The sequence below is a fragment of the Peromyscus leucopus genome, chromosome 7 (genome assembly GCF_004664715.2).
Source record: "Peromyscus leucopus breed LL Stock chromosome 7, UCI_PerLeu_2.1, whole genome shotgun sequence".
Classification (NCBI taxonomy): Eukaryota; Metazoa; Chordata; class Mammalia; order Rodentia; family Cricetidae; genus Peromyscus; species Peromyscus leucopus.
Genome location: NC_051069.1, coordinates 47,507,528 through 47,795,885, shown reverse-complemented (window position 1 = coordinate 47,795,885; position 288,358 = coordinate 47,507,528). Strand labels below are relative to the sequence as shown.

The 288,358-nt window shown below is 40.9% G+C and overlaps 1 protein-coding gene across 1 annotated transcript; it reads left to right on the top strand.

The window, feature by feature from the left end:
* The first annotated feature begins 82,094 nt into the window (after positions 1-82,094).
* Npsr1 (neuropeptide S receptor 1) lies at positions 82,095-275,074 on the top strand. The gene is given in 10 exon segments (XM_028872595.1): positions 82,095-82,513; positions 119,404-119,536; positions 221,958-222,061; positions 242,197-242,290; positions 244,113-244,253; positions 244,256-244,313; positions 254,875-254,951; positions 269,280-269,366; positions 273,170-273,350; positions 274,316-275,074. Coding segments are annotated over 10 exon segments (1,113 nt in total). The 5' UTR covers positions 82,095-82,366; the 3' UTR covers positions 274,407-275,074.
* Positions 275,075-288,358: the final 13,284 nt, after the last annotated feature.

Sequence of the window (288,358 nt, the reverse complement as noted above, 5' to 3'; positions counted from 1 at the left end):
ATGTATATTTTTTAACACACTGGAACCTGTTTAGAGGGTTTTTTTTTTAAATATCTGGATCTGTCTTTATTGAGCATCTACATTTTTCTTTGATTGCATGAGACAAATCTTAAACTGCTATGTTAATCACCAATATGGCTCAGCTCTGTACATGTGAGCCATGTTTACTGCCCCAGTTCTGGGGAGTTGTTGGGTCCATGCTGCCACTGAGTAGCTTGCTACCCACTGCTCATAAACCCCATTCAAATGTTCAGTGGCTTAGCCTCTTATAAGAGCCTCACCCATGTTAGCTGCTAACACAGAGCCAGGAAGCTGCTTCTTAAGGGAGCTGCACCTCTGTTTGCCACTAGCATTGAACCTATCTGAGAAAAGATGGTTATCAGGAGGCTGCAATTGGCTCCATTTTTGTAAGCTTAGAATCTTTTTTTACAAACTTTGTTAGGTCTTATGTAGAAACTTCTAACTCCATGTTGGAATGCCAGTAGAGCTTATAGCTGGGTTGGTGGTTATCTTTCTCCCTTGGTAGCATGCTGAGTACTTCCAAAACCATGAATACTAGTCTGTAGGGATAAAGGCTAGAGGCAGACACCAGATCGATTTCTTTGTGTTCAATGAGATATGTTCATGCTATCTTCAGCAGTAGAAGATTACCATCCATTTATATAGAGCAATCAATAGCCTTGGCAATAGCCTGAGTTGTTTGGGGGTTCCATAGACCTATTTGACCAAAAACTCAATCAGATGTAACCCATTCCTGGCACTGGAAATTTTACTTGGTGGTGGAAAATGTACATAGTTGGGGCATTATTTCCCCTGTTATTTGGTGACTCCATTTAAATTTCTTTCATGTTTGTATATATTTTAAGAAGCTTCCATATTAGTAGGTTTTCAAATTATCTGTTTTTTTATACATGGCACTTAAATTGCTTTCTGCACCATTTTATCACATTGCAATAATATATTCCCCATAAAGTGAATCAACATGCCCATGAACTTCCCTTTATGGACATCTATGAACATCTAGTTAGGACAGGTTAATATTGTTAAAGATCCAAACATTCTTACCTTATAAACTTTTGAATTTCCTTCTACATTGTTTGCACCATTTTTATGCTCATTGTCAAGAGTGCAGTCAGTATGTCAGAAACATAGGTAGACATATCTGTGTCTTTCCACAATGTCAGCACTTCTTGAACAACAATATGATGGTTAACTTTGATTGTCAACTTGACTGGATCTGGGATCACCTAGGAGATAATCCTCCAGGCACACTTCTGAAGGATTATTTAGATAAGGTTAGCCTCTAGGTATGCCTGTGAGGGGATATAATTGTGGTAGGAAGAACTGCCCTGAAGGAGAAAGGTATCATTCCTTGGGCTTGGGTCTTGAACTACCTTTAAAAAAGGCATCCAGCTGAGCAGCAGCATCCATCACTCCCTGACTTCTGGTTGTGGAGTGGGGGACAATGTGAACAGCTACCTCTATCTGGGCCCTATTTCCTCCCATCATGAGACAACCCCTCAAACTTATAGCTGCAATAAACCTTCCCTTAAATTGTTTCTTGTTGACATAGACAACCATTGGTGTCAAGGGTCATAAGAGAAGAATAGTAAACAGCTTTGGAACTCATGGAAAACAGCTAACTGGTCAGCATAGACACAATGGGTATGCCTTAGAGAGGCAGAGCTCCAAGGACTATGTTCCTGAGGATCTCATGCTGTCACTGAGCATAGTTCTGCTTATTGCCCTTGTGGTCATCACATCTCATAATCTATGAGTTGTATGAAAATGAGAAGCCACTGTAATGCTATGGCTGGCTGCTCCTAACTCCATCCATTTTTAAGCCTGAATTTCTGTTTCCTGATAAGCAGGAAAAGCTTCCCAGCAAACCCATGAACAAAGGACACTCAATCAAAAATGCCCTTGACAGCAGTGTCAAGGGAGATAGTATGTACCAGGCCTGAGTCAGCCCCTACAGTATCTCAAGGCAATGATCAAATAAGGATAAATTTTGTATCCCCTCCTGAGGCCTGTCCAGACTTGCCAGATATGTCCAAAGATTGAAAAGCTATAGCCCCAGTCAGCCAGGAATATATTAATATAACTGCTACTTGCTTAGCCAATCTTATTAAGAATGAACTGACTGTTCCTGAAATTTCCCTTAGTTATGCTTAAAAGGAGCCTGAAAGTTCCTCTTGGGGTTGCCATTTTTCTGAGGTGATTAACCCCAGCATGCTGGAATTTTTCACTCTCAAGAAATTAACACTCTTGATGATTGCATACATGAATGGTGGTCTTTGTGGGGTGATTCACAAAACCAATGAAAACTTTTAGAGGGTCTCTACCCCTCACTGGGCAGTTTCACTGGTACTTAAAATAATAGTGATTGACTTTTTCTAAGCTTTGCTGCTGTAGCAGATTAATGATTGAACTGCCACCCTTAGAAAGAATTTAGATATATAGATCATTGGTAAAGTTAGGTTAAGATGGTTTTGTTAATAACTATGATGTACAGAATATTGGAGAACAATTTAAAGTTTAGAAAGGCATACTTTAATAGTTGAGCTAGGGACTCATTGAAGTCAAGGAACAAAGGCAGCATTGTTATTGCTAGCTGGCATGCCTTTCTTGCTAAGGATGGATTGGTGACCTTGGCTTCCTTGTATGATTTAATAAACAAAAATGTTGATGAGGTGTGCACCCTGAGAATTTAAAATAGAAATGACTGGTTTTTATATATAAAACTTTAGATTTATGAATCTTTTAAGATTTTTTTTATACGATTGTCTTTTGAGATAAATAATAAAATGATTAGTCCTTACTTTATAACTGCAAACAGCAGACTACTAGTACAAAAGGAACTGGCTGAAATATTCTTGGATTGCTTAAAACTTTGCAAATCAATTATAAAAGAATCATTGCTTTGGGTGAAGATATGATGGGAAAATTAATACAAAAGAAAATGTTTAACTACTTGTGGACTTCTAAGAAAAACATGTAATTTGTGATCATAATGTGATTTCTTCATACATAAAGGTTTTAATTTGTTTTTGGAAAATATTTAACTTGTGGTTCTGAGGTAATCTTTTCTTGTGTGGAAACATTTGTCTTAGGAGGTATAAACAGGATATGAGAAAAATAAGAGAAGTAGAAGGAAAGATATAGAAAGGAAATATCAGGAAAGAAGTAAAAGAAAAACAGTAGGAGGGAAACCATCAGGGTAGAAGAACAGAACAGAGAAAGAACATGGTAGAAACAGTAGAAAGAGAAAAATAAAATGAGTCTCTTATGTGTATTCATTTACACCAACTCTACTCCGCTTCTTCACTTCCTGATCTGCTGAGAGTGGGTCCCTTGGCACATTGGTATTATAGCAACAAGGGACTACACTTGACTTGGGCTATACACTTACCACATTACAAACAATGTATCTTGCAACGTGATGGCAATCTCAGTCCCCAACATGAATCAGACTACACATATACCTGTTTTTAAAAAGGAAACATGTTATCCATTAGTAACCTTTTGATAATGTCACATTTCTATTCAAATACATTCTGGAACACATTTAGGAACTATGAAAACAGTGGGGTGATCTGACCTAGACTGGTTTGGGGTACAAGTGCAATAATGCAAACTGTTCCCTTTATGTATTAGGGAGAACCTCATATTTATCACCTTGTGCCTGTGCATAGTTGGGCACACATATGACTAAAATCAGATGCATTATGAGAAAGAACATACAGCAAGCAAAGGCTTACATAATCAAATTTCTTGATCACAACTCAAAATCATCTAAGCTATATCCTTCAGTAACGAATCTCCCTCTTCTCTTGAACTTCACAGAAGGAAGGCCCCACACGGTGATTGTGACTCTTGAGTACCTTCACTCAACTGGTCCACTGTCGCTCTGGCAGCACTCTCTGAACTGTATTTTCACTTCAGATCACATAGTGCACATTGCACATTACACAATAATTGCATCTACATACACACATAGGTGTGTGTATGTATGTATGTATGTATGTGTATGTATGTATATGTGTGTGTGGGGGGGTTACCTTCTAGCTGCAAAAAGGTTAAAGAGGCCTCGGCAGATGCAAACAATTCCAAAGAGACCTACTGATTGCAGAGGTGGAAAGATCATAAGGATGTAAATATGAGAATCTCTGCCAAGGAGTTAGAGGATGACCCTGGTTAGAGGCACAGCTTCAGAGCAAGTCACAGGGTAAAGCTGGGCTTCTTAAGTGAGATGCAGGACTACAGAGGTCATAGTGGGAAAGTGTGGAACCAGGTCCAGACAGATTGGGTTTTGGGAATAGCAATTCCAGTAGGCTACATCAGCAGTGAGTACTGAACAAGCTGAAGGCCCTGAGCATATGGGAGTTCTCTGCCTGTTGATTCTTTTAACACACTCTGGGTGTTAAGAGACATGACAGATTGAGGGGGCATAGCTATTGCATTTTAGGTACCCTGCTGTTTGTGAGGTCCAGAGGAGGATATGGTACCCTTTTTTAGTCTGGTGTTCAATGCCTTCTTGTGTCTAAATTTCTTGATGTAATTTTAATATTTCATATTGTCATGTATATCTTAGTCATTGTCCTGCTGCTGTGAAGAGATGCCATGACCATGGCAACTTTTATAAAGGAAAACATTTAATTAGGACTTGCTTACAGTTTCAGAGGGTTAGGACATTATGATCATGGCGGGAAGCATGGCAGCACACAGGCAGAAATGGTGCTAGAGAGGTAGCTGTGAGTTCTACATCCAGATAGACAGGCAGCAGGAACAGAGAAACATTGGCTCTGGCTTGGACATTTGAAAACCCAAAGCCCAAACCCATGGCACACTTCCACTAATAAGGCCACACCTACTTCAACACTGCCACATCTCCTAATCTCTGCCAAGTAGTGCCACTCACTAATGACCAAGCATTTAACTATATGAGTCTATGGGACCATTATTATTATTTGTATTACCACAATATGGTACTAATTTACTCTGAAAAATTAATTAAGTACCCCTTTTACATTTAAGAATAAGCTATTTATCAGTCAATGCATCCTGAGTGGTATCAGACAAATGATTGTATTTGTTTTTTTGTTTTGTTTTGTTTTGTTTTTTAAAAACTCTATTTTTTGTCCTTTTAGGGCCCACCACCCAGCTCCCAAATAAATCACACGGAGACTTATTCCTTATAAATGCCTGGCCTTAGCTTGGCTTGTTTCTAGCCAGCTTTTCTTAAATTATCTGGGCTTTCATCTTTCTCTATTTTATATACTTTTCCTTACTTCTTACTCTGTGGCTGACCCTTGGAGTCCTCTTTTCCTCCTTTTCTCCCTGCTTGTTGGTCTTCTTTCCCCAGATTTCTCCTTCTATTTATTCTCTCTCTCTGACAGGCCCAACTATCCTTTATCCTGCCTTGCTATTAGCCATTCAGCTCTTTATTAGACCAATCACATTTTTTAAACAGGCAAAGTAACACAGCTTCACAGAGTTAAACAAATGTAATATAAAAGAATGCAACATATCTTTGCATCGTTAAACATTCCATAGCATAAACAAATGTAACACATCTTCAATTAATATTCTACAACAAATGATACTGCTTATGTGCAGTAAGACTGGCTCAGTCTCTGGGTTTTTACTGAGAGCTGACTCAAATCCTGCTTGCAAATGGAATGTCTATAAGATAGTAGGCACAGTCTGGAAAGTTAGCTTTACATAATATGTAGTAACTTAGAGGAGAGTACAAGTCAATGATTCTAAACATGTACCTCTAGTTCACGAGGTTGATTTTTTTTCCTGTGCATTTCTGTGCTGGTTTGAATAAAAATGGCTCCCATAGGCTCATATAGTTGAATGCCTAGTCATAAGAGAGTAGCACTATTTGAGAAGGATTGGGAGGTGTGGCCTTGTTGGAGGAAGTGTGTCACTGAAGGTAGGCTTTAAGGTTCTGAAAGCCCAAGCCAGGCTCAGTGTTACTCTCTTCTTGCCTGCAGATCAGGTTGTAGCTCACCAACTACTTCTCCAGCACCATGTCTGCCTGCACACTGTCATACTTGCCACCATGATGAAAATGAACTAAACCTCTGAAATTGTAAGCAAGCCCCAGTTAAATTCTTTCTCTTTTAAGAATTACTTTGGTCATTGTGTCTTTTCACAGCAACAGAACAGTGACTAAGACAGTGTTTTATCCCAGCAATAGAAAGCAAACTATGACCATTTCCATTGTCACAAATCACAGGCATTTGAGTGCTCCTTCATACTCAGTGGTCATTTGATATTTCACTTCTGAGATTTGAACATGCATGTTTTGGTCCCCCTTTTTCTCCTTGGTGTTTTGACATTTCCTTAGTGCTTTAGAAGGAACTAGATTTCCATTTCTGTCTGTCTTAAATTAGAGAAATACCTCCCTCCAGTCCATTTCCTATTTTTTAGGTTTGCCTACACAATTTTTGTTTTTAATAGAAATATCAGTGTTGGAATTACCAAACATTAAATTCTCATGTGGTGAGTCATATTTTAGGGCCCCTTCTAAGAATTCCCATCTGTTCTAAAGTATAAAGAGAAAATTTATGCTTTTTTCTATTGTTCTTATATTTAGTCTTTAACATTTAATAATATATTGGAGGCAGCATTGTACTTAGGATGACCTATAATTTTTCATACAATTAGCTTCTATCATGACCTTTCTTGTCCTCCATTGGTGTGGATCTGTCTTACATAAAGTTTCCCTGGTTTCATGGGTTCTAGTCCTTTGAGTCTTGTTCAATAAATTGTACTACATCAGTAACCTGTTTTTAAAGAAGAAAATGTATCTTTATTATAAAATGTATTATTTGGCAGATTTATTCCCCATTGTGTGTTATATTCTCTAAAAATACTTGTTGAGAATTTCCAAGTATAGAACTTAATATAAGAAGCCAAGAGTTTAAAAATATGAATGATAAGAGATAAAAATTGATAATTTATGTAAATTGCATGCATAGAATATTATATCCAGTAATGACAGAATCTTCCTATTTTAAAATGTAACAAAAATGATCATATGCTGGACATAAACCAAATATCCACAATCTATTCAAAGGATTGGCATCACTCATCATTAGTTCTCCAATCATAAAAGGCTCCAACTGTACTAGCTATTTTTCTATTGCTATGGCAAAATATTTGACAGAAAGAACTTGAAGGATGAAGGGTTATTTTTAACTCATGGTTTCCAGGGAATCAATTTGCCATGGTAGGGAAGGCATTGTGGAATGGCAAGAACTTATGCTTACTGCTTCTCACATTTTGGAAGATTAGGAGGCAGAGAAAACTAGGACTACAACTTCAGCTGAGCATGATGGGTTCACATATCTCTTAGTGCAAAGCTTAAATAAGCATGCCCAAGACATAAAAGGGTAGAAAAAGATATTCCCTGCATTAGGCAAGGAGAGTGTGGATACCATTTCTAAAGTAATGCTCTCAAACAAAAGCAACTGCAAGGTTTGATCCAGGAGTCCAGTCACAATTCTGTAGTGAGTGATCCATTCCCAACCAGGCTCATTTTATTTTTTTTTTTTTTTTTTTTTTTTTTTTCGAGACAGGGTTTCTCTGTGTAGCTTTGCGCCTTTCCTGGAGCTCACTTGGTAGCCCAGGCTGGCCTCGAACTAACAGAGATCCGCCTGCCTCTGCCTCCCGAGTGCTGGGATTAAAGGCGTGCGCCACAACCGCCCGGCGACCAGGCTCATTTTAAAGCCATAGAGAATACAGTGTAAACAGGAAGGGCATGCTCACATGTATTCTAAAGTTTTAGTTGGAAATAAAGGAAAGAATACTTTGAATGAGTACAGACATGGAGTCTGCCCTTGAAAGTACCTGCTTCACTCAGTATTGAGAGCTGCTGGCAATAAGAGGCCATGGGAGTATACAGCAGGTAATAAATAGTGTTCAGCAGGTTGACCCACCATATTCTGATTGGGAGCTCCACCTGGCAAGACCATGTAGTTACCGACTGTTAATGATGATTTGTTCCTGTCTGTAATTTCTCTCTTATGCCATTTCATTTCTTTCTTAAGAACAGCTTAGAGTGTTTTCTCACTGCTAGTGTATATATGTATATATCTCATGTATATATTCCATCTATTGGGCACACATATTTGTGGATGGTCATGAAGATGACTTATCATTTAACCGTATAATTTGGATAAATAGAAACATACTAAAATATGGTTCATAACTAGACTATTGTTCCATGTGGACTGTAGACACTTAGATGCTTGTTCTCCATCCTTGACTTGCTTACAGGGCAAATTGGCCAAAAGAAGTGTCCTTGGGATAAATTACAGGCAGAACTTTCACAGATTCTACTCATGAGCAAAATTGCAGATGTTTGATCTTAGTGGACCAAAGCCATTCAAAAGATTTATGGCAAACTAGAGTGATATTACAGGTGTCTGCCCTTGTTTTGTTACAGTTCTTCAAGAGAGCTATAGCACCTATGTTGCCCTAAGCTTCCTCCACTGGCACATCTCCACTCTGATTCAAAATGCAATTAACATTTTGCATATACTTCTACATCAGTTTTTAGTATAAGATTTTAGGATCAGTAGACTTATGTTTAGGTCCTGAGATTCAGGTGGTTAACATCAAAAGGCTGTTAACTGACTAATCATGTCCTGATATTATTAATCACACTTAAGAAATGTAAATTAGTACATTTATTCTTTGCCTCTTCCTTATATCTCTCATTGGTTCAGTTTCTTCCCTTTGTAAACCTTGTAACTATCCCTTTAAGAGACAACCAGAATGTTTTAGAACCTTCAGCTGTTGTCAGTCACTAATTAAGATGACCAAGCTTTTGACACATGAGACTCTTATCATCTACAAAGAGTTTGTTTTGAAGTTTTTTTTTAATTACTAACAAGTTGCTAATATATGGAAAAATATATATGCTTGGAAATTTGTAGCAGGTGGAAGAAACTAAAAGAAGAAACAGAGAGGAAACAAAGAGAAATGTGTAGATAGTTATACAAGAGAGGGGCTAAGAAAGAAAGCTGAGAAAAATTAGAGTTCAGGAAAAATGAGCTGAAAAGAAGCTGTAGATTTAGAGAAGCAGAACAACAAGGAGACACGCTAAGAAGAGGATGTGTGTGAGTTGGTTAATTCACCTTCAGATACCTTAGAATTCTGTTGCTTGCTATAGCATCCTAATCTGAACCCTAAAGGGGTTGAAGAGACTGAAACCCAAAGGACTCTGATAGCTCAGGGACTAGCAAAACTGTATACATGGAGATATCATCTTTGAAGACGTATCCCATTGACCTGTTTCTGCTAGCTAGACTATTGTTCTAAAGCTTCCACAACCTCTCCAAACAATACCAACCTGTGAGGACCAAGTGCTCACACACAGGAGTCTAAGAAAGACATTTTACGTTCAAAACAATACAAGCTAAAGTTTTAAATATAAAAAATAAAAAATATAATAAATAAAATAATAAAAATAAAAATTAAATTAAAAATAAAAATAAAATGAAACAATATACTTCTAATATATATGTAGGACAAAGAAGATATCAAGGTAGAAATTAGAAAATATAGAGCAGAATGGTCATAAAGAAGAGCAATAGCACAATATAGCGTATATTAGTGTTTCTTACCTTTATAAACTGAGAAAAAGGCAGAAAAAGTAGATGCAGCAAGCTTTCTTGTCAGACTATCTTTGGACTGACATCCCACAACAATGACCCAAAGACTTATTATTAATTATGAAAGCTTGGCTTTAGCTTATGTTTTTTCCCAACTAGCTCTTATAACTTAATTAACCCATATATATTTTTTAATCTGTGTCCTGCCACGGGGCTCAGTTACCTCTTCTTAGAATGGCACATTCAACTTGCTCTGAGTCTGCTGGCAAAATAGCGTGCCTAGATTCCTCCTCCTGGCTTCTCTCTCCGTGCCTAGAAGTCCTGCCTAGTCTCTCCTGCCTCACTATTGGCCATTTAGCTCTTTATTAAATCAATCAGAAGATGCCTTAGGCAGAGACACATCTTTAAATTGTAAAAAAGTATTCCATAGAAGGTAGACATCAAAACTAAAGCAAAAAAGAAATACAAAAGTGTCAGTTCCAAGCATTCATCAGGAATCTATGAAAGGGTTTCTACCTGCCAAAAAGATTCACTTCCCTGGCTTACACTTGTGGTTGGTTACATATCAAAGCTGATATTAGCCTCCAGACTTCTTGGTCCCTATTTACATGTACCTGTTATATATTTCAAAGCCAATGCTGGCCTCCTGGCCCTCCTCCTCTACCATAAACACCCATGCTGCTCCAGTTCCCAGGCTTCCCTCCCCTCAGTTACTTATAACCCACACAGTATTTCCATGTCCTGCTTTGCTAGACCTGGCCATGGTCAGTCTGCACCTTTTTCTCTCTTCTCTGAACCTTTCCAGATGCCTCTGGTTGTTTTCCCTCTCTTACCTACAATAAAAACCTTCCCCCAACCATGGAGCTGCCATTTTGGTACATCCTTCACTGTGCTCTCATTTATGAAAAGAAACTTATCAAATTAAACCTAAAAGAAAATAATGAGCCAGGCAGCGGTGGCGCATGCCTTTAATCCCAGCACTCGGGAGGCAGAGGCAGGCGGATCTTTGTGAGTTCGAGGCCAGCCTGGTCTACAGAGCGAGATCCAGGAAAGGCGCAAAGCTACACAGAGAAACCCTGTCTCGAAAAACAAAAAAAAAAAAAAAAAAAAAAAAAAAAAAAAGAAAATAATGAATAAAAAGAAGACAGAAATTAAATACAACCTCCCCGAAATAATATGGAGAAACAAATCAAAAGTTATTTAAGAACATCAATAAAAGAATTCATTAAATAAGTGTCACTGGAGCTAAGCACTATATAAAATATAAAAGAAAAATGTAAGAGAAACAAATGGCCAATGTTATGATATTGTCATAGACTCTAAGTACACAAAACAGATAAGTAAACTTATTACAATGTAGATGACATTTGATTATAAGTTATTTTAAAATACAAATATACAAATATTTCTTATATCTATTTAAGAAATTATTCCATTACTAAAGAAGTTCTTGAGTAGTTTGAATCCTCTCTGAGTGTAAAAATGTGTAAGAAACCACATTGCTTCTTTTCCTTTAGGTGCTTAAATAGTCTAGAAAATGAGATAGAAAACTTAATATGTCTATTTTTTCATAATGGAAATAAATATTTTAGTGTTCCCTCAAAAATATTATGTATTATATATAAAATAATCATAATCATAGTCTTCAAAATTGCTTTTAAAGTGACAACTCAAAAATTAGATCATGTCTTCTGAATAATAAAGAGGGTTAATTTTAAATGTCTAGTATAAAAAGACCTATAATGAACTTTATTGCAAAATGTTTTTCAAAAATATATAATTAGGAAAAAATATAACATAATCTCTTTCATGAATACAGTAAAGAACATTTACTACTCTTGAAGATGACCAGAGTTCAGTTCTCAGCACTCATACTGGATGGCTCCCAATCTCTAGGGGATCTGACACCTGTTCTGGCCCTCAGGACACCCACATTCATGAGTACAGACACACAATTTAAATTTTATTTTTAAATCTTTTAAAAATATATTAGCAATAACTGTTTTGTATTTAAATAGAATTACCACAAAATGAAATTTACTCTGGAAAATGCATCTTGGTTAATCTGAATGCAATATGAAAATATGCATTATCATAAAAGGTTTAATTTATATAATCATTTCAATAAATGTAGTAATATTTGACTAGTCTTAACAGTAATTAATGATAAAATTTCCTACTAAATAGTGTCTCTGCTTTTTTTACTGTGATAAAATGCTCTGACAAAATCAACTTTAGAGAGAAACAGTGTATTTTAGTTGAAGTCACAATCTATCCTGGTTGGAAATTCAAGATAGCATGGGGCTTGGAGCATCTCAATCACATTGAGTCCATAACTAGAAGGATAGAGCAATGAATACATGTTTAGTTCTCTTTCCCTACTTTATACATTCCAGGAACCCCTCCTAAGAAATGACTCTACCCATGGTTAAAATGAGTCTTCTCATATCAATTAATACAATCAAGACAAGCCCTTACAGACATTCTCAGAAGCTAGCCCTGATATAGGTAATGCCTGACAGGTATGACCAAAGTCCTTTTTCTTGGGTGACTTTTAGATTCTGTCAAGTTAACAATTGATATTAACATCATTTCTTCACCTCTTATCAACTTGACACTCAAACACATCACTTGTAAGGATCAGCTCATGACCATTGTATACTGTAAAATGCATTCACTGTGGTATCAAAAGTCCAAAGGCATTGGCAGTTCTAATATTTATAACTTCCAAAGTCTCTCAACCATGACCTTCTATGAAATAAAAAATAAGTTACATGCTTCCAGCATAGAATGCACAGAGGAGAAATTCCTGGTCTAAAATGAAAAAAAAAAAATCAGCTCTGTAGCAAGGAACTATACAAAACCAAAATCTGACAGGGAAAACATCAAATGCTACAGCTTCTTTTCTAACATCTGTGATTCATGATGAAACTGGTTGGGCTTCCAAGGGCTTAATACCTCTGCCATATGCAGCACACACAGATTCTTGCCTAGGATCAAATCTCTCCTGGGTGGATATTCTATGGTTCTGGCAGCTCCAATATTCTGAATTATCAATTATGACTTAGGCTTCACCTTCACTGATTCATACAATGCCCTCTCAGGGCTTCTTTGCAGGGATTTCAACCCTGCCTTATGTTGCTTGGCTTTGGCTGCCCATTAAGATGGTGGGGGAAGACTCCATGACCCCTTCAATTATGCATCTTTCATGCTTTTAAACTCAGCACTACTTGAACAACATTGTCAAATTCTGTTATTAGCTCGGGATGAAGCCACCAATGTGATGAGGGGATTTCCCTTGAGATACTGTATGTATTGTCTTAAGGTAGTGTAGAAGGTTTTTCTATAGTGATGCTGGTCCTATCAAAATTACAGATGCCTTCCCAACACCAACCTGAATACTCTCTGGTCTTGAAATTCACTCTGTCAAAAAAAAAAAAAAATAATCCATTTCCTTTAAATCCACCCAAGTTCTACATAGTCAGAATGAAGCTAGAATCTTAGCCAAAATATCTCACAAATGGTCCATATCCCTGTTCCCCACATGATCCTTGTTCCCATCTGGAACCTCACAAACTAGGCTTCTGCTGTAAGCATTCATTTTTTTCCAGGATTCCAGAGGCTAGTTCTATGTATATAAGCTCTGACAGGTAGGTGTTCCCAAAGTCCTGTCTTGTGGGTGGTTTTAGATTCTGTCAAGTTAACACTATGACCCATTAAACTATGGCTACAGTATTCAAGGACTTTTCTAACTCAAAATTCCAAAATCTTCCACATTTCTCCAGCAAACCAAAGCCAAATGTCTAAGACTCTCATAGTCAGTTTTATTATATCAATGGCCTCACTTCTCAATACCAATTTCTGCCTTAGTTTCTTTTTCTGTTTCTGTGATAAAATATTTTTTTAATAAAAGAAAGAGTTTATTCTGACTCACAGTTCCAAGTTACAGTCTGTTGTAACCAGGAAGTCACAATGGCTAGAACTTCTGGGAGCAGGACATGTCATACTCGTAGTAAAGAATAGGGAGGGAAGAATGAAAACTTAGTTCGTTTTCTATTTTATAGAGTCCAGAAACCCCTGTAATGGGACTGGTCCTGACCAAAGTTCAGATGGTTCTTTATACATTAATTGATATGATCAAGATAATTCCCCATAAGAATGACTATAAAGCCATCTCTGAGGTAATTTTAGATTTTATCCATTTGACAATTAACACTAATCCTCACATAGTAAGATAGTTTTCCAATATGAAGAATGGAGCCTGGCATATGTGCCAGTGAACTATGGGTATTCCTCAGTCTTTCTTTGTGGTGGTATTGTGTTCCCCAAAATATCGTGTACTTTAATAAACTTATCTGGGGTCAGAGAACAGAAAAGCTACTGGTTAGGCAGTGATAGCACACGCCTTTAATCCTAGCATTCCAGAGACAGAAATCCCTCTGGATCTCTGTGAGTTCAAGGCCACATTGGAAACAGCCAAGCATGGTGACACACGCCTTTAATCTCAGAAAGCCAGCCTTTAATCCCAGAGAGTGGTGGTAGAAAGCAGAAAGATATATAAGGCGTGAGGACCAGAAACTAGAAGCATTTGGCTGGTTAAGCATGTGGCTGGTTAAGCTTCAGGCTTTCCAGCAGCAGTTCAGCTGAGAGCCATTGGGATGAGGACACAGAAGCTTCCAGTCTGAGGAAACAAGACCAGCTGAGAAGTTGACCAGGTGAGGTTAGCTGTGGTTTGTTCTGTCTCTCTGATCTACCAGCATGGACCCCAATAACTCGTCTCGGGTTTGAGTTTATTAATAAGAACTTTTAAGATTCCTGCTACATCTGGCACCCAACGTTCGTGTTATGAATTCATGAAAAAGCTGTTTGCCTGTGGCCTTGTGCGCCCCAGCTCAGGCCCAAGCTACACTCAGTCGGTTGTGGTGGCGCACGCCGGTAGGATTGGCTGAAGGAGACAGAGGCAGTAGGATCCCGAGTTTGAGGCTGCCCTAGGAGGCTTGGGAGAAGCTTTGGCCCGGACTGAACCACAAACAGTGGTGGGACCATGGAAGCAGTGGCTACTGCTCCACATTGCCAGCTCCTTCTCATTGTGTTGGTGACTACAGTGATGCTGCTACCTGGGACGAAGGGTTTACTGTTGCTGGTTCAGAGAAGAATTGCCAGGACCATCGTGTTACAAGAAAGCACTGGCAAAGGTCAGTTTGGAAAAGTTTGGCAAGACAAATGGTGGGGAGAAATTGTTGTGAAGATTTTCTGTTCTAGGGAAGAATGTTCATGGTTCCGAGAGACAGACATTTATCAGACTGTGATTGCTCCAAACCATAGAGGAGGCAAAAAAAAAAAAAAAAGTCCACAGGAAACCATGACCACGCCTAACAATGACTTTGAAATCTTCAAAAAGATGACAGGATCCTACAAAGATGATTCCACATGGACTATGATAAAGCCATTAAGTCGATTAACACCATGGAAAAATCAACTTTGGACTACAAACTGGTCAGGACAATTTCGAGAGGACTAGCTGAGATGATCCAGCCTGACAGACTACTTGAACAAAGACTTGAAACAAGCCCTGAACTTTCCTTTTATGCAGAGACTGGACAAATGATACAGGACTTGACAATTAACTCAAAAATTTTCTTTTCAAGATTCCCTAAAGATATCTTCACCCCTAGAAAGCAAAAAGAAAAGGAGAATAAGATATGAAATAGATCATTGAATCTACTCTGAGAAAAAAGATAAAGAAATAGTAGCATAGATAGGTAGATCATTGAATCTACACTGAAGAAAAAGGGGAAGATATAAAAATGACAAAAGGTAGACTACTGAATCTATTATGAAAAGAAAAAAGAGAGAATATGGATATAATAAGATAAAAAAGGGAGATTATGGAATCTACTTTTAAAAAGGAACTACTTGTTTTAAATAAGATAAGTAATGAAAATTTTTTGGTCTGAGTTTATCAGATGTTACTGGACTGGACATTGTTAATATATATAATGGAGTTTTTATCTGAAGCTGTCAAATGTTAATGGACTAGACATCATTAATGTAATTTTTGGCTGTATATATTGTATATACTTATTGGATAGTTTTTCTTGTATTAGTTATAAGCTTTCTTTAATTTTAGACAAAAAGAGAGGAAATGTGGTGGTATTGTGTTCCCCAAAATATTGTGTACCTTAATAAACTTATCTGGGGTCAGAGAACAGAAAAGCCACTAGCCAGGCAGTGATAGCACACGCCTTTAATCCTAGCATTCCAAAGGCAGAAATCCATGTGTTCAAGGATACAGACAGGCGTGGTGACTCATCATGCCTTTAATCCCAGGAAGCAAGCCTTTAATCCTAGGGAATGATGGTAGAAAGCAGAAAGGTATATAAGGCATGAGGACCAGAAACTAGCAGCATTTGGCTGGTTAGGCATTTGGCTGGTTAAGCATATGGCTGGTTAAGTATTTTGGCTGGTTAAACATATGGCTGGTTAAGTATTAGGCTGGTTAAGCTTTCAGGCTTTGAAGCTGCACAGTTCAGCTGGGATTCATTCTGGATGAGGACTCAGAGGCTTCCAGTCTAAGGAAACAGGACCAGCTGAGGAACTGGTGATGTGAGATAGCTGTGGCTTATTCTGTCTCTCTGACCTTCCAGTATTTGCCCCAATAACTGGCCTTGGGTTTGATTTTATTAATAAGTACCTTTAAGATTCCTGCTACATTTCTTATGTTTACTTTTAACATTTCAACTCAGGGTTATAGTTATGTAACTGGAGAGCTGTGCAGTCCCACTTTTTGTTAAAAAGTTCTTGAGTAGGTTGAATTCCCTCTGAGTGTAAAAATGTGTGGGAAACCACATTGCTCCTTTTCTCTTGGGTGCTTTCATAGTCTAGAATATTAGACTAGAAAAATTAATATTTCTATTTCTTCCAAAATAGAAAAATGAATATTTCAGTGCACAAGTTTTTGTTGAAAAATTTAGTCTGATAAAAACAGCCTATTCATATGTATCCTCATAAAATGATAGAAATAGATTTTCAATGTAACTTAGGAAAAAACGTTCTCTAGTCTCATTAGGAAACAAAGTACTAAATCTGCTAGGAATTATTATCTCTCTTTATTGAAGTATTACTGCAGACAGTACTATATTAAGAAAGCTTCACATGAAAGTCATCCAGAGAGTCTCTCAAGTCATCAACTGTAAAAATCCCAACTGTCAGATCTGTATTTCCTTTATTTATTTGCAATTAAACCTGAAACAGTGACTAAATGAAAGTGTAGATCAAAATGAATTGTTCTGAAAGAATACATGGGCATTTTCTATCACAGGGTCACAGTTCACAGAAAGAGCCTTATCAAGTGTGTTTTCTCTGTTCAACCTGACAATTTGTATTATGTCCTTGAGAACAGGCTCTTAAAGAAAACATTCTTAATGGTTGCCCCTGTCCTCATTTTTACTGTGGTCAACATTTTGATGACTAGCATGCATGCAGCAATATTTCCCAAATAACCTCAGCTAGAAGATAAGAAGATAGACTGGTCTTACCAAACAAAAGAAACATAAACTACCATTTCAGAGGTTGAACTGTGATCCAACACTACCAGAATGAGAGCCATTATATCATTCAGCTACATGTTTCTTTGGTGGCAGGTTCATTGGAAACCGGCAATGCTGTTAAGATATAGTTGGTTTTAGAGAAATATAAGGTACCAGTCCTAATGTGAGTTGAGCATATCCCAGAGTTTAGCTACGTGAAATGGTCCTAGTCTAGATACAATTCAGAACTGAAGGGCCTAGAAGAACTGAAGCAAGTTCGGAGAGCACCTACTAAGATGAGGTATCATTATTGCCACATAGGGAGAGAAAAGAGAAGATTCGTGAAGGCTGTGACACATGTCTTTGAAGAGCTACTGGACAGTGAAGGGAAGAAGCTGACTGCAGGTGGGCACAGGACTGTGGAAGAAATGTGCCATGGAAAGAAGTGTGCCCATCCTCAAGGTGTTCAAATAGATAAGCTTTCAAGACAGATGCTTGGGAGGCTGCATGGATAAGAAAGAGTGAGCATGGGATTTCACAGCTGGCCTGAACAGCTCCTACAATGTCCTCCCCACGAAACTTCTGTAGCCTGTCTGTCCAAACTAGGTTTTCCTACAATCACCATCCTGCCTTTTGCTGGGATACTAGAGTTCCTTACCATCCCCTTCAGTAACAACCCCCACCACAGAGATCATTTTCTTATCTGCCTGATCTTGCAGTATTGACCATGTTTTTCTCTGCATCATATATCATTTTCCTCACCTCTGGTTCCCTATCAAGCAGTGAGTGCTGGCATGTAGGGGGACAGGCTCTTGTTCCCTGTAAACTGAATGGCCTTTGCCCAAAAGCTTCTAATCAAATGTAAGGAATATGCATCTTTTTTTTTTTTTAATGTAAGCAACTGAGAAAATAAAGAGGATTTGCCATAGAAAAATGAGGTCAATGGGAAACCTCAAACACTTATGTGGGATGCAAAAATTAAGGGAGCAAATCAAAGCTTAAATGCTCTATTATATAACCAAGTGACATTGCACTTATGTAAAAAAAAATCTGAAATGGAAATATCTTTTAAATTTACAAAAACAAAATGTTTTCTAAGGTCACTCAAACTATCACTTTGGTTGAAAAGAGTAGAAATCAGAAAACCAAGGTGAGGATTCACTTAGTAGACCCTTCTTTGAGCTCCATATTCTGGTGACGCTGAAGTGACATGCTGGGAAACAAGCCCAAAGTCAACAGCTGCCAGTTTTCCAGCATCATGAAACAGAAAGTAGCCATTGTCTAGATATGTGGCTGTTCATGGGATCCTACACAGGTTAAGTGAGACCCAGAGTTCATTTGAATCTTTGCCTTTCAGGGAGAGTTTATGGATGTGCCAGACTCCCCAGAAATGGACAGGCTGACACAGCGGATCAACAAAGTGTTTCCAATCTTACTTCTCCTTGGCTGGAGGCAAAACAAAAGCATTCATACTAAGTGAAAACAGATTGCTTCTGGGACCAATATTCTTGAGGCCATCAAAAGTAAACTTATAAGAAAAGTTAATTGTGGTGAAACTAGAGTATGTTTTTATGTTATTGATGAGAATTGATTATGATCTTTTAAATAATTTATCCATATCACTATTTGTCTGTGAATTTAATATTTATCAGCATCATATAATACCAGAGTAAGAATACAAATTAGACAGAAATTTGACTGAATTTGAGGCCTGTTCTACAGGATGGAATTCATGACTGATGCTGTAAACATGGACAAAAACACTGAGGAGGCTATAGGTTGTTGCAGGCTGTAGGGAGAATCTCTTGTTCTGTTGAAGGGTCATATTGTCAAACTGCCTTGTAAATATGTGTGCCTACATCCATAGACTTGCACTGCTTTCTGTCAGGAAGGCTTCTTTTGGCAGGATGAAGTGATTAATGCAGACTTATAACTCGTCAAAGGCCACCAATGGGACATCAGTATCAACCGCCCTGCCCCTAAGGCTCAGGAACATCATGAAGGAGGGGACAGAAAGAAACTAAAAGTCGGAGCTGGGGAGGAGTGCTGTAAAATGCTGTCATTATACTCATGAAAGCACAGTAGCTATGGCTACCTGCACAATACTTACACAATATCAAGTCAATTAAAATTCCAGCACGGATGGGAGGGGGATGTTACAAGGCCATTGGCACCTTATGCTTGCTGGGGGATAAGAGTCACTCCCCACACCTAAGTAAATGGCACTACATCCATATGCACACAGCAGCACTAATTGGACACAGAAAGTAGATGTGTCATGGTTTTCTCTCTGTTGATGTGATAAAAAACACTCTGACACAAAACAGCTTGGACAGAAAAGGATTTATTTGATTTAGACTTCCAGATAACAGTCCATCATTGAGGGAGATCAGGGCAGGAACTCAAGCTAGGAACCTGAAGCAAAAACCATGGAGGAACCTCAGGCTTACTCACTCTGTCATTCATGTTTATTCAGCTGTCTTATACAATCCAGGACCACCTGCCCAGAAAATGGTGATGCTTAGAGTGCACCATAGTCCATTCCTACACCAGTTAAAACAACACAATTCCTCAGGGACATGCTCACAGAGCAATCTGATAGAGACAATTGCTCAATTGAGACTCTTTTTCAGATGAGTCTAGGCCATGTCAAGTTGTCAGCTAATGTTAACCATGACAATATGAGACAAGAAGTTGGAGGAAATGTGTTGTAGGGCCTGGGGAGTGTTGGATATAGGCAATGAGGGGATGGATATATTTCAAATGCAACAAATATACGCATGAGATTACCAAAGAATGAATATAAAATATTAATTAAAGTAAAAAGAAATTGAGAATAATAAAATAAATAAGAATAAGTCTTTGGTGATACGCATCTGGGGTTAATAAGTTTGATTACAGGAAATGATAGAAGAGAGAAGTTAAGAGGATTGAATCAGTGACCACACCTGTGCTAGTGTGCCTGGGATACTGGGGTCATGGCCTGTAGGTAAGGGTTGAAAACAGGTACCACAATGCTCCTCAGAGAGAAGCAATGAAAGAATAAGAATGGAACATGTGTCAAGTCCATCAGGATCCAGCAGAAATGAGAGCCTCCATGCTTCTGATTTCTGTAACTGTTGATGGCAGGAGTCCAGCTCTGAGCTGGGACACTAGAACAGGGGATTGGCACAGCCATAGCTGAATGGAAAGGCAGAAGTCATAGAGCCAGCACAGCTGCTTGACAAAAATCCAGCAAAGCTGAACCACATGATGGCTGCCATGCCACCTTTGGTTTTCATTTCCACCTGTTGCATACTTGGGGCACTTTTAATATTTTTGTACGATACGAGGACATTGGATTGATGGAGAATTCCTTATGAATCATTTATGCCTTCTCCCAGGAATGCTGCGTCTAAGCTCACCCAGGAAAGTCCTGAACATACTACCCCCCACCACACACACTTTGAGGGAGATGTCCTTATCTACTTGAAGGTCTCCCTTATGCCTTGGATGTTGTGAGACATAAAGAAGCCAGAGGTCTCTTCATGAGGCTATGAGACATTCTTGAAATATCTGTCCCTGTACTTACACTGGAACAAGATATTCAAAACAAAGTAAATTCAAAAAGGTCAACAAGATTCAGTGGGCTAGAGTAATTGTCCACAGTTCAGATTAAAAGTCTCTTCCCACTGTACACTAAGACAATTATGTGACATACAACTCTGCCATACATAGAGACATATTGATGAGCAAGGTATGGAGTGAAAGATGATGAAAGTATGAGGTGTTAGGACCTCTCTCTCTTAGAAGTTAGCTCATGCAGAGCCACTATAATGTCATATGACCAAGGAACAACAGAATGCTAGCATTAGACATATAGACAAATTCTCTAAAGATATAAATGTGAACATTGATTGTATTATGTCAGAATTTGAATAACAACTGTAGCAGCTTTAGCCTGAGGATTTTTCCTGAGCACTCTGACCACTAAGAGTTAATAATCTATTGCTTGAGACATGGCAAAATGCCTAGGGTGGTTGAAGATTTTGTTTTGGTCTAGTGTCCTTGAAGCAACCAAAGCAACCAGCCTGAGCACAGACTGTCATATGCCTCTGGATTCTCAAAAATTGGGTTATGGTGTTAATTAATAAGAATGATAACACTGTTCATTGGAAATGATAACTCTGTTCTGTCATAGTTTACTAATGATGACTGAAAGATGAACAAAAGGAAGTAAAACACATGTCCAAAACCAAAAATGATATGATCTATGTTTTGGAACATCATGAATGTATCTCTGCTAACTAAATTCTGTATAAATAAAGAAACACCCTGGCTGCTAGTCAGTCAGGCTTCAAGATTCTCCCGACCACCATGGCCTGGCTCACTTTCTTCTCCTGCCCACTCCTTACACCCTCTACAGGACCCATCCACCACCGGGGATGGCCCCTGGCAGGGGCTCTTCTTAGAAACAGAAGACAAGGCCTGGCTACTACCAGGGCAGAACCCAGGTAAGCAAACTGAGTATGCATGTGATGTTAATGCACAAGGTACCACTAAGGTCAAGTTCTCAACATTTGCAGATTTTTTTTCTTTTCTCTTTTTCAATGCTGGGTGTTGAGCTCAAGACTTCACACATGCTGGGCAAGTGCTCTACTGCTGAGCTTCACCCTAGCCTGTTCTTAGTATTTTCTACTAAGCCAAGTGTGATAGACGGCATTAACTTGTGTGATACAAACCCACAGGATACAACTGAATACATGTAGCATGGAGCCGCCCCACTTCAAAAAACTGTCAGGCAACTCCTAAGTGTTCTTTAGCCATAGAAACAGTAAATGCAAGCATCAAAGTGGCATCAAGGTGGTCATTTGAAGAAATAATGATGAAAGTTTAAACTTATGATTTAATATGAATAAGACTGGCTGTCTATGGGGCTCATATGAGGGAGGATAGATGTGGGAGTTCTGCAATTCTAATAGAATTTGTAGTCAGGCTAGCTCTTTCTCTCACACTCAAAGTTCTAAACTAACTGTAGAGTGATCTTTAATCTATGTTTCTCCTTCTAATTGAAGATGTGTTTATGAACTTTAGAACTGGGGTTTCAATAGTCATTCTAAAAATTCATTTCAAAGCTCCACTGTGGCTACACCTGCAGAGACTGGAAATCTGAAACTTAATATATATTCCAATAACCCTTAAGCAAAGTCTGCCCTAGTTGTGAAAGCATCCTCAGAAGAGCCCAACTACCTCTGAACACAAAGGGGCAATTTCATTTTTTTTTTCTGTTTTTTTGAGACAGGGTTTTTCTATGTAGTTTTGGTGCCTGTCCTGGATCTCGCCCTGTAGCCCAGGCTGGCCTTGAACGCACAGAGATCCACCTAGCTCTGCCTCCAAAGTGCTTGGATTAAAGGCGTGCTCCACCACTACCTGGCCAATTTCATCTCTTTATCTATTATTTCCTCATCTTTTCATCAGCTTCATCATCAGTTTAATTAGGGATAAGTAAAGGAGGCATGGATAGAGTCACTGGAAGAGACATATCCCCAGAGAGGAAAGCTGAATGTCCTTCTTAGTTGGTGTTTTACTGCTATGAAGAGACACCATGATCACAGAAACTCTTATAGAAGGAAGCATTTAATTGGGGCTTGCCTACAGTCTCAGAGGGTCATCCTTTTATTATCATAACAGGAAGCATGGAGGCACACAGGCAGACATGGTGCTAGAGTAGTAGCTGAGAGTTGTACATCAGGATTCACAGGCAGCAGAAAGAAAGAGCTACTGGGCCTGGCTTGAGCTTTTGAAACCTCAAATCCCACCTCATGACTCACTTCCTCCAACAAGGCTACATCTCCTAATCCTTTCAAATAGTGCCATTCTCTGGTGACCAAGCATTCAAACCTTTGGGGGCCATTCTCTTTCAAATCGCTACACCTTCCTTTTTTCCTCTTCCTCCTCTTTACTCTTCCCCCTCTCTTCCTCCTTCTTCATCTTTCCTTTGCTTGCTGTTCCTATAGAGAATTCAATTAATGCAAGATAAAGGAAAATTATCTCCCCTCCCCCAGACTTCATTAAAACCTGAAGTGTGAGGTTATTCTGTATTTCCAGTGTCTAACCCAGAACAAAATACAGAGACTCAACTAAATGGAGATCCCTGGGTCCCTAAGTTACTTTCTATTGGGAGCAGAATCTTGTGGTGGCTGAAAGTATAGGTCTGGGCACATTGATTCACCACAGTCCATGCTGTGGCCACCCTACTTACCTTCTGTGTAATATCAAGCCTGGGGGTTCTCATATATAAAATCAAGATGATAATGTTACATCATATGATTAAGAAATAGATCATTTATAGAGAGCAATTATCATATTCTTGAAAAGCAACAAACTGGTACCTTAAGCCAGTAAATAAGTAATCAGCAACAAAAGTGGCAGTAGTGACTGGACATGCATGCACTCTGAAGTCACATGGCCCTGCTGACTTTCCCTAAGACCAAGCTTTGAGAGCCTGTTCTCCTGAAACTCCTCTCCTTGCAGTGGTTACAGGCTGCTCCTCACCCTGTCAGCACTTTCATTCATAACAATTGCAGGATTTATCATGTGACATTTTGACACGTAATAATAGGACATCTTGCCAGTTGGACTGAACATCTAGTGGCTGTCACATTCTTACCCATTACCATGCTTGCCCGTGGCTGACATGATTGTCGTGCTCCACTATTTTTTAATTGAAAGAAAGTAACTCTGTCCAATATTTCACTATACCACATCTCCTACCACTCAAGCTCTTCCTAGTCATTTGGATGGTTGTTCAGAATGAGGATGTTTTTAAAATCTCAGTAGTCAAGATATACTGTACCTACCTAATAATTATTTGTAAAGTAAATAAAAAGGCTGAATTGAACATAACTTCATTAGCAGAGAGGATAAGAGCACTTAACATACCTAATGGAAGTATAAGTCAATTGAAATTAGGCAGCATCAGGAAACAGGAAGCTTGGTTGAGGCAATACATCTATAGTTTTCCTAATTCTTGCTCCTCAGGCAAATGGTGATTCTCAGATCGGGCTTCCACCAATCCAACTGCTTTCTAAAAATAAGCACAGAATGTTTTGTTTGTTTCTAAGTATCTAGAAGGTTATTATGAAACTAGGGTTGAGGACTATCCAGCCTTGTGTAATTTCCCAGCACTGTGACTATGAGTACGTTTTAAGGTTCTCTCTGTTTCAAAAGCCTCGTCTGTTAAAAAACAAAAACAAAAAAACAAAAACAAAAATAAAAAAACAAAAATAAAAAAAAAGTGATGCTCATGGCTTCCTCCTGGGACTGTGTACTGACTCAGTGAAGTGTCATTATAAGGACACTTGTGGTACTTAGCACACCCAGAACCTTGTTGCAGATAACACTACCACTCCTGTTACTGGAATACAGCCACCCCTGCCACCTGTGAGCCAGGGCTGCCAAGCCTTGGCCAAATATCCTAGCTGCAGGGTCCAGCCCTCCTTAAATACCTGAACCTGGACAATTCACTTTTTCCTAATTGAACTTATTACAAACTGAGAACAGCAACTTTATAATACTCCAGCCTTCTGTCCTTCTGTCAACGTTGGCTATCAAGGCCTAGAGTTCTCTCAGTTATTAAACTGTTTAGGCTTTATTTACTCTTCAAGCTGCACTTCCCAGAGAAGGAAGATATTGTAGGATAAAACCCTTGGAAAATATAGTTGGAGACAGTCTATTCTGTAGCACATTATTCAGAGGGATAATTTGGATTTAGTCATTAATTTGGTTGATGTTAACCCTCTAAATGTTCTTGTGACTCTAGAAGATCCCAACAGCATCCATCCCATGGCACTAACACAAAGGGATCTGCCTGCACTCCGTATGACTCGTGAACAAGCATGTCAAGATAAACTTTTTAGAGCCAATTTCCATGCCACTGTTGGGTTACACCAGTAAATGGGCATAAGCAAAATCAATGCTCACGGCAGGAGAGATGAACCTTTTTTTGAAGAAAGCAGAGCCCATGAGATGCCTGCACTTGTTTTGCCCATGATACGTTTTTGTGTTGTTGTTGTTACAATATGCATTGACTTCTCTTATAAAGCTTGCCAGTTTTCTCTAAGACCAACAAATAACTACTTTTTGTTAACCGATACTAGATACAGCAATTCCTGGGCAAGAGCTTAGAGGGGAGGAGAGAGTGGGACTGCTCTGAAGTTGAAAAAACTCAGCAGCATGTCAACAGAGGCATCGGGCTTATGTCAGCAAACTATCTCACCCTCCCAATGACAAGGTTCTCTCCTTGTTAGATTCCCAGGGAAGGGAGCACTGGGGAGCACTCACAGCTCAGTGGCAGGACTGCGGGGTTTGATACCTGCCTTACTTCATTTCACTGTCCATCTTCCAGCAAAGAGAAAAAGCCCATGGCTAGCAACCAAGACCTGAAGCGGCGTATTGTGCTCCACGTAGGAACAAAGCCCAGGACTGCAGGTCTAGCTCAGAGGGCAGTACACTGTGCATGCTGTGAACCTGGCTGCCCGAGGAGATGAGTAGCTGTGGCAGAAATGAATTTTACTCACCTGGAGGTTACGAATGAGAGTGTCTGAGACTTTGGAACAGAAAGAATGTATAGGAAGGATTGTCCCCTCAGGTCTTGATGGTTTAATTAGAAGATTCTTTTTGATCTTAACTTATTGTGAGAAGAAGAGGCGATGCAGAGGTGACGTTTCTGTTTTGTCAGGTAAGAGAGATTCTGGCTTTTTAAAAATCTACTTTTTCTTACTATCACAAGAAATACAAAGCTTTAACTTTTTAAAAGTCACCATACAGAAATTGTCCATATAAATGGGTTCATCGTGGTATTTCCTGACACGTGTACAGTGTGCAATCGGGAAATCCCACCTCCCTTTGCTTCTGGTCTTGTCTGTCTCCACCTAACCTACTGTCCATACCTTGCATGTATGTCAGTCTGTGTCTGCCTTATTTCATGTAACATAACATGTTACCATGACATTCCATTTTCTACAAATGGCAGGCCTTCATTCTTTATGAATTAATAATAGTCTCCCTGGGCATTTGTACCACATTTCTTTTATCTGTTGATGATTACCAGGTTGATTACACATTGTGGCTACTATGATTGATGCTATAATAAACAAGGTCACATAAGTATCTCCTTGCTATATTGATTTCATTTATTTTGGATATACTAGAAACAGGCAGTTATATAAGATGGTAGGTGGATTTTTGGTTTTCTGGGGAATTCCATAATACCTGTCCAACTTACATTCTTGCCAGCAGTGTGCAGAACTCTGCTCCACATCCTCACTTGCTCTTGTTCATTTTTGTGACCTACATGGTATTTCTATTGTTTGTTTGTTTTGATAGTGGCCATGCTAGCTAGGATGAGTGTACATCTCATTACAGTTTAGATTTGCATTTCCCCAACAGCTAATAATGTTAAGCAGTTTTTTTTATTTGTTGGCCATTTTTACTTATTTTGAGAACTGTCTATTCACATCCTTTGACCATTTTAAAGTTACATTACTTAGTTTTTGCTGTTACCCTTTTCAGCCCCCCATATATCCTGAATATGCTCTTGCTAATGAGTGTGTGGTCCTCATTCTCCATCCCAAGGCTGTATTTCCACTCTAATGACTGACTTCATTCCTCTGCTGAAGCCTGTGACTCTGATGCATAACCATCTCTATTTTCACTATGTTTTTGTGTGTTTCGAGCTACCCAACAGCATAGTAGCATGTTATGTTACATGAAATAAGGCAGACACAGACTGACATACATGCAAGCTATGGACAGTACATTAGGTGGAGACAGACAAGACCAGAAGCAAAGGGAAGAGGGACTTCCTGATTGCACACTGTATACATGCAATGAAATAAACTACGATGAACCCGTTTATATTGACAATTGCTGTATGGTGATAAGAGAATTTCAAAGCTTTGTATTTCTTGCAATAGTAAGAAAAGGGAGATTAAGAAGAGCTAGAGCCTCCCTTACCTGACAAAACAGAAATGTCACGGTGCAGCCCTCTTTTTCATAACACAACTTGAGACTGGGTGTGACAAGTGGATGATCAACTGCCATCATTTGCCTGAGGAGCGAGAATTAGGAAAACTATAGATTCATTGCCTCAACCAAGCTTCCTGGTTCCTGATGCTATGCAGATCCAATGTTTTGAAATATCTCTCCTGTGTTTCCTTCCCATCATCTCACAGTCTTGGTTCTTATTAAGATCTTTGACAGATTTGAGTAGGTTTTGTAGAGCGTCAGGTCATTACATTGGGGACCAATTTTTAATCTTCTGTATGTGGATATGGAGCTTTTGGAGCACTCTCTATTCAGGAGGCTCTCCTTTGTTCAGTGTGTTTCTGGTGTCTTTCCCAAAATTAGCTGGCTGAGGTATGCTTCCGCTTCTGAGATCTTTGATCTGTTCTGTGGGTTTCTGTATCTATTACATGCCAGAGCCCGCTGTTTGGCTTCCCAGCTCCATGGGATTCCTTTAAATCAGCTATTGTGGTTCCTCAGCTTTGTCCTTTGTGTTCCAGATTGCTTTGGCTACTTGGGGTCTTTTGTGCTTCCATGTAAATTGTAGGATTATTTAGAAAAATAGCGTTTTGTATTAAAGTGTTTGTTATTTTCTTATCAGTTCTTCAGAATCATATCATGTTTTGGCAGGGAGTACTTTCCTCCTAGACTCACAGCTTCAGTTTTTTTTCTGAAGGCCTCAGCGAGGAATAAGGCATCAAAGGCATGCATCCCAGGGAGACTTGGCCATTAAGGGTGGGTGGTTTGAGTCATTATTCACAGCCTTGCTACACTGTCCTCTGAATTATCTCTGGACTCTGCTTCTTCAAGCTGGCTTGTACCTCACAGCATTCTCCTGGGGACCAAGGGAAACAATGGAAAAGCAAATCCCTCTGCAAAATTACACTAGTTTCAAATGAGGACTTAGTGCACAGTACTGGGCCCAGGTCTTGGCATACTTTGTCTTATTTAGTTCTTAAGACAACATTATTATTCTCCTGTATCAGAAAAGGACAATAGGGCCGTGGAGGTCAACCAGCTAGCCTGAGACCATGCAGATCTTAGAAGCAGATCCTAGTTCCCCTCTTTCCAAACCTGCTTACTGAGGTGGTATGCAGACTTCAGAGGCAGGGAGTTGAGTTCATACCCTGACTCCACTAACTCTGTACCTCTGACATGGTCCTTGTGTTCAGCTCTGTGTCTTCATCTCCAAACTGGAGAGAAGTAATAACTTTTTTCCCACAAATTATAGGGCTACAAGGATGAAACCAGTCAGTCAGTATATTTTAGGTAATCAAGTCTGTAGTTCACATCTGCTGCACCAGCATGTCCCAGGGCACTGAATTCAACCCACAGTGGGGCATTGAAAGTTTCAGAAACAGTGATAATAGCTGATATTTGTCATTCAATGATGGATGTTAACTGAGTCTACTTTAGGAACAAACGCTGCATGTTTTAGGAGGTGGGATGCCCTTACCATGTTAGGCTGATATTCATTATGGAACAGGAAGTAGTATCCAGTCTGCTCCAATGGCTCCAGAACCAGCAGGTACATAGAGTTCATTTTCTCTTTTAAAAAAAAAAAAGACTATTTTTAGGTTTTAATTATTGAGATTAGGTCTCACTATATGTCCAAGGTTTACCTTATACTTGTGATCCCCTATCTCAACCTCCTGAGTACTGGAGTTTCAAGACTATACCACCATGCCTAGTTTTTCACTTTTTTTTTTTTTTTTTACTTTCAAAGAGTTAATGAATTATCATGAAACAAACATACATTATGCCAATGTTATTAGTGGGCAAATGAATATGATGTATATTTTTTCTAGATATAACATAAAAAATAGTCACTGTAGATGCCATGAAATGATAAATTTAGAATATTTAGTGTGAGGGCAGTTCCAGGATGTAGTCAGGCCACAGATATTAGTGTTCTCATCAACACTCACACTGAAGCATGTCTTATGTAAGGCCAGCCAGGTTTAAGTGTTTGCATGGCCCTTGCTTGCGTCTGGGAACTCCCTAAACACTCACCAGGAAGGGAAGGGCAATGCTTAAGTGGAGAGTGCTGCTGTGTGATTAGTTCTAGATAATTTGGCTAACCTGGTGAGTCACCTGAACAAGAGAGAGAGAGAGAGAGAGAGAGAGAGAGAGAGAGAGAGAGAGAGAGAGAGAGAGAGATACTGGCACAGACACACAGACAGACAGAGACAGACAGATACAGTTAGAGAGAGATAGAGACAGAGACAGAGACAGAGCAACAGAAAGGCAGACAGACTTACTTAGGTCTCTATTTCATGGCACTAGCCTCTCTGCAATGCCCTTTGTTAAGGGCTTGCTCTAACAAATACTTTCTGTTCCCTGGTGCAGTGCTGAGATACCTCCTCCAGTTCTCAAGCCAACCCCTCCACTTGCCCAGTTAGCTTCTTATGATCTCACCTGGTACAGTTGCCTTCCTCTGGGAGTGACTGCCATGAACAACACTTTGCAAACAGTCTTAGCTCAATCTCCTGCTGGAGACTGAGGCAACCTGAACAGAGGACCCCACAGCAACAGGTGCTATCATTATTACTAACCTAACCTCTTTGGTTATTGATGCCACCTTTCTTCTGGGTAGTGAGGAGATAAGCATATCTGGATTCTAGAATTGTAGTAAGGGTCAAGGGGCATGCAGAATACAAAGTTCTTACCCAAGCTCAGAGGCTCTATCATTATAAAGGGATTCCTTCGATCAATGAGGACATCAGGGACTTAGAGCCTGTGGTAGTCAGAAAGGCCTACAAGGATGTTCACACCCTGTGCCTGGGTGATGTTAATATGACACCATTCATGACAAAGGGCTTTTCTAGAGTGTGACTGTCATTGCAGACATTGACATGTAGATTTCTAAGGAGAGTTCAATATAATCACATGACACCTTAAAAACAGAATCTGGTTAAGGAGAGATTGGCAGGACCATGTATAGGTCCATGCAAGAGAGCAGCCTTGAGCTACTGACCCTGTTCCTAGCTGACAGCAACAAGAGACTGAGGGCTAGTTTCTACAGTGGCTAGGAACAGAATGCGGCCAAGAATCTAGGTTAACTTTGGGGCAGACTCACCCCAGAGTCTGCAGAAAGACACAAGCGCATGTATCTGGCCTTGTGGACTCAGAGCGGAGAACACTATGCCCAGCGCACTGACTCACACAAGGAAGGGATAATCCATTTAGTAGTTTCAAGATGGGCAAATCTGTGGCAATTTGTTAGTGCAGCAATAAGAAATGAACACAGAGTTGTATCCTGGATTGGATCTCAGTAGGAAACAACTCTCCAGGAAAAGCAGATTCTAAATCCCCATCAAATATTTTCCCTCAAAGTCTGTGGTAGGATAAGACCCTTGCACCAGCAGTGCTATGGTTTGAATAGAAAGCGTCACCCACAGGCCAGCACTTGTTCCCTGACTGTTGTGCTGTTTGGGGGGACTGTGGAACCTTTAAGAAGTGGCTCCTTGGTGGCAGAAGTGGGCCACCAAGGGTGGGCTTTTGAAAATTGTATCCCTGTTTCTAGTTGCTCTTTCTGCTTCTGATCCTCCACTATGTGAACAGTAACCACCTCATATTCCCTTCACATGGCCTTGGCCACACGTTCCCCACTGTGGCAAACTGCAACCCTCGGAAGTTCTGAGCCAAAGTAAAGCGTCCTTCTCTCAAACTGTTTCTGTTGGTTATTTTCCTTACAATGGCACAGAAATAACCAAATGCAAGCAGCGCCCACCAGAACCATTAGTCATAGCTGCGAAGGATGCAGGGCTCTCAGACAATGACTGTGTCTTCCACAGTGCTGAGGCTGTAGCCTAGAGAACTGTGAGGCTTGGATACCAGGGATGAAGCAAGAACAAACCAAGGAGAAGACATGTTTTTGGTGGAACTCAGCCAGAGACCAGCATTTTATGTTGTATGTTGATGCTAAACAGGCTGGAGTTGATCTAACAAGACTTGCTCTGCATGTCTGTGGTGTTACAGAAGCCCTTCTTATCATGGGGGACACATTCCAAGGCTCCCCAATGCATGCCAGAGCAACTATAGGACTGATAGAGAAGTCCACAAAAATTAACTGTTGTCCAACTTCATGAGGCTCATACTAGACACAGATCAGACACTATCCAAATGATTTATACCTAATCACAAACTGCCTGCCTGGATGATGATATGTTGGTGATGTAATAAAGGAGTTTCCCTGTGCCTCTATCATTCAGCAGACCACAGACTTACTAAGGAAGATGATATACAAATAATTTCCCCCTCACTACCTCAGAGAAAGTATTGTATGTCCTGCATGAGGGGTCTCTAATCATCCTGAAGGTTGAACTACAAAGTGGGACAAAGTTCTGTCTATGTTTTAAAAAAAAGTCTACCAAAATACCAGATGATAGGAGTGTACTGCATGCTAAATATGTGCCTTAAATATTAAAGTAAGTAACTGAAGCAAGGAGAAATAAGTGCAGTTAATTTCAATAGTAAATTTGCTTACCCAAGGCTCTAAAGTATTAAGATAAATAACATGAAAATCTTAAGGAACTTTTTATACTATTTTTTCTTATCAAGTTTTTTCTATACTAAAAGCCCTAAATCTGGGTGAGCTATCTTTTTTCTTTAAAGTTATTGTCCTTGAAGTATGAAGCCGTCGGCTGTGAAGACAGTATGGCCACTTTACAGTATAAACATCAGCCTCCAAGGACTTGGTATCAGGACACTGGTGACTAAGTCTCAGGTGATGGGGGGACAAAGCTGCCACCCATTCTTGGACAAATCATTGGTGAAGAGCAACCCATAGCAGAGCATGGCTTAACAGGAGACCACATGACCATACATCACAGAGAAACAAAGTCCTCTCCCTATTCTCCAAGCCAAACAACCCCCTGTTTACAAATGGGAACTTGGTCCTGCAGAGTATGTTGTTGAGAAAATAACAGATGTGCAGCCTATTTCACTGTAGATGTGAGGGAGTGATCTGTTAGGTGTGTAGGAAAAGTCCATGCTGCCCTGAGAAAGCAAAAATGGGAGTCAGCAGAGATTAGATATTAAGAAGATCTGCACAAAGTGATATATACCTGCAGACTTGAGAGATGAGGAAGGGGCAGCTATCAGAATATATCATGAATGAAATACATTCCACACAGGTAGCAGAGTTGAGGCACAAGCCTAGGGGGTAGAAAAGAGGATCGTGTGTGCCAGAAACAGCAAGAAATCCAGCCAAGGTAATTAGGAGGAAAAGGTGCTGAAATAAAAGTGCAAAAGTGGTTGGAGCAGAACCAGATCCTTGTGCATACAGATACATTAAGGGGCTCAGACTTTACCCCAAATACAGCAGGATAAGACATAGGGTCAGCGAATGAGCACTGTGACCATGCGTGAGAGGAAGATGATCACTTAGCTTCTGTGTATAGGAGGGAGGTGTAGGAAGTATCCAGAGAGTGAGACTAATAGGGTCTGGCTACAGGAACAATAAAAAGGGGGGCTGTTTTGAGATCCATCTTGAAGGGAAAACCCATAGGACTCAGGAATGCATTTGATGTGGGAAGAGATGGGAAGGAAATTCCAAGTTTGTGACTTGCACAGTGTCCTAAAAGTAGAGAATCAATCAATCAATCAATCAATCAATAAATAAATAAATAAATAAATAAGAAAGAAAGAAAGAAAGAAAAACCCAAATAGGTACAGAGAGGATTGAGTGTTTCATGTCTTATTTTTGTGATTCTTTGGTTCTGTGTGCATCTAAACAGAGCCTAATTGTCCTAAGCACATGCATAAGCTTCTAATTTTGTATTTTTACCTCCGTACCTACAGCATATAGCCCAAACATAATTTGATATGAATTGCATTCAATTTTCTTTCTTGCTGTGTAAAATGGAAGTACCATATCTCCCATGACCTGTTGTGGTAAACTTGCCATCTTCATGTCTTGCCATATATCACACTTACCGGGTGCATCTGCTTCATGGACATCTCTCATCTTTCAGTGCACCAGGCTCTCCTATGATATCCAGATGTACAGATTTGTTCATCAGTTTGGCCCCATCTCCGCAGCCCACATAAAACATCTTAAAGATCACTCCTCTTCCAAGCATTCCAAAGTTCCTTGGATGCATCATCTACAGAATCCTATAACGTCTCATTCAAGCATCATTAATACATCACTTGTCATGAGTCAGTACCAGTTGTGAGTGACTCTATGTTAGACTGTGGGATCTTGAAAGCAGGGACTGTGTCAGATTATCTGTCTCAAACATTAGTACCTTTTATTAAAATTTATCAACTCAATCACTGAGGACTATACCCAGGTGGGGGATTATTCTGATGATAATAAAATGGCAGAGTCCATAGAAAAGTAAGAACTCCAGGACACTTGAAGCCAATCAGAGAGAACTGAAGGATATTTAACAGGCTAAACTTGATCTTTGAACTCAACTAACCCACTTCAAGAAATCTACGTAGAAAATCAACTTAAAAATATGGAAAAGTATATTGATTATGAGTTGTAGTGTTACATGAAAAGTAAATTTTCATCAGGGAGAGACTGTAGCATATTCACAAAAGGACCAGGATGCATCTATGAAATAGGAGGTTATTTCTGAGAACTGGTACAAGTGGTTCTTAGGATACTCTTTAAAAGGACATGTTATAGGAGGTGCTTGCTGTTGTAGCTGGAGAGCTTCTCTCCAGGTCCCACCAAGCCCCCGTAGTCCCATAACCCACGTATAAAATAATCACCCAGACACTTATATTACTTACAAACTGTATGGCCATGGCAGGCTTCTTGTTATCTACTTCTTTTATCTTAAATTAACCCATTTTTATTAATCTATAAGTTGCCACATGGCTCATGGCTTACTGGTACCTTACATCTCTCTTGTCATGGCAGCGGCTTGCAGGTCTCTCTGTCTCAACCTTCCACTTCTGCCAATTCTCTTCTCTTTGTCCTACCTATACTTCCTGCCTGACTACTGGCCAATCAGTGTTTTATTTATTACCCAATCAGAGCAACACACATAACATACAGAACATCCCACAGCATGCTGTGTTAATTTTTGTGCAGGAAGCTGGGTAGCGGGGGCACACACCTTTAACCCCAGGACTTGGGAGGCAGAACCAGGTAGATCTCTGTGAGTTCAGGCCAGCCTGGTCTGCAGAGCAAGATCTAGGACAGGCACCAAAACTACACAGAGAAACCCTGTCTTGAAAAAAAAATTGTGCAGGAAAGAAAAGGAATAAGCATACTAATGATTTTAAGAAAAATAATTAAATCTGTGTTTTTATTTGTCAAATAAAACAGAAATGAAGAACTTGAAACATAAAAATGGTTATTTTTAGAAGTAATTTGATAATGTGTTTTCTGATATTCTGACCTTCAAATAATAAGCCCATTTTTCTTATATTTAAAGGAAAATTAAGTGTAAGGAAAAAACAATGTATGAAGCTGAATGCAAGCAGAAATGAACACAAACATATATAGATTTATATATCTAATTAATAACAAGAGAGTTCATGGAAGGAACTGTTCCAAGCAAGCTGTGGACCAGAACTCTGGCTGTCCAGTTTTCGTACCCTATACAATATTTGCAGCAGTTGGGGGCTGAGTGCCTCCAAATGTCCAAATGCAAAAGCTTAGTCTCCAATTCTAGACTAGTGAACCAACCCTCTATCTAGTAGCTGGAGACCTGCAAGAGTCCCTTAGGTCCTGAGGATGTGCTTTCAGGTGGATTGTGGGACCTCAGTCTTTTCATCTTCCCCTAATGCCAGTTGCTGTGGCGAGTGACTTGGCTGTCCCATGTTCCTGTCAGGATGAGTTGTCTCATCTCAAGTTCAAAGCAACAGGACCAACTGACCATGGACTGAAACCTCCAAAACATCATGGGCTCAACAAACCAACACATTAGTGCTTTTAGAGAAGAAACAAACTCTCAGTATAAAAGTTACACTAGTAAAAAAGCATACAAAAAGTGTGATGGGAAACTAGTAGCTAGTTGTAATGCTTATTTTCTTCCTGCAATACCAACAGAACCTGGAAGCTATGGCATCCTACCCTTAGTGATGTCACCTTCCCCAACTGCCACATAAAAAGTGGCAGAATAGAAAGGAAAGACAGACATTCTTCTATTCATAATGTTATCTACTAAGAAATGGAGATGGGATGGTGAAATCATAGTCTCTGCTTTTTACCACTCAGTATAAAATCAATGAAAAAGTTTTCTGAGTGAATGTAAAAATGTAAGGAGATTCAGGGTCATAGAAAGCCTTCCTTCCTAATGTGTAGCATGATTGTCCTTACTGACTGAAAGAGGGAGAGCCACCATTATAATTGAGAGATGTGGTTGCACCCATCTTAGAATATTTGAAGTTAACAAAAATCATTTACCACCCTGATAGGACAGGACTCCTAACATAATTCTCTATTATAGGTTTAGCATCAGCCATGACTAGTTTTACCCATATTGTCTAACATATCAACCTTCAAACCCACTTTCTAATTTAAAGGACATATAAGCACAGAAATAATGCTGTAATAAAATAACTAGACAAATATAGAACTTTGGGGAATGCTCTGCAAGATAACTGAACTGCACTAATTGAACAGTTGCAATGTGATTAGGAGGAAAGGTGTGGGACTTTAAAGCTAAAGAAAATAAAGAGCATTTATAGCCTTAGGGAGGAAATCCACTGGCCTTAAATGGGAGATTCAGCCTAGAAGTTTCATCATAGATTCTGGGATCTGCAGAGTAGTAGGATCTCAGGCTGAAGAAGCCCAGAGAGCAAACATTAGGTCAAATTCAAAGCTGTGAGTGGTCTCTGGAAATGAACATTCTGGGCACATAGGAAGAGTGTTTGAAAGCTGACTCCAGGGTATTCCTGATACCTCTTAGAGAAGGACTAAACATCCAGCCACAAATATCTTCTGTCTGCAGTATACACAAGGGAAAGAGGACACGCAAAGATGTTCTCTGTGCCTACAAAAGCTCCCCTGCAGTGCTTCCTCACAATCCACCAGCAATGTGTCCCCTGCCTCACAGACCGATACAGCATGAATATTGTGTTTTCCCTTTATTCTGGACAGCATATTTGAGCAAATATTTGAACATACCTAACCATGTCTACCCCAGACATCAATTCAAGAAAAAAAGCATGCTATCTCATCTTGAGTATTAAATCTACAAAACCAATGAAAACTTGCAAAATTTTCCAACAAAAAGAAATAAACTTAAGAATCCCACAAAAATGAAAGTTAATGGATGATAGATGGTAGCAATTGTGTTTATAATTCTCAGAATCAGGGGAAAATTGTTTTTCTGTGAAAGAAATAAAAAAATGAAGAGCAGTTATCTACAGATGATTGGCAGAATGACATTGAAAGTTAATGGTGGCTACAGATGGTTAATTATGTTTTTACACTGGAATTTGTAATTGGACAAAAATATTAAGACATTATCCCAAACTGGGAGATAAAAGAATCATGAAGACTATAGTAAATAAGGTTTGTTTTTTTTTAAAGACACAGATGAGAGTGATTTGGGATAGACTAAAAGAGAAATCAGCAGGCTTCTCTTCTCCCACATCGAAGATTGTCATGGCAGATTCTGTCTGATGTTTCTGCCTTGGAACTTGAGATTCTTGGAAGTCTTGCAACTTTAGAGAAGGGCTTGGTCTGTAAAGTGTGCCTAATTTTGATCAACTTCAGTTCTTTGCACAACAGCAGCTATATACCCCCTCATCCCATTCCGGGCCCCATGATAGAGGACTCAACACATGCCTCTGCAGCAGTTTGCACAATGCCTGTAGCATCATGTTGAAAACAAGTACTCTGAACACCAGAGATCCACTGATGGATGCTCTGCTTACAGAGATGTGCAAACAAGTATGTGTGCCCACTGCTGTGCCTCCTCAGTGGATACAAGGCCTTGCTCTCCAGCTTAAAGTGATTTGCAGGGACCAAGAGACCAAATGCCCTCTTTTTTGAAATTTCTTCAGTTTTGTGTTTTTCCATTCTTTGAAACCAGACATTAAATACTTAGATATATTAAAAAACCACAAGTTTATAAGGAGAAAATTAGAAACTGAGCATGCATTCCCAGGAAAGATTTCAGAAGACTTAAATTTACACTTAAGGCTAATCTTTTAATTAGTAGTCTGCCTTCAAAAATTGCTGAAAGAGTAATTAACAAAAGCCATAGCAAAAAAAAAAAACCCAATAAAGTAGAAAGGGGGAGAATATGATTTCTGCAGTCATCGAATTATTAGATTTAGGGATCCCAATGTAAAAATAGACAAAGTATGTGAAGGCACATACACTCGAATTGTGGAACACTCAGCATAAAAAGTGAATGAAGAGAAACAGTTCCTGACAAAGACTTTATGGAAGACCTGCTAGGGAAAAGTTTTAGAACAGCTGTTAAAACCATGCAAAGAACTAATGGAAGATGTGGAGAAAACAGAAGAGCAATTCATGACCAAACTGGAGCTCCTAATAAAATAATAAACTTGAGATGAAAACAAGAACTTCAGAGCCAGAAAGTACAAGAGCTGAAAAATATTAAATTATGGAATGATTTAAAAGCAGAAGAAGGAATCATTAAACTTGAAGAGAAGATATAGAAACCACTCAATCAAATAAAAAGGAGGAAATCAAAGGAAAAGAAAGAAAGCCAAAAAATAGGGATATCTCAAGAGGACAACATAGGTTTTAGATTTCCCGAGTCACTGCCCCATCATAGACAGAAGACGCCATTTTTTCACAGACGTCCTGACCCTCTGGTTCCTATTGTCTCCCACCCCTTCTTTTACAGTGTTCCCTTGAGTAGGGGAGTTTGTTGTAAGTGCATCATTTGAGGTTGGGAATGCCACACTTTTTGTTCTTTGTGTTTTGCCTGTTACAGATTTCGCTAATAGTTTCTGTCGACTGGAAAAAGAAGCTTCTTTGATGAAAAGTGAGAGTTACATTTATCCATGAGTATAAGAATAAATATTTAGGATGAAGAGAGACATTGTGCTGGTTTAAGTCAGTGGCAGCTATAGTTTCTCTTCTAGGGTCCATGACCTCATCAACCACTGGTTGTGGTAGTTGACTAGCATTACAGTACCAGACATGAAATCCCTCCTATTGTGTGGGCCCCAAGTCCAATTAGACAGCTGTTAGTTGCCAAGATATAAATGCCACTCTAACACCACTGGGAATATGCTGGTAGGCTGCTAATTGTTATATCCCATAGACTTAACAGGTAGGTAGGATTGTTAATTGTTTTTCTCCCTAGTCAGCTTGCATATAAATCTATGGGAGTTAGTCCTCAAAGAGGAGGCTTCTAAGTCAGTTCCAACTCAATTCCTTCAATTCCATGTTTAAAATGTGCAGTGTCTCAAGCAACAGGGTGTCACCTTCATGTTCTTGGAGGAAACCATCCAAGTCTTCAAGGCACTTCTGTATTTCTACCCCAATAAATAGAAAGTAGGTCTTGAGAAGACACTGTGTATTCATGTTTATAGCACATCATTCATGATGGTTCAAACATGTAAGCAACCCACATGTCTGTCCATACAGGAATAAATAAAATAAACAACATAGTGACATCTTCTTTTTCAATTGTTACTGTTTTATATATACAGCTACAACATGCTGAGTCTGGTCCCATGTTACTTGCATGGCAGGGAGGGGAGGCCTGAGGGGAGTTGAAGAAGTAAAGAGAAAAAAGGGGGATGATGCAATTGCATTTTATTTTAAAAATTAAAAAAAAAACAGTGTGTCAACAAGACCTAACAGATATTCTCTGATGGCTACTCAATAACAGCATATAAATTTTAACAGTATATATATTTTTTTCCAGTGCACACAGGACATTTTTTAGGATACAACATCTGTTAGGCCACAAATTAAAGTGTCTTTCCCAAACACAACACAATGAATATAGACATAGGTAATAAAAGTAAAATTGTAAATTTACAAGTTTTGGATGTTAAATAACATGCTCCTACATAGCCCTGTCTCAAAGAATAAATCACAAAGAACATCAGAAAACACTGAGAGATGAATGGCCACAAAAGGACAATATGTCAAAGCCTAGGGACAGAGCCAAGCAGCAGAAAAAGAAGCCTGTGCCAAGACAGTCTTGAGAAAGTAGCACAAAGCCAGAAGATTCACATTTTCTGATATTAACACTGCTGTGGGATGTTCTGTATGGCAAATGTGTTGCTCTGCTTAGTCAATAAATAAAACACTGATTGGCCAGCGGCTAGGCAGGAAGTATAGGCGGGACTAACAGAAAGGAGAAAAGAAAGAACAGGAAGGCAGAAGGAGTCACTGCCAGCCACCGCCAGGACAAGCAGCATGTAAAGATGCCAGTAAGCCACGAACTACATGGCAAGGTATAGATTTATAGAAATGGGTTAATTTAAGATATTTGAACAGTTAGCAAGAAGCCAGCCACGGCCATACAGTTTGTAAGCAATATAAGTCTCTGTGTTTACTTGGTTCGGTCTGAGTGGCTGTGGGACTGTTGGGTGACAAAGATTTGTCCTGACTGTGGGCAAGGCAGGAAAACTCTAGCTACATAACACTTCATAAAAATAACAATAATCCAAACCGTGTTGGTCTGGCATGAAAACGGACAAACAGACAATGAAATGGATCCCAGAAATATGCTTTCTTCTCTTCAATCAAAAGATCTTTTTAAAAAGCTTGCCAAGTCTATTCAATTGGAAAAGAACTCTCTTCCCAACAATAGTGTGGAAAAGAGATTTGAGTGCCCAGGGATGGCCCTTGGTTCACATCTGCACAAATGGACTTAATATCTGACACACACACACACACACACACACACACACAAAAAAAAAATCAGAGCAAAATTTCTCATCAGATTTGGAAAAGACATTTTGACTGTGACACCAATGGCCCCAGCTACAAAATAAACATTAATACTTGGTGATAATTAAAGCTGGTATTCATTAGAATGTGGTATCATCTGGGAAAAAAGGATGACAACAGAAGACGCTTAAGTAATATATTTGGATAAAGTATAAAGTATAAATAATCCAGAGTGTACAGATTACTTCTAAAGTCACTAATAGTTTAACAATTGGATTGAATACTGGGAAAGGGATCTGCACAGGCTATTTCCAAAAACAATGCAAAATTTGTTGATAAGCACATGAAAATATGTTTCAGCATCACTAATAATGACAATGAGATATCATCTCATGCCCATTAGGATGTTTACCCTAAAACAACACAAAACAGAATTAACAAAGAGTAAAGAAGATATGGAGAAATTGCCATCATGTGTACTGTAGTGGGACTACAAAAAGACTTATTTCCTATGGAAATCAATATGGTAGTTCCTCACACAATAATAAACAGAATCACCATCCAGTTCTGCAAGGAACTTCTGTATTTATACCCAAATAAATAGAAAATAAACCATCATTCATTATGGTTTCAACACAACATGTAAGCAGATCATATATCTGTCCACACAGGAATGAATAAAATACAATGTAGTCATGCAATGGACTAGTTGTCAGCTTTTTCAAAAGGAAAGAAATCAACACATTCTACAACAGGATGCTAAGTAAAATAGTCACTGATAGGCAGATGTTCGAAGTATTGACTTGGAGCAGTTAAGTCATAAAGACAAAAGAAAAATGTACTTATAAGGGCTGAGGGATGGTGACATGGGAAATTCCCCTTTAATGGGTGGGGCTGCATGCCATGAACTTATCTAATATCAATGAACAATTCACCTAATAAGTTTTTCGTTATGTGTCTTTTCACACATCAAAACAATGGGCTGGTAAGACTAGCCTTCTCTGGAAAGTAATAAAAGCAATTGCTTATTTGTCTCTATAGGAATCAGACCTAGCCTATTTTGTATTACAGTGGATTCTGCTTTTTCAGTGTGGGACTCAGCCAAGGAGGTTTCCAGTGGAAGAAGGAGATTCTTCAGTTGAGCTAGAATTGGGCTGAGCTCCAGTGCTGCCTATAATGGGGAGGAGATTACACCTGACAGGCAACTCCAAAGATGCACTGGAAGTCACTGTCTGATAACAACTCAAGTTCCCATCATGGTCTATATGCACCCATCATAGTCTTTATGCACCCATTGTGGTCTATACAAGCCTATTGTGGTCTATATGTACCCATCGTGGTCTATATGCACCCATTGTGGTCTACATGTGCCTATTGTGGTCTATATGCACCCATCACACTCTATATGCCCCCAACGTGGTCTATATGCACTCATTGTGCTCTATATGCACCCATCGTGGTCTATGCAATAATGCAGAAGTCACCTGCATAAAGCAGCAACCAAATGCATCCCAAAAAGCAACATTAAGTCTTCTCTATCAGGGGCTGACTGGGTCAAATGTAATGAAGCAGTGTTGTGGGATAATCTTTGTATACTGTAAAGATGTGTCTCTGCCGAAGGCAACTTGTGATTGGTTAAATAAAAAGCTGAATGGCCAATAGCTAGGAAGGAGAAAATAGGCACTCTTGCAGGGATGAGGAGCACATATGGAGGGACTGGGAAGTTAGCAGGATTGGGGTGCATGATGTGCAATTCGCAAAGATCAATAAATAATTAAGTTTAAAAAACAAAAGAATATGTTTCTGTTCTTAAGAAAAGAACATCTGGATTGTGGGTTGCTGCCGTTTCAGAAGTTGCAATTACAAGGAGAAGCAGTTTATCCCAGTTGAGAGGACAAAGAGAAATGACAGGGATTACTAGGTGCTTAAAGACAGGGTCCTCAGGAACAGAGAAGGCTCTCTCAGAAACGGGCACTGACTGCCTGATGGTCCAGCTGTATAGCTTCAGCTTTGGGGCCTCTCAAGAGACAGTTTGTAGAGCACACCCTCAGGCATAGGACAACTCTGCTGTCACAGCTGTCCAGAAGAGGATACCATGGGGCTAGTTTTAAACAAAATGGGTACCTACTACCATCAGCAGGGTGAGCATCATTGTCGGACTAAAGCTGAAATGAAAGGGAAAAGGATGCCAACAGGAAGTCCTTTCTCCCTTTTCCACCTGGCAGCGTTCTTCCATTTCCTTCCAGTGGTTAAGCCCACAGGAATCACTGAGGAAGGGAAAACCGCTTCCACTGTCACCTAACCCTGGAGTCAAAGCTAGAAGGGGTATTTCAACCTGGGAGACATTAGCAAGAGCTCTCTGTCAGGCCACAACTGTCAGGAGTAGCTGGAAATGCTCTCAGTCTGCAGCTATGAGTGAGGAAGACTTGGGACCAAAGAAGAGGCAGGATAAGATCTGTGAGGTGGAGAGTGCGGGGTATGGTCTTGATGCTCCATCCCTTGCCTCCCTGTACCATGTCTGGCTAACAATATAGCTGTTGTGCCATTCCTGGTGACCCCTAACTCCTCTTCGGCTATGAGACTCCAGGAACCCCACGAGTTTGAACTTCTGAATATTATCCCTGGGAACTTTCTCTGGTGGAAAGAATATATTTTGTATACTTGCACTCTGACCTTAAAAATGATATTTCACTCCAACAATAAAGTGGCTAATCGTAGCCCATCTTTGCATTACCCAATCCCACAAAATCTACATTGGCCTTAGACATCCCTGTTCATCTACCTGCCTATCTGTCCACAAATTCACTTGATGATGCCTTGTGACATTGGACATAATCCTTAATGCTAAACACAGCAGCGAGGAAACAGATTGTGAGTCTGCTCTGTGCATTCATTCCTGCTTCAGTGAGAGGAGGCAGCAGAGGCAGATATGGTGACATTTTAATTGTACTGAAATGTGATTTTATTTGTATATTAATAAATAAAGTTGCCTTGGGGTCAGAGCTAATAGCAAGCCATAGCAGAGCTGGGCGTTCATGGCGCATGTCTTTAATTCCAGCCCTTAGTAGGCAGAGCTAGGCAGATCTCTGTGTGGTCAAGAATACAGCCAGCATTGGAGACACATGCCTTTAATCTCAATACAATAGAAGACCTGGAGGGCTGTACATACAGGCAGTGATGAGGCAGTCATGTGGTTGGGTTTACAACCAATGAGAAGGCAGAACAGAAAGTCTATATAAAGACAAACAGACAGGAAGTAGGTCTCTTTCGGAGAGGTCTCTTGGATGAAGAGGCTAGGCTGCAGCAGGCAGGTAAGGCTCTTAGCTCTGATCTCTTGGCTTTCTTCTTTGCATTGGTTCTGTGTTTCTTATTTAATAAGATGGTTGGTTACATCTACATTTGGTGCCCAACGTGACAAGAATCCATTAAAAACCGCTTGACTTGGTTTGGCGGCAGGTCTGGTTTCCCGCCTGGGCGGCCAGCTCCCTAGCCGGGCTCAGGTCAGCTTGGTTGCAGACTGCAGCAGACTGCAAGCAGTTAGCTGCAGTTGGAGCTACTTGCTTAAAGCCGGGCCGGTGCTACAAATAACTCAGGCCTGCCCTGCCGAACAGGGCCCCTGCCTGTAAAGATAACGCATGTGGTCAGACCTTAAGGAAGCCAGAGCCAAGGCTTGACTTGGCTCAAGAGGGAACACGTGGCTGGATTTAAGCGTTAGCCAGACCTTGTGGCTACGCTTTCTTGTGTTCTCTCTCTCTCTCTGGATTCCCACCTCGGACACTAGGTGGCTGTTTTGAAATTCCCTCAGATTTCTACTGTTCTACGCAGACTTTGTAAGTCACTTAACATATCAGATATTTTAAAGTTTTTAAAACTATTTAAAAAAGAATTTTTATCCACATTTAAAAAAATGGGTTTTATGTGTACATTGGAAGGAAATTGGGCTTTGTTTGAAATTTTGGGCAGTCTGACAATGGAACAACTATATGAGAAGATTAATGTTGATTGAATTATGCAGTTTATTACCATGCTTATCCTCATTTTACTATTTAAAAAGATAGTCAATTTAAGTACCAGGATAACAGTTTTAGAAAAACTTGTTAAACCTGTAAAAATGAATTATAGAGAAAATCAATTCAGACTGAAGAAATTAACAGTGAAGTTGTTTCAAGATTAGATCATAAGGTTACAGAAAGAAAGCCTGTTTTCACACAATTACCCTTAACTTATCCAGTAACCATACAGCAGTTGCCTAATCAAATGACTACACAAAATATTTGGGCTCCAATTGAAATGTTAGATTTACGAAGGTTTAAAGAGGCAATAGTATCTTACAGCATGCATTCCCCATATGTTAAGCAAATGTTAAACTCTTGGTCAACATATAATAGGATTATACCACAGGACTGGCAGGAGCTAGCACAGGCTGTTCTGGAACCCAGTCAAAGGCTCCAGCGGCAAATGTGGTTCAGGGATGAGGCTAAAAACATAGAAAAACAATGGAGGATAAAGGAATACAAGTCTTCCAGGATCAGATTATTGGAGAAGGCCAATAGGCTTCAGTACAAACACAATGTTTATATGATGTCCAAGCCCTAATTCTATGTCAAACAGCAGCCTTGAATGCATGGGACAGAGTTGAGGAACCAGGGAAAAAACTGAGTCATTTACAGAAGTTATACAAGGCCCAAAAGAATCTTTCACAGATTTTTACAAAGACTGGCTTCAGCAGTAAAGAGAATGGTCCCGGATTCAGAAGCTAGTCAGATAATAATTGAATCTTTGGTCTTTGAGAATGCGAATGCAGCATGCAAAAGAATAATCAGGCCATTAAAGGCAAGATCTGCACCTTTGGAAGATTGGATTAGAGATAGGATTAATGTTGAGGCTCATGACCATGATGATATGTGGGTAGGAGAAGCAATTTCAAAAGGTTTGAGGAATGTTAGATATCTTGGATGTGGAAAGCAAGGACATTTGAAAAGGGACTGTAGAGAGGTCATTCCTAGAAACAAAGTTTCTTCAAGGAACAATGGCAACAGAATGCTCCTTCCTTCTGGAGTATGCAGAAGGTAAGGGAAAACACTGGACCAATGAATGTAGATAAACAAGGGACAGGTAAGGTAATCCTTTGCCTCAGTCTTCGGGAAACTCCCAGAGGGCCTCATACAGGCCCCCATAGCAAATCCAGTTCAAACCTTTCCTGCAGTCATAGAGGAAACCCCTACTCAGAGCAATTAAATAACCAAATGCCTATTGCAATAAATCATGCTGGTCGGGATGATAAAACAGAGAGAATAGAAAATTCAGGAGAAACCATAAAGAAAAAATTTTGGCAAACTTCTATTAAAGAACAAAGATCAAAATTAACAATAAAAATAAATGGTGTTTTGTTGTCTGGTCTGGTAGACACAGGTGTGGATGTTACCATAATTGCACCAGAATTTTGGCATCCAACTTGGCCTCTTCAGGAGGTAAACATTCAACTGAAAGTAATTGGGATATTATCTCAGGTGAAACAGTGCAAGATGGCTCAAATGTATAGGTCCAGAAGGACAGAGAGGAAAATTAAAACCATATGTGGCTAACATAGCTATGAACCTGTGGGGACTTGTTGCAACAATGGAATACTCAGATTAACATCCCTCTAATCTCAGAAACAAATCATAAACTAGCACATGTTTCTGAGAGAAATATTAGAAGATATTATTCTAATGAGTGGTCACAAGCCATCCATATTATACAAGAAAAGGGCACAACTGATGATCTTCCAAAGACACCAACAGCTCTACCTTTAAAATGCTTAACAGACAAGCCTATATGGGTTCAGCAATGGCCTTTAACAATAGAGAAACTCCAGGCTTTAGAAGAGCTGGTAGAAGAACAGTTAAATGCTCAGCGTATTGAAGAATCAACAGCCCTTGGAATTCTCCTGTATTTGTTATTAAAAAGAAATCTGGTAAATGGAGAATGGTAACAGACCTTAGAGCAATTAACAAAGTAATTCAGTCAATGGGCTCTCTACAATCTGGAATTCCTTTGCCTACTCTGTTACCAAAATGATGGTCTCTCATAGTTATTGATTTAAAAGACTGTTTCTTTTCAATACTCTTACAAGAAAAAGACAGAGGCTTTCACAGTGCCTACTTATAATAATTCTCAACTGGTTAAAAGATTTCAATGGAGGGTCCTCCCACAGGGAATGTTGAATAGCCCAACTCTGTGCCAATATTTTGTACAACAGCCATTGGAAGTGATACGTAAAAATTTCCTAAATCTATAATTTATCATTATATGGATGATATTTTACTAGCAGACTCAAATGCAGATACTTTAGAAAGAATGTTTGAAGAAGTAAACAAAATTTTGCCTTGCTGGGAATTACAAATTGTTCCTGAAAAGATACAAAGAGAAGATTCTATTAATTATTTAGGATATAAAATAGAGCTACAAAAAATTAGACCCCAAAAGGTGCAAATTAGGAGAGATAGACTACAGACTCTTAATGACTTTCAAATATTATTTGGAGATATTTCTCATCTACGAACTATTGTTGGGGTAAAAAAAATGATGAACTGAATAATTTGTTCAAAACCTTAGAAGGTGACAAGGACTTAAATAGTCAAGAAAATTATCACCTGAAGCTGAGAAAGAATTGGCCTTGGTAGAAAAGAAAGTACATGAAGGGCACGTGGATCGTATTGATCCAAAGCTGGATTGCATTTTGGTTATTTTACCTTCTAGGCATTCCCCAACAGGAATATTAATGCAGAGGGAAGATATTATATTGGAATGGATATTTTTACCAAATAAACCAAATAAAAAATTAAAAACTTATGTTGAAAAAAATCTCTGACTTGATTTGGAAAGGAAAATTGAGACTTCGTCAATTAGCAGGAATAGACCCAGCAGAAATTGTCATACCTTTAACTAAGGAGGGCATTGAAAAATTATGGACAGAAAGTGAACCTTGGCAAAGAGCTTGCAGTAATTTTTTGGAGAAATTAACAGCAAATATCCCAAAAGCGATAGAATTGATCTTATAAAGAAAGCTGATTGGATCTTGCCTCGAATTGTATGGGAAAAACCCATATCTGGAGTTCGTACATTTTATACAGATGCCAACAAACAAGGAAAGGCAGGTTACAAATCAGAAAATTTAAGTAAAGTGGTTCAAAGTCCTTATAATTCAGTTCAAAAATCAGAATTGTATGCTATTCTCTTGGTATTAATGGATTTTTCAGAACCTCTCAACATAGTAACTGACTCTCAGTATGCTGAAAGAGTAGTATTACATATTGAGACTGCAGAATTTATCCCTGATGCTTCAGAATTAACTTCACTATTTATTCAATTACAAGATACAATCAGGAACAGGAGTCATCCTTTATATATAACTCACATCTGATCCCATACTGGTCTGCCCTCTAGCACAAGGCAATGATGAGATTGATAAATTATTGATAGCAAATGTGCTGAAGGCCTCAGAATTTCATAAAAAACATCATGTCAATAGTAAAGGTTTAAAAAGGATTTTTCCATAACCTGGCAACAAGCCAAAGAAATAGTAAAGAAATGTCCTACTTGTTCCTTCTACAATCAAACACCATTACCAGCAGGATGTAACCCAAAGGGTACTCAGAGGAATGAAATCTGGCAGATGGACGTGTTTCACTTTGCAGAATTTGGAAAATTGAAATATGTACACCATACCATTGATACTTATTCAGGATTTCAATGGGCAACTGATTTGAGTTCTGAAAAAGCTGATTCTGTAATCAATCATTTGCTAGAAGTTATGGCCATCATGGGCATACCTGCACAAATTAAAACTGACAATGCTCCAGTATATGTCTCTGTTAAAATAAAACAGTTTTTGCTTATTACAATATAAAGCATATTACAGGCATACCACATAATCCTACAGGTCAAGCAGTTATAGAAAGATCAAACAGAATTCTAAAGGATATGCTAAATAAACAGAAAGGGGTAACAAACCCCCCCAGAAATAGACTGCATAATGCTCTATTAACTTTGAATTTTCTCAATGCCAATGAGAAAGGAACAATAGCTGCAGAGAGATATTGGATAATAGAAAAAACTACAGAATTAAATCAGCCTATATACTTTAAGGATGTACTGACCTCAGAATGGAAACCAGGATATATATTACGTTGGGGACGAGGTTTTGCTTTTGTTTCTACATGGAAAGATAAGCTGTGGGTACCATCAAAATTGATAAAGGTTTGATTTGAATAAGAGAGACCATTTAATTAGAGGAGGTGATAGTTCATCAACCAGCATGAACATCTAATTTAAACTAACTTATGCCAGTAACACATGCCTTTTCATTTAATCAGATAATAACTTGCCAAATAGGAACATCCCCAAAATTAGTCTTGGGGAAAGGTTTTTGTTTTTATCTTTTAGGAGAATGAAGGTTGAGGAATCTGAAGAACACTGGACAAATGAGACAACTGATGAAAAGGGACAAATCATCTATCCCAGGAAACTGAGTGAAATGGCATATGGATATATCACCAAAAAATTTTATGTCTTCCTCAATGTTTGTTTCTGCTCTAACACTATTGGTCTTCTAATAGTCCCAGTTCAATTAAAGTTTAAACCTGACTTTGGAATTGGAGAATGGCTCTCTCCCTCTTTAAACTCAAGCATGTTGTTAAAAGGAAAATGCAAACTCCCTGTATCATGTCAGAAGAAAAGAGCCATCTTCTGCTATGGGACAGGAGAAAAGCCAAATTAATTAAGGGACTATTCTATTACTAATCTCAACTTTTTGATTCTATTCTGATTCTTTAAACTTTTCTTAAAGTATAAATTTTATATCAAAATTTACAAGATTAATATATAGATATAGATATATACATTTTAAACTTTGTTAAGATATGAATGGTCATATAGAGTACTAACTAATTCTAGAAAAAAGGCTTCAATTAGCTGCATATATATGTCTTTGTGTTCGAGTCTCTTATCAGTTTTCTGCAGGAAATCACGGCCAGGCCTAATGTCAACTGAAGTCTCCAGAAAGAAGATGGGGCTCCACAACAACAACAATTCCACGTGGACAATAATAATATCACTAAGCTGACAAATATCATCTACAGATCAGCTTTGAACTACAAAGTGCTCAGAGCAATTTTGAGAGGGTTAGCTGAGATGATCCAGTCTCAAAGACTACTTGAACAAGGACTTGAGATGAACCCTGAACTTTGGCATTATACACAGACTGGATAACAAAGGATATAGTTACTTTTCCTAGAATTTGACAATTGGCCTAAAATTTTTCTTTCAGGATAAAGATAACTTCGCTCATACCCAGCAGGAAGCAATTTTAAGAATACGATGCCCACACCCAAAGTGGTGTGGAGCAGGTGGGTTTTTTTTTTTTTTGGTCTTTTTAATGGGTTTTGAGTATGGGATAATTTTCATTGTTTAGGGGGCTTGGTTACAAGTTGTTTTCAAGTGTTAGCAAAAAAGGCTAAGCAAAGGAGATTAGATTTAAGGTTCTTGTTTTTAAAAAAAAGAAAAGAAAAAATACAATTACTAGTTTTAAATACTTTACATTGGATTGGATTGTTTTATATTGTATATAAATTTGAAATTGATATTGTTAGAAAATGCTGTATGTATATTTCTAATTGTACTTATACTGTTCATTTAACAATGTAATGCAATTTTCTGATCCTTAAATGTTATTATTACCAACTATTAGGATATAAAGAAATGAAAGTTAGTAGTTAGACATTACAATGGAACTTGTAGTCATATTAGATAATTTTTAAAAATTGAGCCAATATATTTTAGATAGACAGGTCATCTTCAAACCCTTCAGAGATCTACAGAATATGGCATTTAAAAATGTTTTAATAACTTAGAAATTTTTTCTTTTTGGTTATGACTATGAGACATGTCGGTTCCTGGTAGTACCAATCTGCTTCAGAGAAAATATGGGCATTGAAAAAACTGCATATGGAGTTAACTTTCACTATGGCAAAAGTTAGCCACTGGACAACAAAGTATCCTCAAATCAACTGTTGACAAACAGGACAGACAGGACATTAAACAAAGGACTACTGATTCCTGCCAAAACAAGTGTGGTTATGGCTTTATCAAAAGGCATCTTCTGAGGCCAGGACAATATGGCACCAACCCTGAAGTGGCCTTCGCAATTCGGAAAAGATACAGTGCCCTTTTCTTCAAAGGCAGCTGAACAGGCAGTGGGCGATGGCTTCTAATGTGCAATGGAACAGCAGCTGAAACAGTTATTCTTGAAGAGTAACTAAGCTTACGCCTCTCAATAGTAGACAGGCATTCAATAGAGGGATGTGGAGAAGAACGGGATGCTGAGATGAAGCCATACATACACAGTCAAGAAGAATGGACAGCTGAATTAAAAAAACCATCAACAATTTCCAGAATTTAAAATCTTGAATCATGACATGACACTAGTGGAATTCAGGTGTTTCTGGTACATGGACTGCTTTCATCCAATGTGAGGTTGAACTGTGTACATCCTACTTCACAAATGAGTCTGTCAGATACGCTAAGCCTATAGACTGAAGATGATGCCCCAACACTGTGGAGAAACCTCAGGTGACTGTCCAGGCAGCTGGCTGTTTCTGTCAACTCACAAATTTTTGGAAGTTGCTTGCATGCACTTCCTGTTTTTATTTTTGTTAGGTAATATTATTTCCTTCTTGGGTCTCTGAGGGAGTTGAAGATTAGTTAGTTATAGTTGAAGACTAGTTAGGATAGAAGTGAATTAGGTATATTTTGGACTTACCAAAATAGGATAGATAATGGAATTATTTTCTCTGCATTTGTCAAATACAAACGGACTAGACATTGTTTAGGTATTTATTACTTGTATATATTGTATATAGTTATTGTACTTTTGTATATAGTTTTTCTTATGTTAGTTATAACCTTTTTCCTTTTTATTAAAATAGAAAAGAGGAAATATGGTAGTATTTTATTTGTACTGAAATGTGATTTTATTTGTATGTTAATAAATAAAGTTGCCTGCAGTCAGAGCTAATAGCAAGCCATAGCATAGCTGGGCATTCATGGCGCATGCCTTTAATCCCAGCCCTTGGTAGGCAGAGCTAGGTAGATCTCTGTGTGGTCAAGGATACATCCAGCATTGGAGACACATGCCTTTAATCTCAATACCATAGAATACCTGGAGGGCTGTACAACAGACAGTGATGAGGCAGTCATGTGGTTGGTTTTACAACCAATGAGAAGGCAGAACAGAAAGTCTATATAAAGACAAACAGACAGGAAGTAGGTCTCTTTCAGAGAGGTCTTTTGGCAGAAGAGGCTAGCTGCAGCAGGCGGGTAAGGCTCTTAGCTCTGTTCTCTTGGCTTTCTTCTTTGCATTGGTTCTGTGTTTCTTATTTAATAAGACGGTTGGTTACATCTACAGGCAGACATTACACAAGCCAGTGCAACAAGAAAAGGTCACAAAATAATGAGTCCTGTATGGAATTGAACAGAGAAATACGAGTAGATGAGAGTGATTGAGTGTAGGGGTTAGTGTGTGATGGAAAGGGTCTCTGAAAAATTCACAGTTGAACAGAGATAAGAATGGCATCAGTTCTGAGAACAATTATGAAAAAAGCAATTAATTATAAGTCAAGGGAAAAGAGAAGAAAAAAAGACTGAAGCAAAAGCATATCTGACATGTTCAAGGACGAAACTGATCAGCCAGGAGACCTAGGAAGAAACTGGTTCTGCTGAGACAGACACTGGCACCAGACACAATTCACATGGTGATCCCTAGCAAGAACCCAGTTCACCCTAAGTGAAACAAGTAGGCACTTATAGAGGATGAGTAGGAGGAAAAGAATATTTAATTTAAATACAACAGATCATCCTGGGTTTATATGGATTTTACAGTTTCTAAGAAGAAATCAATTAGAAGAGATACCATTTTACTACTAAGAAATAAGAAACAACTAAATCACAAACTCCGTGTCTTACATATTTGCTTGTCAAAAGAATTAATTTAATAGGTTTTCAGATATCACTCTTATACATGTATCACAGGAAACTGTACATGAACTTAATTGGTTGAAGTGTTGCCTAAGCCGTCTTCATGATTAGTTGATTATCTCCTAAATAGTTTCAATTAAGTCTTTGGAAAAGACAGCATAGTAACTGAGCATCCATTATGTGCTAAAAATCTAACAGGTATACCACCTGGCTTCACCAGGCTACCAGTCCAAGGAAGGAGAAAGGAAGGAAAGAGAAGAACAAGGAATGCCGACAGCATCCTGTCTGCAAGCACTGCCTCTCCCTAGAGCCATGCTTAAGTGTGAACTTGAACGTCAGAAAAAACTGGGTTTGACTCCTACGTACCACAATGTATCCTTGAATGCCTTTGTCTTCAGATTTCCTCTGAACAAAACCTACCCTGTAACATTGCTTAGGGTGAAATAAAATGCTGTGTGTAAAACTCCACTTAACAGGGTATTGACTGCAATTCTGGAATCTGTGGTCACATGAGCATGTGTCTTTGTGTGCAGAAGTGTCTGGCATGTTCTCAGTTATGTGGCACTATGCACACAGTGCCCCAGGCTTTTCTGACTGATTCAAGTTACACTTGGGAGATCTAAATAGGTGGTATGTGTGTGCAAATTTATTATGACAGTTTTGTCTCATGATAGTTAATTTGGTATCCTTTTCCACCAAAAGAAAGAAACATCTTGTTGTCTCTTTTGGAATGAAGATTGTTTTCATTTACCATTCTCTTTATTTGGCAGAAGTAAAAAATGAAGGATTGGAAGGAGTGTGATTGGAATTCAAAGATGCTGAAGGACACTGCCTAGTATCACGATATCAAAAGAGGTGGTAAGGGACCACTGAGCTTGCTCTGTCTGTGAGCCCTCACTGTTACCCAGCTGTAAGTGAGTCACTCCAATAAACACTTCCCTGACATCCCTGGGAGTTCCAGGAGACTCCCAGTGTTCACAGTAGCACACCACACAATCCTACTGCTAGAAATGTCTGTGGTCTGGTCATCTTCCTGGCCATGTACTTACAGGTAAAGTTAGGCAACATGGCTATCTCTTATTTATGCAGAGAAAATTCAACCCAAATCATTCTTATCTTAAATGGTTAATTGTTGAAATATTCTAGGTAACAGCTTCTTCAAAGGGAAGTGGGTAATCTACCTCCAGAATCAATCTTTCTTTCTTCCTTCCTGTCTTCCCTCCTTCCTTCCCTCTTTGTTTCTTCCTTCCTTCCTTCCTTCCTCCTCCTCCTCCTCCTCCTCCTCCTCCTCCTCCTCCTCCTCCTCCTCCTCCTCCTCCTCCTCCTCCTCTTCTTCTTCTTCTTCTTCTTTTCTTCTTCTTCTTCTTCTTCTTCTTCTTCTCTTCTCTCTCTCTCTCTCTCTCTCTCTCTCTCTCTCTCTCTCTCTCTCTCTCTCCCTCCTCCCTCTCTCTCTCTCTTTCCTCCTCTGGGCCTGACTAGAACTCTCATTTGTCATCTGGCTCATTTGTGTAAATCCTTAAACAACTATGTTTAGGAATTAGACAAAGTACATCTTTCTATGTGTGTCTTCCACAGCATATGGTGATGAAAGGGTAGCCCTATGTTTTGGCATTGGAAGGATACTAGATCCAGACAACATCAACTTAAACAGGACTCTAGGGTTTCAGTGTGGCTTTATGTAAGCGTAAGATTCCCTTTAATTCCTAGTCAATTTTAAATGGAGGTTACATATGCATGTGCTATTAGACTTACTCTCTTAAGGGATTTTAGTTGTAACAAACATCTTGAAGGAGTTTGAACTTGGAGAATGGTGACAAATACTTCATCATTCGAGATCCATTTCAGCAGCCAGTGAAGAGTCACGAGAGGAGCAATAGCTTCACATCCAGGCAGCATATGGTCTTTAGCGACAACAGATACACGAATGTGGTCTGTGTTTTATAAATTTCTAATTTCAAACTCTTCCAAGCAGCTCAAATTAATTTCTAGCATGTGTTGTTCCTTAGAACACATTTTGGAAAATAAGTTTTTGCACTTGAAGTTTTAACTGATGTGTACAACCAAATGTCAGCTGTGAAAAGAAACCCATTTCATTCACATTGTGGGAAACATCTCTCAAGAATGTTTATTTTGTTCAAAATTTCATCCATTCTGCATTCTACACAATTCCTTCCCTGACCCAGTCCTTGCTTTCTATTACCTTCCCCATGTTCAACTTCCCAATGAAACCAGTTAAGCTATGGTGGGAAACATCTGCATACTGTTCATTTACACTTGACTTCCACTTTCTCCAGTCTGTCCCCGTGCTTGTCAATAACAATGGCACAGAGATTTCTTTCAAAGATGTTATACTGTCTTTCACTATCACACCTTTCCATTATTTTCACATTCACTAGCTCATTTAATTTTCTCTCCACCTATGGATTTACCTGGCCAATAATATATTCATTTTCATAAATGTGGCAAAAGAAATTAAATAATTTTACAAAATAGCTGTTTTTAAGGATCAGTTCTCATACTGCCTAATTCTTTTTCTTCATGTTTATATAGCAAGTACTTTATTGACAGAGCTTTCTCCTCATTAATAAATATACATTAATTTTTGAGTACTATAAATTAAATTATTATCTTATAATCAACAGTATAAGTAATTTCCAGACAAATATTTTTATATTAATATATCTCTATGATGAGATTGGTGGCATTTATGATAGACAATTAACAAGTTTAAATGATTGAGGCCCTTAAATAATCTTGAATTTTGAAACCTTTGACCAGTCATCAAAAATGTTTCTCTTGGAGACAAGTCCTGAACTGGTATAAGAACTATTAGTACTTGGGGATTTCTACACCTTTCGGTGGCTTCTGAGGAAAGTGTAGCCCAAGTGGGGAAGCAAAGTTTACTTCAAACCCAGAGGTGTATAGAAAGCTACATATCTTGAAGCAGGTCCAGAAGTAGCTGAGGAACCAGGGTGGGGAACAGATTTGACCTTGGTTAAGGCTCACAGGTGTATGAAAAGATCCACCAATCACAGGGAAAGATAGAAACCCAGGTAAAAGGTCCTAGCTGACACAAAATAAGCCCTCAGAGGAAGACTGGAGACAGAGGCTCCCGCCTTGCATGCCAGGCCAGCAGAGGGAAAGAACACACACAACTTACCAGAACTTTGTCCTTCACTGAACAGTGCAAGTACCACCACTAGAAGGACAAATGTGATGCAGATTTTTGCAGTTAAGATAATACAAAAGAAAGACAGAAAACTTCAGCTAGTGAACTAACTCCAAAACTTCATAAACAACATAAAAATCAAAGACAACATGGTTCCTCCACAAATCAGTGACTCATCATAATAACACTGTGGTGGTTGGGAAGAAAATGGCCCCCAAGGGGAGGGCCACTCTTAGGAGGAAGGAGGAAGGGTGTCACTGTGGTGGCTGGCTTTGAGGTCTCTTTTACTCAAGCTCCCCTCAGTGTGACAGTCAACCAATTTGCCTGCAAGATGTAGCACTCTCAACCCCAGCATCACATCTGCCTCATACCACCATGCTCCCCTTCATAATCATAATCATAATCATAATGGACTGAACCTCTGAAACTATAAGCCACTCTCAGTTAAAAGTTTTCTTTATAAGAGTTGCTGTGGTCATGGTGTCTCTTCTCAGCAAGAGTAAACCTTAACTAAGACAGATACATAATGAAAAATTGCAGAGAACTACCAAAGAATTCAAAGGAATGGTTATAATTATGCTCAAACAATTCAAAGGCATGAATAAACCACAAAGAACAAGAACAAAGAGATGAATGAAATAGATGTCCTTCCAAGACATGAAAATAAAGGTAGAAATGCTGAAGAACATCCAGTCTGATATGATATTGGAAATGAAAAGTCTAATAAGCCAAATAAAATCCTCTATGGGAAGCCTCATCAATCTAATGGATCATGCTAAAATCAGGAAGTCAAGAACAGAAGACAGAGGAATTAGATCACGCATTGAGGACCAATGATAGATTTAAAATGAGATATGAACAAACAGTTTAGGAGCTCTAAGACACCATGAAAGTCTCTAACCTTCAGATTGTAGGTACAAGAAAAGGAGAAAACCATACTGAAGGCATAGAGAATATTTCCAAGGAAATTTCCCAAACCTAGAGGTAGAGATATTCATCTAAGTACAATAAATCTTCAGAACTCCAAATATACAGGACCAGAAATAAAACCCTCAATGGCATATCATAGTTAAAATATTAAAAACAAAGAATAAAGAGTATTGAAAGTGTCAAGAGAACAAAGTCGTCACCCATAAAGATAGGCCCAGCAAAATAAGACCTGGTTGCTTGATAGAAACTCGTAAAGTGAGAAGGGCTTGGAAAGATGTATCTATCCTATGTTCTGAAAGACAGCAATAGATCATCCAGTTCTAATATATGTGTTTTCCATGTAATACTCATGGAAATGAGCTGAGTTTTAATTTTGCATATGCATTAGTTGTAATTTCATTTCAATTTTTCACTAGCTTTGTGACTTTAGGTAAACTTCAAACTTCCATTGGGTTTCAGTTTCATTATTAGCTATATGGAAATAACACATTGGAAACAAAACAAAAGAAATGTTCCCATGTACCTTGAGTTTTTAATGCATAGTTCTGAAGATTCTACTGAGCACACAGCAGATGTTACACAAGCGTAATTTGTTTCTCTTTTCCAGCCAGAGAATATAATGGTTCATTGCAAATGTGACAATCACAAAATGAGAAGACTGATTGAAAAAAAAATTACAAAGAAAGTAAAAAATTAACAACTAATCATTAACTAATTATTAATAATTAATCAGTAATAATTGACAATTAACTAATAATTAACAATTATTAAGCAGCCATAGCTGCTTGTTCTAAAGTACATTATATGTAAATCTATATGTTACTACCTTTATTTCATACATTAAGAAAATAAATTACAGGACCTAAAGAGATGGCTCAATACTTAAGAACACTTGTGACTCTTGCAAAAGACTTGAGTTGAATTCCCAGTGCCAGCGTGGCAGCTCACAACCATCTAAAATTCCACTTCTAGGTGATCAAAGGACTCCTCCTGACCTCTGAGGACATCAGCAACATATGTGGTATACACACATGCAATCTAAAAAAAAAAAAAAAAAAAAAAAAAAAAAAAAAAAAAAAAAAAAAAAAAAAAAAAACTGCTTCAGAAGAGCTGAAGTACAAATGGATTAAGTAACTTTGCAATATCATGCACAAGTCACTTCTGGGCTCAGACAAGCTAATGCAGTTTTCGATTCCTCCAGCTCATTATGTGTGGGTTCCAACACCTGGCATAGCCAGCAGGCATTTGTTTTTTGAGTTTTTTTTTAAGCAATGAATTGTTTCTTATTCAAGCTACAGGTTGGCTTTGTTGATTTTGTTTTTGGCAATTGTACCTGAACATTGATATTTTTGGTGTGACAATATGGAGCACGACACCCCAGTTCTGATAGAAATGTGCCGTGTATAAAGGCAGAAGAAAAGCTAGCATTTTGGATAAATTCATGTTACCAGGTAACTAAGAGGCATTTTCTTCTCGAGAAAGGTATGAAAGTGGAAATGGAAATCATTGACATTCACAGAGGACTTTGAAAGACCTTTACACTGGAGATTCTCAGCTGTTCCTGCCATCAGCTCACTCAGACTCAGAGAACAGAACATTTTCCTCTATGATTTTACACTAATCAAGGCCACAGCATCCCATCTCAGACTCCTCAGACACTCAGAATCTACCAGTAGCTAACGTTCCCATCCTGTCCTTGTAATTGCAGCAGCAGTTCAATTCTTCGTATTTACTGATGAATGTGTTGCCGAGGAACACTTCAACTACAGCTCCTGTGTCAATCCTTATACTCTTCCCTGAAGGAGTTGCATCTGCCTGCATGGACAGTGTGGCACTGGATCCTGGAATTAAAAAATACGATAAGAGTGCGACAATTAGTGGTTAAATGGCAGTAATCTACGTGGACATTTGGGGGAAAGTATAGGAACATGTAATTACACGATTCAAGGTGAAGGTTTACAAAGCAGGCATACAAACAGCAGAAAGGTAATCAGAAAAAAATAAGTAAAGCCCATTAGACTATCCCAAACCTGAGTCTGAACAGTGTTGGTAACTATGCTTGTTGAAACTGAATAAATGCAGACAGTTTTTGAGGAGTGGCTTAGCTAAATGGAGACGTGTCCAAATGTCCTTTCTCTTCATTTTTCACAGAGCAGCTGGCTCCTAGACTACAGCGTTCCACTCCGTGCTTATGCACACATTACCAGCCCGAGAGCGTTATCTGCCTGCTGTCAGACAACGGGGCAGCAGACACGCTTTACTTGACAACCATCGCAGGAAGGCAGGATGCCCATTCTCAGTGCTTGGGAAGGCAGTCGATTCCGTTGCTTCATGTGTTACTTCTCAACCTCAGCTTCCCATTAGCATCTTCCAGAGAGCCTTTAAAATCCCCCCATTCCCCTGCCACGCTCCACACTACAGCAAAATTTGGAGGTAGAACCGGGCATCCATGGCTTATGTGATCAAAAACCTAGTTAAACTTGGAAGCTACTGTCTCTAACACTGTCTTACAAATGTGGCTAATCCTCACTGGACTAGGAGAGCCGTATGGAACTTCAAGAGTATTCTCTCTTTTGGAACATTCTTAGAATTTGACAAATGCAATAGAAATGTGCACAAGAGGAAAACTGTGAACAAAACAGTCCCAAAGCTGCAGTTGTCTACATGCCTGCCCACATTCTATATTCCCAACCTAAATAGTGATGCTAATGCAAACCTTCTCTTATCAGGAAGAAAGCACTGACCATACCAGGATAGGAAAACATCAGTTCTGTCCAGATGCCAAGCCTTTTCTAAGGTAAACAAAGTGAGAACCAATATCACATACCAAATGCAGAATATATAAAAATTATAACCAAATACAGAAACAAATAACTCGATTTTAAACATGTAAATATATAAAGATAAACAATTGACTATTAAATACATGAAGAGCAGTTCAGCATCATTTTCCAGGAAAGAATGCAAATCAAAACCACATGTTTAGCTGGAGTTTTTCTGGTCCTGCCTGGCCCACGGTCAGGGCAAATCTCTCTCACCTGCCAGTCCTGCAGCTGCTCAGACCCAACCAAGTAAACACACAGAGACTTATATTACTTATAAACTGTATGGCCATGGCAGGCTTCTTGCTAACTGTTTTTTTCTTAAATCAACCCATTTCTATTAATCTGTAAATTGCCACGTGGCTCGTGGCTTACCGGTATCTTAACATCTTTTCATGGTGGTGGCTCGCAGCTCTCTCTACCTCAGCCTTCCACTTCCCAGAATTCTCCTCTCTCCTTGTCCCATCTATACTTCCTGCCTGGCTACTGGCCAATCAGTGTTTTATTTATAACCAACCAGAGCAACACATTGAACATACTGAACATCCCACAGCACACATGAATGGCAATAACAATACTACTTTTCAAAAGGACAATAAAAGTGTTGTTGAGGAAATAAAGAAACTGGAATGTTTATATAATGCACATGTGAATATGGTTGTTTCAGCCCTTTAAAATCAAGCACAATTGCAACATACAGTTTAGCAGCTGAAGAGTTATGAAAAAGTGGATGGAAGACAGAGTACAATGAGAGAAAATACATGTGAGTTACTTTTCCTATTTATGACAAGGAAAGACCAATATATAATGCACTTCTAGTATTGACAAATCAATACTCTGAGGTTTAATAAAATTATTTAAGTGTATGAAACATGTGATATGAAATATGGACCTATTTCATATTGGTACTGTAAACCTGGCCTACTCCCCCTAGCTGGTGAGGACATGGACCAAGAGAACTTTCCGCTGCTGCTTTACTAAGCCAGTATAATATCCATATTATTAAGATGAGTTGTGTTTGAGAACATACTGCTGTGACCTTCCTAAGCTGAGTAATTCCTAACAGCATTCTAAATGCTTATCCTTATATCCACAGCTAAGTGTAGCTTTACAACTCAAAAAAGAAGCCTTTAGCAGCAGAAAGAACTCTACAACCAGCCAAGTTGCAAAGAAAGCTGACTGTGGGGAACCCAGCCCCAACTTATACATCTAAAACACCATCCCTACACCTAAGCCTCAGGGAACATCCTGAGAGGGTAGAAAAATCCTAAGAGCCAGAGGAATGGGATTTCTGCTGTGAGATAATGGCTCCTATATGTGATAGGGAAGCTCTACCCAGGAAATCTCAACCATATGATTGCGTAGATAGGACCTAAAAATGACAACACCAGATGACATGCCAGCATACATTAGGGAAATCTCATAAGTCTTCACACATAGAAGATGAGCTATAGACGCAATGACTCATACAAGAATGAGAATCAGTCTTCTCCAGGTACCAGCCCCTAATAGATTAGCCAATCCCAAGACGTCGGCCCTAACCACCAAACGGTCTCAGCTGGGGGTATTTATAAACTTATTTACATACACATGTGCCTGTATGTGAGAATTATACTTACAGAACATGAAGCTGTGGATTTGAGAAGGAGTGGGAAGGACTTGGGGGGGATTGATTGTAGGGAAGAGAAGGTGAGGGAGAATGGTATAAATACAGTATTCATATATAAAATTATAAATCAATAAATAAAACATCATGTATCTTATATGTACAAAAGAAAAAGAACCAAAGAAAAATATATAACTAAACAATGGAAAAATAATATAAAATCTTATGTAAACATTGAAAATAATGCCAAGTCAGATACAAAGGTAAGACTCAGAAAGTATAAAAAGACAACAAGACAGAGTATTTAATAATAATATAAATGGTTGAACAGCCTCTTCTTCATAGAAAGAGATCCACCTACTTGTGGTAGTACATATCAGTAAGTCAATCTAAAAAAGCTGAGGCAGCGTGATTCCAAAAAAGAGACCCACATTAAACAACAACAATATCAAAGATATTCAATGACAATGCCTGAGAATAAGGATGAGAAATTATATTCAAGAAATATTCATGGGCCTGGGAAGATTGTCACTTTGTAAGGTATTTTCAACGTAAATGTGAAAACCTGAGTTCAGAGCACTCAAAACCACAGAAGGCCAGACACCACAGCACATGTCTAAGATCCTGGGACTCTTAGGGAAATAGGATGCACAGACAGGAGAATCCCTGGAAACTAGTGGTCCAGCTGCCCTTGTGTATTCCGGCAAGAACAACAAGAGGGACTATTTCAAACAAGATGGAAAGTGAGGAGTAAGAGCTGTACTTTGCTCTGACCTCCATATGTCATCCCACAGTCCTATACACAAACATGCACACACATACATTATACACACTCCAAACAAAATAAAGAATAATAATGAGGCCAGGCAGTGGTGGCGCACACCTTTAATCCCAGCACTCGGGAGGCAGAGCCAGGCGGATCTCTGTGAGTTCGAGGCCAGCCTAGGCTACCAAGTGAATTCAAGGAAAGGCGCAAAGCTACACAGAGAAACCCTGTCTCAAAAAAAAAAAAAAAAAAGAATAATAATGAAAAAGAGAAGAGCATGTCAGATACCAGCATTTATATGCAACTCATTTACTCAGAGAAATCTGACTTTGTGAAGCATAACCATATTCTCAGCCTCGTTCAAATGCCGGCCATATGAGCAACTGCTTTCCAATAGAATGTGAAGAGAAGCTGTCTGAGGAGGCATTCAGGAGAGCTGCTCAGAAGGAGCTCAGCATTCTTCCTTCTGCTGGTGGCTGGGATGAAAGTGTGATTCCAGTGGGTTGCCTTCCTACTGCCATATGCTGACTTTGGAATGAGAATGATTCTCATAGGATGCCAGAACAAGAAGATAGAAGGAGCCTGGACCAGTGATGGCATCATAGAACTACTTTACCCCTCCCCCCACCTACTGTGCCTTGGCTCCATGGTGAGGGTGGTGGTAGATGGAGGAAAATTGACCTGCTTATGCCACCAATTCCCATTCCTCTGCTGTTGGTGACCAAAAGCAATTCTTTACCAATATCAGATCATAATAGAAAAATGTCAAACTCAAGGTGAAAATAATACATTAACTATGACAGAGAATGGCTTGTAAATTGACATGATTCCACATAAATATGTGGTCTGTGATGGTAATCCAAATTAAAAAGATGAATATATGCATAAAATACAAGGGGAAACAGCACTACAATGATAATAGGAACAGACCTCTTTTAGTCTTTGTACCAAGTGTCATAGGCAGGAATCAAGAATGGAGTGCAGGGTGGGTACTGGGGGTGGATCAAAATACATTGTGTGCGTGTATGAGATTCTTAAAGAACTGATACAAATAAGCATTAGAAAAGAATGCAGGATAATCAATAGGATACACCAGCAGCATGCTGGAGGAAGCCTTTCTGTACCTATATTGTGTGTGTAGAATTAGGCAATCATTACCTTTTAGATAGAATTCTCAGCAAGTTACCCTAAAAAAATAAATTACACAGAAAGTTTTGAATGTGCCAGAGAGACAGCTCAGCAGTCCAGAGTACTTGCTGCTGTTCCAGAGAGCCAGAGTTCGGTTTCCAGCATCCACATCAGGTAGCCCACAGTCCCCTACAACTACAGCTTTATTGGAACCAGTGTACTCTTCTGGTCCCCTTAGGCATCTGCACAAATGTGTGTGCAACACACACACACACACATAAACACACATACAATGTAAGTATAAAAATAAGTAGAAATAAAAATGATAAAATTGAAAATATTTTAAATATGTCATCAAGTATAATTTAAATATAAGTCAAAATATGAAAATGAATTCAGTGAAACAAAGCTATAAATATTTGAAAGCACTCACAAGTAATACTTTGGTCTGAAATGAAATGAAACCCATTATATATGCTACAAGGAGTAACAGAAGTAAGAATATTATATATCAGAAGCCCTGGAAAATAATTAAAAACATAGTAAGGGAAAAATGCATTACCTTAAACACTTCAATTAATCACAAACATGAGAAAATGAAAATACTCACGTGTCCCAGGACTCAGACTGCGAAGACAGCAGACACACAAGCACAGAAGAGGAAATGCTCCAGGGAAAGCAGTAGCTACAATTCATTCTCGAGAAAACACTTAGAGAAAATAGTCATGTAAATGCCACTGTTTGCTTTCTGAAAAACCTGAAACAATTTAAACTTCAATTATTACAGGGATGATTGAATACATCAGAACACATCACTTAGTAGCATAATGGCCACACTAAAAATAATCATCAAATTTTGCATACAAACCTATACTTGCTGAAATTAAAAAGCAGAATACAAAGTGGAACATATAATGATTTTATGTGAGCAGCAAAGAACATATTATCAATTAATATAGCTTGTGCCTTGACATTTTCAGGTATTTCTTTCAAGTAGGCACGTCTTAGTGTTATAAACAGAAGAATACATAGAAGAATGGTCTGTACTGTCAAGATGGAGCATCAGATAAAGGGCCTAGCTGCCAAGTCTGATTCACTCCCTAAGAACAACGTGATGGAATAAAGGAACTGACTTCTGCAGGTGGTCCTCTGACCTCCTCCTTGGCATAAGTGAATACAGATACAAAGACACACACACACACACACAGACACTCACACAGAGAGACAGACAGACAGACACACACACTAAAATAAACATAATAAAAATTTGAAAAGATTGTCTACTTAACTGTATTCCCCAGTGTTCTCTCAAGAACGTTGTGTTCCATGTACTCAGAGAGTGAGGCTCCCAGTCACTGTAACTGCACCCTCTCACATACTTACCACAAGCAATTACCAGATGCAATATCACGTATGTCTCCCCCTTAGGATCTGAAGAATTTTTCTTTGTATTCAAAGCAACTTTCTGTCCAAAGTACTGAGCACAGATTTCTATTTCACACTAACTTAAAGCCTCCACAACCACATGGCCACATCAGAATAGCAGAAAAAAAAAAGAAAAAAAAAAAGGTTAAGCAGTGTGGAGAGTTGAATGTTTCTAATTCCATCTCTGAAGTTGAAAAGCTCTCATCTCTCAAGAGCCTTCTGCACCTTTAAAATGGGAGAAGTATATCCATGATAAGGAGAAGGAGATATTCTGAAAATTGAATGTGTCACCTGTCCAGCATACAGTACATTGGTTACATGGTAAACCCCCCCCCCATTTGCTTTTTCCTATCTCTCCCTACTGTAACTGTAACTCCTCAGCCAATCGACTTTTACACAGCTTAGAGAAAGACTCTTAGAATACTTGCCCAAGCATCGCCATAGTAATCCATCCTACTTAAATAATAGGTGCAGAGTCAATGGCTTCTTCAAACTTTAATTGTCAGCTGTTTCTTTAAGGAAAAAGCCATGGGGTAAGGGGTGGATTCATGCTTTGACCCTGAGAAACATAATATCTGTAGGCAAAGAAACACAATAGTATTAAAAGATCAAAATCCTACAGATGGAAGTTAATTCATGCCCCCGATTCTTCCCACACTTGGAAAAACTGAGTTCTTACACAAAGCAATGAAATGCACAAACCTAATTTTAATCCCCAATCTCTGGTCTCATCTTCTGGTCTTAGAATATTAATTCATTTACTACACACTGAGAAGTCAATCATTTGATGACATTATCACCGTTTGTTTTGGGGGATTGTTCTACTCTCCTGTCCTTTATCACGTCTATTTATTTCAGCTAAAGCAGAATACTCTCATCAAGGGTCCTCTGGAAGCAGCTGACATGGCACAGTCTTGGTGTATCAGTTGCTTAGGAAATGTTTATGAGTTAATTTTTAGCCAACAACATGTCTCAGTTCAACACAGCATGTGCTATATTAAAGTATTCTGGGGTAACAAAATAACTTAGGATTTAGTTATTTAGAAGAGGTTTACTTAAAAGGATTACTGCAAGAGTAAGGAAAGAGACCACTGCAATAAGGAGGATAGACAATTTCAGAAAAGAAAATGCTGCCGAAGCCTGAATACATCCTAAGGGTCAGAAGGGCTAGAAGACAGAACGCTGTGGGAACTAGGTGTGCACAAACGGCAGAGTGGGATGTTTTGGAGGCTTTTTTTGAGAGCAGGTACATGAGTATTTTGTCCTGTAGTTGGGCAATTTATTTTGGTGAATGGCTATTTAAGAGGGGGCTGTACAGGACCTGAGACAGGTGGCGACAAATTCCACCATGGAGATGAGTGACAGAATCTTAACCAAACTTTGTTAACACAGCATTATATTTCAATGGATCAGTGGAGTCAAAACAGTTTAGCCATGTATTAGACACTGAAATGAAGCTCAGAGGCTGTATGTCCAACCTAGTTATGGAGGTTCCTGACCCACTAAGAAGCATCCATGGGTCTGATGTAAGTCACATAGGGAATGACGGCTAGGAGTGGGAAAGTGCTATATTAGCTAGATTTCTCTAAAAGAAAAGAATTGATAGTATGAACACACACACACACACACACACACACACACACACACACACACACACACACAATGAATGGTTTATTAGAGTGGCTTACAGAGCTGTGTTCAACAATGCCTGTCTCCAAATGAAAAGGTCAAGACGCAGAGGATTCCACAAGAGCTTCTTGGCTTTAGTCTGTCTAGAATCCCAAAGAAGTAGGTTCTAATACCAAGAAAGGAATGGCTCAGCAACATAGGAGATGAACTTGCCATTGATAGTGAGAGCAAACAGGCCAAAAAAAAAAAAAAAATGGAACACTGCATTTTTCCATGTTCTTTAACGTGGGCTGCCATGAGAAAATGTGGCCCAGATCTAGGGTATGTCTTCCTACCTCAAATGATCCAGTCAAAAAAATCCCTCACAGGTATACCCAACTGCTTGGGTTTTAGTTGATTCTGGGTATTGTTAAAGTTACGACCAACACTGGCCATCAAAGTTCATATTGTTCACCTTCATATTTAATCTGGATCTCACAGACCTGTAAAAACTGAATGCCGTCAAACAAGACGTGGTGGCACATACCTGTGATTTCAGCACTTGGGAAGCAAGGTAGGAGGGTCAGGAGTTCAAGATCAGCCTTTGCTTTGTTACACAGTGAGTTCAAGGCTAGCCTGAACTAGCAACTCTTGTCTCAAAAAAAAAAAAATGCAAAACAAAGCAACAATAACGGAAATTGGAAAGTTTGACAGAGTCAAAGAATATAAAAAGAAGTCTCTCCCATTAAGAATTTGAAGACTAAATGACAAGCCTTGAATAAAACATTGTGGACATATAAAAGCACAATGAGTAAGAAGGAAAGAAAGGAGACAATTAAATATGACAGCTAAGCATTATCTACTTAAGTCTTCTAGTGCCCTTAGGATTCAGAACAGTGCTGCTCTCAGTGAAAAGAAAGGGAAAGGAAAGTTAAGGAACTAAGAAAATGACCCAGAGGCTCCTGAGCAGGAAGTAGTAGAGCCAACTCTGCACCTGGACAATGGACAGCTCAGGTCATAGGCAACATCATGAGAAATGCCAGTGTCACAACTAACAGGTGTTTTCCGGGTTCAGTCAAGCATTTGAAGTCCTCAAATTTATGTCTCATTGATATAGCACCAATGAGAAACCTTTGGGCTTTTAGCCTCCAATAGAGCAGGGTAGCCTTCCCTACAGAGGTGGACCAATATGATGACCAATAAAATACAAACAAGCTTCAAATTTTTCCCTGTAATTTTATCACAAGTTGTATGAGGTCTGTCCCTTTAGCAAGACAGAAGAACAATGTATTTTTCAAGGCCCTAAGTACCATAGACAGGAAAATTCTACCTTCTGACCTACTCAGGAGTAGCACCAGGCTAATTGTATGTGAGCTCTGATAATGTTGAAGAGATTTGTAGGAGTTAAGGCTTTGGGGTCTGTGCTGGTTTGAAAGAAAATGAACCCCCAAAGGTAATGGCACTATTAGGAGGTATGGCTCTGTTGGAATAGGTCTTGTTGGAGGAAGTGTATCACTGTGGAAGTAGGCTTTGAGATTTCATATATGCTCAAGCCACACCAAGTGTCTGAGTTCACTTCCTGTTGCCTGCTACCTCTCCAGCACCATATCTGCTTACATGCCATCATGTCCCACCATGATTATTATGGACTGAACCTCTAATCTGTAAGCAAGTCACAACAATGAAATGTTTTCCTTTGTAAGAGTTGCCATAGTCATGGTGTCTCTTCACAGCAACAGAAGCCCTAAGACAGAAGTTGGTTCCAGGAGTGCACCTGGTGTGCCATAGGCTTGGCTATGCTTTTCTTCAAAGGAATAAGGATTGTGGATTAGAAAAGCAGTTGAATGCTTTAAACGCTGCTTAATGGGCCATCCTAGTTGGAGCATGGAAGACAGTGATGCTGAGCTTGATTTGATGTGGGTGCCTGGTTCAAGAGGTTTCAGAAGAGGAGAATAGTAATATGGGATCTAAAGATCATTCTTGTGATATTTTGGTGAAGAACGTGGCTGTTTTTTGCCTTTGTCCAAAAAGTTTGCCTGAGGCTAAAGTGAAGAGTTTTGGATTTATTCCCTTGGCAGAGGAAATCTCAGAACAGCCTAGTTTAGACTCTGTTGTGTGGTTATAAGTGTTAATTCCAATGAAGATATATAATAAAAAAAGGAGCAAGCTGAGAAAGGAAAAACATTTGAGAAGAAAAGGATCACCAGAAAGTAGAATAGAGGTAAGTCCTGTATTCAAGGAGATAAACAGATTAAGAAATGAATGAAGGCAGTGCTGACCCCAGGGCAAGATCTCACCCAACTAAATTTTTCAACTTGTGAAAAGGAATTTAAAAAAGCTTAGAGCTAGGTGTGGTAGTGCATGCCTTTAATCCTAGAACTGGCAAGGTGGAGGCTGATGGATCTCTGAGTTTGAGGCTAGCCTGGTCTACAGAGTAAGTTTCAGAACTGCTAAGGTTAGGCAGTGAAGGACAATCAAAAACAAAAAGTTGGTGAAGATGCAATTGAACAAGAGGACCATGTTCCAGCCCCCATAAACAGCAGAACTTGACAGCTTCATCTATGTGGATCTAGAGATAAGGATAGAAGAAAGGGCTTATGGAATTTGCCTCCATGACTAAGAAAAGCTGCTAAGGTCAAACATGTGCCAAGAGTGTCCCTGATTGAAGGCCTATTAGAAAGGCCATTGCATGAAGCTGTGAAATTGAAGTTTGAATTACTTTGGAGACCCCGAGATGTTGGAGATGCCAGAGTCATGGATACCTACCAAGAAAAGCTGCTAACAGGGAATGGAACTGGCCCAAGAGAGAAAGAAGTGTGTTGCAATCAACAAAGATTAAAAGAGTTGGAGATCTGGAGAGTGTTTTCATATTAGACATGGAGATGCAGAGTTTGGAGTTTGTCCTGCTAGTTTTCAGTCTTCTTTTGGTCCATTATTTCCTCACTATGCTCCCTTCTCTATGTTTTGGAATGGTAATGTATAGCCTGTGCTGTTATATGTTGGAATTATATGATCTGTTTTTTTTTTTTTATTTTGATTTTACAGAGGATTACATTTAAGTGATTGCATGAAACTCAGGAGAGAGTTTGAACTTTGAGTTTTAAATAATTTTGAGACTGTTATAGACTATGGAGGCTTTTGAAGTTAGGCTGAATGCATTTTTGCATTATGATATGGCTACAAGCCTTTGGGGGCTACGGGGTGGAATGTGGTGGTTTGTAAGAAGATGGACCCCAAAGGGAGTGGCACTATTAAGAGATGTGGCCTTGTTGGTGTAGATGTGGCCTTGTTGGGGGAAGTATGTCATTGTGGGGGTAGACTTTGGGTCTCCTATGCTCAGGCCACACCTAGTGTCTGAGTTCACTTCCTGTTGCCTGTGCAAGATGTAGATCTCTCAGCTACCTCTCCTGTACCATGTCTGCCTGTATGCTGCCATGTCCCACCATGATGACAACGGACTGAACTCTAAGTGAGCCACTACAATTAAATCTTTTTCTTTGCACGAGTTGCCATGGTTGTGATGCCTCTTTGCAGCAATAGAAACCTTAGTAAGACGGGGTCTCCATCCTATCTGAAGGCCAAGATACCACACATATCTCAGAAGCTTCTAGAGATTGAGGGGTGACCAAAGCAATGAGGAAGAAGGGGTTGGGCCAATGAGCTGATTTCGCCTAAACCAAAGGTTGACTGATACCACAGGAGGAGGAGAAACCTGAGAAGAGACCTAGACATTTGTTGGGGCAAAGGCAGGCAACAAAGAAAGAGGAAGTCTCTGTCTACCACCTCTTTTATAAAGCCAAACCCTTATGTGTGCCCAGAAGCTTACAATCTGAATGTATCTCTTCTTATAAGGCAGTTTCTTAGCAGTTTATGAGAGTTTAATATCACAGATCCCTAGCTAAGCCTTGGGAGATCTGACATACTACATTCTTGGGTATAGCTGAGAGGTATACCTTTCCATAGTGGTATTGGTTGTTGTTTTGACTGTCATTCTTGTGTCTAGCACAGCACTTGGCTCACATCCAGTCCATGTGAAATTGGTAGTCTTTGAAAGAGTAAACCTGGCTGAGTTCAGGTGCGTGAGTTTAGTGTTGCTAAAATATAAACTTAAATCATCCTTAACATAATATCTACAATAAAAATAAATCATTATAAAACATTAGGACTTTATTATTTACTAAATTCTAAAAACACATCCTAGTGGGTAGCAATGGTGCAACTGAGAATCTTAATAATAGAATAGATGATATTCAAAGTGAATTACCCAGCCATTCATGGGCAGAGAAAAGATCGGGCCTCAGGAGGTATATGCCCTTCCTAGACTGTATGTTCTTCCTTTAGGCTCTTCTTTCCATAATGAGAAAAGACTTAGTCTTGGAAATGTTATCTCAAATTAGATTCAGGGAGTTTTCAAACAGGAGGTTGACTATGATGCCCAATTGCTGAGAGAGAAGAAGAAAGCCTAGCAGTCCAGGAACAAAACATGGAAAATTCTCTCCTATTCTCTGGCCCTCATAGATTGTAGATGTCTGCTGGCTAAAACTGGGTCGTGTGAAATCAGGGCACACAAATGAAGTCATTTTGTCATGAGTTTTAGAGCCCCAAAAGCAGCCCTTAGGGCTGAAGACTGAACAGAATCAGATAATTAAGAGAGCAGCCCCAGGGTGAAGACTGAAGAGCAGGCATGCAGTGAACTCATCCTGGGACCAGGGCCTGGAATCACTTCTCTCTTGGGATGGGGATCCTGCTCAATGTGGGCCCATTAGAAACATTCAACAGACATTGAAAATCTGGTGCTGGCTTTTATCACAGAGCCATCAGTGGCTTTTCATCATGTACTTGTTCAAGTATAATAGGTGTCTTGGTCAGGGTTCTACTGCTGTGAAGAGACACCATGACCACAGCAAATCCTATATTTAAAAAAAAATCATTTAGTTGGGCCTTCCTTATAGTTTCAGAGGTTTAGTCCATCATCATGGTAGAGAGCATGGTGCCACGTAGGCAGATATGTTGGTGGGGAAGTAACTGAGACTTTTTCCTCTGGATCAGCAGGCAGAAGTAAGAGAAAGACTCAGAGCTCAGAATGGGCTCTTTAAAACCCCCTGAAACATAATTCCTACAACAAAGTCATACCTCCTAATCCTTTCAAATAGTGCCACTCCCTGGAGATCAAGTATGCAAATCTATGAGCCTATGAGTGTCATTCTCATTCAAACGATGACACTAGGCTAGTGTTTGATGAGGATTGATAATCTTTACTCTACTGAGCCAGAAACATGAAACATAGGGCTTTATAAAGGCCCCTGTATCAGTGGATGACACAGATATAATGCTTATATCAATGTAAACCATTTATTAACTTTCTGCTGGATGGGGTGTAGTATGGGTATGTCAGGGATGCTGGGCTTCCCTTTTAACTACATGTCTCCACCACTGCAAAATCTCTGTGACAGACACTTTCCCACCTGCTTTGATCTGGTCCCCTTTACCAACAATATTATCTATTCTGTTATTAGGATTCTCATTTGCACCATTGCTACCCACTAGAATGTGTTTTTAGAAGTTAGTAAATAATAAAGTCCTAATGTTTTATAATGATTTATTTTTATTGTAGATATTATATTAAGGATGATTTAAGGTTATTTTTTAGCAACACTAAACTCATGCACCTAAACTCTGCCAGGTGTACTCTTTCAAAGACTACCAATTTCACATGGACTGGATGTGAGCCAAGTGCTGTGCTAGACACAAGAACAACAGTGAAGACAACAATAAAGGGCCCATCTCTCACAAGAGCAAATATTTGCAAAATGCTATTTTGAGTAGTATAATGGGTGAAGTAAGGCTATCAAGGAGACAGGAAGCAAATGGGCTAGGTTGAGATTAGATAAGTTCATTTTTATCTTGAGATGGTGGTCTAACTAATGAGGAGGTGTTGTGGAATAATCTTTTTGTGAACTGTAATGATGTGTCTCTGCCTAACACCTTCTGATTGGTTTAACCAAGAGCTGAATGGCCAAAATCTAGGCAGGAGAGGTTAGGTGGGACTTCAGGGGGAGAGAGGAACTCAGGGTTAAAAATCTAGGCATAAAGGATTTACCCAGCAAGATGCATAGGAAGGCAGACGTACCTTATGGAGGAAAGGTAAGGAGCCACATGGCAAAATGTAGGTTAATATGAATGGGTTCATTTAAGTTATAAGAGCTAGTTGTGAACAAGCCTAGGCTAAGGTCACATTTTTGTAATTAATAAAAAAAAATCTGTGGCATTATTACGGAGGTGGCTGTCTCAAAAAAGAAAGTATGACAGCAAGGAGGAGTTGCCCAAACCAGGAGTCTATCTATCCTCAAAGTTGCAGATCCATTCCTGATGGAAATTAATACTTATAATTATGAGCTATGGCAACATTATAATAATCCTGACTTCCCTGTATGTCTGGATGCATTCATCAAAATCCTAAGAGTATTTGAGATGGAATGTTCTAGGCATCATGACAGAGAAACGATTAAGAATTAAAGAGTGGCTGGGGCATTCATTAGTAAGTGCATGCTTGCAAGCATGAGGGTCTGAGCTTGATCCTTAGAATCCATGTGTTTAAAAAGGGGCCAAACATGATGGCACATTTGTAATCCTGTCATAGGGGAGGTAGACAAGTGCTTCCAGGGGGCTCATTGGCCACCAAGTCTAGCCTCCTTGGTGAGCTCCATGCTAATAAGAAGCCTTGTCTCAAAAACCAAGGATGGTGACAGGGATATGACACCTGAGGTTATCTTCTGGTACTCACATCCACAGTCACCCACACTCATACAGCACCTTCACACACACAAACACTACAAACATGTTTTAGAAATGTGTCTATCTTGGTCTATTTTCCGTTGCTAAATTTGGGAGTGGGTAATTTTATTTTAGTGAAATTTATTTTAGATCATGACTCTGCAAGATGAGAAGTCCAATGTCAGGTGACCATCTACCTCTAATGAATAACCTGAGCTGGTTAGAGTGAACTCATTTCATGACTACAGGAAGTTGCAACAGTTGGTCTAGTCCTGGGTGAGTGAAAACTCACTCCTGAAAGGTGGCATTGATTTGTTCATGAGGACAGCATTCTTAAGACTTCAATACCTCCCAGTAGGCTCCACCTCCTGCATTGCATACAGGGACCAGTGCACACATTCTGAGGATACACTCCAACTATAGTGTTCATCCCCTTGCACCATGAATTCTTGCCCTTATCACAAACAAGTGGCATTTACTCCAATCCCACAGTCTCAAAAGTCTTAACTTGTTCTAGAATTTCAAAGTCCAACTAGGAGCCTATGAAATGCAGACAAGTATTCTTCTAAAATACAATAGTGAGATGGACACTAGAGAGATTGCCTCATTATAGAGGGGAGAAGCTGGCTACCCTCTTAGGTTGAGATTCCCAGCTGGTGCCCATCACTTTCTTAGGCTGTTCTTACTCATTGCAGGCATCTTGATGTGCTGTGAGATGTCTTTCTATATGCTGTGAATGTGGGTTGCTATGATTTGTTAATAAAGAAGCTGCTCTGGCCTATGGAGAGTCAGGTTATAGCCAGGCAGGAAATCAAGAAAGAGACAGGAAGAGGAAAGGAGAGGTGGAGGAGACACCAAACTGCCTTTCAAGGAATAACATGTAATGAGACACAGGTAAAGCCATGGAACACATGGTAATACATAGATTAATAGTAATGGGTTGAGTTAAGATGCATGAGCTAGCTAGCAAGAAGCCATGGGCCATACAATTTGTGATTAATATTAAGCCTCTGAGTGATTATTTCATAAGCTGCTTTGGCACTGCAGGGCCGGGTGGACTGGAGAAAGTTCCAGCTACATTCATGGTTTGTAGATCCCAGAAATAGCCCATGGCTCCATGGGATGTTGCCTGGAAGGATTCAGAACATCTTGTATACTTCCCCCAAATACTGCAGTGTGAATATCATTAAAAAATGTAGACCAATATTTTGACATTTTCCATCCTGGTTAAAAAAAACATGTAATAACACAAAGAAATCTTAATTACATCATTCAGTTGATTTTGACAAATGCATATATCTATATAGTCCAGACTCCAATCACCAGCTTCATTTCCTGTCCCATCATCAGGCCCATTAGGTGAATTTTGCTTATTTCATGGCTTGATTAATAATGAAAATCTCATAATAGTTATTCTTTTTAATGATGTCTGTTTTCACTGGCATTGTGATTCTGAAACAACAGACATGTATTCCATGTACAGTCATGTTTATCCATTTTTGTTGCAAAGAAATATTATACCGTGTGACTGTATCCAGATTTTTCTCATCTCCCTCCCTCCATGGTGAACATCTGGAACCTTTCCAATTTGGGGAAGTCATAGATAAAGTTGATAAATGTTCTTTTGCAGATTTTATTGTGGACCTTCAATAGAAGTTATAGGTCACATGGTAAAGTTTATGCCCTGTTTTATACAAACAGCTGAAACTTCCTTACCATGGATATGACCTGCCTTTCTTCTTTCATTATGTGGGCATTTGTTGGTTCCACATCCTTTGCAGGCTATGGTTCTGTGTTCTGAACACTACATTCTTGTCACCAAGTGGTTCCTCCCACTGTATATATTTTTTTTAATTTTCATATGCTTTGGAGAATTCATATATAATCATTTGTCAATCAACTGCATGAAATCTTTTTTACCATTGTAATTTTTGTTGTTTTTAATATTGTTACTTGTATCTTTGATGATAGACCTTTGTTAGATACATTTAATAAGCGTTTTCTTCTGAACTTGCCTGTACACTATAACATCTTTTCTTTTCTAAAAAGGCATTATCAAACATCTTTTAGTGAGCATGGCATTTTCATTTCAGTAAAATCTAGCTTATTATTTTCCATTCATAACAACTGGCTCTTGATCAGTATTGGGAAACCAATGCCTTGTCAAAGATATGCAACTATTCTTGGGTAGTTTCATCAGTAAACATAGCCTTGAGCCTATGACCCATATTAAAGTGTTTGTTGGTCAAATGTGAGATAGAGTTAGAGATTCATGTTCCTTTTGCATACCAGTTATGCACATCAGTTGCTTAGTACAGTTGTAAACTCCCTCCCCACCTTGAATTCTTTGGGAACTTGTCAAAACCCAGATGCCTACATAAATGAGGTTTCATTTTTACATCATGATATTTTGATCTAATGATCTGTCTACCCATCCTATGTCACCACGGCATTGTCTTGACTTCCATAGCTTTCCAAGAAAATGAAATACCTTAAACTTTCCGTCCACGTTTTTCATTTTATGTTTTGTGGAGAGTTTAGATATGTTACTTTTCTACATAATTTTTATGTCATTTTATCAACTCCTCCTGGAAATTTTGATTATGACTTCAACTTTATCAAATCCTCAGATAAGCTGGGCAAGAATTTGACCCTAATAATATCAAGTCACCCCACCCGCAATGTGATGACCTTTATTTTCTCACACCACATCCATTCTTCTCAGCACTGTTTCACAGACGGTTCACCTCTTTTGTTAGATATGCCTAAGGTTTTCCATTCCAAATTTAGACACATCTTATGAATGCAAAAATGAAATCCTTTCACAAACATTTTCCCCAAGTCTCTCTAATTATTTTTTTCTCTCCCACTGGGACTCATTATCCAGATATTCACATTTTTTTCCTACTGGGAGGATTCCTTAATCATTTTTTCTCTCATTCTTCTCATAACTCTGTTTTTATGTCTTCTGAGAGTTTTTACCTACCTTTTAGCTCGTTACTGTTTCTCCCTATTCAAAATGTTTTAGTTCTTTTTTCTCCCCAAACTACTTATTTTTTATAAGTAAACTCAGTATTCTCAGTGTGTGTAATTGCACCTCTGCCTCCAATCTTATCTTATCCAAAAGCTGCTTCTATCAGTTATGAACGTGGAGGAACAGGGCGGAGGGTAGAAGTTCCGCTGCCCCTGCAGCATCTGATGCCGGGAACATGCCCATGTGCTGTCCCCTTCTCTTGGGGCACTCCTGACTTGGGGTTTGTGGCAGTTACTTCTGCTATACGGCCTTACTTTCTCATAGTCATGCGCTAAGCCTGAGAGGTGACACCTCTTATAGTCTCTGCTTACCTCACCAAGTAGCCTGCTGCCCTGTGTAGCAACACACAACCCAGCACAGAAGTCATCTCTGTCAGCCTTTTGCATAAGAGCTCTGTCCACAAACCCAAAGGAAAGTGTGTTTCAATGGCTTATTTCCTTTGAAGAAAACCCATATTGCTTTACTCAGCTTAGTATCTAGATTAAAGGATAAATGCATCAAATCCACAGAAACAATGAATTTCATGGATTTTCTGCTTGAATTGTGTGATGGATGTCTTTGAAGCCCAGCTTTCTTCCAAGTCTCTTTAACCAGTGACACAGTTAATTTCTCCTTTGGCAACAGGAAACAATGTTATCTACACTGATATTCATTTTCCATGTGAATTCATAGCATGACCATAGAGGCGGAGTTCCAGGTTAAGAATCAAAATGTCCCAGGATCTATGTGACCTTGAGAAAATTACTAAAATGCTCCGAGCCTCAGTTTCCTGCCTGGACATAGGGGTTTGTCCTCTTCTCATAGAATATCCTGAGTGACTCCAGAACTAATCTTCTTGGTGCTTTGAGATCCACATCTGTGAAAAAAAAAAAGTAGTAAGAATGGCTGTTGAAGCTCTGCCACAGGTGTGGCTGTGATGGCCTGTGTTCCCAAACACAGCCAGGCTGGCTTTCTCTAAGTGGAGGAAACAAAAAGGGTGGGGTGGGGAAACTCTTCCTATCTCAACAGGAGCAAGCAGACAGGGTGTCTGGATGGCAGCTAGGCACAATGAGATACTTGAACCAATCAGATGAGGAAAAGCCAATAAGATGTGTGTGACATATTTGAGGACCCTAGAGACCACTGCATTCACCATGCCACGCTGTCCCATTTCTGAGCCAGCTGTGAAGAACAAATGCATGAGTTCTATGCACAGGAGAATTCTGTCGGCAGTGTGTGGGAACCTAGAAGTGAAGCATACTGAGTTTACTTATAAAAATAAGTAGATGTCAGGTTTCCCATTTGTGTGTTGGGCTCACACATTCCCACTGTACACTTGTCTGCTACCCTCAGGCCTGGCTTGGGTTGCTGCTGTTATTTTTCTGCTGTTTTGTAACCTTAGGCTCACCCCGTGGGCAATACAGTATGTACAGAATCGAGTATGAATATAGTATGAACAGGGTTGAGCCAGAAATCTCTCTCTGCATATCACTTGCTCCTGTTAATCCTTTGCCTGCTCTGGGTAGCCCTTTCCCACTCTGACATCTGCCCCCATCAAACAGAGTTCCAGTCAGCCTCTGAATGACTCCCTCCAGGAGTCTCCCACAGTTTCTGGTTTGTAAGCTTGGCTAACATATATGCAGAAAGTGTAAGTGTGTGAATCTCTATCTATTTTCACAGGTAGAATATCCTCATGCAACTATCACCCTAATCAGGGGAGAGGATATCTCACTGCCCAAAATAATTCATTTTCATTATGGTGTGCTTTTGATTGTGCAAATATACTGCACTTTGTTTAGCACTTTGCTGTTCTTGGGTAATTAAGTTCTTTCTAGTTATGAGCAATTATCAACAGAACTGCTGGATTCGTTGTTATATTCTTTGGCTGACATATGTGCTCGTTTGTGATGGGCATTTTCCTAGCATGAAAACTGCTGGGTCATAGAGTGTACATATGTTCAGCTTTAGATAATGCTGCCAAGCTATTTTCCAGAGTGTTCTCTCCAAGTGTTGTCCCTAGTAGAGCCTGCTAGCTCTTGAATGAACATGCATTTAGTGCACACAGTAATAAGTTTTATCGCAACAGGTCAATGGATGCATATAATGTTCTTTGATCACGTTCATCCCAATTATGCTTTCTTGTGCCTCTCTCTGCTTTCCCCTTCCGTGTCTCCACACCCATTGCTTGCATGTGCTCCCCACACCTAAATTCTACAGAAGAGAGAATGCTTGTCTTTCTGGGTGTGGCTTATCTCACTGATCAGCATGAGCTCCAGTTCCATCCATTTCTTTTTTCTGTACATGACACCATCTTATTCCTTGTTGTGGTTGCATTAAGCTCCATTGTGCAGCTGTAGCATACTTTATCCATTCAGCCTGCTTTGCGCACATTCAGACTGACTTTGTGACTTGCCAGTGTGAACATCGAAATGTCAAACACATGTGTGCAGGCACCTCCATAGTACAATAGTTGTGCTTATTCTGAGTACATACCCAGAGTGGCAAAGCCGGATCATGTGGGGGTTCTGGTTGGTCTTGGTTCTGAGGAACTTCTCTTCCGATTTCCAGAGCGTGTGGACAAAATTTCATTCCCATCAGTATCAAACAAGGAATATGATTGCCCCTGAGCTGGACCAACACGCAGAATTTTCACAATTATCACTTAATCCCTTTTAGCAACTGACTTAGGGTTTTTAACCTGTGCTCTGCACTTTGTCTGTGTCCCTAATTTTCTGTGGGATCTTGGGAGAAGGTCAGGTGAGGATCTAAATCCACAAGTTGTAATCAACATTCTCCAAAGAAGCAGAAACAAGAGGCTCAAGACCCATGTTGGAAATCAAATTGGCTTGTGAACATAGTCCAATTCAGATGCAAAGGAGAGACAAGGGCAACATCCCATCTTTACAAAGGCAAGAGTTCCCTCTTTTTCATAGGGAATTGTAGTGGGTAGCCATTCCAGCTTGGATCTGGAAGTTCCAACCCCCATTGAGACTCTGGCAACTGTCACGCCAACGAGGCGGGGTGAGGGGAGGCGCCCAGGCCTTTGGAGTTTGCCCCACGTTGGGCGCCAGATATTGGTGAAATTATTTTGGCCACTCCACGTAGTCAAAAGGATATTTATTTAGTGGTGTAACTCACAAATTAAGTAATGGGTAGGTCGCAGGGTCTGGGGAAGTTGTAACACAGTCCAGCGGTGTTCTCCAGAGCTCTGCACAGTCCACCTTTACCGTTCAGCATCCTGGCACCGAGAGAGCACACAGAGAGAGAGCTGGCCCATCCAGCTCTCAGGTCCCCAGGCGCCTCCCCTCGCCCCGCCTCGTAGGCGTGACAGTTGCCAGAGTCTCAATGGGGGTTGGAACTTCCAGATCCAAGTTGGAATGGCTACCCACTACAGGGAATCAGTCCTTTGTGGGTGACTTCAGCTCTGTGACTAAGGGCTATCCACAGAAAGACACCTGTTTTACTGAGCCTCCCAATTCAAATGTTAATCTCATCCTTAACCACTCTTAAACACATACCCAGAAAAATGCCTGACCACTCTCTAGCTACCCAGTATCCCAGGGAAACTGACAAACATTATAATGTGTTTGTCACGTAGCCTGAAACCGTAGTGTTCTGATGTGTTTGTGTACACGTAGCTATGCCTTACAAAAATGAAGACAACACATTTGTAACTTTGTTTTATAATGTAATTGTGAATTTAAACTACAATGCCAATCATTCTCATTGCTATATAGTATTTCATTGGATAATTACATAGAAATGTATTCACTCTGCTGAGAGGCCTGTGGGTAGTTTCTACCTTCAAATGTCTCATTATTTATAGTAATGCCAATATGTTTAACAGTGTTACAGAAGGTCTTTTTAAATATCCACTTGTACACATGTACAAGTTTATTTCTTGATTGAGAAGTCGAAAGTCAAGCAATGGCCTACCTCAACATGCAGGAAAGTCCCTCACCATCTACCTACTGTCCATGACAACTGCTATTTTATCTCCTACTATTCCCATTACTCCATGACCTAACCAGTTTTTCCCTTCTCTCAGACATATCTCATGAAAATGTTTAAAGAAATACTTTTGACACATCTACATAAATAATTGGACATGCAGAAGTCAAGCTGGTGTCTACTTATAGCCTTCTCCGTGCTGAATACGGTTCATGGTACTGGAAAATTCTTTGGATACTTCCAGAAGAGAAGAGTAAACACCAACCCAGCTAATAAACCCTTCAATCTACAATTGTTGCCTTCCTGCAAGATGAGCTGGTACAATTGTGCCATTAGAGTTGTTGTAGGAATAACAAACCACTATCTGATTGGATTTAAAGCCCACCCTACGAGATGTAACCTGTCCCAGATACTGCTTGGGTGACCGAGAACCTGAGACTAGATAAGCCATGGCCTAGGGGAAAAACAACTACTACTATTCTGCTGAAGGAACACAGCAGTAAAATGACTCCTAATGACGTTCTGCTTGGCTCATACATAGATCAGTGCCTTGCTCAGCCTTTAGAGTTCAGAGAAGCTTCCTCCTGCAGCAGATGGGAACAAATCAGAGACTGACAGCTGGACAATGTGTAGAGAATGAGAGACCATAGAACACTTGGTCCTAAGTGGGGTGTCTCCATCAAATCCCTCCCCTCAGGAGTCAGGGAGGTAGAAAGATTGTAAGGGCCAGTGGGGATGACACTGAGGGAAAAAGGTGTTTTGAATACAACAGGACTGATGCACACATGAGCTCAGAGAGATGCGGCAGCATGCATGGGATGTGCAGAGGTCTAAGTTGGATGGGGCCCCAGTGCTAAGAGGGAAAAGTAGACAGAGGCCCTCATCCCTAACACAGAAGCTATCTCCAACTAACAGTGGGCTCCAAAGGAAAAATTAATTTTCTCTGACAGAATCTCACTAGTTATATGAACCACACTTGAGGGCAGGCCCCATACCCAAAAGTAGATGGTCAACACAAAATGAACTCAATGATATTTTCGGAGGCTATTTTTTTTTTGTCTCATAATTCATAGTGCTTTGTCTGAGCATTTTTAACTTTATAGGTCTCTTGTTTACAAATTAAGGTTTTTAATTTTGTATTTTCATGAGATTTCTGTATGTGCAAATGTGTGTCTCTGTGTCTGTATGTGTTTCTTTTGCTTTTTTGCCTCTTTTTTTCTCCTTCGTTCTGTCTCATTCTGGTTTCTTTGTTGCTGTTTTTTATTCTTTGATGCCTATTGGTTTTCTAATAAGAGAAGAAGAGAGAAGAAAGGGTGTGTATTTGAGAGTGGGGAAGTAGGGAGACCCTGGGAAGAGCTGGGGGAGGGGAAACCACAATCAGAATATATCATATGGAAAAAATTTATCTTCAATAAAAAAAGACTGGTGAAGTGAAAAATTCCTATAGGAAAACGCACATTTTAAAAGTGTTGGTGTACTGACCATTCCCAAAGTAACACATTTAAATAACTATGTAAGCAGAACCATGCATTGGAGCTTGTGACTCCAACCTCCTGACATTCTTCTCTCTGAAATAACCATGTCAACTAAATTGCATCAGAATGAAAACGTATACTTTCTTTACTTCCCTTTAATCTTGAGGACATTTTGGGATTGCCGTCTCTTGTGTTCGTTGTGCTTGTGTGTTAACGTTCTGCTTAAACTTCTTTGTTTGGCTGCCAATGTGGTTGAGTACCTTCCCCTGGTCATTTGCCAGCTGGGCTTCTTGCAGTTGGAAGTGCATTTGTCATTGAGCCCTTGCTTACTTTTGACCTTTCTCTAAGAATGCGCACTTACCCAGCTCTGTCTTGTTGTCTTCCCATCTCCAGTGCACTGGCCTCTGCATGGTGCTAGAGAAGTCACACTAAAGTTTTCCCAGGATATTTCATGAGTCTTGTTCTTTCATGATGGAAAATCGGCAGTGGTTACCAAGGGTAGTAAACCAATGGCTGGCCTGCATGGCTCCCAGACTGGCTGTGAGCGGAAGGAACCAGGTGATGGGTTTGTGCCTGCTTGCTACCTCATATATGTCAATCTCACATCCTAGAGAGTATCTGAGACTGAATGCACATCAGTGTGTTTTACAGGAAATCACCACCATGTAGAAATTCAGGAGATACAGCCCGTTGCTCACCCTTCACTAGCTGGACGATGTTGGGCAGATCATCTCTCCTCTTGGTGTTAGTTTTATTCTGGGGCAAATAAGAACATAAAAACCTTCCCTGCCTACCCCACAGCTTTTTTAGAAATCAAATGAAAGAATGCATAATTGTGTTATGTAAGTTTGTTATCGAAGCGATGTGTTTGTTTGCTTACCTAGTCCTCTCTCTGGTACCAAGGATTCTGCTACTGTCCCGTTTCCGTCCTTACCCTGAGCACTCTGGGCAGAAGCGGAGGTGACCCCACTGGGGGAGATGAGTTCACATAGGAAGCCCCTAGTCATATTATGAGAGACTGTGGCTTACTGACATACAGACCCCTGCTTCCAAGTGAGTGCAGCCTTGTGAAAACCCCAGTGGAAGCATGGGTACTGTTTGCCTGCATTTAGTGAAGCAAAGTGTACATTGCCAACTGAATGACTGGGTGAGAATTCTAAGTCAGAGAGCAATCTCAGCTGAAACACATGCATACCTCTGACTATTTCAGAGGTACAAACCTGACCTGAATTAATGGAACAGCTAAACATCCCAATTACTGCTTAGTGGCAGCTGGAGCAAAGATGAGGGTCTACTGAATAGTCAGGAAAGCACTGGACAGGCAAGCCCTTCCTAGGGGGACACGAGCAGGGCCCTGAGGGATGTCCTTAGGATGAGGCCACCAGGGCAGATCTGTGGGAGGGTGAGGGCTGTGCTGGCTGCTGGATCATAACTGCAGAGGAGCGAGCAGCATGCACGTGGATCTCCCTTGTTGTCAGGCAGAACTCTTCAACGAGGTGGGCTCAGGGAGGGCTCTGTGCCTCCGCTCCGGTGAGCAATAGCCAGAAGCCTTGAGAGGCAGAAGAGGCACTGAGCAATCGATCAGCAGCTGATACTCCGGCTCTCAGGAGGCCAACGGGACTCTCTCACCCCGCTACAGGTGCAGGGGCCGTGAGACTCGACCCTGCCTGAGCCATGCCAGCCAACCTCACAGAGGGCAGCTCACATGCCAACCAGACTATGCCGACACTAAACTCTTCCCCAGTAGCTTGCACTGAAATTGTTACTTTCACTGAAGAGCTGGCAGCAGAGGAGGGGGGCTCCTTCTACTCCTCCTTCAAGGTAAGTGTCCTGGCTTTAAAAGACAGAACAGGTGGGACTGGAGAGGGCTGGGAGTGTCGTGGCTGCTACTAGGGATGGTTTTTATTTCCCTTCCTTTTCCTTCTTTTTCTTTTCCCTTCCTTCCTTCCTTCCTTCCTTCCTTCCTTCCTTCCTTCCTCCCTTCCTTCCTTCCTTCCTCCCTTTCTTTCTAATTAAGGAAGGGGGAATCCCCCAACATGATGAGTTTAAATAATTAGAGCTTCATAGATTTCAAAGCTTAGCACTGTGGCTTCTTAAGAATGCAGATGTTTTTGCTGTTTCCGTGAAAATGTGTAACTCATCAGAAACACTTCTCAATGATATTTCACTCCATTTCACTGGCTGAGAGCACTGTGGTTAACCCTAGAGTAGTGTGTAAAGGGTCTGTTTCTAGCAAAAATAGTAAATTTTCTAAAACTAGACATTTCCCGTCAATGTAAACTCATTTAGCTGTTAGGGTTTTGTTTTGTATTTTTGAACATCAGAAGACTGGGAAACCACATCCCTAGGGACAGTGGCTGACACCTGGAGAGAGAGAGAGAGTAGAAGGCAGGGAGGACCACTTTGTCTTTGTTGTGTCTTCTCAGTGAATGTTAGTGAGAAACAGATTCTTTGAAGAGTTAGTGGTGGTGGTATTTGCAACAGGTTGCTCCCTGGAATAAATCAAAAGAACCTGAGTTTGGTGGGCTTCCCCTCCGTAATATCAGAGGATGATAGCCCTCTCATTGAGCTGGTGCTGTCCTGTTTTATAAAAAGATCTAGTGGACAGGAACAAATCAGGTGTCTAGAAAATATAAGCCTGCTGCTTCACACATGCAAACACTGGGTGGTAGGGCCGTTTCACACCCTTCCTGCCTAATGTGACTCACAGCCGGACCCTTAGTTATCACCTTAAGTCCTTCATGTCCAAAGGAAAACTCTCCAAATAACTCCAGCCTTTGTCATGTTGCTGCTGCTGTTGTTGATAATTCTCTGGTGTTCTTGAGATGATTACGGTTTTACAGTTGGACTTACGATTGTCGTGACATCCACTCTCTCCACTCTACAGGTTCACTCCCCATTCCCAACTTTTAGAATAAAAATTTCAGCTGGGAGCTGTCCAGGGAGTCAGTCAGCTTCTTCTTCAAGGGCAGAGTCCTGTTGTGAATTACTGCTGTCTGGCTTGAGGGAACCCAGTCCCTTAGACCACACACACACACACACACACACACACACACACACACACACACACCAGTGCTCTGAAGCTCCAGTTCATCACCACTGACTAGAGTTTGAACAGTGCCTTTTCTAGAACCAGCCCGCGTTGTGTGCCAAGGAAGCATGGGCTCCGCGCAGGGCTCCTGCCAACTTGCCTTTGATGTTTATGAAACATGACAATAAGCATGCTGAAGAGACTGGCCCTCCCCAAAGGGATAATAATCAACAATAATGCCATCGTTCCAAGGCTCAGGCAGTAAGCATTCTCTGCTGAAGGCTCATTTGCCATCTTGGATCCCACCTGAGGGAATGTTTTGAACATACAAACAAATCCCCATGCCCTGGCTCTCCACTAGTATTAGCACTCTTTGTCCCAGGGATGTCTTTGTCACTAGACACCAGAGAATTGCATCCTCTGTTTCATTCCTGCAGTTAAGCTGGTGCCGGTGCACAAAGAGGAACAGAGAGGAATTATGTCCACTGAAAACCAGGAGCGTTCAATACTCTGCTTCATTGAAAGAAATACACGAATTGACTAAAGCAGAAATTTTCAGATACACAAAAATCAAGGGAGAAGCCTTGGCAACCCAGCCTCAGTCCTAGTGGAACTTTGTTCTGTGGCTGCCTTTGAGCACAAGCAGTTCTGTGACACTGTGCATGCACAAGCCTGTCTGCGATTGAAACCCTTGCTAGCCTTGGCTCCTTTTATACCACATAATTCTAAGGTTGAATGCCTAAAACGTGCCCTATTTACTGCTTCGTTAGTGTGTCCCTTTAATTCATACTGCCTTTGTAAAAAGCAGTAAAAGGAACATAAAACAGAAATGGTGACAGCAGTCTAAGTGGTGGAAATCCCATCGATAGCAGTTGTCATACATTGTACATTGCATTTGTTCAACTTTGTGCCAAGAGCCTTGCTGTGTGACCTCCAGGAAGCAGCTCTGGCTATTTCTATCCTCTCAGCAGAAGCCCTTGGCTTCCAGCTTCATCTGGGCTTATCTAAATTCTGCCTGTTTTTTAAGGTTCAGTAGGAGTTGCTTCCTCCAGAAAGTCCCCCACCCACTGAGCTTCCGTGGACTCTTGGACTGCACATCTTACTGCTCTAGGCACTGTCTTAGACTCCTGCTGTAGTATTTGTTAGACAAGTATGTTGCAGATTCTGAGCTTCTATATCGGTTTCACATTCTCTTCTGGACCCAGCACTTTGCTAGGTACATTTGGTAAACAGAGTATGAACCAAGTATTGACATGCTGCTCCAATCCTCAACGTTCATTGGAATGGGCAACAGGATGGTGGGTTCATCTTGGAAGAAGTGGGGGGACCTGGTGAGACACCATTCATCCCATAGTTCGTCCTTATCCTATGTGGTCTCTACCAACTATACTCAGCAAGGGAAAGAACACATTCACCCAATGCCTACTTCATTTCAAAGCCAATGAAACTAAAGTCAGTAATGGATTCCCATGACTAGAGCCCTGAGTTTCTGTCAATATGTATGCTCCAGTGTCAGCATAAGTCCTGGGAAATTACACCCATCCCATCTTACCTCCCATTGTCTCAACCCTTCTAGCCCACATCCCTGGGACTACTTAGCATTCATATTCTTCCCTGACCCAAAGCTATGTTGGCAGAAGGCACAATATCCCTGTTTCTGTCTTTCTAGTCTTTTTCTTGACAAACTTAGAACCTTTCCTCTTATCCCATTTCTATCCCTCCTGCCACTTGCCCCTTATTTTAAGATCTGCTCTCACTGTCCTGCCTTGATGCATTGTCCTAAGCATGTCAGATTCCTACAAAACGCAGAAGGGCAGTCAAGCACAGGCTTGCCTTCCACCTACCCGCAACTCGGTCCTCCCCAGTAGCTGTGTATAGACACACAGCTGTAGCCTGGAGGTTTTCAGTCAAAGCCTTGGTGTGCTTCTATTTCCAATTTCATCTACCTCAGATGTCACATCCAATTCTCCTCCCTGTGGTTGAGAAGTCCCAGTATTGAGAAATTATCTGAGCTTTGAGAACCTACCAGTTTTCAAATACGTAACTCATTAGAATATACATAGTTATGTCCAAAATCAAGACAAAGGCAAAACACCTCATGCAAACGCCCTTCATCCTACAGGGGATTTTGTTGGCATTATTTCTGGAACTTAGTGAGTGATAAGCAATGTAATTTAAAGAAAGTGGGAGGGAGTGATGTCTGAATCAGGAAATTAGCTAAATTATAAAATGATGCAAATGAAACTCAGTCTTATTACTCATAGGTGAGGGGGGAAATGTGAATTAAGAATACTAAATATTACCTAATCATGATCTTCCATCAAGCCTCCTTCAGCACAGAGTTGCAAATGATATGCAATTAGTCTAACTATTGTTTGAATGTAAACGGTGGCTCCTGAGTGTGTGAGGGTGATGGGACACAGTTGCTCACTGTGTGTACCCACCCTTCCTGCCCTGCTGGCCGATCTATCACGGGTTTTCTAAACATTATCTTTCCTGCTGTTCTAACAAAAGTAAACTTTAACCTAACCTGTCCCAATGATCTCCACCATGCGGCAGCAATGACTTTACTTAAGTTTCTTCATACTGCAAGCTCTGTATAGTCAGACAGTTCATTCCTAAGACCCCACCTGCCAGCTCTACACCAACGTTTCCACCTTCATAGGTCTTACTTCAATACCTCCTTTTGACTTGTCTCCCTCCCTGATGGACCCTTTTCATCCATTGTGTACCCCATATGCCTTGCGGGCCTCATTGCCTGCTGGAGCCCATCATGCATTTTTAAAGTCTCTTCTAATTGATTTCTCTCAGTTTGTTCACTTGGGATCCCTACTTGCCGTACTACAGCTGTCTCTAAGGGGAAGTCTTAGCACTACTCAGGTAAATGTCTAGTAAATTCTGCCCCTCGTTGATTTCTTATGCTATTCATCCCTAGTATACCTGTGGTGCTGCCCTCCACTCTGAGTGGGCTCAGTCATGCATGCAGTCAGTTGTCCAACTTCATCACCTGTAAGACAAGGGCATTGCTGTTGCTGAAAACTTCTTAAGGATGGCACACAATGAACCGGCTGTCTATTAGTGCTTGAAGAGAATGTCTTCTGTTAAATTTCTCTGCATTATTAACAAATTGGATATCAAAAAGCATCATCTTGGCTAATTCAGAGTAAACTTGGAGAGATTTTCAGTCTAGGGAGGATCTTCTCAGGCACTGGCTTAAGAAAATCATCTAACTCTAAGGATGACCTCCTACGTAAGCAGTGGTCAGGGGGCATCCATACAGTTAGCAACAGGGCAAGACAGCATTAACTGAAAGGATGTTTTGTTAACCATCCAGAGCACTAGCACTCATCCTTCTGAACTCCTGTCTGTCTCCTATCTGGAGAAGGGCCTATGTCCCTTTGTGACAGTTCCTTCAGGTTCCCGGATCTTAAACCTCCTCCTTTCCTTTTCTCTTTGCTGGATCACTCTCTCTCTCTCTCTCTCTCTCTCTCTCTCTCTCTCTCTCTCTCTCTCTCTCTCTCTCTCTCATGTACGCGCGTGTGCGCGTGTACACACACACACACACACACACACACACACACACACACACTCACGAATGGAAGTAAACAATGGTCCTGTCTCTGCCCCCCTTTCTCCCAACATTTGCATCTTAAATGTATATCTTCATGACATCTGGGGAATCTAGAGTCTCCCAATTCTTTTATCCTGCGGTCTTTTTGCCTACCAGGCACTTTCTCATCCAGTTCTCTCTCCCAGCAGGAAAAGCAACACAATTATTCTCTCCCCACATGTCTCCTCACATCTCACACTACATACCACCAACAGTCCCTTCTCTTCAGCCTTCTTTCTGTGATGGGAAAATTACTCCCTATGTTCTTCCATACCCTTTGCCAAGACTCTCTGATCTAAATGATCAAAGACACATCCCATATGTGTGAGGGTGTGCACGTGTATGTACACATTTAAACCTATTTATTGAAAACCATTCTATATCATTTTTCATTTAATTTTTTTCATATATTTTGATTGTGTTTTTATCCCCCAACAACTCCAGATACTCTCCACCTTCTTACCTACCCAACTTCATGTCCCCTATTCTTTCTCATAAACAAAAATGAAAATCAAAGTAAACAAACAAAAAACAATAAAACAACAACAACAACAACAATAAAATAAAATACTCCCTTTCCCACATACACACACAACAAAAGTATGGAGTCAGTTTTGAGTTGGCCAACTACTCTTGGGCATTGGGATTGCCCTGGAGTGTGGTTGATATACTCCGTAGTCTTGGTCAGTGTTTTATTGCTGGGAAGAGAGACATCCTGTCTAGGGTAACTCTTATAAAAGTAAGCATTAATTGGAGCTTGCTTACAGATTCAAATGTTTAGTTCATTGTCATCATGGTGGGGACCATGGCGGCATGCAGGCAGACAAGGTGCTGCAGAACTAGCTGAGAGTTCTGCATTCAGATCCATAGGCAGCAGGAAGAGAGAGATAGAAGCTCACTCCTGTTGCTGGAGGGCTTCTCTCCAGGTTCCACCAAGCCCCACAGTCCCACAGTCCATGTATAAAATAATCACTCAGACGCTTTGATTACTTATAAACTGTATGGCCATGGCAGGCTTCTTGCTAACTGTTCTTATCTTAAATTAATCCATTTTTATAAATCTATACCTTGCCATGTGGCTGGTGGCTTACCGGTGTATTTACATGTTGCTTGTCCTGGTGGTGGCTGCAGTGTCTCTCCCCCTTCTTCCTGTTTCCCCAATTGTCCTCTCTCCTTGTCCCGCCTATACTTCCTGTCTGGTCACTGGCCAACAGTGTTTTATTTATATAGCTCGATATCCATAGCACACCCCCAGTGACACAATTCCCACAACAAGGCCATACCTCCTAATCCTTTCAAATGGTGCCACTCCCTGATGAGCAAGTATTCAAATCTCTGAGTCTATGGGGGCTATTCTCATTCCAGCTGCCACACCAGGGACATTTCATTGGTTCCAATGGATTTTCCCCTTTCTCAGCAGTATCAATTGCAAATAGCTTCTTGGTTAAGGTGGGACTTTGAAGGTACATTCTTTTATAATGGAAAAAAAATCACTTCCCTTCAAGCTGTTTACAATCTTTTCCATGACATGTTCAGATGTTCAGTATTGGGCTGTTTCTGGTCTATTCTGTACGGTACAATCAAGGTTATATATCAAGAGATAGGGGTACGTGGGCTGTAGTGGGAGGAAGCATATTATTTGATGCTTCAAAGCATCATTCTATCATCCTGGAAATAACTTCCTGTTTATGCAGTGGGTGGCAGTGTCCCAGCTACAGACTCAAGTGAATGGGAAGGTCACTTTATTTTTCTTCAGTGAGATGCAGTTTCTCTGTGTTTCAGCCTTCTCGCTGCAGGGAGAAGTAACTGACTCATCACTGGGTAAAGCTGGGTTTTCAAAATTTCTCTTTCAATTCATTGCTAGAGCAGAGAAGCTGAGAATGCATCCCTGAGCTGATCTGCAGGAGACTTACTTCATACATTCTCAGTGACTGTGTGACTGGTCTGTTCATCCCTCCTCCAGCCTTGGTTTCCCCATCGGAACGAAACTTTAGCAGATGACCCTTTGGGGGATTGTTGTGAAATTTAAGGGACAAAATGCTCAAAGGTTTAAGAGCATCAAGTGGCTTAGAACAGTGTTTAATTTTAGCAATTATAGTCTCAGCATATAATCCTTTTATTATTTCCTGATACTACCTACTGATCTATGAGCTGTGTAGAAGAAGCTTGATGACACCTGGAGACCTGGGAGTACACCTGGAGACCCTGGAGCACACCACAGTGGTTGTTAATACCAAGTGTGTGTCCTTAGATGATGATCACTGCACCAGTAGACATGACGGCATGTACTACTCTTTTTAATCTTCATTTTCAATTTTAATTAAGCTACCAAACATTTGGAATAAGATATAGATATCTAGGGAAGATGACATTTCTTACCTTATTATTATGTTATTAGATCAAAGGCCACTTGATGGAGGGCTCTTTGCCAAGATGAGAAGCTCTGTCTTGCTCAGAAAGTGAATGGGCCTCTACTGTGGAAAGAAGTAAGAGTTTTCTAGGCCACCATTTAGTAAAGTTACCCAAGGTCATAAATAGTTCCAGTTCTTATTTCCCAACTTAAGCAATATTGATGCCTAACTGAAACATGATGAATCCCTCAATCTTCTCAACATTTTACAGTTTGCAAATGATTTCCTTTTACTGCATTGAAACTTCCTCCGTGCTCTTAGGGATGTTAAAAGAGCATTCACTTTTTCAAACCAGATATGAAAATGAAGACGGAGAGAAGTTAAAAGCAGAGACTTCCAAACAAAGGGAACACCATAAAAACAAAAGGAACGGGGGCTGGAGAGATGGCTCAGAGGTTAAGAGCACTGCGGCTCAGAGGTTAAGAGCACTGCTTGTTCTTCCAAAGGTCCTGAGTTCAATTCCCAGCAACCACATGGTGGCTCACAACCATCTGTAGTGAGATCTGGTGCCCTCTTCTGGCCTGCAGGGGTGTGTGCAGACAGAACACTGTATAATAAATAAATAAATAAATAAATAAATAAATAAATAAATAAATAAATCTTTTAAAAAAAAAAAAAGGAACTAGGATTTCAGGCTGATGTGAGGACAAAGTAAATGCCCCAAGAATAGAACATCAAGCCTAGACTCCCAGTGGTTTAATACAGCTCATGTCATTCTGCTCATGTCCCAGTGACTAGCAGGTCAACTGTAGCCATGTCTTCAAATAGCTTCCAAGAGAGATGGCCCTGATCTCCTGCTGGCTGAAGGCTGAAATGACTCAGGATTTCACAGTGAGCCATGGAGATCAAGAATCCCTTCATGATAAGTATGGGAACTAGGCCTTCCCTGTACCTCCATGCAGGCCCTTCTATTGGATATGACCCTGTAGAAGTCTTCCTGGCCTTTCACTCCACCCTCTGGACTCCCCTTCTCGCTTTCTGCACTGCGTGTACCAGATGTTCCACCACCTTTGTCTTCTGATACGACTCTGAGCTCTGTTGACCCCTTGCTCTTCTGTGAAGCCTTAAGGTTCACGGTGCCCACCAGCACCACCACCCTAGTGTAAATCACTCACTCTCTGTGAAAACTGATGCTTTCTCTGGGCTGCACCCTGCATTAAGTAGTAGAGAGCCAAAGAGGAGCAATTACTATACTAAGGGGCAGGCAAACTAATGCAGCAACTCAGGGAATAGTATTAAAACGATCCTCAGCTTTTTACAACCCTAACTCACAAGGCAGCATAAATATGCCTCATTCTTATTCAACGTAATAGAAAACTTTAAATAAATGTCACATCTAAAATTAAAGTGTAATATTGCAAAATCCAATCTTATGGACTGTGTTTTTCCTTTCTCATTTTGGTGAGTACCCTCTCCTCTGCTAAGTTAAGAATGTAGATGCATTTGCCTGAGTGATATGCTAGGCACTGGGGGTGCATGGGCAGATGAAACAGACACCTGAGCCTCAGGCAGCTCTGTCCACTGGGGGAGACAGATACAGTTGGTGGCCACTTCTGATGTCAGTGTGAAAGAAGATGCAGTCAATTAGATAATGAAAAGTAAGGTGCTCAGCAGAGTCATAAACACATGATCCAGAAGGACTCCAGAAAAAGCCAGTGTGCCATCTAGGAAGCTGGGTCTAGGTAGAGACAGGACAAAGAATTTGGATCATGTGGCCCATCACACTGATAATCCAGTATTTTTTCTTCCAAACAAGAAGAAATCTTTGATGCTTTATCGAAAAAAAGAAAAAAAAACTGTTAACAGTTCAGACTGTATTTTGGAGCATTTAATCAGGATAACATCGAGATCCAGGGAGAATGCATGTGGGTATAAGAGCTGCATGCTCAGCCACTCACTGGGCATGTGAGATTGGAAAGGAAGAATCCACAGGCATCAGGAGGGATTAGAAGAGTGTGGACCTTGGGGAATCAGGCTGGAAAAGGCAGAGGAGGAAAATGAGGTGTGGGTTTAAACAGAAAAGCTGGTTCTAAAGTTTGTATGGGAAGGAAAAGAAAATGAAAACAGTGGTGACCTTAGAACACAATAAAGCTTGTTTACAGTCATAACATAAACTACAGTGTAGATTAAAGAAGCCAGATGGGGAAGAGTGCCCAGAAACCAGCTCACATATGTGCTTGCATTGTGTTCTGATCAAGGTGAGAAGGGAATTCAGTAGAGAACAGGGATAAACCAAATGGGTCTGAGCAATAAGCAGCCATGTTGGAAAGCAAAGCTGCTCCATGTGTACAGTCTGTAAAATCAGTTCCAGCTGCATCATATACCCAAGTGAGAACCCTAATTCCAAACACAGGGAAATACTGGGAAGACCTTTGTGGCGTTGGATTGGGCAAGGATTTCTTCCAGCCAGCACCGAAAGCTCAACCACAAAGAAGAGCTTAGATAAACTGCGTTTCACTGAAATCAAGAGCTACACCATTATAAGAAGGCATGTCCTAAGGGATGAGAAATTATTTGAAACTTCCCAAGTCTAATAGAGTGTTTGTATTTAGGACATGTTGAGAATATTCAAAACTCAATAAAAAGAGGATCATTTAAAATAATGACAAAGTATCTGAACAGAGACATCACCAAAGAAAATGCAAAGAAAGTACATGCAGCAAACAACACAAAGCTGTCCTTCAGTCAGGAACGGAGAAGGAAGGCCAATAAAAGGAATGACAGTATGTGCTGACCTTAAAATACTGACAAGACCAAGTACTGGCAAGGAAATTGAGTGTGCTGATGGGATGATAAAGGTGAAGGTAATTTTGAAAAATTGGCCATGTTCTTTATATAAAGTTAATCATGCTTTTACTATGTAAGATAAAACCCTCTTTCTAGCAATTTCCCAAGGAAAATAGAACATATTCATTCCTATAACTGGCTTCATTTGATTGTTAAAAACTAAGGAGATAAAAATAAACATTCTCAAAATGGAAAATGAATAAACCAACTGTGGTAAAGCCTGTGATGAAAATTACTCAACAACGAAAAATAATCCAACTTTCTTATGTACACAGCATCATGAATGGACTCTCTCTGTTAGATGGATCCAGTTTCAAAAATGCTACTTGATATAATAATTTCATTTATCTGACGCCATTTTCTTTTTGTTTTTTAAATATTTTAATCAATTTCTCATACAACATATTTCCCTCCTACAACTGATCCTAGATCCTACCCACCTCCTTACCCACTCAACATTATGTTATTTTTTAAAGAAGCAACAAGCAAAAAAAAAAAAAACCAAACAAATAAACAAAAAAAACCCAATAACACAAAAACTAAAATCAAAACAAATAGGCAAGGCAAAAGACCAATAAGACAAAGATGCAAAAACAATGAAAAATGAAATTAAGAACTCCATAAAAACTCCATGGAGTTTGTTTTGTATTAACTAACTAATCCTGGGCATGGGTCCTACCCTGGAGTAATAAATCCAGGGTGACACTCCATTTGAAAAACAAAACTGATTTCCCTTTTGCTAGTGGGTATCAATTACAGATAGCTTCTTGACTAGGGGTGAGAGCCCATGTCTACTTCCCTCTCGGCGCTGGGACCCCAACTGACATGAGCCTCTGCAGGGCCTCTGTGTGCTCCGACGATGTCTGTGAATTCATATGTGCTTCGGTCGCGTATCTGGAAGACACTGTTTCTTTGTTCATCACCTCTGGCTCTTACAGTCTTTCTGCCTCCTCTTCTGCATAGATCCCTGAGCCTGGAGAGGAGGACTTTTGATGAAAACATCCCTTTTAGGGCTGAGAGGTCCAAAGCCTCTCATTTTCTGCACATCCGTTTGGTTTTGGTTTCGGGGTTTCTTTCTTTTTTTTTTTTTTTTTTTTTGGTTTTTTGAGACAGGGTTTCTCTGTGTAGCTTTGCGCCTTTTCCTGGAACTCACTTGGTAGTCCAGGCTGGCCTCGAACTCACAGAGATCCGCTTGGCTCTGCCTCCTGAGTGCTGGGATTAAAGGCGTGCGCCACCACCGCCCGGCTTGGTTTTGGGGTTTCTATGTTGATTCTCATCTACTACAAGAAACTTCTTGGATGTGTGTTGAATGAGGTACTGATTAGCAAATTACATACAACAAACTTTTCAACAACAGAACCCAAATGATTGTCATGATTAGGGATGGGGGAGAGAGGTGTGCCTTGAAAAGGCACAGGGGAACATCATTGGATGATTGAATTGTTCTGTATTTTGATTGCAGAGATTGTACACATATCAAAACTCACAGAGCTATACACTAAGGGGGTGAATTTGCCTTTGCATAAATTATCCTTCATACAAATTTTTAGATAGATTAATAGCATGAGTAGTTTTCACAAACCATGCTTAATTAAGGTCACAAATTCTGAGCGACAGTGTAGGAGAAGCACAACTCAGGCTTCAAAAGGACCTGGAAGGATATGTTAGCACAGAGCTAACAACAGAGGGAGCTGGGCAGCAGGTATAGTCCAAGATAAGTGTCAGGGGGCCACAGAGCATCGCTCAAACACTGCCTCCTCTGTCTCCTCGGCACGCCTTGAACAAGGACACTTCTCATTCTGTTCCCTGTGGCTCATTGATTTTCTTCTCCTCAGGACACATTTATGGTATCTCATATTGTGTGCATCCTGTGTCACCTCTCAGCTTCTGGAAATGATGTTCCTCAAAGACAGGCCTGTCACTTGTCTCTGACTATGTTCCCATCTGAGCAGCTGTGCCTGAGATTCTTACACAGTAAATGATCCTCTCATGGACTGAGCACTGTGCTGAAGGGCTCTTGACAGAGAATTCCTGGGAGAGTTCTGAGGTTCTCCCAGGGTCCTCTTCACCATGCTTTACATGAAGACTTTGGTATGTACATTGTCTCAGAAGTCTCATAATACAATATGCAGTGAGAGTGAAAAATGATGACAGTTCTGTGAACATCGGGGATACATGAGTAAGGGGAAGGAGGCAGGACCCGAGCCTGGAGAAGGAACTTGGAAGGAAGAAGCTTCTGGAAACAGCTGTTAGGGTGGCTCTGAAGTAGGCTTTAACTCTCTCCTTGCTATTCCTGCTGAAACTCATCTGAATTTTCTCTACCATTAACAGTGTCTTGGTGTAAGGAAATAGGTTGAAAAGTCTCTGAGGTATCAAATTAAGGTTCTTCTTTATCTGAAAAGATAGAAAGAGGACTGGACTTTTACTTCCCCACCTTGAGCTCAGATACAATGCGTGAAGCTGCACCAGTCATTCTGCTACCAAAAGAGAAAAAGAAAAGAAATTTCAGAGACAGGGGCAGCAGCAACCTGCCTTCAGGCTTCTAATTAGGTGAGAAAAGGCAGAAGCATTTTTGTTCAAGTGGTTTTTATTGTGAATAGATATTCTTTCCTTTTAAGCTGAAAACTTTATTGGTATAAATATCAAATGAAATGGACATGTTGTGTTGCAAAGCTGAGGCCTTGCAAATGAAGAACAGAGCCAAGCAGTCATTTCAGGAGTCTTTCACTTTGGCAGTGGGAAAGCTGGCTATGTCCAGTTTCCTGTTCCAGTTATCTAGACGGCAACAGGTCCAGCATAGTTTGTATGATTCTGAGTAACAAAAAGATTCTTCCTCTGGGGAGAAAAAGCTTTAAATTTCCTTTAGATGATTCTCATTCCAGATATTAAAAATGTCATTTGCTTAAATAACTTTGGTGTGTGTTGGGGTTGGGGGGTCGCTAGTGAGTGTAACCATGACTCACTTTTCCATCATAGCTCCCTAAGAATTTTTTTTAAAGCCTTCTAAAAGCACAAGCTGAAATCAACCAAGAAAATGCAGCTTTCCAGCTTCTGCAGATACTTAGTCTCATGATATGCACTCTTGGGTACTTTGCAGGGCTGTTCAGCCAGGCTTTACAACTCTAACTCAGTGCCCTACCTGGAGAAGACCTGAATGTGACGGTTCTCCTCGGCTCAGCGTTGTTCTAGGGAGAGAAGGAGGAGGGCATCACGGGGGAGTCATGAGGACCAGTCTCTGTGATAGTCTCAAAAAGCCCAGAGCAGATGGCTGATGGGGAGGGGTGCGGTGTTCCCTCAAGCCCTGGCTTCCCCGGTCCCACGGTAAGCTAGCTTACCAGTTCTCTGCCTTTTCCCTCTATCCATCTCAGTACTGACCAATTGCCAGGCTCTCTGCCCTTCCTTTCGGATTCCCCACATATCCATCTGGGCTCTCTGCTTTTCAGGTTCTGGGACCTCTCAGACTTTTCACCCACCAAGACCACTTATTTGCCAGCCACAAATGCAGAGATTTCACGGGACGCTTTCCCTCTTTAATTCTGTCTTTGGAAGTGCAGACACTTCCCCTCTATGGAGGAATAGATGGCAGGGGAGGAGTAAGAATTGAGTGGACCCCTTATAGAATCCCAGGACGTCAGGAAAGTCCTCCTTTCCCCCTCAAACCGCTCCTTTGACAGTGTCCCCGGTGGCCTTCCCGCCCTCCTCAGGATTCTGCTTACACCTTGCATGCTTGGTTAATCCCCTCCACCTTTACTGTAATCTCACTTCACATCATTTAAACCTTTTCCTCAATCAGCGAGTACTAGCATCGAAACCTTTTTGAACAAACTGATTCTGTACCTCCAGGGTCTTTCCCTACAACTTGTTTTCTAAACTTCCAGAATGAATTTCACTTCAAAGGAAGCCTTGGGTCACTGAAGATAAGAGCCTCACAGCATGAGCTTCCTGGACATTAGTCACAGACAGTCCATTTTAAAGATTCAGGCTGGGGTGTAGCTCAGTCTTTAGAGTGCTTGCCTAGCATGTGAAAAAACCCTGGTTAGATCCCCAACACTGTATAAACTGGGTGCGTTGGTGCACACCTGTAATCCTAGCATTTGAAAGATGGAGACAGGAGGATTAGAAGTTCAACATCATCCTTAATGAGCAAATTAATTAGGAGATTCTAAAAGTTTCTAAGAGAAGCTAGAACTGTTCTGTTAAACTGGTGCTTGAGTCACTCAAGCCTCTAAAACACATAAAAGGTCTCCAGTAATACTGGGAATTCCATTCACATACAGATATTGAACCAATGTGTTTGCTCAAGAATATTGTCCACCTAATCTACAAGTTAATAAATAATTGAAAGGAATATTGTGTGTGCTCAAATACGGCTTCCCTCTGATCATCTGCTACTGTAGACTCCAACCTCTGGCAAGACAAGCAATCCATACAGAAGAAGATGCTCTTTGGCCAAGTATAAATTTGATTCCTTTTCAACACATTTAGTATCTTTTGATGAGTTTTTGCTTAAATCGAGTAAACATTCAAAGGAAATTCAAGAACACAGAAACTATTAGACCATAATAAAACTTAAAAAAATAATTTCTAGAATGCTAATTCTGCCAAGCATTTTGTTGCTTCCATTGATCATTTGATTTGTTTCTTCATTGATTGTGTTTAAGTTAGATTAGACTGAGTTAACCTGCAAGCCCACACTGTCATGTTCTTGTGTCTGTTTTTTATGTCAGCCCCACGATGTAACATAGTGATAAGACCTCTGATTATTGTAATGGATGTTCCAGCCAACACAGATTTTTAGAACCCTAGATCAGGAGAGCAGAAGGAGAAGAAGGGAAACAAGGAAAGCTAAAGGAGAGAAGATTGGAGGGAGAGAGAAACTGGTTTATAGTAACAAAAGAATTCAAATGTTATTAAAAGAAATAGACATGACATTATTCTAGGAAGCATCCTACCCTCAAGCTCCTTCAAAGCTTTTCCCCCTGGCTGAAGAGATTCAGTGTTCCCTAAGGTTGGTGGACCGCACACAACAGAGGGGCCTGTGGGACAGGGAACCCCTGAGAAGAAGGCAGGAACTCAACTTTGTCAGCTCAGAGACTGACAAAAGGAGACAGGAACTCACCTACCAGTGACCAAGGAACATCAATCCACACTCAACAGTACAGAGTCAGTGCAAGAAGCCTGTGATCAATAGTGAAAAATGGTCTGTCCTGAAAATAAAACATTGGGGCATATGTGAACTTAATAATACAATATTGCCAAATTAAAGAAAGGAAGGAATATTTGGCCAATAAAAATAAAGTGGGGTGGGCAGGCACATGATGGATCTTAGACCCAAGGAATTTCTAAGAAAAAGTAAAATGATGGAGCTGAATTTTTACAAAGTTGATAGAATAAATATTAGGCATAAACAAAGACTGTCCAAGCCTATAAAAATTTTTGAAGGAAATAAAAGACAGAAAATAAACATTAAGAATACATGTGGAATCTTATGATTCACAGTATATATGATAGTTCTGTGACAAATATAACATGCTGAAGGTCTTTAATAAATAAAATTCTTGGGGAAGAACATGGTTTCTAATAGAAACATGAACAAACACATTAAATGCAAAGTTAAAAGAATGTAGGAAAAATGTTACTAGTAGCCTAAGTAATAAAAATTCAGTAATAAACATGGAGAAAACCAAGCTGACAAGAGTAAGGAAAATTAATATATAGTTAACAGCTAATGTTCCCAGCACCCTCTTAACTCAAGGAAGGTTTGAAAAGTCCTCTGAATACAGGTACCTTTGTGATAACAAAGTCTGTCAACCTGGATGTTAGTCAGGGTTCTCGATCTATAGGAAAAGACTGAGAGAAACACACACACACACACACACACACACACACACACACACACACACACACCACATGGACACACAGATACACACACATACACATTGAGACAGACACACACAAGTAAGTATATGTATGATTTATTAGATTGGCTTTCATATGAGTAGTCCAGTAATCTAACATGGTTGCCTCATACTGGAGAGGCCAAGGATCTAGTAGTTATTTTAGTCCAAAAGGCTGATGTTCCTGTACTTCCATTCTGGTCTGGAGGCCTGGAGAATTCCTAGAGAGTTGCTGGATTTAGGCTTAATATCACGAGCAGCAACAGGATAAATGAACTTGGCAGTGAGAACAGTGGCAAGCAGGCAAAATACCAAGTTTCTTCTGTGCATGTCCTTTGATCTGGGCTGCCACCAGAAGGTGTCATCCAAATCTAGAGTGGTCTTCTTGCTTCAAATAGTCTGATCAAGAAAATTCCTCACAGGAGTGCCAGGCAGCTTGTCTTTTAGTTGATTCCAGATGCAGTTAAATTGATAAACCAGACCAGGAGATTAGCCATCACACAGGGTGGTCAGATAACAGCCCCCATGACCACACAGAGACAGGTTTGGGGTGTTCTCAGCACCTCCTTACAAACACTGTGTGGTAGGAGATGGGTACTATCTTAAAATTATTAAGCCATCATTATATTGATGTGGTTAAAGACTACCTATCTATCTGAAATATATCTATGTATACCTAAAAGACTTAACTAACATGGCTATAAATATGATTATCATAGATGACTAATTATTAATCTATTTCTTAATTATCCATTACAATTTTAAATAAGTTACATAAACATAATACCTCAAACAAGAATAGAAATATATTAACTTTAAGTTTGTATCAGTAAACTAAAATTTATACCAATGTAAAACATTTTAAACATAAACTAAAATCTATACCAATGTAAAACATTTTAAACAAGTTGTTCTTTAAAAGTAGGTTCATTAATCTACCCTTTTATCTTATCATCTCTATATCTTATATATCTATATCATATCCCCTTTTCTTTTTTAGAAAGAGATTGCATTTATAATCAACCTGTTTTAAATAAAAATATTGGTTTTTCTCTGTCCCACACCAGAGGGCTCTTCTGATTTGGGACAGAAGAATTTCAACCATTTTTTTTAAAAATATGTCTGGGTTTAGAGGGGGAATGAGCCAATTCCACCTCTAAAGCCAGCTTGGTATATTCGGGAATTTGGGCATAGCATCTCTTACTACTTCCTGCTGGAGGGGGGCGCTGTATCTTATGGGGACGCAAAGAAAATTTTAGGCCTGTGGGGTAGTCTGTGAGGCTGTATTGTGTGAACCAGTTGCCTTGAAACTGCTCTGGATGTTAGATTATCTGGGCCGTGGTGTCATCGGAGACCTTTCAGGGGGTCTTGGCTGGTGAAAACTGATGTATCTTAATCTGGAACAAATCCATAGCCTCTGGCTTTCTGTGGAAACAAAAGCAGAACCTCTTTTCCAAAGGAACATATCCTTAAATTCAAATTTTGAAGTCAAGGTACCTTTAAAATATACATATTGGTTTAATTCAACATCTTTTTCGATCAAATGTTTTTTTGCAGTTAAAAATCCCAAAGACAACACAATCCAGATTCTCTCTGTAATATTTATCTTTACGTGGCTTTTTTTATATTAATTTGTCTTTTTTTGTCTCTTTCAAGCCTACGTATATTTTACACATATTGTAAATGATTTTATCTGAATCAGTCTTATTGTGAATCTATTGCTTTAAACTGCAGTATTCCAAGACTGAAACGGTGCTGTGGCTACTTGCTCCACCCATTTCAGCTTACCAACATGGCGTTTTCTACCAGTTTTGTGAGTCATCGAGTCTCAGAAATAGTGGGTCTAAGATTTTATCAAAGCAGCATGTAGCCCAGAAACCTTTTTTTTTTAATGCTAGTAAAGACTAAATCTACCACACAGCATAATGTGTCGCTGGCAGACACCTCATTATCGCCATACTGCCTGCCAGTCAAATGCAAAAGCCAGGAACCCGCCAGTAGTTTAAACCGTGTTTTGTGGTGTCTAGCTGCCCAAATGAGACATGAAGCAGGAACCTGGTTTTGGCTCTGTTTAGAATTGGTTATTAAATATTCTCAGGTTTAAGGTGGAAACTCGAACTGTTGGGCCCCACGTTGGGTGCCATTTGTTGCTGGAGGTCTTCTCTCCAGGTTCCACCAAGCGCCGCAGTCCCACAATCCACATATAAAATAATCACTCAGATGCTTTTATTACTTATAAACTGTATGGCTGTGGCAGGCTTCTTGCTAACTGTTCTTATATCTTAAATTAACCCATTTTTATAAATCTATACCTTGCCACATGGCTGGTTGTAGCAGGAATCTTAAAAGTTCTTATTAATAAAATCAAACCCAAGCCGAGTTATTGGGGTCCATGCTGGTAGATCAGAGAGACAGGACAAGCCACAGCTATCTCACCTCACCGGATCCTCAGCTGGTCTTGTCTCCTCAGACTGGAGGCTTCTGAGTCCTCATCCCAATGGCTTTCAGCTGAATTGCTGCTCGAAAGCCTGAAGCTTAACCAGCCACATGCTTAACCAGCCAAATGCCTCTAGTTTCTGGTCCTCACGCCTTATATATCTTTTTGGTTTCTACCACCACTCCCTGGGATTAAAGGCTGGCTTTCTGGGATTAAAGGCGTGTCACCATGCTTGGCTATTTCCAATGTGGCCTTGAACTCACAGAGATCCAGAGGGATTTCTATCTCTGGAATGCTAGGATTAAAGGTGTGAGTGCCACCATTTTCTAGCCTTTGTATCTAGTGGCTGTCTGTTCTCTGACCCCAGATATTTTTATTAGAGTACACAATATTTTGGTGGACACAATACCACCACAGCTGGTGGCTTACCGGCGTCTTTACATGCTGCTTGTCCTGGCGGTGGCTGCAGTGTCTCTCCTCCTTTTTCCTGTTTCCCCAATTCTCCTCTCTCCTTGTCCCACCTATACTTCCTGCCTGGTCACTAGCCATCAGTGTTTTATTTATATAGAGCGATATCCATAGCAGAGCCACATTAGTTTTACCACTTTGCTTCTTTCCCCAACTTCATATATTAATACCTTTTTAATTTTTCATATTCCAGTTCCAAGTTGAGTTCTTGGTAGTCATCAGGCTACCAAGGCTGTGAAGTACGTAGTCCTTTCAATAGCTACTTTCTCAAAAACGCTGGCTCTCCAATATTCTGCTGTCTTCCATCATCATTGTTCACGGATGAGCCACTCATTGTGCTGGACTTCTATGTCTAGTGGTGAAGAAAAGGGAGATGGATTAGATAGTGTTGGGCATCAGGCTACAGGAATAACCTGGTCCAGAGCACTGGCTTCTACTGGAGTAACCAAGGTTCCATCAAAATCCAAGACTTGGATGAGAGTGGAAGGTGGAGCCTGGCAGCTGAATCTGTAGATCTCATAAAGATGCAATATGTCCAACTGGAGGGTGAATAAAATGTGTCTGACCCTTGGCAAGGAAACTGTGCAAGGCTCAGATTGTGCATAAAGGACCCAGGAGTTCAGCTAGGGAAGTGAGAGAAAATAGAAAGCTGTGTGAATAGGCTGAAGACTAACTCATTAGCCCATCACAAGTTGATGAACAGTCATGCAACCCAGCTGCGTGAAGAATGGAGCTTCCAGGCTTTGTGATTTGGGATGGTATCCCTGCATTCCCCTATATAGCCTTGCCTATGCCCTGTGCCTCTTCTCATCTGCCAGGACTCGCAGCCTCACATTCTGGCCCTTGCATCTGCCTCTGGCCTCTTCCTTGTCATCAGTCCCTGCTATATGGTTTGTTTGTTTTAGCTGTTTGATTTTGAGCCTTCTGAATGAGCTAGAAATATTAGAGTCAGAGGTGAGATGGCCTGTCCATGAGAATCCCTCAGATACCACCTTCCAGACCAGAAGACAAGTTCCTACTACCCTAGTTTTATCAATTACCTGCTTCATCAGGAAGAATGATATCTTTTTAACTTGTTTTACAGCAATTACAGTTGGCCCTCCATATCTGTGGATTTTGCATCCACATTCAAACACCAAAAATTGATAACAAAAATGTCTGTTCTGAACACATACAGGCTTGTTTTCTTGTCATTTTTCTTCAAGAAATATAGTGTAACAGTCACATATAGAATTTGCATTGACCTTCATAAGTAATCCAGGGATGAGTTAAGGCACATGGGAGGATGGGCAAGGGATATGTGCTAAGATTACACGGTTTTAGAATAGATTTGAGTACAGGTGGAATGTGGCAGGCAAAAGGCTGAAACCAATTCCATGTGGGCTGTGAAGGACAGAGTCGTTTGACTTCTACTAGATTGTAGAGATTTGGATCTGATTTATCCAAATGTTAGTTTTTTATTATCTCAAGAGTCTAGAGCTTAAATAGCAATTTAAATGTTAATCCCAGTTCTTGGTACAGAGCAGACACTTCGTTTGTTTATTCAGCAAATATTAATTACTCCATAGACTCAAGGCACAATAGGTTTTCAGATGATTTCTAACAGCTGTGGCTTGATGCATTGTGGGAATTCAAATGGAAGCTCAGAATTTAATTGTTTCAAAGCTTCCAATCCACCTCATTTGTGGCTAATAAGGACATCCTCTTGTGGGCCAAGAAAGAGGCACAGGGGGCTCTGTTGAGGTGCATATGGAACGTTGGTACTTCTGTTGCTGGTGAATCTAGAGTTTCCTGGCAACCAGAAACTGAATCTCATAGCATATGAATCTCATGGAGCATAGCTCCATGCTCCAAGTCCTTACTGACATGAGAACAATAAGGGAATGAGAAATTAACACAGCCACTAAAGCCTGGCCTGTGGCTCCCAGCACTGCTGATTACACACTCCAGACCAGCTGACGAATCGTTCCTGCACAGACTGGAAATGTACCTCCAGTCAGTGAACATGTCCTTGAGACTAAACTAAGAAACACATTGTAAATGGTTATCTGGAGTAAGTTGAATAGCTTTCCTGCCTGGTCCCCATGGGAAGAAGCACGTGTTTAATTCTGCCACCTGTGAAGATGGTGTTGTCACTGAAGAAGATCCAGCAGATGGACAGTCTGAGAAGCAATTCTTGTAACATAGGACAGGACCTAGTGCAGACATCCCATTCTGAGACTTGGCTTTCAGGGTTCAACTCTGGTCCTCGTTATCAGTCTTCCTCTGCTCAGTGCCCTCCCCTCGTGTGTCTGGACAGCCAGGGTTACTCCTCCCAAAGTGCACTTTGCTCACTCTGTCTGTGAATTATTTGCTTGGCTATATTCCAGGGTTTCAAACTTGGCTCACCTCATGAGTTTGTATTTTTAGAATGTTGGTTCTGACCAACCATGACTGCCTCACCTCAAGTCCCTTATTGGGGATCCTGTAACAGTTTGTTCATAGACATTTCCCTGAAAACATTAGTTTGTAATCTCTGCCCCCACCATTTGACTGCAGACTCTGGTTTAGACTCCTCTATACCCATCCCCAAAGCTGTAAGCCAACTGAATCATGCCTGCAGCTACACCACTTCTGAGACAGCTTTCCCTTTTTGTTCTAAGCATCATTTCTATAAAGCCGTGTATCAGCCAAGTCTCCCCTCAAGGTGACTACCTCCCCTGGTTCAATCCTCAAAAGTTCATAAAATGAGTCTTAGTCCACAACTACACTAGATAGCCTGATCCACAGCTCTGCTATACTGTGGAGGCCCAGCCCTCCATTCTTCATGCAGAAGGTCGGCCAATTTGCTTTGCCAGTCCCCAGACAGGCCCAGATATTTTAGAGGTGCTGTCTCCATTTCTGTTCTGGATGTCTGTGAAAGAATTATGAAAAGCCTTCAATAGAATAATAGTTGAATTAAGTGCCCATTTATGTATGCATCGCTTCATAGTATTTTTTCTCACAATGTATGAGTATGGAGATGACAGATAACGCAATGTAGAAACCCCCCTCTTGCTCTAGGTGAAAGAGCTGGGAAAGGTGAATATAGAAGACTAGCTGGAGTGACAATGTTCCAATTGTAATGCAAAGGTATCCCAACTGGGTTGTGGGAGGGAAGTCAGTTACTCAAAACAAACAAACAATAAGACAGGCTTTTCAAAACTGCATCATCAGAAGATGGCTTTACAGAAGAATGAAGGTGGCCCTCTGAGAAGGGCATTCCTACCACTGGGCCTCCATGTCAGCCAGATGGCTACTGACCACTTGGCAGAGCTTCTAAAGCAATATGGGATGAGAGAGGATGAGGCAAAGTTCTGAGTGCAAGATTCCTAACTGTTCAGTAACTGCCCAGAAGTCCCCAAAGCTTAGTAGAATGGCCAACTATCCAGGTCTAATTAAGCATCTTTAGGGATCAAAGATTTGCAGTCTGTCTTTGTCTGTCTCACTGAAATGTCCATTTGTATATATGGTCGTTTCTGTTCCAATGGAATTAAGAATTCATATTTCTGCTTTTGGTATTTCAGTCAACGTAAACAATCCAAGAGGGTTTTACTCGGGGTTCAGTACTTGGTGATATGAACAGTAAAAGCCAGACAGGTCTCAGTAACAGCAAAATCCTTGCTGCATGCTGAGAACTGAGGTTTTATGAATTTATCATTGAACTTTTCTCTGCAATTTCATTTCCTGACTTGGAAAGTAACAGATCTTTTACTCCTTCCTGTTTTTGAAATACCAGTCTTTAACATCACACAAATAACCGCATCCAGAAGAGAAACCATGAAAATGTGAGGGTGCAACAGTTCTCTAACCCTCACTCAGAGCAGATGATGTAGCTGAATCTTTCTGTCACATTTGTGATTACTGTCATACAGAAGCCACACATTGCTCCAGCATCCAAACTATGTAATCAGCATTGACTTAAGTCTTACTCTAACCCAGCTACAGAGTCAAGGTTTGAATCAGAATGAAGATGAAGATGGTTTTCAATGTGAAGGCGTAAAGTAAGGCGATGAGGCAATGTCTGTCATCGCTTTATGTCAATCTCTACCCAAGATGTGACAGAAATCCACTAAATGGGCATGCATGGCATGAGTGTTTCCATGAGTAAAGCCACAATGAGAATCCTGGCTGCAGCATTTATAAACCAAGAGACCCACTTGTCTCGGCTGCTTTTCCTTATTTGCAAGACTGAGCAGGTAGACACCACTGATCAAGTTCTGATGGGTAAGTCACCAACATGGAAGGCTTCCCCAGGGATGTTCAGAGCCTGGCATCTGATGACAGAGAACACATTGCTATGTATCGTATATGACAAGCCAGAGAAGATGTTCACCTTCCAACTGGTAAATAAATACACTTTAAGCTTTTGTTTTCCACTTTCCAGGCCTTCTGTGGAAAAGAGGATTCTAATTACATCTGGATAAATTGTGGCTTCCAGTTCAGACAATCCTGACACATACAGTCAAGTAGAGTGACTAAATGTTTTAGCTTTCCTGAGATACTTTCCATTGCAAATGAACCTCTCTGCATTTGTCATCTACTATTTATTTATTTAACACGTTTATTAACATATTCTGTGGGCCATTGTCTTGGGTTTTTATTGCTATGATAAAAGACCATGACCGAAAAAGCAGCTTGGGAAGGAAAGAGTTGGTGATTTACCTTACACTTCCAGATAACAGTCCATTCGTGAGGGAAACCAGGGCAGGAACTCCAAAAGGGCAGAAACCTAGAGACAAGAACTGATGGGTAGGCCATGGAGGAGTGCTGCTTGCTGGCTTGCTTCCCGTGGCTTGCTCAGCCTGCCTAGGATCACAAGGACTTAGGCTTATCAGCCCAGAAAGAAGCACAGTCCATGATGAGCTGGGCCCTCACACATTAAACATCAATCAAGAAACTGTCTTCTAGTCAATCTGGTGGGGAAAATCTCTCAACTAAGGCTCCCATTTACCAATTACTCTAGCTTCTGTCAGATTGACCTCAAACTAGTCGGCACAGCCATACAGATGCCAACCTCATCAAGGAGATTCAGACTCAGCATCACATTTATGAGCATCCTTTTGAAGCTATCCTATGCCCGACCACCCACACATACACCATGTGTCAGTCCTGTGTCAGCTCTGACCGCCATGACATCCATCATGGGACCTTGTGATTCACCTTTTCAAAACTGAGCTGCAGTACCCTGAGACTCCCACACAAGTTGCTGACATTGCCACATCAGCCAATTGTGTTGAGTTTCAAGGCCAATTGGTTGTAAGTGAGCAGTCACGAAACTGAGAGCACTCTAGCTTTAGGCATCAAAAATTCTACATTCAGGCCATAGACGGGCCTCTGTATGAAACAGTATCTTGTTCCATTGAGGAACTCATATGGTAGAAGAGAACTGACTTCCTTGGTTGTTCTCTTCCCTCTGCATGTACATCATGAAATGAGATAGTGTGTGTGTGTGTGTGTGTGTGTGTGTGTGTGTACGCGGGCGCGCGCACGGGCGCGGGCGCGCGCACGTAGGTAATATATAAGCCAATGCAAAAATATATTTTAAAAGAAAAAATTACAAATTCAAGTATTGTTTTCAACACAGTTGTTATGCATCTGACTGGAAATTTGCTTCATATGACCACTAGGGGGCATTTAGTCCTCGACTATATTCTGTGAAGGTCAAGAATGAATGGTATTGGGTGCCATCAGGATGGGGTGGAGGTAGGATCACAGGCAGAGATACTGCTAAACTTAGATGACAGGACAACAGATTGATACAGGTAACAGGAAGAATTTGAGCAGCGTGTGCAAAGGTAGTGACCCATCTTATGACACTGAATCCAGCACTAAACGAAACCTTTCCACCATCATAACCTTAGTCAACCACCAAGTTAGTCTCAGATGGATTTTATTTTTATCATTATTCTGGTAATAAGAAAACCAAAGTCAGAGAGGTTCTTGCCTACAAAATGCCTCACTTGTGCATGGACCAAAGCCTTTGGATTCAGTCAGGCTCTACCATTTGACTTACCTGTGTGGGAGGTGCTACTCCTGTGACCATGTTTCCTCAAGTCCTAATACCATAACTCTCCACATCCTCGTGTTACCCTGGTGTGTGTGTGTGTGTGTGTGTGTGTGTGTGTGTGTGTGTGTGTGTGTGTGTGTGTGTGTAAATACCATGAAAAATTTGCCAGCAGCTAAGTGTGTTCATAGTTGTATTAGACGAGGCAGGATTAAACGTGACTGGATACAACTGTCTCGTGCTTTATTATCCCTGGAAGCATCATTACTTCAGGTTATTTAATCTGGTACACAATGGGCAATTAAGAAATGTTGTATGAACTCATAAGTAAGTAAATAAATAAAATCAACTCTTAGGGCAAGCCCAGAAATCAATAGTACTGGAATTCCTCTACCTGTAAGTTTCCTGAAGGCAACATCTAAATCCTCAGATGGGGAGGACCTGTGCAGACTATATATACAGGATCTGCCCATCGAACCCAGAGGAAAAGAAACCTTGATCTATTGACAGAACTGTTTACACCTGCAAATCCAATCTCCAGCTCTAAAACAAGTTCAGCCCAAGGTTACACTGACTTCCCAGCACTTCTGAAGACCAGCTTGCTTATCACTGACATGGCAAACAAGTCAATGATTATACCTTTAGTCACTGAGTGCACCCAGTGGAGCAGATCTGAGCCCCAAGCCTATTCAGAGCTAAGATTCACAAGTCTGCAAAGTGCTGCTAGTTTATACAACAAGCTGACCCCCACTACAGTCCCAGTAGACAGAAAATGAACTGCTGGAAATATGTCTCTTGGTGTCACCATTGTACTTGCTCACCTACCATGCAAACAGTGGAGCATTTATACCTGTCACTGTCAACTTTTCTGGAGCCGAGCTCTGACTGCCCTCACCGAAGGTTTTATGTGAGGGAAAAAGAACGTGAAAGAGATTTAATCTGGAAAGATAACATTGAGTTTCAGTACTGAGAACCTGAGTTCTCTTATTCAGGTGTCTTCCTCTTTTGACTTGACTGTGAAAGACCATTAGAGTGTAAATATAATTGAAAAACTTTCTGTATTGAAAAGAGAAAGTAAGAAGCCAGGTTAGAGGACACTGGCTTCTAATCTCAGCTATTTGGGAAACTAGGAAGGAGGTTGGCAAGTTCAAGACCAATCTGAGTCCAGTTTGGGCAACTCAGTGATTCTCTATCTCAAAATTAAGAGGAAAAATGAGGACTGTGAATGTGCTCACCACCAGAATGCTTATTGGCATGATCAAGGCCGTAAATGCACTCCAAACAAATGAAAAAAAAAAAACAGGAGAAGATGTAGCTAGAGTTTTCCTGCCTGGCCCCAGTCAGGACAAATCTCTGTCACCCACCAGTCCCACAGCCACTCAGACCCAACCAAGTAAACCCAGAGACTTATATTGCTTACAAACTGTATGACTGTGGTAGGCTTCTTGCTAACTGTTCTTATCTCTTAAATTAGCCCATTTCTATAAATGGCTCATGGCTTACAAGCATTTTCACATGCTGCTTGTCATGGTGGTGGCTGGCAGTCTCTAGTCTCTCTGCCTCAGCCTTCCACTTCCCAGAATTCTTCTCCTCCTTTTCCCGCCTATACTTCCTCCTGCCTGGCTACTGGCCAATCAGTGTTTTATTTATTAACCAATCAGAGTAACACATTTGACACACAGAACATCTCACAGCACTAAGAGGATGAGAAAGATGAAGTTCAAACCTTCCCTGATGGAGAGGAAACATCATAAGCAATGTAACTTTCCCTTTCTTATTCACCTGAGATTGGAAGAGACAGATCAATAGAGATCAAAGACCTTCAAGGCAGGAGTAGAAAAAAAAATCACTCCTCTAGTTCTCCATACAGTTTGAGAAAAAAATGCTGGGTATGTACAGAATCAAATAATTTTCATGAAAGAAAATTGCTCGAAGTATCAAAATGCTTCACTCTATAAAATGGATTTCCTGAAAGAAATGGGAAAGTCTTAGAAACTCATCTATATTCTCAGCAGACTTAAATGGACACTGCATTAAAAAGAGGGCATGGATGGGTTCAGAAAAATATTGTTTTAACATGAAAATACCATTACTTCAAAAATCTAGAGTGAAAAGATAACTCGATAGGTAAGACAGAAGAGGATTTAATAAATTCTTATAGAAGTCACAGCAAAGGAGGGAAAACTAAATATGTTGGATACAGGCAGAAAAGAGATGCAGAAGATCTAGGAGGTCCACACAATCACCTAGTCATGGCAGAGGTCAGAGGAAAAATGGCAGGAAACCTTAACAGAAGTAGATTTACCTGACTCTTAAAGTTGTATCTTTTAATATTAAAAAAATTGTCAAGAAGATTCACAGTGAAAGAAGACCAAATCCAATAACTTGGTGTCTAAGTCTCAGAAACATTAAAGGAAAGAATAAAACACCAAACATCTAACTATAAAAATGAGCAGCTGCAAAGACAAAGAAAACATGGGAAGCAAGGCTGTTCTGCACACTGGTGTTTGTAATACACCTCTGCAGGGTATAAAAAGAACACATTGCTGCTCCCTGGCCCAGGATCAGTGGCTGTGCAGGTACAGGAGAATTCCCTCCACCACAGAGGGCTCAGATCCTGCCTTAAACTTTCTAAGTAAAGCTGACAAGGCTGTAGCCAGAAATTAAGCAAAAGAGAGGCATGGTCTTGAAAAAGCATAATTAATAGCTAAATAATTCTTGGTTTATGACACTTTAATACACCTGCCAAAAGTGATTGCTCAGAAGGTATGTTAAAATTTATTAAGAATCTGAGGAGTGTTGTTCATAAATTATTTCAGCATAACTCAGGGGCTTGGGAGGGAATGAAAAGTAAATAATTTGCAAGTTAGGTAACTTCAAAGAAATATATAAAGTGGGTCACTGTCATATAAATCACCTTTGTCAAATGGGAAAAAAGTTAAATAAAAGATACCACTTCGGAAAGAAAATATTAAATACAGCAAGTGATAAAGTGTTTCAGAAGACTAAAGTCATACTTGGCATCATCTAGTCAAGGGTTGATGTGGTTCTTCTGCCCCACCATCTCCATACCCATAAACACGAGGAAGAGATACCCAGGACAGCGCACTGTCTCTAACAGCTGCAAGCCATGTGTCTACTGAAGTGCATGGAACAGATAGCTGGATGCCTGGGGAGGTGACTCTGACTAAAGCCCTTGCTTGCAAGCTTCAGAAATCATGTAAAAACCAGGAAAGATTTAGCAGCCACCTGTAATCCCAGCAGTTTAGAGGTGGAGACAAAGGATAAGCTGAGAGCTTCAAGTTCAGTGGGACACTGCCTCAGTTTGAAAAAATAAAGGGAGAATAATCAAAGAATACATAAAACATCCACCTTGGGCTTCCACACATACACACAAGTGCATGCACACATGCGCAGAGAGAGAGAGAGAGAGAGAGAGAGAGAGAGAGAGAGAGAGAGAGAGAGAGAAAGAAAAGAAGAAGAAGAAGAAGAAGAAGAAGAAGAAGAAGAAGAAGAAGAAGAAGAAGAAGAAGAGAGAACCTTGAGCAATACTATGCTACAATAAAACCCTATAATCATTCAACAACATTTATGACCTTTATTATAAACCAAATAGGCAAGAGTCTATAATTGAGACATGTGTTGAATGTGTCCCCCAAAGGTTAATATGTAAACTTGGTCTCCAGAGTGGTGATGTTTTAGTGGCTGAACCTTAATGAAGTAGGACCTTGTGGCAGGCAGTTAAGCTACAATAGCTTAATTATAGTGTTAACTGGAAAGAATTGTTGGAGAGAATAGGTCCCATGGCCTGGCTCATAAATCATGCTTGCTTATTGTCTTACCATACAATCTCTCCTCTTATCAATGTTCCCATCACAATGGCGTCTGTCAACTTGTAGCCAGGAGCCCTCACCAGAGTCAAGCAGATGCAGATCATATATCATGCTCCTGAATCACCAAAGCTTTGGGTAAATGAATCGCTTTATGCATTACCCAGGATCAGGTACTTTGCTACAGCAATCAAAGCAGGCAAAAACATGAAGTCTAGAGAATATACAAGGTTTGCCTGGAGACATGGCTTGGTTGGTAAAGTGCTTGCTTCACAAGCATGAGGACCTGAGTTGGGATCTCCAGCACCCATGTGAAACCCCATATCTGAAACTCCAGTGCTGGAAGGAAGGAGAATGCAGACAGGCAGGCCAAAAACTCTAAGTATTTGTCACGCACAGTACTGGAACACATTGATAAAAGGTAGTTCCCATCTTTGTGGGGACACTGAAAATACTCATTTCCATCCTTTCAGCAATGGGAAGAATGGATTCCCCGGTTAATTAGCAATTCTGCAATATCACTGGATATCTACTACTACTTTGATTCACTCTCTCCCATCTAGGGATGGTGTTGTTGGAATTAGATGCATGTATGCATATAGTAGGTGTTTTGTAGAGCTTTTGTAGGTAGGTCTACAATTTAAAACAACAGCTAAAATTCCATTAAGCCCAATAGAGTGTCACTTTAATGACTTTCAATGTGTCTTAATACTAGAAGGCAGGTAGCTACTAAATAGATCGGAGGAAGTGTGTTCTGCTATTACAGTCCAAATGGCAGAGCAAGGAAAGTAACTTAGGTCAGATTTCATTTGAAAATAGGTTTGCTTTACAATGGTTTCATCCATAAACCTGATAACAAGGCTCCCTTATTTGGGTGCTAGGAAGATCAAATAAGGAGATATATGTCAAGTGCCAGGAAGTCTCTTGTTCAACATACTGTGACGTAAGAAAAACGCCACAGTTATGTGGCTGCTAAAACATTCTTTCTGATACCTCAGTTGGACATGTGTGATTTTACTGTCTTCTTTGTGTTGGCATATGTGTTAATTTGAATGTATTGGCTCCCATAATCTCAGAGGGAGTGGCACTATCAGGAGGTGTGGCTTTGCTGTAGTGGGTATGGCCTTGTTGGAGGAAGTGTGTCACTGTGGAGGTGGGCTTTGAGGTCTTTTGTTTAAGCTTTGCTCAGTGTCTCCTTCCTGTTGCCTGCAAGATGTAGGACTCTCAGTTACTACTCCAGCACCATATTTGCGTGCACATAACCATGCTCCTCAGCATGATGATAATGAACTGAACCTCTGAAACTGCAAGTGAGTCAGCCTAATTAAATATTTTCTTTGTAAAAGTTGTTGTGGTCATGGTGTCTCTTCACAGCGATAAAAAACGAAACTAAGACAATATCTCATCATTTTTGATAGCATGTATTGATGGAATTTTTATTATTAAGAGAGATCCCTCAAGATGATCTCATCAGCTTCTTCAAATCTAATTGCCACAGCAAACACAACACCTTGAACACAGTTCTTAGCCCAGCCTCATTGCTGGTTAGTGCTTTAACCCAGGCCTTTGGATTGTTAGCTCAAGTAGGCCATCTGCACAACCCTGAACTCTTGACTTCCTGTTTCATTTCTTGACACCCTATCTTGGAGGCATTGCCATCTCTTACAGACTAAATGTCTGCCCTGTCCCTTTCTTCCCAGAACCTGAGTGAGAGACACATCTATTTCTTTTTTGTGGGAATGGAGAAGTCCAGTCTTCCCCCATCTCTTCATTCCTATCAGATTGACACAAAGTTGTACTCTCCCTGTTATGGTGAGCACAGGGATAAGCAGGCAGCCTTACCTCCTACACAGCTTTAGACATGGTAAACAGCAGTTCACCTTGACCTCTGGTAATCCTTTTATGGTATGTCAACAAATGTGGGGGGGAGGGCAAGTTCACATAAGTACCAGGAAAGTGAAAGTGTGCAAGACCTTATGAAGAACAGCACAACAGGCGATGAAGAGTGTCCTTTCTTGGATTTTTCAATTGTATCCACAACACATACAGTGACCATCCCAAAGAAATAGTACATCTAGAGTCTCTGGGTGGGATAATGGAAGTGGCTATTGGTGACTCACCTCCTTTTTACACTAGGGTTGAAATGAATGTGTTGCAATGTTCAATGAGTGCAGTACTGGAGAGATCTCCAGGGGCCTCCCATTATCAGATATTAAATGGCCCAACCCTACAGTCTCTCCAGAAGAGTAATTGTTAAGTGCTGATGAGTGCTGGGGTATATCGTTTGAAGCCCACACAATGTCCCAATCAGACTAGAGTTAGCTTATAATTTACGATTCAAACCATGACACTTTGAGGACATAAAGGTCAGTTTACATAACTATTTGGTAAATATCCATACAAGGATCATCCTAAACAAACCATACTATGAAGTTACCTAAGTCATAACCCAAACTTTGAGAAGTACTTTTCAAAGGCCTCCAACACATACAATGCCTTGTAGCCATGATCATAGTTAAGAGACAAGAATTGTTTATGAGGGATCGTGGACTTCCCTGATAGCCTAACCTGTTTGGAACATATGGGGCAGGGAGATAACTACAGAAAAACCTTACAGAAAGACAGCCCACACTGGTGTCTCAGCACTGTATGAATCCATCAACCCCTGCAGCTCCTTCCATGGGCTGAGCAAGAGTACTCTGTGGCCCACTGACTTTACATACCATATCACCTGCCCAAGGCCTCCTTAACCCTTTCCTGAACCACAGGTACCTCTCTCACCATCCTTCCTGACAGTGCAGTCCACAAGGACTATATTCAGGACATACACACTTGGTCCCCATCCTAGCCCTCTATTGTATCAGAATCAGTCAGCTCCACAAATGCACCTTCCGAGCAAAATCAACAGCTTTTACTTTATTCTCCAAGTTGATCTACAATGTTTAGAAGATAAGTTCTCTAGGATCAAATCGATTGTTCATGCCCTACTACCTGAACACCATTTGCTGAGTGAGAGGTGTCAGTATGATACATGGACGAGCCCCTTGATGTAGCCCCTGGCAGGGAGCTGTTTGTCTAGCTCAAAGCAGCATTTCTCTATCAAAACTAAATTTCCCCATTAGAGCCAAAACAATCCTTTCCAGGCTAATAACGTTACCTCCTTGGGCTTTCTTGATGCCATTCATAGGAAGATTGCTTTTGAAGTAGCAGGTTATCCAGACATACAAACTTTCTGGTGAGCAGAGAACAAGGTCAAGGCCTCTGACTTGACAGTTAGCAAGGAAGTGATTCTCTAAGTGGGAAATGACAAGCACATTGGAGGTAAGGTATAGGTTATGTGTAGCCTCCAAAATAGCAAAGATTAGCCCTGTGGTTCTCCCATTCAGTTCCGTCTCCCTCTTCTCTCTAGTGCCAGTGTCTACCCTACTTCCCTTTCATGATGCCCAAGGCCCTGGTCTATCCAGAAACTCTGGTCTCCATCTGCAAATCTAGAACAGAGAACTGAAATATTGCCTGATATACCCTAAGATTCATATAAGTGCTAGATTTATCTTGGACTTCTGACAAGGATGGAGACTTGTGGGATATCCTAAGAACTTCCTTCCATCTCTGTAACCTGGCAGGGAGGCTTAGGATTTAATATGGCAACCCAAGGGACCACATTCTGTCATGCATAGGAGCAAGTGAGTGAGACAGTCTGACTCCACCCAACTCATTGCCCAGTGTGCTCCACTCCCACAGCCTTAGGAGCTTCTCAACATTCTGTTTTTACTAGATTGTTTGTGTGTGTGTGTGTGTGTGTGTGTGTGTGTGTGTGTGTGTGTGTGTGTGTGTGTGTGTGTGTGTGTGTGTGTGTGTGTTCTATGCCAGAGGTTGACATCATCATTCTCCATATAACATTTTAAAAACATTTTTATTAATTCATTGAGAATTTCATAAAATGTACTTTGAACATATTTACTTCCCTCCCCCAACACCACCCGTAACCTTTACCCTCCCCTCCCTTCCAATCCAACCTTGAGATTTCTTTTTATTGGCCCCACTGAGCCTGGTTGGTCTTGTCCAATTCATCTTAGGAGTGGAGCCTGCCCTGGCATGCAGAAGACCTATAGAAGTTGTATCTTTAAAGAAAGCAGGCCTTCTGCCTTCTGCAAACTATCAAATATCAATAGCTAGTCAAATAGTGGTAGGATTTCATGCCCCCATCCCCTTTGCATGCTGGAATTCTGTCTAGCTTGAATTTGCAAAGGTTTTGTATAGACTGTCACAATTGCTATGAGTGAATATATGCAACTGTGTCTAGAAAAACACCATCCCCTTGAAGTTACCCAGCATCTCTGGCTCTTGCAATCTTTCTTTCCCCTCTTCTGAAATCTAGTCAGTAGGGGTAAAGCATCCAAGTTAGTACCAACTCAGTTTCTCCATGCTCTGTGACTCAAGAGTGTAACGTCTTTAGCCGTAGGGTAAGCCTATACTATATGATTAGCTACAGGTTGAGCAAGAAATTTTGTCTCAAAAAAATTTAGGATGTTACTGTCGTTTGCTAACCAGTGAACTCCAGGGATCTCTCTACCTATCCAGAATTAAGATTATAGACATGTACAACCTGTGTCTAGCTTTCACCTGTGTGCTAGGAGTCATAACTCAGGCCCTCATAGTGTCACAAAAGCACTTAACCCACTGAGCCATATCCCCATCCTCCATTCATCTATTTTGTTACATTAATGCATGTGTGTATCTTTGTATGTATATTATGTATTGCATGTGTATATTTGCTTACAAATATGTCGCAGCACATGTGTAGAGAGCATAAACAATTTGTTGGAGTGACTCTCTTCTTCCACCATGTGGGTCACAGAAATCCAAGTCAGATTCCCAGGCTTGGCAGTAAGTGCCTTTACCGACTGAAGCATCTTTCACTTCCCATCAATTCACTTTGAAGTGAAATACTTTATTCTCTTGTGTGAAAGTATCACTCTTACTTATTTAGCCACTTCTGATGAGCAAAACAAACAAGTTGTACAATATGTTGACTGTAGTAAATAACAAACTAATACACACACAACATAACACTGCATATTTGTTATTTCATGTATATGCTTATAAACTATTTTCCAAAGCACAAGCAGGATATACACTATAATCAAAGTTATATTTGCCTAGAACTGCATTTGGCTATAAAGAAAAATATGTGAGTAAAGTCTAAAAGTTTAGAAAGGAAATCAAGAAAGAGGCACATAAGCCATGAAACAAAATACATAGCTTTTTTTTTTCTAGTTTTAACTCTGTTATGGCTTCCACCAGCTGTGGTAACTATGTGAATTTAACTCTCCACGTATTGCAGTAGCCAGAACCATTTTGGCATTCCTAAAGAATCCAGCATTCGTTATCCCTTTGATGCGGTGGCTGTAAACCTGGGCTTCCTTTTTAATTCCACAGCCAGTCACTGCAATGGAACTAGCCATGGCTAGTCATGTAGTACATTTCTTGTATTGACCAACTTAGGAAAAGTAGTTTTTAAAAATAATTGTTCTGGAGAGAGGAACTTTGTAACCTGACAGTTTCCTGTTTCCTTTTGTTTAAAACTACAATCTCATAGGTCTTGCAGTGGTGGGGCGTACCTTTAACCCAACACTCCAGTGGTGGAGGCAGGAAGAGTTACATATTGAATTCCAGGCCAGCCAGACATACACAATAAGAATCCCTCTTTTAAAAAAATAATGAAGTAACCAAAAAACCCAAACCATAAAGAACTATATTATCCTATTGAGAATGTAAAACCCATGTGAATCTTGCTGCTTCCAAATGGCCACTCTAACTGGATAGAAGTTCATTGAGATGTGTGGACTTTGGATCTGCCTAATTTCAGTGTGTAATGTCTTTTATTTGCAAATTCTTTACAATAAAGTTTTAGTTATTAGATAAATAAATGAAATGGAAAACAATAACATGATATATGAATCACCTTGCTATACATAAAGTATGCTTTTAAAACCTAAAATAAAATAAAACTGTGAAAATTTCAGGACAACAGGTAAATCTGGAAAGAATTATATGAAGTGAGCTGAGCCAGACACAAAAAGACACATATCATAGATTCTTCTTCCTGCTGGGAAGCATGGCCTTTAATAAGATCTGATTATGTGTGCAGGTCTGAATGTGGGCATTGGCTATGAAAAACATAAAGGAGTCCTCGTGAGAGGAAAAAAAGCTGTTTAGGGAGCCAATTGCCAGGTGAGCAATTGAACACATGGACACAACAGTGGGAAGCAGATATCTGGGGAAGGTCACAAGTGGGGTCAGGGAAATGCAGAAGCTGGGAGGAGGGGACGCAACAAAAACACACTTAAAATGTCATAATGAACCTAATATTTTGTGTGCTAATTGACAGTAAAAAAACGTTTTGATGATATTTGCCTCGGAATGGGGAGTTGATTAAAATGGAAAGGCAACTGTAAAGGATATGGTCTGCATTGTTCCAGTTTCTTAAAAAGGAATCAATTCTTCTGTTATCACATAGAATTAATTTCTATGTTAATCAACAAATGGTGTTAGTTTTGAGCTTGGCATGCACAGACAGTATCAGTGAAAGGATTATGAATGTGAGCATATATATTTATTTATGGAGCTTGGGTTTTTGATGCTTCAACTCCTGAGTTTTTTACTTTATGGTGGTGTGAAAGAACATGCACTCAGTATGATTTTGTGTGTGTTTGTGTGGTGCTGAGGCTAATACCCATGGCTCTGTCAAGGGTAAGCAAGCACTTGACACTGAGCTAAACTCCCAGCTCTATAAATGGTGCTTTGAATTTTGAATATGGAATTTTTTTCCTGGGCTAGCAATGTGCAGTCTGATTTTCTTTTGTGATGCTGGGAACAGGGAGGATGGTACTCAGTGAGCCACACTGTCATGAAAGGAAGCAGTTGTTTGCTATGATTTTCAAAAGATCGCATATGATATTTAATACTTTTTCATAAAATAGATTTATATATTAGATAATTGTGTCTAAGTGTGACTTAATGTGAGTGTTCTAAACACAGCTAAGGTTGGATAGGCTACTATGATGATTGATGTGTTAGATATACTAAATACACACATGAAGTGATATTTTCAACTTTAAAGGAGTTTGTTAGTACACGATCCCATTGAAAGCCCACTCACTGCACAAGTCTGCTCACATTGTGGAGAATCCCCTTCACCCAAAATCAACTGACAATGGATGCTAATCATGTTGATAGAAATACTTGCCTTCAATGTCTCAGACTCAGGTTTGGCCAAGCAGCAGAGTTTCCGAATCTAGCTACCCAGAACACGGAATTTAATCTGTACTTGAGATTCTTACATTCTTGGGCTGCAATCCTAATCTGGCCCACTCCTAAAATGATCTCGCCTGGATTGCTTTGGCCGATTTGGTTTTGATTTCTGGCTTCCTCTGGATTCCTTTGGGCCCATGTCCTTTCCCCACAAGCCTTGCAATATAGCTCACTTTGAGTCTAGCTGAGGCAGCCCCTCTGTTTATTCTGTGCTATGGATATCAAGCAGATAAAATGCTCCATTTGAAGAGAGCATAAAAAACATCTTCTGAGGGACTTGGCATTTTAAGTGAGTGGCATCCCTGCTCTTCTTTTTATTAATTATACATTATTCAGCAGAACTTTAATATTACCATCTTATGAAATTTGTCAAAGGAAAAAGAGAGAGATAACCCATAATCATACTACCTAAAATAACCACTGTGAACATTTTAGTGCACCTCATTTCTGTCCCTATGTGTGTAATTTTGCAAAGTTGTAGTCACACCCAATACACAATTTTATCATGTTTTCCCACTTAAATATTATACTATGAGTATTTTTAATGTCACTACCAATTCTTCATCACTTTACCTTTGATAGCTGCACAATAGTTCACCAAATTGAAGAGTTTACTTACCTATCTTATTATCTTTAAACACTTCTTTTCACATCTTGTAACCATGGTGTTCTTTTATATAACCTAACCTCTCACATGAAGTTAAAATTACTTGCCAAAGAAGAAGAATTTTTGTTTGCATCAATTTACTCCACTGCTTATATAAGGATTCAAGCTTCCCCGGTAGGGGTGGGGAAGGGAGTAGGGAAGGGTCCAGAAAAACACTTTCCAGCCTGTACCATCCATCCTGGGAAGCACCTGGTCCTCTACCTGCTCTGTTTCAAGCTATTCTATTTCTTGCAGACAGAGCAGCTGATAACCCTGTGGGTCCTGTTTGTCTTCACCATTGTGGGAAACTCTGTTGTGCTGTTCTCCACTTGGAGAAGGAAAAGAAAGTCCAGAATGACCTTCTTTGTGACTCAATTGGCCATCACGGGTAAGTGACTATACCATCAGGAGAGAAGAAAGCTGTATGCAAAATTCCTGAAGCATTAGCAAGTCTGATCATTTCTATAGGGATATAAAGGCCTTGTTGGAACATTTCCTCTAACAAGTTTAGCACATTTACATATCCATAAGATTCTCATCATAAAAATTCCCATGTTAGCAACATGAAAATGCTACCTTCAGTGTCGCCACTGAAGATCTGTAGGGCTTCAATCTTCCTATACACAACAGCCTCCAGGTCGTTTGATTTTATCATCCTATTTTTAAGAGCATGAGGAATATACTCTTCCCAGAAAATCAACCACAATAGTCTACGTTTGATGATAAAATGTGACATCTCTAGTCCTTTGCAGATTAAAGTCTATGGACATTACTTTCAAAATACAAGTGATGTGGAAAACCTCTGCTGGAGAGAGCATAAAAATAAGTTGACATCCCTGGGCGTTGGGAATGTCCAGTTGGGAATGTCCAGCACATCTGGAAGGGGAAGGGAGAAATATGCCAAGGGAGAAACTGCACTTTAAAGGAAGGTCCCAGCCCAGGTCACAGTGGTAGAGGGCCTGTTCAAAAGGGACAGGAAGGGGCGAGGAGGGAGGGAGCACTGCTCCACAGGCCAGAGAGAGACGGACCAAATGAGGCTCACCGAGAGTCCATGCAGAACCGGGCATGGGGCCCAGGGGTATGCTAGCAAGATGGATGCCACAGCAGTTTAACTGGAGTTAAATTATAGGAAAAATGTAAAAGAAAAAAGGGTTGTAATGTGCTACAAGAAAGATGGTAATTGTCCACAGGGGCTGCTCATCTCATCTCAACATGTGCAATTTACTGCCTCAGCTGCAACAGTGGCTCGAACTTCTTGGGAATTTAGTTTTGAGCCACAGTATGAGAAATAAAGTACTATATTTTTTATATTAAAGAAAATTGGTGTACATTGTATTTCTTTAATAATGTTTCAATTAATTTTTTAAAATTCTTGCAATGTATTTTAATCATATTCACTCCTCTCCTCCAACTACTCCAACACCTTCCTGCCCACCCAATTATATGTTCTGTCTATCTAACCATATCCTTACTATATGTATACATGTATATATATTATATGCATATGTTACACATATGTATAGAATATATGATATGATAGATAGATATATATAGAGAGAGATCTATAGTAGAAGGATAGGTAACCATCTCTCTATCCCTATCATCTCTACCTCTATCACCCCCATCTCTATCATTTCTATCTCCATCTATATCTCTACCACCTCCTTTTCTACCATCTCCATCTCTAACTCTATCATTCCTTTCTCTGTCTCTTTTTATTTCTCTTTCTCAATCTCTCTTTAAACTCACTGATTCCAGTATGGGTTTGGGCATGCCCTAGAGTGTGGTCAACCTGTTAGGGGGTCACATAGTTGAAGGAAACTAAGACTGTCCTTCCCAGCACCTATCAAATGCCAATAGCCCCACAATTAGAGATGTGATTTTATACTCACTTTCCTCCTTCCATTCTGGGGTTATTTTTCCAGCCTGCATTTGTGCAGTTCTTACGCATGCTGTTACAATCCTTGTGAGTTCATATGTGCAACTGCCTTGCTGTGTTCAGAAAATACTGCTTCCTTGAAGTCATCCACTACCTGTGTCTCTTACATTTTTCTACCCTCCCCCAACCCCTGAGAAGATCCCTGAGCCTTGAGGTAGGGTGTTGGTTTAGTTAGGGTTTCTATTGCTGAGAAGAGACACCATGACCACAGCAATTTTAATAAAGGAAAACATTTAATTGGGGTGGCTTACATTTTCAGAGGTTCAGTCCATTATCATCTTGGGACATGGCAGTGTGCAGGCAGACATGGTGCTGGAGAAGTAGCTGAGAGTCCTACATCCTGCAGACAACAGGAAGTGGTCTCTCTCACTGAGCACAGCTTGGGCATATATGAGACCCCCAAAGACTATATCCACAGTGATACACTTCTTCCAACAAGGTCTCACCTACTGCAACAAAGTCACATCTCCTAATAGTACCACTCCCTATGAGCTTATGGGGGCCAAACTATATTTAAACTACAAAATTCCACTCTCTGGCCCCCATAAGCTTGTAACAATATAATGCCAAGTGCATTTAGTCCAACTTCAAGAGTCCCCATAGTCTATCACAGTCTCAACAATGTTTAGTCTATTCTGAGACTCTCTTAACCTTAATCCCCTATAAAATAAAAATAAAAAGAACAGATTATATACTTCCAACATACAATGGCACAGGATATACATTACCATTCTAAAACACAGGGAAGGGAGCATAGTGAGGAAATACCTAACCACAAGAAGACAAAAACCAATTAGGCAAACTAAACTCTGCAGCTCCATGCCCGATATGAAATCACTCTTCAGAAATCCAACTCCTTTCAGCTTTATTGACTGCAACACACTTTGGTCTGGTTCCACTCCCTGTTAGCAGCTTTCCTCAGCAGGTATCCCATGGATCTGGCATCTCCAAAGTCTTGGTTTCTCCAAGGAAATCCAGGCTTCAACTTCACAGCTTCACACAATGGTCTCTCTGGGCCTCCATTCAGGGTCACTCCTGATACATGCCTGGCTTCAGTGGCTTTCCTTAGTCACAGAGGAAGATTCCATCACCGCATGAAAATGTATCCTTAACTCCAGAACCATGTGACCAGAGTTGCCAAGTTCTGCTGTTTACTAGGGCTAGAACATGCCCCCCCCCAGCCCCGCCCCTTCAATTACATCTTCACCAACTTTCTGTTTTCGATGGTTAGACCAGGCTGGCCTCAAACTCAGCAATCTGCCAGCCTCTGCCTTCCCAGGTCAGACAGGCTGTTCTCCCCAGTACCTGTTGAATGCTCCTTGAGGAGGGATCTTATAAATTGTTATTTTTTGGTTCTCAGAGATGCTAAGATTGTTCCTTCTTGAGTCATGTAATTCTCCTTCCTCCACCAGAAGGGCATGTTTCAGTTCAAAGGAAATCACTGCATAACTGGCCTCTACTCTTGCCTGTGGAGGACTACTTTTATTATGTTAATTAATGTGTGAGGATACCTCCTTGGGCAGGAGATCATGGTCTATATAAAATGGGGAAGAGGAGCTGAGTACTACCATCCATCTGTTGCTCTCTGCTTCTTGACCATGGATGCAAAGTGACCATTTACTTCCAGCTTCTGCTGCCTCTACTTCCCTCCCATGAAACCTGGAGCTGTGAATTAAAGAAAGCATCTTCCCTACATTGCTTTTATCTGTGCATTTTATTATGGCAATAGGAAAAGAAATGAAACCCAAAGCCCACACACACACTTCACTCTCCAACAACTTACTGTGAATTGTACTACTTGAGTTGTGAAAACCAATGCCACCATTAAAAAGATATGAGAAGTTAAAGGAACCTCTAGTCAATAAGGTGAGGTATGTGATGGAAGTCTGTCTGTCCAACAGAAGTCCTACTTCTCACTCTTAGTGTCATCCAGCTCATGCTAAAATGCAAAAGACCACAAAAGAGGGTGATAGAGCTGTCTTTCATTATGTTTCTTAGGCTGCAATGTTGTAATACACACTAAAGAATTGTGTATTTCATTATAGTATGAAAACTTAGAGGTAGAAAGAATATTGATCTACCATTTAAATTTTTTCCCACAAATCACAAAGGAATAATTGAAATTTTATCATCTATCACCAAATAGGGAAGATGCATGTCCTATTTTAATTCATAATCTAATTAACCTGGAGTGAATTTATCATGGTGTTGTAGACAATGTTTTTATATTTTAAAACCTTTAAAGGGTCACATCAGAAGTATCTCAAGTGAAGAAAAATTTTGAACAAGTAGAATATTCCATAAGTCTAGGATTGAGGTTCAGGGTCCTAAAATGTGATATATATGGAAGCTATTGAAAGGACTCCACAAACAAGGAGCGATGATCTCTGAGGCTTTGGTAGCAAAGCTGAGAAGACATGAGTAAGGATGGAGGACATAAACAGATGCAGGCATCCTTGAGGAACCCCATTGTTTTTGGTTTTTTGAGACGGGGTTTCTCTGTGTAGCTTTGCACCTTTCCTGGAACTCACTCTGTAGCCCAGGCTGGCCTCCAACTCATAGAGATCCGCCTGGCTCTGCCTCCCAGTGCTGGGATTAAAGGCGTGTGCCACCACCGCCTGGCTGAGGAACCCCATTCTTAAGAGTATATGCTCCTATCACCAGAGTAGGTCAGTCCCGGCTGTCTCTCGACCATTGCCATCAGTCTTTTGTGGGGGTATCTTTGTGGATTTCTGTGGGCCTCTTTAGCTCTTTGTTTCTTCCTTTTCTCATGTGGTCTTCATTTACCATCGTCTCCTATTCCTTGTTCTCCCTCTCTTTTCTTGACCCAGCTAGGATCTCCTGCTCTCTTTCCCTCGACCCTCGCCCTTCATTGCTCCCACTCATGTCCAGGCTGTTCATGTAGATCTCATCCATTTCTCTGTGTTTTTCTTGGGGTCCCGTTTTCCAGGTAGCCTCACTGGTGATGTGAGTAGCAGTCCAGTCATCCTTGTTCCACATCTAGTTGTGCCATAAACCCCATCCAAGGACTGAGGAATCTGGATGCAGACATCCATAGCTAGGCCCCTGGTGGAGCACTGGGAGTCTAATTAGTGAGAAAGAGGAGGGTCTATATGAGCGAGAATTGTTGAAACCAAGGTTGGATAAAGCACAGGGACAAATAACCAAATGAATGGAAACACATGAACTATGAACCAAAGGCTGAGGGGCCCCCAACTGGATCAAGCCCTCTGAATAGGTGAGACAGTCGATTGACTTGATCTGTTTGGGAGGCATCTAGGCAGTGTGGTACCAGGTCCTGGGCTCGTTGCATGAGTTAGCTGTTTGAAACCTGGGACTTGTGCAGGGATGCTTGGCTCAATCTGGGAGGAGGGGACTGGACCTGCCTGGACTGAGTCTATCAGGTCGATTCCAGTCCTCAGGGGAGGCCTTGATCTGGAGGAGGTGGGAATGGCAGGTGGGCTGGGGGAAGGGGAGGGGGGCAGGAAGGGAGAGAACAAGGGAATCTGTGGCTATTATGTAGAACTGAATAGTATTGTAAAATAAATTTTAAAAAAGTAAAAAAAAAAAAAAAAAAACCTTCAAAAAAAAAAAGTATATGCTCCTATCCACATACCTGTGACTCTTCCAAGGTTCCCCAGCCCTATGCCCCTATTTTTGTTGTCTCTGGCTGCCTGTCTCCCCTGGCTCCTCCAGGTCTCCTCTGAGCCCTGACTTTCATTCTCATAGACATCTCATTTTCATCAGATCACATAAGCAAGCACACACTTCTTCTTTTGTTTTCTTTGAGATTACCTGTAGAAACATGAATTTTTGTGCTTAAAAGACTTTAGTGAACATTTAAAAAACATAATGAGATTGTTGAAAAGCAAATACCAAAAATTGCATACTTTATGTTCTCTCAACTGTCAACTGCCACTAGAATTTCTCAGTTCTATGTTCCTTCAACCTTGGGTCTTATCTTTACTTTTTAAAAACTTTTTATTTCTATATGTCTATTATCATATGTCAGAGAAGTCTAACTTTTTCTTTGTTTTATTTGTTGTCTCTGGCTGCCTGTCTCCCCTGGCTCCTCCAGGTCTCCTCTGAGCCCTGACTTTCATTCTCATAGACATCTCATTTTCATCAGATCACATAAGCAAGCACACACTTCTTGCTTGAAAAAAGAATTTTATTTTTGCCTTATTTTTTACTCCCACCAAATCATATCATTTAGATTTCAAAGACAATAGGTTCCAGCCTTTTTATAGAGAGAAAATAAGTTTCTATCTAAAGCAAGAACATCAGAGCCAGTTACAGTGAGGGACACACCAGCATATATATGGATTCACATTTACGCTTAAAATTCTCGTGGCCAAAAATGCAACCCTTCTGAATTATTTTTAATTGTGAGCTACATGGTTCCAGTTAATGAGCATCTTATGTGGTCTTATTTCAAATAATTTGAACTTGTCAGTTTATACCTGTGGTGGTATTGTGTTCCCCAAAACATTGTGCACCCTAATAAACTTATCTGAGGTCAGAGAACAAACAGCCACTATATATAGAGGCCAGAAAATGGTGGCACACACGCCTTTAATCCTAGCATTCCAGAGGGAGAAAACCCTCTGGATCTATGTAAGTTCAAGGCCATACTGGAAACAGCCAGGCATGGTGAATCACGCCTTAATCCCAGGAAGTGAGCCTTTAATCCCAGGAAGTGATGGCAGAAAGCAGAAAGGTATATAAGGCGTGGAAACCAGGAACTGGCTGATTAAGCTTTCAGGCTTTGGAGCAACAGTTCAGCTGAGATTCATTCTGGATGAGGACTCAGAGGCATCCAATCTGAGGAAACAGGATCAGCTGAAGAATTGGCAAGGTGAGGTGGCTGTGGCTTGTTCTGCTTCTCTGATCCTCCAGCATTCACCCCAATACCTGGCTCTGGATTTGTTTTTATTAATAAAACCTTTTAAGATTCCTGCTACATATACTCAATACTATAACCTATAATAATTAGAAAGAATTTTATCTTTATTACTAGGTGTCCATCAGAACTAAAGAGAGCCCAGACTTGCGGGTAAATAAGAAATATTTTTTAATCCAAAAGAGTTATAAAATACAGTCCTCAATAAGTGCAAAAATACATAAATTTTTACATAGCATATTGTATAATATACACTTACTCTAAAGGAGGTTAGTTAAGAAAGGAGATAAAAATTTTGGAGTTATTAGACTAAAAGATCAACTATAATAATAGTTGCATTTTGTACAGACTAAATAATCAAACAAAAATAACAAGTTCATCATAGTATATTTTTAAATTTACCAGTTATAGTCTATTCATAAAAGATACATGTCTTAAATGTAGCATAGAAAAGGTTAAAATTTAAAAGGAAAAGGAAAGGATAGTGAATGAGTTTTGGTTAGCTTTCTATTACTGTGACAAAGTAGACAATTACCTCAAAAAACGACAGTGTTTGCTTTGGTTTATGATTTCATAGACTTCAGTCCATTGTGACAGGGCTGTGTTTCCTTTGGGACTCTGAAGAGACAGAAAACTATGGTAGGAGCATTTGACTAAAGACCCGCTCACCTCCCAATGGCCAGAACAAAGAGAGGTAGAGGAGGAAACAGAGTACCAATGTCCCCTTCAAGGGCACACACCCAGTGGTCTAACTTTCTTCTACTAGGCTCTAACTCTTAAAGATTCTGTCTCCTTGAAGGAGGACCACAGGTGAGGGATCAACCTTTTACCAGCACATGGGCTTTGAAAGAACATTCAAGGTCCAAGATACAGAGATCAGGTAAAGGAATTAAAAATAGCTAATATCCCAAAGTTAGAGGCAAAACAGGCAGTGCCCATTAGGCTTATCTCACAAAACACCACCAAACTGTATGTAGGTCTGCTGGCATACAATCCAGCCTGGCATAAGATTCCAAGCATGAGGTGTGCTCTACAACTCTCTACACAAGGGGGCAGGTTTGCCTGAGACTGGAACCCTAAACCATAGATTATTCTAGTTGTAATACGATTTGTCTTGCTGGGTTTTGGACTTAACTGGGTTTGTTTTTTCTCTTTCCATGTTTCTTAATTTTGGAACTACCTATCTCACCATTATGTTTTAGAAATATGTTGCCTATGTTAACTTTACAAGCTCACCACTGTCAGGGGACGTGCTGTTGGAGGACACATGCATGGCTTCCCCATTTAGATTACACTCAAGTTTGTAGGGTTTTTTGAGTGAAATGAGACAAGGATAATCAGTTCTAAGAGCTGAGGGGAATAATATGGTTTGTTTGGTCCATGGTGTTAATTAAGGCCCAATGCCATCAATGTGGAACATTTCAGAAATGATTGGGTCACATTGGTTTTATCTCACAAATGGGTTATCATGGGAGTAGATTTTCTATCAAAACAGTGAAGAAATTAGTCTCTCTCTTTCTCTTTCTCTCTCTTCCTCTCTCTCTCCTCTCTCTCTTTTCTCTGTGTGTCTGTATGTCTGTCTCTCTGTCTCTGCTTCTGTGTGTGTGTGTGTGTGTGTGTGTATGTCTGTCTCTCTTTCTCCTCCCTACCTCTTTCATTCTCTGTCAATCACTATGATACAGAAAGAAGGTTATGACCAGATTTTATCATGTGATTTTTTTTTATCATGTGATTTTTTTTCAAGACAGGGTTTCCCTGTGTAGCTTTGGTGCCTTTCCTGGAATTCACTCTGTAGCCCAAGCTGGCCTTGAACTCATAGAGATCCACCTGTCTCTGCCTCCTGAGTGCTGTGATTAAAGGCGTATCATATGATCTTTAACTTCTTGGCTTCTAGACTGTGAGAAAATAAGTCTCTATCCTTTATAAATTATTCAGTCTCAGGCATTTTGTAACAGTAGCACCAACAGACCAAGATATTAAACCCAGAAAGCAAACTCTGTGGCTACAGTAAGTGTTTGTATATTCATAGTTCTTCTTCTATTCTCGAGAGATTCTCGTACCTTTATCTTTGTCTTGTTATTTGCTTTGAAGGAACATGAAGGGAGATAAGAGGGCTTCTAATGCTAAGCCCAATCTATTTATCAGCAACTTTGCTTGTAAATTCACAACTGTATTCCTCTTGAAACAATTCATCACATGTACACTCAGAATTATTCTCTATGCGGTTTATTTGCAAAACATTTCACGCCAGTGCAGAGCAGAGGTTTCGATCTCAGATGCCTTCAGGGGTCCAGCAGGCAGTGAAAACGAGTGAGACAGGCCCAGCAGAGGCCCAGCTGACTGCAGCGAGCACCCTGCCTGAGGCATTCAGACCCAATTTTTCTCAAAGACTATGCTGATCAAAAAAAATGCACACTAGACATGATGACCATATTTGGCCTGAGGGTAATTTGTTAATAACCACAGATATAAAATTAAAATTAAGAATTTGAAAAGCTTGTGTCATTATAAAAGTCTGGCACACAAAGCATGGACACCATCTGCAGTCCACGAGGGCCAATATTAAGCTGTTCAGTTTAGCTTGTCAGGAATGAAGGACAGGGATGGAGGAATTTTTATTTTCAATGGTTTGCACCGAGTTCATTTGAGAAAATTTAAAATCCATTGTCCATGTTGACCATGCCACAGTAAGATCTCTCCAACGTTCTTAATTGTATTTAAAAAAAAAAAAAAAAAAAAAAAACATTCTGTGCTCAGTGACCCTAACAGTAGAAATAAATTTATAAAGGAAAAATTCCTACCAACAACATGATGATCACATAGCCACATAGGTTAAAGAGAAAAATGCAGATCAGCTGATATATGCTGAGCACTGGGATTCTGGTAGGAACTCTGTGTATTGAGTTTCTCCACATAAATGAGAAAACTCTGTGAGACACTGGACCTGGAGCAGAGGCTTCTGGTTTAAGCGCATCCGAGTGAGCTGTTCTCACTTAAAGGTGCTGATATTAGCAGGTTCGTGCAAAGAACAAGACTGCAAAGTACAGCTGTCATTTATAGGTGACTTCCTCCTGGCATCAAGGAAAATATTTTAATTGAAGGGGCTGTATTAGTTACTCTTCTGTTGCTGTAGAACACCATCTTCCTTGAGGTTCCCTGAGCCGTAGGTGCAAGAGTTGTGATGCACATGTGTCTTTGGGGCTGAGCTCCTCATGATCTGTTGATATCTCTATTGGGGTCAGTGTGATTTGGAGTGTCAGTCTCCATTTGCTGTAAAGAAATGCTTCTTTGATCAGAGGTGGTAGTTACACTTACTCGTGGATATAAGAATGGGGGTTAGCATGTAGTAAGGGATTACGTTGGGCTACCAAAGTGGCGGTAGTAGATTCTTTCATAAGGCCATGACCTCACTAGCCCAGGAAGCTGGTTAGGTTTCCAGTACCAGCCATAGTTTCTCTCCTATTGAGTTTGTCCTAAGGCCAATTACACAGTTATTGTCAGTGACATGTGAATGCCACTTATTGCACTTTTATGCATATCTTACCAATCTGGTAATTTCAATGGTCCATAGATGTTGCAGCTGGTCTGTTTAATTGATTCTCTCCCTTGGTACCTTGCATAGTATTTCCTGGAACCATAAAGCTAGACTGCAGGAAATCAGCTTAAAGGTCAGAACAAGATTGAATCATCTCAGTCCTATGTTAAGTGTGTGGTGTCTTCAGCAATATGAGCTGTCCGCTCTCAACCCCCAGAGCAACCAAAAGTTACATGAGTTTTTATATTGTTTGTGGAGTTACTTGGACTACCCTGACCAACACCTTAAAGGGAATCTCATGCTTGGCTTTGTTAGTCTATTCTTGTAGGGACCATTGTCAGTCCAAGCTTAATGTCTTAACACATATACTTCTATATAATATAATATTATCAAGTAATTTTGGTGTTCATTGTTCCTCATCCCTACTTCTCTTATATTTATAGTGAGGGAAATTAATGTGCAAATGAGCTTGCCCTAGGTTATACAGTGAGTGGGAGACAAGAAATTCAAACTTGGGTACTCCTTTTTCCAATTCTGAGCTCTCAATCACTCTACACTGTACCTCCCCAGCAATGCAGAGGTGTAGGTAGGTGCTCCGTGGTTCAGGAACTACTGTAGAATAATGGAAGTGGATGTTGCAAAATTAAGAGAGAGGCTGATGCCAACATATTTAACAAATGAGTGGGTTAGGCAAGATAGAACATAAGAGTGACTAGGGGCAGAGAAAAGTAAGAGCTAAGTATAGAAATCTCAAAATTTGAAAGTACGATGACTCAGCTAAAATATCTATAGCTGAGCAGCTGGCTGGATTTCCAGCCTGAATAGTGAATGTCAGGGTTGCCTGGCTGGGGGAACTACTCATGGAGGATAGGACACAGGAAGTTCCTACACACCCCAGCACCTCCCAAGCCTGCTCTCATTGGCTGAAAATGTGTGTCACTGCAGATATTTCTCTACATATCTTCAATAAACATGCATGCCATGCCTTATGGTTATCTTCTCTTCCTAGATGGAAGGGATTTCAGATGGAAGGGATGTCTGAGAGTCAATAGAAAGAGAAGTATTATTGGAGTGTGGATGGCTGGGGTCGAAATTTCCACCCATTTAGCTCTCCATCATCTAACCAGAGTTCCATTATCTCCTGTGCCTATGAATGATTGGTCCCATTGGAGAAGGCCGCACTGGAAACAGCCAAGTGTGGTGACTCACGCCTTTAATCCCAGGAAGTGATGGCAGAAAGCAGAAAAGTACATAAGGCATGAAAAGCAGGAACTAGAGCTGGTTAAGCTTTCAGGCTTTTGAGCAGCAGTTCAGTTGAGATCCATTCTGAATGAGGACTCAGAGGCTTCCAGTCTGAGGAAACAGGATCAGCTGAGGAACTGTTGAGGTGAAAAAGCTGTGGCTTGTTCTGCTTCTCTGAACTTCCAGTGGTCACCCCAATACCTAGCTCTGAGTTTGTTCTTATTAATAAGGCCTTCTAAGATTCATGCTACAGACCCTGGTTCACTTCCCAGTACTTACAGTAGATGGCACATAACCTCCTGTAACTTCAGCTCCAGGGGACTCAATGCCTTCCTCTGAAATGTTGGCACTTCTACACATGAGGCATGCATATATAATGACACATTCACTACACATAAGTGGAAATAAACTTTGGTTTAAAAAATTTCCTGCTTCAAATTCATATTCATTGTAAGGAACACTGGGATTTACAGAAAGGCAGATAGTTTTGTTTGTGAGTTGTGTTTTTTTTTTTCCTCAAAAATTGGAAAGGCTCGGCCTGGAAGCATTTTCATTGCTAATTTACCCAGAGACAATTGGCGACACTATTATTTCAAAGGATGTATTCCTCTATAAACTATTGTATACAAAAATGTTCACAATCTCATTTGTTCATGAACATTTTGACTTGCTAGCACCTTGAGTTGGATAACTTGGTTAGAATTGCAAGCAATTTTACCCCTGACTTGGAGGAGTGAAAATGTCTATGGACATTTATGTTCTAGTTAGCTTTCTATTGCTCTGCTAAAACATTATGACAAAAATCAGTTGGGATGAGCAGGTTTATTGGCTTACAGGTCTGGATCATAGTCCATCATTGTAAGAAACCAAGGCAAGGACTCAAGGCAGGAAACCGGAACCAGGAACTGAGGCATGGAAGAAAGCTACTTACTGGATTGTTATTGATGGCTTGCACATCTTGTTTTCTTATGCTTACCCATTGCCACATGGCTAAGAGTGATATCACCCACAGTGGGCTGGGCCCTCCCACATCAATCATTAGTCAAAAAAAAAAAAAAAAATACCACACACGCTAACCTACAGGTCAAGCTAATGGGGGAATTTTCTCAAGTGAAGTGTCATCTTCCCAGATAACCCAAACTTGTGTCAAGTTAACAAAAAACTAACCAGCTCAATTGGTTTATCAATCCAAAGGGGGGAACACCCTTTAGGGTTGTGGTGAGGACTTAGGAAGGTAGCATGAATGGGGTACCTGGTCCAAGGAGAGGTACCTGTTGCTCAGGGATGCCATCTTTGAATGACTCCTGCAATTGCCGAAGAACAAGTTCTCCCAAAGTCCTGGATCCCACTCATTCTGCTGTCAACTTGGGATTTGACACAGGTCCATCTCTGAATCTTAGTGTGACTGTGGGGACACACCAACTTTCTCATGTAACATATGCCAAATGAGTTCAGGACATGCCACCTTAAGTGCCTAGCCTGGTTGTATTGATTATTTAGAACTGAAGTCAGTTGAAAATCAGAAAACACTGGAGAGATTTTCCCTACATACCTCTTATCTACCTAAAGACAGATTCTCCACTAAGAACCCACTGGGCATAAATCCTTCCTTAGGGAATTTTATTACCCCAAGGAGATGGACTCTCCAGAGAGCAAATTGGAAGGTTCTGCATCATGCTCTGGTGGTCTGTCATACCTGCATCTAGTCTGCTAATGGCTCATTGATTTTTCTTTAAAATATTTGCTGCCTTCTAAAGTAATTAAGTAGATACCCTACCCCTGTATGTACCCTTCTGCACCTAATATTAAAAATGAGTAAATTTGTCTACCTTTCTATCTGTTATTTCTTATTTCCTAAACCCAGTTATTGTATACAGAGGGAGCTTCTTTTTTCCCTTACATTATCAAATCATCCAATTCAGGGAACATCATCGATGACAGAATATTTTTCAGAAGCATTAGTTAGTGGCCCTTCCGAGGGAGGGAATAAGTGCAAGCAGTCATAGTAAGGTAAACATTCCTCATTAAACTGCTCTGTCAGGACCCACATCTGCAAAACAGCCTCCTGCTCACAGATCAGTAGCTCTGAGTAATTCTGGAAGAACATCCTTTTTTCCATTTTGTCTTTTATTCATTTAGCTGGTAAATCAATTGGAGTTAGATTCAGTGGCACATGTATAAAATGTAGATAATGGAAGCTTAAATTTATATGGATTCATTTTCTTCTCAGATAAGGAAGTTCAGACCTAGGTAATTCAGTGTTTATATCATGGTTTCTTATCACTGGGGACCCAGACATCTCTACATACTTCATCCTCAAGGTTAGTTCATGGTATGGATGGCTATTGGCTTAAGACAGTTGCTAGAATTCCTGCCATCATGCTCAAATTCCAGTCAATAGAAGACAAAAAGAAGAGCAAAGGGATTCATGCCAATTATCTGTCCCCCTTTTACCTAGAACTTCCACCTGCTGACTTTACCTTGAGTTTTACTTACTGTCTCTAACTGAAGAAAAGACTAGACAACGCATTTACTCATTTCACTGCTAATGTGAGCTGCTTGGCCAGAAGAAAATAAGGGTTTTTTTTTGTTGTTGTTTTGTTTTTTGTTGTTGTTTTTTTCCCTGAAGTATGAGAGAAGGCTGGGAGTGGGATGGGGAGAAGTCTGTCATGCCTCTGGTCACAGCTCATATTCTGTCCTTCTTCAAGAACTAAGGCATCCAGGCAATGGATTTCTGACTACTCACTCCTTTCCCCCTTTGTGAAGGCTTCTCTCAGAGTACCACTGTGCAAGAAAATCTTTTCTTTGCTCTCACACAGCAGTGAATACAGAAGACATCTGTGGCCCCAAAAGACATGAGGAATTGTCTCCACTGAAAGCAAGCCATTGATTTCCAACACACTTAGTGGGTGTCCTCTAACCCAAAGTAAACCTGAGACTACCTGGAGACTGGACCCCAGGCTGAGGATTATTCCCTACAACTTCAGATGCCTGTTGAGGCTTGTGTGTTTCTCTTGAGCTTCTGAGAAAGATTTACAGCCCTAACTTCCCATTCCCCCTTCTTAGATTCCATTAGCTCCCTATAGCAGCTCACAGAGCATAGGGAGACTTGTGTTCACTGGAATATTCCAAGGGAAATTCCAAGAGATGCAAATGAACAGCTAGATGAAAATATGCACAGGACAAAGTGTAGGGGGAGGGAGCTGAGCTTCTGTGCCTTCCCCAGAGGGCTACTCTAAGAATCCCCAAAGGCTCGGGTGTCTGGAAACGCCCCAACACCTGTCTGTGTGTGGTTTTTAGGAGGCATGGTTGGTTGAATCACTGGCCCTTGCTTATCACGTAATCTTCAACTACTGGTCCCTCCCAGAGGTTGAGGGATAGAATGGACAATTCCAGTCTTCACTAATCCTGCTTTGGTCTTTCTAGTGAGCAGTCCTGCTTCTGAAACTGTCAGGCACTGGCAGTCATCACCAAATTCATCCACATTCCAAAAGATACTTATTTCTTTAAAGACTGAAAGGACCTTGGGGGTTGTACACCAGGAATGGGGACTGGAACCCAAATGTACTTCACCTTATCACAACCATGCTGTCCTCTTCTGACCTCTCACACTGTCAGCTTCTCTTGGCACACTCTATATACTTACTGTACTGTCTGTTAAAGGCTCCTACCACTGCACAGAACAATTCCTATATTGCTAACTACGGATTGTTTCATCCCAACTTGAGGCTATCAGCAAATATTCAGTGAACATCCTTCTAATGAAATCTTTGTGAACATTCATTGTAACATATTGAGAGATAATTTATGAAAGAGTACTTATTACACCAAAGAAAGACACTCATCGGGCTTTCAAACTAGCAAATGGCCTTCTAGGCCACCCAGGTCAAAGAGAATCTGCTTGGAATCTTGGCTTGAGGCTAAATCTTGAACTTGCAAGAAAAACAGCTGCTATTTTGGCACATCCTGCGGTTTTTAGCCCCGCTATTCTGACAATTTTCTGGATGAATTTAATGACTGTTTTTATTTTATGAGCTAAAGTGCCAATTAAAATTTATTAGTCATTTATCATCCTCAAGACTTACTTGTCTGTTTTATTCACATGCAATGGGGAGTGAGCCCTGGTGAGAGGCACTCCCATTGAGTGTGTGACAAAGGAAGGAAGGAAAACACATTTTCTGGCACACACTCAAACTATCTCCACCTTCTGGGAGGGCCAGACCTTCAAATACTGCTAAAGGAATTAGCTGAAGAGCAATTTACTGACAAACCAGGAACTCTCCCCCTTTGTTACTCTGCAAAAATCGCATGTGGGCAGAGGAAGTGAGGCATCTACCTGGAGCAGGGAGGGCAGAGGTTGGAGGTGCTGCAGCTCCTCTGGGGGGGGGGGCGCCATGCATTTGATTTCTATACTTAATTCATTTGTGGATCATTCACACTTAAAATAGTGAAACTGAGTTTTTCCCTAAATCTATATATTTTAAATGAAATGCTATTGTTGTAATTTTCTCAGTGTTCTCCTTCACACAATAATCAGTTGGTAGTTTTAGCCATTTGTCTTTTGCTCATAAGAGGTTTTATTTAACAGTTTGTAATAAAAAACAATCATCCTTTGAATTGATTGAAAGTATTTTGATGGGGGTGGTGAGATGTCTCTGTGGGTAAATGTGCCTGTTGCCAATCCTGAAAACCTGAGATTGGTAACCAGGTATCACACAGTGGAAGCAGGAAACTGATTCCTGTAAGTTGTCCCTTACCTATACACACACTAAATAAATAAATAAATAAATCCAGGAGAGTGGCTGCCTCTGCTTAGGCAAGACACAGTGGAGAACTGAGCAGAAGATGGGATTTACATAGCTTCTTTTTTTGAGGGGTAGAATGGGATGGAGCTTTCCAGGAGAGAGATTTGTGGGATTTCAAATCCAGAACCTCAGCTCTTTACTCTGTAGGGAGTACTCAGGGTCCAGCTGTTAGGGCACTTAGAGTGCTCTGTGGGTGGAACCTGGCAGTTGGAGGTCCTCGGGGAGGGGCCTGGTCCCTTGTGTACCTTGGGGGCCTTATACCTGGTACCTTTGGAAGCCTAAAGGGGATGTTAGATACCCTGGAATTAGAATTAGAGACAGTTGTGAGTTGCTATGCTGCTTCAAGAAACTGAACAGAGGTCCTCTGGAAGAGCAGCCAGTGCTCTTAAGCACTGAGACATCGCTCTAATGTCCACACATTTTTAATAACCCACCAAGGTATTAGGATCCTAGGTAATTTACCAGTGCCTACACCCTAGAAGAAAAATTATTCCACAGAATCCAGAAGCTATTAACTGCCAATAGCTGCTCAGCGAGGGGTGGAGCCTCATGAGCTCCTCCCCCACCTATGCTGAAATTTTTGTGGGCGTGGTCTTGTGCAGCCCTTGGACAGGTAACCATAGCCCCTGTGAATTCATGAGTGCTATGGCCACGTTATGTGCAGAAAATAGTATTTCATAATACTCTTCCCTGTCCCCAGCTCTTAGCTTGAAAAACAATTAACATATACAAAAACTGGGACACAAACGATGTTTTAGAAATACAAACCAGCCAAAAAAGGATGCACAATGGGCATTTTACTCTCAGACTGCTGTGTCAGAGTCGGCCACTGTCATTTGCATCGGGTGAGATCGAGAGGCAACAGTGAGTTGGACGTTTTCCAGTGAAAAGGAGTGAATTCTTCTATGCACCCTTGCAGGAAGAGACTGAGCTTGAGGGAGTGGGAAAGGGAACCAGGAAGACACCCATTCTATAGGAATGGTCGGTGTGCCATATATGTGATGTTCTTCTGCTGGCTCAACCTTAGGAAGTTCTCGATGTTTGGGATTGACGACTTCAGTAGAGTTACTGTTCTCTTCTGACTTCTATGGGCAACAGGCTGGCCTCCTAGGCTGGTAGCTGTAGATTAGTGACTAAGGATATGTTCCTGTAGTCAACATTGCTATTACACATACACTTATGTGCACACACACACACACACACACACACATTATACATACACATATGTACAAAGTACATAATATACTTAGTTTCTCAGTGTATCCTTAGTACTTATTTGTATTTGAATTTGTATTCTTGGTTGCCAATTGTCTTAGTGTTTCTATTGCTGTGATGAAACTCTGTAACAAAATCAAGTTGGAGAAGAAAGAGTTGAATGGCCTTACATTTCCATATTACTGTCAATCATTGAAAGAATTCAGGATGGGAACTCAAACAGGGCAAGAACCTGAAGGCAGGAGCTGATGCATAGGCCACGGAGGGGTGCTGCTTACTGGCTTGCTTCCCATGACTTGCTCAACCTTCCTTCTTATAGAACCCAAGACCAGCAGCCCAGGAATGACCCCACCCACAATTAGCCCCCCCCCATCAATCACTAATTAAGAACATGCCTTACAGCAGCAGATCTTATGAAGGCATCTTCTCAACTGAGGTTCCTTTCTTCCTGACAACTCTAGTTTGTGTATCAAGTTGCCCTCAAACTAGCCAGCAGAGCAATTATTTTTTCTTTCATTAATGAGAATTTTTCATCATATATCCAGTTCTCCTATGATTTCCATGTTTAGCCATGTCCCATAGATTTTTTTACATTTTCTTCATGTTGTAAAGTTGTTGAGTCTGTTGTTAAAACTGCCTGTCAGATTTTGTCTTTTATTTTGTTCTTCAGTTCTACAATTACCACTAGCATCTTCCTCATGATTTCTATTTCTTTATTCAAATGCTCATATTATCTTATTTCTCAATTGTATTTAATTATCTATCTATATATTCTTGCATTTCACTGAGCTTCTTTAAAATAATAATTGTTAATTTATTCACAAACAACTCATTTATCTTCATGAAGTTTGTGGGAATTATGTCTTTTTGTGACAATACATGTGTAATGTGTAACAAAGGTCTTGCCTGTATGTGGGAAGGAGCAAGCCTCTCTTTTAATCTTTGCAGAATGATTTCATCAAGCTAAACTCTTTTCCCAGTCAGTCTCCTGGCTGAAGAAATTGCCTCTTGGATCATCATAGAGTGGGGTTTGATCTAGTAACATGTACTGTGCTGAGCTAACAGAGGAACCACAGTTGGTAGGACTATGCTCCAAGATGTTCTAATGAGTGGAGCCTGTGGTCACTAGGTATACTGATTTATTCCTAAGACGTTCTTCTGTTGGGCTGGCACAAATGTGAGCATCAACTTCAGAAGCAGCAGACAGAGGACCTCTCCTCAGGTGCATAGGGAGCTGTGGTTTTCCAGGTCTCGAGGAAGACTTCATCGTATTCCTGGATGGGCCTCTATTCCATCTGCATTGCCCCTGGCTATGGCTAAAATGGGCAGAAACTAAAGCAGGGCTGTTTCAAGTCCACCAGAGATTGAGACATCTAAGCCTTCCTGTGGGGTCACAGATAGGCTTGTCTCCTGGTGGGTTCCTGCATGAGTAGGCCTGTACTCAGACTTCAGGTAAGAAGGTATGGAGCAAATGTATTGGGCCGTTTCAAGATCCACCATGAGTATGAGATCAGAGTATCTATATGCATGAACTCTAATTGATGTGTCACACTTCTGATACCCAGGTGAGCAGAACTATTCTCAACCTACTAACAGAAAGGGTCAAGTACAAAACCCAGAGTCCCTGGAGTACCCACTGAGCTACAGAAGTTGACTATTCTGCTGAGGGTAATCAAATAGCTACATCTCCCAATGGAACTTTTCTTGGACAGAATTGCTCCCAGATAACAAGGAAATGCTGGAATCAAGTCTCAAAGTGAATCCATAATTTTCCATGGTAATGATCTCAGCACAACTGACATCAGTAGAAGAGTCCCGATGGTTTCCTATGTGAACAGGATGCACACATACTACATCTGCTCTATCATCTACAGCTGTGAGTAAGGGATGGTTTAGAAACTGCTACAGGCCACAGCAGGCAAGCTTTTCTGTATGTATTGCTCAGGAATTCCAAGCATGGGTACAGTAGCAGGAAAGGACTGGTGCCTAGAGAAAGTCACTTCAAGTTTGCTGTGTAATAGAAGCTCTGGTCATGTTGACAGCTGTAGGTAGATCTCTTTGTGAGTCTGTGTAGGCAGTGCTACTCAGGGACCATGGCTGAACAGAGGTGAAGATAAGTTATAGGGCGGTTTGGGGGTCCACTTCAGGGAAGGAAGTCAGTAGCAGACATCACTGTATGTCAATGCAATAGAAGACTGCTCTGATTCCTCCAAAGACGTTTGGGCAGTGGACTCAAGGATCAATGATGCTACAGGCAAGTCTGTTGGAGAACACAGCAGTTTCTAGGTATAAACCCATGAGCAACATCATTGGGTCTCTATGTGAAGTGGCTCTGAATTCTTAAAATGACCCTCCTAAGTCATGGGATACACTAGGATTCTTAATCTGCACTCGAGGGCCCCCACAGTGGCAGTTCAGGTTCTGTATAGTTGAGAAAACCTTGCATTTGTCAGGAAAATTCAAGTGGCTGATGCCTATTCTACTGTCTTGTAACATCCCTTCTACTTTTCCTGTTTCATAAGTATTTTTAAAATTGCTTTGCCTGTGACAAGTTCCAAAACATTCATTTTTTATATTTTCTAGTGTCTTTTTTTAATGTCAGCTTCATGGTAATTTCCTTTTCACAACTTATTTAATGTCTTATTATCTTGTCATTCACCTTCTATTCTATAATGCCAGAGTACTCCCCAAATATAAAAGAATGCAAAACAGACATTGTCTAAAACTTAAATATGTTCCCTGCACTAAAGTTTTCTGGAATGCATATTTTTTGTCTGACAAGTCTGTGCTTTTTTTTCTACATGTTCAATGCTAGAAAATCTATCCTATAATGTGTTCCACCAAAGTTTAATTGTCTAACATCTGAATACATGTGTAAACCTTTTATTTAGACGCTCCTTGGAGTGCTTGCACAGTACACTAACATCCTCTACTTAGAGAGAGGCGATTATGTTCATGATGAAAACCAATTTTCCTCAAACAGGAAAAAAAATTACCATCCTATCATTCTGAGAATAATTTAACCAAAGGGAATGAATTATTCTCCCAATAAATATTTTCTTCTTTAGAAATATTTCACCTGTCTTTGTTCCTTGGCTTTGTTTTAGTGTTAGCACACTGTGTGGCTCTTAAAAGGCTCTTTGCTGGTAAGCCTTTGCCTTTTCCTCTCTAAAATGGAGAGGCTAACTCCATCATTTTCAGAAGGCCAAAAGCCACCTAGTTAGTTTAAGAATCCTATGTTTCTAAATTGCAAAATTCAAGTTGTAAAATTGAAGTGAACTTTTACATTTTCACAAGTCTGCTAAAGTAACAACTTTTTGCTGCAAGGAATGGAGGCCACCTCCATGAATTAACTTTGCATGCAATAATAGAAATATGTGATTTCTGGGCCAAGTAGAGGGAATAGGGCTGATTTAAGTAACATTAAGCATGACTTCTGTCTTTCTGTGATTCTATTGCTTCACTCAGTTTCCAAGTTACATTGGGATTCCATAATTCACCCATTCCTTCCTTCCCAAGCTGAGTCATTTAATGAATGTCACTAAGCACCTACAGTGATTAACGGTTCTAGGAGCTGAGGGTCCATGCTTGATGCTTCGAAGAATAAAACATACCACTTTGTTTTCCTCCTAGAAAGTTCTATGGTAGAATGGGCTTGGTTCACCATGGCAATTTAGTCATGTAAGGAGGCAGGTGCCTCATCCTGAGCTTTGCTCAGTTTCCTGGCAGAAGGTGCCATGTCAGTTTGCTGGAGCTCCTACAACAAAAAGCCTAGACTGAATGGTTTAAAAAGCTAAAGTTTTTCTTACAGTCCTGGAGGACAGAAGTTCCAAATTGGAGTTGTGAGCAGAGTCAAGTTCACTTGAGGCTTCTCTGTGTCTTATAGCTGCTGTCTTTTCCTGTCTGTGTCTCATTGGTTTGTCCACTGTGCATGGGTGTCCCATCTGCTCTTCATTTATAGACACCAATATTATTTGACTTCTGCTGACCCCCATGGCTTCTTTCACTTTGATTATCTCTTCAGTTATCCACTGTGCTGTCATATTTGCAGGTCCTATGAGGACTTCAACATACAAATTTGGGGAGGGATACAATTCACTGCCTAACAGGTTCTTATTAATAACTTCTGGTCAACTCTTGTCCATACGCACAGAAAAAGCATATGGCTTTCAGAAGCTTTCTCGGAGTAGGAAGGAGCCCTGCCCAGCACTGTTTGCCAAATGTTGCAAATGCTTCACTGACCCCACCTGAGTTATATGTTCATAATTACAGCAATCAATGTAAATAAAACATGAAGTTAGACGGAGGCTGCAACAAAGTGGCTGCTCTCTGAGATCCAACTTTCCGCACAACACAGGGAATTTGCAGGTATTGTGAGTGTTTAAATTAGACAGAGAGATGATAGGGAAGGACTCTCAATGTGTTCTGAGTATTAAGAGGAAAAGTGAGCCGGGCAGTGGTGGCGCACGCCTTTAATCCCAGCACTCGGAAGGCAGAGCCAGGGGGATATCTGTGAGTTCGAGGCCAGCCTGGTCTCCAAAGCAAGTTCCAGGAAAGGCGCAAAGCTACACAGAGAAAGCCTGTCTCAAAAAAAAAAAAAAAAAAAAAAAAAGAGAGGAAAAGTGTAGAGCTGCCACCATTCAACAGCTTGTGATCAGAAGGGAGGAAAATGCAATTGTGTACAAGGCTTCAGTACTGAGACCACTGGACATTCAGGGCCTGGATTCAAGAACTGAACAGAAGAACTTCCAAGAGCTCAAAAACTCCTGAATGCCATATATATACATACATACCCACTTGACCCAAGTAAACACACAGAGAAGCTTATATTAATTAAAACCGCTCAGCCATTAGCTCAGGCTTACTACTGACTAGTTCTTACACTTAAATTCAGCCCATTTTTGTTAATCTATGTGTCACCATGTTTTCCATGGCTTTACCTATATGCCATTATATGCTGCTCCCTAGACAGAGGGCTGGTGTCTCCTGACTCAGCCTTCCTCTTCCCAGAATTCTCCTTGTCTGCTTATCCCACCTATACTTCCTGTCTGGCAACTGGCTAATCATCATTTTATTAAACCAGTGTATAAAAGCATTATCCCACAGCATTTCCCCTTTTCTGTTTAATTAAAAAGGGAGGTTTTAACTTGAACATAGTAAAATTACAGATAACAAAACAATTATCAAGCAAGAGTTACAGTTATAATATATGTATTTTTAAATTCATGTGTATGCATGTGTCTCTTCTTGTCATTATGTGCACCTCATGTGCATAGCATTATCAGAGACCAAAATAGGGGATCAAATTCCCCAGAACAGGATTTATACATGGTTGTGATCCTTCTACTCTTGGTGCTGGGAACCAAACCCAGGTCTTCTGCAAGAGCACATATACTTTTAACCACTGGACCATCTCTCCAACTCCCATCTCTTAAGGATCTTTAAAGGTTAAAAATATCCTAGCACTGTCTAAAAAGAGCCACACATATTAATTATAATATTATGAATTTATCCTATTCCATTCAACACAGGGCAATTTACTGGGATCCAACAAGTTGGGACAGTGTTTCTCTTGTCAATGCTCCTGCAAGTTGGTGAGTGGTGAGCACTAACCTGGATGTTCACACAGTCACTACTTCTGTCCTATACCAACCTTGTGAGTTGAACACCCCCAGGTTCTGATGAGGTAAATGAGATGGAAAGAGCAAACAGATTGTCCAGGACTCCCAGCTAGTCTGCAGCTTTGGTGCCCACTATCTTGTGTCTCCATGCTACAGGGTACAGGGAACCAGGGCTGCAGGTGGTCGCTTTCCCCTGAAGAGACTTCAAGATGACCGAGCATATGTTGGAGACACTGATCAGAGCCTGGCAGTCTCCCTTCAACTCCACAAGTTCTTAAAGTTCCACATTTGGGATACTCAGGGGAATAACTTAATATGTAGATTTGATTTCACGCTCTGCAATTGTGCCCTTGGCTTAGCAAATAGTGATTCTATTCCAGTGAGTGCTGCCAACCACTTGTAGCAAAGAGAATTGTTGTCTATTCTTGGCTTTTTAATAATAAGCTTTTTATAAATTCCAGTGACTTTTAACTCAACTCTCTTGGACTTACTGTCTCTAAGGCTATGGAATTGTGGCTACTGGTGTACAGACAGATGTAGGGTATAATTGATGATCAGCCTTTCCCTCCACACTGATCTCACTTAATACCTTAGGTTTTTCTACAATTTTGTCATTGTTTCAGAAGTTAGCAAATCAACAAGCATGCTTACAATGTGTTCATGTAACAAACATTTAAACCAAACCAATTAATAATACTGCAGAGTAATATACCCAACTTCTTGACTAGCATACCTAAAACTTTTCTGAAAAAAAAAATACTATATTGACTTCTGATCTAAACAGACTCACACACATACACCAACACTCCACACTCTTCTTCATATACAGCTTTCCCCAACTTAACTGAAACCAACACTTCACTGTGCAATTTCTGAGGAAAAACACAAAACACAAATATGTTGACATATATGACTGACATCATGCCAGTTTTTCTTAGATGACTTCTATACTATAGATCTTCCTGTTTCTATATTTCCTTAAAGCCTATACCAGGGGTAGAAAACTCTGATCCACAAGCCAATCAAGCCACAAGCTTGCTTTTATTCATCAAAACTTTATGAATAAAGTTTTATTAGAACACAGTCAGCCTCATTTATATATGTGTTGTCTATCACTGTTTTTGTATTAACCTGGCAGGGTTCAATAGAAGTGGCATAGTGTTTTAATTTGAGTCTGAAATGTCCACTACAGGCTCAAATATTGAACATTTGATGGTGATAATGGGGGTGTGAGGGTTGTAAAACTTTTGGTGTAGGAGGCACAGCTGGTAGAAGTGGGTCATTAAACCTGGACCTTTAAGGGTGATAAAACAGCTTCACTCTTCATGTGAACACCAGGTTTCTCCAATATGTGAATAAGCCATGTCACCTACTTCTGCTGCCAATGACTGATCTGACCTACTCTCACTGCTGTGCCTACCCTATTATGGTGGACTCCAGAACAGAATCAAAATAAAATCATTGCTCCCATAAGTTATTTCTGTAAGATGTTCTGTAACAGTGATGAGAAAAGTAACAGAAAATTGGTACTGAGAAGTTCTTTAGTCCAGAAAAAGCTGTAGCTCATAGGTCTTTGGAAGTTGGTTGTAGGAGGAATGTGAAATACTTGAGAAGCCCTAACAGGATGGAAGCAGAGCTTTACAGCCCTTCTGGTGGATGTTCAGGGGATCAGAATGCAGATACAAATGTGAACAGTAAAAGCTGCACTCACAGGGTGCCAGAGCGAATGAGATTATTGGGAATCAGTCTAGAAGCTGCTGTGGATGGTCTGTATGACTGTATTGCTATGATTGGTCAATAAATAAAACACTGATGGCAGTGGCAGCAGGAAGTAGGGGAAAGAGAGGAGAATTGGGAAGTGGAAGGTGAGGCGGAGAGACACTGCAGCTGCCATACCAGCAGCATGTGAAGACGCGGTAAGCACAGCCACGTGCAAGTATAGATTTATGGAAATGGATTAATTAAGCTATAAGAACAGTTAGAAGAAGCTGCACGGCATACAGTTTGTAAGCATATAAGTCTCTGTGTTTACTTGGTTGGGTCTGAGCAGCTGTGGAACTGGCGGGTGACAAAGATTTGTCCTGACTGTGGGCAAGGCAGGAAAACTCTAGCTACAAGAAGCATTTATGTTACATTCTAGCAATGACTTAAGCTGTATCATAATCATATTGTGAATTTTTTTTTTGAAACAGGGTTTCTCTGTGTAGCTTTTCGACTTTCCTGGAACTCACTCTGTAGACCAGGCTGGCCTCAAACTCACAGAGATCCACCTGCTTCTGCCTCCCGAGTGCTGGGGTTAAAGGCGTGCGCCACCACCGTCTGGCTCATATTCTGAAATTTTATGTTGAGCTAAGTTAAAAAGTAATAAAGTGGTTAATTTAACAGAAGAAATTTCAGGACAGCATAATAGTGAGGCTATGATTTATGATTACTATTCACTGCTCTTAGTCAGATTTACAGTGTGAATTTAGAACAACAAGTAGAATAGAACAGATATGGAATGGGATACCCTGGGCAGTCTCTGCTTCAGGCCCAAGCTCTCTGCTTCCTCATGTGGCAACTTGGGAGCAACCAGCTGCACACTTCTGCTGCTACCGACTAAACAATTGCTGTCGCTACACCTTCCTTGAACACGATGAGCCCATGACCCCTAGCTCTGAACCTGATTAAATTTCCCATCCATTAAGTTGCTTCTGCCAAATATTTTCTCACATCAGTAAGAAAAGTAACTAACAGAAAGAATGTGCACAATTTGAAAAACCTAAAATATTTACTCTCTGACCCTTTAAAGAAAAGGTTTGCTCACCTCTGAACTATTCTCAATTTATCAAGCAGAAAGAAAGATCCTTTTCAAATAAAAAGGAAAGCAAATCATGCTTTGGCAAACATCCCTCTCACAACTCTGCCTGCTACACAGAATCAAATTTGGAAGACTTCACAAAGCCCTCGAAGCTACATGCTCTATATTTGCCTTCATGTCTCTTTCACGTCTACCATTCTCCCCACTTGGCTCCACCCAAAGGATCTCTTGCTACTTTTTGTCGAGCCAGGCTGACTCAGAACCTCTGCATATGCAATTATTTCTGTCCCAAGAAGTCCTTTCCACTAGATAATCTTCCTGGATTCCTTTCTTAACTTCTTCAAAGCTTTGCTGAAATATCAGTTTCATGGACCATGCAATGACCAATCTAATTAGTAAAGCCTGTGTGTCCAAGACCTTAAAATGCCTGACTTCCTTGTGCCTTGCTTTCTCTTCTTGCCTACAATATCCATCAAACTCTATTCTGCTTTGATTAATTTAATTATGGAATTTACAGTTGATTGTTTGCCTGCCATGTGAACAATATAAAGCAGAGATTGTTTTTTGTTCTATAAGTATGGAATAGTGGATATCCAATAAACACTTATTGATGAAGTGAATAAGCAAAAGAAGAGATGAAATGAATACAGATTTACTCATAAGTCTTATTTATCAAGCACTATGGGGGAATATTATCTATATGAGTAAAAGAATTTAAGAACACTGGTCAGAATATAATCAATGTTGATACTAGTTGCACAACTGAATGTATACAGCAAATGGGAATAAGAGAGCAATGTAACGTAAAATTATTTGGGAAATCTTGAAACAACATGAACCATTCCCAGACAGATGGAGAAAATAACAGAGAGCTACATGGAGGATTCTATGGGGCCTATGTGGAAGGCATGGGGTACAGGAATACTAATTCCTACCATGTCAGAAGCTCAGCACATCACCACTCAGCCTTAGCACAGCAGTCCAGCTTGAAGCTGTGGTCTTCCTTTATCAATTAAGGAATCAGTCAATGGAATAATAGGGGTCTTGTTCTAACTTTCTCAAAAGGTCTCTGCTGAAAGGGGAGCTGCAGGAAATACCATGGAAGCTTCTGGAAAACACTTAGGAAGATAGTTTGGGAGGATAGCAGAGAAGGACATAGCTGTAGCATATATAGATATATATTAATAATGTATGCACATTTATCAAACATATAATATTATAGATAAAGATAGATGGATGGATGGATGGATGGATGGATGGATACTGTGATGGATAAATGAGATTTGGAATAACCTTGAATATGGGCCTCTAGGCATATCTCTGGGCACATCATTGATTAGGCTAATTGAGGTGAGAAACCCTATCTAAGATTGGTGGTACCATTCCCTGGGCTATGATTATGAACTGTATAAAAAGGGAAAAGTACGCCTAGTGTACAAGCATTCATTCCTCTCTGGGATTCCTCTATGGTATAGTCCATGACCTTAAGCTCCTTCTGCTTTGATGGCCCCATTCTGGTAGACTGTACCTTAAACTGTGAGGTAAAATACACCCTTATTTGTAACTGAAGTTTTCCTGTATCCCACCTGGCCAACAGTCAGGACAAATCTCTCTCACCCACCAGTCCTGCAGCCTCTCAGACCCAAGTAAACACACAGAGGCCTATATTAATTAAACTGCTCAGCCATTAGCTCAGACTATCTACTGACTAGTTCTTACATTTAAACTAACCCATAATTCTTATTTATGTTTAGTCACATGGCTTGGTACCTTTTCCCAGTTCTGCCTTCACATCTTGCTTCCTCTGTGTCTAGCTGGCAACTCCTCACTCAGCCTTCCTCTTCCCAGAATTCTCTTCTCTCTTGCCCTGCCTATACTTCGTACATGGCTACTGGCCAATCAGCACTTTATTTATTAACCAATCAGAGCAACACATTCACAGCATACAGAGCGATATCCACAGCACTTGCTCTTTTAAGTTGCCTTTGCCAAAGTATTTTATTAAAACTAAGGAAGCCAAGGCTGCTATTTATAAATATAAAGATATCAATATAGAAATCAATGTATATATTATTGAAATTGATTAACAATCTATGATGCTTTCTAGTAAGAATGAATAACTGATGGAATTAAATGTCTGCCACAGATGAAGAGATAGAAAAACATTAAATTAGATTACTCTCATAACATTTTTTCCTTCAACTGAATGATACGTCACCAGTCATCATAATGACTATACATTCATTAAATTGACCAAAATATACAGAGCATCTGTTATTGCCAATCTTGTGCTAAATGCCAGGCCAATGCACCCACACTGTGGAACATAAGCCTGGCAAAGACAGCAGAGATTCAATATCCTGGATAAGGATGGGATGAGGGGCTCTGAGACCTGCCATCTTTTCTTCTTCTGATTCTGTCTGTGATGATGAATTCCTTCCAGTGATCTCTCAATTATCTTCTACGGACTGCTAAAAAACCATGTGAGCTTGTGGGGTGTGATATACATTATATTATATTGATAAATTGCTACATGTTTAAGCTTACCTAAAAGTAGACTCTTGAAGCAAGGTGAGCTATTTTATTTCAGAAGCAGAAGACCAACATGTGTATTTCAAATGTCTTCTAAAACTCCCCGTCCTGAGGCAAACTAGCCTCCTTAACACTGTGAGGAAGGAACATTACAATTAACTGAGGGTTAAAAACATCACACCCTTGAGTGAAGCTAGGTTAACCTTTTCCATCATAGGATGCTTTTTAACTCTTGGCATATAAATGCCAGCAGTGGAAACACGAACATAGAACATCATGCAAACAAAGTTTGCAACCTGGAGGTCTCCCAATCAGGGACTCCATCCTGACTCTCCCATCAGGGTTTAATAGTCATCCTAGTGATGGTGCAAGTGCTCGATTTGATGATGCCACTTCAACTTGCTCTCCCCATCTGAAGACACCATCATTTCTGCTGGCTGAGGTATGATTTATTCTGTGTGATTCTTTCTGCTGCTTGCTGATTTTTTTCTTTCACAATTTCTCACTGCATGATTAATAAACTGACTCATTCAAAGCCAAAGTACGGCTATTGTAGATCATTTTTCATAGAGAAAGGGTGTTGGTAGGTCTAGACTTGTTGAGATGGGACCTATCCTCAGGCCCTGGCAAATTCATGCCAGGAGAGTCACTCAAGTCTTTGAGAAGCAAGTGCACATGTAAGAATCTCTGTTCTTTCATACTGGTTCCTGGAAAGCAAGCGCCCTCTTGGTACCTCCAAATATTCTTGAAACGTACAAAGACTGCATGGTGGTCACCTTTTGGGGTGGTACATCAGATGTGCTGGTGGCAGTGGTTGTCAACACTTCAAGTACTTGCATTTTATGAACTTGGACAACAGTTGACCAGTTGTCCCTGCCTGAGTCTTCCTTGGTTTCTACTTCCCTGTATCCAAGCCTTTCCTACTCCTTTATGTCTATGGACCTATTTTCTGATAAAACTCCACATGTCCTGTAGGTTTCTAGGGGAGTGGTTGTTACTCGTTCTTTGTCATATTTTATTGTCATCTTATGTTTATGATTTCCTTCCTATATTTCTATAAGGTATCTTACCTTCCTGGAAGGGAGATGAAGTGGACAAAGTAGGGGAGGAAACATTGTCTATATTTTCTGTCTCTAGAATCCACAATTAGTGTGACTGAACTTCCCTTTGAAGTTTCTAGATTGACTTGTAAAGAATAAGAACAATTCAAAGTTTGGGAAAATGTCCTTCACTCAAACAAGAAAGGCAGCCTGATTCAAGTAGAAAATTCTAATTTGTGGGTTATTGCACATCAAGAGTGCTCCTAGGTACAGCAGAGAAGTGGGCTGACCATGGGAAACAGTCATTTTCTCAGAGGCATCTATGAAGTGGGGAGAATAAATCAAAGTTGTAAACTGAAATGGTGTAAGAAAAAAGGAAAGGTCATAAGAAAAAATCAATAAAATAAGTGCTAAGAGTGCTTCACAGACAGTAAAATTATATCCTGATAAAAGAATTTTCAGAAAGGCTTTCCTGAAAGAGATGGATCACAAGTGATGGATAATGTTCACAAAAAGATAGACGGAGAGGCCATTCTAGTGTTTTCAGAAAAATGGCTTATAAGTTTTCTTGAGGTTCCAAAGGAATGATTCATTAATACAGTCCTATGTCACTTAATGATGGGCATGGCTCTGACAGATATATCATTAATGATCCCATCTGAGCATCATAATATGCACTGCACAAGCTAAGATGGCACCAGCCACAGTTCTATGGCCTCACTGTGATCCACACACGCACACAAACACATATATACACAGAAGCATACATACACATATACATATAGATATACAGACATACTAATACATTCATACCAATGCACATCCATACAGCATATACATTCACACATATGCAAACATGCACACATGTACATGCATACATAAACACATACACACACAAACACATATATACACATACACTAGCATATATACATACATATATATACAAATGGAAACACATACATATAGAACATATCTGTACACACACCTGTATGTTTAGCATCAACACTAAAATTTCTAATTTACTTACTAAGGTATCAGTATTCCTTCAGCACTCTCAACTTAACTTTAACAAGCAGCAGGGTTGATAAACAATATGATGATGCATATGAAATACCTAGCAAGGACCTGTGTGAGAAAGCTTTAGCTTTTATTCTCTGCCATGGTCCTTTGGGCTCAGAACTTTTGAGGCCCTATTCTTCCCATGTCTCACAGCTACCTGGAAATCACGACTAAGACCCCATCCTGCTGCACTCCTCATGCTGACTGCTCACTAGAGTTAGCAGGGAACTTGGCAAGGGCCCTGGCATCTAACTTATCCGGCTGACTCACTCACACTCCCTGAGGGCAGAGCCTGGGCATCAGCATTTTCCCAACAGCCACCACGTAGACTGCTGCCCATGTCATCAAGTTAGTTCCAGTTGATTCCCGTTTCTTCACGCAGTTCAGTTTTCACAATGTATTTGTTTTCATTTCTTCTTTTTTTTTTAAAAAAAAAATCCCTTCCTTTGTTTCCTTTTTTGTTACCATTGCCCTCTGCCCTCGCACAAAGCAGATGTCTAAGGTATGGTATGAAGTAAAACTCCTTTACTCATTTGGCTACAGATGCTAGACTGAAGCCTCCCAAAGTTCTGCTCATATGCTGTGTTTTATGTGCTGTTGTTGTGTCTTTGTGTCCTTTATTCACTCAGTAACCAAGTGATCTTCTAAAAAATCCAAGTACATTTAATTGGTGAGGTAGGGGATAGTGTGAATAGTGTGCAGTTAGTTCTAACAGTACTGTTATTTCAGCATATACATAATGGCATTGATAGCCTATAAAGTGCTCCAGTGATTGACAGCTGAGGCAGACTATGGGGGTATGGATGCTGCTTTAAAGAATGGTACAAACAACCTAAGCTGAGACATGTTTAAGCTTAAGAGCCAATGTTCCATGTGTGAAATCTAGGGCTAGAGTTAATTACTTCTGAGAAAATCCCTCTATTTGTCTCTCAATGAGCTCCTGTAACCACCTCATTGCTGTTTCTGATTTCCTTCCTTCCATAATTATTTTTCTTCATTTACTTTTCCTGATAGCCTTATGTTCATCTGAGTATCTGTCAAAAGGCTGTATTTCAGTACACTGACTCTTGCCAAATGGTAGAGCTTGCCTTCCATCTGCCAGTTTTATTAAAATCTAAACAGGAAAAAAAATGCATCTCTCCATATTATCTGATGATCCATGTGAACTGCCTGTCTGGGGAAGTTAAGGTGGTAAGTGGGGGGACCCAGGGGAAATAACCCTCTGATGATTGGTAATAAGGATCACATCAGGGCGCTGGTTTAACAACCATCATAATCACCATCAGCCTCCGGACTGAACAGAACTTCAACTGTCAGATCCACCCTGTTGCCAACATAGACTACAACTGTGAATTTAATAGGCTTAGGTTTCTGAATGATTCTGCATCTTTTAAAATCTGTTAACATATTCATGATTTTGCTAGCATAGTCCTATCATATGGGGGAAATGCCCTCAAAATATCCTAGACAGAAGATGGGGGATTCAAGAGAAAATGCCAGACTGAGCAGCCTCCAGAATTCCTTCCTTTGTAGCTTGTTTTTAGACTGAGTCTAAAGTAGAAATTTAAAAAATAAATAATTTAGCACATAAGCAGTGAGTAAAATTTGTTCCCATCAGAAATGGAGAACAGGCTTTAAGTGGGACAGAGATAGCTGCTGAAGCTCTGTATCACATATTAAGGATACACATTTAACAGTTAGAGGTGAGGGAGTTCCCTCCTTCACAGGGAATCGAAGGTTGCTGGTCAAATGCTTAATTGGGTTCTCAGATAAGTCAGCACCCTCTATGAACAGGGAATAGGAAATCTCCCTACTGTCCAGGAAGCTGTCCATCTTTGTTCAGGTACCCCAAGAACCAGGGTCCACCAGAATGCAGGCCTCTAGAGTACCTGCAAGAGTCACTGGTTGCATTCAGGGAATGTTACAGTTTCCTAGTTCAGGTCATTACTGGAACAAAATATTCCACATGCTCATGGCTGGTTTTGTTGCCTCTTGTGCTTCTGATGGCCAAATTTTTAAACAAGACCTGGCATAATTCCTCATCTTTGTCCCATGATGCTGGGACCTTAGCAAAGACAGTCAGACACATCCCTTAGTCCCTCTTGATTGGTTCTTTCTGTAGTTTCCTTGCTGGGTAGATATGTGTTCTAAGAACACCAAGTAGATGCTGCAAGCATTCCTGTGACCCAGGCTGTGAAATTTTTAAAGCGTCTCTTCAGCTCCATTCCACTGGTCCAACACACTTTGTCAGTAGCCAAGATTGATGGAAAGGAAGCCACAATGAGATGCAATTAGCATGAAGTGCAGCTCACAATGGACAGCAACACTGCTGGGATTTGAACAGTATGTCCCTACTTAGCTACGGTTATGAAAATCTAGGTGAGCACATTAGAACACGTGTTAATAACACGTCAAACCAATGGTGACACTCTTTAAAGATGGTCATAAAAGTACCCCACAGTACAGTTGTTCTCAACCTTCCTAATGCGGCGACCTTAACACAGTTCCTTATGTTGTGCTGACCCCCAACCATAAAATTATTTTTGTTGCAACTTCACAACTGTAATTTTGCACTGTAAGGAATCATAATGTAAATGTCTGCTATGTAGGATATCTGATATGCAACCCCTGTGAAAAGATGTTTGAAAGGGGTCACAGCCCACAGTGTGAGGACCACTGCCATGGAAGGACCTGACAACCCACAACAGAGCACCCACAAGACTCCCTGAGTTTCCAAAGGTAAGAGGTCATCTAGAAGATGAATTTGAAGAGAAGGAATGTCATTATCACAGCTGGCCTGTGACCTCCAAGCTGACCCTACTCTAAGCCTTGCCTGGTGAGATCCACAAGGTTATCCATTCCAGACTCTGCCTGCAGTTATTGGCCAGACTCAGGAGTAGATCAAGCTTCTGGCTGAGCTGCACAGGCAGGTTTCCCTCTACCTCCAGATACGTGCTGAGGAGTGAAGTGGATGCTAGGATCCCAGTGGAGGAGGATTCCTGTTATTCCAAATGCAAGAGACCTTCAGGCACACCTATGGGAAACTGGGCCAGGTTCTCAACCTTCCTTCTCTGCCCAGCAGAGAAGCTCTACCCTGACCCCTGAGGCTGGTACAATTCAAAAGAAGATGTATACTCAGAATGACACAAATGGCATGCAATATCGTGCTCCCTCAACTTGGAGGAAGATCAACTGAGGATGCTTGGCAGAGGGAAGTGTATAATGGATGCTGGCTGCTAGAGCAGGTATTCTGTGTGTGGCAGGCCCTCTTCTGTCTGTCTGATGCCTTAGAATAGAGCACAGATATAGTCTCCAAATTTGGATGGCTTGAGAGCTATTGGATAAAGAAAGAACACCAGGCAAGCATGTAAAAGGCAATGCTAACCCAAGCGAACACCCTCTTGAAGTCTGCAGATGAGAATATGGTTCCAGAAACTTCTCCCAAAGACACCTTCCTTTGACAGCCAGTCAGGCCCAAGTGTATCATAAAGTAGCCCAGGCATAAAAAATGATTAAGAGAGTCAGAAAAACCCTGGCACATATATCAAGCAGCCTAGTCACGGACTAACAGCAGTCAGAGCTTGCTCACTTTGGTAGGCACCATAAATGTCGCCTATTCTATTACTTCAAAAACATAGAATGCTTACATCTAGATGTTGGGGACTCTATATGGGAAAGCTCTCTCTGGTGGAAGCACCCCAGAAGAGAAGCTCTTTGTTTACCATGGAGGGATTTTGCTGATGTAATTCTGGGGTGCCCTGCTGTGAGAAGAAAACTGAGTGATGAAAAAAAAAAAACAGTGTGAGTGCGATTGTGTCAGTTAAATTCAAAGACAGAAGTGTAACCAGCCTGGAAGACCACTCAGTGCATTTCTCCAGACTGGAGATGTGCAGACAGACTTGCTCCCTGAGACTGCTTCATCCACCGCAGACAGGCAGCCTGTTCCTGTGTGCCCACTAGGGGCAGAGCACACTGGAGGTGACAGTCTCTACTCTGTGGTGGACAGTCACGCTGCTTGGCCTTGAAGATGAAGGCAACAGAGGCACTGGCATTCACCTGTTGATAGATGTGTGACTAAAACCCAAAGGATGTAAGAAACATCACGGGCCCTCCTGATTCCATGTGTGGGGCCGCTCATTTCCTACCTCAGCTTTTGAAGAAGAAGAAGAAGAAGAAGAAGAAAGAAGAAGAAAAAAAGAAGAAGAAGAAGAAAAGAAGAAGAAGAAGAAGAAGAAAGAAAAAGAAGAAGAGAAGAAGGAGAAGAAGGAGAAGAAGGAGAAGAAGGAGAAGAAGGAGAAGAAGGAGAAGAAGGAGAAGAAGGAGAAGAAGGAGAAGAAGAAGGAGAAGAAGGAGAGAAGGAGAAGAAGGGGAGAGGGAAGAAGGAGAAGAAGGAGAAGAAGGAGAAGAAGGAGAAGAAGGAGAAGAAGGAGAAGAAGGGGAGGGGAGGAGGGGAGGAGGGGAGGAGGGGGAAGAGGGGGAGGAGGGGGAGGAGGGGAAGGGGAGGAGGAGGAGGAAGAGGAAGGAGGAGGAGGAAAAAAATAACAGTCATTCAAGAGCAGATTTCAGAGACCCTTTCTGGTTCTGATCCTGCCTCTCCTGGTTTCTGTTGAAAAAACATTGCAAAGGAATTGCTTAGTTCTTTCTGCTTCATCTACCTCATCTGTGAAGAAAGCAGTTACTTTTTCTTGAGGACAAAATACTATGTCATAAAGAAAGGTATTTACCACTATGTCTGCCACAAAAGTCCTAGAAATGTTAGAATGTGATAATTTCCCAGAACCCTTTAAAGTACTGTCCAGGAAACATACACCTATGCCTTCACCTTTGCTTCTTCCAAAGGCCCAAAAGAGGCGATGCTGTCCCTTTCCACACTGACGATATAGACACTGGTGTCTCCACTCTTGGCCTAGAGTACCCGGTTTCAGGACCCTGTGCTGTGCTGTGTCTGGATGCTCCAAGTCTGACCTGACACTCTCTTTGCTTACTTCACCCTGAGACTGGGGTGTCAGAGTCAACCTTTACTCTGAATCTCATCACTGTTGCCCTAGGAACAAGGGGTAAGGAAATCCAGTGCCCCTCCATGACATGCTTCGTATCCAGGACTAAGAACACATTCTCTCTCCTGTCGCCTTTCTAGTGCTGGGAGCCCTAGCTAATAGGGCACATTCATTTGACTCAAATTCAGAACTCCCAGGACAAGCACATGTAGCAAGTGTCCTCAGTTGCACACACTTCATTATAAATGAATTCTCAGATTCTGTTCCTCAAGGCAGGTTAAAGGAGGGAGACATATCAGTAGGGATGGAGGAACTGTGCTGTGGAAGAATGCTTTTGTACACTGGTTTAATAAAACACGGATTGGCCAGTGGCCAGGCAGGAAGGATAGGCAGGATAAGCAGACATGGAGAATTCTGGGAAGAGGAAGGCTGAGTCAGGAGATGCCAGCCCGCCATCCAGGGAGCAACATGTAATGGCACACAGGTAAAGTCACAGAACACGTGGCAACATATAAATTAACAAAAATGGACTGAGTTTAAATGTAAGAGCTAGTCTGTGGTAGGCCTGAACTAATGGTCGAGCAGTTTTAATTAATATAAGCCTCTGTGTGTTTACTTGGGTCTGAGCGGCTGCAGACTGGGTGGAACACAGGAAAACTCCAACTACAGACTTGGTCTCCTGAGGGTTGGCTTGAAAAGAAAAGGACTGAATGAGGACCCTGAGGACCTAGAAAGTCTACCCACAAGGCACAGAACTCCACCTGCAGCTGTTTACACTGTCCATGCTCCCAAAGAGGCAAACCCCAGAGTTCCACAGGGCTCCCAGCAGCCCACTTGGTTAGAAAAACTCACCGTGGTGTCTGAGGAATGGAACTGGGGCAAAGGTCAGTGATCAGATCCCAGCCTGGGAGACAGGAAAGCCAGCACTGAGGCATCTTTTCAGGTCGCATCTGTCCTACACAGGAAATGTGTGCATCAGCAAGCATGTCAGATGCTGCCTTTCCATTTATTATCAGAACCAAGACTTCTCTGGCCCAATAAGATTGCCACATAATATAGAGGAAATCCGATGGGCTAGCTAATCTTCACAGGTTTTATCATTTTAAAATTATAGTTAAGAGTAGCAAGTGTGGTAGCATATGCCTATAATCCCAGCCCTCAGTGGGTTGAAACTGGTGAATCAGAGACTGGAAGCTAGCCTGGGCTGCATAATGAGAGCTTGTCATAAAAATAATAAAATTATATTTGTAGAAATCATGTTCACATATTTAATTACAAGAAAATGCTCAAATAAACAACTGTGATTATGAAACTAGGGTTTTTTTTCAATAAACATTTTTCAACAAATCATTTCTTTCATAACTTGCTCCTGCCAACACCTCAGTGGCATTGTGTCTCTCTTGGCTGTCCTGTCACTTCCTGTACAGCACAGGCAGAGCTCCGCTGCACACATGGAAGTCACAGCTAAGGGTCGCTGGGAAATACTACAGACTTGGCAGACTGTGGTGATTTGAATGAGAATGTCCCTCATGGGCTCACCTCTTCGACCATTTGGTCTGCAGTTGGTGGCCCTGTGTAGGAGGGTCATGGACCCTTAGTAGATAGAGACTTGCTGGAGGAAGTAAGTCCTTAGGGGAGTGGGGCTGAGGGTTTATAGCCTGCCCCCACTTCCTGTTTCTTTCCTCTCTCTACTTCCTGTGTGTGGATGACATATGGCCTATTGGCTTTGTGATTGTTAGTCCAGCCTCACATTCCGCTGTCAGACCTTCCCTGCTGTGAAGCACTGCATCCCCTCTGTAAATTGAACCCAAAACAAACTGTCTCTCCCTTAAATTGTTTTGTGCCATATTTTGTCACAGCAACAGAAAAGAAACCAATATGTAGACACATACCCACACACGCCCCCAGCCCCACCCCATATACCCATCCCCACACACCATCTAATGTCAAGGACCATAAAATCACTTTGCACCACTTGAGACCTCTGTGCTAGAGGGCTGCTCGGTGACTGGGCTGTTCTGAAAGCTCACACAAGTCTCTAGCACTGGTGTCATCAGATCTCATGGTTGTGAGAATGCTTGAACTTAAGACCAAGGAGTTTCATATTTGGTAGAATGATCACAGCATAGAATAAGGTAGTTGGAGGACTCTTTGCTGAACTTCCATGTTTTCTGGTCTGTGACCCAGAGGATAAGTGGCTAATGCCTGGGGACACAGAGTGAAAGGTTCTAGAATCTAGGACCCAGCTGTTGCACAGATGTGAGAAGGTGGTGACATCCATTTAAGCTTTTTATCTGGTCTGTGGAATGGGGCTGAGATCTGCACACCTCACAGACATAGCCTTACTCATACCACACATAAGAATGGAAAACTTAAGTTACACCCACAAAATATCTAGTAGACACAAGGGCAGAGTCCTGACTTGGACCGAAGTTTGTAGACCTCAGAATCCATTGTTACCAGTCCAGCCCACTTGATGAGAAGGTGCTCAATGGCAGGGGTGGGAAAGAGGGGCAAGGTTGGGACTTGCTTGCTCTGTGGGTGTGACTGGGTTCTGGGCCTCTGATACTATGAAAGAGGCTGAACCATCTGCAAGGCCAATTGACTGATTGGCACTTTGGTAATGTGGGGAGGTTGAAGTGTTGCAGGTCCAGAGCCAGATAACAATTTATCCTGGACTGTCTTTAGCCCTTAAATAGCCATGTCTTGCCCACCTCTCTATTGTACCTAACATTCTGTAACTAGTGGATAAAGATCTTCAGAATGTGTTTACAGAGTCCTAGTTTCCACCAGCCAAAAGGCTAAGATCGCCACCACATAGATAGTTCCCGAGACCCATAGCACAGGCTTCTCTGCATTTGCGGTACCACCTACTCAATGTTTCCATGGACGTATTTTAAAAGTGACTTGATTTATGCCTTTCTTTGGTCTGTTACCATAAATGCTTCATGAAACTGCTTTCATGTTGGAACATAATATTTGGAATTACTTAAATCTGTGTTCCCAGGCCATGGCCACTCATATTTGGCTCCAGAATAAACTGTCTGTAGTCCCCTTTAATGGAGTTTGTGTTTTTGTGCTGATAACACTGTGTTCCCGAAGACTCGTTTTCTGGAAGTGTAGTCCACAGTGTAATGGCAGTAACAGGCAATATGACTATTAAGAGAGATGGTGTCATGGAAGACAGCAGAAAAGACCCCCAACGTGAAATGAATAGCATTTGTCTCAGCATGTGTTAGGGCTTTCAGAAGTGAATCTAATGTTACAAGAGACAGTTGTTGCCAAACAAAAAAAAAAAAAAAGCAAGCCTGGCCCTTCCCTAGACTGCCTGCTCTCTTGTCATGTGACCCCTTCCCCTTGCTCCTGTCACATGTGTCCCCACTATGCACAGCATGTGGCCTTTGCCAGATGAGGGAGCACGATCTTCCCTCTAGAAATTTGAACTACAAGACTCCTTTCTTTGCAAACCACACAGGCTCAGGTATTGTGTTGCATTTACATAAACCAAAGCACTCTGCCCAGAGTATGAGCAATTAACACCTTGTAGCTGAAAGCTTTCCTGTGTCCAGCCTGGCCCACAGTCAGAACAAATCTCTCTCACCTGCCAGTCCTGCAGCCGCTCAGACCTGAATAAACACACAGAGGCTTATATTAATTAAAACTGCTCGACCATTAGCTCAGGCTAACTATTGACTAGTTCTTACACTTAAACTTAGCACATTTCTGTTAATCTATATGTCACCATATGTTCTGTGGCTTTACCTGTGTACCTGTTACATGCTGCTCCCTGGACAGCAGGCTGGTGTCTCCTGACTCAGCTTTCTCTTCCCAGAATTCTCATTGTCTGCTTATCCTGCCTATACTTCCAGCCTGGCTATTGGCCAATTAGCATATTATTTATCAACCAATCAGAGCAACATATTTTCACAGCATGCAAAAAGACATTCCCCCATCAGCACCTACTAACTGTCTGTGCAGAACATACAAGCCAAGGACGGGATGGTCATCTGGCTGCTGGCAGAGAGGCCTCAGTGATGGTCCACACTCTCAGTGTCCATGCACGTATAAGCATATGTGTATGTTATACCTCAAGAAGGAGGGATGGGAGGGGGGCTTCTTCCTCTCTTTTCAATCAGAAACTAATGTCTGAAGTAATTTGTCACCAAGTGGTCTCCTCTCTTGTATGTCAGAAGGCAGAAGGTCAACACACTAGATTGTTCAGGGCCTTAGTAACACAGCAAGTGAGTGACCTAGTAAAGATCCCTCCTAAGAAAAAAATGCCATAGCATGTTCTCCCTACATGACAATGACATTCTATCTCCACACACTGATGAGGAGTTTCAGAAATATTATGGGAAATGAGGAAGAGATTTTTCAACAACTAGCAACTTCCTAAATAAATGTATATTCCATACCTATTACTTTGAATGAGCATTTTAAATGTCTTCTCATATTGTTGCCAGAGCATATCCCTAAATCACAGCAGACTGCTTCTATTCTCTCACGCAAAATGTTGCTGGACTTCCAGCCCAGTCTCATGCCTGGCTGACAGCCCTGCTTGCAACCTGTCCCATTTTCTCACTTTCAAAATGTGAGGGAAAAAATGAAAATTCTCATTACTATGGCAAACCACAGTGACAGACAATCTACTGTCAGACTCAGAGAGAAACTGGCACTAATTATGAAGCAGATGGCGCTGTATTAAGAAGCACCAAGCCCAGGAGCCCTCTATGCCACACCTAAATTCAATCTGCAAAATACAGACAGCCAGACAAAGGAAGACAGAGATTGGAATCTGCTGAAATCTGACCCAGCAGACGGAAGAACTAAGCCTCAGATACTGCCAGCCTGTGAAGCAGCAGATTACAGACCCTCTGCTTTCAAGAAAGGGATACAAGTCTCACCGGGAAAACAGTCAGGATACGGGGCAGACACCGAGCACAGTGTTGTGCTCATTCCCATGAATACATAGCTAGATGTATGCATGGAGAGTTCTTTTAAGCACTGCTAAGTGCTGTGTTAGGAGATGTATGTGGTATGTGTGTATATGTTGTGTGTGTGCATGTGTCATGTGTGCAAGTGTATGTGTCGGTGTGTGTGTGAACAGCAACTCACAGTCCTAAAGAAAAATGCAACTGAGAGGGAGAAAGACTTCCCTTTGATAAAGACACATATGAAACTCGTGGGTGCTCTGGCATTGCCTACCCTGATCTGCATCCAGATGCATCTTGGGAAACAGTGAACATGACATGAAGGAGAGGAATTCATTGTCATATCAGCTTCTGATCATCAGATCTGAAAAAGAAATCTGGATTATTTTCTCTGAGAAAAGCAATGAAGACAACATAAACATAAGAACTTCAGAAACAAACTTCATACCAAGAAAATGAAAATAAAATCTAGAAGGCTCAAAAGAAAAAGACATCTCTGAAGGGAAAATATATATGCATGCTAGTGAAAGATCTCTCAAGGGGATATTTTCATGTCATCTAAAGATGTAAGATGGCATACACAGAAATGTGTTATGAATAGAAGGAAAAGAGAAGATAATTATTTATTAGTTGACAGGGCCCTGAAGGACAGAGCTAGATTTGGGGTGCAGAAAGGAGCTGCATTAGGGGAGATGGTCACCAGGTATAGTATGATAGAGGTCCTGAAGTGAAGAGCATTCACTCTTCAGAACAAAGAGGTTTCTGACTCTCAGAAGCTTCCAGAAGTGGGGAGTAAGCTTCATTCCACATAGCCTAGCCTATATGACTCCGGACAAAGACAGGCACTATGGAAGAACATAGGTTACAAGGAGCAGGGTCTTGGGTTGCTTTTCCCAGGATGCATCTGTCAGTTCTCTGGTTTAGGGACAGACTATAACGGTGTGGGTTAATGTTGACAAGAGAGAGAAAGGCTGCTAGAGGGTCTGTGCTAAGGCAGAATAGTATCATAAAAAAGAAGAAAAATAAGGGACCTGGATGGTGTGGAGAGAGCAAGGGTGATAGACAGGTAGGGCAGAAACAACAGAAGGAAACAATGACCTAGAGATGAGATTCATTATACAGAAAATTCAGTCAATTACTGGAAACACTAAGTCTGAGAGGCTTCCCAGAAGGTCATGAAAGGGTTAATAGAAATGAAAAAAGGTTGGTGGAAGCAGTGGAAGAGGATACAGAATGGAAAAGTGTTCTGGGTAGAGAAGCAAAGGTAAGTACAAGAAACACAGACATGGGTCAGAATGGAACCATCTCTGCAGGTCACAGGGGCAGCGAAGAAGGCTTGAGGGATTACCACCTTAACTATCTAAGGGCTTGCCGCCTTAAACATGTGAGTGGAAAAGAGATTACCTGCCAGTGCCCCCATCAGATCAGACTAAACACTTTATACAACCCCTGAAATACTTCATTTCAGTTCAGCACTGAGCACCAAAACTATGAAGGACATAGAAAGCATTTCCAAAGTGCTAGCCCTGGTCATGCATGTGTGCTCATGCATGCACGATTGTGTGTGTATGTGTGTGTGTGTGTGTGTGTGTGTGTGTGTGTGTGTGTGTGTGTGTATGTGCATACATATGCATTTTCATATAGATGCCAGAGATCAACCACAAGTGTCTTCCTTGATCGTTCTCCCAGGTCTATCACTGAACGTGAAGTTCATTGACCCGGGTAGGCTGGCTGACCAAGGAACTCTAGTGCCATATCTGTCTCTACTTCCCAACACTTGGGTTGCAGATATGCTCTGACACACCCAGCTTTTGTGTGGGTGCTTGTCAACCAAACTCAGGCACTCACATTTCTTTTTTTTTTTTTTTTTTTTTTTTTTTTTTTTTTTCGAGACAGGTTTCTCTGTTGCTTTGCGCTTTCCTGGAACTCACTTGTAGCCCAGGCTGGCCTCGAACTCACAGAGATCCGCCTGGCTCTGCCTTCCGAGTGCTGGGATTAAAGGCGTGCGCCGCCCAGCTAGGCACTCACATTTCTGTGGCAGGTCCTTCACCTACTGAGCCATCTCTCCCCAGGCCTGTTCTAAAGTTAAAGGAAGAACAATGCTGTTATTGACAACCCTGCAATTGTAATGCTTTGCAAAACCAGAGATGAAGACATCGTGGAAGAACACTCACCGTTTTAAAAGCATAGGTTGCAGTCCAGAGTTTATATGATACCGTGTTACCTTTCATGTGTCATGATTACTAAATGACACGTGCAGATATCAGTGTTTTAAAGACCATGGTATTAATGTAGAATGGCTTAAAAACTCTTAAAATGTTTCACAATCAACAGAGTGGGAGCAGAGTTAAGGACTAAGATCACAGAGGTCACAGTAGAGAAGTCTTGAAACTACTGAAATGCAGATAAGTATAAATAATCAGTACATGTGATTAGACAGTGAAAAATAAATGTAGAATAATACACCAGAAAAAAGGAACATACATAAATGCTTGACTCAACAATTTTATTGGCAGGATAATTTCCCAAAGATCTAATTAATGATGGCTTCAAAACAAGAATACAATGTATAATGTAATTTACATTACAGTGTAAAAAGAATTGAAATACAAACAATAATGAAGTTGTTTATAGAAAAAATAATCTTTATCTACAAGGAAATAATATAGAAAAATACAGATTAAATTTGGGTAAAGGATAACAAGATGTGAGACTGTCACATAACAAAGTGAAAACACTGTGTGACAGTGTAATTCAACTTTTGGAAGGCATGTGTACATGCATGCAAATAGAAAATGAAGTCAGGAAACCTCTGGAGTTCATGTCAGAAGCTATTGTGGCTTCATGAAAAGATTTGTCATGCTTGTTATTTCTGTTTTATGCTGGTTTGCTTTTGACCAACTTGGATTTTCTAGTTTTAATACAAATTGCATGTAAAAGAGTTAAACAAGGATAGGATGTATGTACATATTCAAAGGTGGAGACAGGAATGCAGCGGCTACTATGAGGGACAAGATAATTGATGCAAATCCAGTGAGTGGCAGTAAGCCAAACAATGGCATCTGGAGTGAGCAGACATGGGAGGGTACAACAGCTCTGAGGGGAAGAGGTTGGATGGTGAGGAGAAAGCAAGTCAGGCTGAAGATAATTACCTTGCAGTCTGCCAGCATCAATGCAGATGGAGATGTTTCAGCCATAGATCCATCTGCAAGGAGTTGGCAAGTCTTAGAAGAAACTATGCCTCCTACCAGCTTTAAAGGATAAGCAAGAGTCTATAGGACAGCGACACAAGGAAGCCAGTTCTGCCAGGAGTCTATGTTCTCCCCTCCAGCTTGTCTAACGGTAGCCATTCCCCAGCCAAACCGCAAACACAATCACCAAGCTTGAATGTACATTTTCAAGTGGAAACAGGAGCACTGTTCCCTCTGGAACCCATGGGCACATTAAGTCAGAGTCTGTTCTCCCATCTAGGCTCTAGCAATCCCCAGACACCTCTGCCCAAGGCCAGAGTGTGTCACAAGAAGGAACCACACTGTCAAGCTCCTGTTTTCTCCTACGTGGGGAGCTCCTGGGAATAGTAAAGCAGCCAAGCACAGCACAGTTACTATTTTTAGGAAATTTTCATTTGACCCCAATGACTTACAATGATAAACTGATGTTTCATTGCCCAATAATAATCAACATGAACTTGGAGACCAAGGTATCCTTTCCCTCAGAACCTGCTCCAAACACCATCCAGCAGACTAGAGTGCCTGTACGGACACAATCATCACACTGACAGGTTCTGGCTGAGGACTCTGAGTGCTTGAGGATTTGAACAAAGCATGGTTTCCTATGCATGATGGAAGGAATGTACATTTTCAAACAGAGAATAAAGGTGGTCTATGACTTACAAACACTTGAAACAGGAACAAGCCGTTGGTATTCTTGTTCACATCTTCAGTGAAATTCTTCGTCAGACAATTTTTCACATGATCTAATTAGCATTTTTACTGGTTATGATTTATAGCAACAATAATGGCAATAATTAAAATAATGAAGATATTTGCTACTGTGTGTCAAGCCCTGTTTAATCTTTATAGCAACCACACAAGGAAAATACCTTAATTTCTACATTTATCAGAGAGAGAGTGTATCCATGTGGTTGATCTGAAGCCCATCTACCTCTCATTGATGACTTACTCTTTCATGATTGTCTTCAGTTATGTACCCAACAGTGACCCCACCAGGCTCCAAGGAAGAATTCCAAATCTATGGCCAAACAGATTATCTTGGCTTAAACCACCTAACAAAACACAAAGACAGGGACATGGGAAAGGGTCTTATCGGGGAGGGGACTGATAGCAATGAGGAGGGAGTAAGAAGGGCGGGGAAGGGGGAGGGAAGGGGGAGAGAGGTGACAGGAGACAAAATGCCTTATCTACGTGAATGAGGTTGCCAAACGGCAAATTCAATCAATGAAAATTTCACATTGACCTTTCCCCTCAATGTCACACAAGCCTAAATTGTTAGTGGGTTTTTCCAAACATGTAATTAAATATTGACTTTCTTGGTTTATTGCCACTTTTGACTGGATCTTGAAATCCATGTTAGCTTACATAAAGGGTAACTCCTGGACTATTCAGCTATATTACCACACAAAGTAGTGCCAAAAATACACCTGAAAATGCTGGAAAAATAACTCACGTCAGGTAATGTCCAGCCTAGAGCTGACAGCCCTTGCTCCAAGCTAGACATAAATCCCCCAGTTCTACCCATAAGCCCCATAACTTTACTTCTGACATGCAACGATCTCCTTCCAAGATCTGAAAAGTCTCTTCTAATACAGTGTGGGACATCTGTAAGGACAATGTATGTTTAGAACAGGTTATACAGGGATAGGACATATGGCTATGTCCTCAAGAGGCCTGGAGTAGGACTCAGGAAGCTCACTTTCAGTTCTCTCTGTCAAAGTCATCATTGCTCAGGTAGTTTTGAAAGAATATTTAAAAACCTCTGTGAGAGCACTTTGTTGTGAGCACATAATAGTTAGCAGCATAGAGTTACAAGGTCTTAGGTCAAATCTCATCTCTGTACCTAAACAGCTTGTTATCATAGTGAGTCACCTAATTTCATAAGCCCCATTTTTATTTTTTTGCTTTTTAAATGAGGAAGCAATATTATACAATTACTAAATAACATTTTATATGCAAAATATTTAGCGTTACTGTCCAGGTTATAATATGTTAGCAATAAGGAGTGTTATTGCTACTATGTTATGTGAAAAGAACAGACAGTGAGCACTACAGTGTGCAAGTCTCCTCACTGTAGTGGACAGTAGTGACTTCATCCAAGTCCCCGATCATCTGTTGCCTGTGGGGTCAGGTGAGGGAATTATCCGAATAAAAGTAGCAGCAAGGTACTCAAATGGATGGTACATTTAGATTTCCACTTGAAAAGGGAATACAACGTGGCAAGTTTCTCTGAAGCCACCTTAGCACACTGATCTCTTGGCACAGTACTCTGCTGGCTGCCACAGCATTTTCCAAGAAGAGACAATGCCCCAAGAGTGAAGGGTAAGACACTAGAGTTGGGAATAGACATCACAGGACACCTCATTTTACCCACAGCATGGACGTGGAGTTCCTAGGTCCTGTTACTTGCAGCAATGCCCTGGGATTAGGTCGTACTGACGACCGTATGATGAGCTTAGTTTATCTCCCCTGAAGGTCCTGAATAGTGGGAAGGCTAGTTCACTTTAGAGTGAAGCTGAGGTTCATGCCCTAGTTAACAGACTCCAGAGTCTCCACATAACTGCCCATGGCACCCAGAGCTCAGCGAGGACGCCAGGATGTGGGTGGAGGCTAGTAGAGATGGTTTCTGCTCCAGACAGGATGCTATTGCCAGCTTCTCAGTGAGGGAAGTCAGACCTGGAGGAGACACTAGCCAAAGATACATCACTAAAAGGCTATTGTTCAAGATACACACAGAATTCCAAAATTCAACAGTAGGAAAGAAGGAAGGGAAGAACCTGATTTGAAATCGACAGAAAGACCAAGATCCCTCCCCAGTGACAACATGCAGACAGCAGGTGCTTCATGTCACTTACTGGAAAACACAAGCCAAGAACGTGAGAAATGCTGTCTACCTAGCAGAATGACCCAAACCCAGAACTGGGAATTCCAAAGGTTGGGGAAGATCAGGAGAGACTGATTTTCTTACTAGTTGCTGGTAGCAGTGCAAACAGACAGTCACTCTGGAAGGCAGTTTGGTAGTTTGTTATAAGGCACGCTCTTGCCATATGACTGGTCAGCAATCACATGCTTTGGAATTTATCAAAAAGAAATGGACATTTGTGTCCACATAAAATCCTGTACACAGGTATTTAAGCAATTTTATTCATAATTGCCCAAGCTTGGAAACAATAAAGATGCCCTTCCATAAGTGAATGGAGAAATAAATTATTGTAATACAGAGGATGGAGTATTATTCAGCACTGAAAATGTCATAAAACAACACAGAAGAAGCTTAAATGTGTGATTATGAAGTGAAAGAAGACAATGAAAAATATAGCAATGATATGATTCCAATATAAGACATTCTAGAGAAGGTAACTATCTTAGTCAGTGTTCCTTTGCTGTAAAGAGACACCATAACCATGGCAACTCTTCTAAAGAATTTATAAAGGAAAGCATTTGATTGAGACTTGCTAACAGTTTCAGAGGTTTAGTCCATTGTCATTGTGATGGGGAAGCATAGAGGAATCAGGCAGACAGTGCTGGAGAAGTAGCTGAGAGTTAGTTCTACACATGGATTCATAGGCAGGAGGAAGAGAGAGACTCTGGGCGTGGCTTGGGCTTTTGAAAATCTAAAAGGTTTTAGTGGCACACTTCCTTCAACAAGGTCACACCTCCTAATCTTTTCAAATAATGCCACTTCCTGGTGACCATACATTCAAACCTATTAGCTTATGGGGACTATTCTCACTCAAACCACCACAGCAACTATATGAAGAAAAGGGAAACACCTGGTGGTCACCAGAGTGGTACTGTGCTGGCTATTTGAATGTCAACTTAACACAAACTAGAGTCATCCCAGGGGAGGGAACCTCAATTGAGAAAATGCCTCCAGGAGATTGGGTTGTAGGCTAGCCTGTAGGGCATTTTCTTAGTGATTAATGGGGAAAGATGTAGCCCATTGAGGGTGATGTCATCCCTGGGCTGGTGATCCTGGGTGCTATAAGAAAGCAGACTGAGCAAGCAGTGAGGAGCAAGCCAGTAAGCAGCACCTCTCTGTGGCACCAGGTTTTGCCTCTAGGTTCTTGAGCTCCTATCTTGCCCTCTTTCTATGACAAACTGTGATAAGAAAGTGTAAGCAGAATAAACCCTTTTCTCCCCAAGTTGCTTTTAGTCATGGTGTTTCCTCACAGCAGTCGTAACCTTCCCTGAGACAGTACTAAGAGCAAGGGAAAGATAACTTAGCAGAATTAGGGTAGTACAACTGTTCTGTGTGACAGAGCAGAAGAGGATGCAGGTGGCCGCACAGCCATCAGATCCCATAGATGTTGAACACTGAGACTGAGCCGTGAACACATGGCATCGTCTGGGTACTGGCAATGTGTTCATGGTGCATGAACTTTCTCCAGTCACAGATTTGGTGCTGATGGTGATGGTTATACCTGTACAGGGCAGAGTGTGTACAAGACCTCTTCAACCTTCTCCTCAGTTTTTCTCTGATGCTAAAACCACTCTTAGAGACAAGCTCTTAAAAAAAAAAGATACATCCTGATTAGGATTTCCTAAAAAACAAACAATAACAAATTCTGGAAGGACAAAATAGATAAGGAGTTACAAACACATGTACAAGATCTCCAATTGGCAAGAATCATGTTTATTGTTGATCTTGTTCCTATTTTTTTTATTAAGATTTGTTTTATTTTATTTAAGTGTGTGCAGGAAGCCATGGATATCAGAAGGGGGTTCTTGGATCCCTTGGAGCTGGAATTACAGGCACCTGGGAGCCACACAATGTGGGTGCTGGGATTTGAACTCTGGTCTTCTGAAGGAGCATTAAGTACTCTTAGCCCCAGAGTCATTTCTCCCACCCCAATTTCATTTATTTTTTAAAAGAAAAAGATTTTTCAGGATTAATAAATGCAAAGTTGCAGAAGCAGATGGAGATGGAGTGCATTTTCTGAACCAACCTCCCTTGATGGATGATTTTGCATGCATTATCTGGTTCCACACAACTCCAGGAAAATGACCCTATACAACAAGTTTGTATTGTTGTATGCCATTCTGTCACACGTGTATATATGCACTCTTCGCCAAATACTCTGCTTACTTTTTGTCATCCTGAGTTGGTGAAGATACTCAGTAATACTCTGATGCAGCTCAGTGGACAATGATGGCAGGATTGCTCACATGTGTCACTGATGTGTAACTCTGACACGAGTGAGTGTGAACTCAGTCTCAAGCATTAGCTTACCCCCAAACATCTTACTTCTGTCTCCGAAGTTTGAAAGAACTAAAGATAATGAAAAATTGATCACTTTCTGGAAAGATGGAAGAAACAGATCAATAACCACACAGAGGAAGTGTATGGTAGAGAAGGAAGAATCTGAGTTAGCCAAAGCCGTTCAGTGAGGGAGCACTCGGCACAATGTCGGTGGGGAATGAGGGCAGTGACAATTTCCAGTGATGTGACCGTGTCAGAAAAGAATGGAAGAGTGTTCGGAAAAGTCACATGGCCTAATAAGAGATCTGATTAAAGAAGCCTATTATTAAACAAACAAATATAAAAAGCAATTAGCTTCCATACATACTAGCAATAACCAATTAGAAATATAATAAAATGGATGAATTTTCTGTAGCAGTTAAAGCACAAAATGTAGGTGAGTAAATTCTGAAATAATTGTGGCAGCAGATGAAAAAAGCTGCAGACGCTTATTGAGTGACTTTTAAAAAATTTCAGTATTGAAAAATTCAATGTTTCTTGACAGGGAGCAGAATGAAAGGTCAGAAACAAATCAAATATACCTAGGAATTTACAATATAAGAAAAGTGCATGCAAAACGAAGAGGACCAGACAGCTGTGGTGAATAAATAGTTGCAAACCTGTGTGCCCCTGCTGATTGGCATGCCCATTTTTTGGACCATATTTAACTGTGTGTTGTCGGAGGACTCTACTTCCTCTCTCTGCCTGGAGCAAGGGTATTTTCCCTTCCTCCAAGTGGTATTAGCCACTTGGGCCCTTTAGAGTCTCTTATGCACAGCCACAAGATGCTGGACAGGGTTTCACACACGCAAAGGAGGCAGACGCTACAAATGGTGAAAGACCCGTGTATTTGGGCTATGCCTAAAACAGTTGTGCGTCTACAAACCGGACTCTAATACCCTGGCTTCTGAGTCCACAGGTGTGCCCACTAGTTGGAAGTAGCCAATGTGGCTCTGCAGGGATGCCATGCTGGGCTCCGCTCCGCCACAGCCCTCTTCTGCTCCCAGTTTATCCCCACTACACTGTGGCATAGCACCCGCCACCCTGTGACATTACAGTCTACATTTGTTTGACTTTGTGTTTCTCATCCGCAGAACAATGGAAACACAGACTAGGTCATCTTCATTTTACCTCCCTCAGAGTCCAAAGGATGGCTGCTGGAGCACACTGCAGTCCTAATAAACAGCTACTGAAGGAACAAGGAAAACAGGGAGATGGGAAACATACTAAAACAGAAGACATGTTACACCACTGTCGGAGCATTAGTTTTAGAAAGGAAATTTAAGAGTGGGGAAGAATTCCCTAAGTGTAATACCAATGCATAAGTCACTAAGACTCCCATTTGGGCTAAAACATATAAAAATCATGACATTTAAGCTACAAAGATAAAATATTTAAATAAAATTATAAATTAATTCAAATATTTACAATATGAGCAGTATCTATACAGCTGATAGATGATGTGCTCACCAAAATAAGGAATTCTGGTGCATCAATCAATAAGGATAAATATTTAATAGAAAAATCAGCACAAATGCATAAATAGCTAAGATGCAAATGAAAATGTAATTCACCAACAAACATATTTTAAATGTTCGTTCTTACTACAGATAAAGTAAATGCAAATAGAATATCAATGGATCATCTTATTTTCCAATAAGAAAAGAAAGTAGGTTTCAGGAAATCAGTAATATAATACATATGTCTATTCTTATTAAATACTATGGGATATGATGTAAAATGTTTTAAAATACTTATCTTTAGTTCATACTTTTCTTTTTCATAGTTTTTAGTCATTAACTAATATGCATTACTTATTCAATAAAACTAAAATTGCACATAAAAAAGATGATGTCCACCCATAGGTGCATGCCTAGAAGACTAACACTTGCAAGGCAGAGGGACTGATATTTTGAGGTTAGATCTGGTCTCAGAAGAAAAGTATGAATACAAGAAGACTTTGACTTCCCTGGTAGGTCAATCTGGACAACACCTAGGTACCAATAACAAGCAGACACATTGCACCTTCTAATACCACAGAGATGGACATGATGCATCCCTGCTTTGGATCAGGTCTGGGAGGGGGTTAGGGTCAGCAATGCAGAGGTAAACCTTAAAGGAAAAATAGCAGTTATCACATAGCCAAGGAAGAAAAAGGTCATAGGACAAAGAATGGGATTGGAATGTGCAGAGAACATAGAGCAGTGTGGCACAGAGCAATGTGGTACCCTAAGGAAGCAGGTGACACTGGATACTGTCAGTGTCCAGAAATCATACCTGATCATAAAGCCCATCCTGTAACAGAGCCCAGGCTGAGATTCACCTCACTGGGTATATGTTAGGACAGGGCTGTGCGTGAGCCTTACAGAGCAGAGTGGACAGGAAAGTAACTTTGAAGACAGGTGTGTTCTTCCTGGAAGAATTCCCAGCCTTCTTTCTCAGTCAGCAAACAGTTGATTTATCAAGACATAGAGAAAGAAGTGGAATTAGCTCAATGATAGGGCACTGCTTAGGTGTGCAAAACCTAGAGTTCAATTTCAATTCCGAGAGAGAGAGAGAGAGAGAGAGAGAGAGAGAGAGAGAGAGAGAGAGAGAGAGAGAGAGAGAGTTGAGAACTATCATTTGGAGGACAGTATAGTACCTGGAACAGTTTAAGAAAATCAACTGTCTACCTGATACCAGAGCAGGCTACATGTAGGCAACTAGATGGAGAAACTCACTCTCTTCATTAACCCATCATCCAGAAGCCACAGAAAATCCCTCAGTGTGGATTTTGGACTATGTTGTTTGCCATACTGGAGGTCTATGACACTATATAACTTGGGGTTAATCAAGGCTAGTTTTGCCTGATTCAGGCAGCAGGTTGTGGTGGAGAGAACAAACACATCAAAAACTAGCAAGTGAGCCTAGGTGACCACCCAGCAGTCATAGCTCTGCCAGATGTCCTGTGTGTGTATCAGCACACTTGACTGTGGAGTTTGTGGGCTGCAAGTGGTAGCTATAAAAGGGGAAAGTGATAGGTAGTTTGGGACTGTTAGATAAAGAAGGTGAAATATTAATTCAGCTGAAATATGGATGCTAATAAGTATAGCATTTGGAAGGAAGATGATTTAGGAAATGATTCAGCAAGTGATTGCCTGCGCCAATTCAAAACCCATTCCTCAGATGAGGGTTGAGAAATGGCGTTGGACAGCAGTGGAGACAGGTGCCTTCACACAAACCCACACAGAGCTGAAGCGTCCTCAACCACTGGGAACAGCACACACAGCAAAACAAAAGCAGGAAATCTTAACAAATCATTTTCTTTGCAGAATTCAGACAAAAGGCTTTTGTGAGGAGAAGTTCTCATAATCACACCTCTATACAAATGTGGACTCTATAGGAATACCAGCACCGTTCATCACTCCTGATCAGTGTTGCTATGGAGATGCATCGCTATACTGTGCAGAGATTAGTCTCATGACAAAATACGCTGTAATTTCTATTTAATTTGCACCTTTAGTTTTGCTTTTATAGGCTCCTCATGAAGTCAGAAAATGTTCTTGTATAATTTATTGTATTGTATAGAAAGAAATTAAATGACCTTCAAGAAAATGGACCTCCACACTGCCGTGCTGAAGACTGTGCAGTTTCTGCTGTAAGAAAACTCGGAGTGGGGAGGGACAGGGATGGTGCTGAGATGAGGAAGAGCCAGACCATGTAGTTGTCACTCAAGAAATTCTTAGAATCACCAAAGAGTCAGTCACAGGAGTTGTAGAATCAGACAAGGTTTCCATGAAGATTGCCCAGAAATGGTACGAAGAACTGACTGGGAGGGAACCAGAGTGGAAGAGGTGATTCTTGGGAGGTAGGAATAACAGTCATGAAAGGACAGTGACAATCTACAATTAGCCCTGCATCTACCAATGGTCCTCAACTCTGGTCTACCATTACACTCAAATGGCAAACTTTTAATTTATGGATGCCTGGGGCTGTTGTTCTGGCCCATTACATCAGCATATGTGGGCCGGAAACCTGGTGTTACAGTTTGACAAAGCCCTCAGACGATTCTGATGCCTAAGAGGTAAGGATGCTTCTCTAACTGAACAATGGCAGCAAGTATGGACACATTAATAAAGCATCCTCTGGTATTGACTGACGTGGGGGAGAGAAGGAGCCCTGGTGATTAATTCAGAGCTGAGCAGACGTTGGGGTTTTTTTTGTTAGATCACACCCCAGAGTGCTCTCTTAAAACTCTACTTGCCTTACATGCCAACCTAGGCTGGCAGTCTACAACTAAATCTTAATTATTACTCAGCCTACAAAAGACACCTATATGAATTTTTAAAATTAAGTTAAGAATTTTAATGTCATTCATCTGAAGAAAATTCTTCTGCCACTGTTAGGAAAATTGTATCTTCTTAGGTCTCAAGTGAAAAGGAGGGATTGGCTGGATGCCCCTCCTCAGGCCATAATAGGAATTTTTCTCAGATCTGACATTGAATGATTTCTTTAATGCAGGGGTAGAGAGGTGTAGTGGGTACCTGTTTCACCTATGACCTTAAGGTACCAGCCCCTAGGGTGTGGCCTCGGGGCTAGCTTAAGATTGGAGGGGCATGTACACTTTCTCTCTCTTATGGGCTTGGATGGTGTGGACTGACTCAGGCGGTAGAAGCAGTGTGGGACTAGTCATCAGCCTTCCAGGACTCTGCCATGATTTTGCCTGTCCTGTTTAGTGAGTTGTTCTCCCCAGTGTATATCATAATAAACTCCCTATACCCCTTAAGCAGATTACCTTGAATTTCTTATTATAGAGAGGGTCTGTCCTCCGAGAAGTTTTTCTCAGAAAAAGGATCTAAGGGATGTGCAGGGTTTTTTTTTTTTTTTTTTTTTTTTTAATTTCCAGATTTCAATGTCTTAAATACCATGTTCACCTACATGTGTGTTCTCTGTCATCTCCTGCCACCCTTCTCCATTCCTGTGCTAGCTTTGTTGTTTCTCTTCTATTTTTCTCCACCAGGATCTCTCCACAAAGGACTCCAGCAGCACTAGGTTTACCTGACCCTCAGGGCTCAGTAGCCAATAGCTGTGGTCATTGCATGGCTGACTCTGGTCACCTCATCATGGAACATTAGTTACCAGAATAGGGAGATGAAGACGAAGAGCTGCTTTATGCAAAGATAATTGAGGTTCTTTGTTCAGAAGAAGAAACGTGTGTAAAATAGATGAACACAAAAGACAATGAGCAAAACCAAAGATCCACAGTCCCCATTCCTCTGACTGCCCCTGTCAGGCAAACTCCATGGCCCTCAGGGATGTTCCATGAGTTATATACTGTTCCTTCCCTGGTTGACATGCACAGTTGTCGGTACAAGGAGCAAGCAGGGACGTCCCAGAGGCTAAGAAAAAGTACCATGCTCAAAGTGCAGGCCAAAAGGAAGGTTGATATGCTGTTCTTGGCAAAAAGCTCTTGTTTCTCATAATGGAGCCCACTTCTTTCCAGTTTGGGTGGTTTTGATCAAGGAAAAATAAATAGGGTGTGTGTGTGTGTGTGTGTGTGTGTGTGTGTGTGTGTGTGTGTGTGTGGAGAGAGAGAGAGAGAGAGAGAGAGAGAGAGATGATAGATAGATAGATAGATAGATAGATAGATAGATAGATAGATAGATAGATAGATAGATAAATGTATGGGGGGTGTTCACAAGTGTTCCCCTCCACACCCTGTGCTAGCCTTCCAGTTCCTCCAAATAACCAATTGAGTAACTACTGGGAAAGGGGAGCTAAAATTGGGAGAATAGCCTGCTGGGATCTGGAGAAGCTATCAGAGCATATTTACTGGGTTATTTCTAAAAGACTGGCACTGACTAGGAAATGTGCATTTCTTTTAAGCAGTAGCTAAAGGGTTCATGATCTATTCCAAGGAAATCATCTAAAATTGCTGTCAAAACTTCTGGTAAACAGATCACTCAGCTATTTACAGCAGCCAAAAACTGTAAACAACTTCAACTTATACTACAGAAAGAATAGTTAAACAACATATGTGAGTGAACTAAGAAATACTACAGACCATACAAAATAAAGTTAATTGTAACTGTGGTAAATCAAGACAGAAAACTATATATGTACTAAGAGCTCTGCCTAAATTTAAAAAAAAGTAAAGCCTTATATTAAGAAGAAAAAAAGATGATGGGCTAGAGTTAAGAACAGGGCCAGAAGTTATGAACACTTGCTGTTCTTTCAGAGGTCCAGGGTTCAGTTTCCAGCACCCACATCAGGCAACTCTCTAGTCCCTGTAATTCCAGTTACAGAGAATCTGATGTCCTCTTCTGGCTTCCACAGGGATCTGCAGGCACACTCAAGCTTATACACAAACATATAAAAATCTTAAAATAAGATGGAAAAGATCACCAAGGAATGATCATCTTATATGATAATAAAACTTAAGTTACTACATTTCTCAGTCTCGTGTCTTCAGTCAGAATAACCCATGTTCTCAATGCATCTTGGCCCACTTTGGTGCCACTGATGGCTCCCTCCTCCCTGTAGTCCTTTCATAGCTCACCTTTCAGAGCAGCCTGCTCTTATTAGGGTGCTCACCTGCTTCTTTGGTCTCTTATTCCTCGGCTTCTTTCTTTGCTTCCCATCTTCTTCCTGGCCTGTTATAGCGTGGATGTCTAAGGACTTGTTTTTGTTTGTTTTTCCAAAGAGACACACTGTTTCATCAGTGATTTCATACAATAGTTTCTTAAACCCTCAACTTCAGTATACAACCCTGTTAAATCTCAGTACACCACACACACACACACACACACACACACAGAGAGAGAGAAGAGAGAGAGAGAGAGAGAGAGAGAGAGAGAGAGAGACTCTGTTTATGAGTTCTTGATCATTACCCTCCAGACCTACTCCTTCTTCATCCTCTCTTTCTAGATTTGATCAAGGTCTAAATTTGATCAAGGAATCAGAGTCTCACTAGCTGTTACAGGAGTTAAAGGATTTAGTACATGGATTGGTGTTTCCTCACATGTGGACAGAGTTCAAAGAATAAAGATTTAGAAAGAAGCCAGATCCACAAAAACTAATGGTCTTTGAACATTCTCTGGAGAAGACAGGTGACTCACAAGTTCCCAGAAAAGGTCCCTGGAAGCATGTCTCAACGTCAGCCACAAAACAGCCAGTCCTACAGGCCTAGGAAGGTGTTGTAGACAATGCAGCTAGCACTCTTCCCTCACCCACAGCCCTCTCACAAGAAGAGTCTGTCTTCATGCACACTGCTTAAGCCTCTTGCTGATGCCTCTCACTGAAAAGGTCTAACCCAGAATCAATTGTAGGCAAATGTTTAACCTACTGTAAAGTTCCCGAGTTTTTCCTCTCTCATGCACAGTAGGCCAACAGAAGTAGAAGGATGCTATGTCAGCCAGGAAATTGAGCATACATATCAACAAATGACAAATCATTTTTCTAGCTTTCAGCCAAAAACTTATAGGCATCTTTGACTCTGTTATTTTTGTCACTCAGTACTTTAATCTGTCAGTAAAGCAGTCATTTCTTGCAAATATACAGAGGACTGACAGCTTCAGCCAATACCTCCTTGGTCTATGCCATTCACTAAAATCCTTACCCTGCACTCTTATTGCATCATCTGTGTGCCCTGGTTCTGTCCTAGCTCTCCGCACTCTCAGACACTTGTCGTAAGAGCATCGAGAGAGACTATCTCAAAGCACGGCAGAGCGTGTGGTTTCACTCAGTGAGCGCCTTGCCATCCTCAAAAGGTACTAAATAGCCTCCTCACCCTCGCTGACTCTCTTGATCTCATCTACTCACCTCCCTTTGGGGATAAGTAAAAAAAATAATGATGATGATGATAATTATAGTAATAGAGATAATAAATAACAAATTAACCCAAAAACTCAGTTGACTACAGAACAAACATGTAATTCTGCCCATGACATGCAAGTCAGCTGGAGAACTCTCTGGGTTGGGCTATTTGCAAGTTTTTATGGTTCTGACTTGAGTGTGCTAAGTAGCCCTCTAATTTTGATTGCAAGAGAACAATAGGGCTTGTTCCTTCCAGGGTGATAGAACATGTGTGGGAAGTGAAGTAAAAGACAGACATTTGTTTCAAGAATTTGTCATGTCTACCTACACTCTATTCATCAAAGTAAATCTCATAAGCCAGCTCATTATCAACTGGGCAGGTAACTATTCTACCAAAAACCATTTGAACATCAACTCAGGGACATAAAGACCTGGGGACCACGATGCAGCCTGTGGTGTTTTGGATAGGAATGGCCCCCATAGGTCATATATTTGAATGCCTGGACATCAGAGAGTGGCATTTCTTGACAGAGATTAGGAGGTGTGACCTCCTTGGAGTAGGTGTAGCCTTGTTGGAGGAACAGTCACGGGGGTGGGGGAGCTTTGAAGTTTCAAAAGCCCAAACGAGGCCCACTGTCACTCTCTTCCTGTTGCCTATGGATCCAGATGCGGAACTCTCAGATATTTCTCCAGCACCATGTCTGATGGCATGCTGCCATGTTAGACTAAACCTCTGACACTGTAAGCAAGCCTCAGTTAAATGCATTGCCTTCCAAGAGTTGGCATGGCCATGGTGTCTTTTCACACCAATAGAACACTGACTAAGACACAGTGCATCATGTCACTCAACACTTCTGTCTGTTCTTTAGTCACATTAGGTATCTCCAGCCACAAAGAAAAAGAATACATTGGCTGTCACCTCTGTCAACACTGTTTTTCCCAGAGGAGTATGTCCCATCCATGTGGCAAATCTGTCAAACCTTTGCTGTACTTGATAATCTTAAGCAAACACTGAACTCATCCTCCTACAAACTGACTGGCGGGACTACTTCAAACCACTTTGTTTATTCCTAAAGCACTTCTGACTTGCCACAAGTTTTTTTTTTAGCTTATTTTTACACTTACCATTCATCTTGCTTGTGTTCTCTCTTTCTCCATGAGAAGAGAGACCTTAGTGCCTTAGTGTATCTGTGGACTTGAAATGTTGCATGCACATAGGAAATGCCCAGGAAATACCCACTAAATTAATATAAAGAAACATCCAAAGAATGATGACCCTCACCTCAGCTTGAAATTAAAGACCTGCAGGGGGAAAGCATTTCACTAGAGTTTAGGCAATCTCATCTTAAGTTTTACCAAGACCCATGTTCAAGAAAGAGTTGATGCCAACAGCACATTGCTTTGGTTACTTGAACTAGGCTTTTTCTTTTGGTCCACCAACCAGCTCCCAAATCATGACACAGAGACTTATTCTTAGTTATGAATGTTTGGTCTTAGCTTAGGCTTATTTCTTGCTAGCTCTTATAACTTAACGTGTTTCTCTTCATCCATGTTTTGCCTCATTGCTTTTTACCTTTCTTTCATTTTGTATATCTAACTTTCCTGCTATCTCCATGGCTGGCTGGCTAGCAGTAGCCTGGCTTCTGGCTCTGGGCATGTCCCTCTTTTTCTCCCTCATTCTCTTCTCTCTCTTCTCCTCTTATTCTTCCTCTCATACTTATTCTATCTGCCAGCCCTGCCTATCCCTCTCCTGACTAGCTATTGGCCATTCAACTTTTTACTAAACCAGTCAGGTGCATTCGGCAGGCAAGGTGTAACAAATGCAACACATCTTTACATAATTAAACAAATGCAGCACAAACAAATGTAACACATCCTTACATTGTCAACAAAGGTAGCAGAACAAAGGTAACACAACTTTGCACAGTTAAAAAGTAATATTCCACAGAATAAACAAATATAACACATTTTTGCCTAGATAAAATAATATTCCACAACAGTTACTATGTTTATAAATAATGCTGGAATAAAAAAACCTTTCAAACCTTTCAATTTAATTTTTATATTCCAATATTATTTTTGGCCATTTAAAGTCCTTTTCAATTTAATGCAAATTTTAAGATCAATGTTTCCATTTTTTTCTTCTCGTTTTTTAAATTGAACATCATTTTGAGCATTTTCACAACTTTACATATGTGTGTTGTGATCATATTCACTCCTCATTACACTCCCCTGTGCCTGCCTGTCCTGTCTTTACTGACCCCTCACTTCTTCCAAGCTGGTCTCTCTCCTACACGTTTTTTGGGTTTTGACCTACTGTGCTTAATTAGAGTTGTATAGAGAGCATGGGTGGGGTTTATTTTCTGAAGCATCGACAATTTACCAAGGGTTACACCATTCCCATACAATGACCCCTTTCCCAGCAACCATTAGCAGTCAAGGGCTCTCTGGGGAGGAGTGGGCCGTCTAGTATCCCCCCCATCCGTGATGGGTGTTGAAGGGCCAATCAGCTGGTACCCACAGCTGCTGTGTGTCCATGTTGGCATGGCCATGAAAGAGTCAGAAGACAGAGTCTTCAGCAGTTCTTCCCACCTTCTAGCTCTCATGTTCTTGCAACCTCCTCTTCTGCAAAGTTTTCCAGGCCTTGGAGGGAGTTACGCAGATGTTCAGTTTAAGAACTGAGCACTCGACAGACACTTATTTGCAACACTCTCACCAGCTGTGAATGTCTAAAAGGGCCATTTGGATTTTTGTAGCATTTACATTGAATTTAGATGAATTTAGGAAGTATTGTCTTCATAACAGTATTAAAATCTCCCAATCCATAGATAAACTATTTACAACTTATTCAGACATTCATTAATATATTAAGTAATGTTTTGTCATTTTCAAAGTGATTGCCTTATGTTAAAGTTGTTTCTATGTGTTTGGGGTTTTGATGAAGTTGTACAGATGAATTTATTTTGTATTCAGATTGTTATTAGCATTCAAAAAATATTATTTCTTGTGTTTTTGCCTTATAGTCTGCAACCTTACAGAATATACTATTAGTGCTGATGGATTTTGATGCAGTATTTAAATTTTCCTACACACAGTATGATATCTGTGTGAATAATTTACTTCCCCTTTCCAATTTGAATGCCATTTATTTATCTACTTGCTTGCCTAGTTGTTTTGACTAGAAACTCCAGGTCAACATTGAAAGTGGGTGTGCTAGTTACTTTTCTCTTGCAGTGATAACACAACATGACCAAAAGATGCTTGTAGAAGATTTGTTTCAGCTTACTTTTCAGAAGGAGCATCTACTTTGGAGGGGAAAGCAAGGCAGCAGGTAGTCAGAACAAGATGCTAAGAGAAAATGTCTCAACTATAAACAGGAAGCAGATGAAGCAGGAAGTGGAATAAGACCATAAACCTTCAAAACCCACCCTCAGTGAAGCAGTACTTCTAATAAGACTACACTGGCTGAAGGTTTCCTTACTTCCCGAAACAGTGCCGTCAAAGAGGAAACTAAGAGTTCACACACTTGAGCCTATGAGGGTCATTTCTCATTCAAACTACAAGAGGCATTCTCATTTATGTCTTGGTATTAGTGGGGGGGAGATACAAACTTTTGCTACTACATAGAGATTTTTCTACTGAATATAAATTTTCACACATGATTCTTTTTATGTTGAATTTTCTTTCTGTTCTTAGTTTGTTGAGCAATAATTTTAAGAAAGTTCAGGTTGTAGTTATATAGGTTTCTGTATCTTCTAAGGTGGTTATGTGAGACTACATTTTCTCTCCCTTCATCCTATTTATGTGATAAATAATCTTGCTCTATTTCCAATTAACCTCATGGGCCATGATACATAATCTCATTAGTATGCTGCTGAGTTTGGTATACTAATTTTTCTTAAAAACAGCTTTCTGGTTCTGATGGATTCCCTCACTATATAAGTTTGGCTGTCCTGAAACTTGATCTATAGATACCAGACTGTTCTGAAAGTCAGAAATCTTCCTGCCTCTGCCTCCAGAGTACTGAGATTAAAGGAAAGAACCACTACACCCAGCTTTAAGCTTTGTGTTAATTCCTTTTCAAAAATTGGAAGCTTAGCTGGGTGGGAATGGTGAGATCATCACACCCTTACTTCCATTTAACATCAGGATTTTCTTTAACTGGTTTATCTCCTTGAACACAGGATTTAGCTCTATTCCACTTCCCTGTGCCCCCTTTCTCCTCAAATTGTGTACTTTGTAACTTTCCTTACTCAGTTTGTTCCTTTTCATTACAGATCTGCATAAACATGGCCACAAATAACCACAGAACACTGTCCAAAGTAGGCTGTTTGAAAAATCTCCTTTGCAAACACAATTAACCCTAAACTCTTCAATTTAGTCTCAAGCAGATTCTTCTTTGATCAAAGGCAGAAAGCAATTGTGCTATTCACCAAAAGATCACAAGAGCACTCTCTAGGCTATATACTAACATTCTTCTCCTCTGAAACCTCTTGAGTGGGCTTTCACAGTTTAATCACTCTCAACACCACTGTCTTCCATACTCCTATCAGTATTCATTAAGACATGCTTAATGAATTCCACTGTTTTCCTCTTCCAAAGTTCCAAAGTCCACATTCTTCCAAACAAAAACATGGTTCACCTATTATAGCAGTACCTCAGTCCCTGGTACCAACTTCTGTCTTAGAGTTTTTATTCCTGTGAAAAGACACCATGACCACTGCAACTCTTATAAAAGAAAACATTTAACTGGGGTTGGCTTACAGTTTCACAGGTTTAGTCCATGGTAGGAAGTTGGTGGCATGCAGGTAAACATGGTGCTGGAGATGAAGCTAGGAGTTCTAGATGCAGATCAGCAGCAACAGGAAGATGAAGAGACTGAGCCTGGCTTGTGCATCTGCAACCTCAAAGCCCACCCTAGGTGGCTAGATAGATTAGGCTCTATCCCACACACTTCTTCCAACAAGGCCACAACTACTCCAATGATGCCACACTTCCCAGTAGTGTCACTCCCTATGAGTCTATGGGGGCCAGTTACATTCAAACCACTGCAGATATGTTTATAAATTGTGCTTTTGTCTTTATTTTTCTAAATGTGTCTTTATCTTTGATCCATTGGTTTCTATGAACATGATGTTTTAATTCATATATTTGTGAAATTTTTATTTTTCCATTTTCATTGATTTCTAGATGTAGTCCACTGTGGTTTGAGGAAATACTTTATATGATTTTAATAACTAGTATATACTGAGATTGTTTTTTGACCTCACATATTGTTTATATTGAACAGTGTTCAATGTGTACTATATCTTCTGTTGCCGAGTGAACTATGACATAGACTTCTGCCTGTCTAGTTGGTATGAATAGTATTGCATGTGACTGTTGTTTCTATGGTGATATCTATGCAGATGACAGGCACATTGCTGGAGGTAGAAAATTAAGTTTGCAATTATCACTATAGAGATATTTTTCCATTTAATCCTATTACTTTACTTTTTATATTTGGGAGTTCTGCTGCTTAATTCCTTATGTGCATATCTATTATAGCTTCTTTATGAATGAAATTTTTATTATCATAGAATATCCTCATTTGACTCATAATATTTGTCTTAGGGTTTATTTTATCTGATATTAGTACTATCTGCCTTTTAGTCATTATCCACAGGAATTGCTTTTTCTGTCTGTTCTGGATAGTTTTGTGTTGATTTGACACAAGCTAGAGTCATCTGAAAAGAAATATTATTGACTGAGAAAATGCCTCCATAAGATCAAGCTACAGGCAGGCCTCTAGGGAGCATTTTCCTAACTAATAATTTATATGGGAGGGCCCAGCAAACTGTGGGCAGTGCCATTCCTGAGCTGGTGATCCTGGCTGCAGTAAGAAAACAGGCTGGCCAAGCCATGAGGGGCAAGCCAATACATAATATTTCTTCTTGGCCTCTGCATCTGCTCCTGCTTGACTCGCTCTTCCCTAGGTGAGGGATAGTGATAGCCATCACAGTCCTATAAGCTAAAATAATAAACCATTTCCTCCACAAGTTGCCTTTGACCATGATGCCTTGTCATTTTAATAGAAATCATATCTAAGAGACTGTCCTTTGACTTCATTCCTGTTTTTATATTTTAATCTTAAATAGCTCTCCTTTAAGAGGCATATAATTAAATACTAATTATCCATAACACCAATCTCTGCTTTTTAAGTGGAAAGGTTAATCCATTTACATTTAAAGTAATTGCTGACTCCCAGGTAAGATGGCTGATTATATGCTGTCTCTGTATACCTTGAGGAAGGAAGAGTCATGGGGAGGGGGGACATGGAGAAAGAGAGTGAGAGTGAGGGAGAGAGAGAGAGAGAGAGAGAGAGAGAGAGAGAGAGAGAGAGAATAGGCTCTATCCCAAAGACAGAAGGAATAGGAGAGGAACAGGAAGACTATCAATACACACAGGAATGATGGAATGGCTTGACAATGTGGAGAAACAGATGTCTGATGCAACAGAAAGAAGGAAGATGAGCTGAGAATTTCAAATTTCACCACAGGAACAACTAGCTCTCATCCTTGATCCTTCTGTTAGCCTTGGGGCATAGTAACTTCAGTGTTCCCTGGAGTGAGCTGTCATCTAGCTGGCCCCAGATGTCACTGGAACTTGAGTAAGGTATAGGCTGAGTGGGCTGGGTGAAATGGGGCCAGTTCCAAGAGTGTCAGGCCACTGGCTGCAGAGATTCTCAAAGCTGGGTTTCAGAAGGGAATGGTGCAAGCACACTTCTATCTCTGTGGACCGTGAAGAATCTATGGACCCAAATGCCATACAGGTGAGCACTAGCCTGGCAGCATTAGACATGAGCTAACCGTCATAGTCTCATGTGTAGATGTGACTGTTGTCAGGCATAGACTCTGGAACACTGGCCAACATAGCCCGGATCTGAGTTAAAAGAGAACACCCCACAGCAAAGATAAACACAGCTCTCTTACCACCCACCTCCTCAGAGCCATACACCAAGAGAAGCAGGCTGGGAAAGCATGGTTACTCAGAACAGAGGAGAGAGAGTTGCAGCTGGCAGGTGGGCACAAGATGCTAACAGAGGCATCCTGTGCCCAGAATAGGGATGCACCGACCAAAAGATGCATCTGACACAAAAGTTTCTCTCAGTGGAGAGGACACCCTGGCTAACTTGCTTGTGGTATTGAGACTAGCAGCCATCTTCCCATTTGCAGATCCAGCTATAAAAGACAATGTAGGGAGCAGGATAAGCTGTGTCCATCTCAGCTAGGAAGAAATGCTGACTGATGATGTAGTTTCTACTCGATTTTCTTTCTTATTTTCTCTTCACTTAAAAAGTATTTTACAAATTCTTTAAGAATTTCTTACAATGTATGTTTAACATTCATTCCTCTCAGCCATCCCATCCTCTGCCTACCAACTGTGAGATTGCTTTTCTGCCTCTATCCCTAATTAGTCCAGTTTGTGTTGACCAGCTAGTCTTGGGACTGGGGTCTGGCCTGGAGTGTGGTTGACCTACAATGGATCACATCTTTAAAACAAGTAAAATGACTGCCCCTCCCAGCAGTTATCAAGGGCTATTAATTCGTTAGCTAGTAGTGGATTACATGCCTGTATCATCCCCCTCTTTGCTGGGATTTTGTCTGGCTGGAGCTACACAGTCTGATGCATGCTGGTACAATCACTGTGGGTTTGTACATGAATCTGCTCTGTTGTCTGGAAAACGCTGTTTTCTTGGTATTGTCCACAACCTCTGGCTAAACAGTCTTTCCACTCCCCTTCTGCAAAGATCCCTTCCCATCTTTGTATTCCAAATGTTTAGATGTCCTGACAGAGCCAGTGCCTTGCCTTGATAGGTCTTCATGACTTCCTGGTTTTTTTGTTGTTGTTTTGTTTTTGCACTTACTCTTTATTTTGTCTGCTATTTTTCATACTAATAAAGCAATACACTTTCTCTCATTTCTACTTTATTCTTTTCTTCCACTTTCTCTTATTTTTAGTTTTTATTGTTAATGTTTTTAATAATGTGACATATTTTAATGAAATTATTAACAGCTCTAAAGTTAATGAATTATTTTTTCTGAGCAGTCTCCTGGCCCCTCCTGTTTTGAATTGAATCAGGGGCTGTAACTGAAGTACACAAGTATTTTTGCTGTATGCTACAGGGCAAGCTTATTGTTAGATCATTGTTTCTATCACTGCCCAGTAGAGACAATTTATTCTGAAAATTCACACAAAATATAACCAAGAGAAGAAGGAAGGGGAAACCCCTGGAGTACACAGCTATTCCAACACCTAACAGAATAAGTGAATAAACACAAAAACAGAGGGAAAAGCCACTGTGGCAACTTCACAAGGCCTCAATTCCTCCAAACCAGAAAGAAACCAAAGATCACTGCCAGGGTCCAGCCTCAGCTCAGACTGGGTCCTTAGACCAGGAAGGGGCATCTGAGCAAGCAAAACTTCTGACCACCAAGTGGATTGCGCTCAAGTGCCCCAAATAGTTCAGGCTGTCTTTATTTATACTTAAACAGTCTTTCTTACCAGAGTTACATGAACAGCTTTATTATTGGCTTCTATTTTTGCCTTTAAGAAATGCATCATAATTTAGGAAATATATCGTGACCATTATGAAAGTCCCCAGTTGTTCCCTTTATGCTTCCCCAAATACACCTTTTCACTTCTTGTATAACCTTATTCTAGACATAGAGTTCAGCATTTTTGCAACTTAACTAAATATCTAGCCTGACACATCCTGCTCTCACAGCACTTAGGTCAGCTGGCAGCTACTTGTGGTCAGAAAGTTACAAGGTAGCAGACATGGGTACAATGCTTTGGGGACAACAATATTCAAATCCAAATAATTCTTTCATGTCTTCAAGACATGCTTTTATACAGTTCCCTTTTCTACAAGAGGGTCCATGTCTCAATCTCTCTGTAAAAGGCAGACTTTGACAAAGCATTCTTTTCCCATCTCACTGTACCATATGTCTTCCACCATTATAAGCTCCTAAGTGTGGTAAAGATGGATCTATCCACTCAATGTTTTACATTGTACTTTTTCCTCTTGGACCGTACCAGATGCTACCAGTGATTCTATGCTTGGTGTCCAGGGAACTTATTCTCAACAGTTGGCAGTATGTGTACTCCTGAGGCTTTCTTCCTAGTCTGTGTATGCGCGCCTTATTCTCCTTTCCAGAACTGTAAGATACGGCTAATGTTCCAAGTGTTGTTTTCTCATATGTACCTAACCATGTCTATTGAGTCAGAAAAGTTCCCAGGGTTGAGAGTTCTAGTTAGTAATTCCAGATAAGAGATTTAAGAAGCATTAGCCCCCTGTTGAAACTTAGGGGAAAATATTCAAGAAAGAGCAGAATTTTCAGGGGAAATTATAGCTATTGCATGTGTGACTGACAAAGTACAACCAAACTGCCCAAAGAATCAATAATATAATGAGACAGAAAAGAGCCTGCAAACTGCATGAACTTTGGAAATTCCTATACTGTACCATGAAGGACTGGTCCTTGCCAAGTGAGAGTCCGTTTCCAACCATTGGACAGGTAGTCATATGCTGATCTAAGACTAGGCTGCATGGATCGTGACAGAGACAAAATAGCTAAAATGCTACAAAAATATTTTAGAATTCTGCTTTTAAAAGTGCTGGTGGATACACAGAGGACTGGAGCAGATGAAGGAAGGAAAGGAAATCAAAATAGGATCTAAAAACAACAAGCCAAGAGCATGGAAAGCTCAATGGTGCAGAGGAGAAACTCAAAAGCAAGCAAGAATTCAGCAAGGAAACAAATTCTTAAGGAGAAACAAACAGAAGTGGACAGACAGACAATGTGGAGCAGAAGAGAGTGTCTGGGATGGGAGGAAAATGGAAATAAAATACTCGGCTGGGAGTGCAGTAGAGAAATAATGCACAAACACGGCCACACATGCACTCATCAGCCCAAACCACAGAACAAAAGCAGGAACGAAAACCAAAGGCGCAGAGACTGCAGTCAGTGGAGCAGTTAGTATCTGGTGCCCACCTGCCGTGCTCAAGCCGTTCCATCCGGAAACTTGCTACAGGTTGAAACACGGCCACGCATCTTGGAGAACAGAGTCCATATTTACCCCTCTGTGTCAGCAGACACCCGCACTGGCAGTGCAACGCCCTTGTGGCACCAGTGACCCGGGGAGAGAGCCGCAAGTGGACAATTCAGGGTGCTTGAGCACTCTCTCACTGTGGTGTGGCTGGCAGCTTCGGCTTCTCCGTAAGCTTTGCTCTGGTTGTCAGATCTGGACTGTATCGCACAGATCGGGTTTGTTGTTGTTTATTTATTGCTTTGTTTACTTCTTTCTCCTAGCTTCTTAGTTTCTGGAAGAATGCAGCCCTGGAGTTTCCTACTGTGCTACTTTTGGTAACATAACTTCCGTGTTTCTCAAACTTTAAAAAAATATTTGTATTAATTCTTTGAGAATTTCAGGAAATGTATTTTGATCATACTCATCCCCCTCTCCCAACACCTCCCATATTCACCCTCTCCCACCCATCTTGTCCTTACCCACTGAAACCCGCATTCTCCCCTCCCCACCTCTACTCCATCTTTGTTGCCTAAGTACTCTTGGGAATGGAGCCTGCCCTGTAGTGTGGTACATATACCAGAGACCAGACCATTAAAGAAAGCTGACTTGCCACCTCCCAGCCGCTACCAAATACTACTAGTTCGTCCTTCATGCCCACCTCCCAAAGCTGAAAGTTTTGTCTGCTATCATAATCACTGATTTTACATGTGTCCCAGGAAAACACTGTTTCCTTTACGTTATCCACAACATCTGGCTCTTGCAGTCTTTCTTCCCCCTTTTCCTCAAAGATTCCTGAGTTTTAAGAGAAAGTACTGTACATCCCATTTGAGGCTGAGCACTTCACTGTCTTTTATTTTCTGAATGTTCATTGGCCAGTTGAAGGCTTCTGGGTTAATTGGCAGCTAGCTACTCCATGAAGAAGCCTCTTTGATGAGAATGAAGAGGTGAACTGATTCATGTGTATAGCTATAATTCATTAGGAAGCATTTAAATACTATACACATATAGTGGAATAATAGTATTGGATTCTCTCATAGGGCCTAGGCCTATTTAGCTGCAGGTTCTTGAACCTGTTAACAGTACCAGGCGTGGGTTCTATCTCATGGAGTGGGCTAGATCCTGTCAGAACTTGGTTGGTTACTCCAATAACATTTGTGCCACTACTGTACCAATGGGCATATTGTGCCAGGTCAGTAGTTATTGTAGTTTGCTGAGTTCTTGGTTGTGTGAGAGTGATAATAATTCCCCCAAGCCCTGGTATTCTGCACAGTACCTGAAAACTAGTCAGTAGAGATGAAGCTTCCAAGTGAGTACCAGCTTGATTTCTCTCTATGCTGAATGTAGCGTATTCTGGAATGGGGTCTTCTTCGGTTAGATGTTTTTACAGTTTATTTTTCACTTTTTTCTTTTATAATGCTAGCATGTAGAGATTAAAAACATCCTCAAAGATTGTTTAGTTTCACCTCAGTAGTTCTCATATGCTATTTTTATACCACCTCATTTTGTATTTTTTGTTATTTTTGACCAATTTGCTATTTACCAATATTTTTAGTTTTAGTTTTCAAATGCTCTAAGCTTGTTGACTTGTATTTTTGTTATTATTCTAAGTTAATTGCCCACTTTAAATATTTAAATTAAACTTTATTATTATTTAATAAATAATAATAGGTACTATTACAGGTTTGAAAAGTACTATTATAGAGGATGTCAACTGAACTGTCAACATAAGTTTAGATGGTCAGTTTCATCATGTGGTAGCCACACATCCAGATGATTCTCTTTAAGGCTTGTTTGCATTTGAAACCCAAGGTGTCCTACAGGGGGTCCTGTCCTAAGGCTATCTTTAATTGTGAGTAATCAGTGGGCTTATAGTTCCAGACAGCCACCATCTTTGTGAAACCATCTCTTCATCCTAAAGTTGTGGTAGTCTCTGACAATCACTGTGGCAGAATATTTGTATACTGTGAAGATGTGTCTTTGCCAAGGCACCTTCTGATGGATTTAGTAAGAGCTAAATGGCCAATAGCTAGGCAGGAAGAGGTCAGGTGGGACTTCCAGAGACAGAGAGGACTCTGGAAAGAAGAAAGGCAGAGTCTTCAGCCAGACATGGAGAGGAGAGAGGAGACAGGAGGTGTAAGATGGAAGAGAGGTAACACCATGTGGTAGAACACAGATTTAAAAATATGTGTTAATTAAAGTTATAAGGGCTAGTTGAGACAAGCCTAACCTAAAGGCCAAGCTCTCATAATTAATAATAAGTCTCTGGATCATTATTCGCAGGCTGGCAGTCCAGAGACAGTCTGACAGGAAAGCTTGTCACAAATCACATAAAATAGAACTTTGCTATGTCTTAGTATTGCTACCTTGGATCAGTTACAGAAAATCTATAGCCATGAACTCAGTGCCTCTTCCATTCTCTGCTAGCTCCTTCTGGAATCCCAGTGAGATTTTTATGGGATTTTCTTATTTTGTATGTCTTGGTTTCTATTATATATACTCTTTATTGCTCTTTGTGGCCTCTGGGTAATTTCATCTGACCAATCTTCAACTTGCTAGTTTTCATCAGGCTCCAATCTTCTAAGTAACATGGTCATTGACATTCTAACTTTACTTACTATACAATTTTTTCATTATTTCTATCACTTTGATTTTGTTCTTTTTAAAATATATCTGGAGATATGGCTTGGGCATTAAAGGTGAGGCTCACAAACCAAAAATATAAAATTTGTCTTGTTGATTAAATATACTTTTTAATCTCATCAAATTTATATTCATCTAATTTTAAATATATATTTTAAAATAAAACACTGTCTCATTCACCTAGTGTTTTCACTGAATGGAATTTTGGTTCATCTGGTTTCTGAGTGAACAAATGTTTGTAATCACAGAAGAATTTTACAAAAGCCACTGTGTACTCATGAGAGATAGAAAGTAAAAGATGTAGACAAATTATTGCTATTATTATTAAAATAGTTTTGACCTGATAAGTACAGGGTCTTGGTGACCCTAAGAGATTTTCCAAACACGCCTGAGTGTTACCTCCCTGAAATATTCACTGATGCAGTAGATTACTTCTCTCCAATGCATCTAGAATCACCCCACTTTGGTGCCAACCTGGGAAATTTGATAAGAGAAATAGAAGCTCCAATCATTTTACCAGGGCCCAGTTTTCTCTGGAATTCTTAAATAGCAGGCAACTTTTCAAAACCTAACTTAGCTCTGTAATGTTCTCCCTCTTGCTCTATGAGCCATGCTTGCATTTAGCATTTTTACCAGTATGGCATCCTCCTTTTAGAATCTGCACCAGGAGCCCTTCACTGCCACAGTTCACCTAAATTAAAGAACCATGGAAAACAGGACAGACTGCTTTTCAGTGTTTAGTTTCCCATAATTTGAGTGTGAAGATGAAAGCAAATTATGGAAGTCTAAGAATGGGTAAGATGCAGTGCATGCATCTTAAGGCCACAACTTTAAGTACGAAGTGATGCTAAGAAAGAGATCTTGAGCCCACAGATCCTACGGTTGACTCTGATAGAGCAAGAAACTCCATTTGGAAAAGTCAAAATTCACAGGGCTTTGAAATAAGATGGCACTGAAAGCAGAATGGGAATCCCTTCCTCTCCCTAAGCACAAGCCAGTGGGCAGAGATGAAAGATGACACAGACTCACAAAAGAAATCAACACATTGCCATTGGTCCAAGACACCATGTCTCAGAAGCAGTCCAAATTCCATCAGGAGAGAAACACACTTGGCCATTCTGCCATCAACAAGCTGCCCTGACCACTGAGTCAGCCATGGAGGAGACAGAAAACAGCACAGAGTGAAAGTAAAGTCGACAAGCTCCTGGCCAAATGGGCTGTAAGGAAGTTCTGACATTGACATGACAAGGTCAACATTCTGAAGACACTTGAGAAAAAAAAGGCACAAATTTCTCTAGCTCTTAATTATGATACTTTGGATGTTGCCAACAAAACTGAAACCACGTGAACTGGATGCCACAGATAATTCTAAATACACTATCCCTCATCATTAAAAAATGAAAAAGAGCTATGGGATCCATAAACCCACTCCATCTTTCTCAAGGGGCAGTCCAGAATGTGAGTGAAGCATGGTGCCTCCTTTGTATGGTATGGAATGGTAGGCAGAGCAGGAAGCTGCCTCACCAGGCTAATGTTCTGGCTTCTCAATTAATAGATCAGAGGAATGTGTTCTGAAGTCGAGCCACACCTCATCTGTGGCCTGGGAACACTCTGCAACTGGAAAGTGGAGGTAAGTGATATTTTGATCTGATGACAGATACCAGCAAGAGAGGACCAGAGATGTCTCATTAGATACCAATGATGAAAGCTGACACCAGGGATGAGACGCCAGACTCACATGTCTACTTGTACACATCTGCATGTGTGCACATTCACATATGTGTGTGCATACACATATATACCTTTATTCTACACAATTAATCTAGAACTTAAAGATTAATACAAATACACAAATGTGGGGGAAAACTTTATTGAATTCAATTAATTTTTGAAAGATTAATATAAGTACACAAACGTGGGAGAAAACTTTATTGAGTTCAATTAAGTTTTTTGATACCCAGCTGAGTATAAGTTAATACTAGCAATTAATTTCAGTTCTAGAAAATTAAGAACATTATTTTTCTTATGTAACTACAAAATTTAATGAATAGCTAGATTCCAAGACTACAGAGCTGGAGAAACAGGAAGGAAGGCGTGAAGGGAAGGGAAATGGGTACCACTTCCTCAGCATCCTCGTTCTATAAGACCATATCACAAATGAGGGCCATTATACTGCTGGGCATGTTTACTGCCTAGTCCCACACAGCAAGGCTCTCAGCCAGGGAACATAATTGATGTACACAGGGTTGGGGCTTTTTCCAGCTCACAGAGGAAGAGCCTCTAATTCAGGGAGAAAGGAGCTGGGTCTCCGCCAGTCATCTACCTTTTATGCTTTCATACAGGCATCACTCAGACCCTGATTTTCACTCTGACAAAGCAGGACAAATAAAACTGTCAGAATCAAGGCAGACTCTTTACTGGGACAGTTAGCCCAGTAATGGAGAGGAATGTTATTGCTCAAGGCATTTGCATAATATCTATTGATCAAGCTTCCTCCAAGCTGCTGTTCTTCACTCTAGCTCCTAGCCATGGAGGAGGACTGCTGCAGATCTCACTATGGAAGGCTTTTCACACTCAGGCCAGGCCATACAGAGCAAGTCTCCTGGGTGATCAAACAGAAGATAGCTTCAGGGAGAGTCAAGAGCAGGAGGGAAGCTGCTTTGCATTCTCACCTTGCTGTGTGACCTTGGGTGATCTGCCAGCCCACTGTGTTCCTTTCCACATTATATGCTGCTGCCTGGAAGCCCTTCGTCACTGTTGCTTCTGGGTCAAGGCTGGATGTCCCATTAAGATGAAAGTGCAGTTGGGAGGAGTGCTTTAATCATTAGCTCTAGAGAATTAGTTCATCAGTAGCTTTGCTCAGGCTTTAGCGTTCTTTCAGTTTGGTGAGGTGTTAGCAGGTAGACAGGTTAAGAGGGAAGCCTTGCTTCAGAGTGGGGTGGGTAGCACAGAAGAGCCGAGTGAGTCATTACAGAATGATGGACAGGTCGATATGAAAGGTACAATGCAGGCATCACATTCATGTTCCCAGGTGCTTGTCACTCTTAAATGGTCTAGGGATCTTTGCTGGATTGCCTCCAGTGTTGGGGTAGCCCCTCTTCTTAGGACCTACTTAAAATCTCCAGATATTACCAAGAAGAGACCCCAAACCCGACACTGTGCTCTGATCTGATGGCTGGGCTTTGTGGGTGTCAATGAGAGGCATCATGTCCCCGGATCTTGTCTTTCTCCAGATAGATATGCCCAGTCCTTCATCTGCAATATGCAAACCAAACAGAGCTTTATTTCTTTGGCAGCAGCCTCTGCCCAGTGCTGTGCCCCAAAGAGGTCTGGGATTTCAGTCTTAATCCTTGAAGTGAGAAGATTTGTGGAAAATTGCATACAACTTAAAAATACAGGAAAATTTCCTAAACTTCCTCTCTTCTTATCTTTGTAACTCTCCTGAGTCGCAGATGTTCGGAATCTTGTTCTTTGTCTCCTAGGCTCTCTTCCTAAAAATCCTCTCCTAAACTTCCAAGGAAGAAAAGGATGGAAAGAAATCCTGGGGTTAGGGGAGCTAATGAAAAGAAAGCTTTCATGATTTGGGAGTTTTTTTTTTTTTTAATGATCCAAAAGGTATGCTGCTTAGCAATCTCCTCTTCCACAGACAAGCTATTTGGAGGCACCAGGTATAACTAAGATATATCTTAACAAAGGAAGTGTAGTGGTCTCCACTTTCTATGGTAGCAATTAAGATCTGAGATGTCCAGGAAACTCACCTGAGGTCACAGAGCGACTAAGGGACAAACAGTTCACATAGGATCTGCATCACAGACTGGGCCCCCTTAAAACATGATTCTAGCTCTCCTAAGAGGAAGACTTATTATAAGCATTACAGCTCAGATGGAAAGGTGTCCTGGCAGCTGGAAGCCGAGGAATACTACAAAGTCACATCACAAAACAAACCTCACACAAGAGATTTATTGGGAGGGAAAAAACCAGGAGGGCAGCTGCCTCTGCTCTGGTGAGAAACAGCAGAGAGATAAACAGAAGGCAGGGTTTATATAGTTTCTTGGGGAGTGAGGTGGAACTTTTCAGAGTAAAGCTTTCCAGGGTGGTGATTGGTAGGACTTCACACCCAGAGATTGAACTTTTTATTCTGTAGGGCAGGGGCAGGGGCCAGCAGTTAGAGCAGTTAGTGTGTTCTGTGGGTGGAACCTGGCAGTTAGAGGTCCTTGGGGGAGGAGCCTGGTCACTAGTGTGACTAGAGGGGCCTTACACTGATCACCAGGGATGGGCACTAAATGGGGCAGAAAGTACAGAGATGACAATTTTGTCCTCATTTTAATAACTTACAATTAAGGGTGAATTTCGTAGCCTTGTGAAGTTTCTTTATACTATGAGACTGATAGGACATTTGTAGTTTTAAAATGGAAATCTGTTCCATGTTCAACATTTGGGCTTTTAAGACAACTCATCCTGAGTTTTCCTTTAGTCCTTTATTTCTAACTAATCTAGGGCTCATATTTGATCCAGTATTTGAGGCAGGGATATGCAGAAGCCTAAGTCAGAAATCTTATCCATGAGTTTTGCACAATCTAATTTTAAAAATAAGTGAATTCAAAGAAACCTTTTATGGCCTATATTTCCATGTTTGACCTGAGTGTTCTTCATACCGCAGCAGGCAAAGTCCCATTCATCCTTTAGACACAATGTTCACAGGGACTCTATAAAACCTGCTGGTCCACACAGTTTCTCCTCTATCCAAGCTGATCAGCCACCTCTTATATGGACAAATATTGTGCAACCTGGTATTTATCATCATGCATGACTCTGTTTAGGACTAAAATGTGAGAAAGTTGAAGATAAAAGTGGACTTTTCTTCCTGTATACCTAGTGTGTGCCTAACTATGTGAAACCAAGTCATCAGTGTAAGGATTATGAGAGGACACAATGACTGGATCTTCACTGAGGCCCAAGAGCAAAGCTTTATTGAGGCACAACCTGCTAGGCTGTCTGTAAGAGAGGAGAGAGCAGCCCTGCCCAAAGGGAGTTTGGATATTTTATAGTGTGGTTTAAGTTTGGCCGGAGAGCATTAGGGGGAAAGGAAAAGCTGCATGCAATACTCTTAGGAAGGACTTCTGATGTTGAGATGCCAGGATGCTGTGGTCAAGCTGCTCTGCTGAGATAAGGGTCAGGTGATTTCTGTGCACAACGTTGAGTAACATTTGGTCTGTCACTGCTACCCAATACGGGAGAACGCCAATCAATGAGAATGGCAGGGAGACATAAAAGACCAGGAATGCAAGCTTGTCTTTCAAGCTCTGTGGTGGCCCTAGATTCAAATATCCCACTTGGATGGGGGGCTGAGAAGACAAGTCAGCACCCACAAAAAAGTTAGGCACAGCCTCATGTGCTTGGAACCCCAGTGTCAGGGATGTAGAGACAGGAGGATCTTGGGAGCTCTTTGGCCAGCCAGTCAACAGAAATGGTGGGCTTAAATTCAGTGAAAGACCCTGTCTCAAGACAACAAGGTAGAGAGTGATAGAGGAAGAAACGCAATATTCCCCTTCAGCCTGCACATGTGCACCTGCACATATATGTCAAACATTTACATACAACACACATGTATCACCAAAAAAAAGAAACAGAATAAATCATTGTATTATTCCAGAACATTAATGATTCATGATGAGAAATAAATGATTTTACAGGGAAGATGGTTATTTTAAATCACAAACAGGTGAATTCTCTTCGAGAATGGAAGTGTCTGGGAACCAGGGCTGCCCAAAGAGACACTCGGAGTTTCAAATACAGAGAAAGGATACCTTGGCTCCTCTGAGTCCAAAACAAGTGCTGGGAATGAGTCTGTATGCCTGCAGAACCTAAACACATTTTGGTAGCTCCCTGAGCATTAGCTGCAGCCTTGCCTGGTTCAAGGTCACCGCAACACTGGGCTTCTTCCATTTCCTCTGTGACCCTGTTCTCTTCCTGGGATTTGTGGCCACTTTTGAAGCAGGTGGATGGCTAGACATTGGATGAGAGACATCAAAACACATGGGACCTAAGAAGAAAAGAGACTCAATTTCCTCCACCTTAGTCTCTGCCTCTGGGTCTTTGGGTAGATAGTAAGGGAACAGTGGTTACTTCTGAGAAAGATGCTGAGTGACTGATAATCCCAGGTAGAAATGAACCCTCTATATTCTTAGTTTTATTATTTTTATTAAAGTATGATCTCATTTTATAAACAGATTGTTTTCAAGTAGTACACACGCTGTTACTAGCAGCCAGAAAACAGCATTACCAAATTCTCCCAAGCCCTACCCTGCCTTGTCCAGTATGGCTTGGTTCTTGGAACCTGATGAAGGGTGGTAAGGAGATGAAGGAAGGACAGATACCCAGACATATGTTCAGAAAAGCTGGGGTTACGTGGGCTTTGCATTCTCTGATGGAGTCACACCTGCTGTCACCACAACCAAGAACCTTAATGTGTTTAATATGTACAGCATAGGGCGGGAGGACTTAGCTAGTCTGTAGGAGGTCTCTGTAGGTAAGCAGTCTCAAAGAAGAAAGCTGCCCTTGCTAGAGTTTGTATACACTGGTCAGTTGTTCCTTAAAACTAGTTCTTGGACCAGCAGGAAGCTTTGCCTTTATGAGCCTGACCCAGGGGAAAGGCTTTGCCTGTTCCCATGGGTCTGAGGCCCATGGTCCTTGGGTCATGCCATGTCAATAATACACATTCACTCAGGACTTCACCCACTCTTTATATATTCGCTGAAGGCTTCCTCCAGTCCCTACATACTCAATCAGCCCTCACCACACCCCACCAAAGGTGATATCTGCAACTAAGACAGTCTCACTCCTTTTAGACTGTACACACACACACACACACACACACACAAATAAATGGAATCATGTAGTTTGTGTGCTTCTACATGGGGCGTCTTTGAATCATCACAGTGTTTACAACATCCAGGATTGCTGCCATACTGCCCACTATTTACTGTCCTTCTGGAGTGGTGTTCCAGTGTGAGACGCTCTACCAAGTGCTTTCTCCATGCTACTAATGCTGGATTGTTGCATATGTTCCAGGTTAGGGCTGTTCTGAGCACCAAGCATTCTCAGACACATTGTTTTCTGAGACACTGTTTTTGTGATTTCTGATTTGAGTTCTGCATGCTGTGCACAAATTATGTTTGTAAGAATTGTAACGATATTATCCAGGCCTTTTAATTCACTATGTAGACCAGGCTGAGCTTGAACTCATGGAGATCCTCAGGACTTTTTAATTCAGGTCCGAGAGTTGGCTCCTTAGATGCTGGCAAGTAGATAGAAAACTAACCAAAACCAAACCAACCAACCAAATATAAAATGTACAAACATACAATGTTTGTTAACATTTAATGAATCCTCATTGAGCCAATATTTTGAAGGGAAAATAGAATCCTGCAAATTATGCAGAGCCATAGATATGCTCATTACTCCCGTTGTAGGCCTATGGGAACTGAAACTGAGATGTGAGGTAAAAATCTCTCAAAGCCATAGAGCCGGTGCAAGGCTGACGCGGAGCGTATGCACTCAGCCTCCAACCGCACAGTGATTAGACAGTCTGGGAGCTCCGGGGGCCTGTCAGGCAAGGGAGAGAGGAGCTGAAATTGCAGAGCCAGTGCAGCCCAGCAACAGGGACTGTCATTTCCCTCCCTTCGCGTCCTAATTAATCAAATCCTCTTGAACATGAAAGAGAGTGAGATTGGATTTTTGATAAGATGAATGAAAGAAATCAGTTCCCATCTGGAGCCTTGAAAACTCCCCTGTTTAAGCCAACAGGGAACCCTTCAGTGCAACCTGCAAGGTAATTTCCTAATTTCCCAAGAATGCTAGAAGGTTTGGCCATGTCAAGACCAATCCAGATCTGCAAGCCTTTGAGAATAGCCGAGCAAACAGGGTCAAAGGCCTACGGCAAAGGTAGGCCAACTTCTGTTTTGTAAAGACCTCACTATGAAACGATACAATCTCATTCTCTTCTACTCAATTGAGCCAATATAGCCAGAAAAGTCATGGGCCTCATGTGAGTGAGCAAGCCTGGCTATGGGCAGAGAAAACTTTATTTTGGAAATTAAAACCTGAGTTTCTTATGATTTTCATGTACTCAGAAGTGTACGTCTTCTCTTTATTATTTTTTTCTTTTAGTCAGTGAAACATTTCAGATCCATCCTTCATTTGAAAGCTACACAAAAATATATTTGCCGAAAGCAGAGACCTGCGTTTTGATCATGGCTCTAACATTTATTATTTCTGTGGCTTTACATTTTTTAAAATTTACGTTGATTGACTGACTGATGTTTAATTGATGATTGATTGATTGATTTGAGGAGGGCACACACATACCATGGTGTATGTGTGGAGTCAGAGGACAACATGCTGGAGTCAGCTCTCTCCTTCCACCATGTGGGATCAGGTTTGGAGCTTCCATCACCAGGTTTTCAGACAGGGCCTTTACCAACTGAGTCATTCACGCTGGCCCATCTGTGGCTTTTGATAGATGCTCAAATAATCCCAGTTTCAGTTCTTTTCTGTGGAGATGGGCACATCAGGTGTTGTGTATTTAAAACCTCCTTTGTAACTAGCATGGAGCCTCATGCTTTATATTCTTGCCTCACATTATCCTCATAATGACCACAGGAGGCTAAGGGGTTCAGAATGTAGGCCACAGAAAGAATAGGTATTTAGCATGTATGCAGCCCTAACTTCAGTCATCGGTGCAGCAAAGAGAAAGAAACCCAGAAGCTGAAATAGCAGTGTTCCTTTCTTGGGGTAGCTGTAGTAATGAGAAGAGAGCCTGCGACCTTGTCTGGCCTTCACTGTTCCTTGATGCTGGTGCTTCTGCTGTGGGACGTGGTGGCTCAGGAGGTACAATGGTTAAAGGGACTTTGTCCTAGAAGCTGGTCACATGGCCTGTCCTACTTGCTGCTGATGAGAGAGAGTCACCTGGAAAGAAGAACCTCATAAGGGATAACAAGCAAGATTTTGAGGAACCAAGTCTAGATTGTCTATCCTGCGTGACTTTCCTTGTTCTGAAGCTCATCAGTTCTCTTGTTTCTGGAATGACCACCATTTCCCCCCTTCTCCGCTAGACATTGCTTCCTCTCTCTGCTAACTAGTGACTTCATGATGACCCAAACATCAAGTGTTCTTCTGGCCCTGGGGTTAGGCTATTACTCTCTGTCTGTACTTACTTCTAATTTCTGGTATCCCTGCTGAGCTCCAACTCCATTCCCCTTGCAGCACAGACAATACACTTCTATTCCAAAACTGAGTATAGTCCCTCAAGTACATCCATAAAATATGCATTCTCTGCTTCTCAGTCTGTTTTCCAGTCATAACATGGAAGGTTAAGTCTCATTGCTCAGAGCCCCTGGGCAGGCCAACTAACGCAGTTATGAAGGGAAAGCCAGGCCCCCAGAACCTTCCTGCATGGCTTTGAACCACCTTTGCTCTGAATCTAGCAGCTGCAGGTTATTCACCCTGTCTATGTGGCAGTTTCCTCAGCTGCAAAGCAAGGCCTAGAATAACCTTGTAGAGTTTGGGTAGCAATTACATTAATTCTTCCAACTCAGGTTCCTTCAGTGACACTTAATGCCCAGTGACATAGGTGTTGTGACTGTCATTAATGTCATCTGTATCTCTGGATCCCAGACCTCCCCACCACCTGACAGTGTGAAGGTGCAGTGTATTATGGGAATAGCTATCAGCCCACCCTCCAAAGCTCTTTAGCTAACAATGAACACACCCTTGCAGAGAACTTGCCAGGAAAGCCTCCACTATGAGAAGGAGGAATGATTGAACCGTTCTAAACGCTCTTTCCAATATAACATTACCTTTTCTTTTAATAGCTCTTTGCCCATGTCTTCAGTACTGTGAAGAATTCAGAACCATTGAAACATGCCAACTCTCCATGTTTGGGTTGAGCAATGATATCATGCATCCTCCCAACCTGGAAAGCTTTGGCTGTTAGCTGAGCGTTTGGTATAATTTCAGGATTATGGAAAACTTCAGTTGCCATCTACCTGTAGTCTCTTTATGTGCTAGATGCTTAGTCTATGCTTTGTGACATCAATGGTTTTAATTTTAGAGGTAGATGTTCTGTGAACTGTCTCTTGATTAGGAGTTATTTAAACTTCCTGCTCATTAAATGTAGGTGATAGACCTTAAAGAGATACGACAGTAGGTCTCTTTGCACTGTTACAATGATGTTATCATCAGGCTTTTCTGCTGCAATATACTGTTTCCCATTTGCAATGAACAAGAGTTATGAAATTGCATAATCACTTGGTTACACAAACTTTCGCTCTCAGGTCTTGGCATGCAAAAATCAATGCTGGAAAGGTTTCCAAGTTCTGTTTTACTATTGATATCATTCCTTCTGTGTTTATTATTTGGCTTATCTAGTATACAAAAAAATTTTCCATTGTCTTCCATTTATTTATTTTTATCAGTATAGGGAAACTGATTCTTATTTTTTCAAGAGATTATAATTTGCCACTATCATTTAATTTGAGGCACAGATTGCCAGTTGGTCAGGGAGAGTGCCAGGATTTGGCTCCAGTTCCTTTGAAATGTTCTTAAGCATCCTTTGGGTAATTCTTTACTATCTAGCACAATAGGCGCTCAGACCTACTTTGTGCTTTTTTGCAGCCCAGGCCTGGAATCATCCATTGCTGCACAGCCATGTAGATAAGGACAAGTTTGAATGAAGGAGCCACAGGTATAAACATGACTGCTAGAAATTAGGACTATTCTAGAGATTATTGAGTCTCAAATGACTTCTAGATAGTTTTCATTGATCTTAATTGGAGACCATCCAGATGCATGGGTAATTGGAAGTTATCATAAAGATAGAGACAAAGCAGTTACTTCTAACATTTAGTAAGTGACGTCAGGAATGAAAAATTGCTTGCAATGCACAGAACCATCTGCCTAACAATAAATTGCCCCACAATAACCCCCACACACTAATATATGGTATCCCAGCCCCTAGACCACTCAATGCAACTAGTCTTTCTTGTGTTTTATTCTCATGAGGACTGGTTTCACTCTTTCCACCTATCTATTGACTTAACCACTATTTTTTCTTCTCTTTGGTATCAAGTGAATTAGATTAAGTACCACGTAGTCTAAGAAACAAGAGACATCATCATGGTAGATCTAGTACAGCAAAGCCTCTACTTCTCATTCACCAGTTGCTTTTGAGAAGACCCTCTTCTCCAGGTTGCCAAGGATCCCAAGACTTCTGGTAGGACATACCCTCTCATCACACAGTGTGCATACAATAATCTACCTAGTGCTTGGTTCTGCTTACTACACCAGCACTGCAAGGAGCACCTATGGGTTATGTGCTGAGCATTGCACTAAGCCTTGACAAGCAGTATCTCATTTAACGGTGGTAGCCCTATATAAATCAAGTAGTTTCATTACCTAGTCATACAAAGGATGTAGGATTTGTGAGGACAACAACATGCCCAGGACTGTACAGCTTTACTGTACAGCAGAGCCAGAATTCGAAACTCCACAGGCAAGTGCCACATGCATATTCAGCCTGACCATGTGAGGACATCTCCAGTAAAATAAAAAATATATAATGAAATAGCTGTGTCTCAAAAATATTAAGCCTTTACCACAGAGACATAAATCAAAGAACCAAATTAAGCTTTGAGGCCCTGCAAAGCCACTGTAGCTAAGCCATGCTGTATTCTGTGGTTCTCTAGGGGCTTAAACTATGGTCAAAATTAATCAGACAAGCGTTTGCTGTGGTCTTGAGGGAAATGCACAGTGAGATGTCTCCTGACAAAAAACATTGATTCTATGGATCCCTTCTACAGCACATCAGTGCAGCAGTGAACGTGTTCAGCAATGTCACTACAGTGAGCAAATTGGTGACTTTTATAGACCTTCACAGATACCAGAAACATGATGCTACATGGCCAACACCTGTGCAAGTCTTATGATGCCGTACTCGTTATCATATCAGTACTATTCTTAGTGCTTCAAATTTTGAGCTAATAGGTATTTGCTAAGATCTTAGCATGTCCAGCCAAATAGCATAAGGCCATCCCTAGAATGACCCTACCCATTCCTGCCTTATCTCCTGATGCATATTGAGTTCTTTTTATCCCCTTATATTGAAAATAGACTTTTTCTCATATATCCTGAATTTGGTCTCCCCTCGCTCTACTCCTCCCAGTTCCTCCTCACCTTCCTTCCCATCCAGGTCTACCCCTTTTTGTCTCTCATTAGAAAACAAAGAGGCTTTTGAAGGAATATAATTAATTATAATATAGGGATAGAATATAATTAATATAGTATAATAACATCATAATAGGACAAAACAAACAGAAGGAAAAGAACCCAAGAAAAGATACAAGAAACAGATATAGATGCACACACTCAGGAATCCAAAAACCCACTAAACTGGAAGCCAGAATATGTATATGTATATATATATATATATATATATATATATATATATATATATTCATATATATGACCTGTAGAGCAAAAACAGAGAAAAACTTTATATATATATATATAATTTTTTAATCCTTGACACAACATTATGAGACAAGGAACCTCCACAGCTGCCATTGAGTTTGTTTTCTGTTGGCCATCTCCTGCTGGGTGTGTGGTCTACCTTTAAGAGTAGTTTGTTTCTCCAGTGAGATTTCCTTGAAGGAAACTAATTATTATTTGCAAGTTGTCATCAATTGGAGATAGCTTCTGGTTTAGGGATGGGGCATGTGTCCACTTCTCCTTTTAGCTCCAGGATCCCATCTGGTGCATCCCTGTGCAGACCCTGTGCATATTACCTCAGTCTCTGTGAGTTCATGTGTGCATCAACCCTGTTGATTAGAGGGCCTTGTTTTCTGGTGTCCTCCTTCTCCTCTGTCTATTACACTCTAAGCCTCCTCTTCATCAGATTCCCCAAGCCCTAAGGGGAGGAATTTGACGGATACATCTCGTTTAGGGCTGAATGTTTGAAAGTCTCTCCCTCTCTGCATGTTGTCTGCCTGTGGACTGTATTTGTTACCATCTGCTACATGAAGAAGCTTCCCTGATGATGGCTGAGCAAGGCACCAATCTGCTTCCCTAGCTGGGGTTGCATATTGTGTTCGTTAGAAGTGATTCCTGAAACAGAATTAGGTACACAAGGCCTTGGTAAAAGTAACAGCTTTGAAACGTGATGGAGTAGGACTGACAGGAAAACACAGCATCTCATGATGTCAGCTTTGTCCTCGCCAGCTCACTAGAGTATTTTCCTAATGGGTGGAGATGACTGGACCTTTGCACCCCCAGTTCACTTAGTTCTTGGCAGAGGTTGTGAACTGCATCATCTCAACCAGAAACCCAAGGTGAAAATTCAAGGACCCAATAGCTAAAAGACGCCACCAAACCGTACTGTTTGTAGGCAAAATTCTAAACAGTCTTAGTAAATAAGAAACACAGAGCCAAAAAAACAGAGGTAATAGTCAAAGAGATCAGAGAGCCACGACTACCTTATCTTACCACCTCGCCGCCATCACTTGCCCAGAGAGAGCTTCTTCCTGTCTGATTTGTCTTTTTATTGCCTTTCTCATTGGCTCTAAGCCCAGCTACATGACTTTCTCATCACTGCCTGTCTATATAGACCTCCAGGTCTCTATGGTTGGTACTGGTATTAAAGGTTCGTGTCACCAAAGTTGGCTGTGTCCTTAACCACACAGAGACTCTGTCTGCCATGTGATCAGATTAAGGGTGTGTGCTACCACTGCCAGACTTCTGCTTATGGCTCGCTATGTGACCTCTGATCTCTAGGCAAACTTTATTTATTAACATACAAATAAAATTACATTTCAGCACAATTAAAATATCACCACAATTGTTCACCACTACACAGAGTTCTTTGAAGAGGGATCTCTGTGCATGTCTATATCACCTCTCTGTGCACAAGTCTGTGTGTAGAGGCTATAAGGTGACATGACAGTCAACACAACTACAGTGGAAGTGTCCCCTCTGTCACTTGAGTTCCTAAACACCCCAGGCCATTTATGTGGTCTGCTTACTAGGAAAACAAAATTTCACTAAAAGGAAGCAAATTGTCCATTTCTTTCCTCTCTTCACCCTCAGTCAGTCTGAGAGCAGCTGCGGGACGATGACTACACAGCACTCCTCCTCCTCATTTCCCCTTAGAGTGGACACAAGCAGCAGTGGCAAGGCCGTGCCTTCTCTTAAGGCACCGTTTGCTCTTAGTAACTCGAGGCATCCACACACTAGCATGGGATTTTAGCGTCCAGAAGCAACCCTCAACCCACACAGGCTGTCAGCCTCCCTTAATGACATAGTTGCTTTCAGAACACAAGATATATAAGGAGAATCAATTTGAGAAGGAATCGTATTTCTTCAATTAAATATGAGGTTTGTTTGTTGGAAAACATTCCTAGTGGGGAAAAGAAAACACTGGTAGCATTTGCGACTTGGTGAGATGTTATGAAAAATCTCAGGAACAAAGATTCCTATGAAGAACCTGCTCTAATGAGAATGGATGTGATGATTTCTTTCCTAATTGAGCAATAATGACTGAGGTGCAGGCCACTTCCCCAGATTAATAAAGAGCCAAGGAGTTGACAGTTTAGGCCATTAAGCTCAGCTGGTACTTCATCTTGGTGAAGGGCACAATGCCAGACTCATGATAATATTGTAAGAATAAGCCCAAAACAGTGAGACAGAATTTATTTTTGAGAAAATTTAATGTGGCAGTTAGCTACCTGACACAAAGTTGGGCAATGCCAGATCTATCATGAAATAAACTTTCACATGAATTCTTCAAGACCTGTTCTATTCATAATGTCTTCAAGTATTTGGTTGTCAAGAAAAAGGTGAGAGGAAAAGGGACCCTTGGCAATACAAAAAAAAAAAAAAAGATAGTTTCATGAACAGTCACATGCAAATAAGCTATTATGACTTGCTGTCTCCCACTCTCCACTCCAGACTTAAAACAGTACTCAAGGCATTGGGTTGACCCTGGAGCACTGAACATTCTAGAGATACACCACTACTACCATTTTCTGGTGTCCTCCAGGAAAATCAGAGTGCATCTCACTAGAGGACCACAGTCAAGCTAAAAGAATCATTTGTTATCAGAAATGTCAAAAAATTTTATGCACACCCAAGCAATGCATAACCTCTGTTGCTCCAAAGACTCAATTCTGCAGAGATCTTAGAGTCCAGGGAACGTATTTTTACAATTCTGATTGAGGGTCGAAATTCCAAGTCACTCTCTGCCTTCTAGCATCGAGATTCCATAGTCATTATTTCAATCTACAGTGAAGGAAATGGTTGATGCAGCTTAATCTGCCCTGTGAAATTGCCTATGTCTTAATCAAATACTAATGTACCTATTCATTCAGTCAAATTTTACAAAGCTGTTACTGAGTAATGTCATGATTCTGGGGTCTAAAGATGTGGAGCTGAATAAAATATAATCTCTGCTGCTATGCAGGATAGTAGAGCCTGAAATATTAAGAAAAATGCATTAAGGTCATAAGTACTATTGAAGGAGGATGGGAGAAGCACAGAGTGAGGGGATAATCTTGCCAGGCTCAGTAGGTGGAGAGGGAAGTAACCTTGAATCTCAATAGAAGACGCTCTCAGGCAGAGTTCATAAAGGGCTCTCCAGGCCAACCAAGAAGGTGAAGGAAAAGCGTGGCAAAGTGAAGAGCTGGGCATGCTGGGGAACCCGAAGGGGATTCCAAAGGCCGCTCTCATCGGCATCCCTGAGGGCCGATGCTCCTATTCTTTCAGCAAACACCCTTACTAACCAAGTGTATGACTAGCAGCATGGTCCCTAATGAGCCTGCCCATTTCTGCTCTTACTTCTTGCCTTATGAGAGTCAGAGATGTTTACTCCCAAACTGGTTTCAGCCAGTCATACTCATTATTAAGAGTGTGCAATTTAGCTAACATTAAAGAGCTGCTGTTTCTGTGAAAATTGAGATAGATACTTTGCAAAGTCTTGACATTTTTTAGGGAGTCACTAAAAAAGCTGCAGTAGAATTAAGCTCAAGGGATCTGGCTATAAAAGATGAAGGAGGATTATAAAAATCCCTCCAATAACATCCTGCCTCAGATGGCTTTGCTGGTGTCTCAACTCCTCACTCTAATTTAAAGAAACCAAAATTGGAAATAGTAAAAGACACATTATGGGTATGTTTTTATACAAAAATGATGAGGAATGAAATTCATTAAAGTCCTGGCCTTATGCTAAAGAAATGACAAACAAATGTACATTTTTATTGTGTATTAATATGCTTCAGGCAGATTGTGTGTATGCCTCATTTCTTTAAACAATGTTTTTTTTATCAATTAACCAGATGCTAGCATTAGTGCGCTGGCTGGAAGGTTTCTGTACTAGAATAAAATTACAATGGATGAGAAAAGATACCACTGAAGAAGGCTAGAGGCTTCCAGAAGCCAGTGCAGGGCATTTAGAGTTTATTCTGCAAATTGGGAGTGGAAAAGCACAGTGTGCCAGCCAAATACAGCCTGCAGCTGATTTCAGAGTCTTACTGGGACACAGCCATATCTACTCAGTCTACACTTGTCTGTAGCTGCTTCCAAATGACAGCAGCAGAATTGAATAAGTGTTACAGATATTATATGCAGGTGTTCAGAAAAGGTTAGTGCGCATTTTCATCAAAGCCTGAGATCCTACCCTTCTGCACAGACAACTCTCCCAATAAAAACCTCAGCCATTTGGGACCAAGCCCTGCTGCCTAGTCCCCAACACCAGGAGAGAATAATAAACGCAAGGGTAGAAACCTCACCTCTTGTGAACACATAGAAAAACGACAACTCTAATACCATTAGAAATCTTTACATTCTATCATATGCAACATTCATGATGGATCCAAGGCAGGAGCTGCATTTTCATGGGAGAAGAATTTGCAAAGCTGAGGCTATCCCACCCACACTGGCCTACAGAGTTGAGAGAGGTAGAGGGATGATATCCATCCTCCCATAAGCACTGAGTCCTGATCGGCAGCAGTGTCGTCCTAGCAGAGATGCAGTGGGCTGCAGAGATGCAGTGGAACACCCACCCTGAGTAAGCACCCAGCTCCCGCCCTAACAAAGCACCCAAGGAGAAATTCAAAGCCTGTGGCTGACTAAGGAAGACTATACAGACAACCAACACAGGCGTGCTAAACTCCTGAATAGATTAATTCACCATTTCCCTTGAACATCTCTGGAGAAATGTGACCATTTTCCATATATACTTTATTGTAAAGCTTCCCAAAATCACAAATCAAAGTAACTAGGCCCAATGTCTACACATAGTAATGAAATTATACACAGTTAGAATAGCCATTCTGAAGCTGTGGAGCTTCACATTGGAGTTTACACATTCACTATCTAATATATTTTTATGCACTTACCCACTACAAAAAAAGAAAAATCTGAGACAGAGTTAGAACTAGAAACATAATTAGTTTTATATCCTTTTTCATAACTCATATTCATTACCTGGATTCAGTCCTTCATATCCTAATATTTAGCCTTTTATGTTCTTCTTTGAATATATTATAGTGTGACCCATTTTAAGCACAAATACTACCTTTTCCTCTAATATTCATGTGTGTGTGTGTGTGTGTGAGTGAGTGTGTGTGTGTGTGTGTGTGTGTGTGTGTGTGTGTGTGTGTGCAGGACAACTTCAACATGTTTACCTGGATTTTGGTTTTGAGGCAAGGACTTTCACAGGCTTGAAACTCACAGATTCAGCTGGGCTGGTGCCCAGTGAACCCCTGGAATCTGCCTGTCTCCCTGCCTCCCCAGCATGGGTATTACAACATGCAGCAATGTGCCTGACTTTTTTCATAGGTACTGGGGGTGGAACTCAGGTTCATATGCTTACAGGGCAAGCACTTTACAAAAAGAGCATCATCCCAGGCTGCTCTTGTGCTCCTCTGTACACCATCCCATGCCTGCCACTTAATCAAAATGGCATACCAGTCTCAAAAGAAACTGAAGTCCATTGTTAAGAGCCAAAGCAACCAAAAGAATTAGCTAGAGAGGGAGTCCAGTGCTTAGACAAGACCTTTAAGAAAAGTATTATAAAGGAAGAAAAGACCTTAAAATAGTTATTATGAAGGATGATATATAGATAGCAAATACACTCAGAAAAATGTTAAACTTCATTAATTCCAGAATATAAAAGTAAGCCATGGTAAGACACTATTCCCTATTAACAAAACAACAAAACAAAAACATACTGACAGTATAAAGTGAGGCAAGGACAGGGAGCCACGGTGGCTCATATGTTGAGGGAAAGTATGAACATTGCATGAATACTAGGAGACACTTTGGCCTGTTTTCTGTGGTGAGACCTATGCTTACCCTGTGTTCTGACAATTTCACTTCCTTCCTCACTAGAAGAAGGAGAAAGGATATCCACACAAAGTCTGTGCGTAAGTGTTTATCAGCTTTGTCTGAAATAGTTAAAAATTGGGAATAAGCCAGATGTCTTCCAATTGATTAATGGATAAACAGATTATACTTCCACACCTTTTAACACTATTCAGAAGGAGAAAAGAAGAAACAAACCATATGTGACTTGGCTGAATCCCAAAAGCATCATGCTGTTTAAAAAATGAAGTTAGTACCTAATAAATAGAGACTAACCTTATACTTGCATCAATTCTGAAAATAACAAGCTACAATGAAGAACAGATCAGTGGTTTCTAGGGAATAGAGATGTGTACAGAGTGTAGTTAACATGGAGAATCTATTCAGCTATGAAACATTCCTGCATCCTGACTGTGGGGTTAATGTTATGACCATGTGTGAGACTAAATACATGGACATCAAGAAATGGGAAAAGAGGGGCTGGAGAGAGAGATCAGCAGTTCAAAGCACTTGCAGTTCTCAGCTCCCAGCACCACTTGCCACTCCAGCTCCAGAGAATCCCATGCTCTCCTCTGGCCTCCACAGGCACCCACACATACTTACACACACACACACACACACACACACACACACACACACACACACACACACACGGTGGGGGGTATAGAGAGAGAGAGATAGTAACAGGGAGAGAGAGGAACAGAGAGAGACATACATACAAATAATACATAACATAAACAAACAAATGCTATTTAGTCCATAGCCTAATACCAACATCCGTTTCCAGGTTTGCATCTTTGTATTAAGGTTGCCAGGGTCAAAGAACATGCTGTTCTATTTTTCTCACTTCCTTTAAATTTACATGTATATTAACATGCGTGTGCACACGTAAAGATGAGCAGAAGCTAGAGGAGTCCGCTGACTGCCCTGAGCAGAAGTTACAGGCAGCTGTTAGCCATATGAGGTGGGTGCTGGGAATCAAACCAGGGTCCTCTGCAAGAGCAGTACCAGCTCTTAGCCACTGAGCCATCTAATGACTTCAAAACAAAAGCTGCTTAACATCGAGTGAATAAATGTGATCAACAGAGGGAACCATTCTAGGAGAGGGGAACATCATGTAACAGTATAAACATTTTGATAGACAGGGAATATCTACTAAAGTGGAAGTTTGAGAAAAACTTTAAAAGTTCACAGAACTAATCCGAGGGACCATCTCTTAGCTTTGAGAAGCAAAAGCAAAAATTAAGGAACTTCAGGGGCAGGCCCCAAGCCCAGACATAGTGGGCCAACACAAAAGAAACTCAACATTCCTGTAGACTTTTTGTCTCATTTCGCTTTGTTTGGGCCTTTTTTAACTTTTGTCTTATTGATTTTTTGCTTGTTTATTTTGTGCATTTTTTCTGTGTGTGTTTCTTGGTGTTTTGAGACACACACACACACACACACACACACACACACACACACAGAGAGAGAGAGAGAGAGAGAGAGAGAGAGAGAGAGAGAACATAAACGGAAATAGGGGATGGGAAAACCTGGATCAAACATATTGCATCAAAAAAATTTCCATGAAAGTTTTTTAAATGATGGAAAAGAAAGATAAATAAGAAAATATATGAATTAGCTTGAGAGTTGATTTTCTACACAATTGCACATGTCTTTAAAACTAAATTTTTACTTACATAAAAATGTAAATTTGGTTTGAATATTCCTACAATAAATAATCTAAATAAATGTCAAAAGAAGGAATCTTGAACAGGGCTGTGGTGAGACACACCACACAGACGGGCGGATCTCTGTGAGTTCAAGGCCAGTCTGGTGTACAGAGCAAGCTCCAGGACAGCCAAGGCTACACAGAGAAACCCTGTCTCAAAAAAGACAAAACAAAGGAAGGAAAAGAGAGGGGAGAGAGAAAGAGAAAGGGAGAGAGAGAAAGACAGAGAGAGAGAGATGCTTGAAGTAGTTCAATGCAATTTCCTTAAAATAAACCTCATTAAGAAAAGAGAGCTAGAAGAAGAGGGGGAAGGAGAGAGGGAAGGAAAGACAGAGAATGAAGTAAGAATAAGTGATGGAATTATTTGCATAATCACTACAATACTCAAAAAAAATCAATGAGTGGATTCAAATCATAGACCCAAAATTTTTAACCTGAAGCAGAATAATTATTTTTAAAAGAGTAAGCAAAACTGTATCAAAATTCTGGGAAAGATAAATAGAAAATTTGAAGGCAGCTAGATGAAGAGATACAGGCATACCACATAAAAGAAACAAAGGTAAGATTTGCCCAGACATCTAGTCAGAAACTGTTCAATACAAAAGATGAAACAGCATCTTTAAAGCCAACTGGAGAGGAAAAGATCACTCAGACTCCTACATCTGGAAGAAAAAAAAATCAAGATTTTTTTTTTTTGAAGCAAAAATAAAATGGGAAGCATTCCATCAAGGATCTATTTCAAGGCATGTTAGAGGAAGGTGGAGCCATAGCTCGGCAGTTAGGGCTCAAACTGCTCTTGCAGAGGACCCGAGTTCACCTCCCAGCATCCATGATGGGCGGCTCACAGTCATCCCCAACTCCAGTTCCAAGAGTTCCGACACTCTCTTCTGGATGCTTCTGGCACCTACACTGATGTATACACATGCATACTTTCATACACACACTTAACAACAAAAATCAATCTTTAAACAAAGAAAGAAATGTTGGGTGGATCTCTGATGGGATGATAGTGACCCCAGATCACACATGAAGAGCTCTGAAAAGAGAAAAAAGTGGAAGAATAGTGCAAAAAAACACATATTTGCTTTTTTAATTCTTTGAGAATTACATGCTTTGTATTTTCATCCATATCATTATTCACATGCCTATTCACCCAACTTTGAGTTTTATTCATTTTTTTTGTTTTTGTTTTGTTTTGTTCTGTTTTGTTTTCCCATTGAATCTAGTTTGTGTTGCCCATCCACACTTCTATGGGGGCCAACCATGGACTGTGATTTATAAACCAGACACAAGACCACAAAAAAAAAAAAAAAAAAAAAACAAACACCCTGACTCTCATTGAATCAGACACTAACAAATGGTCAATAACCCCTCTGCTGGGGGTGACACTTGATGCTCACTGTCCCCACTCCATACTGGGATTTTTGTCTGGCTTGATCTGCACAGGTCTTTTACATGCTGTCACAGCAGCTTGGCGGATACTGTCACAACAGCTGTGAGTTCCTATGTGCACCTGCCCTGCTGTGTCTGTGAAAACACGGTTTCCTTGGAGTCACCCACTACTTCTGGATCTTAAAAATCTTCCCACTCCATCTTCCACAAAAACCCCTGAGACTTGGGGGAAGATATGTGATGGATACATCCCATTTAGAGCCAATTAATCCATAGTCTCTTGTCCTCTGCATGTCAACTCCTGGAGGGTCTCTGTGTTAATTGTCCTCAGGGTTGGGTCCCCACACCTACGCCTTCAGAGCCAGCTCTACTGTGCAACTCAGGTGTGGAATAGGAGCCACTCTTCTGAGTACTGCAGCTGATGAGGGGCAGGGCCAGCTCTCCCCCTCTTATGACCTCAGGGTCAGCTCTCCCACCTGCCTCAGGCATTGATGGGTCGGGGGTTTCTTCCCTGCCCATGCTGTCATATGGCCGATGAGGATTGGGTCCAGATGTCCCATGTTCATGGTCTCAGGGTGGTTCACCCACTTTCCGGTCAATAAGGTCAGCTCAACTGTGCTGCCCAGGAGAGGTCCAGGGTTCACTTTCCTGAGTGCTGCAGCAGGGAGGGTCAGCTCCCTCACCCACCACAGGTAGCAGGGGTAAGAAGGGAGGGCATCTTTCCCTCACCCTCACCACCACATGGCAGACAAGGGGCTGTAGCCAGCTCTCCCACTCTCACACCCTCAGGGCCAGCTCACTTGCCTCTGCCGATAGGGTCAGCTCTACTGTGCTGCCCAGGCAAAGAACAGGGCCCACTTTCCTGAGTGCTGCAGCTGGTAAGGGGGAGGGTCAGCTCCCTTACCTCTCACAGGCAGTGTGGCGTAGGTGGTAATGGGGGGCATGTCTCCCCTGCCCACACTACCACACTAGTCATGGGGACAGCTGTCCTATTCTCACAGCCTCGGGCTGGCTCACCCACACCTCCACCAACAGGGTCACCTCTATTGTGCTGCCCAGGCACTGTTTCCTAATCTAATCTGTTACTTTGTGTCATTTATTTAATTGTGAAATTGAAACGATTAATAGAGTTATTATTGAATAATGTTAAATAATTCCTTTTATTTTTTGTTGATACTGTGGAGTTTTCCTGTATCACTTTCAGTTAACTGTTCTTTGAGATTATATATTCCTTGTGCCCTCTTGTGTATGTTTAATCTTAAGAGTAAAGTATTTCTTCTAGTATCCTATGTAGAGCCAGCTTTGTACATAAAAGTTCCTCAAATCAGTTTTTATCATGAAAAGGTTTTACTTCTCCTTTGATTATGACAGATAGTTTTGCTGGGTATTGTAATTTGGCCTGTCATTTGTGGTCGTTCAGAACTTGTAGAACATCTGTCCAAGCCCTTCTTGCTTTCTAAGGTTCCATTGAACATTTTATTCCTTGTTTGTTGATTCCTTCAATGTCCTTTCTTTGTTCTGTGCATTTAGTGTTTTTATTATGTGGCATGGGAGTTTCTCTCCCCCTCCTGTCTGTTTGATCTTCTCTATGATTATTGTACCTTAATAGGCATTTACCCCTTAGATTTCAGATTTTTTTCTCATGATTCTGTTAATTTTTTTCTGTTCCCTTAACCTGGACACAGAAAGATTCCTTCTGTACCTATTATTCATAGGGTTGTTCTTTCACGGTGTCTCAGAATTTCTAAGTGTTCCACTCAATTCCTGGTTGTTGTTGTTGTTTAAGATTTTAACATTTTCTTTAACTTCTCTTCTACCTTTTCCTTGAGACCTGACATTCTCTTCTCTACTTAACTGAATCTGTTGGCAAAATGTTCATAAAAGCTGTTCATTTGACTTCCTGAGTTTTTCATTTCAATTTTTATTTCATTTGTGCTTTTTTCAGAGAGTCTATCTCTTTACTAAATTTCCATATTTTGAATGAATTTCCTTCTTTCGCTCAAGTGTTTGTGTTTTCAGGGCCTCCTTCAGTCATTTGCTCAAGCCTTCTCTAGTTCCTTAAACATCTCACCGCTGTTTTGAAATCATTGCTCTGTGCATGAGCTGAGTGGCTTTTCTCGGGGGACCTTACAGTGGGGTGCTGATTTCTGGAGGAAATGAATTGTTTTGTGTATGCTTGTTTATGTTTTTGCAATGGAACCCAGGCATCTGGAGTTAAGTCACTGGTGGTGTGTTTTGATCTGGCTATCTTGCCTTTGTTGAGTGGTTGGTTGTTTGATATTACCCTCATCTTGTTAAGTTGTGGACAAACTGAATGGTGCCCAGTGTTCAGTCTTGGGGCCACTCTGTGGTGGTGTGCAAATGAGGTGTCAGACATGGTCTCAGTTCAGCTGGGGACGGGTACAATTTCTGAGCCTAGGGGTAAATTTTCTGCAGCCTTAGAAAATTGTGTCGATTAATCTTTCGAAGTTTGCAGAGGGCTTTCCAGGTTCCAGTTTTGGGTCAGACTTCATGTACCAAGCAAGGCAGTGTGTGAGATGGATATCAGACAGGTGGGTGGGGATATCAGTTTGGGGATCTATCTGGAGTTCAGGGTCAGGCTTGACATGATGCCTGTGCTGAGCAGAATGGTGGATTGGGTATCTGATAGGCCAGCAGGCAAGGGACCATTTTTCATATTTTTAAATAATAACTGTAAAGGGTAATTTTATAATAAAATTGTAATGGTATATTTTATAATATATGTAAACCCCAAATACATAAACAATAGCACAAAATTTGTGAGTGACTTGGCCATAGAAGCCTGCACATTGTAGAAAAATGTATACAATATTAGATGAAAGTAAACTATCAAAAATCAAAGCTATACAATACAAACCTCCAGTTAATACCAAACAAAATAGAGTTGATAAGATAATAGCAAGTAGAAAAAATGAAATGAAAAGATCAGTTATGGCAAGAAGAAATAGAAGAGAGGTAAGGCACAACAATATGAAAAAATACAAAAACAGTATATCTCAATATGACTCTATGAATGATAGCACTGCAGGTCGATTGCCCAATGCCCTAGGAAAGCCCAAACTCATTAATGTTCCATCTTAATGAGTTTATCCTCTGGCATCCTCAGAATTAATTGAAGGCACTACCATCTACCAGTGATACCCATGGAAGGAATGTTAAAAACTATAATGATCGCTTATTAAATCCTCATTTCACCACATTAAGATTATCCAAGCATTCCGGTCACCCCCACTTCTGCTTACAAACATGAGACCAATGATCTGCTTCTCAGACTTGTAAACAGCTCTCCAACTAGTCCAATGTTAATTCCAAGAGCTGACCTACCGAACTGATCCTTTCCCCAATATGAAAATGAGTCTCTCTGTAAAGAATTTCAGGATACAGTGTTTAACATCTCCTCTGTTTGAAGAAGAATGGAGTTCTTTCAGAGAGCGTCACTCTTGCCACTTCCTAACTCCTGTTTTCAGCTTTAGAATCAGCAAACTGATGTCACTATATATAGACGCATCTTATTTCTGACATCCCCCCCTTTGCCATTCCCTTCCTCACTCAGAGCCACTGTCCCTCATGAGCTTCTGACCTGTCTGCCCTTCCTATCCATTGGGTTTGACCACACTGTGGCATCACCCTTTGCTTCTCCCTACTTTACTTATGTGTTGGCTTTACTTTAGAACCCACATTCACATTTACAGGATGCCCTCAAAGAAGCAAAAATGCCCAGTGCACTCTGCTGTGATTTTCTGCATATCACTATTTTCTAGTATCTTCCATGTAATGAAGGGGCAATCTATGCACACAATTAGATCTTTAAAAGTGTACCCTTTGTTCCCAAGGTCCTATTAATTACCTCTTAGGAGCATTTTATTTGCAATGCACTCAATTACTAAGGTAACTAAATAGCTTTTACTGATCAGAGCTAGCATCATTTGCTTAATAGCAGCTAGCAAATGCTATAGCACAGTTCCATGGCTACTGCACTACCAGAAATAGGCTTATTTAAGATTAAGCTCCAGGGGAGAAACAGATTTTACCAGAGTACACTATAATTGTTCATAGAGCCTCTTAGATCTATAGAAGCATCAGTATTTTCCCCATTATTTTGCAATGAAGGAAAAGGTAAACCAACAGAAAATATCCAATAAGTCCACCATCCATTCCACTCATTCAGCACACCATTCTCCCTAAGAGAAGCTCCTTTTTGGTTCTGTTTGATTGGTCACAGCCCACAATTCTCAGGCTCTTCATTGCCCTGATCAGTAGTAACTGTTCTCATAGAGGCGTCTGATAAGGAGATGGCTCATTGGGTAAAACCACTTGTTGACCAAGCATAGAGGACCTGAGTATGGACCACTAGAACCCATGTAAACAGTGAGATGTGACTGTGTGATCCCATAGAGACAAAAGGATTAGAGCTGGCTGGCTAGCTACTCTAGCTGGAAAAAAAAAATGGCAAGCTTAGTTCATTCAGTTAGAGACCTTCCTCAAGGAAATAAAGTGGAGAGTGATTAAGAAGGACACCTTGTAGCCTCCTCTGGCTTCTGTGGGCACATGCATCTGCACACACATGTGCACTTCACCACACATTCATATACCACACCACACAGAGGAAGGAAGGAAGGAAGGAAAGGAAAAGGAAGGAAGGAAGGAAGGAAGGAAGGAAGGAAGGAAGGAAGGAAGGAAGGAAGGAAGGAAGGAAGGAAGGAAAGAAATGGAAATAGAGAAGCAAGGAAGGAAAAAGGATGTCTCTTACAGCTTGGGATTGCCACAGGGTTTATTTTCTCCCAGACTGCAGTAATTCTCTTGTAGTGCCTGGGTACGTGTCTTTGATACTCATTGTTGTTACCTACAGAGAAACAAAATGGCGGACATAGCGACGGGCACAAGACTTGGAGGCTCCCGGTCGGGCCACCCGGAGGGAGGTGAATTGAGGCCTTCCTCCCTCTACCTCTTGGTTCTAAGACCTTTGTGAGCTTCCGGTAAGGGATACAACACCAGAAAGAGGGATCTAGTCACATGAGACGCATTCCAAAGGGTATCGTCCTGTCCTTTGGGAGCCCTGTCATTAACCTATCCTTCATGGGAGCCTTCAGAAGTCCACTCCAGGACTCTTCAAGAACAGCTGTGAGGTGCGTGATCAGAACTGAGTGCTGTGAGGCCAGGTCTCTTACCCCCTTGTGTGGGTTTCCACACACTTAAGAAATCTGAAAGTCCCAGTGGGTGGTGGGTGGTGCTGACCATCTCAGGGGTCAGAGAGAGTGAGAAGGGGTGCACTGCCCATAAACGGCTGCAGCACTGGGAGAAGAGGCAGCCGCTCCTGCAGGACAGAAAGCGCCCCATAACCACGTGATGCAGAATAACTACTTGCTCTCAAGAAATCCTCCTTTAAAAGAATGAAAAGTGCTTGAAGATTCCATCTTCCCCATCAGAAAGTCTATCAAGAAAACAAGCAAAATTGTAAAATAAACAAATAAATAAATAAAATGTGAAGCAAAAATAAAATTAACAAACATAAATGTTGTATCCAGACAAAGCTTTTCCCAGAAGCCATGTATATGTGTCATATGTGTGTCCAGTGCCCACATTGTTCAGAGGAGGGTCCCCTGCCCTCTGGAACTGGAACTGCAGACAGCTATGAGTCAGCCTACCTGTGGGTGCTTGGAACCAAGACTGGGTCTTCTACAACAGAAGCAAGTTGTTCCCAAAAGCTGAGCCATCTCTGCATTTCCCGGCCATTATTGTTGGTTCCCCACCAGAATTGAATGATAAGACCCAGTTGCTGAAGACACAGCTTACCTGAGCTGTGTACTACAGAGAAAACAAGCTGAAACTGAGCCACGATTGTCCTCCTTCCCAGCTACTTGCATGTCATAGTCCCAGAAGGTGCTCTCCAGGTTTGTGGGGGTAGAAACCCTATCATTTGCCTTACTCAGGTGTTAGTCCTATGAGGTAACAGAACAACCTGCCGTGTAAGATGTGCTCACTTGTACAATAGTGGCTGTGCAGTTATGGAAATAATAATTTGCTCTCTGAATCTGAGGTACTGGAAACCTGGTCAATAACCCATTGCAGGGGGAGACCAGGGGCTCTGGAAGGAATGGAATAATTGTTTGGCTAGATTGACACAATGTCAAGCTGCCCTCTGAATATTATGTTTATACCCATAGATAAACTTTACTATTAGACTTAATCAAGAAATCCTCTTTTTCCAGTGAACCATGATAAACATTCATGGCTGCACAAGATGAGTATAAGTGATGAATGAGTGCTCAGCCCTAAAAAGACATTTATACCACCCTCTCTAAGGCTCAGGGAACACTGTAAGAGGGGCTGGAAAAAGTGCAAAACCTAAAAATAAGGAGAAGGACTGGAAAGTATGCAACTGGGCAAGACAGGCCATTCCAATCATAATCTCACTGCAACCATGGATGTTTGTACCATGAAAGAAGAATGGGCCAATCAATAGTCAGGAAGGGATGGAGGAGGAGCTCAAGTCCCTATCCTTCACTGCTGAACTATTTACTACTGTTAACCTCAAGGAGAAAGGAAATCATTGCCTCTGTTTTATCCCCACTGAAGCCCAGCCAGACTGCAGCATATGATTTCAATCCAATTAATTGTCACACAGGCGATCCTGGTTAAATGGGTCACAGAACAAAACCAAAAGTCATGAAACTGGAATGGATGAAAGATCACAGAAAGTGGGGGGAGAGAGGCATCGGGGTTCAAGTACATTATACAGGTATATGAAACAGTCAAATATCAAAACTAATTAGAATAAAAGTAGGAAAGGAAGGGAGGGAGGAGGGAAAAAAGAAAGAAAGAAGGAAGAAATGCAAACCAAAAGAGAAGTAATGCTCTCAAGATTCAAGGAAAAGTGACCCTTTTAGTGGGGCAGTGATGGTGCACTCCTTTAATTCCAGCACTCAGGAAGCAGAGGCAGGTGGATCTCTGTGACTTCTAGGCCATAGGACAACCCAGTCTACAAAGATAGTTCCAGGACAGCCAAGGCTACATAGAGAAATCCTGTCTCGAGAAACCAGAGAGAGAGGGGTGGGGAGAGAGAGAGAGAGAGAGAGAGAGAGAGAGAGAGAGAGAGAGAGAGAGAGAGAGAGAGAGAGAGGCAGTGGGGGACAGGAATAAATGTTGTCAAGTAGAAATATAAATTAGCCCCACTACTATGAAAGTCAGTATGGAGGTTCCTCAAAGGCCAAAGCAATTTGTCATAACCTAGAATTACGTGACAAGGGAGTCTTAGATGGCAAATTGTCTAGGTCTGATTGGCCTGTAAGCACACTTGTGAAGAATTGTGCGGATTGTTCAGTGGGGTTAAAGACCCACCCTGAGCATAGGTGGGTCCTTTTCACTGGATAGGCTCTGCATGAGGGTGGAGAAACCCAGCTAAGTGGAGGCTGCAAGAAAGCAGGCAAGTGTCCACTCTCTCTCTTTTCTTGACTAGACCAGCTGCATGAATTTCTGCCTTGATTGCCCTCAAAGACAGGCTGAACCTGGAATCGAAGCCACTAAGTTGTTCTTTGTTAGAATATTTTATCACAATGGAAATGAAACTAGAATACCAAAACAAACCATAATATAACCCCCTTTGCCAGCCCTGAGTATATACCAAAGGAATCAAAACCAGCATATGGAAGAGATACCTGGATGTTATTGTGACACTACGCACAAAGCCCACTTAGAGCAACAGCCTAGGTGTTTATCAATGGAGAAATGGATTTTTCAGTGTGATGCATATACACATTTTATATATATATATATATATATATATATTATATATATTATATATATGGTTATATATATCAGTATAAAAACAAAATATCATTTATGGGAATACATATGGATCCAGAAGTAGTCCTGTTAAGTAAAATAAGCCAGACCCAGAAAGACAAATATTCTGTTTTCTCTCATATGGCAAGTCTATACTTGAAGGGGACATGAAAATATAATTATGAGTTAAATGAGAAATTTTAAGATGTGAATAAGTTTCATAGAGGGATGTGACAGTAGATGATAACAAGTATGCATGTTATTAAAGTGTGGTATATACAAGTCTGAAAATGAAATGATGAGACCCATTATTTTAAACAGCTAATTTACTTTTAAAAAAAGTAAATTAGGCCCTGGCATGTAGCTCAGTGTTGGAGCACATTCCTAGCATCTGTAAAGTCTTGGGTTTAAGTCATGATGCTACAAGTGTTTCATCAACCCTGGCTGAAGAGCTACTAACGCAGAAAAACTCAAAGTAAAACTGATACTATAAAGGATTGACTCATAAACTTGATGCCTTAGTTGGGGTTTTTATTGTTGTGAAGAGACACCATGACCACAGCAACTCTTATAAACGAAAACATTTCATTGGTGGCTCACCTACAGTTTCAGAGGTTCCATCCATTATCACAACAGGGAGCATGGTGGCATGCAGGCAGATGTGGTGCTGGAGCTAAGAGTCTTACATCATGTTGACTCAGGGGCAACAGGAAGTTGACTAAAAGTCACACTGAGGGAAACTTGAACAAGAGAACTCAAAGTCCAACCTCACAGTGACACACTTCCTCCAACAAGGCCATACCTCCTAAAAGTGCCACTCCTGTTGAGGGCCATTCTCTTTCAAACCACAACACTTGCTTAGGAAATACTAAATTACACAAAGAATTTGGCTAAAGGAGTGTTACCTCCAATGGTCATGGCGGATAATAGTGTACTAGCCAGGCTTGTTAGAAACCATAAGAATATTTTGTACAATAATTGAAATGTGGTGTTGCAAAGAAAGTTTCTGTTAACATTTATTCACTAAGATTGACTTCCAATTAGGCTCCATCCCATAACAGCAGGATACAACCTTGACTTACTAGTAGCCATTAGGCCCATTTTTATACCAAAGAATATTCCTCTACCATCAGCACAAGGGGGCAGCTCAGGGTCACAGCCACCATAAGTCCTTGTCTCCCATTAAGTCCCCTGTGTTCCTATCAGATGAAGCATAATTCTGTCAGGTGAGCAAGGTGAACCTGGGTAACAACTATTTGAAAAGAGCAATTCTGCTGCACTTAAGTAATTATGGAAGTATATTTGCTTGTAAATCTCTCATTTGCCCAGTGGCCAGACATGCAATCTCTGTTTAAATTGTAGAAAGAGAGGGGTCTGTACCTGAAAGAGGCTTAAGGATGACAGTGTATATGGAAGGCATGAGTCTAAGGCCTATATAAGCCAGTAGAACTTTCTGTTCCAGGCCAATTCCTCGAGCACTAGCCAGAGCTGGATGTAAGCTACTATTTTTTTACCATTATTATTATTTTTAAAAATTTATTCTATGTGTCTTTTTCATGAGGTATCTTGATCCCATTCATTTCCCCATCCCTTTACATTTGCCCTCCGCCCCTGCACAACCCCCCCCCCAAATAAAACAAAATTTAAGAGGAAAAAAGAAAAAAAAAATTTCATCATGGAAGCTGCAGTGTGACACAGTGAGTCACACCATAAATCCCTTTGTTCATATACTTGCAAATGTTCATTGTAAAGAGTCCTTGGTGTAGTTTGAGATCTCTGGTTTCTATTACACTACTGATGCTGGGTCCTCTCTAAGACTCTTCCTGGATATCCTGTTGTTGCCCTGTGTCATGGAGATCCTGCAGCTTTGGGTCTGTGGGTCATGTTCCTCCATGTGCTCAAGAAGGTCATAGACGGGGTGGATGTTGGGGCGGACCAAGTCATAACCCTGAGTCTAGGCCTGGGCAGCTGTAGTGTTGGTCTGCCAGATGAGAACTGAGGGCAGCTCTCTCATGGTTACAACTTTGGGGCTGGCTCACCCACACCTCCACTAACAGGGTAGGCTCTACTGTCTGCCCTGGTGAGGTGCAGGGCCTGCTCTCCTGAGTGTTGCAGCTGATGGGGATCAGGGACAGCTCTCCCACCTGTCCCAGGTGCACATGGGCTGGGTGCAGGCAAGGACAGGGGCTGGCTATTATTAAAGAGCTTTTTCTTAACTAATCTCTAAGTGTATGGAATAATTTATCACTAGGAAGGCATATTAAATCTACAACACTATAGCAAAAAATGGCTGCTGAGAGAAAGAGAAAAATAAGTTTTTTCTAGGCATAAGGTCCCTTTTAGGTTATCAAGGCTACACATATATATCCAAAACACACAAAATGCACTTAGTAGGGTGTGTGTGTGTGTGTGTGTGTGCGCGCGCGCGCGCGTATGTTCACAAGCACACTTGTTCTCATAAAACAATAAGAATTAAAAAGAGGTTGTGATGGACTGGAGAGATGGCTCAGTGGTTAGAAGCACCAACTGCTCTTCCAGAGGTCCTGAGTTCAATTCGCAGCAACCACATGGTGGCTCACAACCACTTGTAATGAGATCTGGTGCCCTCTTCTGGCCTGCAGGGACACATGCAGACAGAATACTGTATACATGAAAGAAAAGAAAGAAAGAAAGAAAGAAAGAAAGAAAGAAAGAAAGAAAGAAAGAAAGAAAGGAAGGAAGGAAGGAAGGAAGGAAGGAAGGAAGGAAGGAAGGAAGGAAGAAAGAAAGAAAGAAAGAAAGAAAGAAAGAAAGAAAGAAAGAAAGAAAGAAAGAAGAGAAAGAGGGAAAGAAAAAGAGAGAGAAAGAAAGAAACATTAAATACCTGTGTATGTACAAAGTAATATTTTTTTAAAAAAGAGGTTGTGAATTGGCAGGTAGAGAACATGAGGGGAGATGGAAAGGGGAGGGGGATAAAATTATGTAAATAGAGTGTTCATGTATGAAATTCTCAAAAAAAGTAAAGTTTAAATTAAAAATAAAGTATTCTATGAGACAAATCAAGATTCAAAACTTCCAGTAGTCTGTCTTTACCCATGTTAGACAGGCAATGAGGTGATAGTCTGCCCTGTATAGGACAGTGTTGTAGAATATTATTTTAAGGTGTGTTACTTTTGTTTATGTTGCATTTATTTAACTCTGTGAAGCTGTGTTACTTTGCCTGTCTAGAACACCTGATGGTCTAATAAAGAGCTTAAGGGCCAACAAGAAAGGCAGGAGAAAGGGTAGGTGGGGTTGGCAGGCAGAGAAAATTACAGAAGGAGAAATCTGGGAGGGAAAGAGATCTGGGAGTGACAGAAGGAGGAGAACATCAGGGGTCAGCCACCCAGCTACACAACCAGCAACAGAATAAGAAAGAAAGATATACAGAAATAGAGAAGGCGAAAGCCCAGAGGCACATGACAGATGGGTTAATTTAAAGTTAAGAAAAGCTGGCAAGAAACAAGCCAAGGTAAGGCCAGGCATCTATAATAAGAATAAGCCTTTATGTGTGTATTTATTTGGGAGCTGGGTGGCCAGCCCCCCCCAAAAGAGCAAAAACAAACAACAAGAGGGCAGAAATGAATTCGGTAAGCATTTGTTGTCTTCAGTTTTGTCTCTTTTGAACCTTCTCACAGTGCCTGCATTAGTATGGAAGCCCCTCTCCTGGGACTATTGATTCCTCCTTAGTCACAGCTAAAATCCTTGCTAGGTGAAAACAAATTCTGGTATTTAAAGACAAGGAGCTCCTGCTTCACTTTTCCTCTGTAGCCATCTGCTAAGCTAAGAGAAAATAAAACGAACCCAGGAATTTGTTTTCACTGCAGTGTACCCACAAATTATGGAGAGATTGAAACATGTGTTTTTGTTAGATTCCTTCACAGGACTGATCAACATCCTGACAGATATTATTTGGCGATTCACTGGAGACTTCCTGGCCCCAGACCTGGTCTGCAGAGTCATCCGCTATTTACAGGTATGGAAATCACATCCCCAGTGTGATGAGCCACACTGAAGCCACACATCATCTCTGGAAATAACATGAAGGGAATAACTACTAAACCTTTGTTCATGTGCAACCAATCACTCCCTTCTTCCTAAGTGAAAGGACAACCAAATTTTCTATAATTTATAAAAACATGGGTATTTCTTTTTCTACAAATAATGTATATGCAAAGCAACAATTAAGAAAATCATAAATACAGCACTGAGTGAAAACGGTGATAAGTAGTAACATTTTTGACATGTTACAGTTAAATAATGCCCAAAAGTTCTATCAATGCTTACTGTTTCATCCTCAGTCTCTTCTTCTAGAAAAATGTTAACAAGTGTCTGGATAATAAATATTAACCACCTGAATACCAAATAGACTCACTTTCTCAAATATCTATTGGTATTTGAATACCTTATCTAAATTATTCTCCTTCTTCAAATATTTTATAGCTGGATAGTTACTATATCTTCATCTTTGGTAAGATCTACTTTTAAATCTATACACACAGGGCCTGTTGATATGCTTTAATATAAACTGCATATATAGATAATATGCATATATGATTTACAACATAACATAAGATGATTTGAACGGTGCTGGGAAAAAGGCCTTGTGGGTAAAGTGCCAACAATGCATGCATGAGGAACTGAGTTTGTATCCCAACATCCACATCAAATCTGGGCAAGATCATGTGCATCTGTAACCCCAGCAGTGGAGAGACAGAGACTGTCCAACCCCTAAAGTTCACTGACCAGCCAGTCTAGCCAATCTGTGAGCTGTGGGTTCAGTGAGAGACCCTGTGCTTCAAATCTTACAGTGATATCCCATTAATGTGTTTCTAGTGCAGTTCTTATGCAGTTCTTCAGGTCTAAATTATTTCAGCTTTACAGAAGTATAACAGCATATCTGGAAAGCATTGCCCTCTTAGAGTCCACTTGGTAGGGATTTTAGGATATCTGTATACATATTCAAAAGTAAGATTGTAGTTTCATTCATTTTATTACATTTGGGTCTTAGTAACACTTGTTTCATTGTTCAGAAACAGATGAGAAAAATTGTGATGTTAATATTTTTGTAGTCTGAATATAACTTGAAAAGGAGTCATTGCAGAGGGACACTATTTTGTTAGAGTGAATTTGTTTCAAATCCTTTGAGCATGCCAGGGTTATGGTCATCAATATGCAACACTTACATGAAAAATGTCTTTTACCTTCTTGTTGGGAATATTTTTGTGAAGAGAGCTGATTTTAATTATTGTATTACTATAATAGTAATTGATTGCAGAAGTGAAAATTATAATCAGGCTTAGAAGCCTAAAACAATATGTATTTATCTTTTTTTTGGTATCTGTTATTCAAAAATTCAGGAATAGGTTTCTTGGGCTAGATGTAAGTTCATCATATGGTCCATGGCACTGAGCCTCTGTAGGTCAGATCTGGGACCAGGCAATTCACTTCCAAGGTGGTCACTTATGTAACTGACAGCTAATGTGTGGTCTGAGAAGAATGCTCACTTTCTTTCCAATGGGCCTCCACAACTGTCAGGAAGAAATGGGGATGGTCCAAAGCTATTGCCCTTGACTGAGACATCTGACAAAGTTCAATATCTTTACAAAATTTTTAAAAAATGTTCAAGAAATTAGGAACAGGAAAGAAGCAACTCAATGCAAGAAATGTTGTATGTAGCAGGACCACAGCTAACACCACACTCAACAGTGATGATAGTACAGTGCTCCTTCTCAAAGATCAACAGCAGATAAGGATGCCAGCCTTGCCACTTCCACTCAACTGGAAAGGCTGCCAACAGGAGGAAATGAAAACTTCCAAATTAGAGATGCGGAAGCAGAAATGCCTCTAAGGAACCTGCCAGAAAGTTAGAATTATAAATAAAGCCAAAAAATTGCAGAATATAAAATCAAAACACAAAAATATGGAACATACCTACACACAAAAGTATTCAAAAAAGGAATTATGAAAACCACTGTACTTATAATAACTACAAAATATTATAAAACACTGAGGAACATATTTGGATAAGTATCTGTCAGGTCTAAAAGCTAGAAATTATAAATCTACAATTAAATAAGTTAAAGGAAAAAAGAAACAAGAGACAAGTAGATGAAAAGAGAGTTAACACCCATGGATCAGAAGAAATGCTCTTTTCTAAAACTGCTTTAAACGATCCATAGATTCAATGGAATCCAAGTAGAATTCCAACTACATTTCTGACACAAATAGAAAACACAACTGCAATACATAGAGAATCATAAAGACCCCATATAGATGAATCAGTATTGAACAAGGAGATAAAAGCTACCTCTGTCATACTGCTTGATTTGAGAAATACATGGTAATGTCACCTACAATTAGTGGATTAGTGTTAATCTGTGTCTTTAATTTCAATACTGCACTTTTATGAAACTGGGTCCAGCAGAGTATGCTGTATATATATTTACGATTGGATTGTAATATCTTTGATAACTGTCCCCTTGACTAGAATGAACTGACCACCTGTATTTCTTCTGGTTATTTTTAGTTTGAAGTCTATGTTGTTAGATATTAGAATAGTGACATCTGCCTGCATCCCAGTCCCATTTCCTTGGAATACTTTTTTATATCCTTTCACTTTTAGGTGGTCCCCATCTTTTGAGTTAAGATGAGTCTCTTGTAGATGATATAAAGACAGATTTTGTTTCTCAACCCACTCAACTAGCTTGTATTTTAAGATCGAAGAGTTGAAGCCGTTAATATGATTGAAAAGTGTTGATGTCGTGTTGTTTTGTTTTGCTGTCTGTGTCTTTAGTTGTTAGTGTTTCAGCTGTTGTGGCTTCATTTGCTACCTTTCTAGAGTCGTTTCCCTGTACTTAATCCTCTCTTTAGTCTGAAGTGTTCAAGAGATTAGCAATAGGAAGAGAGTAACTCAACACCATTTCTTCTTTTTTAATATTTAAAAACATTATTTAAAAATAGAGAACCTGCAAACCACCAAAGCTTCTTAGAGATAGCAACTACACATCTTACCTCCAAAGCACTCACAATAGCTGTTAAGAGTATTAGAGCAGGGAGAAGTGTGTCCATAGTGAGTTTGGTCACTTTTACGTCAACTAAGCAGCCATCAGCTGCCAGAATAACTACTTTTAAAATTCCTTTTAAGCTCTCTCTGTCTAATCCCAGCTATTTTCTATGGGAAAATTAAACTATTTTTTATTCTTCTCTCATATATTACATCCTAAACACAGTTTCCTCTCCATTCCCTCTGTCCAGCCCCTTCCCCTACCTCCCCTCTCCCTGAGGTTCTCCTCTGGCCCCATGCCCATGCTTGCTTACCCTCTGAAAAGAGCAGGTCTTCCAGGGACATCAAACAAACACAGCATAAAAGCTACAATAAGACCAGGCACATACCATCAAATCAAGGTTGTACAAGGCAACCTAATAGTAAGAGAAGAGTCCTGCAAGTAGGCAAAAGAGTCAGAGATCACCCCTGCTTCTACTGTTAGGAATCCCACAAGAACACTAAGCTACTCAACCATAACATATATGCAGAGAAGCCTTACAGACCCTGACATATATGTCAGATGCTTATAGGGCTCCCTGATCTCTGTAAGGTCCCATGAGTCCTGGTCAGTTGATTCTGTGGGCCATGTTCTCATGGTGTCCATGACCCCTCTGATTCCTAGGATCCTTCTTCCCCATCCTCTGCAAGGGCTCCCTGATGTTTGACTATGGGTCTCTGCCTCTGCTCTCATCAGCTGATGGTCTCTCTGGTCCCTTTGATAACAATTCTGCTAGGCCCCAGTCACGAACACTCTACAGGCAGGACAAATTGTGGGTCGAGGCCTTACCTGGTTACAGAAGGTGGCTGGTTCACGTTCCTTGTCCCCCATTTGATTTACTGAGTTTTTCAATTCTGTTATCATTTCCATTTGAGTTCTGTTTACTATTTCTATCTCTTTATTGAATTCAGTTTTCAAATCTTGGATTTTCTTTGTCAATTCATTCATCTATATATTTGTGTTTTCTTGGGAATCTCTCAGGCATTTATTACTATTCTCTTTAAGCTCATTAAACTATTTGTCTTCTTTTAATTCCTTGAATTATTTGATGAAGTTTATGGTTGTTCTTTTGAGTTCTGCATCCTCTAATTCATTTTGGTAATTCTCATTGGAGAAAATTTCTATAGGAATGATGTATTTGAGGGATATATACTGCCTTGGCCTTTTGCATTGTTTGTGTTTTTGTGATGAGACCTGGCTATGTAGACTTCTCTTTTTATCTAAGATTTTAAACTTGCAAACTGAATACAGGCACACAGAAAAATACCGTGAGCCATAATCACATTAGCTTTATCTCAGAGATTTGGGGATGATTCAATATATAAGTCAAAAAAGTAATAAATCATATGATGGACTTAAAGACAAAAACTACATGATCATCTCAATAGATGCATAAAAAGCTTTTGACAAAATATCCAACATATCTTCATGATAAAATTCCTCAATAGCATAGGACTAGAGGAAACACCGCTCAAGCTATATATGACAAACCCAAAGCCAACCGCATCCTAAACGAATAAAACCTCAAAGCAACCCCATTAAAATCAATAAGGCACATGGCTGTCCACTTGTCCACCCATCATCACTCTTTTTCAATATGGTTCTTGAAGGACTAGCTAAATCAGTAAGTAAAGAGAAGGAAATGGACAAATGTATTAAATGGATACAAATTGGAAAAGAAATATTCAAATTATCCCTGTGTTCAGATGATATATTAAACACAGAGATCCCAAAATTTTCATCAGAAAACTTTTGAAAACTATCAACGAATTCAGCAAAGTGACAGGATACAGAATCAACTTACAAAGATCAGTAGCCTTTCTCGACAGCAACACAAACATGCTGAGAAATAGGTCATGCACAAAGTGTTCACAATAGCTTCAAAAGATATCTAGTAATAACTAACAAAAGAGGTAAAAGACATCTATAGTGAAAACTTTAAATAAGTGAAGAAAGAGATTGAGAAAGAGGTGGGAGACTATGTTCATGGTTTGGTGGAATTAATATTGTGAAAAATGACAATTCTATCAAGAGCAATGTACATATTCAACACAATCCTAATCAAAATCCTCACAACATTTTTCACATAAGTAGGAAAAACAGTCCTAAAGTTATATATATATATTAGTCAAGGTTCTCTAGAGGAACAGATCTGATAGAATAAATGAATATATACATATATATAAAATAGAATTTATTAGAATGGCTTACAGGCTGTGGTTCAGCTAATCCAACAACAATCTCTGTTGCAGAATATTATTTTAAGATGTTATTTTTGTTTATGTTGTGTTTGTTTAACTCTGTGAAACTGTGTTACCGTGCTTGTCTAAAACACCCGATGATATAATAAAGAACTGAATGACCAATGGCAAGGCAGGAGAAAGGATAGATATGGCTGACAGGCAGGGGGCATAAATAGAAGGAGAAATCTAGGAAGAGAGAATTGAAAAGGAGGAACCAGAGAAGAAGGAGGACATCAGGGGCCACCCACCCAGCTACACAGCAAGCTACAGAGTAAGAGTAAGATTTACAGAAAAAAAGAGAACAGGAAAAGCCCAGAGGCAAAAGGTTAGACAGGATAAGTTAAGTTAAGAAAAGCTGGCTAGAAACTAAGCCAAGCTAAGGTTGGATATTTACAAGTAAGAATAAGCCTCTGTGCATGATTTATTTGGGAGCTGGGTGGCGGCCCCCCAAAAAAGAAAAAAAAGCAACACATCTTCTGATTGAAAGGCCCAGGAGCTGGATGTCTCATCGGGCCTTCTGTGTTTAAACAATGGGCTGTGGCCCTGAATAGAAAGTTCTCAAAGGAAGAAATTAAAATGACTAATAAATAGCTTAGAAAGTATTCATCATCCATAGCAATTAGGGAAATGCAAATTAAAGCAACCTTGAGATTTCATCTCACACCAGTCAGAATGGCTAATATTAAGAAAACAACTACAAAGAAATGCTGGTGAGGTTGTAGGGAAAGGAGAACCTGTATTCACTATGGGTGGAATTTTAAATTGATCCAGGCTCCCTGGGAATCACTGAAGAGAATTTTCAAAAAGCCAAAAATAAATCTACCATATGTCATAGCCATACCCCAGCCTGGCTGATGTCCAGTATTTTTTCAGCCATGTTCATTGCTGATCTGTTCAACAATAACTAGGAAATGGAACAACGTAAGCATCCTTCACTCAATGAATAATGAAAATATGGTACATATCTACAAGGGAATTCTACTCAGCTGTGAAGAAAAATGAAATCAAGTACTTTCCAGGTAAATGTATGACACTGGGCATATTATATTGAGTGAGGTAATCCAGACTCAGAAATGCAAACTTCATATATTCTCTCTAATTTGTGGTTGTTAGCTCCAAATCTATAGGTGTGAGTATATAACCTGGAGCAATCACAAAAATAAGGAAAGTAAAAGGGAACAGAGATTGGAGGAGAAGGCCTAGAATGTGGACCAGCAGGATATAGATGTTATGAAGAGAGAATGGGAGAGAGGGTAACTGGGGAAGGAGGAGAGAAGGCAAAAGAGGAGAGGATGCTTCTAAAGATGTTTTTAAAAGATGTAGGGAGTCATTATATTTACCTAAACTTATACTACACACACGTGTGTGTGTGTGTGTGTGTGTGTGTGTGTGTGTGTGTGTGTGTGTGTGTGTAATTAAGCTTGAACTGATCCAGAGCTTCATCCCTGAGGAATGGCTCTCATACTATCAGAAGGTGCTATGCAATTTGTCAAGGGAGAGGAACATTCTGTAGTCCTTCTCTGCTGTCAAGCACATTAATTACAACAAGGACTGTTGTGTACTGGTGAAGGACATTCCCACATTGGTGAAACAGTGGCATTTTTATCTTGGGGTTACCAACTGCTATCTAAATGGATTTAAAGTCTTCTCAACAGGAGAGAAATTATAGCTGGTACTATAAGCCTAGCCAATGGCCTGAGGCTAGTGAGATCATAGACCTGACATAAGAACAAATTACTGCAGCTTTGCTAAGTCAGTGTAATTCTCCAACTGCACTCTAAATACTCATCCTTATGCCCTCAGATGAGGTTAGCTCTCATGCCTCATCAAAGAGACATCTTTTCTGCCATAAAGAGACTGTCCCAGAAATACTAGCTAGTCAAATGCAGAGAACAACTGGCTGTGGACTCCCAGCCCCATCTACAATACAAACTTTGCGCTTAAGGCTCAGGGAACATACACACTTTGGAAGAGGAGCCAGAAGGGTTGTTACAACCAGAGGATCAGGAGGTCTACTGTGAGACTGTGCATTCTATCTATGACAGGGAAGATACACCCAGGAAATCTCAACTACATAAAAAATCCTGAAGAAGATCTGGAAAATCCCAAAAACAGTTGACATCGCACCATAGATGGAGAAAATCCAATGGAACTTTGGATTCCCACCCTAGATGGTCTTCCCCAGGGATGTGCCTCCTGATTGGTTATTCAATACCAAGTGGTCATCCCTGGGAACGTACACATACAAGCAGCACTGAACTGACTCAGAAGGTTTTAGGAATATGTCTATTTACTTATATGTATGACTTATATGTCATTTACTTACATGACTACAGTGATTAAAGAAGAGGAAGCCATGAATTTGAAAGAGAGTGAAGAGAAAGAGGGAGGAAGGGAGCAGAGAAGGGATAAATGATATAATCATAGTTAAGGTTTTTTTTGTTGTTGTTGTTGTTTTTTAAATGTGATGAAGCTTTAAGAGCCAAAACGCATTGTGCTTCCATAATCCAGACGTATAGGCCAGTAGAACCAACTAGAAATTACCAAAGTAAATGCATTTGTGTTCAACTGATTTTCAGTAATGATCCCAGAAATACACAAAAGGCAAAGGTTATGCTCCTCAGAGACTGGCACTGGGGAGAACAGACATATGTGAAGAAGAATGAAATCAGTCCTTTATCTCACATCAAATACACAAGGAAACTCAAAATGCATTAAAAATTTAGACAGAGGACTCAAAATTGTAAAACTATCAAAATAAAATATAAAACAGAACTCTCCATGGGATTTGTCCAAGCGAGAAAAATTTCAATATGATCTTAAAAACACAAGTAACAAAAACAAAAACAGACACATGGGAGATATATCAACCTAGGAAACGTTTCTGCCTATCAAAAGGAATAATAAAATGAGGCAACAACCTATGAGATGGGAGAATATTTGTAAACCAAACTCTGATTTTTTTGCAAAGGCATTACTAACAAGGGCTAGAGAGATGGCTCAGTGGTTCAAAGCACAGCCTGCTCTTTCAGAGGACCCCAGTTCAGTTCCTAGCACCCACATAGTGGCTCACAGCTGTCGCTACCTCAAGTTCTAGGGGATTCAACACCACTTTTTGTTCTCCCTTGGCCCTGAGTGCGTGTTGTGTCCATACATTCATCCAGACAAATCACAAATACATGTAAAATGAAAATAAATCTTAAAGAAGTATTACCAGAGTACATAAGGATCAAAGCAAGCCACTAACGAGTGTTACAGCTTATGTCTAGTTGAACTGCATCCTTCCAGGGTTTATATGACTGAAAGCTGGGCCATGAAGGAGGGGGAATATTGGAAGTAGCAGAACCTGACAGAGGTGGGGCCTAGTGGAAGGCCCCTGGTCATCGGGAATGTGCTCTTGGGAGGTAGTTCCTGTCAAAGATGTAAAACCAGGTTCCATTCCGGTTTCCTATTCACCCTGTGGTCCTGCTTGCATTCCCTTTCCACCATTGACCATCAGCCACAGAGTCCTTGTCAAAGCCAGAGCTCAGCTTAACAGACCCTAGCTCTGCTATAAACTCTTTCCTTTATAACATTAGTCAGTGTTGGATATTTCATGATAGCAATGAAAAATCTGACTAATACAGTCAAAAAATCAATAAAACCCAAAGGACATGAATAGCTATTTCTCAGAAGGAAGCATACGGATAGCCAAGAGGGATTGAAAAAATACTCAGCCTCCCTAATCATCAGGAAATGTAAATAGAAACTGTAATAACATGTATAACCTCTTGCCTTTTAGATAAGGATGGCTGTTATTAAAGGCAAAAATTATCAAGGGTTGGCAAGGGCATGGGAAAGAGGCAACACTGATGCCTCTAATACATGGAACATCCTAGGAGTTCATCATGAAATGAGTGGATAAAGAAATGGGATACACACACACACACACACACACACACACACACACTTGTACACATACTTATATATACTCATATACACAAACACATACATATATAACAAAAACACATGTGTGTACATACACTCATACACACAGACACTCAGTGAAGTGTTATTCAGAATTTAAAAGAGAAGAAATCTTATAATCTTCACCGTAAGTGGAATAGGGCAGGCACAGAAAGAAATATACATTATGATCCCTCTTATGTTAAGCTGATGTAAACAGAACAAAGTTCTTACCAGATTCTGTAGAACGGACACACTAGAAAGATACTGGTCAAAGGACATGACATTTCAGCTACAGGTATAAGTTCAAGAGAACCATCATTGCATGTCATGATGCTCACAGTTGATGAAATATCTTGTGTACTGGGCAATTGTTAAAAGGTTGGAGTTTATGTAGTCTTACCACAGAAAATAAGCATGTGATGGAAGACTTGTTTGTTAACAGCCTGCTTTAGCCAGCCCTTGGTGAGCACAGGTGCACATCTTGCTGTGAGCTGTGAATTTAAAAAGGTTGACCTGTCAGTTTAAATACATGAGTAAAGAAGTAAATAAACAAAAATTCAATGACTTCAGAACTGCTGGTTTTCAACAAAAAATATGACATATGAAAAGCAGCAAGAGAGAAGGTCTCATTTACAGGAAACATTACAAAACATGAAATTATTCATGAGGAATTCCAGCCAATGAGTGTGCCACATAAAGATTTAGGATAAGCTATTTACATATGGACAGTGAACTGAAGCACATAAGCCATTTTTTTTGCTAAGTGGTAAATAGCAATAAACACTTAGAATGTTAAAATGGATCATACAGAAATCTGAGACTAGAAAGACAAAACCTCAAAAGAAAAAAATCATTTGCCATGTGAAAAACAGTCCCAAGATCAACCACATTCACAGCACAGATGTAATAAGCTAAGTCTTAATAAACTGAAAATTTAAATGTATCCACACAACTTTCCCAACTGCTCTGGTAGAAAACTAGAAGGCAATCAGTAAAGGGCAAAACATTTCAAAATAATCTAAGGATTTTTAAAAATTCAAAGGGACTTTAACGATTTTGAAACAAATTGAAATACAAGGGGTATATACATAAAGATATTTTAAAACCACTGAGCAGGAGTGTGTTAGCAACAGTAAATTGTACTAAGAAAGGAGAGAGAAACACAATGCATAGCCTGGCTTCGTGCCTCAAGGAGTGAAGGAAAGAATAAAATCAACCCAAACTCAGCAGAAGGAAGGACTTATGCTGCAAGAGAATAGGAAAGGGGAAACTGGAGAGTCAACAGTACGGAGGGAAGATCAATGAAACAGAGTTCCTTTATGAAAATGAAAATTAAATTCATCATTTTCACTTATAAAAATAAAAATTCAAATCAATAAAATTAGACGTTATAGAGAACAGTAACACTAGCATCACAGAAATCACCAACAGTCCTGGGACAACTATGAATCAGAATATGCCAACAAATCAGGTCACATGAAAGAAACTGATAAACTCCTAGAAATGCTTAAACCACAAAGATGAAGCAATCAATTAATATAAAGTTTAAAGAGAGCAATAATGAATACCAGATTGGATAGTAGTCAAACAACTCCCCACTAAGAAAAGCCTAGGCCCAGATGTCTTTATTGATTTATTCTCCAAAATATTTTTAAAAAGAATTAGCACCCATCTATCTCAAACTCTTCCAAAAATTTGGGAACTAGGGAACACATCCAAATTCATTTTACAAAACTGGCGTCATCTTCATACCAAAACTGAAGCACTACAAGAAACAAAACCAAGAGGCTAATGTCTCTTATCAGCAGAAATGCAAGAAAAATAAAAAAGATGCTAGTGAAACAATTTCCATAATACATTGAGGATCCCACATCTTAAACAGGTGGAAGTTATTTCACAGGATGCAAAAAGAGCTCAATACTCAGAAGTTTATATATATATATATATATATATATATAATATATATATATGTGTGTGTGTGTGTGTGTGTGTGTGTTTGTATGTAAATATATATATACATGATGAATACGATGATCTGGAATGGCAATCCATCCAGCATTTTTTTACTGTAGGATTGTTTGGCTATATGGGTCTTTGTAATGTGAATATCAATTTTAGGATAGCATTCTATTTTTGTTAAAAATGATATGGAGATTTTGATTGGGATTGTATTGAATCTATATATAGCTTTTGGTAAAATGGTCATTTTCACATTATTAATTCTACCAATCCCTGAGCATGAGATGTTTTTCCATTTTCTAGTGTCTTTCTCTAGCTCTTTCTTCAGATGTTAGAAGTTTCCATTGCAGAGGTGCTTCATTCTGTCAGTTCTGTTCATTCTCTTTTTTATTTTCTTTAAGTCCCTTGTGAATGGAAGTATGTCCATGACCTCTTTCTCTATGTTTTTTGTTGGTTATAGTGATGTCTTCTTGGTTAACTGTTCCCTTGATCAGAATGACTTGTCCTACTTTATCTCTTTAATTACTTTCAGTTTGAAGTCTATTTTGTCAGATAGTAAGATAGTGAGGCTTGCTTGCTTCATGGTCCCATTAGAGTCGAGTATTTTTATCCATCTTTTTACTCTAAAGTGGTACCTGTCTTTAAAGCTGTGTTTCCTGCTGAGAACATGGAGATGGGCTTTATTTCTTGTCTCCCATATTCATATGTGGGGGGGGGGCATCCACTGGAGTGTTAGAATCCCAATTTGTCACATCTTCAAAAAGAATGACTCTTCCTATCCTGGAAACTATCTCTTGCATAGTCCTCAGTAAATAGTGGGTCCTGGACATCATCTGCCATGTCTATGTGGGTTTGATTGATTTATCAAGTCTTATATAGGTGACCCATGCTGCTGTTAGTTCATGATTATGATGGTTATGTCATGTCCAAAAGACAGAGCTTTGCATCACTCTTCTCCTTCCCCTGGATCTTGCATTCATTCTGCTTCCTCTTCCAAGATCTTCCCTGAGGCTTGGGTGGGGGCTAGTTGAGGGGATGATATAGATTGCCTGTTGGGCTGAGCACTAAGTCTCTTATTGTCAGTACTTTGAAAGTCATGCATCACTCCACTGATTGCTGCCCACTGCAAAAAGAAGTTTCTCTGACCAAGGTTGAGAGCAGCCCACATCCGTGTATATAAGCAGGGCTTTGCTACATAACCATTTAGCAAAATAACAACAGCAGATTCTACCCTGGGGCTTGTGAGCTCCACAGCCATGGACTTTTGACCAGGATTACAGTTTGAGGCATGAATCTCTTTCTGTGGAACAGACTTTAAATCTGGTAAGAAAGTGGTTAGTTACCCCCATTACTCTTGTGCCACTATTGCACCAGTAGGCACTGGTCATCTTACCTGGCAAGTCACTACTGCAGCATGCAGGGTCCAATGGTGAGTACAACCACTGATGTGTTTTCTTCCCCAGCAGCCCCTACAGTGCCGTCCAACATCATGACACAAAAGCTAGCCAACATGAAGGAACTTTGCTGGCCAGTTTGAGGTAGACTTCTGTACTCTTCAATCAAAGTCTGTTGTACCTTGATATGAGTTTCTGGATCACCTGTGTTGAACTGGTGTTTGAATTTGTAATTTTTTATTATTCTAATTTTGCTGGGTTTGGAAGAGCTAGGATATACTTGAACCTCAGTCCGTGGCCGGTTGGTGATGATTTGTGAGACAGGTAGCTAAGGCAATTCCACTTCAGCTTGGGAATGGCACAGGGTCTGAGCTGCCCAGCAGGGGCTTTGTGTGGGTTAGGAGAGAAGAGAGTGAACTGTGGGGTGTGGCCTCTGATCTGAGGGGCAATTACTCCAGGCACTGCTAAGCCAGAGGGCCTGGGAGGTTCAGGTACTGGAGATATGGCTTCAGATTATGGACTGATGCTCCACAAGAGTCCTGACATGCAATAATTTGAGTACCAGTGAGTAGAAGAGGTAACCAACATGTCTTGATACAGAGATGTAAGGTGCCAGCAAGGGGATAGGTGAGATCACTTCCTGTGTGGCAAGCAGATGCTCCATACAGGCTCTCAAGTAGTAAGGTTAGACTGCCAGACAGAGGGGATGAAGTGATGACTCTGTAGTCGAGATCGTTTACTCTTCTTCTAGGGGACCTGGACTTGATTTTCAGTGCCCACATGGCAGCTAACCACTGCCTGCAATGCCAGAGGATATGATGTCTTCTGGCCTCTGCAGGCACTGTGTGGATGTAATGCACAGACATACATGTAGGCAAAACATCTATATCCATAAAATAAAAATAAATAACTCTTTTATTGAAATACCAGAGAAATGAGGGTTTTACCTGCGCAGTGAGTAGGGGCTTGCCCAGGTCCTCAGATGGTGGGAATGGAGTGCCAGGGGACAGGGTAGACAATTACTCTGCCTATCCAGCAAGTAAATCCCTCTGAGGGTCCTGGATGGTGGACTTGAATTGCCAGAAGGAGGGGAGAGTGTGCCCTTCCTAAGAGGAAGGGACTGGCATTCCCTCCAGAGGGAAAGCAGGGCTCAACTTTCAAAGCGAGAGGTAAAGTTCTGCAGGGAACAGCTTGAGGCACGACCTGGGATGGTGGCATTCATGTGCCCAAGGGAGGTGAAAGTGAGGGCTTTGCCTGGAAGGACAACAGCGTGAGGCCTGCAAAGTAGAAGACTTCAACCAGCAATACGGGCAGTGGGGCTCTGGGAAGGTGACATGGTTGGGGTTCCAGAGGGAGGAGGAGAATGGGCCTACTAGCAATATGAGCAACCAGACTTCTGGGAAGGCTGTCGGGTTCCAGAGGGAAGAGGAAGAATGAGTTCCACAGGCACTATGAGCAGTGGAAGAAGGAATGAAGGCCAAGAAGTTCTAGACGCCCACCCACTGAGAAATAGATAAGCAAATTTGGGTATGTAGTGACTGATATCTTAAACTTCTATATAACCATTAAATAATACTCACATATGTAAAATTGAAAAAAAATGTTTAAGTGAGTATCAAAACGAGTTAATTGCAACACAAATTCTGTCTACTGAGAATGATATTAATGCCTTAGGTCTCTACACAGAAAAGAACTGGTCACAATAGTTGCAGTTACCACTAAGGTGTTCTGTAAAATATTTATGTGTGCAATAAAAATAAAATATTTAAACATAAACAGATATTGTACCTTTTAAAATATTCACTATGAATCACAAACATAAATGTAATACTATAAAACTATTATGGGATAACTAGACAATTTAAAAGACAATAATATAAAAAGCAACCCTCTTAAAATGGGGAAAAATAGGGACGTCACTGAAGATGGCAAACATGGGTCTCATTGGGGAATTGCAAATCAGAACAATATGGTACCACTATTCCCATGTTACACAATGGCCAGCTTAAAGAGAAAATAACAACACCAAACATTAACAAGGATGTATATTAACAAAAAACTTGCACTCACTGTTGATAGAACTAAAAATGAAAACCAACTTACAAAGTTAAGCATAATCTCACTGCACAGCTGGGCAATTACGATCATAGATATTTGTGCAATTGACTGGGCAACTTATGTCCACACAACCTGCATAAAGGTAGTTTTAGCAGCTCTCATAACAGTCACCAAAACCCTCTACTAACCAAGATGTCCATCAACCGCTCAATGGAAGAACAAAGTTTGCCATGTCCGTGTAATAGGTCGATGAGTATTTTTTCTAAAATATAGGAAAAGAAGCTGCCAAAGCACATGGAGGAATATTAAATCACATATTTACATGAAAGGAGCCAATCTGGTCGGCTAAATACCATGTGACTCCAGTTATGTCACAGCCCCAGAAAGGCCAAGCTGCATTAAAAAATCAATCAGAGGTTACCAGGGATTTTCAAGAAGAAAGGATGACTAGACACGCATAGGGCATGGCTAGGTCAGTGATGCTCATCTGGATAAAACTGATGGTAGATATGTGCCATCACTCCACTGTCAAAGCCCGCAGAACGTAGTGACAAAGACTGAACCTTAGTTATTGATAATATATCAAGACTAATCAATCAGTTTAATGCCACACCAATGCCAGATATTGACAGCAGTGGATACGTGTAAATGTGATGTGGGCAGCACAGGAATTCTCTGTACTGTTTATAGGATTTCGTAAACCTAAACTTTCTCTAAAGCACAAAGGGCATGATTTTAAAGTCAGTCCAAGAATACTAGTGTACATGAACACAATCTGGAATTTTTCTGAGTAAAATCACTCTGCTCCCAGCAGTCGAGTCTCACTTCCCTTTGCAGAATTCCCTTGCATGTCACATTCCCTGGGTCATATCTGTCAGAGTCGGGGGTGGGGTGGCAAGAAGACTGACTTGTCCTCCGGCAGTCATCTGCTCTCTGAATGGCACCCCATATGCTGTTGGTGTATAGAGTTCCCATTGTTGACATTTATGAATTGACTATAATTATACTGTGATTTCCTTCTTTGCTTGAGTTAATTAGGAAGATGTTTAAATTTCTAAGTGGTATTTTTTTAAATGTTACTTATTTCAGCTTCATCACTTGTTTGAGATATGTGAGTTGAATACAGCCTACTTTTTGGATTCTATGACAATTTCCTTTGTTGGTAACTCAGTATCTGACCAATTTTTTTTTATGTCGTCTAGAGTCTAGATATTTTGCATTCTGTACTATGGAGCTCAATTTTTCCTGTTTGCATTCTGTAGGCAATTTTAGCTGTAAAGCCTTGAACATTTATTTTTGTTATATATATTTAGTGTTACATCACTTATTACATCTAAGTTTATCAGTATTCTAACACCATTATGTGTTATATCTTTTATCACCTTGTCACATAGGATGCAGCTAGCTTTGAATTTGATTGGTATCATGCAGTATTTTAATAAAGGCCTTTTAAATTGTATTAGTTGTTTGATATGCCCCTGACCACTCTTTTGATTTTAAATTTCAATGGTATTTGTTTTTATTGGTTTCTATTCTGAATAGAATACAATTAGACCATGGGGAAGGTTTTTGTTTTGAATAGTCTTTGTTTGAATGAAAGAGATCAGGCCATTGATATTTACAAGGGGAAACAGTGCCTAGTATTATCCCAGTAACTCGTTGTCACTGTTCTCTTTGAAGTCTTGCTCTTTGAGTATTTGTTTCAGATATAGTTAGTAATTAAGGGAAGCTAAAATAATTTTCTCCCAGGACATCTGCACCTTAACTCTGGGAGCCTATGCCTGCTATCCACCATATGTGACAGAAAGGGATTTGGCACTGTGACTAAGGATTAGAAATGTGGGATTCTCCTAAATTAATTCAGGAAATCCTAAAATGTAATCGTAAGAGGAAAATACAGATCTGACATGCAAGCAGAAGAGGAGAGACCGTAACATGAGGGAAGGATTGCATTGAAGGCCACGAGGGTCGAATGCTGACAGCGGCCTGAAGCTCAGACACTGGCATGGATTCTCCCGCAGAGTCTTCAGAGGAGGCATAGCCCTGCAAACATCTTGATATGGGGCTAGTAGATATGTTTTAGATTGCTGGTCTCCAAAGCTGTGAGAGAAATAAACTGATGTTTTCTAAGCCACAGAGCCTATAGCTATTGCCACAGTAACCACAGAAGGCAGAGAAATTCATTTTTCTCCATTTTAAGTTTACTTTGTTGTAACTTCCCTTTCGTCTTTAGATGTAATCTCTATCAATGGCAGATAGAAAACTATATAAATAGCATCCTGAGTGAGGTAACCCAGACTCAGAAGGACAAACATGCTATGTACTGACTCATAAGTGGATACTAAATGTAAAGCAAAGGATAACCAGACTACAACCCCCAACTCCAGAGAGCTAGCTAACAAGGAGGACCCAAAGAGGGACGAATAGATCTCCCTGGGAAGGGGAAATAGATGAGATCTCCATGAGTAAAATGAGGATGAGGGGTGAGCAATGGAAGGTAGGGGATAGGGGATGAGAAGACAAGGGAACGGGATGGTCGAGCTGGAATAGAGATGGAGTGGGAGAGCAAGGAAAGAGATACCATGATAGAGGGAGACATCATGGGCATAGCGAGAAACTGGGTGCTAGGGAAGTTTTCAGGAATCCACAAGGATGCCCCAGCTTAGACTACAGCAATAGTGGAGAAGGTGCCTGAAATGGCTTACCCCAGTTAATCAGATCAGTGAATACCCTAACTGTCATCATAGAGCCTTTCTCCAGTACCTGATGGAAGCAGATGCAGAGATCCACAACCAAGCACCAGGCCAAGCTCCAGGAGTCCAGTTGAAGAGAGAAAAGAGGGATTCTATGAGCAAAGGGCATCAGAATAGTGGTGGGGAAACCTACAAAGACAACCAAACCAACTAGTGGGAACTCATGAAATTTAGATTAACAACTGTGGAGCTTCCATGGGACTGGACCAGGTCATCTGCATAGTGAAACAGTTGTGTAACATGATCTGCTTGAGGGGCCCCCTAATAGTAGGATCAAAATCCATTCCTGGTGCATGAGCTGGCCTTTTGGAGCCCACTTTTATGATGGCACACCTTGAACAGCCTTGAGGCAGGGGGAGGGGCTTGGACCTGCCTCTGCTGAATGTACCTCCCCATGGGAGGCCTTGCCTTCTTGTAAGGGGAATGGGGAGTGGGCTGGGAAGGGGAGGCTGGAAGGGTAGAAGGAAGGAAGAGGGGGATCTTTGATATGTAAATGAACATTTTTCTTAATAAGAAAAAAAAGAAAACTATAATAAATATGCAAGTGAGGACTTAACAACACCTCGCTCTTATACTTTCCCCTCACACAACTCTCCAGATTCTTCCCTGGAATATTCATTCCATGTTTATATTCCTAACTATCTGGTAAGCATCTTGTTTTTTTGATGTCTTCCTTATATGACATTGTTGTTTTATCCCCTTTCTTCTTCATTTTGAAACAGTTCTTACTCAGTTTCCTCATGAGGATTTTGGAAGGGGGGGGTGTTACATTTCCTTCCTTCATACATATCCAAAAAAAGCTGTTCTGTGCATTGGCATTGAAATTAAATTTACAAAATTCTTGGATCACAACTTTTCTTTCAAAATCCTGAACACATTCTCTGGCATTTGCTTTTTTATAGAGAAGCATGATAATTTGTGATGTATTTCTTTTAGATACGTTTATTTTATTTTACTGTACCACCTAGATGTTTGAAGATGTTTCATCTCCAAAGTTAAATACTCTTTTCAGCTATGTCTCAATGTTAGTATCATCTTTGTTAATATTGCCTGCAGCCCTAAAAATCTGTTTTCAGTGACTTTTCTTCCCATCCCAGATTCTGAATTGTGGCACCACCTCCCTCAGGACAACACAGATGTTCAAGACTCTTAGAAACTGCCCACCACGATCTTCTCTCCTGCTGCCCACCCCCATCCTTTCATGCCACCTTCTTGGCACCATGTGGTCAGCCTAGACCACTCTAAATCCATGGCTCACACACAGAACAACAGTTCTCTTGAAGGAGGCATTGGTCTGACTTTTTTCTTTAAACTTAATCAAACTCTTTCAGTTTCTCCTTTGGTTACTTTTTACACAAGAAAATTTCTTTTTATGTCCTTCAGGGGATGGGGCATCCATCTCTGGTCATTCTTTCCAACCCTCTCCCTGCAACATTAATTCTGGAATGTGTTTGTGGTTATGTTATAGAGATAAAAATTAAATAAAGAATGACACAGATGCTCCTAACTTCTGATGACCCAGTGTATGGTTTTTAGAATGTGTGATAGGACACCCTTGTAATCAGGGTTTTCGCTTTCAGCACAGGAGCTAGCCAACTTTGTAGTATGAGATAGGCTGTGTGTGATGATTCTGCCCAATTGGAGGCTAATATAAGTTTTCTCAACATATGTAAAGCAGGGTAAGCTATGATGTTCACAGGACATTAGTGTTCTCAAAGGCTTTATCAAATGAGTACATTTCAGGTAGCAATAGCTCTAACTGAATAGTAACCTAAACTGAAGTACAACTATAATGGGTTGATCTACTATAGTTGATTATAACGCAATTGTAATTTGTTTGAGCTACTGAAAGAACAACAAAGATACAAACTCCAAACAAATACGATCACCAAAGAGAAAGCCAGACTCTCACCCCTACACTCCCGTCTTCTATGGCCCCTGTATTCATCCACAAAAGGAAATATCTCACTGACTAAGGTTACTCCAAAAATTTCCATTGTGATCAGACTTTCTGACATATTTAATCTAATAATATTCTAAATATGAACCTGTCACTGAAGAGATGTTAGCTTACATCCCAATTTCTTCCTCTACAGAGAAGGCAAATAAGACTGTGTCCATGATATGTAGAGGGTATGGATGAGGTTAGCAAAGGCGAGTAGGAGGAGGGAAGCCAGGCTCAGAAGCTCAGGCCACATACAGCTCTACTAGATCCCTGCAGGAAGGGGTGAGCTCTCCAAGAGTGATGCTCGGGTAAATGACTGGAACAGCATGTGGATGGACTCCCGGAAACCAGAATCCCTCTTTCACCTCTCACCTACTCTCACTGATAAAGGCAAATGGACTTTTGTTTCTAATGATTCTGGAATGTCAACTGTGGCAGAGAAAATTAGTTTAGCTTTAAAAGTCAATTACAGATAAATGTACCAAGCAAATGTCAAGAGAGGCTGATCCTGAAATCTGGAATTTCCCAGAAGCCCCTGAATGCACTGAGGGAGCCGTGACCATTTCCCCCCTCTCTCTGGTAGCAATGCAAAGTCCAGCAGCAAAGCCCAGATCTGCTTCCAGCAGGGAGGGCCCGACAGTGCCTCTCTCTCTCTCAGCCCTCACCAGCACCTTGGTTCAATCCTCTGGTCTCTAAATAGCAAGAATGCTATGTGCGTTACCTCTCCCATCTGAAGTCACAGGTGTCCTCTGCTTCCTGCCTTAGGTTGTCCTGCTCTATGCCTCTACCTACGTCCTGGTGTCCCTCAGCATAGACAGATACCATGCCATCGTTTACCCCATGAAGTTTCTTCAAGGAGGTGAGCAAGCGTTCTTTCATAAAGATCCTTTCATGGAGTGGGATTATTTTTTGTTAATATTTTATTAATATTTTTCTCTGCTCCAACCATGCCTTTCTTTTCTTTCTCTTCTCTTTGTTCTCTTTCTCCTCTTCATTCACTGCCTAATGGGTCTGAGTGTCCACATATACACAAAGAAAGTTGGGGTGTCTGGGGAATGCTACCTGATCCTGGCCCCATGAGAGAACTCCTTGGTGGCCCCATGCTGTGGCTCTTCACCTCAGGGATGTGTTTCCACCTAGTCCCTTACAGCCCTGGCAGCAAGCATACCCTTACAATGAAATATGTATTGTCTTTTCATGTTCTTCATTTTCAAGAAACAAACACCTGGCTTTCCTTAACCCAAATCCACAAAACTGGAAAAGTGTTGTTAATTTACTGAAAACAAAGGAACTTCTTCCTTAGTCCAGGATCCCGAAAAGAAAAAAAGCAGATGGCACATAACATACTGTGATGCTCACAGTAATGAGTGGTGCTAGGAATGTTTCTTGATGGTGTCCAGTGCACAGTGCAGGAGGGGAGGCAGAGCCCAGGAAGCTGGGAGTCCTGAAGTATGGAGGCACCATGAAGGCTCACCCACAGCCAGCTCCTGTGTTCTGCACTTTCTGACCAGACAGTAGGGGTGGAAGCCTGCTTCCAGGGGGAGGAGCTTGAAGATGCTGCTGATGAAGAGACTCTGTGGGTTCCCAGGAGCCATCAGTGATTGGCAGTGAGCACTGTAGAGGACCAGATAGCTGCCCTCTGCTCTGCACACAGGCAGACCTGGCCTCATGGGTCCCTAGCCTTCTCATACACCCATAGAAACTGAAATATCACTCAAAAGACAGGCAGAAATCAGGTATCTTTTAAATGTGACAAAAGCTAAACTGGAGAAAATATATAATGCATTTAAAATGCTCCCAAAGAATTCACACACACATACACACACACACACACACACACGCACGCACGCACGCACGCACGCACGCACGCACGCACGCACACATGCACGTACACACGGCAAATAAAACTTCAAATCCATTGGAAAAGAACAGGTTTGTTAATACATAATACTGGACTAGCTCTATAGCCAGTTGAAAACATTAATTCCATATGTCACAGCTAATTAAAAACAGACCCTGTTGGACCAGAAAAGCCAGTCATTCAAATACGAAGGCCTAAGAGAACATAATGACAAACCTTCCGTCATCTTAACAAGGAAAGGGACTTTCTAGGAACCATGCTGAAAGTAGAAGCAGTAAAGGAAACCATTTGTCACTTCATCAAGGTCCTAAATGATTTATACAAATAAAAACCATGAACTAGAACACAGGGACACATGGGTGAGAAAAAAATCAAAAGACGAAGAGCTAATATCTTTCTTATGACAATTTTGGCAAAGACATAAGAACGTCGACTGAAAAAAATAGAAAAAAACATGAGTACAGATCAAGAAACAAAGAAATAATTAGGAGGCACACAGAAGTGTTCATTTTGACTGCTAATTAAAGAATTGCAAAGATTAAACATGGGGAGAGGAAATCGTACCAGCCAGCTAAATGAGATTAAAAGAAGAATCATGGAGCTGTGTATAGTGGGATACATGTGGGCCTGTACCCCCACATGGGAGCTTTACCCTACAGCAGAAGGGTCACACCCATTTCCCTATGAGGAAACTGAGGCTTCTGGGGACACTGGCAGGTCCCAGTGGCTCTCACAAATCAGTCTCTATAGTGGCCCTTGTGTGCTCCCCAAGCATGTTTGTTTCCAGGTGCTCAGACATCTTTCTCTTTTCTTTAAGCAGAGAAGCAAGCCAAAGTCCTCATTGGGATAGCCTGGAGCCTCTCATTCCTGTTCTCAATCCCCACACTGATCATATTTGGGAAAAGGACACTCTCCAATGGTGAGGTGCAGTGCTGGGCGCTGTGGCCAGATGACTCCTACTGGACCCATACATGACCATCGTGGCCTTTCTGGTGTACTTCATTCCACTGACCATTATCAGGTGAGAGCCCAGGGGACTGGACCCAACCTGATTGCGTTTCTACTTTACATCTTCAGATCAGTCACTGTTCCAGAGTCCTTTGGAAACTTGTTGGAATGCAGGATTCTATCTAAAACTCCCATGGGCTTAGCCCTGTACTGCAGCAGAGTTGAGGAAAGCAGAGCATTTATGGATCGTGTACTCAGATGCATGCATTGTGCCAAGTGGCTGATCCCATCTTCACAGTGCCATCCTGTGAAATAAATTACTTCATTTTCTGAAAAGTAAAACTCAAGAACTTAACATCACACAGTATTGAAATCCTGGTCTGTCTGATTACACACCCTGTTCACTCTTTTATATCATATGACCTTTCAAATACAAATTATAATACTGGCTTTAGGGATCTTGGAAATTAAAAACAGACATACTTAAAACAAATTGAACAAGAACATACTATAGGATATCAGTGCATGCTTGAGTATATGGGCACATCACTAACACTTCTTGCACACCACCGCTGAAGGACAAAAGGACTCCAGGAAGAGAAGGCAAAGGCAAGGGAGGAAGCAAGCTCCTTGGTGACCAAAAGTTAGAATGTGTTGGAGGCAGTAAGTGAGCAGGTAGACGGTGTCTGCCAGGGAGAAACAGATTCCAGGGGCCGGGCTTGGGCAGAGCTTCGCTCCTGATTGACTTCCCAGCCTTCACCAAGCCGCTCCTCCTAAGTCCCCGCCCACCAGGCAGGTGCCTGCCCCAGGAGGTGGCACAGCTCTTAGTGGCCCTTTCCTGGCTGATTTGTGAGATCTGTGACTCTGAAATTTCTTTCCCACATTCATTTGGCTGCTTTTTGCAGGAGGACCGTTCCTCCAGCCTGCCTGCTGATTAACTCATGGTTTGTGACTGTGCTTCCAAAGTCAAGACCGAATCTGTTTGGGAAATAGTTTCGGAGGGGAGTTTCACAGCTCTCACCACTCCAGGGCCTCCATTAGACCTGGTCCGGCTTCTGGGCTGTTGGTGACCTTCCATGTCCTTGAGCTTCTTGGAAGCATTTCCTGTCTGACAGGAAGCCAGAGGGTCAGCCACCAGCTTTGCTTCTTTCTAGGCCAACTGGCTTCTCTCTCTGGGGGCCAAGCGTCCCCGACCTCTTAACCAAGCTCAGGCGCTCACTGCACTGGCTAGACTCCCTCTGGCTCTGTGTGTGTGTGTCTTTCTGTCTCTGCCTCTCTGTGTGTCTCTGTATTTTTCTGTATCTCTCCTTCTCTTTCTCCCCCCCGCCCGCTTCCTTTCTCTTTCTTCTTTATTTCTTATTTCTTCTTTATTCTGACCTCCCCTGACTTGACTCTCTTGTTGATACCTCTTTTACGTAAGGTTAAATAAACTCTTAATGCCATGCTTCCCTAAATGAAGAAGCAACTCAGGGGCATTCGCTCACTTTGGTGGCCATACCTCACAACTCCTAAGCCATGCTAAATCTGTTTCCAAATTGACTATGATGATAGGCAAAAGAAAATGTAATCATTCTTTGAGTGGTTGTTTGTAGTATTCTTTGAGTGGTTGTTTGTAGTATTGTTTTATTTGTTTATTTGAGGCGTTTTATTTGCTTTGCTGGGAGACCTGAGGTTGTGGGGGGGGTTTGAGAAGATGTCACTCTGTAGCCCAGACCATCCCACATGTCACTACATAGCCCAGGGTAGTTTAGGACTCAGCACAGCACAGCACCTACTTCAGCCTCACAAGTGGTGGGAGTATAGAGGGGAGCCACCACATTTAACTGTTCTTTTTGTTTTAGGTTGCATTTCCTTCATTACAAATGAGGTGAAAACATTTATGCTTTGTTACCACTTTTGTGTTTTTCAAGTAAAATACATCCTAACACTCATTTATGTGTGAAAGTTCTCATTTTCTCCATTCTATATCCTTGGAGATATGCTTTTGCAGACGGCCTTTTCCATTTTTAATGTGTGAGGGACTTTGCATTGGCTGATCCAGAGTGCTGATGTGCCCACCTTGGGCCTTCTGCTTCCCCCATAGTAACTGTTTCCAGAGGACACCTCCCTTGTGCCACCTAGCCCTCAGTGAATCATTCCTCACACCTCGTGGTGGCGATTTCAGGATCACCCGTCGCCTTGGTGAGGACGAACTCCTTTAGGTCCTCCATTTCTCCTCTCCACTAAGCCATGGGAGAGTTGTCTGCCAGCCCCAGAGAGAGGAACACCTGGGACCTCTACTTCCTGGCTTCATTCTCACTTCCTTCTAGTCCTCTTTAGAGGTTTGGGAAAATGGAGCTGGCAGTATCTATGAATGCAGATTGTTATCTTTTGTTTTCTTGGCCCCCAGTCTGGTGTACAATAAATATTTGGTAAATGTTGGAATAGTTGAGCAATGCAGCCCACATAGTAACCTATACTATTTGTGGTACGTGTGTGTCCTGGTGTCTGTTATCTGTGTCTCTCTCTGTTTCCTTCTCTCTCTCTCTCTCTCTCTCTCTCTCTCTCTCTCTCTCTCTCTCTCACACACACACACACACACACACACACACACACACACACACTTCACATGCATGATCCTAACACAGAAATTTCGGATTATTTTGTGCCCACATCACTTCGGGGTATGTTAGTTTATCTATTAATATATACGGAAGGAAGGAGAAGGCGACTTCGTGCCACCTGCGCGAGCTCTCTTGAGAGTTGTGCATGAATAAAATTGTCACAGTGCCATCATCGACTAAATCCGTTCTCAAGGCTTGAAGTCACTGTGACTGACAGCAGAGGCAACACTTGGCTTTTCTGGGTCAAAACAACCCCTGTTTTCCAGGTTCCCTTGGTGGGGGTGTCTAATTGTTTCAGCAGGGTTGTTTGCCTGGGTGTAATTGCTCGAATTTCACTGAGCTTAATTTCTTGTGACCCAATTGATTTCGCACCTTCCTATCATTTTCTCTCCCGAGACAAAGGTGGAGGCAGAAAAGATCCATGGTCACACTTGCAAAGGGACAAGTGGGAACGCACACATTAGTTACGGAGCACTGGTTTGTGGTATGTGAGGAAAATCCACTTATTTTGCTTGGGCAAGAGGGCTCAGCTGTGGGGAAGCCCCATGCTAAGGGAGTTTCCTTGGAGTACAAGGCCACTGTGGTTAAAAGGGACCCAAAGACTTGGCCAACACTAACCACGAGCATGAGGCCTAAGACCGAGGAGCATAGTGGGACCTGAGTCAACCCATCTTACCAGGAAAGGAAGTGCCACGCTAAATACCATGATCTAGTGGCTAGGGAAAGTCTCCTGTTTTTAAAAGCATGCTCATTAGTTCCCTCCATGACAGTGGATGTTTGCATGGGATGTCCGACCTCCATTCCACTTCCATTCCTGGATTCTCCTAGCAGCCCCTCCCCTTGGCACGACAATGGCTCAAGGACGGATGACCCAGTTCAAGCGGAAGAGCTGAAGAGAATGTGTTCAGGAAAAGGACACTGGTTTTTAACAAGGAGTATGAGGATGGGGTCATCTCTGCCCCCTTCCTCTCCGGAAGTGTAAATGAAGAATTGACATGAAGAACCTGCACTGAAGAGCAGCCTGGGAGCTATGGGAGGGACTGGGGACGTGAAACCTGGACAGCCTGCACTTGAGTTTGCCTTTATGAGAAATGCATAGTGTCCCAACTACATGACCTGCTCCAGAGCTTTCTGTAGTTTGCTCCAGCATACTCTCTTCCTGACACCCAACTCTTAATACTTGGTGGCACCAGACTTCATCAGCAACAATGGGAGCTTTTCCTCTGCTAACCTTAGAAAAAGCTCCACTAATTCCATGGCACCAAGTGACATACTAGGGCCATTCAAGACTTTCTCTATTCCAAGAGTCCATGAAGCCTGGTACCAGCTATAGATATAAAACATGCCGTTTTCTTCTAAGTTCCTTAAGGAACAAGTTGTCTCAGCATCCCCTCTCAGAGACTGATTCTTCCTTCATCCCTCCCAAACCCAGCTGCACACAGACTGGCTCATAGCTCTGTTGTTCCTCATGCCTTTTTATATGTTCATTTTTCTAGATATTCCTGTACACATGAACTACATCAATGGCGAGTCATTCTGGCTTCAAGAATATTCCTGTGTGTCTTAGGTCCTTTTCTTGTTGCCTAGAATAAAATATCCTCACCAAAGTAGCCTAAGGGAGAAAGGGTTTCTTTTGGCTTACAGTTTAAAGTTACAGTCCATCATGGTGCTCCTCATGTCACAGGAGCAGGAGCTTGACACACTGGTCACTTCATAGTCACACTCAGGAAGCAGTAAGTGGGACTGGAGAGATGGCTCAGCAGCTAAGAGCTCTTAGTGCTCTTTCAGAGGATCTAGTGACCAATTACCAGCACCAGCATGTGGCTCTCAACCATCTGTAACACTAGGCCTCTTCTGGCCTCCTTGAGCATCAGACATGCATGTGATATATACATGAGAATACAAATAGGAACACACCCATGCCCATAAACACAAAATAAGATCACACATGCACACACACACACACACATACACACACGCATATATATGCTTTTATAGATATAATAATATATATATAATAAAAGCAGAGAGTGGTGAATGCTTGTGTTCTTCTCATGTTCTTTTCATATAGTCAAGGATCTCAGCCCAGGCGGGGAATGTTTCTACCCTACCTGTAGTAGACCAGTTTTTCCACCTTTACCATCCTCCTTAAGATAATCCCAATAAACATGCCCAGAGGCCCATCTTTTAGGTGATTCTGGTCACCAAGTTGACCATCAGGATCAGCCATCACACTATATAACATAAAAGATGTGGTGAATGGTAAGACCAGTTAAGGTGGACAGTCCCATAGGATCTACAGAAGGGATACAAACATGCTCTATGGGTTGAACGTATCAGGAGGATGTCTAGAGGTACAAGTGGCACATGCAATTCTTATGTATCCTAAGGGAGACCTGTGGTGCTCTGTTGGTGAGATAGCACCAGGTGATGGTTAATGGCCCAGACTGTGGTCCAGCTCTGATACTCTCTACCTGTGTATGGAAACAACCACCAGCACTAACCACAAAATGTTATTGGTGACAGTAAATGGGATAATGTTTAAGAGAGGCTAGCATCATGGTTGACTTTTTATTACACATAGTATGAGGTTCTGTGTTCTACACTCAGAGTTTCCCTGGCAAATAGACCTTAATTTCAATCTCTCTGACATGTCCTAATTGTGGGACCCTAGCTTTGCCATTCGTAAAGTGGGGGCTTTATGTATTTATTATCATAGCTCATATATGAAATCACAAAGTACGAGCTTGTATGAAACAGAAAGAAAATTATGAAACAGAAAGAAAACACTCACAATTGGCATAGATTGTTGTTAAGTGGTTCCCAGAACCATATTAAGAGATGGGGCTAATGAGACAAGGAACGCTTTCTGGAGAGACAGAGTCAGCAGGCTCACCAAAGATTAATTATGGCAATGGTAGAGTGCTGAGGCATGAGGTAAGAGCCATGACTTCCTTTCCCATCTCGGCACCCCTGAGATCAATGGCAAAGGTTCTCCTGGGTATATTCTTTTGTCCCTTGCATCAGGTCACTCCAACTGTGTAACACCAGATCAAGGACAAATGAGCAACCCTGGCATGACTGCTAATTCTCTCACCAGGCTAGTGCAAAAGCTTCCTGTCCATTGTCCACCTTTTGTAAATCTCTACTGCATGCCTTAGCTGTGGCTTAGTAGGGACATACAAGACTACATTTAGTGTTCAGCAAGTTAAAATGAGTCTGGGATATTGGGAAGATGATCACACAATCCAAAGTATTTAGGCAAGGTAATAAGGCTTATTTCTGCAGAGGGTGCTTAACTGCATCAAATCCAGCAACGAAGCACAGCCAATGTGATACCACTAGGTTTTTATTCCTAATGCAAAGGGGTCCTGTGCATCACTCTCGGTGGTCAGAGTTCAGCCTCACATTCATACACTATTGGTTAATTCTAAATGGTACAGTTGATACACAAAATACAATCCTGAACACCAAATGAAACCCTTGACAGAAATTTTGATTTCAGGAAGAGCTGACCCTGGCAGAATCAGAATTTCTGCCAAGCAGACTCTTTACAATACTGTTTGAATGGAGTTTTGTCTTACATAACCCTTTTGTAGAAAAGAGAGTACATTTATTTTACATTTCTCACAAGCACATGTAGGTATGAAATAAAAACTAGAGATCTTCCTCCAGTCAACTTCTTGTCTTCAGAAACAGATGAGTGCTGCTGGTCTGCGCTATCCCAGGACTTAATTGTGCATAAACAAGAATATGTACGTGTGTTTCTTTCTTTCATTTGTTTGCACAAATGTAAACAAATTCTATATATTGAACCAAGTCCAAACTTCAAAAAATGTAATCCACCACTTCACTGTCGCTCTCCCAGGAGCCCAGAGTTTCTGTTGAGTACAGAATCAACCTGTGAAAGCACAAACTCTGTGTGTTCTGATCTTCTCATCATTCTGATCCAAAATGAAGGCATGTGGTCTATCCCTGGGATCTTCCAAGAGGGACCTACAAGACTGGCTCTAGGGACAACTAGAACATCCACAGTCCTAAACTGTCTCTGAACTACATAAAGGAGAATGGGTGGTTTAAATTGCCTTCTGTACGTTCAGGAAGTAAACTAGACAGTTACAGGGTGAGGTGCTCTCAGGCAGAGAAATCCTTCAGTTTTCACATTTTTAAGGAGCTAAAGTCGCCTGAAAAAGTTACTGAAATCCAAAACACAGGAAAAGTTGTATTCGAAATATCCAAAACTTCCTTTCCTTTCCATGTGACATAACCTTCAGCACCAGACTGCCATAGACAAGGCTCAACATAGCCTGTGTTTTTCCAATGGGGTGTCCCAAGGAAAAAAGCTGACTGTGAAATAATAACAGTACAAGAAGTGTTTCACTGCAAAGCAGCATGTAGAGAATGATTGACTATAAACAGACAAAAGGAAATGTATCCCAGAAATAGAACAAGGAGGGGTGAAAAACCCTGGAACACATTCTTAACAGTGTCCACTGTTCAGGAAAGGAGGTCCCATACTCATTTGGTTGTCTTGCTCCTGTTGGCTGAGAAACCCAGGGCAAAGGTAAGTCAAGAAGCCACGAGGTGGGAAGAGGTGGCAGGGGGTCGTGAAGTGAGGCAGTAGTGGAGAGCTTTGATGCCCTGATGTGATAGCATCTCATGGAAATGAACTTGCTCAGGCGGGGTCAGGGGTCAAGCTAGCAGCCATCTGTGCTGCATCGCCATCACTAATGATGTGTGGTCTCGGCTACCACAGCAGAACAGGGGTGTTTAAAGATTAGGATGTCACCAGGGAAGAGGTTAGAGGGTTCATGTATTTCCAGAGTACATAAACTAAAGTTGGGGAGATTGGCATGGCTCCCACAAAGGAATGATATGCAGATTCATGACACATCTCCTTTTGTTTGGTAGGGACACTATTTGACACATGTGGTGGTTTGAATGAGAATGGCCTCCATAGACTCCTACGTCTGAATGCTTGGTCCCAGTTAGTGGAACTGTTTGGGAAGGATTAGGAAGAGTGTCCTTGTTGGGTCACTATGGGGTGGGCTTTGAGGTTACAAAAGCCCACTGCAGGCAGTGTCTTTTCTGCCTGTGAATCAGGATGAAAAGCTCCTGCTCCATCACCATGCATGTCTGCTTCCCCCCATGATGGTCATGGACTAGCCCTCTGAATCTGGAAGCAAGCTCCCCACTAAATGCTTTATTTTATGAGTTGCCTTAGTCACAGCATCTCTTCACAGAAATGGAACAGTAACTAAGACATCAGAGATGACCTCCAACTTAACATTAAAAAAAAAAAAAACTTCCTCAACCTCACTTTTCTCAACTTCAATAGGCTCTTCCCCCTAGTTCTCCATCGAGCCTTGCCTGCTAAGACCCTACCAATAAGCTGATCAATTCTATAGACAAGCGGTGGTGACAGCCAGACAGCAGTTACGGGACAATTTAATCAGAAGGATTAAAATGCAACCTGTGTGTATTTTATCACAGTAAAAGAGAGATTGCAAAGATTTGAGCTAATGGTGAGAAGACAGGAAGGAAGGTGCAGATTCTGGGTCCTTTAGAAGTGAGCATTTGCTCACTCATTAGATGGACAAGTGGAAAAAAATGCAAAGACGCTATTTCGGATGAGTGACTGTCGCTCCTAAGAAGCAGCTTGCCTGGAACAGCAAAGCACAAAGATACATATGCAGTAGCTCCATTTGTCCAGCTAACTGTCAGGGCTGGCCTGGCTTTGTGCTCCTCTTTGTGCCTGTAAGTAGAAGAGGAGTCAATTAGACCCAAGTCCTTCGTACATAAGACCTTTCTTAATGTTTCCATCACATATAGAACTAGTTGTCAATGAAATTTAAATTAGCAATGAGTTAAACACTGGAATCATTGCCAGGTAGCATTAATGTCTCATGGTGGTCAGGATCTTACCTTGCACTGTGGTTTGCATGTGCAATGTCCCCTACAGGCTCATGTGGTCTCCTGCTCTTTTGGGTGGTTGTGGAACCTTTGACTGATGAAACTGAACTGAAGGAAGTGGATCTTGGGAGGAATGGAGGTGGGGTTCTTAAGGTTAAGAGCCCAACCCCATCTTCTGTTCCACATCTAAACTACACAAATGCGAGCAAGCAGCCTCTCATGACTGCTAACATCGCTGGGAGCTATTCTGGTCTCCATGTGTTCTCCTTAAACCACAGCGAATTTACCCTTCTTCCTCAAGGTTGTTTCTTATCAGATCTTTGGTAACAACTAGAAAAGTAGCTAATACACCTTGTGTCTCCTTTACCTGGAAAATGAGTTCTGATCTTACAAATGTTCTATTTTGAGCAAAGAAAAGCCTCACTGCTAGCCTTTCTCATTTTTTCCTTCATGGGGATATATAGACTACAGGAAAATCCCTAGATACGCCACCAAGGCCTGAGGTTCCCTGAGGCACTAAGAGGAGCTCCCAGAGCAAGAATAGAAAAAGCAATAAGAAACAAAGTTTTAACATCGCCATTAATTAAGTTATAGTCTAAAGCCCATTAGAATCCATTAGTGCTTTGTCAGCTTCTACAAATTGGAACTCTGATTTTTTTTTAACTACCAATTCTCAAGAGGAAAGATTATGCAGTTTAAAAATAAGGCAGTGTTTTCCCAAAGTTTTTAGTTAAAATGTTCTGTAAACTTTGAATGTCAAGTAACATTAGGGAGAGTTCAAATTTTTGCATTTATCAAAGGAGATGGGAAATAGAAAATTTGCTGATGTGTGTATGTTATTAACATTCTGCTGGCATATGCCTCATCACTGAAGAAGCGGGTGAGATGGAATGTGGAAAAATGGGGGGGCAGCAAGAAGAAGGAAATTATACTCTTAAGTCCACTGATATTCAAGCATTATGCATGCTCAGCTCTTTAAATGTGATCACATTTGACACTCAAAATTTCAAGAGGCTTGTGCTACAGAATCTCAACTTAGGCTCTGTGTGTTGGTTATCAATTACTGTATAGCAGGTTATGACAAACTGAGTGCATTGAAACGGTATACATCTCTGATCTGTAGCGTCTGTGTTAGGGCCTGGACAAGGCTAACTGGGTCTGCATTTGGGTAAAGTGATCACCAAGGGGCTAAGTAGGTGTGGAAGGTCACCAGAGGCACAACTGGGGAAGGGTCTTTCCAAGGTTCCTCATACTTTTGCAGAATTAATTTCACTGGGGCTGCAGGATTAAAGGCAGCCTTGCCTTGAGAAATACACAGTTAGACAGTTGCTTCATTCTGTGTAACCTTGGGGATCGTAACCAACTAAGCCGAGGCAAGCAACAACAGATCCCTGTTGAACTCAAGGAGACAAGATCACCTACAGCAAGGATACAAGGGAGGGTCACAGAGGCTGTTCTATAGTAAGGGGGTATGGTGGCATAGGCCTGTAAGCCCCATCTGTAGGGAGTGTATTCAGGAGGACTATGAGCTCAAAGCCAGCCTGAGCTACATAATGGACATTTTCCTAGCATTTGCAAGGTCCATCTGTAAATCCAGCCTTGGAATTCAAGGCAGAGACAGAGGATCCCAAAAGCAAGCTGGCTGCTGAAACAAACCATGTCTTAATCTGGGGTTAAGAAACACAACTTCATTGAAAAAGCAGAAGATAAATATGGAGATTGACTTCTGATATCAACCATAGTCCTCTACATACTTCCTCTCCTCCCACCCACCCCCACACACTCACTGGAAAGTATGAAAACTAAAACGAAATATATATATTATTATGTACATACATGTACATAACCCTCTTTCTACCTTCAAAGGTTATGTTGTTCGAATTATAATCCATGCTGTACTGCTGAATATCTAGATTATTTGACTCCTCCAGGTTTTCATCTCTTCATTGAAGAGACTAGCAGCTCCCTCCACCTCACTCTTATGGTCCTGGCAGGATAGCCAGCATAACTGGCTGGGACAGTGACCTTTTCAAGGGGAAATGGGGGTAGTCAGCCCTCTGGATCCTCACACTAGGGACTGATCAGTCATGTTAATGTTCCCTCTGGTTCCTCCTGCAGTGTCATCTATGGCCTTGTGATCCGAACTATTTGGATTAAAAGCAAAGCCCATGAGACAGTGATTTCCAACTGCTCAGGTAAGGCTCAGAGTCTCTCAACTCTCCTGCAGAACTTCTCCTCTAGCAGTACAATCTGCAACTGCTTGGATCCACAAGCCTCCCTGGTTACAGAAAGACTCAACAACAGAGCCCCCCAAAATCTTCCCAGAGGGCTCTGTCTTCCATTCGGCCTCCCTGAAAACTCAGGAAGAAGGCAGGTGAGATGGTTCAGGATATTAAGGCATTTGTTGCCGAGCCTGGGGATCTGAGTTCAACACCAAGAATTCACATGGTAGAAAGAGAGAATGGACTCCAGAAAGTTGTCTGCTAAACCCCACAAAAATAAGTAAATAAATAAAATGCAAAAGGAAGAGGGCACTTTGAGCTTGTTCGATTGTGCAAATGTATTCCCTTGAAGTAGCACTTGAGGCAGCATGGGGAGTCCCCCAGTTGTGTACCAGGCACAAAGAACCTTGAGAGTACAACACATCTACCAAACCTGAAGATGGGCTTCTCTGTTTGGCTGGAATTTAGAAATAGGTAAGTCTACCATCTGATTACAGGATGATCTTAACCTTGAAGTCAGGTGCAACTCAGTCCACATGTTTTCTCTGATGTTTAGCCCAACAAGACTGGACTGAGACAGCCCTTCCCCAAGTTCCATTTCACTGAACTTAGTTACAGGGCACTTCTAGGAGTTCTATACCTGGTTAGGTTACACTGGAAAAGACCCAGCCAACCAATAAGCCAGAAAGAAGAAAGGTTTCTGCCTTTTCTGTAATGTGGCATTTATGGAGAATGAGATTACTCAGCTTCGGTCCCACACTTCTCCTATCCCTTATGTGAACACACACACATACCCTGCAGGCACACATGCACAAAATATCTACAAATGTTCACACACTTAAACTTCTACATACTATAGCACACACACACACACACACACCGCAGCACCCATGCCACCTGCACTCAGACAAGGACCATGAAGTACTATACAAAACATTAGAAGAAGCTGGCTTCTGCTCTGGATCTATCACTGCGAGCTACACAACCTTACAAAGTCATGTGACTTCCCTGGGCTCCAGTGAGTTAACTGAGTAGCTACATTAGATTCTTTCTAACATTTGTTTGGACTTGGGCACCCCAAATCTGCACCAGCAACAGATGGACCTTGGTTTATCATGGTGGAAATTTCTTTCCCATGTGATAGGAGATAGCCAAGAGGCTCCACAAGATTTATTGGATGTGAGCCTATGTGTCTCTTTCCCTAAAGAATTCAGAGAGGTATGCAAAGCTTGGCATCTCCATCTTAATGCAGGTGAGTTCTGTTGTGTCCTCCTGTGTACCTGAAGCAGTACAGGGCAATGGGCAAAAATCTCAGGCCCTCTGTCCCAGTGGTACAGTCAGGACAGAGAGACGACAGAGCATCTGCTATTGACCACTGGACATCCTTTCCATTTGTTACCTCGCTAATCCCTGCCCAACTTCTAAGATGCTATTTCGCAGATAAAAAATGGCTCAAAATTGAGGTGTCTTGCAGTTTCTCTATATAGCACATGGTGACATGTCCAGGCTCCAAATGCATGCGACTAATTAGAACACCCAGCTTTTCCACTTAAGACAGTCCACCTCCCACGGGGAAGGAAATGATAGAAAGAGAAGTGATAAATGAATTGTAAAAGAGCTCAAATTCACCCCTCTCAAAAAAAGGTTTTTATTAGAAATCCAAACTCAAGATCTTTGGCCCAGCATACCATCCACAGCACTCCCCTCGAGCAGCCCCCCTGGCCCATCTCTAAAACATTTTTTCTCTCTTTGAAGGTTCAGGGTCTGGTTTGGTTGAGGTAGCTAGGGTCCTGTTGCTCTTCTGGATTTCAACCCTCTATCCTGTGATTTCTGCCCATTGAGGAAGGTTGGTGTGCTCCCCCCCCCTGCCCCCGCCACCACGCCGCCGCCTATCCCTCTGAGCTCTCACCCTCCCTTCCTCACTCCCAACAGCTTGTCTGTTGCCTGTACTCCTCACCCCATGAGCTATGGTGAAGCTTACCTCATTTTCCATGAGTTCAACAATCAGATAATGAAACAAGACACACACAGCCAGAGTGATCTGGGGTGATCCTCAGCAGGCCTCCCCATCACTGTCGGCTACTTCCTTTCTCTCCATGGAGTCCCTTATATCTCCTTCCTGTTGTATTTTTTAGTAACAGCACTGGACTTTCCCAACCTCCAAGACTGAATCAGTACAAAGCCACTTAGAGATGTATGTCCACTAATAAGCACAGCATTGCCTTTCCCTAAATTAGAAAAGTTAGAAACGGCTACTGTCAGTTTTCACTACTTAATATAATTTTGAGTCTCCATTACACCTGTGTTTAGCTTGTCACCATCTGTGACCTCCTTCCAGAATGAGGCTAGCTGCTATTCTCAGACTATCATATCCTGTCTGTGTTTTATTCATCAATGGACTTGCTTTGACGTCCCTTGTGTCAGAACAGAAAAGCCTCTCAGGAGCTGGATGGTAATGGGGTCTCCAGTGGTGCTGACATGCCAGGGTTATTGCTCATCAACAAGGTACATTGGCTAAGATTAGTGTGAACAGACGCTCATTTTGTAAACACTGCCTGCCAAGCCCAAGTCACTCTTAGTGTGGAGCCCTTCTTCTTGATGACAAGTGTGTTTACATTTTCCCACCCAGAACTGACTCAAAGAAAAAAAAAAGGAACAGTTTCACAAATGACCCAAAGGCTTTCCCACACAGAGATGTCATAGACCTCAAACATTAGCTCTTACAAGGTTGGGTGTGTTTGAATTCTAGGAGAAACTATATCTTATGGTGAGGGAATTTACTGCATGAGGATGGGAGATTGGGAAGGGAAAGCCATGAAACTGACAAATTATAACATTTCTGGAGAGAACTAGGTCTCACCATCATGGATTTGATGGTGTGATGTGATCAATACTGCATCACACTGCATGTTTCAAATTCTATGAGGCAGAATGAGGTAGAGAAAAAACCTTCAGATTAGGAACTAGGTTAACTTTCTGCTTTGCAGCTTGATGGCTTTATGATGAGCCCATGAAGTACTCTCAGCACCAGCTTCTTTAGTAGCTAAAGACAAAAATGCCTTTACACCTGTTTCTAACAAAATGCATGAGAGAAAAGTATAAAGATAGGAGCAAATGACTAGTGTGGATTTTGTAGCTAGTGAGATTCCATATCATTAATATGTTGGCTTGTCCCAGCTGGTCTGCAAACTAATACAATTCCTTTCAAAAGAGAATGAAAACATTTTATTTTGTCTGGCAGATTTTTTTTTTAAGACAGAAATGTTCAAGAGCCAAGAAAAATCCAAAATATTCCTGGAAAGATAGAACAAAGTAGAAATCTTTTTTCTGTGCCAAATATGGGTTTATTGTAAAGACAAAGCTATGAGTACAGGGTCGCTGACATAAAATAGATAACAGCAGAAAATAATGTGCTCCCAAATCGATCTATACATGTATAAATTCTTGACATATGTCAGAAGATCGTGGGGAAAGAAATTAAAACTTTACTTCAATCCATAGACAAACATAGGGAAATTAGTTTTTTCCTTTTATTTTATTTTACAATACCATTCAGTTCTACATATCAGCCACGGATTCCCTTGTTCTTCCCCCTCCTGCCCCCCTCCCCTTCCCCCCAGCCACCCCCATTCCTACCTCCTCCAGGGTAAAGCCTCCCCCAAGGACTGAGATCAACCTGGTAGACTCAGTCCAGGCAGGTCCAGTCCCCTCCTCCCAGACTGAGCCAAGCGTCCCTGCATAAGCCCCAGTTTTCAAACAGCCAACTCATGCAATGAGCACAGGACCCTGACAACTGCCTAGATGCCTCCCAAAGAGATCAAGCCAATCAACTGTCTCACCTATTCAGAGGGCCTGATCCAGTTGGGGGCCCCTCAGCCATTGGTTCATAGTTCATGTGTTTCCATTCGTTCGGCTAATTGTCCCTTTGCTTTATCCAACCTTGGTTTCAACAATTCTCGCTCATATAAACCCTCCTCTTTCTCGATAATTAGACTCCCGGAGCTCCACCCGGGGCCTAGCCGTGGATGTCTGCATCCAGATTCCTCAGTCCTTGGATGGGGGTTGTTGGCACGACTATTAGGGTGTTTGGCTATCCCATCACCAGAGTAGGTCAATTCGGGCTGTCTCTCGACCATTGCCAGCAGTCTATTGTGGGGGTATCTTTGTGGATTTCTGTGGGCCTCTCTAGCACTTTGTTTCTTCCTTTTCTCATGTGGTCTTCATTTACCATGGTCTCCTATTCCTTGTTCTCCCTCTCTGTTCTTGATCCAGCTGGGATCTCCCTCTCCCACAGGCTCTCTTTCCCTCGACCATTGCCCTTCATTACTCCCACTCATGTCCAGGTTGTTAATGTAGATCTCAGCCATTTCTCAATCAATGGGCAATCCTCATGTCTTTCTTGGGGTCCTGTTTTTCAGGTAGCCTCCCTGGTGATGTGAGTAGCATTCCAGTCATCCTTGTTCCACTTCTAATATCCTCCTATGAATGAGTACATACCATATTTGTCTTTCTGAGCCTGGGTTACCTCACTCAGGATGATTTTTTTTTTAAGATCCATTCATTTGCCTGCAAACCTCATGATGTCATTGTTTTTCTCTGCTGAGTAGTATTACATTGTGTATATGTGCCACAATTTATTTACCCATTCTTCAGTTGAAGGGCATCTAGGTTGTTTCCAGGTTTTGGATGTTACAAACAATGCTGATATGAACATAGCTGAGCAAATGTTCTTGTGGTATGATTGAGCATTCCTTGGGTATATGCCCAAGAGTGGTATAACTGGATCTTGGGGGAGATTGATTCCCAGTTTTCTAAGAAAGTGCCATATTGATTTCCAAAGTGGTTGTACAAACTTGCATTCCCACCAGCAGTGGAGGAGAGTTCCCCTAGTTCCACATCCTTTCCAGCATAAAGTGTCTTCAGTGTTTTTGATCTTAGCCATTCTGACAGGTGTAAGGTGGTATCTCAGAGTTGTTTTGATTTGCATTTCCCTGATGACTAGGGATGTTGAACAATTCCTTAAATGTCTTTCAGCCATTTGAGTTTCCTCTGTTGAGAATTCTCTGTTTAGTTCTATAGCCCATTTCTTAATTGGACTGTTGGTCATTTTGATGTCTAATTTCTTGAGTTCCTTATATATTCTGGATATCAGTCCTCTGTCAGATGTGAGGTTGGTGAAGACCTTTTCCCATTCTGTAGGCTGTCGCTTTGCCTTGTTGACCGTATCCTTTGCTCTACAAAAGCTTCTCCGTTTCAAGAGGTCCCATTGATTGATTGTTTCTCTCTGTGTGTGCTACTGGTGTTATATTTAGGAAGTGATCTCCTATTGCAATGCATTCAAGACTACTTCCTACTTTCTCTCCTAGCAGGTTCAGAGTAGCTGGATTTATGTTGAGGTCCTTGATCCACTTGGACTTACGTTTTGTGCACAGTGACAGATATGGATCTATTTGCAGCCTTCTACACGTTGATATCCAGTTATGCCAGCACCATTTATTGAAGGTGCTTTCTTTTTTCCATTGTACACTTTTGGCTTCTTTGTAAAAAATTATATGTTCATAGGTATCTGGGTTAATGTCAGGGTCTTCAATTTGATTCCATTGGTCCACATGCTGGTTTTTATGCCAATACCAAGCTGTTTTATTACTGTAGCTCTATAGTAGAGCTTGAAGTCAGGGATCGTGATGCCTCCAGAGATTGTTTTATTGTACAGGATTCTTTTGGCTAACCTTGGTTTTTTTTTTTGTTTTCCAAATGAAGTTGAGTATTATTCTTTCCAGGTCTGTGAAGAATTGTGTTGGTATTTTGATGGGGTTTGCATTGAATCTGTAGATTGCTTTTGGTAAAATTGCCATTTTTAATATGTTGGTCCTGCCTATCCATGAGCATGGGAGATCTTTCCATTTTCTGACATCTTCTTCAATTTCTTTTTTCAGGGACTTAAAGTTCTTGTCATATAGGTCCTTCACTTGCTTGGTTAGTGTTACCCCAAGGTATTTTATGTCATTTGTTGCTATTGTAAAGGGTGATGTATCTCTGATTTCCTTCTCAGCTTCTTTGTCCATTGTATATAGGAGGGCTACTGATTTTTTTGAGTTGATTTTGTATCCTGCTATGTTGCTGAAGGTGTTTATAAGCTTTATCAGTTCTTTGGTGGAATCTTTGGGGCCACTCAAGTATACTATCATGTCATCTGCAAATAGGGAAAGCTTGACTTCTTCCTTTCCAATTTGTATCCCCTTAATCTCCTTATGTTGTCTTATTGCTCTGGCTAGAACTTCAAGTACTATATTGAATAAGTATGGGGAGAGCAGACAGCCTTGCCTCATTCCTGATTTTATTGGAATTGCTTTGAGTTTCTCTCCATTTAATTTGATGTTGGCTGTTGGCTTGCTGTAAATTGCCTTTATTATGTTTAGGTATATTCCCTGTATTCCTGATCACTCCAAGACTTTTATCATGAAGGGGTGTTGGATTTTGTCAAATGTCTTTTCTGCATCTAGTGAGATGATCATGTGATTTTTTTCTTTGAGTTTGTTTATATGGTGTATTACATTGATGGACTTTCATATGTTGAACCACCCTTGCATCCCTGGGATGAAGCCTACTTGATCATGGTGGATAATTGTTTTGATGTGTTCTTGGAGTCTGTTTGCCACTATTTTATTGAGTATTTTTGCATCAATGTTCATGAGGGAGATCGCTCTGTAGTTCTCTTTCTTTGTTGTATCCTTGTTTGGTTTAGGAATCAGGGTAATTGTAGCCTCATAGAAGGAGTTTGGTAATGTTCCTTCTGTTTCTATTGTGTGGAACAATTTAGAGAGTATTGGTATTAACTCTTCTTTGAAGATCTGGTAAAATTCTACGCTGAAACCATCTGGTCCTGGGCTTTTTTTGGTTGGAAGACTTTTAATGACTGTTTCTATTTCCTTGGGTGTTATTGGACTATTTAAATAGTTTATCTGGTCTTGATTTAACTTAGGTATGTGGTACCTATCCAGAAAATTGTCCATTTCTTTTAGGTTTTCCAGTTTTGTGGAGTAGAGGTTTTTGAAATATGACCTTATAATTCTCTGGATTTCCTCAATGTCTGTTGTTATGTCCCCCTTTTTATTTCTGATTTTGTTCATTTGGATGCTCTCTCTCTCTGTATTTTGGTTAGTTTGGATAAGGGCTTGTCTATCTTGTTGATTTTCTCAAAGAACCAACTCTTTGTTTCATTAATTTTTTTTGTATTGTTCTCTTAGTTTCAATTTTATTGATTTCACCTCTCATTTTGATAATTTCCTGGCATCTGTTCTTCCTGGGAGACTTTGCTTGTTCTTGTTCTAGAGCTTTCAGGTGTGCTGTTAAGTCACTAGTGTGAGATTTCTCCAACTTCTTATGTGGGCATTTAATGCTATGGATTTCCCTCTTAGCACTGCTTTCATAATGTCCCATAAGTTTGGGTATGTGTTGTCTTCATTTTCGTTGCTCTCTAGGAAGTCTTTAATTTCTTTCTTTATTTCTTCCTTAACCCATTGGTGATTCAGTTGAGCATTATTCAGTTTCCATGAGATTGTAGGTTTTCTGTAGTTTTTGTTGTTGTTGAAATCTAACTTTAAACCATGGTGGTCTGATGGAACACAGGAGGTTATTCCAATTGTTTTGTATCTGTTGAGATTTGCTTTGTGGCTAAGTATGTGGTCGATTTTAGAGAAAGTTCCGTGGGGTGCTGAGAAGGAGGTATATTCTTTTTTTGTTAGGATGGAATGTTCTGTAGATATCTATTAGGTCCATTTGGGTCATGACATCAGGTAGTTCTTTATTTCTCTGTTAAGTTTCGATTTGGGAGATCTGTCCAGTGGTGAAAGTGGGGTGTTGAGATCTCCCACTATTAATGTGTGGGATTTTATATGTGGTTTAAACTTTAGTAATGTTTCTTTTACATATGTGGGTGCCCTTGTGTTTGGGGCACAAATGTTCAGAATTGAAACATCATCTTAGTGGATCTTTCCTGTGATGAGTATGTAATGCCCTTCTTGATCTCTTTTGATTGATTTTAGTTTGAAGTCTATTTTGCTGGATATCAAGATGGCTACACCCGCTTGTTTCTTAAGACCGTTTGATTGGAAAGTCTTTTCCCAGCCTTTTATTCTTAGGTAGTGTCTGTCTTTGAATTTGAGATGTGTTTCTTGTATGCAGCAGAAAGATGGGTCCTACTTTCATATCCATTCTGTAAGCCTATGTCTTTTTATAGGTGAATTAAGTCCGTTGATATTAAGGGATATTAATGACCAGTGATTGTTCAACCCTGTTATTTTTTGGTGGTAGTGTGTGTGTGTACTTCTCTTCTTTGGGGTTTACTGCTGTGGCTTTATCTATTGCCTGTGTTTTCGAGGGTGTATCTGACTTCCTTGGGTTGGAATTTTCCTTCTAGTGCTTTCTGTAGGGCTGGGTTTGTGGATAAGTATTGTTTAAATCTGGCTTTGTCTTGGAATGTCTTGTTCATTCTGTCTATAATGATTGAAAGTTTTGCTGGGTATATTAGTCTGGGCTGACATCCATGGTCTCTTAGTGTCTGCATTACATCTGTCCAGGTCCTTCTGGCTTTCAAAGTTTCCATTGAGAAATCGGGTGTTATTCTGATGGGTTTGCCTTTATAGGTCACTTGGCCTTTTTCCTTTGCTGCTCTTAATATTCTTTCTTTATTCTGTACGTTTAGTTGTTTAATTATTATGTGGCGAGGGGACTTTTTTGGGGGTCTAGTCTGTTTGGTGTTCTATAAGCTTCTTGTATCTTCATAGGCATTTCCTTCTTTAAGTTGGGAAAGTTTTCTTCTATGATTTTGTTGAATATATTTTCTGTGCCTTTGAGTTGGTATTCTTCTCCTTCTTCTATCCCTATTATTCATAGGTTTGGTCTTTTCATGGTGTCCCAAATTTCTTGGACTTTTTGGTTCATGACTTTGTTGGCTTAAGTGTTTTCTTTGACTGATGAATCTATTTCTTCTACTGTATCTTCAACGCCAGAGATCCTCTCTTCCATCTCTTGCATTCTGTTGGTTATACTTGCATCTGAAGTTCCTGATCGCTTACTCAAATTTTCTATTTCCAGCATTCCCTCTGTTTGTGTCTTCTTCATTTTTTCTATTTCCCTTTTCAGGTCTTGGACTGTTTCCTTTATTTGTTTCATTGCTTTTTCATGATTTTCTTTCAGTACTTCATTGTTTTCTTCCAGGACTTTATTGCTTTCTTCCAGGACTTTATTGTTTTCTTCTAATTTGTTTGCCCTTTCCTCTAGTTGTTTATAGTGTTCTTCCCATTTTTTTTATCTTTTCCTCTACACAAGCCTCTACCTTCTTCATGATGTTATTCATAAGGTTGTTTTCTTCTGCTTCTTCCAATTTTTGATGTTCAGGTCTAGATGTTGGAGGCAGGCTAGGTTCTGGTGATGCTGTATTGCTCTTCATTTTGTTGTATGTACTTCTGCCTTGATGTCTGCCCATCTCCTTGTGGTTCATTCTTGCTCTTATCAGACAGAGCTGACAGATTCAGGAAGTCTCTCTCTCTTGTCCAGATGGGAGCTCTCTTGTCCAAATGGGAACTCCGGGTCAGGATGGAAGCTCTTATCTCTGGTCCAGAAGGGAAGTGGAAATTAGTTTTATATGTAAAAAAAGTGTTTTTAATTTTTAAACAAAAGCTAGATAATATCTTTATGACATTGGAAAAGATTTTTAAGACAAGATAGATACTACATTAAATCGCAAGTGAAAATGGGTTTGTTTGACTATGTGTGAGCATTGTAAAATCTAGTCTGCACACTCGAGGAGTGTGACCAGAAAAAGGTGAACAGAGAGAAGGCATGGAGAACTCCTAAAGATCAACTGGAAAGGAGATTTTAAAGACAATCACATGTAAAAACTCAGCAAAACATGAGCAGGCATTTGTCAGAAAGGAAAACCAGACTCACAGCTCCATTAATAATTAGGGAAGTGTGGGTTTAATTCCCAAGTAGATGTAACTGTCCGCCCACAGAATTGGTTTAAAAAAAATGATCTGATAAATCTAAGGACTGGCATGCATACGAATCTCATGGTTTTCAGTTTGCTTGGCAGTAACATTCCTCACGCATGCAGCAGGTGGCTGGTCTGTTTGCTTCTAATCTGTCTCACATGCTGGCAGCCATCAAGCTCTAAAACCCTCCAATCTAAACTTGCTTTTCTTCCCTTCCTGTTCCCATCTCTCCATTCAGTAGAGACCATCCTGGGGCCTCTGAAGCAACAAGTGGGAAGCCAAGTCCTTGGTCTGATCTTTGCCTCAATGATAAATCTTAAGAGGATATTTTCTGGTTAAAATTCCTCAATGTTAATAGCTTCATTGAAGAATGGGGCTGTTCTTGTCGGGATCTGCACGTTTAGAAAGGGCCACTGGCTGATTGAAGGCTGCTTTGTATTTTCATGTCACATGAGGCCATACAAGAAATATGTCCAGGGCATTCCAGAGGCAGTTGGTATTTAAAACTCTATAAGATGAAAAATTTGGAGACTTTCTCTAACTCCTTCATTGTCCTTGTTAAGTCAACCAACTCCAATCGAAGCTCATCTCTTTTTCTCCAGTTCCTTGCTAAACACGGCCGGTAACAAATCAATACCATAACCATCAAGCTAATACACTATTAGCACTCAGTTTACCTCCCTCATCTCCTGTGCTCTGGCAGAGTGGGCACACAGATTGCCTTGCCAGGCTCAGCATGTGGCTCATCCCCACACAGACCACCAGTACCCCAGGTTCCTGCCACTGGCTGTCTGCCTGCTCAATGTCTTGTGTTTTGTGTTTCTATTATGACAGCATTACATATACAGTGCCAGTGTCTGCTAGGGGATGGGCAACTCTAGCAGCTATATAAACTCTAAAACAAGAGCACCCTTAACAAAACAGAAGGGCTTTTAAATATTTGCTTATTTTTATTTTATGTGTATGAGTATTTTCCAGCGTGTGTGCGTGTACACTAAGATCATACTTGGGTACCCAGGAAGGCCCGAAGAGGCCATGAATTCCTTGGAACTAGAGATTTTTTTTTTGCCTAAAATGGAGGGCAGAGTACAAAAACAACTAACCTGTGAGCTGCGAGTTTGTTCCTCAGACCCTGGCATTACCTCCTGTTAGCACTAAGATTTAAAACAAACAAACAAACAAAACAACAACAACAAAACAAAAAAACAGAACCCGAGAAAAAGCCTCAGATAAGCACGCTAATGGGGTGAGCAGGCACACCCCAAGACGAGAAAGGGGCAGGAAGTTCTCGCAGGGCTTTAAGGTCAAAGGGCTATGTAAGTTTGGGGTCAGCTGGAACATTCTGGCATAATCAAACTCTTTACTTTCGGTCCTGAGGGAGGGAGGGTCGGATGTGAACCTCAAGATGCCAAAAGTCCTGGAAGATTCCTCAGCTCTGCTCGGGTCCCTGCAACAGCAGAACACAGGCAGTGAAGCCATGGCTCCGGATCCCGGTAGCAGAAGGTTGAGAGCTGGTAGCCCTGGGTAGTGATGCTGACCCATCTGCAACCAAGGAACGGAATGAGACCAAGAGTCTTGAAGCAGAGAGCAGGGCAGCTGCATCAGGGCACAGGCATCTCCAGAGAGCTCACAGGGGTGGCTCTAAAGCGCCGCAGCTGTCGCACAGATGCTGCCCAAGCCAAAGCCTCTCCACAGGGGTGGCTGGCCCGGAAGGGCAGGTGGAACAGCAATGGCTTCCCGGGGCAGCAGCAACGATCCAGACCTGCTCAAGACAAAGCATGGCCTGGGAACATGGTGGCCTGGGAAGATCTGGGGATGCTCTGAGATGTGCCCTTGGGTTTGCCAGAAAAGCAAGCACCAGGGGATCCTAGGAAGGAAATGGCCCATCCCATAGCTAAGCGAAGCAGGCCTAATGAGACAAAATATTTAACTGAGAAGCTCCAGGGGCAGCTGTGTTATATTGGTGGATGAAAAGTTCTTATTGATCAAAATTAATCATAAGTGTTAAAAATTTAGTGTATAAAATTTCAATCTATGCAACTTGTCTTAAAATATTTCCAGATAAACTTCCTTGTTTCAAACAAATCACTCGCATATATTCCAGGTCCTTGGTGTGTGTGTGTAGAGGGGTGGGGGTGGGGGTGTCTTCCCTATGCGACAGGAAGAGAATTCACCTCCATTCAAAGTTCCAGAGGGTAGTGTTTCCGTAGCATAGTCCCAGATTCAGGTGCTGGGCCCACATGGAGAATGGCATTCTGGGCCAGCAAGAAGGCTCGGTGGATAAAGGTGCCTTCTGCTTAAGGTGGAGTCAATCCCTGGAGGCTATGTAGAGGTGGAAGGACAAATCCAACTCCACAAACATGTCCCCTGACCTCCAAATATTCATCATGGCATTCGTGTTCTGTTCTCCACAATAATAAGTATACAGTTAGAGGCTGGAGAGATGGTTCAGCAGTTAAGAGTACTAGTCACTCTCCCAGAGGTCCTGAGTTCAATTTCCAGCAACCACAAGGTGGCTCACAACCATCTATAAATGGGATCTGATGCCCTCTTCTGGCAGGCAGGTGTACATACAGACAGCACTCACACATTAAAAAAATAAACAAACTTCAAAGGAATTTACAAATTACATAATTACGTAAACAAACAAGAAATAATGAGATCTGGTAACTCTGAAGGAGCTTGAATCTTTGGGAAGGTTAAAAACTGGAGCTGACCCTTTAGAGATCAAATCTCTGGTATGAACCCGCTACAGCTGCACTCTGGAACTAACGCGGTGTTAGCAAGCATGCTCTTTCCAGCTTCAGATCTAATGAGCGAGCCCGCTGCCTCCCAGTCTCCCAAGCCATTCATCCAGTGACAGCTGAATTTCACTGCTTTCAGTACAGCTCAGTGCCAAGTCCTGAGTAGAATAATCCTTTTATCTTCCAATAAAGGGGAATTACCTGCATTCTGTAACTCAGCTCTCTTTGAAGAGCTGTCTTTGGAGCTGGAGGCTTTGCATTTCCTGCAGTGGTCACATTAAAGATGATTCTCACTGATCTCATTGGGAGATCCAGAGGGCAGGGAGTTGATGATATTGTCAACTAGTCATCCTGTGGCAAGTGTTGAGATTTTCTATTTTAAAAGATTTCAGAGCACAAATGTCATTCTCAAAAACTTTTCTGAAAGACAAATTAAGTTTTCAAAGCCACAGTGTTTAGGGACCAGCTGTTACCTTGGGCCAGCATGTGGGGACACTTCGAAAGGACATAATTTGATCTGCTATCATCTTTCCCTGCCCCTGTGGAGATAATCTCACCCTGATAATTTCCTGCTGTCTATGGCAACACCATTGTATAATAGACTGTCTAGAGTAGTAATACTCTGTTTTCTTCTACAAAGACAGCTCACGCTCGTCCCCAAACACTGTTAAAACATAATTCATTCCTAGTGGCAAGATGATTGACATGCCAGGATAGAGCTTGACACCTGGAATACATTTTTATTTTATTTTCCAAATTTAGGAAACAAAGGCTGGGAACTTTAAACAACTTTCCCAAGTTTTCCAAGGCTTGTTCACTGAGTGTGCGTAAAGGTTTCCTGTCCTATGAGATGGGAAGCTCTGAGAGTACCAACTCCTTCAGACCAATGTTCCATCCCCTGGTCCCCTTCTCTTTACTCACTTCATTAGATCTAGTGCACTTTCCACACATCTTAATCAACCATAGTTTTTATAACTACTTCTCCATTGTAAGAAGTGGGTGTTCAACACGCGTTCGTCAGTCCTTCAATATATGGACTTGAATTATGACACAAACCCTCTCCACAGATTATCATAGTCATCCCTTGTCTAGTTTGCCCTCAGATACTAGTCATGTATGATTGGAGTTTATGTGTAGGTTCAGATGTGCCTGTGTCCTGCAACTTGGGCTTTACAGAGATCAGAGTTTCACAGGGAGATCAGTGAATTGGTCTGGAGAAGGCATTCTAGTGGGTAGCTGAAGTGACTACATGGGTGTCTCAGCACAGCTCAAGCTTGAGAGCAGCCCTCACCAGTGGGCTCCACCCCTTGTAGCTCTGTGGTCTAACTCCAGCTCTGGCTGATTCGGGTAGTCTGACCTTACCTTCTAGGAGAGTGTGGGCACCCTGTGGCATTTGCAGGAGGTTGCAAATAGAACAGCTCCCAACAGCCCTTCCTGAGCCACCTTAGTCTAAGAATGTCCCAGAGGAGCAGGACATCAGCAGGCCTGTAAGTCTAACCTTCAGACTTCCTGTTGACAGGGATGGTCTTCTCCATTTTACCATCCCCTCTTTCCATCTACAGGTGGCAAACTGTGCAGCAGCTACAACCGAGGGCTCATCTCCAAAGCAAAAATCAAGGCCATCAAGTACAGCATCGTCATTATCCTCGGTAAGCAACGACCCTCCTTGTGTCACAAGTCTGTACAAACATTCCGAAAACAAGCTGGTGATGGGCAGGCCATGCAGGGAAGGAATGTGCTACAGACACTTCTACCTTTCACTAGAACAAAAGGCGCAGGATTCACCAGTGTGTCTGGCTGCTTCAAGAGCCAATTACTGGCTCCTAATCCCTCTCTCTGTGAGTATAGTACCCAAATCATGGGCTGGATCACTCGGAGACAATCTGATTAGGACTGAACTACCTGGAGCTTATATTCAAATCACCCTCGCATCGGTTACTTTAAGACACTGTCTCCCCACAAAAAAAAGTAGATGTGCATTCTTTTTCTTCTGGATATTTAATTTTGAAGTCAATAATACCTCCCTTATGGCCACAGCTTATATTACTCACCCTTCTGGTCTTCTGTTCTTTTCTTACTATACTTAGAATCCATAAAATCAGTTTGCACTGCTGTCTGTCCAAAATGCTCAGGCAGATGCATGGCTTACTTCCTCTTACTTTATTCCCCGACAATGACACATCCTCAGCCTTCCCTGACAAGTCTTTTTAAATAACCCTCCTCTAGTTTCATTTCAGTTTGGTGATTCTTCCCTGTTTCCTATTTGTATCTAACATGAGACACATTCATAAATATAGTTTAGTTAAGATAGATATAGATATAGATATAGATGATATAGATATAGATATAGATATAGATAGATACATATTAAGTCTGCCTTTCCTGTCACATTTATAAATCCATAAGGGCAGCCGGGCGTTGGTGGCGCACGCCTTTAATCCCAGCACTCGGGAGGCAGAGCCAGGCGGATCGCTGTGAGTTCGAGGCCAGCCTGGGCTACCAAGTGAGCTCCAGGAAAGGCGCAAAGCTACACAGAGAAACCCTGTCTCGAAAAACCAAAAAAAAAATAAATAAATAAATCCATAAGGGCAATGACTTGCCCTTCAGTTACTCATCTTATCCCAAAGCCTAAAGTTAGGTTATACACACACCCTGCTGAGTTAATATTCATATAATAAACAAACAGATGCAGATATAGAAGGGAAGGAATTTGTGCTGCTTCCTTTTATTTAGCTGATATACCTCATCTCTGCTTTTCAGAAGCACTTAGAAGCCCCATGAAGGCCTGAGCTGTGTGTCAAATCGCAAGAATAGCTCTTCTCCCCTTTCTAAAACACAAAATGCCAAACAGACCACATTGAGCATGACTCAGCCATCAGAGCATAGGCACACAGCACACAGCCATCTGAGCTGCAGAGGCAGTCACAGCTCACCAAGGCTCTAGGAACTCGTTCAGAAGCTTCTGAAGGAGATTAAAGATCCCTTGCCTTCATAACCAGAATCACAAATGCCCATTTTCTGGATGATGAGAAAGGGGATGAATGCTTAAACGTGCATTCTCAAGCTGGTGTGTCCCTGTTCAATCAGATATTATATACACGGCCATATGAGGTCTGTTCAGCACACAGACAGGGGTGCCCACAGGCAGGTTAGCATACTGTCATAATGAGATGGCCTACCTATAACAAATATTTTATAATGCTCTTTAACCATCCTGAAGTGATAAGTATCAATGATACTAACTACTACATTTTTTAAAGTCAGCATACTACTCTAATAATTAGCTACAGTAAGAGTAAAATAAATTAAAAAAAACTTATAATAAAGCAATGCCAGTTTCTATATGTAACTATATGGGCATAACTACACTGGAATGGTAACAAAGAAATCATATGCCTATACCTATACACCTACAAATGACAACCAATAGAGATGTTTTCATGGAGACACACAAGTATAAGCAGTTTTACTGTCACTAACCTGATTTTCTGAGCAGGCAAAGAAACCCTGTTAAGGTTTCAAATTAAACAAACTCATCTCTCCTCTGTCTATAAGCGAACTGCATTTCTGAAAGCTTCAACATTTATTAAAAATATCCAGATATACCTATAAAAATGGTTAACTCTCTAAACTACAGTGATTATAGGCAGGATCCTCTCATACATAAATGCCAAGTTGATCATTCAAAACATATATGAGACAATATTGACTGGCTGAACTGCTGCTTCCAACATGTAGAAGGACTGACATTCCTGCAAAACACACACAGACATGCACATACACGTGCACACACACACACACACACACACACACACACACAGAGAGAGAGAGAGAGAGAGAGAGAGAGAGAGAGAGAGAGAGAGAGAGAGAGAGAAGCAGTGTTGCTCTTGGTGAACAAGAACTATTCCACCAATGGGATTAACCACCCAGAGTGCAGAAAGATGGTGATCTTATTTTTTGAATGACTCCCATTTAAGACATCAACAATACTTATGGGGAGGAAATCATGAATTAATTTCTCATTTCCAAATTCTGAATCAAGTTCCTAAATCCCTATCAAATGATGATGGAAGATAGTTGCCCCTGCACGTAGATATCCGTGGGTGCTGAACTTCCATTCTGGGAATAACTCTGGGGGAGAAAGGGTCAGGGAAATAAATTTGCAATGATGTGACAAGATAGAAGGGGAGCAGGTTTGTGTACAGGTACCCAAGACTATACACAGATCTGTTTGCCTGTATTAGCCAGAGAAATAGAAGGTAAATAGGTGATAGCTAGCTCTGTGACAGAGAGATAAATGACACTAGTAGATGATAGATAGATAGATAGATAGATAGATAGATAGATAGATAGATAGATAGACAGATAGATAGATGACAGGTAGATTAGATAGATGGTAGATAGATAGATAGATAGATAGATAGATAGATAGATAGATAGATGTTTTCTGTAAGATTTTGTTTCATGGGCTCATGAAGGCCAAGAAATCTCAAGCTCCATGGTGAGGTGGGAAACTTGGGATAGCAACTAATGTGAATTCAAGTCCAGGTCTGAACCCAAAGTTTCAAGAATAAAGTTGACTCTATGTTCTTGTTTAACTCCAAATGTTGGCCAGTATTCCACACTTGGTTCTCAAAGAGAACCAAGCAGAGAGAAGAAATTCTCATAGGTCATTCTTATTATATTTGTACCTTCAATAGATCATATGAGGCCTATTCACCAGCAGAAGGCAAAATCTCTCTCAGAAACATCCTCACAGACACATCTAGATTAATATTTAATCAAATGTCTGGGAACCTTGGATTCCTGTCAAGTTGACACATAAATCAATCACACAACAGACATTCTCATATTCCATTTCTATTCTTTGAGGCATTGAACTCACATACAGTTGATCTGGACAAGAGTATTGGGTGAGTGATTTGGGGAGAGGTTAACTTAGACATAGAAAAGAAGCTTGAGATCATAATGATCTCATTTATGGTTCATGCTTTAAAAATATCAGCACATTTTATCTGCTGCATGTCCTAGAACTAGTGATCAATATGGTCAGACTTCATCCTGTTTTGTCTGTGGCAGGGGATCTCTAAAGAGTCTTTCTCATTTTCCTTCAGCACTGTGATGGATGGGAGGCCCTGGCTGTCTCTGTCAGATCCCAGATTTTCTGCAATACGTCTACACCAGCAGAAATCAGAGCCACCTTTCCAGACAGAGGGGATCCAGGAAATCTCAGCTTAAGAATGTTGTCCCTGAGACATGTGCATAGCCATACACATATTTAAGCAAGCATGTTCCAAACACACCAAACTGTTCACAACAGCATACCCAGGCCAGTATTTCTGAGAGAGCTCTAAGTGCCAAAGAACATCCCAGTTAAAATTCCAGTCATGATCAACCAAGAATGATGCTTCAGGTGTGGCCACGATGGTGCTAATGGTTCTCTTCTCCCTAGCTTTCATCTGCTGCTGGAGCCCATACTTCCTCTTTGACATGTTGGACAATTTCAACCTCCTTCCAGACACCAAGGAACGTTTCTATGCTTCTGTGATCATCCAGAACCTGCCAGCCCTGAATAGCGCCATCAACCCCCTCATCTACTGCATCTTCAGCAGCTCCATCTGCTTCCCCTGCAAGTAAGCTGTGTTCTCATTGGTGCCTGACACACCACCGGTTTCTACATCTAGACCCTGAGTCTCACTTGCTTCCCAAAGCTCATCAGCGGGCTACACAACTCCCATTTCATGAACGAGATGCTTAATGGTTAGGAAGTCCCCACTAGTTTGATGAATTCAATCCAAGGTTCAGGCCATGGCAGTGGTATACATATGGAGGCCCTTGATTTTTATGGAAGCTTCCCCACATGAACTGCCTCAGTGTAAGCCTACTGGGAATATGATATGGGACATTTTCACTACTTCAGAGGTGGCTTTACAAAGTAAGGCTTGCAAGACTGAGTGACATTGCTGAGGTTATACTGATCATTAGTAGCTGAGCTGAAATGTAATCCCCTGACAACTACTGTCATTCTGCTGTTTTCATCTGTTCTCATCAGATATGGAGCAAATCGAGAAACTCATAGCACAGAGAATCATAATAGGATTGTTTAAGGCAGTGGGTCTCAACCTTCCTAATGCTGTGACTCTTTAATACAGTTCCTCCTGTGGTGGTGACCCCCAACCATAAACTTAGGTTGTTGCTGCTTCATAACTATAATTTTGCTGCTGTTATGAATCATAATGTAAATATCTGATATGAGACTCCCAAGGGGGTCATGACCCACAGGTTGGGAACCACTGGTTTAAGGCTTTGCTTAATGGCAGCAGCTGAGGTTCAGATCCTGCTTCTAGAACGTCATGTGTGAACTTGGGCTGTGAACATCCGTAAGCCTCCTTTCTATATGTGAAAGTGGGGCAAAGAGCAGAGTCTCCTTGGCAATGATGTGTCTGTCCACGGGGCTGTAATGACAGGTGGTGGAGGAGGAGGTTCGGTTGTTACAGATCTTTAGTGACCTTTCTTAACTGTTATCTCTTAGCATCTATGCTGCTTGTGTGTCAGCCTAAATCGTGTCCCTTTGCTTCTTTTTTCTGACCCTCTCTAGGGAGCAGAGGTCACAGGACTCCAGAATGACATACCGAGAGAGAAGCGAGAGGCAAGAGATGCAGATTCTCTCCAAGCCGGAATTCATCTAAACCCTGAAGCAACAGTGCTAAGCTGAGCTCATTCAGTCCTCCTGGGTCTCCATCACCAGTCGGTGGATGTGCATGAAGCTTGAGCCACCCTGTCCCAGTCCTGTGTCACCTAGCTGATGCATGCGGCAAACTTCCCAGTGAGGGCATGCCAGCGGCAATGCGAGCACTAGCCAACATGAACCCATCACCTCTTCATGTCAGCCAGGGAAGACAGTTCTCTCTTCCTAATTTTTCCCAGCCCTCCTTCCCACAGCTCAGCCTCTTGTGAGCTGAGGACGCAGACAAGCAGAAAGAGCTCGCAGGGCTCTCCCTGAGTTATCTGATTACAAGATTGAAAGTAAATACAAGACTTAACAAAGAGTAGACAGCTTCCCACCAGTTTTGTATTGGACATTTGGTGGGGGTAGATGAGATATTTGCCCCTGAAATGCCAAGAAATTCATTTCTAGACCCTGGTACTGTACACATCCTCTGTGTGCAGGAAGAGGTGTGGGCAGGAACAAGCTCCCAAGGCCATTGCATTGTGATTTCTGAAAGGGACAATATAGCTTCCTGCTGAGCAAGGTCACCAGGCAAATTCTCTCCTAGCAGAAAGATCACACCAAATAGTGACAGATCCTTGACTGTGAATCGCAGAGAGAACTGAGACCTGGAACTCACAGCTCTTTGAGGCTTGTTCCCTCCCTGTAGTCAACATCCAAGCCACTCTGAGCTCCATTCCACATACCTCGGGGACATTTCTGCCCAGCTTCACTCTCAGACACCTCTTCACCTGGGAGCTTAGCTCTATGGCCTTCCCAACATGATGTTCTTGTAAGCTCTTTGCTGTCTGTGTGCTGCAGCCTCAGTCTGTCTGGTACCTCTGCGAGGAAGTGCTGGTCGCACTTATTTTGACAGGTCTGCAATTCAGTATTTATAAGTATAATTCAAATGAAATATGACTAAATGTTTTCTAGTCAATTTTTTTCTTCAGATTTTGCCAGAAGTGGAAATGGCATCATTTGACTGTGTATACGTCTCCACCCACGGCCCTGTGACGCGTGTGAGCATTCCTATATTTAGCTTCTCATACAGTCTTTGACATTGAAATCTCCTTGGCAAAATCCTCCCTTCCAGAGTTTAAACCTTTTCTTGTCCTTTCAGCTGACTGCTGGGTGCAGTCATTAATATGCTCAGTCTATTTTAACAACACCTTATTCCTCATTATTGTATCAGCTCAAAGACTGCCTGCTTAAGGTCATGGTGGCAATTTCTCCACAAATTTCTTTTTCAATTCCATGTGACTTTAGGGAAAGCATCTCTTTAGGCAGAAATCAGACACTTTACCAACTGTCTCTCAAAAAAAATTATTCCCTAAGTTTGAGGAGACAGAATAATTTACCTCTCTGTCCGCACAACAGTTTTGGAGGCCACTTACTCTTCCTCCAATCAGCTAAACGTGAGCGAACAGGAGCTCTGAGTGGCTGAGAAGTGCTTTTCAACATTTCCCTTTAAATCAAGATGTGCCACAGAAGACTCACAGATCTGCTGTTGGAATAGCTGCCTGCACAGGATCCAATTAACAAGCCGGATCTGGCAGGGGTCCTAGCGAGCAAAACAGGAGGCCCGGGCTTCTGATAGATGTTCTCCATCTCTGTCAGGTTCTGGTCTGCAGGATGTGTCCCATGTCTACCATCCATCAATCGATCCTTAAAGTTAAAGAGAGAGTGCAGTGAGGGCTAGCGTGCCGTCTGTGGACTGTTGGGAGGATATATCTCTCATCCCCAGAGGAGGCTGGAAAAATAATGAGGCAGATTTTTGTAGAAAGCTGCCATTTATGGAGAACTTGCTTTTCACTGATACAGAGTCTGAAATCTTCACTGACATTACTTTCCAAACTTGGAAAATAGTTTAAGCAGGGTAATCATTAGTCTTATGACCTTGGATGAATCATCTCATGTCCCTGGGCATCACTTGTCTATCTGTAACATGGGGCCAAAATAACACTGGAGCAGAGGATGTTGTGGTTTGCAGACTGTGATGGATTAAATTAGCCCTGCAGAGAGTGCTGCTAGGATTCTTCCCTTTGAAGACCAACACTTTAGTGACTCAAGGTTTAGTCATTTGCCTTTTAGAGATATAACTTTTCTCCCTACGACAAAAACTCAGAAACTAATATAACAACCCAACTAGGAAAGAGTGTAATCTTGTGTAGAAAATGAGAATGGAAGCTACAATGTTGCTGCTATCTGTAGTCTTTGATGCTACAGATGGGACTAGAAAAGACAACACAGTGGTGTATAAAATGAAAGGGCCTACTTTCCACACCAAGATGTCCAGAAATGTGTGGATACAGTATTGCACAGCTTCAAGGATAGGTAAAGGTTTAGGTTAACAGAGTAGCTGTGTTTAATGTATTCACTCACATTATAGAAAATGTCTCTGCTTTACTGAACTAAATGCTACATGGTTAAAGACTCTCTTCTTTCAGGGCATATTTGCAGCACAATTTAATTGAGGTTTAATTTCATCAAGGAACAGCTCCCACAGGCCACCCTGCCCCTACCCCAAAGCATTAATACCTTATGACTGACTTTCCACTGTGATAATCATGAGAATAAAGAACCTTTGAACTAGTCTAACATACATCTCAGGTTTCTTCCCAGTCTCATTCAGACAAGTCTGCATAGAAACATTCAGAAATGACCTTGTCTCCTCCTTCTATATTCACAGTGTGGATTTAAAAGGGCTGGAGGCCTCCATTTGATGAGAAAATAGGAAAAAGAAAAATATTCTTTTGTCAGGAAATAAAGTGATTCTAATCTTGCGTTTTAGTTGACATTTCAGACTGACCACAGACCTGCTGCTGACAGCCTGAGTGTGGGTTTGTGTATTGTTTTGTTCCATTCCAATCATCATTTGAGTATAGCTCATTGTGTATGCAATTCTATCAACAGTCCCTACAGCTTGGCAACCTTCATTCCTGTAAAAGGAGATGGCCCTTACCAAGCTGCCAACCTTCTTGCTTGGGGAAATATGAAACAGCTATGCCTCATTTAAGAATTGATTATTCACAATAGGGCTGGAATAGTTAACATTTCAACATGTAATTCCATCCTTACAGAATGTTTAAATTAAGGGGAGTCTTCTCAGAGACTCCCAAAAAAGGTGCCAGGGGGTAACCCAAAGTTCCGAACACAATTGCATATGAACCTAAAGGTGATTAAATATAATGAAAGTATTTCAAGTTCCTTGAATTACTTTAAATGAACATAGAATGTAGATTAGGATTACACATTGATATATCAAGATATGATCAAGAATATACAAAAGGTTTCATGCTGTGGATATCGCTCTATATAAATAAAATACTGATTGGCCAGTGACCAGGCAGGAAGTATAGGCGGGACAAGGGAAAAGGAGAATTGGGGAAACAGGAAGAAGGAGGGGGAGACACTGCCAGCCACCGCCAGGACAAGCAGCATGTAAAGATGCCAGTAAGCCACAAGCCACATGGCAAGTTATAGATTTATAAAAATGGGTTAATTTAAGATATAAGAACAGTTAGCAAGAAGCCTGCCATGGCCATACAGTTTGTAAGTAATATAAGCATCCAAGTGATTATTTTATACGTGGGTTGTGGGACTACGGGCTTGGTGGGACCTGGAGAGAAGCTCTCCAGCAACAGTTTCAGGATAATTGCTGAAAGAATAGAAACAGTACATAACTTCCAGATTAAAAGAAGATAATGCTTGACACAGTGGCAGATACTGCAAACCCAGCACTTGGCAGATAGAAGCAGGAGGATCAGGATTCAAAGCCATCCTCATCTACATAGAGCTGAAGGCCATTCCTGTCTGAAAGAGAGAAAGAGCAGGAGAGGGAGTGGAAGGAGAAAATCCTTGCACTTCTCCTGTTCCCCATCCAGCCCACACCCTAGCATCTCCTCAGCCTTGGGTAGCCAATATTTTCTTTTACAAGTGAGATAATGAGACATTTGCTTTTCTGTGCCTGGTTTATTTCACTTAACTCAGTATTTTCTAGACTCCCTGTGTTTTTGCTAATAACAGGATTCCATTCTCTTTAAGGTGTAGAAAACCCTAACTTTTTAATCCATCTCTACGTCAATGAATTCATTGTTTGATTATACATCTTGGCTGCAATGAATACAGGAATGCAGGTTACCCCTTAGAAAGTGTCTTATTTAGGGTTTCTATGGAAGTGAATTGACACCATGACCATAGCAACTCTTAGAAAGGAAAATATTTAATTGGGTGACTTACAATTCAGAGGTTTAGTCCATTATCATTATGGTAGGACATGACAGTGTGCAGGCAAACGTGGTACTGAAGTAGCTGAGACTTCTGCATCTTGTCCAGGCAACAGGAAGTGGTCTGAGACATGGGTGTGGCTTGTGCAAATATGAAACCTCAAAGCCCACCTCCACAGTGACACACTTCCTCCAAGTAGGCCACACCCACTCCAACAAGTACACTTCCTAATAGTGCCAGTCCCATTGGGGGCCATTTTCTTTCAAACCACCACATCAAGCTTTGTAATTTAACTGATAACCATGTGCTAGTTTATTTTTAAAATAAATAAATAAAAAGAAGACAAGAATAAGAGGATTATAGAATAGCTAGGACAAATAGAAAGGACATAGAAAGATGATGCATTTTCATCCAAATATAACAACTGCAGTAAATGAAATTTTTTCAGTTGGTAATAAAATGTTTTCATATCATATTTTAAGTATGCCATTGTCTGTTCCTTGTATGATAGTAATAGTGATAATAATAATAAACCTAAAACAAGAGGATTCAATAAATTTGAAAATAAATGATGAGCCCAGGTAGACCATGGAAACATTAGCCAAAAGAAAGCTACTAAATTCCACTGACATAGTCTGAGCAAATATCAAGTCTAACAATAGGCAGAGCTAAACAGAGGAACTTCATAATGATAAGTGTTTTAGTTTAATTAGATGGAAAATAATTCTAAATTTCTCTGCATTTAAAAACACAGCCTCAGGATGTATGCTTTGAAGGGGCGTCAGAAGTAGGAGAAAATGGAAAACAAATACAAAACGCACAACTATAGTGAAGAATTTTATCTCACTTAATTTCAATAATCGCAAGCAGGCCAAGCTCAAGAAAAGGCAGGATAAACCACCTATGCCTTCCACTTTCCTGAGGACCACCTGTCCTGTACCTGCATTCAGACTCTCCTTCCAGCCCTTCCCCCTTAGGTATGGACCACAGACTCACCACCAACCTGGACTCAGTCTCTAGACTGGAACCCTTGACTCTCCCCCTCTAACCACAGCCATCTCATGGCCTGAGGGCAATTCCTCTCCAGGCATAGATACTCATGCACCAACTTCATTCATCTCTTCAGGCAGGCCTCCACTCACCCTCTCTAGTTCAGGACCCTAAACTCACACTGTCTACCCAGCCTACCCTTGCAACCTGCCTAAGTAACACATGTCCCCTACTTGCCCTCAGGCAAATGCCGCCAGCCTCCACTTCCTATGTATGGAGCCTAGACTCACACGGCCAACTCCACTGCAAAACTCAGCCCAACCTCCGACTGCCCCTCCCCAGGTTGGTACCCTAGATTCACATCACCAACTACACTGATTCCCACTGCCTGAGGAAAAGTCCAGAGTACCTTCCCTGGACTCCTGAAGACTAGTTGTGAGACTCTAACTCTACAGAAGGTCTGATTCTGGAGTTAGAAACTTCACCTGGCTGGAGCTGAGTTGTGACTACTTTCCATACCACATTCAAATATCAATACTGATTTGTCTTAAGACTAAAATCTAAGGCCCATTCACCATGTCAACAGCCTGACAACTGAGGGTAATAGGAAACAGACCCAACACCAACTTAATAAAGGAGAGAAAAATTTCCATACCATGATACACTACCAAAAACCTATCTTCAGATGGCTAGGTCCAATCTCCAAAACATAAATATGAATAATGAAGATAATAGGTCTCTACAAAAATTTCGTACTTCCACAGTATTGTTTCTAGAGAAGGTGACTTAGATGATGTATGAAGACAATGATTTTGAAATAGAATGCCAGAATGAAGACAACAAAACACAACAGTTGAATGAAATAATGAAAACAATTCATCCAGTGACTGATGGAAGCAGGTGCAGAGATCCATGGCCAAGCCCCAGGTGAAGCTCCAGGAGTTCAATCGGTGAGAGAGAGAGGAAGGATTATATGAGCAAGAGATATGGAGACGATGATTGGAAAAAGCACAGGGACAAATAGCCAAACTAGTGGGAACACATGAACTATGAACCAATAGCTGAGGAGCCCCCATGGAACTGGGTCAGGCCCTCTGGATAAGTGAGACAGTTGATTAGCTTGAACCATTTAGGAGGCCCCCAGGCAGTGGAACCAGGACCTGTCCTTAGTGCATGAGCTGGCTTTCTGGAACCTAGGGCCTATACTGAGGTACTTTGCTCAGTCTAGGTGAAGGGAAGAGGGGACTGGACCTGCCTCAACTGAATCTACCAGGCCGAGCTGAATCCCCAGGGGAGACCTTGCCTTGGAGGAAGTGGGAATGGGGGGAGGATTGGGGAATCCATGGCTGATATGTAAAATTTAATTAATTATAAAATAAACTAAAAAGAAAGGTTGAGAACCACTGCACTAAAAAAAAGAAAGAAAACAATTCAAGAAACATAAATGTGAAATATTCCTTTATACCCTATGAAAATATATCACTGTGATTGGTTTATTAAAAAGCTAAATGGCCAATAGCTTGGCAGGATTTTAAGGGCAGAAAATGCTGGGAAGAAGGACAGAGAAGCCAGACAGAAGCAGAACAAATCAGACACACAAAATAGGATAGAGATAAAATCCACATGGAAGAATGTAGATTAATAAAAAATATGGGTTAATTTAAGTTATATGAACTAGTTAGAAACAAGCCTAAGATATCAGCCAAGCTTTCATAATTAGTAAGAAGTCTCCCTGTGGTTATTTGGGAGCTGGCTGGAAGGCAAAAAAAATCAGAGTGCACAAAAAAATAGAATTCAGTAAAGTGATAGAATCTCTAAATAAGGGTCAAAATGAAATAAAACTCTAAATATAAAGGTCAGGAATTCAAACCCCCCAAAAATGAGAGGAAAGCCTCAACAGCAGACTTGGTCAAGTAGAAGAGAAAATAGTAGGCCTGGAAGGCAAAGCACATGAATAGTATACTCAAAGGAAAGGTCAAAACCAAATATATGTTTGTGTGTGTGTGTGTGTGTGTGTGTGTGTGTGTGTGTGTGTCTGTGTCTGTGTCTCTGTGTCTCTGTGTGTGTGTGTCTGTGTAATGCAGGAACTCTGAAACCCTATAAAAATCCAAACCTAACTAAAAATAAGTATAGATGAGTTCCAGCTCAAAAGCATAGAAAATATTTCCAACAAAATCACAGAAGAAGCCTTCCAAAATTTAAGGTTCAAGAGGCATACAGAACACTAAATAGGATCAGAAAAGAAACACCATACATCATGACAATAATCAAAACACTAAATATACAAAAGAAAGAAAAGACATTGAAAGTTTCAAGAGAGAAAGATCAGCTCAAACATAAAATGAAAATACCACATACCAATATCTATGGGGCACAATAAAGGCTGCCCTGAGGTAAAAGATTTTATCACTGAGTACCTACACTAAAAAACTAGAGAAATCTCAACAAACTGACTTAATGATGCATCTATATTTTAAATAAATGTCCTAATTATGCATCTGAAAGACTTAGGGAAACAAGAACAAACAACACCCCCTAAGATAGAAGGTATGAAAATAATCAAAACCAGAGGTGATTTTAGTAGAATTGCTCAAGGCTGTCCACTCTCTCCATATCTATCCAACATAGTACTTGAAGTTCTAGATAGAGCAATAAGACAGCTAACAGAGATCAAGGGAATACAAATTGGAAAGGAACAAGTCAAAAGTATCACTATTTGCAGATGATATGCGATATACATACATAAGCGACCCCCAAAACTCTACTATGGAATTCCTACAGCTAATAAAGATCTTTGGTAAAGTACTGGATACAAAATTAACTAAAAATATCAGTAAATCAGTAGCTCTCTTATATACAAATGATAAATGAGATAAGAAAGAAATTAGGGAAACAACACCCTTCACAATAGCCACATATAATATAAAATATCTTGGGTAACTCTAACCAAGCAAGTGAAAGATCTGTATAACAAGAGCTTCAACCTCTGAAGAAAGAAAGTGGAGAAGCTATTAGAAGATAGAAAGATCTCCCATGCTCATGGACCAGTAGGATTAGCAGAGTAAAAACGGCCATCTTACTATAAGCAATCTCAGATTCAATGCAATCACCATGAAAATTCCGACACAATTCTTTAGAGAGCTTGAAAGAACAATACTCAATTTCATGTGAAAAAAAAAAAAACCAAGGATAGCTAAAACAATTGTGTATAATAAAAGAATTTCCACTGGTGTCACTGTCCCTGACTTCAAGCTCTACTATAGAGCAATAGTAACAAAACAGCATGTGATTGCATAAAAACAGACAGGTTAACAAATGGAATTGAATCAAAGACCCAGACATAAACCCACACATGCCAAAGTCCATCTCCAGTAAGGTTCTGAGCCATGGGGTATGAAGTCAGCAAAAAGTGAAGAGTCTGATCACCGATTGTCTTTCAAACAGATGGAGTAATTTGAAGACAGAAGCCATTTTTTTTTCAATATACGAGTTCTAATGCATTCAAGCATGAGCAGTTGCAATACATTTCTCTTTAACCATTTTCCAATCATTAACATTTACCCATTTTAGTTTCTTTTTCTCTCCCTCACTCCCTTGATGTCACTGACCTTTACCCTATATCATTAATTTTTGTATTACAAGCCAAATGGTTATATCTATCCAGGCACATCTTCTTCATACTGTGCCCTCGCCAGCAGCAAACACGCAGTTACAAAAAAAAAGAGAGTCAAGCCTGCTGTGGGATGCCTTGTATGTTGTAAATATGTTATTATGATTGATTGATAAATAAAACACTGATTGACCAGGAGCCAGGCAGGAAGTATAGGATAGGCAAGACAAACAGAGTAGAGAGGCTGGGAGGTGGAAGCCGGAAAGAGACACCAGCCTGCCGTCCAGGGAGCAGCATGTAAAGGCAACAGGTAAAGCCACAGAACAACGTGGCGACACATAGATTAACAGAAATAGGTTAATTTAAGATAGAAGAACTAGAGAACAAGAAGCCTGCCACGGCCATGCAGTTTGAAAGCAATATAAGTGTCTCTGTGTGTTTACTCAGTTGGGTCTGAATGGCTGCGGGACTGGCAGGTGAGAGAGATTTGTCCTGACCGTGGGCCAGGCAGGACTGGAAAAAACTTCAGCTACACAAGCCTTTTGATTAGCCAGTAACAATGTGATACCTTTTATATTTTTGTAATCAGTTGAGTGTATGATGCCATACCTAGAATATTATTTTCAGGTGTAAGTCAATCTCTAAATAATCTGTATATCACTTTTATGTGGACAGCAGTTGTAATTCTATTCCTTATAAATTCTCAAATAGTAATGATTACCTAACCCTTAAACTGTTTGGACCAAGTTTCTATTCCTCCTGGCAGTTTCTACATGTCCTTTTTACTTCCAAGGGAACTGGAAGTTTTAACTGAAAGAAAAAAAAAAAAAATTCATGTCCTGGCACCAGAGAAATGTCTGACCTTTCATATCTTCTACCTTTTCCTTATGTGTTCCTGTAAATTTTTAATGTCATCTTTTAAGAAACCATGTCCCAAGTTCTAAAGTTCTTTGGAATATAGTTATCTCTTCTTTAGAATAGTTAAATAAGCAATTATCATTAATCTTAGTGAGTTCCTCCTGCTTACTCAGAATGACTACAAAGGCAGCCAGGGACAACGAGAGGAACTGGTTTCTGTGATAGACTGCAGAGATACCTTTTTTCTTTTGCAGAAACTTTTAGAAAAATTATCAACTTTTGTTCACAGTAAACTCAGCTATAATCACACCTAACAAAGCAAAACTAAAAATTACTATTAGAATAAGCATAGTTAGAGAGGCCTGAAGCCCATGGGCTCCCTAGGATCAGTGCAGGGGGCTGCAGCATCCCTTCTATAGGTCCTTGCCAGGTGGATGGGATTCTCCAAAGGGCCTTGCCTTAAAGAGCTCATTCACAAAACATTAATGCACCATTTCCAGGGGTGACAGCACGGATTCCACCACACACACCCATGGACACCTGATTTTTGACAAAGAAGCCAAAATTATAAATGGAAAAAAGAAAGCATCTTCAACAAATGACGCTGGCATAACTGGATGTTGGCATGTAGAAGATTTGAAATAGATCATTATCTGTCACCCTGCACAAAACTCAAGTCTTAGATTAAAAAAAAAAACTCGCCGGGCGGTGGTGGCACACACCTTTAATCCCAGCACTCAGGAGGCAGAGGCAGGCGGATCTCTGTGAGTTTGAGGCCAGCCTGGGCTACCAAGTGAGTTCCAGGAAAGGCGCAAAGCTACACAGAGAAACCCTGTCTCGAAAAAAAAAAAAAAATCTCAACATAAATCCAGTTACACTGAACCTGAAAGAAGAGAAAGTGGGGAATAGCTTTGAACTTATTGGCAAAGGAAACAACTTCCTGAATAGAATACCACTAGTACAAACACCAAAATTAACAATTAATAAATGGGACCTTGAGAAACTGAAAAACTTCTGTAAAACAAAGGACACTGTTAATAGGACAAAATGGCAACCTATAGAATGGGAAAAGATCTTCAGCAACCCCACATCTGATAGAGAACTGATCTCAAAATAGATAAAGAACTCAAGAAAATAGACATAAAAATAATACAATTAAAAATGAGACACACATCTAAACAGAATTCTCAACAGAAGAATCTCAAATGGCCAAGAAATACTTAAAGAAATGCTCAACATCATTAGCCATCATGGAGTAAATCTACCAAAGAAGTGAAAGACTGTATGATGAAAACCTTAATACACTGAAAAAATAAACTGAAGAAGACACCAAAAGATGATGGAAAGACCCTTTACTCATAAATCAGTGGGATTAATATTGTGAAAATGGCCATCCTACCAAAAGAATCTCCAGGTTCAATGAAATCCTTATTAAAATCTCAGTACAATTCTTCACAGAAATTGAAAAAATAATCTTAAATTTTATATGGAAATACAAAATACCAGGATAGCAAGAACAAAATCCTAAACAATAAAATAAATAAATAGATAGATAAATAAATAAAATAAAATAAAGACTTCTAGATGTGTCAACAACCTCTCAAGATTTCAAGTTATACTACAAAGTTCTAGTAATAAGAGCCTAGATGTGTCAACAACCTCTCAAGATTTCAAGTTATACTACAAAGTTCTAGTAATAAGAGCAGCATGGTACTGGCATAAAGACAGACACACTGGTCAATAGGGTAGAATTGGTGCCCCACACATAAGTCCACACTCCTAGAGACACCTGATTTTTCACAAAGTGGCCAATGATACACATCAGAGAAAAGACATATTCAACAAATGATACTAGTCAAACTGGATGGCTACATGTGAAAGAATGGAACCATATCCTTATCTCTCACCCTGCACAAAAGTCTACCCCAAGTGGAACAAGACCCTCAACATAAGACCTCATGCCCTGAATCTGATAAAAAAGAAACTAGGGAACACACTTAAACGGACTGGCACAGGAGAGGGCTTTCTGTATAGGACCCAGGTAGCACAGACATCAAGACTACCAGTACTGAATTTACCTCATGCAACTAAAAGGTTTCTATACAGCAAAGGACACTGTCATTCCAGCAAGGAGGCAGGCGACAGAGTGAGAAAGATTCTTTATCAATTGTACACCTGACATAGGATTATCTAGAATATACAAGGAATTTAACACGCTAAACACCAAAAACCAAGCAGCCCAATTAAAAACTGGGGCATGGAACTCAACAGAGAGTTATCAAAATTGAAATATAAATAAAAGAGAACATTTTTTTTTTTTTAATGTTCAGCATCCTTAGCCATCAGGGACATGCAAATTAAAACTTCTTTGAAACTTTACCTTACCCCATTCAAAATGGATATGATCAAAAACCTAAATGACAACAGATGCTGGTGCAGGTGTGGGGAAAGGGGAATATTTATTCACTGCTGGTGGGAGTGCCAACTGGTACAGCCACCAAGAAAATCAGCGCCAGCTGGAAATCAGTGTTGAGGGTTTTCCAAAAGCTATCAGCCTGTCACATGACCCAGCTAAACTCTTGGGCTCTATATACTACTATAGAGATACCTGCTCATCCATAGTCACTGCTTCCCTAGTCACAATAGCCAGGAAATGGAAGTAACTCAGATGTCCATCAACGTATGAATGGATAATGAAAATGGGGTACATTTACACAATAAATATCATTCAGCTCTCAAGAAAACTGAAATTACGGAACTCACAGGTGAATGGATAAATCTGAATATAGAGAATAATAATTCTAAGTGAGGCAAACAGACACAAAAGGATAAACATTGTGTGGTGCAGGCTTTTTCTCAGTTGTGCATGTTAGCTATGAATATTCAGACATATGACTTTCATTTGGAATACCCACACAGATCTAGAAATTTGTAAGGTGTCATGGTTTTTAAAAGAGGAAAGATAAAACACAGTGGCCTAAAGGGTTAAAGGGTAGAATAGGAAGGGTTAAATTAGTGTGGGGAAGGTAAAGGATGGGCTATGGAGAAGGATAACTATCAAAAGAGATCTTTCAAAAAAGCCATGATGTAGGGGGACTGTAGAGATGGCTCAGCAGTTAAGAGTACTGGTTGCCCTCGCAGAGGACCCAGGTTCAGTTCAGTACCCATTTGTGGTTCACAGGGGACCCAGGTTCAGTTCAGTACCCATTTGTGGTTCACAGTTATTCATGACTCCAGTTCCAGGGGATACAACACCCCCTTATGATCTCTGCAGGTACCAGGTATTCATGTTTTACACATATATACATGCAGGTAAGCACTAATATGTGTAAATAATAATTTCTCTTAAAAGACATTTGGAAACCTACTACTAGTGTGTGTGTGTGTGTGTGTGTGTGTGTGTGTGTGTGTGTGTGTGTGTGTGTGCATACAGAGAGACACATACATAAAGAGCCACACTGTAACTGGGTGACAATGTTCCTATTAGACACAAAAGACTAGAAAATAAAAAAATCCAATGCCAGTAATGGGCTACCTCTTTTGAGGTTGCTGCCAGTGAGGTTCCGTTGACTCTCCAAACATTACAGCTATTACCACTTCTCTATTGCTGAAAATGACACATATTTAAGTCGTAGAACATAAAGAGATCAAGTTGGTACTGATCTGGCTGGTCTACTAGCTAGTTTTCATGGTACTGGGTGATGTTGTGGATGCTACCAGAGGAGGGGAAAACTATCATCACATTTACCCAGATGTGAATTCTGCACGTTATTGTAATGAATGGCCTGACCTGCATATCCACTGGTACAACAGTGGCCCAAAGTCATGGAAGTAGCCAACTACTTTCTAGTTGGATTTAAAGCCCCCTGCCTAAGTTGAAACCTGAACCCTGGCCCTGCTTTGAAGGCTAATAGCCTGCAGCTAGGCTGGTCACAAGCCATAGGAGAGAACCTAATATTATTATTCTGCAAAATGGATGATTTAAACTGCCTCCTAATGACTTACCTTTCTTCCTATAGATCAGTGTATCTATTAACCCTCATCATAGAAGCTTCTGTTAGCAGTTGATAGTGATCAACACAGAGACCCACAACTTGCCATGATGCAGAGGATAAGAGACTGTGGAATATCCATCCCTAATTGGGATGCCTATCAATCACACCTTCTTTCCCCAGTGCCCAGGGATCATTGCTGAAGAGGATCAGAAAGAGTATAGAGCTAGAGAGCAGCTTCATGTGTAAACT